The sequence below is a fragment of the Chamaea fasciata genome, unplaced genomic scaffold, assembly GCF_029207755.1.
Source record: "Chamaea fasciata isolate MVZ Bird 193981 ecotype frontalis unplaced genomic scaffold, bChaFas1.0.hap1 SCAF_1, whole genome shotgun sequence".
In the NCBI taxonomy this organism is placed as follows: Eukaryota; Metazoa; Chordata; class Aves; order Passeriformes; family Sylviidae; genus Chamaea; species Chamaea fasciata.
The window spans coordinates 14,207,781-14,439,700 of record NW_027094086.1 but is presented as its reverse complement, the minus strand read 5'-3'; the positions used below and the strand labels follow the sequence as shown (position 1 = coordinate 14,439,700).

General features: G+C 43.0%; 1 protein-coding gene across 1 annotated transcript; it reads right to left on the bottom strand.

The window, feature by feature from the left end:
- Positions 1-48,849: 48,849 nt before the first annotated feature.
- EXT1 (exostosin glycosyltransferase 1) lies at positions 48,850-231,681 on the bottom strand. Its single transcript, XM_066177069.1, is given in 12 exon segments — positions 48,850-49,327; positions 51,868-52,039; positions 53,034-53,194; positions 56,877-56,966; positions 60,980-61,075; positions 61,786-61,904; positions 63,249-63,381; positions 75,457-75,576; positions 79,200-79,307; positions 82,497-82,590; positions 230,415-231,046; positions 231,048-231,681. Coding segments are annotated over 12 exon segments (2,226 nt in total). The 5' UTR covers positions 231,363-231,681; the 3' UTR covers positions 48,850-49,141.
- Positions 231,682-231,920: the final 239 nt, after the last annotated feature.

Below are 231,920 nucleotides of genomic sequence, written 5' to 3'. Positions count from 1 at the left end.
GACTTTTTCCTCTGCAGTGACAGAAGAGAGCTGCACTGGTACCTGTGAATCACTGCCTGCTGACAAAGACCATCAACTCCATGGAGCTGCTGATCTTTTCTTTTCAAAACTGCGCTGTGAGCTACTTTTCTACAGTCTAAACCAGATTTCTTTTATATTGAGCCCAGCATTCATGTGAAAAAATATATAATATACACCAATATACAATATACATGGCTCTACTTGGGACTACAGCAACCATCAGATGAAGCCAAGCTGCGGGGAGCAGGTTCCAGAAACCAAGGGGGAATCAATGTCAAGTTGCCAACAGGGAAAGAGCCTTTTTTATTGCACAGCCTTCAGCATCAGTTAGACTTTTTTCCCTTTTTTAATCTGACTTATAGTGATTTCATGAAAAGGGTTCAGAAAATCTCTAGTAAATAAATGCCCTGGAAATACAAAAATAGAAATATGCTTACGTTCCTGTATTTCACTTCATACAAGCCAAACTTTGTGGCCACAAAAAAGGTAAATTGCACACATTAAGTGCATACAGGAGAAGGTGAAGTAAAGCTGGGGTCCACTGAGAAAAGCCCGGGAAAAAAAGAGAAAGGCCAAGAACCTCCTTGAAAGCTGTAAATATAATTAAAACATGGAAGGGAGAATGTCAAATGGATTAAGGTTAATAGTTCACGCACTGCCATGGTTTGCTTATGAAGAGCATTAACAGTTTTACCAGAAAGGACTGGTAAAGGAGACTAAGCAACCTGCCTCACTTCTGAAGCAACCTGCAGAGCACTCAATGCTGACCTCTAGGTCCTATCTTGACCAGTCAAAAAGGGCCACCTGAAGACTACAGTATAATAAGGTAGGGAGGAAAAAAGCCTCAGAAATATTGTTCTATGTCCTCAAATCTGACTGAACCTTTCCTGGTTTGCAGGCTGATCCAAAAGAAAATGTAGCTGAAAACTTGAACTGACTTGAAATATTATCTCAGAGCATCTCTTTCAGCTCTCTCTTGCATTATTTGGCAGTCTTCTGATAGCACTGTTCTCTCAGTGATTTGACACAGCTGGCTTTCCTCCAGGCAAATGCTGGTTGGGAGCTGGGGACAGGCCACAGAGGAAAACAAAGCCTTTGCTTTATATGTTGTGCATGGAAAGAAAATCTTTATGGTGTCCACATCATGTGGAGAGAGGTATACAGGGGGTGCAGGGGCTGTACACTGAGAAGCCAGATAAGAAATGGAAATCCCCAATTTGGCACAGAATGTGATATAAGATGGTAATACTCTGAGAAATGGTTCAGAAGTATAACAGTTCTGGTTTCTTCAGGGAATTAGTAACACAAAAGTCAGTCTGATTTTGCTCAGCAGAAGAGAAACAATACCTAGCTGACAAGATAGCTCCAAGTACAGGAGATGACTAGTTAGATTACACTGAACAAAGAAGGCTACTGTGACAGCAAAGCTTCCTTTCTTGTGTCTCACGATCTTAACAGATGTTTACTGAGAACACTTTTTTCCACTCATTCTTTTAAAAATCCTAGTTCAAAGGAGTTAGGAATTCATGACCACTGACATAACAAAAGAAGCAATAAACTTATTCATATCAAGGCTGATGTGTCAAAAGCTCCAAAGACCCAGGTAAGAAATACAGTGATATACTATGATATAAATAAGATACTGTGATGCATCTCAATAAATTATTTTTCTTATATAGTCAGAATGCCTCAAAATCCCCACACCTTCTGAAGAGGGGGCTTCTCTAATAAGCATTTCTCTTATGAAGAGAAGTATCTGTTTTACAGGTATAGTGTGTTCTTTATTAATTGGACTTTTTTACTATGGCAGTACCATTCCTATCCTAGCTTTACTTGCCATAATGTCATTTCTAGCATAAAAAGTAAGCAGATTTTTTTAGTTTTTTGTTTGTTTGGGTTTTTTGTTGGGTTGTTGTTTTTTTTCTTTTTGGTGGGGGGGGGTTGTTTTTCTGGGTTTTGGGGTTTTTGGTTTTTGGGGGGTTTTTTAGTTTTTGGTGTAGAAATCCAGCACCATCCCCATAAATACAGGCAGGCCCTTTCATCTTGGCTTTTCTGTTGTGAGAACAGAGACACCTTTACCTTCATGGACGTAAGACCAATATTTTCAAAGTGATCACTGCTAGACCTCCTCTCTCTCTGATCTGGGTTCATTTATCTTGTTTACTTCAATTTTCACATTTTGGCCTAATCTAGCTGTTTTACCATCACACACTAGCTTCACATTAAAGATAGCAATAAAACATATATTTCCTGACTTGTTACCCTCCAAAAATGTTCTCTATTTTTAAGGAAGAAATAGGATCAAGGAATTCTGATAAGGTCGAAGGTGAACCTGTTTGAAGATGCACTATTATATAATGAGCCAGAGCTGTCACTGTACCACTGCACACTTAAAAATCTGAACAGAAATAAATAAAAATGCATCCACAACAACCCTAGAGCCTAGTGAAGGCCACAGATTTCCTCATGTTTGATTAGAGAAATCCATTTATAAATTTACTCTTGCCCTGAGAGCTGCTTGTGGCAGTCAACAAGTGAAAAACCCTAAACCCCTATGTTTCTGGTTAAGTATTATAAAAAAAATAGCAACTGTGTTTCAAGAAGAAAAGCCATCTCTCTGGTACTGACTGTCATTTCAGCTTTTGAGATCCGCCTCCAAGCTCCTGGGCAAGCAGTACCTGTTTTGTCCATGCTGCAAGTGTAACAGCAGCCACAGCAAGTGGTGTTCTGCATCATGGGCTTGCTTCGACATCTGAAACATCTCAAGGGTAAGGCCAAGGAACCACCTGAGATGTAGTAGCCCCACAGTTGTAAGGCAATAAAAACACCATTAAAACAAGGTCCATGTTCACAAAAAAGATGCTGCTCTTCCGTATTTAATGGAAAAATGTGTTTGTTGGACAGCAGCCATTGGGTATAGTAAGTGCCATCTGCCCTGTTACCTAGTATCACATACCAGCTGCTCTGCACACAACTTGACCAGAAAAGGGTTGAAATCAGCCCCCACCTCCTCTCTGTATAAGACATAATGTCCATTAGCATAGTCTTATAGTAAGAAGTAAGGATGATTTGACACACCCCCCCCCCCTTTTTATGGATTTTAGTGTTAACACAGAGGAACTGATCTCCAGCAGTGTTCTTCCATCCATCCATCCATCCATCCATCCATCCATCCATCCATCCATCCAGACACCAAGGTACTTACCCGACACTGATTGCCATGATTACTTTTGCTGTGAACACTGAGGCATGCAGACAGAAATATGATACTACCGAGACTTTGGACTTGGGCCAGTCGGTTGTAAAGGCAGGGGAGTTAGAAAGTATTTTCCAAGCAAAGAGGCAGACATACATCTGGGTAAGTTAGTGCAAGCAGGAAAGGATGGGCAGATAGCCACAACTTCTGAGGCACATGTGTTATTTTAAAGCAGTTTTCCTTCAGTATATCTGTCACACCCAAATTTAGTATTGTCACATAAAACTCATTCCTTACACCGAACTGGCTTCTAGTGGTCTCTTTCTAATTTATATGGGTTTCTCTAGTGCAGTTGTGCTCTTTGGAAAAGAAACTATAATCATCTGGAGTAACAAGTCAAATTCACACAGGAATACTTCTTGCAGAAACTCCATATTAAGATGGTAATATGCCTTAGGCTCAGTATTCCTATGTCAGGGAGATTCTGAAATTCACTAGAGAGATTTATGCTCAAGAGGTAAATAAATATCTATCTGTGCAGGAGGTTCAACTGCCACATAAACTCAGGAGTTTATTGCCCTTTTGTGCTACTAGTCTTGTGCCATGCCCTTATCAGCAAGCAGCATTTATGCCCCTTTGCATCTGCTTTGCAATCTCAGGATACAAATTAGTGATTAAAGACAGAAGAAATCCAAACTGGCATTTTAATATCATGGCAAAAAATTAAATTTAAAATCATGGTAAGCAGGGCTACTAAGTTCCTCTGGGTAGTAGCTTCTTCCTGCACAGTCAAAGCTCTTGCATGTTGTTTGGACATTTTCCATGTCTGCTTTGGTCTAAATGCCTGAAAACTTACATGAGAAGGAGAAGTAGGGGAGAAAAGACTGAAGAAAAAGTTGGTAAGAGTATGAGCTGCCCTTTAGTATTGCATGTGACCGTAGCTAATGACTTTCCTCAGCCGGCCACCCCCTCTCAGTGTGCCACCAGATGTGTCCTAAGTGTCCAGAGTTGTTATGATTCACAGAGCTCACCTGAAGAAGCAAGCCCAGGCTCGGCTCCTGGGGATACTTGACTTAGAGAGGAAGACAACTCTCTAATCTGACAAACCGACTCTGGAGATTCCCATTTCCCTCCACTACCCATATCCCTATCCTTTCCCTCCAGCTCTCTTAAACGTAACCTGAGCCAGTAACTGTCAGCTTGCTTTTGCACTTACTTTTTGGGTTGTCCTTGTCTGAACTACATACGAATGTAGAAAAATGTCAGTTTTGATACTGTTGAACACCTCGTGGTGTGAGACGGAAACCCGCTGAACCAACCAGAGGCCAAACCATCCCGCTACATATGGCGCTCCTCTGCTTCAGGCAGGTGAGTGATTGCTTTGGGCATGGTTCTGTCAGCTGGAACAAGCCACACGCCCAGCAGCCAGCAGCTCGCTGGGCTCGGCCTTCGCCTCCCGCCCCAGCCTTCCCGTCCCCTCCGTGGGCATCTGGAGGGAGGCGTCTCTCCGAGCGCCCAGGGGAGAGGGTCGGCGCTGGCGGCCGCGGGGGCTGTGGGAGAGGCCGGCTGGCTCCAGGCTGTGCCGCTGCCCCGGGCAGGAGGAGCAGCCATCCCTGCTGGCCAGCGAGCCCGCGGGGCCCGGCCACCGCACGCCTGGAGTGCAGCTGGGGAGCACGGCCTACCAGGACGGCTGCTAGCCATGGTTAGCTTGTCTGGAGCGTGCTGCGTTCTCCTCTGCTTTGGAAGTCATGTTCAATCAAGCCATCTCGCATGAAGCTCGTGTGTGAGCCAGAACAGTGTACCTGCATATGCTCTTTGGAGCAGGCAGATCCCCCATATGGTGTTGAGAGTTACGGTGTGAGATAAATGGGAAGGAAAAGCTCCTCCTCTGATCTTTCCTAGCAAGCCCAGAAGATAAAGGGAAACTGGCAACAAAATTCATAACTTCCCTCTGGTAGTCCTGACAATAGAGAAAAGCATCTGTATTTAAACTCTAGAGGAGAGCAGAGAGAAGGAGGAGAGGAAGATGAGGAAGAGGAGGAGGAGGAGGAGGATAGCTGTCCTGGAACAGGCGCAAAGGGTCCCAGGCCACCCAGCAGCTCCATCTGGGACTGTACTGTGCCTGCTCCGAGCTTGTCCCCCCAGCATAGTTATGCCAATGTGACAAGTTTTCTACTTCTTGTTCTTGGGCAAACAGATTGAAGAAGAATGGTATTCAGTCACCAGTCAAACAAAGGGTTAATCCGTCACTGCCACACAGTGTCACCAGCTTTCTGATGCTGCCTGATTTTAAAGCAAGACTTACAGTATTTCTGACCCAGACCATCAATTATTACCATGCTTTTCTCAGTGGCCTTCCTCAACTAGTACTGCAGCACCCACAGATGATTTTGATATACTGCAACCACTATTTAACCACAGTGAACTCAGACCCACTCCCCTCTCTGCAGCCAGTTCCCTCCCTTTCTAACTGGTATCATGGCAGTCACAACTTTTCCCCTTTGTCTTACCAGTCCCTGTCCTTTTCCACCTAATAGACACGTGTGCCTGGCTGAAAGTTTCAATAACAGGATGCAGGAATCCTAACCTGTCCAAAATATCATCTCCAGCATACAATTTGTAAAGCCCTCGGTTGCTTTGCTCAGAAATTTTCATGGTCAATTAAAGTAAGGATTATCAAAACATATACTTTCAAAGTCCAGAAATTTGATTGGGTTGGCACTTCTTAAATAATAGAGTTTTTAGACAGATTTTAACTTCAGAAAATGTTGACTCTTTTCTTCACAGATCTATTCATAACAATAGGGAGCTTGGTTTTCTCTCTCATTGCTTCTTATTCAGAGAACTGGAGGATATTTCTGAAACCCCTGGAGGTGTTGCACATTCTGGGAGGGCTGGCTATCTTATCTGAGAACACCCACTGCGTGCATGTTTTCTACAGTTATTGTCAGAAGCGCCCAAGAACCCTACAACTCCCAGTTCGTCTGCATAAACTAGATAGGGATTGACAGAGGGTGCTTCTTCTGCTTTATCTCTGCAATCTGGTGCAGGACCTAAACCCAGAGAATAGCAGTGTTTTTCCAAGATTATTGATAGTAAGTGTAGTGAATGTTCTTTCTGACACACAGTCCAATACCTTAGAGTAATTAAAGCATTGGTTGGTTTGGGTGTTGGGGGAGTGTTGATCCCTAATGTTCAATATTCCTATTTTCAGTCAACAGAAACATTACCCGAAGATAGAAATGACCAACACTTTTCAAAGTAAGAGAAAAGCATAGATGTCATCATTAGATGAGATTAGAGAGATGTGGTATGTATTGCATTTATAACTGGCCTGCATTACAATGAACATGTGCAGTTTAATGCAGATAAAGATTATCTGTAGTGCCTGCTAAACACATTCCATTGGTTTTACATTTATGGAGCTCAAGGCAAACGTTTAAAATTTTGGCTAATGCACCATATGTCTAAAATATTTTAGTTCCATTTGACATTTTTAAAACATTTTTATTACAGTGGTAGGTTACTGAGTAAATTCATTTTTTTCTAGAGCTGGGTATCCCATACTCCCTTTTGCCACAGCATTCCTAGACCTGTCGGCCATGATGTCTTAATTTTTTGGCTCACTAATCTAATTTAATCTAATGTAATTGATTTGGCAGCTCCATTAACTTTTTCTTTTTTTTTTTTTCTTTTTTTTTTTTTCTTTTTTTTTTTTTCTTTTTTTTTTTTTTTTTTTTTTGTATGTAGGTGCTAAATGAGGCAGAATGTGTGCACGGCATGCGAGGCTCCCTTTTTCCACTTGTCCATTTTAAAGCATGAGTGCAATTTTCTGGACAGCAGCAAGAAAAATGGGACAACACAGCCCCTCTGTACAACCCACCTGGCGGCAAATGAAGCATCCTTCATGGTAGATTAGCAGTGAAGCCTGCTGGCAAGAGATGGCACGGTGCAGGTCAGGATCAACTTTGTGCAGACTGCTCAGGGTGACTAATATGCATGAAAACTGCACCTCAATAGGAAGACCTTACACAGAGAAATATAGAGACGGGACAGACAATACAGAGGCAAAAGTCTGTCCTGCTTCATCCAGGGGAGTTTATATTTGATAATGGCTGGGAACCCTCACTATTGCAGGACGTGCTTTGGGCTTCTCAAAATAACATTAGGCAAAAATATTCAAGCAGATATAATTACTTCAGTATTTTCATTTATGACTGCTTCTTCACACAAAACTAGCACTCTGCTCTCCCAAACGTTGTAGGTCTCTGGAAATTCTGACTGAGAGCAACAGTGCAACAAGTTTTTCAGCAAGACACAAAAGCCATTATAACAAGTATCAAAACAGCGAGTCAGCCTAAATGTTTAATGAAGTGAGATTCAAACATCGCTTAATAGATTTTCTTCAAAACTTCACAGGGACATCATTGTTGGTTCTGAAAGAAAATCTTCTTGTTTTCTGTCTGGATCAATTTTGTAAATTAAAATTGTAAGGAAGCACAAGTAAGTTTCATTGCTGAAATCTCATCATGAAGTATTGCAAGGAACATTGATTAGTGTGATACTAAAATCAGAGTTCTCTGACTGCAGCAATAGCAAAAATAAATTCTCTGCTGATGTAACTTAGTTTAGGTCCTGGGTGCTGTGCTAAAAGGATACTTCACTTGATGCCACAATCAGGTAGTTCCAAGAGGTAGATTAATTTAGGTTCAATGGATTTATGTCAAGAGAGAATTTAGCCTAATATTCCTCACTTTGGCTTCTGTCAAGGGAAGTATTCTAAGAGGAAATTTAAAGAGATTTTGACTGATTTTATTTATTGAATTCCAATAGAAGACCTCACTGGAGAAAGGAGAAGGTCAGCTTTTCCTCAGCACAATCAAATTTAGATGATTGTCAGAACAGCAGCAGATGCTTTTGAGAAACCAATGATAAATATCTTTTAGAACTTAGGGAGAAGTTCTTTTTCATGGATGGTGAGGCACTGCTCAATCATGATGGGGTGCAATTTTCAAAAGTACATCTTTGCCTCTTTGGGCTTCCCCCATGGCAGTAGAAAGAGGCGTAGGGAGAAGTTTGTGTATCTGCAGATTCAGGCCACAAGAGATGACCAAGACCATTAAGAACTATTTACATATATGTCTGACAGAGAAGGCAAATGGTGGGTTTAATTGTGTCTGTCTTGGATGGAAAGAGAGACTGGACAACTTTTTGGTCCAAATGCTCAGCAGACCTCCCTGTGCAGCAGACACTGCTTTGCTGTCATCTCTCACACAGATCCTGCCCTCTTGGCAAAGGACTGAAATTTTATACTTTTCTCTTAAGTAAGACACTGCTTTATACAAATGCCACCAAATGAATCCTGATAAAGTAATCAATCAGTTTAACAGAATGAAATCCCTGTGTACAAAAAGGTGACATGAAATTATTGCCTAACATGTTAAAGGAATATGCCACTGTAGCCCAATTACACCTTCACTATAAACAATGAAATACCTCTCAAGCAAGTCCTCAACAAAACAATAAACCTGCCATGAAAGAAAAATTTATTGTTCATCAAGGCTGTGTATTCAGGAAGTAATACTACTTTCAGGGTCATGCTGGTAGTAACTCGGCTTGAGATTAAAGAAAATTATAAGGAGTCTTCATTGTATTTTACACTTTTCCTTTGTGGAGCTAACAAATGTCTGTCTGAGGTCCTAAACTTTACCAGCAAAGGATTATTCAGTGAAAAACAAAAGTGCAAATTGATAAGAATAGCAATTTATATATGTATCACTTCTTTCTTTGTAAGACCTTCCTTCAAAAATAATCTTAAAAGTTATACCAGCTAAAACTAAAATAACTACACTGAATTTGGAGGGGGGGGGGAATTCTTCTGATTTACGTTGGTATACCTTGGAGTGGAGTCTGACCTCTTGTCAACATGAAGTATTCAGGCTCCATATTCCTGGATCCATCTATAATTCTGTTTGTAGTCTAACAAAGAAATTGTGAGGTGAACTACTTCTAATGATTTTCAGTATTAAGAATTCCCCTCTCAATCTTGCAAAAAAAAAAAGAGATTCTAAAATAGAAAGTGTCATATCGCAGGCTTTTGGTTAGCTGAGCAGCAAGTTAAAATCACAGGGAGAAAAGGTTGTGAAATAGGCTTAAATATTGATTGGATGCCTGCTCTCGTTCTGAGAAGTTTAAGCTGTATGTTCCCAGGAGCTTCAGTTGCTGAAACCTTTTTTAACAGCTTTGCTAGGCTATGCAGGCAACTTGCTGGCTCACTAACTACTTATCTAATCAAGCTGTAATTAGCATAGTTTTCTATAGAGAAAAATTAGAACTTGTCCAAAGCTGTATTAGAGAGGATGCACATTTAGTGAAAGGAAAAAATACAACAGATTTAAGAACTGTCCTTTATAAAAAGAATGATGGTTTTCGCATCCTGGGTTTTTGTGAAGATCAGTGGAACAATTGCTCCATATAAATATGATTCCTGAATCATTTAACAATCATTTAAAGCAGAGCTTCTGAACAATTAGAGGTATGATCAGAAACCACAGAGCTGCTGAGCAGGGAAAGTGAAGCTAGTTTTAATTCTGCTCCTCCACAATGGAGTGAAAGATTGTCATATAATTAAGCTTCCTCAAGCTTATGGAAATATTTATGAAATGAGAGCATCTTTTAAATAAATGACTGGTCTATTTATTATTCTAAAAATATTGCATTGACAAAATATTCACCCTGGCTTGATTGTTAAACTTGTTTGTGAGTCAGGCTCAGCAAACGTTCTGAAGAGCTGAACATTACAACCACAGGACATTTTCAGTCTGTGCCTACTACATGACCCCATTAGCTTGGGTAGAAGAGACAAAACATACTGGGATCACAGCACGTGGAACAGGGAAAATGTGCCTCCCCAGCATTGTTTTCCCTTTCCCTGACCACACAAAGGCTGTCAAATAAACACTGTGAATTACGAGTCCCCTTATTTCAGGGAGAATATTGCAGAGCTGCAGGGCTACAGGAAAACAAGGCAGGTCAATAAAAACAATAAAAGTCTTGGTAACATTCTCCTAGGAGAAGAAATTGCAATGATTGGAGTTATTTACCTGGAAGTTCCAGTTCAGGAATAGGAACGAGATAGCTTAGGATGGCTGATATGGTTTCTAGCCTGCAGATGTTGGCTCTGCCCTCTTGGAAGATCCAGTTGTGCAGCACTGCTGTCAGAGATGGTTGTAGAGCTACTGCTGAGCCCCTGATTCAGGGCAGCTGGAGAGAGAACACTAGGGATGGCTCCCTTCTAGGCTGTGAAGCCCTTAGAGAAGGCAAAAGGGTCATTTGTCCTTTCCTGTCTCAAGGCACAAGCTGGAGGCAAAAAAGGAATAGCAATGAAATTAAACACTGAACCCATTGAAATACAGGAGAAAATTCCATCCTGACAAGTGGACCTATCCTGTGAACCTTGGTGCTGTAGAGCATGGCTGATGGTGAGAATGTGAGAAGGTGAAAGAACTGGAAGTGAATATTGCTTTGCTAAAGGTGGTCTAAGTGAAAATTGCTACAGTTTTGACTCCTAGATTAGTATTCTTTCTTATGCTTACTCTGAAGTCTTGCCTCATTGTTTGAGCCAATCTGAAATGAGTAGCAGGAGGGGGATGCCTGAAGCAGTACCTCTCATCAATGGAGGTCTTCTGACACCTTCCTTTAAAAGGAGAAGGATGGGACACTTCCAGATGTACCATCAGAGCCGTGCAGTGTACTGCCTCCTGTGCTTATGCCAGCCCTGTCAGACTGCAGCCCCAGGATGGTCCCAGTACCCCTCTGCTAGGGGTCACAGCAAAAGGATAAGCAAAGGTCACAGGTTCCAGCAAGGGAATCTTCAAACTAGCACAAGAAAGGAAGTTTTCCCTTAGGGATCAGGGCCCAGGAGAGACAGTGCCACCTCCATCTTTGGAAGTATTTGAAACCAGCCTGGACGAGGCTCTGAGAAACCTGGAGTAAGACAGCCCTGCTCAGAGCAGGAGGCTAGAGCAGCTGTCATATGTATCTGATGGCCTCCTGTACTTCAGCACAGAGCCAGGTTAAACATTCATACCTCAATATCAGTTAGACTTGTCATACAAGGTGCTGGAAAGAAAGATGGGAAAATTACTCTGCATAGGAATGACCACGTGGACTAGCTCTGGGCTCTACAAGGCTTTATGTGTGGGAGAAGGGCCAGTGCTGGATGCCACCACCTCTTTACAGCCCATGGATGAATGGAAAGGAAAACATCATTCTGTGACTGCTCTGAGGATATCTATCATGATAGCTTGATCCTTGACTTGCTAATGGATCTACTTCAGAGAGAAAGGACTTAAATAAAGATTAACCTTTGTATTCTTAGGGAAATGAGAAGGAAATGTAGAATGACCTTTTACCAATTCACTGATACACTTTCCTCTCTATGTCTGGTAAAAGGCAATAATAATCATCCTACAGGAACTCAAGGAAAGTCATCAGCGCACATTGTTCCCATCTGATTTTTCAACATTTCTGTCTATCTCCTGCCACAGATCATCTGAAATTGTCTCAATTTGTTAGAAAAGAATATAATTAGAAATCATATGAAAACATTTCTTAAAGAGCACTAACTCTGCAAATGTCTGGAAGCAAGAATATTTTCCAGATCCCCAGGCCCCACTGAAATTAATCTGAAGCTCAATTATTTTTCGGAGATGCCCACAAACCTCCAACATTTTCACTTTATTTCAGTACTTTTTTTCCTATCCCTGCTGACCTCAGAAACTCATGCCCTCAAGACACAGAACAATCAACTTTTCTATTATTATTTGAAGACAGATATTTGTTCCGTATTTTTAAATAGCAATATGATAATAAGGCAGAGGTTTATTTGACTCACAGATACCAGCAGTTGCAGTTCCCCTTAGCAGAATAACCATAACTTCCCAGGCTGAAAGGTTTATATGACATCCTTGAACATCCCATGCATAGATTTATGGTCAAGTCCATCTGCAAGGCCACATTAGAAAAATTATTGTACAGTTCCAGAGATCAGTACACCAAAAAGTAATTTGTTCATATTAGAAAAAAAAAAATCCAAAGTGCATAAACTCTTCTAAAATATTAAAATTCATCCCATCTCAAGGAGCTTGTGTAACAGTATTTTGTATGAGCACTCACATGACCTTGCAATGGCTTCATGCACAGGTGCTGAATGAAGACTGGCTTGACTGATTAATTCCTCTCCATTGCTTTTTGCCTTTCATTCTCATCTCCAAGCATGCAGCAGTCACACTTGGATGCAGTATTCCTTCGTATCTTTTTGACTACATATCTGTTCTTCTCTTACAAACACCATATCCTCAGCAGCTGTAATCCTTTGCTCTTTCCTGTATTTTCATGATGTACTGCCACAATGTAAGACCCTGACTTTTGGGACTATTAAACTCCCCTTTATATTCTGTGGGCATGAAGTGTTGCGTGCAGATGAGACGAGGACACCTCCATGTTATGCAAGGGCAAATACTGAGTGCAGCACAGTAATTTTCTGTCTTGAGAGTTGTGATGTAGCCACTGCCTGGTTTTCTCCCTCCATTCCCTTAATTTTTGCTAGCAGCATCTGAAGGCACTAATTTTGCATATGCTCCAGTGAAAACAGCAAGATGTCTTTTTCTTCATCACCTTCAGTAAGGGAGGGATTTCTTCTACAAAACCTAACTGATCTTGAAAAAATTATTTTTAAAGATAGCAGAATAAATCTGATCAACAGAAAATTTCAGATTTCGCTCAGAAATTTACTTAGAAGTATTAGATTTCTGATTGAGTTCTGTACTCCAGAGCTGCTAAGCCAAAGTAGATTTCTTTACCACTCTTGATCTCAGCAAAACTTGCCATTTTACACCAGTTGAAGATGTCTCAAATTACAAAGCAAAATCATATAAAACTAATTTTCATTTATTCTGTGACCTTCCCTTGTGAAATTATAGTCATCCAGTGTAAATAATTTCCATGGAATACATCTTCTCCATTACAATCAATAATGGAAGCAGAGAGCAGATGAGAAGATACTGTAGCTGTGTTAGAAAATTTTCCGAACAGATTTGAATGACTGCTTCATTTCTCACAAATACTACATTTTTAAAGCCGTCTTACATGTTTTAATTGCAATGGGCAACACAGCTTGCTAGACCATCACTGCAAAGCAGTGCCTGAAGCTCTAAAACATTGAAACTAATGATCTAAAATTTCACAGAGGGAACCACAGGCAACACAGCAGGTTTGTGTTTCGGTTACAACAAAAAATTTTTATGTAAGCCAAAATGACACACATAATTTCACGAATAGAGCATAGACCAAGGGAAAAGAAGTGATGTAGCCCCTATGTATATATATGAAACATCTCATGCAGGACGTAAAAAGTGTGACTGGTGGGAATCTGTATTGCCCTGTCATGTCAGTCTAAGTGCATGCATCACATTGTATGGGCTGAAATAAATTTTAATTCTTTTCTCATGCCAAGAAATTCATCCTGATGCTGTCTTTTCGTTTTCAAACCAATTTTTAGCTTATAATATTTGGTAATTTTTTTTGTTTTAAAATGTCTTCACTAACTTTTTACAGGCCAGAAAGGTCGCCAAACAAACTCAGAAGAGTTGTCTGGTGATTTTGCTATTATTCTGGTGAGCAGTATCCCTATTTCAAATCCATGAACAACAAAACATTTTCTTTTTCTTTCCACATGGGCAAATTAGGATTTCTGCTTCACATTGGAAATCTCAATGAATCATTTCAAGCTCACTATTCACTCTTTCCTTTCTGCTTCAGAAATTAAAGCAATATTTACTAAGCTGGCAATCACAATGATTGGCCATAAATGAATTCAGGGTTATAAGATAAAGGAATACATGGTGAAATGACATTTTTGGTAGACACAATGTGGCAACAGGGCCTGGCTGGTCACCCCAAGGCTTTGGACAAAGGGCTGCTGGGGCGGCATTTATAGTGGTAAGATCAGGGTGAGTTTGGAGTTTTGATCTGTGGATGATGCTGTGTATGTGCAGGGGATGCCTGTGCCCAGTGTAGGCTGGGTGAGACAGAGTGACTCCTGCCGGGAAATCCACCAACATCCACTGGCATTGTTCAGTGCAAAAGCAGAGACCCCATCCCAGCCTAAGCCAGTCCCCTTGGTTAGAGGCAGGACTTGGGCTATTCACATATCCGGCATGAGCATGAGGTTGGAAGCACAGCTCCCTGCAGCTGGGGTGAGGAAGGGGCCATCTGTCCTGCCCTACTCCGTGCTGCTGGAGAGGCCCCCGGCCTGGGAGACTGCGTGTGGCCCATACACAGGCGCTCTGCTGGATCTAGCAGGATCACCAGCAGCACTGTCCCCAGCCCTCAGGGCAGACCAGCACCTACAAGGTTGTTTTGTCACCTCTTTTGGCCACCCAGATTGCACTGCAAGCAATGCACAGTGAGGCAGCCAGAGTCCCACTGGAGACAGGCATGAGAAGTGCCAGGCTTGGGCATCCTCTCACAGTTGCCCCTTGACTGCTGCAGAGCCACAGACAAAAATCTCCACTGTTTGAATGTCAGACAATGTCCTTCAGTTGTGGCTTTATTCTGTGGTCTTCATGGGTGGTAAAAGAGCTGGAGATGGAAATACTTGTCCCCTGCCAGGAATTATTAATGCCTTCCTTTATGAAATGAGAAAGGCATGTATGAGCAATCCCTAAACACAAATTAGATGGCTAGGTCAGAGGATGCTGGTCTGGTGAGGTGCCGTCTCCTATTTTGTTATGAGATTTCAAGGAGAGGCTCAAGCAGTTACTTGAACCCTCACTTTCTTTCCTAGTTAGGATGGACCATGTGGGTAAAGGCACCAATTGCAATTCTTAGAAAAAGCAATAAGCTCCTCCAAGCAGTGAAGCAGGAGCTACTGACACTTGACACACCTAGAAATCATGCTAAGTAATTGTCTACAGAGGTATGGAGCTGAAGTTAATGTCATCAGCCTGCTTTTAGAAAACTGTATGTCTGTAAATATTATATTTACATATTGTACTTATTGAAGCTTGCACCTATTTGCAAAAAGTTTAAAGAAGCAGAATAGACTAACAGCTGTGAATACTTATAATTTTGTGCATTGTTTTTAATCACTCTTCTTTCCTGGTAAAAACTAAAGTGAGGGGGCAAAAAAGGTCCTTCTTTGAAAGAGAACAAGACTGAAACTAGAGATCCGAGAGCAGGATGGGTTTCTGATTCAGGCAGGAGAAAGAACTGGCTACAGTTGTGTCTTTAATTCATGACCAGTTACTTCTTTTTAAGACTCTTTACCTAATTATCCTAATTTTTTTTAAGACCAACTGATTCGCGGGTATTCAGTAAAATACTCCATTACTGGAGTCCATAGAGGGATTTATCATGTTTTGAAATACTCAAATAAGGAAATGTTCTTTGCTGAAGCAAAGGAGCCACCTTCTAGACTGTAACCAGAACTTTTAAGAACAAAGTCTTGGCTGAAATAAGCATCACACAGAACTGAGATCCTAAATAACCCAAGTGCAAAAGCTAAAGAAGTAAAAAGCATACCAGAGATTTCTTTTAAAAAACACCAAACAACAAACAATCCCAAGGGCAAATCTGTCTCTGATTCTTTCCTAGTAAGAACATTATACCATATGCTTGTAAATCCCATATACAACTCAAAGAAACTAGACTGCACCCACCCTTTCAAAAATGCCCACCAGCCTTTCTGCACATCTACAATCAGGCAACAACACCAGGCCTTCGCTTCACCAGTTGCTCCATTCTGGCAAGGACATTTGGGTACTTTATTGCATATTACCTACGGTTTTGTTGTGCGATGAATCCCATGGATTCAGGGACACTGAGCGAGCCCCAAAGGAGACAGAGCATTAAATCTGCTATTCTGGTCTCTCAGCACCTGGGTATGTTATTCAGTCTTGTCTTTCTCATATGCTTGCAGAGTGGATAAAGCAATGCTTTCCTCCTCAGAGGGCTTTCCTGGCAGGAAGGCATTGGACAGAGAGTACCACAGCCATGACTGTTGCTAACTGAGATGTCATATGTATGTTAAATAGATCGCAGTGCTGCGCCATGACAAGGTTCTCACTGGGGCCCACATATCCTGAGTTGCTTCATTGCTCCTGTATTCCCCAAACAGGAGTGAGGAGCAGGATTAAAAATAAAATGGAATCTTGTGTATTTGCCTGTGTATGAGGTTTCCTTATATAGACATGGCATTGCCAGTAATCAGCATTGTAGACAACAGCAATATTAGAAAATATCTCAAAAAGAAAAAAAATGATACAAAAAATAAAGTTGAATGCTTTTGTGTTCCTGCTAGATGAACTTCAGAAAATTCAGATTTAACAGAAAGTAATCAAGATAATAATATAAATCATGAACGCCAGCAGGTACTGTACTAAGGAAGACAGAGAAATCATGTAACATGGTGTGATGGCTGTAAGAAAAAAAATCTACAGTAAACAAACAGGAAAAGCTAATGAAAGGGTGAAATGAAGACTACATAAGAACTCAAAGTAAATAATAAAACTTTTTTCAAATATATGAAGAAGATGAGGTCAATAAAGGAATTATTTTGTGGTCAATAAAGGAATTATTTGTCTCCCAGAGACACAAGACGAGATGCCAAAAATGGTAGACATTACAGAACAATTAAATGAACTTTCTTCGCTGTTCATGAGGGAAGAGGATGAATTGTTGTCAAAGAGGGAAATGAATGTTCCTGAATGAGAAAAATGAAACTCAAATGTGAAGTCAAGGTCAACGGATAAAAAAAAGATAAAGTGATTAGATTCTGAAAACATTTCTGGGACTCTGGGGCTCAACAGGTCCCACACCATCCATTGGAAAGAGCATAGCAATGAATAACTGAGTCATCTTGGATTTACCGAATGTAAATCATTTCTATCTGATCTAATCTATTGTTTTCTATGATCAAATAACTGTGTTTGTGTACAAGGGATAGTCAGTGGATAACACTTATGTCAGCCTTAGCAGGGATTTTGACAGTGTCTCCAGCAACATTTGTACCTGAGGATGTTGTGGTCTGGATGGGTGGACAACCAGCTGTGTGGGTTGGAGGGTTATGCCCAGAGGAGATGATTAATGGGTTGTGCTCCATCCAAGGCAGGCTGGGGCTGGCTGGCTTTACTGTGAGGACTCTGAGGACTCCTGGCAGACAGAGCACTGCCTGTGCATCAGGAGTGTGCCCTGGCAGAAAAGGTGGCCCATGGCATCCTGGGCTGTGCTGGTGGGAGCACAGCCAGGAGCTTGTAGGAAGGGACTCTCCTCCCACTCAGATCCTGCTGGGCCACATCTAGTCACTGTATTCTTTTGAGCTCCTCAGTACAAGCAATATATTGAAAAGATTGAGAAGGAAAAATGTTAAGGAGCTGGAGCACTAGATTTGTTCAGCCTGGAGAAGAGGTAGCTTCAAGTGGACATTATAGCAGCCTGCCAGCACCAACAAGGAGGCCATCAAAAAGATGACCAAGCTCTTCACAGTGATGCTGGGGAGATGAGAGACACTGGGCCTAAGTTTGGGCACGAAAGGTTTACCAGGGTATCAGGAAAAACTTTTTCTCCAAGAGGACAGTCAGATATTGGAGCAGGTTACTCAAACAACTTGTGCAGTCTCCCTTATGGGAAGTTTTCAAGACTAAACCAGATAAAGCTCTGAGCAACTTATTATGATCTTAGATCTAGCCTTTCTTTGTGTTGAGTTTGGACCAGAAACCTCCTGAGGTTCCTTTCAGCATCAATTATCCTGCAATCCTATAATCTGTAGGGGTCAACAGCAAGACAGCTGAGAAGGGAGCAATGGAAGGCACTTCTAGATCACGGAAAAACTTAGATATGATAAAGAATAAACTCAATGAGAGTCTCTGGCAAGTGAAATAGCAGCAATGCCAATTAAAGGCAAGATTAGGAACAAAGATTAACTGTCCTGGGGTGACGTTGTGAGGTTTGCATCCCCAATTGTCTGTTGGGTTTGTGTTGGATATTGCCCTGTGTGCCTTTGGTGTTGGGTCTGGGAGCAGGGAGAAGGGAGAGTCACGCGGTTTGTTTTGAGAAACTTTCCTCTGCCAGCTGGCCTTGAGAGTTGGATTCAGCAACACACGGCGAGGGATGGAGAGATCTTTTTTTTCTTCGTGCTTTTTTTTCAGTAGTTAGTTAGTTAGTTAGTGAGTAGCTAGCTGAGGGGGAGAAGCTTCGCTTTTTGTCTTCTCCTCCTGGTTTTTTTTTTCCTTTTTTTTTTTTCCTGTTTTTTTCTTCTTTTTTTCAGCTTCCCTTGGAACTGTTAAAATCTCCCTAAACTGAGAACCCAGGGGAGTGCCATGGGTGCTCACACCTGGAACCCACCAAGATCCATCCTGTGCAGCAACGTTTCCCAGTGCCAGAGGGACTGAGACAGAGCAATCACCTCCAGGAAGGACTTATCTAAATCAGTCATATCTCCAGAGCGGCACGAAGTTCTTGTCATCAGGTATTGTCCAATTTATTGTGCTGGGGAGTGCTTTGCCTGTTTAATGAACAGGGTTCTTTCCACTTCTCTCTGAGGAGGTTTTTTTCCCTGGACCAGTTGGAGGAGGGGAGGGAGGGCCCCCTTAGGAGGTTTCCTCCCAAATCTGCCTTAAACCTCTACATTAACCAGCAAGTGAGGAAAAAAGGAGCAAGGGCAGAGCCTACAACTAAAGCCAGAAATACTGCTTCTACCAATACTGTGCTTGGCTCACTATGCAAATTTGGAGAAGTCTCAGGGAAATTTCTCCCCAGTGGTTAAAGCCATGTTATTTCCTCCCTGTCTGCTGTAAAAATATGGATAACCAGCAATCCAGCCATGGGAGTGTTTACCATGCAGAGACAGCTGTCCTGGAGCCAAGGGCATTATGATGGTGATGGCTGTGTTGAAGATACACAGATATGTTCATAGCATGTTCTCTCCAGTAGAGACCTCTGGTCCAAGCCTGGACCTGAAAGCAATTTTTCTTTTGCTGCAGAAACTACCCAGAGAACCTCACCAGAAAAAGCGACCACCAGGGCAGGAAACACTCAGAAAACATCCACTATTTTTTACCAGGGGTTGTTTGTTGTTGTTGTTGTTGTTGTTGTTGTTGTTGTTGTTGTTGTTTGGTTGGGGTTTTTTGGGTTTTTTGGGGTTTTTTTTCCTGAGTTAAATGTTTTCCATGGAGAGACAACAAATACTGACTCTACCTGTGAAAATCCCTGAGAAACCCGAGTTACAGAAGGCTGGAAAAGTATCATAAAAGTATTATTGCTTTTCAGTCCCACGCCTAAGAGACTGGGATGGGTAAACCTCTTTCCTGTTATCTTTTGTAGTCTTTTTTCCTGAATTATTTTGATTTCTATCCATAAAATGGGGGAAAACTTTTATTCCAGTAATGCAGGGACTTTGTCAGACTAAATTCACAATAATATGAGGGTGTTTGATCTTCCGATAAATGCAGATGAAGAAAAACCATGTGTTCTTATGCTTGTAAATAATTGCAATTTAAAGTGCCATAAAAAGAAGTCAATAAACCCATTCCCAGGAGATCAGGAAATAGCATTGTCCAGAGATTATAACCCAACACTGGGGTCATTCTCAATAGACAGCTGTCTCATTTCCCTTTCAAAGAAACAGCCATATATCTCACTGCAGCTCATCACAAAAGTGTAATAAAAATACACATTCATTAACCTGCAGAAAGGAAAAGGGAAGGAATAAAACCAGCTGAAGAAAAAAAAATAGTTCAGCCTAGCTAAGACACGAGACTCTAAGGAGCTTCAAATGAACTAAACCAAACCAGGTACTTGGGCAGTAGGATACTAGGTGAAACTCAGCCTAGGAATGTGGTTTGTGGGAAACAGTTTAAAACTACTTGTAAACATTTATAGGCTCTGAATTAGTTATTACAGCCTAGGAAAAAGATACAGGCATTATTGTGGACAGCTCAATGAAGACATGTATTAAACATGCAGCAGTGATTAAAAAAAGAAAAGGAATGAAAAGGTAGGGGATATTGAGCATTGAGCAGACAGAGAATAATACAGAGAACACAGGAATCAATGAGACATCCTCAGCCTTACCAAGTCAATACACATTTATTTCTTATGCCACCTCTCCTGAAATCTACAACCTCAAGTGCCTTGCAAACCAATGCAATCTAATTGCAGAATTAAATAATAACAAGGGGAGATAAATTTCGTTCTCTGTTCACAAATCTAGTAAAGAGCAAAGGGCTGAAATGAAGTCTGGATGAGGGCTGCAGTCCTTCACAACTGAAAAATGATTTCTGCGTGGAGAAGACTAGAGAGAAAAGAGAGAAGAGCAAGAAAGCAAAGGAAAAATATAAGCCTGCTCTGGCTGCTGAAAGGGAAGCAGTGTGAGTAGATGCCTTGGTTCATTTGTGGGTAGACATCCACATACATAGCAAAAAATCTATATATATTGGTTTATTAATAGTTAGCTCCAGGGGAATCATAGTCACTGTTTCCGTAAGAGCAGGACCAGACCTCCAGTGCTGCAGCCAGGGTTCAGCTTTCTGTGCCCATTTTTCACATCTCTCCTTCTGTCTGGTTTTTATTCTTTGAACCATTTATTATGTAGGTTACAAACAACTTATTTGCATTTTCTGTATGTTTGTGGTGAATGGGAAAACCCCTGGGTGAAATACATGGAGAGCAATGTGGCAGGCTCAGAGCAGGAGAGCTGAACATCTGATCTGTCATGGCCATGTCCTGTTTGCAGTTTCACAGCAATAGTAATAGTGTGGAGGAAAAGAATGCAAGGATACTACTGGGATAATAATCAGTAAAACTAATGCAAAGCCTGACTTAGGGAAGCTTAAAGAAATTAATGTAAAAATAACTAAACCTCAGATAAATTAAGTCATAGGCAAAGTACTAATGCGGAATCCGGCTGGAGTGCTTCACATTCCCACTAGTAAAGGTGAAAAGCAATCACTATCCTCATTGCACAGATGAAGAAAAGAAGAAGAGAGGAGTTAAAGATCACCCACAAAGTCACAGAGCAGAACATGAGTACATGGAGAATCAAACTCAGCTTTGCAGTGGTCTACCAAGAGGTTACACTGCAGAAAAGTCACTGAAAAGTTCTACTATGGGAAACACCATAATTGTGCTTTGAAAATTTCCAGTTAGAGGTGAACTACAAAGAGTAAAAAGGTGAAAAAGAAAAACCCCTAAAATTGTCGTGAAAATTACATTGGGTCTCCTCATTTCAAAAAAGATGTAGTAGAAACAGAACTGATCAAGAAAGAATAGGTGGAATTGGCCCTGCTCTGCTTTTGGTCTGTAACCCCAAGAAGGATACAAAAGTCAATGCAAGAGGGGAAGCTGAAGGGGAACTGTCACTGTAATATACTGTGAGCTTAACTTCTGTCCAAGTCAATTCTCACTCACCTTTTGCCTATACATCCTACCTTAGAGGTCAAGTATTCACTGCCAATTTCTCAAAGCACACGGTAGGATCCAATATAAAATCTTAGCATTAGTATCACAGATATATATTTTATTCTCACAAAGTAAGTGTAAAGGTGCAGGAACACATTTTTTTTTTTGAAGTAAGCATTTTCAGTCTGAAAAGATTGAATAGAATTAGAGAAAAATTAATCATGGATAGACTTTTGAGAGGAAAAATAAATCAGATATTGAAGGTGGATCTATCTTGTACCTTTAATTAATTGAAAAAAAAAAAAAGATAAGGAAATCCTTTTACTGAATGAAAAAGTAGAACTGGATCCAAAAATAAGCACAAGTTTTATTTAGTAAATTCTGTCCTTTGAAAGAGTGAAATAAAGAAGGGGTAGGCACAAAGAAGTTGGGAAGAAGAGTGAGCATTGTTTCCTAAAGAAAGAAGTTCCAGTCTAAATTTGATTTTGTGTAAGACAGTGATGACATTCTCTCTTTCAATGAGGTGAATAAGGAAAGAAAAATAATCAAGAAGTGTTCCTCTTAGGCAAACACTCAGCACTGGGTATTTACATCTGCCTTCCTATCAAAAAGAAAAAGAATTAAGAGGGTAAAAACTGAAACAGGCTTTTTTTTTTCTCTCTGACTTAACAAAAAAAAAGGCAACTTTGAAATCTGATTTCAAAAATTAAAAATTACATAAAGTAATTTAAGGAGATCCTGTTTTAACAAAGAGGAAGTGTCAAATTAGTGACAGCCATGCTGGTCACTGTCTGGGACAAGAGTAGAGGAATGACACACATGACCCTTTTCCTACAGTCAAATTCCCATTTGTACAAAATAGTGGTAAAGAGTCAGATGGTAGAAACACAGATATTTCAGAAAATTGAACTGGAAACCATATCCTCCTAGCACAGCCCTCTGCTTCCATGTTTAAAGCCTGTTCCCTGATTCCACTGCTGTCATAGTTTCCGTCTCAGTGCTTCCTTCTCTTAGCACTTCTCAAAGTAATACAGGCAACTAGATTAATTTAACGTGGAAGCATCATCCAACTACAAAATCTGCGTTATTCCCAAAGTAGTAAGTTCCTTTCATTCACTGTTCTCATGGCACTTTGGGGGCAAGAGTGAATCTGGACTGTAATAAATATAAAATATTTCTAAGCCCTTTTTTCTTTATACTATCTACATTCAGCTATCCTGAACAGGCACCACTGCCAAGTGTTACAGGACCAAGAAGTATTTGAATAGTCATGGTCTGGAGCCACCTGCAAGTGAGTTTGAGTTGTGGAGAAACTAGAGGTCCTTTGTTTGTGTTTTTGATGTTGAATGGCTCTTGTTTGTCATAAGACATTAAAGTCAAGGAAGCTTCCTTCTGCAGATCTCCAACATCCTCCTCTGCTCTTTGAAGGCACTACCCTCACTGCTACTGGAACCACTTAAATACAAGGGTTTGGGGTTTTTTTCCTCTTTTCTTTTACATCACTGCCTATGATCTCCCGTAACAATAAATCGTTGGGACAAACTCGCTTTTTGACTCCTTAAAAGTCTTACTTTTTCATTTCATAGATGTCTAAAATATTGGGAGACTGAGGGAATATCTTTCTGCCTCAGTCAAATAAGTGAAAAACCTACTGCAATGACAATGAGAGGAGCTCTTCTCAAATCCACATTTTCCTCTCAAAACAAAGTGATCCTGCAAGAGGCTCCAGCCACCTGGGCAAAGCAGTGTGCTCTGAGCCCTCCATGCAGACTGGCCAGGTGGGATGTAGGGCAGTCAGCAGCACTAAAGGCACAAAGGACATTTGGGACTTGCTGCACTGTTTTAGCAGCCTCCACTGTAGCTGCTGACTCCCTGAGCCAGCAGAGCAAAGCCATTGCAGACCCACAGTTCAGTCTCTGGAGCCCTCCAGCCAGGTCCCTGTTCCACACTGGTTGCACATCAGCAGGACCCATGTCTCCTTTGGGCCCCATGCAATACACCTGAGACCCTCAAACAGCATTCGTATTTTAGCTTTTTTTTTTTGTCAGAGACAACCAGCAGGACCCATAACACAAACACCAAATCTCCACTTTACAGTGTGGAAAAGAAAGCTTGTGTTGCCTGCTCTGTGCCACAGCACAAGAGCACCTGGTATTTTTGGGCAAATTATCCAACTTAAACATAAATCACTAATTATTGTCATGGCTGACATCTTCCACATTCAGAGAAGTGAGTAAATCACAGAAAAAGCACTCAGGTCCCCTGCTGGTTTTTCAAAAGAAGTTTCGGGTAACTGAGCTCCTTTAGATGCTATGGACTGATAATATCCATCTTATCTAAATATTGAAAATATCATTTTATCAGGCCTTCCCTAAACAGCTGCTTCTGATTAGCTATAGCACACTTCTTGGTTAACAAAACACTAAGAAATCATTGAATTAATCATGCAATACAGTATTGTCCAATGATTTGTTTTTAGAAACTAGAAATACAAAATTTAAGCATAACCACAACTTTTAGACCCATATATCCTAGGTTTTCCTGGTGCTCTTTTTTAATAATGTCTGTGGGTAGTAGCCACTACAATGAATATCTCATTTCAATTTCTTTCCCCATCTCTGCCCTGCTGTTTTTCAGTGGAAAATGTTCTGGTTTGCATTCACTCCTCTCCAGCAGTTTTTCAGTTACAACATGCTGCATGAAACATCCAGACAAGAGGATATCAAAAGGGGTTGTTACTCCTCTGAAGCATCTAGAAGCTAAGCTGCTGCTCTGAGTATGCCTGTGCAGGCAGGACAGGCAAGTCAGGTCCCTTTTGCTCACATCTGGGCCTGTATTATTATATTCTGTTCCTCAGGGATTCCTGTAAAATATATGGGCAATAAATGACTGACTTATTAAGCAGATTCCAGACCAGATGGAGTTAATGCAAGTCTGCATGGCTGCACCCAGTCAAGGAGACATCCTTCCAGGAGAGGAATGCTCTTTTAGTATAGCAGCTTATGGTATTTACATGCTCATCTTCTCTAATACTTGTTCTTGGTATCTTCCTTCTTTTACACTCCACTCCCATTTTAGAAACTGGATAGCACTGTAAAGAATTGTTTGCTTAGGACCACTGTAAAAGTAGGAAATATTTCTGAAAATCAATTCCCCCAAATATACAAGATTTTGATACATAAATCTGGGCTTGGCAAAGCCTTGCTGCTTCTCAATTATGCAGTAAAACTGTACAAAATGCAAGGAGGTCGAAAGACTGCCCAAGGTCACAACGGGAATCAGGAGCTCAGGTTGAGTGAAGCGTACAAACATGTGAGCTCTGATTTTCGTCATCTGGCTATTGGACAACACTCTTTATTTCCAGTTACTATTGATTTACAGCCTTCTACCCTCAGAATACAGCTGGCATTTTGTTAATTCAGTATCCAATAGCTCATAATGATCCTGCTAAAGATAGACTGTTATGGGGCAGTCAAACTCCATGAAATGATTGTGTAAAAGTGTGACCAGGAAGTCATTTTTCTTACATAGTCTGATTTCTAATTCCTCAGACAGAAGGAACTTTTTGCTCAGCTAAGTTTCATGTACAGTCAGTAAACAATATTTCCAGTGGAAAAGTTTTCTGGCACAAATTGCTGATTGCTCTCAAACTGAGTGGCTTTTAGGAATGATTTTTTCTTTTAATTTTCAGTGGGATGCTATTGAAATTTCTCATTTTGATGAGATGAAAATTCTTTCCCTAAAAAGGAAAAGAAAAGAAAGAAACTTCTCAGGAGGCCTGAATATCAGGAAAATCTCCTTAAAAGATAGACTAATAAAAAAAGAAGGAATTTTATCACGTTACAATTTTCCAGATTCCTCAGATGACACAACATGTCAACCAGCATCACCCATATTATTTGCCATGACAGATCCTGCCTGACACAGTGAATCACAGTTGGTCAGGGCATGTGACTGGCAGCCATTAGTGGAGAGGATCTGATCTAAAGTCACGGGCTTTCCTTCACACCTGCCTACTGTAATCTGCAAAACCAGGACTGTATGTGCAGCCAACCACTCTTGGCTTGTTTGCAGATTCAGAGAGAGCAATAGCAAGGGACAGAGAGTCCTTTTCAGCACTCCTTTTTCTTTCCAATTCTCTGTGCAAAATGACTAGAGATTTCCATTAAAACATCAAAATATCTTTCTAGGTGTAGGTCCAGCTCTGCATAAGATAAAGAAATAAAAACTGTATAAACAATCTTAGCATTCAAAAGCCTTTCCAAGCCAATTGGTGTATAATGAATTCAGTGTAAATGTGTGCTGACCTTGGATACAAAATGATCTCTTTCTGCCAATAATTTGAGTAGTGGATATTGCTTTTGAGTCAGGAATACAGCACGTTGCAATATGAAGGTTTTAAAGAATGAAAAAGAAAGTAGAGACTGAAAATTAGCTCAGAGAGACCTGCACAAGCCAGGAAGAACACCAAGAGACATTGAGGTCTTCCTCATGTGAGGAGAGAACTGCACTGTTTTTAAGGAGTAAATGCCTTTCTGTTTAGTCATATATGTTAATTCATCCACATGATCTAGCTGCAAGCTCATAAAGTAAATTGTACATAGAGTGGAGAAGGCAGAAAATGGCTGTTCAAAGTACACCTGCTGCCCTGTCAGGCAAATACCCTTCCATCAATGTGGGCACACTTCTGTGCTTAGGGCAGGAGAGGGAGTGAATCCAGGTATCTCCTTCCACAGCCTTGGGAACCAGCAACTGGATCCAGAACCAGCCTGCATGGAAGCAGGATGTAAAGGAGAATGAAACTATTCTCTGACCTCTTCACTAAAGCCTTCACAGGCACTAGAATGTGATTGGGACTTCTACAATCCCCTTAGCTGCAAGGATCGTGCTGTACATGGACAGAGCAGAGCTGTTTCCCTCTGTCAGCAACAGCCTCTTCCCCGGTGGATCTTACTCTGGCCTTGGGCGAGGCACTGAATAGTCCTGATCCTCCCCCCTCTTTTCACTGCTTACATACTTTTTCCTCATCCTCATGTTACATCACCTCCTTGGGGTGTCTCCAGGATTTCCCATATGCCTTCAAACCCCCACAATGGATCCACAGGCCTACAAATAGGACATTTTTCAGGTACTTTCAGAACAGGAATAGAGTGAGGGCATCTTGCATGTGCTGAGCAGTGCTGACCTATGAGGGAAGGATTCTCTGAAATGATGGAAGGACTAAAGCACCCGAAAGTTGCAGCCCTGCACCTTCAAAGCATCATTACTAATTTTTACCATGTGCACTGCACATGCCTTTAGCCAGTTGGTTCCTAGGGAAGGACTGGTTATTCTTAGTGTAATACCAAGCCGGCGCAAGTACTTCCTGTCACTGGTTGATATTGTAGAGCGTAAACTGTGGTTGCTATTTCTCTGTCTTTTTTTAACATATGAACTATCTAGTGAGTTATTCATACTCCATGATCTTAATCCAGCTCAGTCCTAATAAACACCATCTTGCTTTTGTAGAACACCTTTGTCCCACAGGATCTGGAAATGCTTAACAAGATTGTACTGTTTTCCTGGATAGACTAATTTTTTATTCAATAACATCATAATGTGCCAGAATTTTTTAAAGTGAACCTTTAGATGTGTCAGCCCTTGCCCAAGAGAATTTCAGTAAATATGCCTACATCATTGATTCATGCAATTCTGGACTTCTTCCACTTTATTCTAAAAAGTCAATATTTTTGAGGGATTCAGGATAGGAATGTTAGTACAGTACATTGGTAAAGACTGCTCTTCTTCTGAGGGAATATGAATGCTAGCACCTTAAAAACACTGTAAATATTAAAAGAATATTGCTCATGACAGAGGAGTAGCTGAAGTAAAATGAGGCCCTGACTAAGCACTATACATTGTTTATGGGGCAGATACTTACAACTGTGAGAGAGGGTTTCCTGCCACATGGCACGACACAGGAGATGTCAAAGAACACATCGTGCTTAACAAACCATGCTTGACTTGCTGCCTTAAGGCATATTCCACACATACCCCAACTACTGAGTGACGAAAATATGGGAATGCATTGGACTGTGGAGCACCAGTCAGGAAAGGGGAAAGGGCTGGATGAGGTTTCAGAGGAGACATGGAAATGGAGTCCCACTTCCACCTGTGGCATGTTGCAGGGTGGATGTCACAGATGTTAACTGCACCGCCTGAACCTGATAGTGCTTTTTGCTTCCTGCAAGATCAGAAGGGAGCCATGTTCAGCTCCCTGGCCCCACTGCTGCCCAGAGTTGTCCCTGTCATTCCTGTTCTCCTCATTTGCACAGTGGACAAAAAAACCTGCTTACTATAGTGACACAAAGGGCTTTGAGATGCTGCAGTGTAAAGCTCTGGGTAAATGTAAATGACAGCCAGGTCACAAGAGTAAAGAGCATTTGACCCTTCTTCCTCTGTTTGCACAGGGGATGGAAGGGAAGGGGATGGGCTGGAGTAGAGATGAGTTGTTACTGTTGATATTATCACTGCTGATGATTATTCCAGATGAGCTGAGAATGATGGACTCAGAGATATCTGTGCCAAATACAGTAACAAGCCACTTTGCAATGTCTTTGTAGTCACCAGGCAATGGCCGATGACACTGCCTGCTGACACCCTGCCCCATGGACAATGTTGGCACAAAGGCATTTTGCCGATGCCCTGCCTCTGACCAGTGCCAGTGGTGGGATAGACAGACTGCCAGCGCCCTGTCCCCAGCTTAGTAGCAGCAGCATGGGCAGAACACTGTTAATGTAAGGTGTGCTTTTCTCCTCCCACCGCTCTGGTGGAGCCAAAGGACAGCACAGCTCTCACCTCTTAAAAAGGGGCTGCAGCATCAGCTGTTGCTGCCAGACAATGGGACACCAGGTGTTGCTGGCAGGGCACAGAACCCATGGCATCGCTGTGATCTTGTTAGCTGGTAGTGATAGGATAAGTCACTGTATGGGCACCTTGCTGCTCATCTTTCTTACTGCCTCAATATAGCTTTGGCTTTTAAAGCATTATCAGAGTCCATTACTGTTTGGACCCCACTGAGTTAGATGGAAACAGTTAGCAGTCTTTGAGCGGAGTGAGGGGTTTGGATGAAGACACAAAAACAACGGTGAGGAGGTTTATGTGGAAGCAGAAGATTTAGTACTGCCAAGCACACAATCAATATTGCAAAATAATCACAGCAACAAGTGTTCAGCTCCTGGCCAAGGGTCAAAACAGTTCAGCTTCCTGAGCTTCCTTCCATAGCTTAAGAACAAAGAAACAAAAGCTCTTTCTGTAGCACTCTGCAGCCTCGTTCTTCAAACTATCCCAAGAAAATGAGAGTCCTAGACAGGAGAAATCCCGTGACACATCTCATAACAGAAGACAGTTCTTGGAATGTCCCCAGTCTGAGCTTCCCAATCCAGCTGCATGTGATCTTCATCATCTGTCATTCCCATTTTGTCACCTGACAAAATGCTCTCTAAAGCAGCTGGATTCCCCTAAATTATTGCAGTGGGGTTTACAGGTTACTTTTGCTGATAAAAGAATAATCCTTAGAGAACAAAAGACATTAAATGCTCAGTGGGAGAGAGTTTGGGAAGTGCCTGTGAATGCCAAGATCCAAAAGAAACAAGTTTGAGGTAGGTCATGGGGGAGACCAGACACAGTCGTTCAAACTCACATATTTTCTTATGGAAAGCAACTTCGCTTGTGTCAACTAGGGACAGAATAAAAGGGAAAGGCAAAGGGAGATGGGAACTCACACAGACCTGCTACAGACCACTGAGTTCGTGAGCAAGACCTGTGGCCTCTCTGACCTCTTTCTTGCATATTCTTTCTCCCAGTCATACAAAAGAGATACACATGGTGCAGGACAGGTACTAGTAGGAGGATTACACCACAAGTCTTTGTTATTCTGTGCTGTGGAGCCACAACCTGTGCTACAAATGGGGGAGACTAATATTATTGATTCCAAGATTACTGGGGCTAACGGGAAGATTTGTTATCAGGATATTTTCCTCTATTTTCTTCATAACTTGCTGGCACAGAACAGCTGAGAGGGAAAATTACTGCTGGACAGACAAAGGGGTCTACAAGTTAGGAGTACAGAGGTAGGCAGACAAGGACCTAAAAAAATTGGTATCATGAAAGCAGATGGTCTAATTCATAAGACAGAATCAGTCCCTGTAAGAGCTACACAGATTTGGTCCAATGACGCTTTGGGCATGTCTTCATCAAGAGTTAAGAAGGGGCTGGTATCCCATCTGACACCTCAGGTCTTATAACTAAGGGCACATTTCAATGGATGATTTTGATCAGCAAAAGGAAGCAGCTGAAATATAGGGGGGGTGAACTGGACAGAAATTGCTATGTATAGAATCATAGAATTATTTAGTTTTGAAAAGATCTTTAAGGTTATCAAGTCCAACCATTAACCCAGCACTGCCCAGGCCAACACTAAACCATGTCCCTAACTGACCCATCTACACACCTTTTAAATACCTCCATGGATGGTGACTCCACCACTTCCTTGAGCAGTCAGTTCCTGTAGGTTGACAACCATTCTGGTGAAGATAATATCCACTCTAAACTTCCCCTGGCTCAACTTGAGGTTGTTTCTTGAGGTTATTTGTTCCTATCCTCCTAGAGAAAAACTAACATTTGCCTGATCTAACCACATGGGTCAAACGAACTGGGACAGCTACCAGAAACCAGAAGATCCTTCTGCACTGCACAAGGAGTTGACCCATAATCCATGGTTACAACCAATTCTTGTGTTGTAACCACCATGTTAAGCTCCGGGAGGTGATTTTTCAATTTTTCAATTTCAAGCTTGATTTTAGCATTTTGCCTAAGGGAGGATAACAAACATGACTGCTGAAATCTTTGTCTTCTGAGGGCTATTTTAAGTGAAAATGGATTATGCTAATTTATATTGGCTGTGCAGGAAGGCAATGACACAGTTATTAATGATCTACACAACCCAACACAGGGAAGTTCTGACAGAGACAAAAATATGGTGGATCTGGTCTTACAGATATGTTCCCAGTTTCCAGTTGTGTCCAGGCACAGGCAAATTCCTAACTTATGCAAATAAGCCCCATCCCAGGGGCTTTGTGGAGACCAAGGGGGGTGATTTTGCAGAGTCTTTATCAGCTACAGCACAGAACTTTTCTGCTATTGTGGGGGACACTCTCTGCTACTGGTCTGTATTTTTGAAACTAGAGAGTACAGGAATATTTCAGAGAGCCTGGAGGGAGATGGGGCACATGGAATGGTTCTCTGGTCACCTCTCTGAAGGCTTGGGCCACAGAAGTTCATCTCACAGGAGTCAGCATCAGGACGAGCACAAGTGTCGCCTACACCCACCAGCAAGGAAGGCTGCCAGGAGTAATGGGGCAAGACCAGCTTCTGCCAACCCCAGGCACCAGGGCTGAGGCAGGATCGGAGTGGGGCCACAGTTGCTGATCACCTGCACCACATTCAGTACCAACATGAAATCACTGTCACACAATCATTATAGAGATATAGAATAGTTTGGGTTGGAAAGGACCTTTAAAGATCATCTAGTTCCAGCCCTCCTGCCCTGGGCAGGGACACCTTCCTCTAGACCACGTTTCCCAGAGCCTGATCTGAATGTTTCCAGGGATGAGGAATCTGTTTACCTCAGTTCTTACACACCCTCTTTATCACTGTCTAGAGGTAAAGAGATTTTATATCTTAGATGAGGAGGTTATCCATCACAGGAAGTCAGGAGGTCAGTTTCACTATGGTAAGTGCTAAACAGGAATTCCCCTGCCCTGATGAATTTACTCACAAGGCAGCACCAAAGGAGAGTGGGTGGCTACTGACATCATGGAGAGCATAAAACAAGTATTCCCAACCATAAATATTTTCATTGTTCTTTGCACAACATTAAGAAAATGGTATAAACCTACTCTTTGTATAGATAATAGATGATCAATAATAAAAGCAACTTCTTATCACAAGTAGGCACTTTTATAGACCCAGCTAAAGTACAAGATCAACTAAAAGGGGACACCTCTCATAATAATTTCAGTATGTTTTTGTGTTTAAAAGCTGAGTGGTGCTGCTGACTTCTAGTCATGGTCTTCAGAGCCACACCACAAGCACTGGAGTCTAAGAATCTTCCTGCCATCCTGTGTGCAGCACCAGGCTCATGTAAACATCCATCCTGATGCTAACATCAACTTTCCAAGTGTGATTGTCATCCAACAGGTAAATAAGAGGTGGTTACAGGTGGTCAGAACTGGCTGCTGAGATTAAGAAGCCCCATGATGAATATGGAAAAGGAGCTTGGAAAACTGCTTCAAAGCAGAGGTTTCATGGTAAGGCATTTCAACCTCTCTTCAGGCCATGAGCAGCAGCTGAATTTGGGGGAGCAATGCATCCAGAGGAAGGACTTTGGCTCAACACTCTCTTTCCTTCTTCTTGGCTGGAGAAAGCACTTTTCCACTGACTGTCATCAATCCAGACAGTATTTACTCAGATTTCCACAGACAGTAATAAGTCAAGGGGCCCGGGCAAGGAAAGTAATCAAGTTTTCCATGCTAGCTGGATCTACCATTTCTGGAGCAGACTAGTGTGCCCAATCCATATCACAGACCTGGCCTTTGGAGAGATTTCAGAAAGAAAGAGGGACGTATTTTATCCATCAGTCTTTTGATTTCTGTGTTGGAACAGCCAGTGTTGCAGCAGTAGATTTTCAGGCTTTAAGGCCAGCTAGCTCACCATGGTTGTCTCATCTGCCCAGCTGCATAAGGGAGCCCATCAGTTCTCCCTGGCAATGCCCCCATCCAGCCCAATGCTGTGCAATTCGGCAAGAGCACGCCCCTTGGAAAGACAGTCAGGCTGATTTAGTGTCCAAGTGATGGAGATTCCCTCCCATCCCCAGGTAACCTGTTCCGCTAATGAATTATGAGAAGGAAGGGAGCCATTTAGTCAATGGTATTTGTGTACGATGATTTTACATGTTGCAATGGTGCCCACTGCAGTAAGTAAATTGCCCCCTGGCTTTCATAAACATCATCTGTACACAAACATTATCCAAAGCAACTCTATGTCAGGGAAATTCTCCAGTGTAAGATAATGTCATCTCCACAGCAATAAGAAAGGTAGAACAGTACTTGGCAGCTGGGAAAGAGAGCGAGGCGACAAACAGCAGCCAGCTGTAAAATGACGGTGTCAGGGCTACAGCTGCTTGCGTCTGCCTGATTTAAAGCACCAGCCCCACAAAGGCATGCTGAGGAAACTAATTCTGTAAGAGAGCAACTTCATACCCTGGAAAATTATGAGGAACCCAGAGGTCAAGCTGGTTCTGTGGGGTGCCTTTGTAATACAGCCACCAGCAGAAAAAATGTCAGAAATTAAGTTCCATCTAATCAGATAGAATTGGCAATAAAGCCAGGACTGCTCCATGTATTTATTTATTACATTAGGTCCAAGGGAACAAGAGCCCATTTTCCTTCTAAATTTGTATGTAATTGCAGACAGCTCTTCATTAGTGCTTTCTAACCTCCATCTTGGAGCTGATGGCATCATTCCTGTTTTATTGGCAGAGAAACTGATGCCATAAATTGAGAAGTGATCTGGCCAAATTCTTGCAACATCTCAGTAATAGACCAAAGAAGGGAATGTGGCCCTGCTGCATCATATCCCTCCCCCATGTCCTCTCAAACTGTGCCCAGAAGAAGAAAAGTCCTGACAGTCCAGTGCAAATCTACCACTTCAGTCAGACTTCAGCTACAGTCAGACTGAATGGTCCATTTTGACCATAGCCAACTCCCTGTCTACATCTCTGAAGGCTGCAACAACCTCTTCCATTGTGTGAACAAGGGCAATGAAATTTTTGCTCATGCAACATAGACTCATCCAACCCTGCTTTAGGAAGGTGTGCAGAGCTCAAATGTCTTTAAGTTGGGTGATCTCTTGGTTGAAAGATGGGACACAACTGCTTTAGGCCATTTAGTCCTTGCTTTTGTCATTGAATGTTGCTTTCTAAGACAGAAAGGTTCACCATTTTGTGGCTGAGCAGCAACCTTGTTATTAGAACTAATGCTTGTCTCACCCTGAGAGCAAACAGCCCAAAAGAAAATGTTAATCTGCCTTTAAAACATAAATGGGGTTGTTCTAGGTGGGCTTCTGTCTTCTTCATATATGTTTAAAAATTAACACTTCTTCATCCAGTACCCATCTGTTAACACAGAGCAAAACAGGAATTCAGTTTTTGCTGGTAGTATCAATTAAGCAAACAGCTTCTTTATGCACCAAGACAGGGAGGGAATCTGAAGTCGTCATCTTCCATCAGCATCTTCAGCTTCCAAAGAAAACACAAAGAAAATTGTTATCTGTTCTTCCAAGGGGGAAACTGAGGAGTTAATTTTGTAGAAATTATCAGGACTTGGGCCCAACCCTAGGGATAAAACAAAGAACAGTCATTGCTCCTATGCGCTTACAAATGGCTGGATCTTTCTGAACAGTTCAGTGTAGTTTTTGGGGGTTTTTTTTGGTTTGTTTTTTTTGGTTTTTGTTTTTTTTTTTTTTTTTTTTAGTCTATGATTAAGTGTCCCAGGGGAGGCAGCTGCCTGATGAGCACTTCAGGAAATTTGACCCTTATCTGCAGGTGCTTAAATGGGAGCTGAGCCCTGGGGAAAAAATCATGCCTCTGAATAGCCCGGTAAGTGGCAATGAGAACGGCAGGGAGCTATTCCCTTGTCAGGAGATCATGGCTGTGATCCAGGCTAGCCCAAGTCAGGGGCAGTGAGAGCAGGCTGACCTCCAGAACATTCCCAGCCCAGGAGGTGGCAGCCATGAGTGGAAGGAGAAGGAAGGGCAGGGACCCAGCTGCCACAGCACCCTCAGGGAGAACCCCTTCTCCTGTTGGCATGGAGATCCCTCTTGGCCTTGGCCAATGCCACCAACACACATGAAAAACACGTGAAAAGCAAAATCAGGTTCTAGCAAATCAAAGAACTGCACTAGGCCATCTGTACAACATGTTCTCTGCTCTGGTGATTTTTCTGGCTGTTTGAGCTCCTCAGGTATCACCAAGCATTGGCTTTGAATTCTAGATCCCCTGTCTGAGTCCACGAACATCTTGGCAGTGCTTCTGCAGGGTCAGAGCACCCAGCTGCCTGTGCTCCTGCCCACTAACAGGCTGCCTGGTGTAGATGTGGCCTGTGCCAGCTCCCTGACCCCAGACATCACCCACACACCACTTTAGAGATGGCACAGGTTCGGAACTGTCCCTACCAGCATCTGACCACATACATATTGGGTTTGAGGGTGGAAAGAGAGGGAAGGTTGAAAAAAAAGGTGAGTGGATGAAAGCCAAGCTGTGACATTCACCCTCAGGCCTGGAGAACAGACCTTGTGCTGTTCTAGTTCCATAGCTGGAATAATTTCCTGGCCTTTCCCCATTTTCAGTCCAGGGTACATGCAAGCTCTCTGTGCTCTCCTCTGTACCCTCCATTCCCTTTCTTTGGACCAAACACTGAAGTCATGGGTCTGGGGCCAGCATGCCTTAGTCCAGCAGCAGGGCTTGATGCCTTTATTAGCATGTTAAAGAATATTGATAGTAGAAATCACATGGAAATCACAGAATTATATGCCTTGTAGACAGCTCTTATCTGCTGTCTTTGCTGAACAACCAGTTTGTGATATGACCCAACCCAGACTCAGGAAGACTCTTTTTTCTCACTCTTCAAATCCTCAGCTTATCCCATACAACTTCTTTTCTCCAGGGATTTCTTGCAAAAGAAACCAAACAAATAACAAGTGGCCTTCTGCTCCAGCTCACTTGCTTCTCACACCCCTCTCACCTCCACCAGCAGGTTGGGGTTTGTCTCCCTCTAGTCCCTGAAGTTCTCCAGGACAGAACATCCACTGTTCTCTCATGGCTATATAAAGCCTTAAACAGTGCCAGGGGAGGTTTAGGTTGGGTATTAGAAAGAATTTCTTCACAGAAAGAATGATTGGGCATTGGGATGGCTTGCCAATGGAGATGGTAGAGTCACTATCCTTGGAGGTGCTTAAGAAAAGATTCGAGGTGGCACTTAGCTCCATGGTCTGGTTGACAAGGTCTTGTTAGGTCATAGGTTGGACCTGATGATCTCAAAGGTTGTTTCCAAACTACTTGATTCTGTGATTCTATGAAATATAATTTTGATGTTTTTGCTCTTTACAAAAAATTTGTCCCAGTTTGACTTCCCTTTCCTTTTCAGTTTGGAAACCTTTGCCACTTTCCCTGATTGCTCTCATATCTTTTTAATGATTCCTTAGGGCTTTTCTTCACCTTGTCTGCAATTTTCAGAGAGAAATGACATGGAATTCGGTTCCTATTTATTTTCTCTTCCTCTTCCAAAGTTTATTTCCAGCCTATTCTGCTCATAAACTGATTATTCCTGGACCTTGCTTCTCAGTTCAGATCTGCAGGGACCAAGCACAGTGTGTTCCTCCATATGTTCTACCACATCTTTCTGTTCACTTGCTCTCTAGCCAAATTAATTGTTAATTAGTCATAAAATGTGAATATCTTAAAAAAAAAAAAAAAAAAAAGGAAAAAAAAAAAAGGAAAAAAAGAGTGAAGAGGAAGAAGCAGACAAAGAAAGAGGCTCTGCAATGGAACAGTGAGTGTGGTAATGGGAAGCCAAAGCTTGGAAGTCTCCTTTCCCTTAGCTCTCACCTCACAACCTCCCTGGAAGGTGAAGTGCCTTTGTCCCTACCCTTTCCTCCTCCTCTGTCTGCACAGAAAGCCTCTCTGAAGCAGTTGGGAAGCAGATCTGGCTCCCCAAAGTACACAACAGCCCAGTGAGAGTGCCACTGACCCGTCAGGCCCCACTGCCAAGGCCGTGGTCTAGACTGGGCTCATCTCACAACCCTGAAGAGTCACCAAAGACTCAGCCAGCCCTTGGGTGTTCCTCACTCTTGAGCTGGTCCAATGCCAGCTTTATGGTTTTGTTGGTACCTTCAGCATTATTAGGTTGTTCCTTTCTTTCCCTTAAGTATTTTTAAATGTACTAGACACCCAGAGAGGAAAATCTCAGGCCTGCACTCCTGTCAGTAGCAAAGCTACAGTGTACTGGTGTCCCAGGGGGTCACCGCCAGATGCCCTCACTAAATATACAATTACAGCAGCCATAGATGAAAGATGTGCTACATGTCCCCTTGCAAGGGCAAGATCTACACCCCTGACAGAGGACACACAGTAGATATTAAACACGAAGGTCCCCATTTTCTGCTCTGTCCCAGCTGCCAAGAGCCACTCTGCTGCAGCAGAGGAAATATAAACCCAGCTAAACTGGGTTTACAGCTGCTTTGTCAGTAAATTGGCTCAAAGCAGCTGGAGCTTACCAGTAGAACTGGCCCTATCCCTGGGTCCACATCAGCCTCATTTTATGTGGACACTTCAGATGGCAAAGACAGGAGCTGTGGAACCTTAATAGAAAACCAATAAAATCAGTTAAAAACAACTATGTACTCTGTGTGTAAAATTGCACCACAGCGTATTTTATGGGGACCCCTTTGAAGTTGGCTGCTTTGGAGCACAGAGGGGAAAATTGAGGCTTCCGGGAGCAGCACTGCTGCAAAAATCTTATCCAGCAGCACCTTCCTCACTGCCCAACCCATGCTGGAGCATTGAAGTTAATTATGCTGTGGGTTGAAATGTGCTGCCTTACTTCTGAGTATTTGTTCACTAACTTTCTATCACAGAGTTAAAGGAATTCTTTTAGATTCGAGGAGATTCTGGAGTTACATGTGAAAAGTTCATTGTTCACACAAGGTTTGCAAAACCCTCTAATATGATGTGATTTAAATTTGAAGTAGCATAACCTTGTAACTAGATTAAAAGGGATAATTGCAAAGGAGTGCAAGACAGAGCACACTTAAACTAGTGTTTTGGAAATTTAAAGTGAAAAAGGAAAGAGTCAGCACTCTTTAGTAAAAACGGAGGTTGTGTAAGCACTTGAGAGGGGAAAAATAGAAAGAAAGAAAGAAAATGCTTTTTTCTACATGGAGAATTAATCTGAGCACTGACCTCCAATTTGCTCTGGCACTTAGTGGTACAGGGGGAAATGGGGACATAGTGCAAATGACATAAATGAATTCCTGCAGAAGAAACTCTTCTGATAGAGGCATCCATTCTTCAGACTCAATCCCAACCATGCTAACATATTTGCATCTTTCATCCCGCACAACTCCTGCTCTGCTAATAGAAAGCTTCCACAGAAAATGTAGCTTACAAGAGAAAAAAATCATTGTGGGCCGGTTTGAATTTCTCTTGTACCAGAGCTGCCATGCTCTGGCAGTGAAAGCAGCTTTTGGCTTTTCAGGCTCACCAAATCCACTCTGAGCCCATGCAGATTGCCAGCCTGGAGTATCTACAGGCTCTGATCTACTGCATTGCTCAAGGCAGGATGGATGGCAGCAGGCAAGGGCTATCAGCTAGGCTGAGTTACTCTGTTGGAGGAGAAAATAGATGCTATTGCCTGCTCAGCAGTAAAGGGAAAAGGGAAAGCAGCATCAAGGGAGAGAGATAGTTATTTTAAGTTTTACTAGGGACAGAATTAAATCGATGCAGTAAATGGCACTTAATACACTTTAGTGACCCAATGCATTTACTTCACCATACTGTGCCATGTGGCAGATCACATTTGATGCATAACACATGAAAAGCACTAGATGCCATTGCTGGAAAATTTCAGGATGCAAAACAAATTGTCTGGGCACGTCTGTATTTTTCCACCATTTCTGCATGCACACATACACGTACACACCCTTTCCTGCCGGCACACTAGTTTTCGACAGCACCTTCCAGAGCTCGGTTGGGCACTGATTCCACATTCCTACTGAGTTTGCATTGTCAGGATGAGCAGTCAGGGCTCATAAATGAATTCTGATAATTTCCTTTGTTTGGTTTGACTGACACAACACAACTGCTTTTTAAAACAAAATTTATTTATTTTTTTAATATTATTTTATTTTTAACCAAAAATCCAAGAAATCTTGGATTGGTGCAATCTTGGAAAATTAAATAAGTGGTGACGTGTGCCAGCTGCAAAATACAGCAGGACTTCACTCATTCACATGGCATCAGTCCAAACACACAGACTAGGCAAGCTGTCCTCAGAAAGTTCAAATCCAAGAGCTATGTGAAGGCTCAGATTTCTTCATTTACCTGACACCCGGGGGGGGATATACAATGTCAGAGCTGAGGAGATATAAAAAAGACAACACAGTTCTAGAAAGATGCTAGTTGTTGGCAAAGCTGGGCTCTTCTTGTCCTGACATTGATTCATCCTTTTTTCCCTTGCTACTACACAGACGTGTAACACGAGGACATGGATAACCTCCAGAACAGCTGGATTTGCAGACAGTGTATATCCATAACTGTGACGAGCTGGGACTCAACAGGCTGGGGTAGGCATGCCTTACAAGACTGGACCTCAAAAGTCTGCCCCTTTGTTATACAGGATTAATGACTTTCAACCATTTATGTAAGTGGTTGTGACTGTGATACTGTTATTGCTGCGTGTCACCATAAATCATTATGTTTTTACAAACCTTTTCTTCAGTTAGAGGTTAAACAGAATAAATGAGTGGAAACTACAACCACACATGCAACGAAAGGGGTTAGAAGCAGCCACACCCAGTGCTTCCCCCTATTCATACCAGTTCCAGGGCTTCTGCACGATGTAATAAAAATTTACTCTTAGACTGTTTCACTTGATGACCAGAAAGCATGAACTATGAACTCCTGAAGTTCACATTTTTCATTGCAAAATGAGGGTATTTATGAATACCCACTTGCTATTTAGGAACAGTGAGGTGCAGAGAGGTTAAATTGTTTTTTACCTCAGAAAATCATTAAAAGAGTTGGGAAGTGGAGCAAGAGTCCTACCCAAAGACCAAGAATCATATCAAGCAGTCCTTGATCTCATTACAAGAAAAACATCTTCCTCAAGACTTCAGTTACTACTGACATTACCCCTCTAAATGTATCAAACTTGAATTCTGTTACTAGGGCCATAAAATGGAATTCAAGGAGGCTAAGCCCCATACCCACTTATGATCATGTCCCACTTCTGGACCTGACTTGCACAACAGCACAATGAGCACAGCAAAGCCACTTTGAGGCGGAGTGTCAGGCCCAAGCCATGCTCACCCCAATGCCTCACAGCTAAGGAAGGTCACTAATCTCCTGTGAGACCCCAGCTTGGGGCTCAGGGAAGGCATGAGGAACACTGTAATAATTTTGGATTCACTCCAGTGTTGCTGAAAGCAGAATTTGGCTCTGCTCTAAGAGAGAGAGACAAAAATATACATTTGACTTATTTGCTTTTGGAGGGAACTAAACAGATTTCAAGACTTAAAGGGATTGCATTTATATCATCCATGGATTTTGAAAACAACATTATTGCTTGGTATCATAAACAATTCCCAATTTTTAGATCTTCCTGAGCTAGACTCAGTTTTAGTCCTAGTAGGAACAATTCTATTAAGGCTGTGAGGGAAATGGAATTGCAATAAACTGGTATACATTTTCCTTAAAAATTATAATGTGACAAACGTTTTATTTTAGCTTCTCTTGAGGATTTCCTGGATATTAAAATAATCTTAATGTAGTCACTGGCTGGCATTAACATAGTACTCTAACTGCCTGTTTCAGGGAAAGCAGAGGACTGCATTTTCCTAGCAGCCTTTCACAAGGTGCTGTTGTAAATGTGCTTTGTTATCTACCAGCATCAAGATATCACTGGATAAAAAGGTATTTTAACTTCATGCTTTGAAAGTCTAATTCTTCCCTTTCTTGGGCTGATAACAATCCATTGTCTTCAGCACAAACAAGAGGAATTTACACCAATCAAAGCAAGAGGAAAATCTGTCTCTTTTCCTGATATATTGACCTCCATTACTCTGTTTTAAATTCTTGGTTTTTGAATACAGTTTCAGGTACTCTTAACTTCTCCATTTTCATACTGCCTTCCCAGCTCCCCAATGCTCCATCAGTGGCAGCAATAGTGTGGATATGGCAGTCACGCACACCTTACCTACTGCATTGTAGAACTCCACGGAAGTTTAGGTGATGAGACTGTAAAATGGGGCAGATTTTTGGAAAAAGACCCAGCCTAGCATCCACATAGCAGACTATGGTAGAACTAAAAGCTGAACATTTTGAAACATCTGACTAGAACTACTGCAGGTATCTCTCCAAGTCAAGATGGTCTAAACGAACTAGATGATCTTTAACGTCTCTTCCAAACCAAACTGTTCTGTGATTCTATGACGATGTCTTAACAGCTCCTAAATTCTTCCTAAAAATGTAGGACCTCTTCAAGTCATCTACAGGGCTACCAAATGAAATCGGCTCTGGGTTTGCCACAGACCTCAGGATACTTAATACAAGGAGGAACTAACTGACCGTGGATCCATTTTAGAGACAAAGAAAAATCAAAATGTATCTCTCAATTGCCAGCAACTGATTTGTGGTTGTTTTGCGATTGTGAATGGGAGCTGATTCTGTGTAGAGGGGAAGGGACGAACTTGAGGAAAATATTTTACAGGCTCAAAATTCTTACTTCTGACACAACTTTGAGAAAGTGTTATATCTTTTGGGTTTTTGCAGTCATTATGTCAGCAGTTCGTGTTAACAGTACATTCTTCTTGTGAAATCTCAGAAATGGCTTTAACTTACATTTTCTGGAAAGAAATGTAGCTGTTCCTTAAACTGCTTCACCGCCACCAGCAAGACAATAGTTAATTACAGAAAGGAGACAGGTAGGAGCTCAAGCTGCACAGAGCAGCCACTGCAGCATGGAGCGCCCATCCAGCCTTAATGCGCAATAGAAATGCAGGTGATGTGCAAATTCAGCTTACCAGGACTAGCAGTACCCGGAGCTGGCAGCTCATAAAACCTGCACACAGCCCTGGAAGTCATGCAGGGAAATGAAGTGTGGAATAAACCATATCATGCAGTGACTAGAATATCACCTCACACTGCTCAAAATCTTGAGTAAAATCTGTTTCTCTCTGATAACATTGTGGATACCAGCTTTAGAAAGGGAAAGCAGACACTTGTTTCTTTTCTCTCTGCTAATCATTTAAAAACGAAAATAAAATAAGGTGTTGATCAGTGCCAACTCTCTTATCTACCTCCATTCAAGTGACTGCACAATGGGCTTCAGTGAGGTTATTCAAAAAAAGCCCTCAAGAGTGCATTCAAAGTCGAACTGATTATGTTCTAAGTATTTTTGGGGCAGATCCCTACTTCATGTAAGGAAGCAAGGTCCCAGGGACTTCACACACCTGGCTTTGGTGTATCCCAGCTAAGTATAGTTTTCATTCCCAGTGTGGCAGGTTAGCAGGCAAAACTGACACCAGCGTGGGATTCCCTCACTTAACACATCAACACAGAGATCTCCAGTGGAGGTTTTTCTTCCTTTTTGGACCACTTTTCTATACAGCAAGATGAAGTGGGCACAAGCCTCCAAGGATCCCACTCACCTGATTGGTTTTGATCTCCACTGCCTCTGCAGGCTACTGAGGGGTGCACTGCGACAGCAGGGGTTTGGTTCAGGTCACCATTGCACTTCTGAGGTGACTATCCCTGTTTTCTCCTTTACCTCATTTTGGTTCACATCACAGGGCCACACTGGTGCACACAAACTGGACCCTTTGCAAATGAAATAAAGCTGTAAGGGGCAGATGTGGACCTGACACACTCCACCCCCACATTTAAATCCCCACCTCCAAGGTAAATATAGCATGAAAGAGTTTCAGACTACAGCTCTACATCAGTCAGTCCATGCTAAATGCCAATGGAGACAACAGTCTTCTGATGGCTTCTGCAGATGTAGCTACTTGCATTTAATCAAATTAATTCCGCCACAAGCTGTTTTGTATAAATAACATAGCAAAAATACAGAATTCAAGTACTGAAAGAGTGTTGTCAGATCATTTTCAGGGAAAAATTTTGTGTTCATTTTCTGGCAGGGAGCCCATAGCCAGTATCAAACCCACACTGCTGGGATGCTGTTTTGAAGGAATCTATAGTGGCACTGAAAACCAGAAGAGCAAACTCACATTTTTCAACCTCTTCCCAAGATACATCAGTCTTCCATGACTGGCACATCAGATGGGTTGACAGTGTAAGGACCTCTGCATGCCCTGGCAGTCTGAACCCCAGAAGGGATGAGGCCAGGCTAAACATCTCTCTTAGGAACAAACCAGTGACTAAGATCTCAAATGTACAGGCCACAATCCTGGGCCCACTAGCATTATCAGGAGCTTCCCAGTGTGGGATTAATCTGACCAGATGTTGCCATCTCATGCTGCAGATCCTGCAATCAAATGTGCTTGTACCATCAGCAGAGAGAAACCAGCACACGTGAGGCACAACTTAACTCATGCTTAAGCCCATGTCAGAGACAGGTGAGGAGAATAATCCCGAGCAGTTCTTAGTTCTGTTCATCAGCAATGCAGGGAGACAGCAAGGCCATGCTCTGACAGAGAGAGGATGCTTTGTGCACATATGGAGTCAGATGGGCTGAATGCAAACCCCTGTGACTGTGACAGGCTTCTGGTACCCCCCTAACAATAAATATGGGTCATAAATCAATATATCCTCAGCCTGCAGGGATCAGTCTTCAAAGGCCTCCAAGATGATGGAGAGATTATTTTTGCACGTACACATTACAGTGACTCCTTCTAAAAGTCACCGTTCCTACCAATGACCGTGTCACACCGCAGGGATACTGTCCTGCTTTACACAAGTGACACAGACCAAAAGTTCTGCCCTCAGGTAAGACAGCAAACACCTGTCAGTACTGCTGGATTAGGACACTGTGAATACATGCTACACCATGTTTGTCAATGCAACAGAGACACAAGATATACCCAGAGCCAATGCTCAGTTCAGGTTGAGGAGAAAGCAGATAAAGAGCCTTTCATTTAATGACCCCAGACTTGAGACGTGGCAATTGTGCTCCCAAATTTGCATTATCAAGAACCAAAGCAAGATTTGTTATTCTTTGTTATTTCTTAAAAATAAGAACACGCTGCAACAGAAATGTACGTCCTTTATTAACAACTTTTCAAAATAAATCTGAAGAAAAAAAGTCTTTGGTGACACTATCTATAAAACCAACCTATCTTAGATGGTAAACCTATGATGGTATACAGGTTAATGAAGTAAACCAAATAATATGGCTTTTAAATTTCTCATTCTCTCTTTTTCTCTCACTCACACATTTGCTTTAGGTTTAATTGCACCATGTTGTCAATAGTCAAACAAAGAGGGAGAAACACTTTAAAAAAGATGTGGCAGCACTATGAAAACATTGGTAATGCATTAGAAAATTTTTCTCAAAAATGTACATTTTATACAAAATAAGATTGTATTTTTGTTTGCTTTTTTGCTTTACATTTGCCAACCTAAGAATTCCCATTTCAGGTTTCCATTCCCATAATCCAAACACTATACATATTTTCTCTCAAAATAAATATACAGAATTATGTACAAGGTCGCAAGGCCCATTGGATCATCACTAACCCACTGTGAAATAAGCACTAAAAACATTGTGAAAGAGTGGGAGGGAGCTTCTCAAAGCATCTGATGAGTTCTATACCCCCCACCCCCCTCCAGTTTAAACCTTGCCTAATTTAACTCCCTCTAATTTAATTCCAACTTAAAAAATGTGTGTGAAGATGGTTAAAATAGTGGTATAAAGGCCAGCTTGACTTAGTTTTAAACAAGGGTGAGATGTACAAAAGTTTGGAAGCTACAATTTTATTTCCAGCAGACACCAGGTAAGACCCTGTGTGGGGCAGGTCCCTTCTTGGAAGACCACAGGTCCATCCTGTGAAATGCCACTAATGCCCAGGGAAATGGCTCTGTCAGGCTGATGCCCTTGAAGGCCACATTTCCAGAACAGACATCAGAGCCCGCCCGGGAATAAAAAAAAAAAAAAAAAAAAAAAAAGAAAGAAAGAAAGAAAAAAAAGAGCAGACAACCAGACCACCCTCTGCTGTAAGAGGATGTGTAAGTGGAGGAATTAACAAATTATTGTCAACTGATAACAGATGTTATGGCAAACATTGAGTATTCTTTTAGTTTCAGTAGGGGAGTGCAAAAGAGGAGGACACAACATTTTACACTGGGCATGAACAGATTTTTTAAAAATCTGAGTCTACATCTAGCTCTTTCTTTCATTGCTTCAAATGATCACTTCCATTCGGCAAACAACATCTTTTGGTAAATGAGCTATTTTAAAAGGCTCTCATTGGTGAAAGATTAATGTCTTTGCCAAAATTGGCTCTAAAAGAAAAATTGCAACCTGAAATTGATCAAATCCTCGATGTTTTACAATGGAAAAGATCAAAGTGCTTAAAGGCCATGCATTAGCACACCAGTGTGTTCACTATGAAATTATGACAAAGCTTAAACATCCACATCTAGAAAAAGGTATGGTAATAATTACAGATACTCACAAAATAGAAAGAGGGCAAATAAAATCTTGTGCAGGCCCAAGGGACTGCAAGGAGTGCCAGGCACTTTCTATCTTGGATGTTTGCCCCTATTTTTGTGTCGCATTTTTCTCATGAAACCTTTCTCCAGCAATAGGTCTCATTCAAATTATAACTGGGAAGGGTTTATTTTTTTTCCTCCCCTTTAATAAATTCAATTAAAAATTCATCAGTTCACCCAAACTCTAATCCCTACTTCTATTCTGTTTTAATGGCATGGATCTATTCACATTCATCCACCCATCTCACCCCTGATTAAATTAAGGTCAGTAACCTTTACAAAAGGCCACATGCATAACACTCAGTCAAGTCATCAGGCATTCAAGTACCTGTAAAGTAAAGGCTAACATAGCCTGCTGTTAATGAAAAATAATAATAAAAAAACCTACAAAAGGAGCAACAAGGAATGAACCTTGTTTCAGCACCATCTGAATTGGGAGAGGATAAAAAAAGAATGAAGAACCATTAACTTGCACCTAGGACACAACAAAAGAGTGATTTCATTCACTAAGGAAACAACACAGCTCTGTCCAACACAGGTAGACGTGGGAGGCTTTGCCTGCTGTCCTTAGGAGCACTGGCCAGTGATGGCCACAGTGAGTCTCTGAGCTGGGTCTGTGTCCAGCTCTTTCCCTGGGTCCTGGGGCTGTGAGGTGGAGACCGACGGCCACTCTCCAGACTGGCCGTGAGGGACATTCCTTCCCAGCAGGACGACTGCACCCCGGTAACGAACAGCAAAGAGAAATGCTCCTACCTATCCACATCCCTTCTGGAGCTAAGCCTTCCATTGTTACTTCTTTAATTAGCAATCAGTAAACACAAGGGGCCTCGAATCACACTGAGAGTGAGCTTTAGCAGTCTCTTTCAGCCATCCCAAGAAGTGACTATAACAGAATGTCAAACAGCTTAAAAGCTTGGCCTGACTTGCCGCACTCCAAAAATAGTTCCTCCCTTTCTAACTGAAACTCCAACCCACGTGCCCCCAGATGGCATTTACTAAAACGCAAACAGAATTGCAATTTTGTTTTAGTACGGGTCCCTCTTGCTGGCTTCAGATCAGTGACTGCTTCCCAGAGGTGCAGATGCTCTTGTGGACATGGGTGCTCACTCACCTGCACATGGCACATGAGCAAAATGTGAGCCCTGCAAACCTCATCCAGTGCTTGGCACATTCTCCACAAAGCAAGTCTAAGTAGAAGGTCTATTCCAGTCCTTGAACGAGCTACCTGATCTCCAAGAGGAAAACTGTCATGGGAGCCATTGAGCCATTCACTCTGGAAAATGAAATTACTGGATTTCACCTTCCCATGCAGATCACCAAACACAGACCTGAGAGCACAGGCAAGTGAGGTTCACATTCTTACAAGATGTGAGCATCTTGAATTAGCAGCTCACCCTAACACAGACTGAAACATATCCTGCTTCCCTTCCCTCCCTGGCCTTGCCTACCTACTGCAGTCTCTTTACATTTCCCTCCACATGCTGATGTAACTCTCTAAAATGACTCTTCTTTCTATTAGAAAGATTCAATAAATCATTGGACAGTTTTCCATGAGTTTAGAGAGCTGAATGGGCTCACAGAAGCATTTGGTGGCCACCACCGCGGCAGAAGGTGTCAGGCAAGACTGCATGGGCAGGGACTGGGAGAGAACAGGAATTGAAGGAAAAGTGGCACCTCTTCCTTTCAGCAGCCTAAAGTCACTAGCTCCAGTCTCAGATGTTTTGGCAGATTCCTTAAAGATTGGTTCAGATTTACAAGGGCATGTAGTGATAGGACAAGGGGTAATGGTTTTAAACTGAAAGAAGGTGGATTTAGATCAGATTTTAGGAAGAAATTATTTACTGTGAGGGTGATGAGGCACTGGAACAGGTTGCCCAGAACACGCTAGAGGTGTCCAAGGCCAGGGTGGATGGGGCTCTGAGCAACCTGGTCTAGTGGAAGATGTGGCAGGGGGGTTGGAACTAGATGATTTTCAAGATTCCTTCAAACCCAAACCATTCTATGATTCTGAAACAAAATGTCAGGAACCTGATGGTCCTGTCCTAGTTTGATGTGCTCTGTTCAAATACTGCAATACATATGTTAAGCAAAGCACTCTCTGCAAGTCTTTACATGTCAGGTTGCATTCAACATTTAGTAACATGTACTTTTCACTTTTACAGCAACTTTCCATTTAGGGATAATAATCTTATCAGCAAGAGAAATTATTTAAGCTTCACAGCATTCTCTCTACAACCAGTAATTATTACTTTTACAAAGAGGAAAGTGAGGCATGCCCTGGTTATGTGAGTTGCTTAAAGCTGCACATTGAATTGGTGCCTGAGCCTGAATGAAACAGGTGGTCATTCTGGTCAAATTTCTCTTCATTCCTACTAGATGTGACTGGTAGTGACTGAAGAGTCACTACTCTTCATCCCTGCTACCAGACTGCCTGCTTACAAAGAAGTGAGGTATAGAAAGGCTTGCTGGTCTTCTGGGCATCGGCACTAAACACTCTTGCTGTGACTTAACAGAGCTCCTCATGGGGTGGGGATAATTACAGAGCACCCCAAAACGTCAGAGTTTGAAACATTTTTAAAGTGCTTATTTTCTTAGCAAACTGGAATGGCATCTTCCTGACCCAAATCACTGCTTCTGTTTTCCTTCTTCAATGTAAGGAAAGAAATAAATAAGAAAGGATTACAAAGAAATAAACAACCGGAATATTGCAATTTAAAATACTTATATTTGAAATGCTAAACCATTTTGGAGCATGAGCAGCACTCATCTTTCAGAAGCAGATTTTTCTGTGTGAGTTACCCTGCCCCAAGTATGCCTGGGAACACCACTGCTGCCAGGACCCAGTGTCTGACCATATGCTTTACTTCAGGTGTCAGACCTCCATGAGGGAATTTATCTATATTTATGCACTTCCAAAAAAAAAAAAAAAAAAAAAAAAAAAAAAAAGGGAAAGAACAGAAGCCTATGCTTTGATTTCAAATAAGGCAGTTACAGGCCAAATTCCTGCACTGCAAGCACCAACATGCTTTCTTGCTTTTCGTCAATACTCCTTTTACCCTCAGAATGAAGCTACTTCTGAATGTTTAGCTGCCAAGTGGCACCACTGCCTGCAGCAGGGACTTGAACAGGTTCTGGGTGTCCCGCAGGACCACCACGCTGGCTGTGCCAACTGCCCAGGGGTGCTCTGTGCCATCCATGGGCAGGGACACTCAGGATATGCCTCTGAGCACAACACACAGCCCTGCAGCCCTGCTGGGCTTGTGTGTCCCTGTGCTCCATGTCACGCTCCTCCACAGTAATGCTTCTCTCTCTCTTCAAGGCAAGGCTGATTGCCTTTAAAACAGAGGTCCCCAGCCAGAAGGATCAACCCTCCCATTTGGCTGTCCAAAGGAGTTTAGCCATAGGGGCTGCTACTGGCTTGGGAAAACAGGAAAAAAAAAAGTTGGTAGTAAATGAGAAATCTTAATACTCCAGTTCTGTCCTGTTTGTGCTCAGTTTGTTTCTGAACTTGCTGCATTTTCTCCCAGTGAGATTCCAGGGTTTAACTGTGTAGGGGAAAAGGAATGAAAATTGCATTGACAATCAAATGCATAAAAGAAAGAAATGGCAGCTCTGAAATATTCACAACCAACACAATTTTGATTAAAGAAAGAACTCTGTTTTTAATAGGTTTTTTTTTTTTTGATCATTAAAAAAGTTTAAACCTGCATAGCAATCATTTCAAAAATAATTATTTAATGTTCCATAATGAAACTGTACACGACCTAGTCTCAGGGACAGCAGCCTGCCGGCGGTTCGGCGCAGTCCGGAGCAGCGGGCCCCGGCACCGGGACGCGACTGGCGGGGTCGGGCGCTCGCTGGCGGCGGCACAGTCTGGCTCCCACACGGGGGAGGGCGGCTCGGCCCCCTCAGCAGCGTCCTCAGAGTCGTTCAATGTCTCGGTACTTCTTCCTCAGGATGGAGACCTGGTCTTTAAAGAGGACAGGGTCGAGCCTCATCTGTGAGTGGATCAGCGGCATATAGCCAAACCAGCTGGCAAAAGTGTTCATGCAGCTCTGCCGCTGGGCAAAGTGGTCGGGGTCGGCCCAGCGCGAGGCCCGGGATGTCTGTGAGGAGAGGAGAGCAGAGATCAGAGTTGGCCTTGGCACACTGGATGGCGGGAATGGCGGGAGCTGGGCCAGGCGGACACCGTGGAGCCAGCCCTGCCAGGGGTGCGTGGCTCTGTGGCAGCTGGATCCTGCTCGTGGCGCTCAGAGGGGAAAGAACACCCTGCCCACAGCAGATCCAGCGGTGGTGAGCTGGACACCCCGACTTCCCAAACAGAGCAGAGAACAGGACAGCGTGGAAACATAAGTTCAACCATGAGCCAGCCTGTGGAACACAACACCCACAGGCAGCCCTCCCAAATCTTGCCAGGACTCTATTTCACCCTATCCCTCACTCTTCTTTTCTTCAAACCCTCCAGCTATTTCAGAGATACAACAAGTTCTTAAAAACCACCAGGAAAAAAAAGAAGGCTGCTGCTTTCCAGGAGAGGTACATGCCCAGGCCAGTTGCTACCCATGGTCTTCAGCCATAGGGGGAAAACAATTATTCAGGGTCAAAACTGAACTTTTGCAGTTCAGATCTGCAGCAATTGATACACAAGTAATTTCAACCAGCTTGTATCCGAGTAGATGTCCTTAAGTGCTTGGCATTACTCATGTGTGGGTGCCCTGCAGTGTAAAGCAAGGTGTTTCCAAGAATCCAACTGGCCAAGAGAAGTGCATCAAACAGCACTGTCTCACAGACAAAAAAATGAACTGGAGTACCACACTACATCATACTAAACTCTGACCCAAGGAAAACACCATGGTCTTTGACTGCATACATGCAAAATATTCTGGCATGATTTCCCAAAGTTCAGGGCACCTGTAATCCCTGTGGAAGTCCATTGAAACTCAGCAGCTCTGGAAAAAACAAAAAAGGCCCTGGCAGCTTTAAAGCTGCTATTATTCTTTGTCTGTACCTAAAGAGCATTTATAAACATAATAAAACTATTAATTAAGATAAAGTATGAATGTTGAGAACCTAGGGGTTTTTTTGTGCCACTTCCCATGCATCTCTCTATAGCACTTATATTTCAACTATACTTTAAAAACAAATATAAATTAATAAAGTCAAAGGATGTAAATTAAAACATGAAGAAACAGATAAAGTCAGGGACTTGCCAAATGACTGTGGTACCAGACTTGATCTTGGTCCAAGGCCTGTCCGGTTTAGCTCAAGTGGTAGGTTATAATGTGCATTGACTACAGTCTCCTGATTATACAGAGCCACTAAAGAGCAAGTAAAAGCTTGTTGCTAGAGGATTATAGCAGATATTTTGGCCATTAACACTGGATTTCCATATGACTATTCATCTCTGTCACAACACTGAGGTTATGTTAATTTTTTATTTGTCTTTCAAGGAATTATGAACATGGTCCATTACATTTCCCAAAGCTGCAGGAACAACTTGTCTTTAGGAGAGAGTTATAGTTCATGGCTGACTCGAGTCACCCACACTGTAAGATGAAAAATGAATGCTCAAGCTTTGCCAAACAGCCAAAGCACAGCCCTGTGGAGAGGTGAAAATGAAACTGGAAGCAATAGGTACTTTCTGGATGGCACCTTCCTGTTCACAGAAGGTCTCCTGGGCACCCAAATGAGTCACAATCGCTGAATGTTACCAATGCTGCCAGTAGCTCAGATGCAAGCGCAGTGAGACAGAGATAACAGAGTTTACAAACTGGCAGGGTAACTCCCCAGTCAAAGATCCAAGTAATGCTACCGGGAGAAAATGTGAGGGGAAAATCGAGGGCCCTTCTTTCACCTGCCCCCTAGTAATCATGGCACTGTTTGCACTGAGATCACAGACACTGTGGCAGCACAGTGGGAGGCTGTTCACGACTTGCAGGTTTTGCAGAACTTGCTATTCCCCTCAGTGTTCTCTCATGCAGGGTAAGAGGACAAGTTCCCCCACACTACCATGTATCCCTGTTACCAGAGGTACTTCTGCAATGACAGAAGGCTTATCCAGTAGCTGGAAGAGGACCTAAAGCAAGCACTTCATGGCTGCTAGTGAGTGATGGCATGACTGTGGGATAAAATGTTCCCTGTGGGGAAAAAAAACACTTGCATATCACAAATTATCTCTGTTGTGACAGTTCAGTGTCAGTGCTTGAATCACACTATATAATTTAAAACAGCATAGGGACAGCCTGGTACATTATATTAATTAATAATAAAAAATATAAAATCTTTCTAGAATTTATTTATGCTTCTAGCATTCTATGACTAGGTCTTGGGTCTAGAATACTTAAATAGAAAATTAGAGTGTAAGTGAAATTCAGTCACCACAATCATCAGTTCCAGGAGTTTGGGATCACCCTGAATAACACTGCATCAGAAAACTATGAAGGGAAGCAGCATCCACAGTAAATGTTTGCCATTTTTCCTTTTTCTTCATTATAATAAACATATCTAAAGTCTATTTACAGTTCTGCTAAACTAAAAACTGCAAAAGTATTTGACAGAATTTTATCACTGTGTAAGCCTAACCTGGAAATGAACCTGTTATATTATCAATACATCCCAACTGCTAAAACATGCTGTGATTACATACCTGTCCCATCATGGTCTCCTTATACTGTTTTTTCTGTGTTACTTTGATTGGAGGCAATTTTGTCACGGCTGACACCAAAAAATTCATTAGAATGTCCTCACAATTGGCCAGTTGGTCCACCATATTCTTTAGGCTGGCAGGCAGGTAATGAGTGTACAGGTAGTGATAATATCTGAAAACCAACAGCAGTGTTATTAGTACAAGTCACTGGGCTTTCAGGTATCCAGGACATTCTATCTCAGTTGAGACCCAAGTTTTGTTCTCAACTCCCAATATAGCACTTCCTTTCTTTGGTCTCACCCTCCAGGAAGAAGGGAAAACAAATCAGTTTCTCATCAAGACAGTAAACAGTGCTAAAGTCTAAAGAAAGAGAACATACACCTTTTTTGTAACCAGGTTGAAAGAAACAATGTGGGCCTAAGTATCAAGATAATGAACAAGTAGGAAGAAGAGCCCTGCAGTGCTACAATGTGATAGACAACACTGAAGAATTCATCCTCCTTATTTTCTTTCCAAACTGTTCAGTTGGAAAGAACTCTTATTTAAACTGCCCTACTACTGTTTTATTGTTGAAATTATTCTCCTTTGGGTCTATATCATCCCCTGTGGGCTGTTTTCTTTGTGGGGGTGTGGATTAGAGACTCCAGAATTTTCTTTTTCTTTAAATGTAGAGAGGACTTTGGTCTGCTGAAGTTCTAACAACATAGGTTTTCTCCAACATGCTGCAATATGCTGAGCTGCCACATGCCCATTGTACTACATTTCTAGAGTAGCCAGAAGACTTTGCAGTCTGCAGCTGTCAGCCAACACGTACCCAGAGCTGGTCTGGAAGTAACCTCCTTTCTGCTATGCTACAGGCCATTCAGTCAACCAGCATAATGAATTCGGGAACTCTTTGAAGTGTGTAATTCCCGATGTTAAAAAGAGCAGTCCAACTGCCTCAAAACACAAGTGACTTCAAAGAGACCCAACAAGTGCAATAATGATTACCAGATCCCCAGAGCTAAACCAAGAACTTAAATTATTACCCCATAAAAAGTAGACCCACTTACTATCTTTCCATTTTTTCCCCTCCCCGGAAGATTGTTCTTCACACCCCACCCCCACCCCCTCTTTACTACTTTGTTTCATGCAGAAGAAGGATAGCAGATGTTCTGGATTCTTACTTGTGGTAAATAGCAGCTCCTGTCAATACCATGGAATAGTCATTAGTCCATTTGGAGGTATACCCCCACCTTTCCTTAGTGTTGTCCCAGAAGTGACTGCGTGCAGGATACCCTACAATCCTCTCTGGAAAGCTCTGCCAAACTGTAAAGGCAAAATCCACCTGTGGACAAAGGTACAGGCCAAATGAACACTGAAACTGTTTCAACAAATGTCAACAAAACAAAATACTACCTTGCCCCTAATTCACAATTCAAAATCTTGGAACTGTTGCAAAACAGTAATTCTGTGTATTCATCAGTAAATTAAACTGACTGCTTGACATTTTGCCCTATAATTATGCACATTTTAATGGTTCCTGTTAAACGGAGTCTAGAGCATCACAGCATTACATTAACATTTTCAAGCTTGCCCTTTACATATCAAACCTTTTCAGGTTACAGGAAGAATGGGTGTAGGTGCGTGTATTTATACCTCAATGCAACACGAAGAGGTAATAGCCATGTGGTAAACTGAAATTTCTGCACATCTTTGTGCATTGCACCTACCATTTTATCACTGTTAACACAGAGTTTGGAAAATCAGGAGTCACAAACTTTAAATGGTAAAGGTGGCTCAGTGAGAATAAAACAGACAGTCAGTGTGGAGTCCTTTCATATTTTCCAACTGTTTTGAGCCTTCTGAAGACCACGTCAGTCATACTTTCAAGACTGTCAATAAGACTAAAAAGGTTCAACATATAGCTTAATAAAGAGGAAGATTAAATTCCTATTTAGTTAAATGGCATAAGGAACCTAAACTTTAAGAAAAATGCTTTATATTGTATAAGCCACAAGAGTATGTCAAATGCTGCCAATGGCATTTTTTTTTATTTTATTGTCTTGCTGTAACTATTTTAATAACTCGAATCTCTGAGAACTGAGAAGTGACAGGACATTGCTACCCTATGATCCTACTGAACAAAATCTAGCGATATTAGTAAAGGGACGATTGGGGTAGTTTGCAAAAGGATGGTCAGCATTGTATTTCAGAAGAATTTGGTAAAAATACATTTGAAAAGATTTTATCAATGGTTGGCAGTCTTTCCCCTTCAACTTAGACTCTGGAGCACAAGCTTGACTGAAATTTTATGAGTTATACACAATTCTAATTGCCCTAGTCAAACCCCAAAAAAGTGGGCTTTGTTTCTGCACTGCACATTAGGTTCCCCTCAGTACCAGAGGGACCTAAAACTTTGCTCACAAATGTTTGAATAGCCTTCCAAGAATGCAGTCAACATTAAGGGTGTAGAGTTTAGATAAAGAATAACTGCTCTGAGAACAGTCCCATTTTGTGTTGATTACTGTCAGACTTCTCACATTTAGAAGTGTTTTTATGAAACAGAAGAGTCACACATGGGCTGAAATAAAAGTTAGGGCCTGGTTATTTTCTTTAAAGTTGTTTCAAGGAATCTGAGGCCAACCAGAAAGACAATATGCACAAACCAGTTACTGTTGTGATAGTTCTGATCTCATCCAAATCAATACCACATGAAAGAACTGAAGGGTTTTTTCCCCTATAAAGGCCTTTCCCATAAAACGTGACATCTGTTTTCTTTAGAGAAGTCTGAGAATCTCAAGCTTAAATAAATAATAAAATTGCTGTACCCAGTGCCCTCTCTTGTGCTTTCAACTATCTGCCCTTGCACTAGGGAGATGCACTAAAGCAACCACCCTAAGAGAAAACTCCCGTTACTAAAAAAGCTCCTCAGGTCTCATCCTAAGTAATTTCCAGCAGCACTGCCACTCTCAGCTCATCACCAGGAAAGTATAACCAAGTTTCTGGCAGTTTCTTAAACCTCCGGATCATGACCTACACTGATTTCTAATGACTTCCCATGCACACACCCCTCTGTGCATGTGGAACAGCTCCCCTCACAGAACAATTATGTGCCATTCTGTGGAGAATGGAAAACCTTTACTACACCGGGGTCAGACAGTCTGGAGGATGTGCCTGGTGACTGCTGCTCTCAATGGGAATCTGATTGTCCTTGACCACATTTCTAAATTGCCTTTTCTGGGCCTTGTAACTAGTTTCAAAGGAAATGTCACATCACATTTGCGTAAGCTGTACTGTGGGGGAAGTGAAACAATAGAGAGGTCCCCCAGCTCTTCAGAAGAGCCACCAAGCAGAGCTGCTGATGCTGGCACCCTAGCAGACACATGCTGGAGATGCAAGGTGGGTTCTAGCAAGAGCTAGCCAGCTGGTTCTGTCTGCAGCACAGGGACCAGAGGGCTCGTAGAGCAAACACCCACTGTGCAAACACACAGGATCAGCTGCAAGTTGCTCACAGGAGCCACAAAGAAAACAACAAAGTAACAAACCCACAAAGAAAAGCATAGGTTGTCTCACACGACAACAAGTATTTGTGCTTCAAAATGTTTAGGGTAAAACATGTCCAAGTTGAATGAGGAACACTATTTATTTCATACGTGTTCCAGAAGCCTGTATAACTCTGCAGTTTGGAGGATGACTGAATACCAGTTAAAACAAAACAAAGCCTCAAATCCTCATGGAATCCACAGGCTCCAGCCTATTTATTGCTGCAAATACCCCATCAGTTCAATGAAGTCCCATAGAGGTATTACCATGATCCCCAGGGCAGCCAAGATGGGACTCTTCATCCTAAGCAACAACTTGCTTAGGAAGTCCAGCCCAAGAAGAAATGCTTTTATTGCTTTGGGGTTTCTTTGGGCTGTGCAGGGCTTTGCACACAAGTGCGTTGGCAGCAGCCATATTCTTCCTCATCTAGCAGAAACTACCAAGGTGTAACATTGGTATCAAACAGGTTCAATGTCAACTATTTCTTTCATATTTGAAGTGAAAAAGGGCTACCAAGACTGTTTCTTGAGCAGTCTAACCACAGCACAACATCTGTACAGGGGAGAAGAGCAGTTGCAATCTCATCCATTTAGAACAAATTCAGTGGCATCTTAGGGTATATAGCAGTGACTGAAGACTAATGTTACGCATTTCTTCACTGACATATAAGTAGTGGCAACATCAGTGAAAGATCCCCATCACTGACAGCAATGCATTTTTATGCAGGTGAAGTGGGGAGAGCAGAATGACCATGAACATGGAGAAAAAAGGCAAAAACAAAAGAAAATCGAGTTTTTCAAGCTATTCCCTGGCCATCATTAATAATGTATTTCCCAAATATTGCACTCTATATAAACTGTCATCGGTTTCCCTTGTGGTTCTCAGGAAGAGCTTCTAGAAATCAATACTCATCCCAGTTGTAAAAATTGGTTTTCTACAGTATTTTTCTTTTCCTAGTGCTATCTTGCTCTTGGCACAGACACTCGAGCACCTAAAGCAGCAAAGATCTCCAATTTTATGGGCTGACACAATGGGTAAAGAGCACTCCTCAGTGAAATCCTGCACTAGGGTGGCAATGCTGTCTTTTGGAGTGATAGCAGTCCCCCTCTGCTGACAAGCCTTCCTTCTCCACCTACACCCTACTGATAATGTAGGGGGGAAGCTACCCCAATCAGAAAAGTGAGAGCAGAATATTAAAGCTTACTGCTCTTGGCTGCCTACACCCGCCTGCAGCTATGTTACTAAAATAATAAAGAACGGAAGAACCATATGCTAATGATGAGCCAATTAACCAGGGCGAAAAGCTCCTCTGATGGCAGGCAGTGGCAGGGTTGCTGAATCAAGTGCAACACATTAAATCTGAAGAGTGTAGCAGGAAATCTTTTAACATTTGCTCACTGGCAAAGCCAAGAAAAGAGCATATCTGCTGTGCTCAGGCTGAGCCCAGGAGCCAAGCAGACTCCTAAGACGACAGAGACCCTTACCTCAGTGGTTGAAAGCACGGTGTCCTCATCCAGGCTTAGCACTGCGTCTGTCACTATGTTGTCATAGGGTAGGAAGCGACTGCTCATAACCTGTGGGTATCCAAGGCAGGAAGGGGAGGAAATAAAAACCACTTGAAGGACTCATTTCCAAGGCAAATACTTAATTTTATTCCTCACTCTTATTTCCTCTTGTCTAAGGTATGTGGCATATTTCTGTCTGATGGAAAGGACCCTTCAGCTCAGAGTGAAGGAGTCATTTCTGTCACCCCAGCAGTCATACTACACCTTCTATCTGAGGAGTAATTTCTGAATAGACCTCCCTCTTTGCAGCAGGCTGCTTTCCTTTAGTGACAAACTGCATTGGTCTGTACTGATAATTAGATGAACCTACAGCTTATTTGTGGAGGACATTTCCTCTGGTGGCTAGGACTGTCCCTCTGCTCTCCTACAGGGTGTGAGGATCAAAGGTAATGAACGCTGAGAAGGACTTTGCAGCCTTCATAAGCTTACACAGCTGGGAAACCAAGCAGCCCAGGCTGTGTGTGAAGGATGTAATGCTACCAGGATGGTGCAACATTCTCCATCAGAAAAGCAGAATATGCTAAAGAACCCAAATTGAGCTTAATCTGTATGAAGAATTATATAGGTATTGTGGCATTTTAGAAAGTAACATTCTTAAATGGCCTTCCAGTACCTGAAGGGATCCTGAAAGAAAGACAAAGAGGGACATTTTATAAGAGCATGTAGTGACAGGACAAGGGGGAATGGATTCAAACTGACAGAGGCTAAGTTTAGATTAGGTATTAGGAAAAAATTCTTTACTGTAAGGGTGGTGAGGCACTGTAACAGGCTGCCCAGAGAAACTGTGGCTGTCCCATCCCCGGGAGTGTTCAAGGCCAGGCTGCACAGAGCTCTGAGCAATCCGGTCTAGTGGGAGGTCTCTTAGTCCGTGGCAGGGGGGTCAGCACTAGATAGTCTTTAAGGTCCCTTCCAACTCAAACCATTCTATATATAAAAAAAACCTACAAACAGTATAAGCTCTCTAGAGATTTAGCAAGACAGTCCTCAAAGTAATAGGAAATAGATGGGAAAGCTGGATCAAAAAGATAACAGCTGGCAGCCCACGGCTTGGACAGGAGCACTCTTTGCTGGGTAAAGAACTGGCTGGATGGCCGGGCCCAGAGAGTGGTCATGAATGGTGCTGCATCCAGGTGGTGGCCAGTCACCAGTGGTGTTCCTCAGGGATCTATGCTGGGGCCAGCTCTGTGCAATATTTTTACTGACAACATGGATGAGGGTATTGAGTCTTTCATTAGTAAATTTGCAGATGACACTAAGCTGGGAGCATGTGTTGATCTGTTGGAAGGTAAGAGGACTCTGCAGAGAGACCTGGAATGGTTGGAAGGATGGGCAGAGTCCAAAGATGAAGTTTAATAAGTCCAAGTGCCGAGTCCTGCACTTTGGCCACAATAACCCCCTGTAATGCTTTGGGCTGGGGAAGGTGTGGCTTCACAGAGCCCAGGCAGAAAGGGACCTGGGGGTTCTGGTCAATAACCGACTGAATATGAGCCAGCAGTGTGCCCAGGTGGCCAAGAAGGCCAACGGCATCCTGGCCTGGATCAGGAATAGTGTGGCCAGCAGGAGCAGGGAGGTCATTCTTCGGCACTGTACTGGGCACCGGTGAGGCCACACCTTGAGAGCTGCGTCCAGTTCTGGCCCCTCAGTTTAGGAAGGACGTTGAGACGCTTGAGCGCGTCCAGAGGAGGCAATGAGGCTGGTGAGGGGCTTGGAGCACAAGCTCTATGAGGAACAACTGAATGAGCTGGGGGTGTTTAGCCTGGAGAAAAGGAGACTCAGAGGTGACCTTATCACTCTCTATAACTCCCTGAAAGGTGGTTGTAGCCAGGTGGGGGTTGGTCTCTTTCTCCAGGCAGCAACTGACAGAACGAGAGGACACAGTCTCAAGGTGTGCCAAGGGAAATACAGATTGGATATTAGGAAAAGGTTATTTACAGAAAGAGTGATAAAGTACAGGAATGGTCTGCCAGGGGAGGTGGTGGAGTCACCAACCCCGGACGTGTTTCAAAAAAGACCGGATGTGGCACTCGGTACCATGATTTAGTTGAGGTATTAGGGTATGGGTTGGACTCGATGATCTTGAATGTCTCTTTCAACCTAGTGATTCTGTGAAAATCCATATGGTTTCTTTAGCAGACTAAATAGCACCTTTTTAGAACTGATTAAGAATAACAAGGACATAACACAGTTTGTTTCCCTCATTTGCTAGGAAAAATAGCCTGGTTAATTACTAGACTTCTGTACCAATTTACTATGCCAAGAAAACACTTCAAGGGTCAAGACCAGTAAGAGGAATCCATTGCATGGAAACAGGGACATGGAGAAGTTTTACACAACCCTCCTAATTGACATGGTCAGCTCTACATCCCCTGCAACCTGTTTGGGAACAAGTCTTTGGAATCTGCGCCTTGATTCAGAGGAAGATCTATCTCCACAAGCAGGATGTTCACAATGTCTGTCTGGGGAGTACCCCCTCATCACTATGATGGTCTCAGTCTGGGGAGGCAGGACTCTGATGAAGACGTGATCTGGCTGGAGCTGAGGGTTTTGCTTTGCTTACACTAAGATGAAGCAGAGCAAGCAGCCAGCAGGAGACCCATGTTCTCATCCCAAATTTTTTACAGACTGTGCAAAATTTTCAAATAGCACCACAGTCAGGACTTGCAATGTATTTTTTTATAGCTAAAGTACCATTTTGTAAAATGGGTGTTATAATATTTGATTTCAAGGGAAGAGTGAAGGTTTGGTGAAAGCAGACCACCGTGATCAGCTGCATGGAGTCCCGGTGCCTGCCAGCAGGCCTTGGAGATGAAAAGCAGCTCCTTTGTGCCACCTCTGAACTGTGCTGCTCTGGCTCTGCAAGCTTGGTCCAAAAAACCAGCTTTCCACACAAGAAGCCATTTGGCATATGTTGGGATATTAGAGGGAAGAGTCTGTCCACTATAAACACACCTTTGTGTACTCAGGAGACTCATTTGTAATCTGAACAGTGCCTGGGGCCACTTTCTACAAACACTATAGAACTGGTCAGAGATTTCTCCTCTATCTCACCTCTGCTAGTTTTACAAAAAGAAAGTAAAAACACCCAGAACATTCAAAAGGCTCAGAAATCTCTACAACCTTTCTTGGCCCTGCAGCAATTCTCCTGATACTGTTTACATGGCTAGCTAAGGCCAGAGCCTTTAGCTGCCAACCTTGCAGGGCTCTCTGTCCCTTGTTAAGGTGACAAGGAGAAAAGGCCAAAGACAAGATTACAAATTCAAAATAGGATTGTACAGGCAAAGCAACAGGAAGTTCCCTTTGCCAACGCAGAGCTCTGGAGCCAGCTGAGAGAGACTGCAGAGAGGTCCAGCTCAAATCTGTTTCAGATTCTAGAAGCAAGAAGTCTTGCTTCTCTCAGGCCTGCATTTGGAAGGGAATCATCCACTTCAGTGTGAATTAAAAAAACCTCTTTTCTCACCTGATGGCATCTATTTTGACCTTGTGAAAATACAAACAAGATGTGTGTTGCACAGCAAGAGATGACATGGTGACTTTGTTCCCACATAAGTGTCCCACCTCCCTTCCTTTTCTTTGATAGCAGCAGTACCTCTCAAGGCCACCAAAGAAGATACTTTCCAAAGGCAAGTCCTCATTTTTAACTCAGCTTTTGAGTCCACAGCTGACCCCCAAGTCTTGCATATGACTTCTCAGACTCAATGAGTGCAGCTGCATACTTTTGTGCACCTGCAGAGATGGAATCTCCAACGATGGGGTCAGCACTATCTACTGGCAGGGCCACATTTCAAAACTGGGCCCCACCTGTGAATCTCAAGGTTTTAATTGCCATGCTGATGATTTCTGAGTGCACAGGGCCCATGCACGAAACCCAAATCTGCAACTAAGCTGGTACAAAAGGCCTAGGAATAGAAGGGAGCTGTCATTTTGTTGGGAACTACAAAGCTTTCACCAAAGTCACTGGAAAAATAAATTCCCATCCCATCAGAGAATGCAGGCAACCTTTTACCATGCTCCTCTCCACCTACCTTGCTTTCTCCTTCAATGACTATGACAGGCACAGAAGTGGCAGGCCAGCGGTGTTTGGCTGGGAGGGGTTTATCACAATTCCATAAAACAATAATCTGTAAGAGAATATTGGACCATGATCAAAGACCTTTGGGGCAATGCTGTCCATATTCTAAGGTCTCATATTTCCAGACATGTTAAATTCAAGTTAGGAATTTCAAAAGCAAAAGCAATGAAATAAATCTGCATAAGAAAACCACTTCCTACATTGATTTCACCCAAGCTGACTACTTACAACATATATCCTCACAGGCAAATATAGGTTGGACAGGAGATTGGGAAGTCTATCTCAGCCACATGATAGATATGTGACTCATTTACTGTGGCTCTATCACAGTTCTACTGTGGCAGAACTGCTAGTGACACTCCCCTGCAAGAGGGTGCTCCTACTGAACTCCCCAGGGTTTTTCTTAGAGAAGCCAAAATCCTGGCACTGATGAGATTAAAAGTCACAGTGGGTGGAGGAAGATCATGTAATGGCTCTACAGGCAGTGCAGTTTGCAGTACACACAATCCTGATCTTTAAAGTGCACTCATTATTTTACCTGTCTCATGTAACAATAGGTTTAATTACTATCTCTATTCCACTCCCATTATACTCAGAATTTTTATTTCCCGTGCACGTAGGTCATAGACAGTAGAAATCTCAGAGGAAAGAAACATCAGAATTGAAACAGGGTTTAAACAGGGCTGCGTCACTAGGCTAAACATTCCTGGCAGAATGGTTTGTCTCTGCTGTGACTGGGAGCCAAACAGTGCTGCTTACCTGTGCACAGTACTGGGACTTGGCTACAGCAACCAGGAGTTTCAGGACAGGCTGAGATTGGGAAACCAGGGGAGTTACTGCGTGGATAACGGCAGTGAATGTGGAAAGAGGCTTCAGACCTGAAGTGAAGAGAGATGTGTTCAGTAAAGACAAAATGCCCCCAGTTACTACAGATTAAAGGACTTTGGGGATGGAAAAAACAATCTGCACTTAATGCAAGCCTTGCCAGGCCTTTTTAGGTCATCTCCCTTCCTCTCAGATACCAGATGCTTCAGAGGATATCACACTTCCCTTCAATTCCCACTCTGCGCCTTAAACTTCCACTCTGAAACACCGGACTCCAAGACAATTATTTCCTTTTCTTACTCACTGTTCCCACAGATGTCCTGTAATCTCTTTCTTTCATCCAGTTTGTCCCACAATACTGACATCTAGTTTGTTCAGCCAAATGTCTTGACACAGGCTCTGTTTTGCTGCTTGGCTCTGGATGCTTGATGTTTTTTACAGATTATCTCCACAAATTCCAGAAGCTTATTCAGTTACCTCAGTTCCATTACAGCCTCTGTCAGATTTTTGCTCTTTCTGGGTTGATTCCTATCCACATGCATCCTCAATTACATCCTGCGCTGATAATTCTGCTTGCATCCTTGCCTTCCATTTTTAAATTTTTGTCTTGCTATGATTTACTTTCTTGCCTGGAATAACACATTCTACTGGCGCCTACCCTTCATTACTGCTCTCAACCTCATCTAAATTCATCAGTGTGGGGTCATAGTCATGTTTCATCAGAATTACCACAGAAACCTTCTTCTCCCTTTTTTAACATAGTAACTGTCAATTTTTAGCAGGTGAGCAGTACAGATCCACACATGTGGGATGGCACAGGCTGAGCCAAAAGTAGCAGCAGTCTGGTAAGCAGGATCCCTTCAGCCTGGAGGCACATTTGCCTGCAGAACTCATTGTTCAAGCTCTGCATCAGGAAAAAGCCATGAACCTAAGCCCTATTCATTCCTTGCAGTGGGATCCATATGAAGACACACAGTACGCAGAGTAAATCCATACCAAGTGTGCACGCCAATAAAAAGTGTCCTGGGTAAATTACCACTTTTCCAATTTGCCAAGCACAAATAAACAAAGAAAGAAAAAAGCTATTCCTCTTATGTCCCCTCAGGTCATGAATGGGTCAGCAACTCAGGCATTAATTACCAGCAACTGAAAAGTATGAAGGAACATAGATTTTTTTTTAAAAAAATCTTTGCAAGCAAGAGGCACATGATGCATGTTGATGAGTCAGAGATGTTCCAGTCTACAGTGGGCAGCTAACACTGAGACAGGATAAATGAAAGGCATCATTAAGTAGAAATGAATGGTACGTCACTTGGCACATGCTACTCAAAGACAAAACTTAAAAAATTCCACTAGAAATTCCAGATGCTACTACATTATAGCAAGAATTCACTCACCAAGATTAGCATAGTAGTAAGGAAAATCTCCCAGATATGAGGAATACTGTGGCAGTACAAATAACCCTCCAGGATGTTTGTTCCATATTAAGCTGTTACGTGATATGTGCTTAAATATTCTGTCCTGAATAATCTGGAAAACAAGAGAAGTAATGATTTTTAAATAGACTGTCACAGTCACTGGTAGAAGCTTCAGGGATTCCAGCTGACTGGAATCATCACCCATTTTTCAAAAAGCTGAGGCACACAAATTAGTAGACACTCCTCCTTGATCTCTCTTTAAAGGACTCAGAACCTGCACACTCTGACACCACTTCAGCAGCTCAGGCTTCGTGCCATAGGTTTCAGAGCACCTCATTAGTCTCTCTGGACATGGGGACCATACAATTTATTGCATTTTATATTTCAAGTCGAATATTTTGTCTATTTGAGTATCTTAGCAGTTGTAAGCCTGATTAGTTCATTGTCAGCTTTACTATCCAGAACTCACAGAAGATAATTATTTAAAGATGGCATTAAAAAGCTAGGTAATATTAGGAGATAATGAGAATATTCAAACACAAAAAGACTTTCAGCAAATCAGGCTGCACTAATTATTAATTTTTTTCTTAATTATAAAGGGATATTAGCATTCAGATACATCACTGATTCCACATCAGTTCTGTGACAGTTCCTTGTTGGATGAAACAGAAAATCTTTTTTTCACTACTGTCTGACTCTGTAGGGGGCCAAAACCAGAGATACCTAGATTTTTAAGGTCAGAACAGATTGCTAGGTCATCTACTTTATCATCTAGAATACCACAAGCAATAAAAGAAGAAAAGATACCAGGCCATAAAATCACTATATATTGATGAAATTACAGTTGCTTCACATCGGATGCCTGATTGCAGGAACGAGAGTGGTTCTTACACTGATGGGAAATTCTTCAGACTTCCTGAAAAGTCATAACAAGATTCAGTGGGGGGAATTCACTGAATTTGTCCTCTAACAGGACAAATTTAGCCTCCAAAGAAGGTGCAACTTTCTAAGCACAATACACTCTTGAGCCACATGCTCTTATAGATTTGCCTTCCCTTGGAGCATTAAAAGTTGGCAGGTCTGGAAATGGAATGCTGCAAAAGGCCAGTGGGTGGTGAAGGATGAATTTTCCCCCCAAGCTGGCTAAGCAGTAATGTCTTGCCTTCTTCCGCAGCTCATCTTTTGTTATCTTCCAAGGAGGTTTTCACATAACTGGCAGTTTATGCAGTGCACAGGACTTGAATGCCAAGAACACGTTGGTTGTTCTAGCCCAATGTCTCTGGCCTTAACACAGATGTATCTGGGTGAAACTTGTATCTGAAGCTGGACTGAAGTGTAGGAAAACAAAAAAACAAGCAAAAAAGACCCACCACAAGAAGAACAAAAGCAGCTGCTGCAGTCTAAACAAGTTAAAATCTCTGTAAGCTGCTAAGTTCAGGGACATTTGGTCCATACATGAATAAGTATTGCCACAAGCAGTGTCTTTCCTGGAATTTTTGATTGCCATGACAAGAAAAGATTAAAACACCAGTTACATTGTGTTAGACAATCCACTGCTGGTGGCAATACACGTACTGCTAAACTGGGGCAGATGTTAAATGCATGCTTTTCTGAATTTTGCCTACAGCCAATTACCATAGCTAATATGCAGTAATTCACTCACGAGTAAGTTAATTTAACTTTTTTTTTTTGAATAACAAACTTAGGACTGTAATGCCATCATTGACAAGAGTGTATCTGAATATTTTAGTTGGAAAGTTAAGAGTATCAGTTATCAGATCTCCCACATAGCAGTGGGGACAGGAAAAAAACACAGAAAATGACTGCTGTTTACCCAACTGCAAGTTATGCCATGAAACAAGAGAGAACCTGAGAAGTACTTATTTTTGAGTGTTTACCACAAAGCATAAATACTACAGCTCCTCCCTCTTGCTTTCTCAGTACTGGGGCACAACGGGATAAGTGGTAGTCTGTAAATTTACATGGCCAGGAGGTTTACACAGGCAGTGGAGCTTTCTGGAGTGCTGGTAGCCAACAAGGCTGCAGGGGAAACATATGGCTCGTGTTCAACGCGCCTCGGCGCACCCACAGCCAGCGCAGCTCCAGCACGGGGCAGGGCCCCAGTGCCACTGCAGCACACACAAACCTCAGCAGCCTGCTTCTGCATCCTCCTGGGGAGATAGGCAGGTGGTTCCCCACAGTGAAAAAATGGATCACTATTTTATCACTCTCCTGGGCTGACATAAGAAACATAGGTGTCTGTCAGGATAGAGGGGGAAAAACTTGGCAGAAAGAGAACTAAAATGTGTAAAAAAAGATAACATGGAGGACACCAAGGAATTAAAATGCAGAGTGTGCAGTGTTGCACATATTGCAGAGACAGCATCTACCTGGTCTCTCCAATGATGAGGCATGACAGGAAGTTTAATAAGAGAAGAAAGGGCTTAGGATCTCTGGCAAGATCTCCTTTTTCTTTTTGGAATGCATTAATAGTCCAATATTTTTGTCTCCCTCATCCCCACACTTCAAAAAGTTCACATATTGTCTTAATCATTGCTGCTTTTCATCAGACCCTAGTCAAGCATCCAGCATTTCTTGTCCGTACTTTGTAGTGTCCCTCTCCCCTCCTCTTCCTGAGTGGAGGGCTGGGCATGCTGTGCAGGGATGTTTTGGGTTTGCTTCAAGAGAAGACAAAGCTGAAGAAGCGCAGATACACTGGAGTATGCATTCAATGGTGTCTGCAGCAGGCCACTGCTGCACTGCCAGTGCTCCCACTCACCAGCCTGCAGCAGACCCTCGTGAACATCACTGCCTAACCCACACCTTGCCCAAGGCACTGGGCAGTTCCTCTGTGCCTGCCACAGGGGGTTGCTGGCCAAATGATTCAAACATCTTATTTTGGACTAGGAGCTGTTTGGCTTAGGCCACTGTGCTGGTGTAGAGTTAATTTGCTTCACAGTGCCTGCTATGGGACTGTGTTTTGGATTTATGCTGAACACAAAGTTGACAATATGGAGATGTTTTTGTTACTGCTGAGCAGGGCCAAGGCCGCCTCTGCTTTTCATACAGCCACGGTGGGGAGGATATTGGGGGTGCCTGGGAGGTTGGGAAGAGACACAGCCAGGACAGGTGACCCAAACTGGCCTAAGGGAAATTCCAGACCATATGACATCATGCTCAGGATATAAAGGGGGGAGAAGAAGGAGGAAGAGGAAGACATTTGGAATGATGGTGTTTGTTTTCTCAAGTCACCATTACACATGCTCTCTCACACCCTGCTCTCCTGGAGATGACTGAACACCTGCCTGCCAGTGGGAAGCAGTGACTTAATTCCTTGTTTTGCTTCACTTTTGTATGCAGCTTTTGCTTTCCCTATTAAACTGTATTTATCTCAACCCATGAATTTTCTGGCTTTTACCCTTCCAGTTCTCTCCCTGACCCTGCTGGCGGGAGAGTGGATGAGCAGCTGCCTGGGGCTTGGCTGCTGGCTGGGGTTAAACCCACAACAGTCACCAAATGCTGTGAAATGACCAAGAAACTTAAAATGTGATTTAAGGTTTCCAGAGGTGTGCAGAATAAAGGGTTGTGATGTCCTTCCAGACATCTGATTTGTTGAAGACTTTTTCTGTGCTGATATTGTTAGACAGGGACATCCACTGGCACTGCAGTTAGCAGGCAAGTGATTATTCTGATGATATCTAGAACCATCAGAGCACTCTGATGTAACAGTCTTACAACAGAAGATGGATCACAACCACGAAAAAAAAAAAAAAAAAAAAAAAAAAAAAAAAAAAAAAAATTCCTGCCAGGAATTTACTTCCAGGCATTAGCTTTTAAGAAGAGGATATACTGCTTACAGGTTTCAGACAACAGAAGTCACTCTCAACTGTTTTAATCCCTTCCTAAGGAAAGTTAACTTGCGACTTTATTTAGGCAAGTTAAATGTGAAATCAGTGAAAAGAAAAGAATCCCTCTTAGCTGTCTCAAAAGATTGAGATTCCTGAATTAAAAAACAACAACAACAAAAAAATCTCAAACCAAAATAAGTCTCTCAAACAAATGAAAAAAACCCAGAACATAACTTCAACACCTGGCATACATTAATTGGTTTCATTAAACTTTATCTTCTGGGAAAACTTTTGTCTTCACTTTGCTTTTTCTGCTCTGAGCAGAAACTCCAGCTTGCTTCAGCTTTAGAAGTTTTGCTGTCCCTTGGGCTCCTGAAACCACATGGGTCAATGTGTCCCAAAGCAGCACTAAAGACATGTGTGAGCACTGGAGCTTGATGTGATGGACATCAAGGCTGTGGGAGCTGCAGGTTATGTGCCCTGGAGTCCAGCCCCAGTACAGGCAGGAGAGGGGCAGTGGGGAGAGCTGTGTGCCCTTGTCCTTTTAGCAATCCCTAACAATAACAGGGCACATGCAGGGAAGGCAGATGATGCGTGAGGCACCTGATGGTCCCTGAGAGCACTTCTCTAAGAGTTAATTAAACTCTGAGCAATGGCACATGGTCTTCCACCTTTGTGAGTCTGATCCTGGTGTGGGCTGTGAATTCACTACCTCATCAGTGCTTATGAGCAGTTTGAGGATGAAGAGCAGTTCCAACAGGCAGCACAGATGAAGACATGCTCTTCTGAGGGCGATGGGAGCATTGTGAGGATAACTGTGCCAGGGGCTCTGCAAATGTTCTCTGGCTGGTTTTCTTCACTGTCATTGAAAAACCTAAGGGACTGCCTTGCAGCAGCTGGAGGTTGATCAGCCATGGGCACTCATTTGCAGTTTTCAGGGGTAAGCAGGCACAGCAGCAAATGTGGAGCCTTAACAACTGTGCATTACAACTGCGCACAAAACCAGGTGCAATTGCAGAGGCATTAGCATAAGACAAATGCATATGCACCTACAAAGTTGTCTTGGTTTAGGAAGACAGGTATCTGCTAGGTAAAATTACAATCAGAGGCTCTTTGGCAAAGATTTGGGAAATAGGAATAGCAGTTCTTTACTAGTATGTAATACAAAGCAAACAAACACAAAAAAAACTCCCCCTCCACTAAACAACTACAGCATTAATGACAAACGACAACAGCACTAAGAACCTTGAGGGCTTTGTTTCACAAAACCCAGGGCAGTTTGGTTTCGGTGTTTCTGCAGGATCTTCAGAGTACCAAGCTGGAACAGTGGAAAAGTCTCGGGCTGGTAGCTGGGATGGCAGGGTGTCCCGGCAGGCAGGGGCAGGATGTCTCGGCAGCGCAGGGAGTGCTGGGTCACGCTGCAGCAAGAGGAGCAGCGCCGAAGAAGGTCGAAGGCGAGGCAGAATAGCGGCGGCCCAGCTTCTGCTCGGCGGGCTTTGCGGCGGCTGAGATCCTCGAGGAGCGGCCGACACGCGTCTCTCGAACGCCGGAAGCAGAAAAGCACGCAGCTGCCTCAAGCTGTGTCTTTTACCTGCGTTATCTCCTTCTTCTACTTTTTGTCCATCTCTTTGTTTCAGTCAAGCACTCTCAAGTATCCAACACCCGGTCCTCTTGGCAACTCGTGGGGAAAAAATTCCCCAGAGAAAGAAGGAACAAACTTAACCCCCAACATTATCCACCCCGAATTTTTTTCCTATACAAACATATTACATTGAGTTTTAACTATTAAAAATACATATATATATATGCAAATATGGATGCAGCCACATTGTCATGGATAGTTCACCTCAAAACAAGGTTCTCTTGAGGTATGCATCGGGTCTTTCCATTCTTTTGCATCACCCACCAGGTGCAACCTGGTCCTTGAGCGAAGACAACCCCACGGATGGGATTGTCTTTGCTGGAGGCAGGATTAATCTAAACAGTTTTTTCCAGCATACTTCTCATGTGTACCACTGGAACCTTATCTCCGTTTGTCTTTTGCAAGGGCTCAGATTGGGCAGGACTTGCTCGGTTGGTGGAACCTCGAGTGTTCACCAACCAGGTGGCCTTTGCTAAATTAGTATCCCAATTTTTAAAGGTTTCCCCACCCAGTGCCTTCAAGGTAGTTTTAAGCAGGCCATTGCACCGTTCAACTTTCCCGGCCGCTGGTGCATGATAAGGAATATGGTACACCCACTCAATGCCATGTTCTCTAGCCTAGGTGCTTATAAGACTATTCTTGAAATGAGTTTCATTGTCTGACTCGATTCTCTCAGGGGTGCCATGTCTCCACAGGACTTGTTTTTTCAGGCCCAGGATGGTGTTCCGGGCAGTAGCATGAGGCACAGGGTAGGTCTCTAACCATCCAGTGGTGGCTTCCACTATGGTTAGCACATAACGCTTGCCCTGGCGGGTTTGGGGAAGGGTGATGTAGTCAATCTGCCAGGCTTCCTCATATTTATATTTGGACCACCGCCCACTATACTATAAGGGCTTCACCTGCTTGGCTTGCTTGATTGCAGCACATGTCTCACAGTCATGGATAACTTGAGAAATACTGTCCATGGTTAAATCCACTCCTCGGTCTCGGGCTTACTTATAGGTGGCATCTCTGCCCTGATGACCCGAGGCATCATGGGCCCATCGGGCTAGGAACAACTCTCTTTTGTGTTGCCAATCTAAATCTATCTTTGACACTTCTATCTTGGCAGCTTGATCTACTTGCTTGTTGTTTTGGTGTTCCTCATTAGCCCGACTCTTGGGAACATGGGCATCTACATGGTGGACTTTCACAGGCAGCTTCTCTACACGAGTGGCAACGTCTTTCCATTCATCAGCAGCCCAGACTGGTTTTCCTCTACGCTGCCAGTTGGCCTTTTTCCACTTTTCTAGCCAGCCCCACAGAGCATTGGCTACTATCCACGAATCAGTGTAGAGGTAGAGCTTTGGCCACTTCTCTCTTTCAGCAATGTCAAGGGCTAATTGAACAGCTTTGAGTTCAGCAAGCTGACTTGATCTCCCTTCTCCTTCAGTGGCTTCTGCAACCTGTCGTGTGGGGCTCTATACGGCTGCTTTTTACTTACGGTTCATTCTCACGATGCGACAGGAACCGTCAGTGAAAAGGGCGTAGTGTGTTTCTTCTGCTGGCAGTTGGTTGTATGGAGGAGCTTCTTCAGCTCGTGTCACTTGTACCTGCTCCTCTTCGTCCGTGAAACCGAAGTTTTCTCTTTCCGGCCAGTTTGTAATTATCTCCAAAATCTCAGGGCGATTTGGGTTTCCAATACGGGCACGCTGTGTGATGAGGGCAGTCTATTTGCTCTATGTGGCATCGGTGGCATGGTGCGTGGAGGGAGCCTTTCCTTTAAACATTTACCCCAGCACTGGTAGTCGGGGTGCCAAGAGGAGTTGTGCTTTTGTGCCAATCACTTTTGAGGCGGCTTGAACTCCTTCATAGGCGGCCAAGATCTCCTTTTCTGTGGGAGTGTAGTTGGCTTTAGATCCTCTGTAACTTCGACTCCAGAATCCCAGTGGTCGGCCTCGGGTCTCCCCTGGCACCTTCTGCCAAAGGCTCTAGGACAAACCGTTGTTTCCGGCTGCAGAATAAAGCACATTCTTCACATCTGGTCTTGTCTTGACTGGGCCAAGGGCTACTGCATGAGCAATCTCTTGCTTGATCTGGGCAAAGGCTTGTTGCTGTTCAGGGCCCCAGTGGAAATTGTTTTTCTTGCGGGTAACCAGGTAGAGAGGGCTCACGATCTGACTGTACTCAGGAATGTGCATCCTCCAAAAACCTATGGCTCCTAGGAAAGCTTGTGTTTCCTTTTTGCTGGTCGGTGGAGACATTGCTGTGATCTTATCAATGACTTCAGTGGGGATCTGCTACCGTCCATCTTGCCACTTTACTCTCAGGAACTGGATCTCTCTGGCAGGTCCTTTGACTTTGCTCTTCTTGATGGCAAACCCGGCTTTCAGCAAAATCTGGATGATCCTCTCTCTTTTCTCGAACACTTCAGCTGCAGTCTTTCTCCACACAATGATGTCATCAATGTACTGTAGATGTTCCGGAGCCTCACTTTTCTCCAGTGCAGCTTGGATCAGCCCATGGCAGATGGTGGGGCTGTGTTTCCACCCCTGGGGCAGCCGGTTCTAGGTGTACTGCACGCCCCTCCAGGTGAAAGCAAACTGAGGCCTGCATTCTGCAGCCAGAGGAATGGAGAAAAATGCATTGGCAATGTCAATAGTGGCATACCACCTCGCTGCCTTGGACTCTAGCTCGTACTGAAGTTCCAGCATGTTCGGCACAGCAGCGCTCAGCGGTGGAGTCACTTCATTCAATGCACGATAGTCCACAGTCAGTCTCCATTCTCTATCAGACTTGCGCACAGGCCAGATGGGGCTGTTGAAGGGTGAGTGGGTTTTGCTGACCACCCCTTGGCTCTCCAGCTCACGGATCATCTTGTGGATGGGGATCACGGCGTCCCGATTTGTCCGATACTGCCGACGGTGCACTGTCGAGGTGGCAACAGGTACTTGTTGTTCTTCTACCTTCAGGAGTCCCACTGCAGATGGGTTCTCTGATAGTCCCGGCAAGGTGTTCAACTGCTTAATGTTCTCTGTCTCCACAGCAGCTATTCTAAAAGCCCATCTGAGTCCTTTAGGGTCTTTATAATATCTATTCCTGAGGAAGTCTATGCCCAGAATACATGGAGCCTCTGGGCTGGTCACAATCGGAAGTTTCTGCCACTCCTTCCCGGTCAGGCTCACCTCGGCTTCAACCAGAGTCAGTTCCTGTGATCCCCCCGTCACCCCGGCAATGGAAATCGGTTCTGCCCTCACATGTCCTGATGGCATTAGAGTACACTGCGACCCAGTATCTACTAAAGCTTCATATTTTTGTGGCTCTGATGTGCCAGGCCATCGAATCCACACAGTCCAAAAAACCCGATTTTCCCGTGCCTCTTCCTGGCTAGAGGCAGGGCCCCTCTAGCACTGGTTATTATTCTCTTCTTGGACATACATGGTAGAGGTTCTTTCGAGGGAATCTGACACAGCATTTCCACTTCCGTAATACCTGGCAGCTTGCTCATGGGAGGCTGAGGCTACCTTCATTCTAGTGGAACTCCCTCTGTTAGTGTTTCTCTCCTTGAGCTCACGTACCCGTGCTGCCAGGACAGAAGTAGGTTTCCCATGCCACGCTCCCATGTCCTCCCCATGGTCCCGCAGATAAAACCACAGGTTAGCTCGAGGGGTGTACCCTCTCTCTCTTGCTGGGGGATGTTGGGCTCTGATTCTGGGGCCTGTGACTCGCACCGGTGCTACATGGGAACTGTTCCTTCTCATCTCCTCTCTCACCTCCTTTATCTCCTCTTTGAGTTCTTTCACCACCGCAGAGACATGAGCCTGCATTGGGCCACTGATCATACTTTCATAATTTCTGAGCTTGTTGGCAACAGAACCCACTGTCTCTCGGTTATCCTCGGCATTAATTGTTGCGATGAATGTGGCGTATTGGGATGGTCCATGAGTTGCCAGATTTCACAACATGTGCCCTGTGCATTTAACCTTGTCGGGGTCATTATCATGCTGTCCGGTCCTCCCAAAAAGTACTTCCAATACTGCCACTTCTCTCAACTGTTGGATTCCTTCTTCAAGGGTCTTCCATCGCATTCTATTGTTGTGCTCTTGCATTCTGTCTCTGTGGACAAATCTCTCTCTCACACTCATTAGAAGTCGTTCCCAAAGGGAAAGGGGCCCTTGCTCTCTTACAAATACCTGATTTATACCTGAGTCCTGGGTCAAGGGTCTCAAATTCCTTGCTTCAGCACTATCCAGTTGCACACCTGTACCCATAAGGTCCCAGACTCGAAGTAGCCAGGCTGTATAAGCCTCACGTCCTCGTCGTGCAATATCTTTTTGCAGATTACGTAGACTTTCATATGTCAGGGACTCAGTGATGATCTCAACCTGTGGCTCTTCTGTGGGCTGTGAGGACCCTCCTTTCTTACCCTTAATATCAGGATCTGACGATTTCACTTTACACTTCCTTGTTTCCACAGGGGCGACTGCTGCTGGCTGTGGCTGCCCTTGTGGTTCAGCTGGAACCTGGACAGTTGTAACATCTGTGGGTTCCACTGCTGCACCATCAGTCTCTGCCTTCTCGGGGCAGGGGGAGGGTTTTTCATGAGCTGGGGAAATGTACTCTCTCAGCATCTGGCCCATCTCATGTATCTCTTTTACCAGAGCCTCAACCCAATCCGGGTGGGTCCTTTCTGAGGCAGGCTGTGGGGCAGAGTCAGGCTCTGGGGTATTATCCCTATTCTGTGGGGTAGGTATCAGGGTGGTTATCCAGGTCAATCTTCCCTTATCTCTGAATGCTAAACAGAATACGCATATTAGCAGCACTAGCCATTGTATGATATCATTAGCATTCAGAGAGGATTTAAACCCTTCAAAAACTGGTGGGGCAGACCCAAAGAGATGGGTAAAGGGTTGGGAAAAAGAAACTTCCCCCGGTGTCATTTCCTCACAGTAGGTACCATTGTTAAAGTAACTCTAAAAACACACAGTTAGTGTACGATAGCCCTGAATCCATGTGCCTGCCTTCCAGAGGAAATTAAAAATCCATGAGTTCTTCACCTTATTAAGCCATAAAATAAACTGGATGACAGTCACAGTAGCCTTAGTTATAGGGCCCATGTTTAGATAAGGGCCTGCAAATGGAAGGAATACAGCCACAACCACATGCCACCCAAACCAGGCTAAGTTAGACCACATGATGCAGCCTAATGAGGTTTTTATATCCAACGCACACAAAAGAAAGTACTAGGTTAGTTAAGAACTGCTATTTCTCCTCCCTTTTCTTTTCTCAGTGCCCTCAAGCCCCACACTTGGGCGCCAAAATCTGTCTTGGTTTAGGAAGACAGGTATCTGCTAGGTAAAATTACAATCAGAGGCTCTTTGGCAAAGATTTGGGAAATAGGAATAGCAGTTCTTTACTAGTATGTAATACAAAGCAAACAAACACAAAAAAAACTCCCCCTCCACTAAACAACTACAGCATTAATGACAAACGACAACAGCACTAAGAACCTTGAGGGCTTTGTTTCACAAAACCCAGGGCAGTTTGGTTTCGGTGTTCCTGCAGGATCTTCAGAGCACCAAGCTGGAACAGTGGAAAAGTCCCGGGCTGGTAGCTGGGATGGCAGGGTGTCCCGGCAGGCAGGGGCAGGATGTCCCGGCAGCGCAGGGAGTGCTGGGTCACGCTGCAGCAAGAGGAGCAGCGCCGAAGAAGGTCGAAGGCGAGGCAGAATAGCGGCGGCCCAGCTTCTGCTCGGCGGGCTTTGCGGCGGCTGAGATCCTCGAGGAGCGGCCGACACGCGTCTCTCGAACGCCGGAAGCAGAAAAGCACGCAGCTGCCTCAAGCTGTGTCTTTTACCTGCGTTATCTCCCTCTTCCACCTTTTGTCCATCTCTTTGTTTCAGTCAAGCACTCTCAAGTATCCAACACCCGGTCCCCTTGGCAACCCGTGGGGAAAAAATTCCCCAGAGAAAGAAGGAACAAACCTAACCCCCAACAAAAGTGAACCCCTTTCAGTGGTATAAATGTGTCAAAAATTTACATGAAAAATTGCAAAACAGTTAGAAAAGAAACCTGCTTTTGAAATTGCAGCCTGGGCCCTACTTCTGAAGAGCCTTTCATCTTTCCTCTGTCTCTGAATTCAGAAAGAATTCTCTCCACATTTGCGATCATCTGTCTCCCCTTTTAATACCAGTCTAATTATGATTATATATTAATAATTTATAAGAATGATCAGGCCTTTCCCTTCTCCTGTGTGTGAAGAAAAGACATAGAATTTACAGGCTCCCTCTTTTCCTTGAGCCAGATCAACAGCCTCATCACAAGGCATCAAAATGTTAAGGAATGGTCAAGGAGGAGCTCTACAGTAGCATTTTTTCCCAAAAGAATTCCAGAAGGGTTTCTTAAGAAATTCATTTTCTATGAATGACAAGGATAGTGATTCATAAGCCATAAAGCCTTGCAAAGTCAAGATCACACATGACAACTTTTCCATGTGTTGGGTAGCTCCCATTTTTCACCATGTCAGTTTTCTAATGTGGATTCCAATAATGAAGAAAGTATTTCCTTAGGGGAGAAAACTCATCAAGATGCTGAGCTTTTTTCCCAGTGACCAATTGCATGTCATGAAAACCAAGGTCTGACACCAACTGAGGACAGGAGTAGTTGGACAGGTACGGAAATCTTGCTGCTTGGCAAGGTCCCAGACAATTTTTACTCACCTCTAGTGTAGTCAATACAATCTTCTCAACTGAAGAAAAATAAGCCTCCCACAAGAACTGTGTCTGCTGTCTAAGTGCTAGGATTTTATCCTGATGGATAGACCTGATTGTAGAAGGAATCTGTAATACAAGATGTAATATAGTCAGAAGCTTTAGAAACAACACAATCTCATCAAATTAATATGCTGCTGACAAGCCCTCTCCTCCATTAGTAGGTTGTACAGCATCAGCACTCGTGTCCAACGGAGATGTGTGTCAACAATTAAAGCCCTGATGTAAAACAAATGAGACACAACCCTTTATAACCCCTGATACTGAATATATTATTTTTTTAAAATCTGATTTATTTTAGTTTTTGATTTGTTTTATGGTAACGAAGCTACCCCCTTGCAGCCTTGTGGTGTGGCATAGTAAGGAGCTCCTCCATGCAGCCCTCATGCTTTTTATCCCACAAAACTCTTCACGGACTAATATTTTAACAACCTAGTACCTGCAGGGGTTGGAAGTTCAACAATAATCCCCACATACCAACTATATTAATGAGATCTGGAATTGCATTTACCACAGCATGGCAACACTAAATGCCCTAAGGAAAACATAGCAACACCTTAAGTAAGACTCTACTTTTTGGGAGCCTGTGGATCAAATTGCGTTTTACTAATTACCTTAGGTGGAAAGAATAACATCTTCCACAACATCTGTTATTCAAAAGGGAAAACAGTGCTTATTTTTGCTCTCTTTCCATTAAATCTACACATTATTGTTGTAGAAGTTGCCTTACAAATAAACCCTAAGTTGTTCTGCTGCAGGACTTTTCCATTAAAAAATGTAACTGCACACCAGATCAGAGGGGAAAGACTTCACGTCTACATCTTTCACCATCCCCACCTCCTCCTTGAAACTAAGGGGTGTACATGCCATTTTTAAACTTAGGACATTGACCAAGGCCTCCAGTACAACTTGGACAATGCATAGTGACATTATCAAGGGAATTTAAATGAAATTTGCTTCAGTGGTGAGGGCTAGTCACACCAACTGAAAGGCATTTAGGATATGCTGCTGCTTTATGCTCATCTTTTTCTAGAAATAAACAGCTGTGTTGCTGCACCTACATTTTTGTGATTTCTAACTGGAATCATAGAATTGTTTAAGTTGGAAAAGACCTCTAAGCTCATCGAGTTCAACCACTAAATTAGGCCAACTTGTTCTCAGACACTGGTTTCTCATAAATCTTTTACCTGAGTCATTAGTTTCAAAAGCAAATACCTGGGCTGCGTATTTGGTCCTTGTGCATTCCAGCTTATTCTGAAGTTTGCCTGCATTCCACCACATTCAACTCTTTCCTGACCAAAACACACTCTGCTTATTCCTAAAATATTCTGAGGAGGTGATCATTATTTGTTTTCATGTATTCCCAAATCAAATTATTTCCCATGAAACCTCTTTCCTGAAGAAAATTTATGACTTCAGGAATTTACATGTAAAAAGATTTTGTAAGAACCAGCAAATTCTCTACTTGCAGAGTTTGCAACCAGGTCTGGACACTTTGCCCATGGCTCCACTGGGTGCAGTGTCAGACGGGCCACACTTTGCTCTCTCAGCCCTTCAACTCTTAGACCATCATCTTAGAGACACTGCTAATATAATACCAACTTTGGTCTTATGAGACAGTTAGCACTGCAGCAAGGTGGAGCAGAAGAAAATGGTAAGATTGTCCAAGATGCTACTTTATTTCCCTTCCCTATAGGCCCTTTAAGTAAAACATAGGTCTTTAAGTAAAATACTCCCTGCAAAAGTAGTATGAAAGACAGAACGTGAAAACACGTATTGGCACGTGTCTTTCTAAGAGATCACATCATTATTCATGATGTGTTCCAAAAAGCAGAAGGATAATAAATACTACCTGTACTTGCTGCACAAGTGTGTATTAATCACACCCAGAAACATCAGTAGCAAAGACAAGATTTAAGTCACTTCACAGTGGCGATACAGCATTTTTTCAATAAACGTTAAATTGCAATATGTGCAACCTTGTGTGGTGTGTGTGCATACGTGTGCAAGTAACCCATAAAATCAATACGTAATCCCCACTACACCTTTTGAAAGGGAATGCTGCTCTGACTATGAAGGTTACTGCACAAATTTATGATTTTATACACCATACCATGCTCATGAGTGCCAGCAAACACAGTGTCAAGGTTAAAAAGAGCCTTGATGGGTGCTCTGTTACAACAGCTGGAAAGAAAAATCAGAGCTCCCATTTTAAATGCATTTGCCTATTAATCTACTTGTCCAGATGGACAGGTGTGGAAAAAGATTTATTAATACTAATCTGGGATGATTACATTGGAATTATTAGAACTTTAATAAAAGGTCATTTCAGCAATGAGTAGGGGGGAGAGAAAAACCACCCTGCACAAATAAATGCAGAAAGGCTGGATTAAGCTCTCCCAGCGCTATGATGAGGAGAATATGCAAATAAAAACATCCGAGTTGCTCTCAAACAGGAAATGAAAAACTGTAACACAACAAAAACATTTCCCAGAGCAGACATTCAGGCCCTCTGCCAGCTCTTTAAAAACACTGCTAATAACAGTGCAGGAGCTGTTCAATATGGAAGCAGCTGGATGAAGTGAACGAACGGCACGTTACCGGAAAACATGAAGCTCGGCAAATTATTATTATTTAAAGAGAGACATAAATTTGCCCAGAAAAAATGTGCAGTCCACAGAAGCAAAAAATCAAATGGTCCTTTTATATTTGCAGCTTGTATGACATTAAGTAGAATAGGCAGCACATCGCAAGGCTTGCTAGGCCAGCTCTTCACAAATATTTACTTCTTTAGGCAAGTTAACAGCCATGTGATGACACTGCAAAGATACTTTGTTTTGGGGTGCCATCACACCTGTACCTTTGAGGGCTTCTCTCTCTATGGACCACACTAAATTCAAGGATTAAAAAAAACACATGTTCTTAGGGGCTACCTTGTGTTTATTCCAGATCTTGTGGATCTCAGGCTTATGCTGGTCAATCGCACTTTAGATTTTTCAAGAACTTCTCCTAACATAAACTTCTCTGAAGAATTTACAGAATATATTTGGATTGTAAAACCCACTAATGTAGCTGAAAAAAACCCAACACAACCATAGTGCATTTAAAACCAAACTAGATGCTGAAAGTAGCAGGGAATTTGTAACTTCTCAGCCCGCTTTTTTCCTACGACCTCAAGATTAACAGTAAGTGACATGAACACTGCTCCAGAAAGCAATGCTACATGGCCCATACGTCAGAAAAGGACAGATTCTGCTTCCCACCAAACTGTGAAATGGTAACTCCTGCCTGAGAAAATATCTGCTTTCCTGAGGATACCCCTGAGGACAAACTGTTTTTTAAGGAGGGGCAGGCAGAATCCACCCTCAAATGTTTTCTGTTTCATCACAGTACCTGGACAGGTCTACCTCAGACTGGCAATCAAGTGCTCCACACCAGAAGAGATTTCAAGCTCTTTGCAAAAATAAAAGTCTCCTGCACTTAAGAATGTGTCCTGGTGGCTGCAATGAACTTCAGGTCAAATAATGAATGATGTCATATTAAATGAGTTCACAGCCAGTCTGACACAGACAATCCCTTCATGATAAAAACATCTTTTACAGCCCTGACCTTTTGGATTCATCTTCCCTGTCCATTTAGATGGTGGCAGCAATAAGCAACTGATCTGCTGAAGGCCGCGGTCTCTTTCTTACCTGTAATAACAATCTCTCATCGCCTATGATGGCAGCTTGGTTCCAATCAATCACTTCCGAGAATGGCAACTCCCATCCGTTGCTGAGCATGACCGGGACGCAGGCAGCCTGTGGGCACAGAGGCATGGCCACTGTCAGCAGCCGCCCCACCACCAGGGCAGCTTCAAGCTTTCCACCAACAGCACCACCCCGTTCTCCAAACGAGCTCAGGAGAGGCAACATGGCAAAGAGAACACCAGAGGCCACAGGCCACAGGAGGGCAGCCCAAGTGTTTGTAGTTTTCCATCTTGGGCTTATTCATATGCCCTGAAAGGTGGAGTTTGCACAGACAGTGGCATTTGCAATCTGATGCTTACACTGCCAGACAAGGCCAGAACTGTTCAGTGCAGCAGATGGAACACTGGAGAATTTAATACAAAATGATGGCCTTCCTTCCTGCTTTGTGAACCACTTAGCAGAGAGCAACTTCCCTAATTTTTCTATGTTGCGGACAACCCTACAGAAAACACAGATCATATTTAACTCCTGACCAGCCTTCCCATAAGGGAGCAAATTCTCTATCCTGTTTGGTATCAACTCTCCAAACAGAGACAACTGCATGAATACAACTCCTCTGTCATCACCTGTCTACAAAAATAAGACTTGTTGTATGTCCTAAAACAAACAAAAAGCATTTACGTTTAGTATCTATTTCTTACCAGTATGATTGTCTAAACTAATCAAACTTCCTGAGTTTTACAAGTTCTTCTGCACAGACAGTTTGTGAATAATTAGCAAATAGGTCAGTATTTCCATAAACGAATGATTACCAATATGTTCTGATCAGCTCAACCATAACATAAGATCCAAACCAAAAACTTTCTGATGTGATGAAATAACTTAGTACCAGAGGATTTTTATCAAACCTGTGCTGTGGGGTTCATTTTCGTTTGGATCAAACTAAGCTTCAGTGCTCTGAGTTTGGTCTAGACTAGCGTTCAAGCCTCCCAAAAGATGGTGTAAAGGGGAATCTTTCAGACTGCTGCACCTTCCTTGGTAGGACGTATCATGCACCGCATCCTAGACTGGTCAAGTCTACATTACAGCAGTGATTATTATGTGTAAACAACTGTGATCTTCTGTGAGGAATTACATCAGTGCATGAAAAAAGCCAACCAGAAAACACTTAGTAACGTGTTTTCATATTTAGAACATTCCACTAATGTGGATTAGGACTTTCAACATTACCTGGATTCAAACAGAAAAATATAATTATTGGTGAATACTGCTCCTAGCCTGATAGTGAAATCCTCAGTTGCTTACATTTTATCATTGACCTGGAACCCACAAATTCATTTCAGTGAGGTACACTCCCTATTTCTCCTCCCGAGATGATGTATCTAACAGAAGCTGTATGACTTTGGGCCCAGGTGACAGAAGAGCTGAAGAGTGCTCTTCAGGAGGATCTGAAGTGACTTGTCATCTCACATAAGCCAGTCCCACTCCTTCCTCTGAAGAGACTGGAGCACTTTTCAGGCTATTAATCTTCTCTTTAGTAGGAGAAAGAGGCAAGTGACAGTCCAGAACTTGGATCTCAAATTTGATTGCAGGTGCAGGGTTCAGTGGTTACACCAGTGTGTCCAGTGCATGTAGGGTATGCAAAAAACCCATCAAAGGTGGGCAGACATGACACAGGATCTACTGGAGTCCTTTTGGAGAAGCAGCAGAAATTCAGAAGGGTTTCTGGCTACCCTGGGCTTTTAAAATGACATAATATACCTACACTTAGGTATACCTGAATCCTGCTCAGCACTGCTGTTAACAATACCCTCTAACAGCGGCTGGGCCGTTTTATTGTTGATGATGAAAAGAGATGGGATACCATTCATTAACAGCTTTACTGGCAATGTTGTGACACTTTCCAAATGGCAAAACAACTCCTGGAGGCAGGACCCTGTAAGGTGTGTGTAGAGGGCAGTTTTCCCAGACCAGAAAAAGAGAACCCTGGAAAAAGGCCTTGGGAAACCCCATTTTCAGTGCCATAAGCAAAAGGCTTATTCACATGCTCTCTATGCAAATTGAGAGTTCAGAAAGTACCAGAAAGTTCTTGGTTCTCTGTGTTATCACTGGTTGATTTTTGGTGCAAGAATATTAATATTCTTAATCGTTGTCCCCACTGGACCCTTCCCTTAGACCCTACCTTAACTCCCCACCCACACTGTGGTAAGTACCTCTGTCTGACCCTAGACCCTGCCTGTGGCATTTTGCCTTTTGCTCCTTGCTACTGCCTTGATCCAGTTCGTTCCAATACAGTGGGCGCCTTATTGTTTGTTATTTTTGGTATTATTAAAATTCCTTTTTGGAAAATGGGATCAAAGCTGTCTCTCTCTCCATTAAGTCGCCATCAGGCTGAGTCCCAAGGAAGCCTCATTGTCTGGGCTCAGACTCCAGGGAGTTTCAGGTGTGTTCATTTGCCACTTCACTGAAACCAAGCAGCTTCTTCTCTCTACTCCAGCCCCCATGGAAATCCAGATGCCAGACCTACAGGGGAGTTACAGCACCTCACAAATTGCTCTCTGTGCCTGACTGAAGACCCAGGACCCCAGGATCAGGCTGATGTTTGCCAAAAAAACCCCAAAAAACCACTATACAGGCAGAAGGTGGAGCAGGCAGGTGTCAGGCTTGACCAGTCTGCTGCCTTGGCCACAGGGACTCTGGAGCCCTTGTGTATTGCCTTCTGCCGCTGGCCCACAGTCAAAAGGGGACCACTAACCAAAACATTTTTTAATAGGTAAAGGATATTCAGGTGCTGTCCTAGACAGCACGCGAACTCCCTGAGACCCCCTTATATCCACCTTCATGTGAAGCTTCCATCTGGAGCTTTAGCACCTCCAGGCCACCTCCTGTATGTTCAGCAAGCACCATCTCAAAACTGGCAATGCATAAGCAGATCTGTTTTGGCTAAGAGAAAACAAAAAGCTATTTTTACTGCCCCAGGGCTTATGTGTGAAGGCCAGTGTCTCCCAGGGGAAGTCTCACAGCTTGACAAAATACTGCTCTAAACCAATCTCTCAGCCTCACCACATCCAGGGAAACCCTTTTCCTGGAGATAACGCAATCCAACCTTCAGATGAGTTCAGTGCCTCAGCCTCTCTTGGGAAGAAGCTGCCAATTGCTCCAGAAGTATGAATAGAGGCTTTTGCAAAGTGGATTACTGTCCACCAGGGAAATGAAATAAATTTCCCTCCTCCCCGCCTCCCTGCTATTGCACACTGAATGGCAGCCAGCACAGTCACGGCTTTACACTGCAGCTCTTACCTGCAAGGCTTCCAAAAACCTGAAAGAGCCAAGCCTGCGGCCACGGGGAACCAGACAGAAAGTGGCATTGTGCAGCATTTCACGGTAATCATACCTAACAAGAACAGGGGAGAAAAGAGAAAATTCAATTAGTGGTGAGTCCTAGAGTAACTGGGCATGAAAATGCAAACAGCTGTTGAGACACATCTGGATAAAATCATCCCCAACCAAGACTGTGCAGCATCAGGTTAACTAAGACCCTCCATGCATATGTGTCAGCCTCCTCTCTGGCTCCTTTTGTTCATCCTCAAGTGCAACCACCATGGGAGAGAGCTGGGGAGAGAGGTAATGAGACTGATAAGGAAGGAAGTAATTTTGCCTTTGCAGTAATGAGCCAGTTCTGTATAAACAGTGCATGACTTCCAGGAACAAACTCACATTAAATATTTTGATACCCAAAGCACTGTTGCAGTACTTCTGTGACCCTGATTTCTATTCAGATTTAGTCAAAGTCAAGCATAACTGTGTTCACAAGAGGTTTGTACAAAGCAAAAAAAAATTCAAACTATGCCAAAGAAATATTTCCTTATCAGGCAGGCACTAAAAAAGGGATGGGGGGGATACAATGACTCACTTGGTGGTTATTGTTAAGTGTGGAGAGAGGAATAAATGACCAGATTTTGGCAATTAATCACATAGCTGCAATGATCCATGCTCCTCTGAATGAAAGTGCTGATAGACACTTCTGGGTTTTTTGTCCCTATTACATCAATCACCAGAAAATCATTCACCAAAACCACACATCAAATCCCAACTGTTTCCCGCTTCTTATTAGCAAATTGTACTTCTGACAAGCACACGGAACTGTGAATGGCATTGACCTCATCTGAGACAAAAGGATCCAGACTGAACACCCTCCGTTCTCCAGAGTGTCCTGGACTCTGAACAGAGATGCTATTTTGACAGCAACTTGTAGCACTGAAATTTTTTAACACCAATAGTCTAATTTTGCCATGTCCTGCAGGCAGAGCAATTTTTTTAATATGTGTGTTTACGTGTATATATATACATACATGATTATATTTTATACACAAAGAAGTCAGGATCTATGTTTGTGTTCTCACACAGGCCAGACAGATGGGAGTAAGCCAATTTTCAATTATAAGCTCTGTCTTTAGGAAGAGACATCTTGCAAAGGCCCATTTTGCTTAAACAAGCGTGTATAGCTAATTTGCACAAGAAAAGGTCACTGTGAATGGATTAAGATTATCTCCACTGAGAGTAAAATAAAACCCCTCATTGCATTAATTAAAACTACAAAACAGACTTCAAAGTCCCTTTTTTCTTTTGAATCCTATCTCAACTTTGGTTAAAATACATATATACATATTCCATCTGAGTGGCAGCTATTTATTTTTCTCTGTGTGGGATGGAGATTGGCAGCCATGACCCAGCTCACCAGACAGCACTGACACAGCATACAGGGGAAAACATTAGGACTGGAATACCAAAAAAAACAATAATAAAAAAAGAGTTGCCATTTTTAAGCACTCCTTTTTTACATATTGAGGTCTGAGGCTCATTGCTTTTACTTTGTATTGTAGGACAGCAAATGTTAATAAATACCAAAAACAGAATACCTCATACACCAGTCAGAAGTTCCCCATCATTAGCTAGCTAAAAATGTCAAACCCTGTTAATAACCCAGAACACAACATTATCCACAAAACATTGATGGCAAAACCAGAACACAAAGAAAAGCAGAGAGCAAGGCCACTGCAAGTCAGTCGTCGTTATCCCAGTGACAGCCTATACTGGGCATCTTTCCTTTTATATCTAACTTGCTGGTTTTAGGATAGATTTACAAAGGGGAAAAAAAAAGGAAGAGGATTTTGTTCACCATTTTCCACCTCGAAACCAGTTAGCATCTTGCTCCCATTTTTGAGCCTTTTAAAACTTAACGTGATTTATTGCAGAGGTCTGTAATAGCACAGCTCATGGTCATTAAGCAATTTATCTACATCACAGGTACACAGAAAACCCCATCCTAACCTTGACGTATGGGCACAAAATATCTACTTGCTTCAGGGAGGATCCACAAATACAGAAGGAACAGATCCAGAGTAAAGTAATATCCATCGAGAGCTGCTGAAGTGAATGAACCACACCAGAGATTGTATTGAACAAATTTCCCTGCAATTTCAACCAAAATGCTTTGAGGTGACTCAATGGGATCTTTGAGCGCAGTGATAAGGGACCCATGTCCACTTTAAACCCCACAGAGACCACTCCAGGATCAAGCATCTATTTGAAATCCGCAAACATGAGGTGCTATTTTTACTCCTACGAGTTCATGGGTAGCATGCCAAACAATGGGAGCACTCTGCCTTAGCTGGAAGACAGAAGATGGACCAGTATGTTGAAATACAAATGTAGGAGCGCTTTTTGCACAACACATGTAACCAGCCCCAAATACACAAACATTTCTGTCAGGCTGCAAGCATAGTGTTGTAATTCAAAGCATCACTTACAGAGGAAATAATATACATGTACCAAACAGGATTTCAGAGTCAAGCATGCAGCAGAGACCATTTAATTTTTTTTTTTTTTTTTTTTTTTTTGACTGCCAGGCAGCATTTGGAGAAGACTTTGACCACAAAAATGTCACTTGGTAAATGAAACTCCAGGCCACAGGCCATGGTGGGGACAGAAGGCTCAGGGCAACTTTCACTTTCAGACTCCTTCTCATTCAGCCCAGACAGAACCATGTACACAGCAGCAGGTTTGATTTTTGCTGGCATTTTGTCAGGGACTGCAAAATGTTTGTGTACCTTTTTTTCCACATAGTAGAAAGCATACAGCATTACACCTGAAAACATCTCTGCACTTCCCTTAACTGAGACTTAAAATGCTTTCAGTGAAGTGAGCGAAACAATCTCTATGATTAAAGGTAAGTATCTGAGTTAAGTATTTGCTGGACTTGAAATTTCTCCTTCACTTGTCCAGGAGAGAAATCAGAGCTGGCAACAGACTTCCAGGAACACCCTCTAAGCTAGAGTACTGATGTTGTACATTAAGTAGCAATCTGGCATTTAATGCAAACATCAGTACTGCATCAACAACAGGCTTTATTTCCCCACTATCCCCACTGACTAATCCCAGCAAAACCTCAGGGAGGTAATCAAATATGAGAACCTCCACTCGCAACTGGAGGAGGCGTCTTAAGCTATAGAGAAAATAGTCAAGTTTAGAAGATTCTTCTTCTTATTCTTCTCCCCAGCAATGGGGCTTAGATCTGTTTCCAGAAGTACTTATTACCATTAGCTGGCAACTTCTGAAGATGGCAGGGACATTTGCTCTGGTCTTCCAGCTTGCATTGCTGCGGTTTCTGCAAACTCAGAGCTGCCAGTCTGTGGGGACAGCTTTCCTTTACCAGTCTGTTGAGACCCTCTTTTTTTACCCAGCTGTGGAGGTTTTCCAGGCTCCAGAAAACCAGAGCAAAGACCAGCGCTGCAGAGCACTGAGCAGGGGCTGGCTGAGCACTTCTTCCTTACTTGCGCTGCTTCGGTGTTGTACTACTTCTGGCACTTTCCTTCTGGCTGTTTATCTTCCCTAGCATTTACTGTAGAAAAGCTTTTAGAGGAGTCCTTTGCTTTGCTCAGAAGGTATTTATTTCCAGAAAGCTCCAGGTTTCCACATTAGAAGACTGGCAGGGAGTGGGGGCACATGCTTATTGCTCATACATTCCTGATTCCCTCAATTCTGCACGCTTGCACAGAGGTAACATTTTACTGCCAATTTTAGGGTCGGCTTGGCCTGGGTCTCAGCTGCAGCATTCAAACATGTTAAAATCCAAAATGCATATGCCTTAAAAATGACAGTTGGGTCTTCAAAACTAAAATAGCTACAGATTTAATCCAAAGCTGGCATCCCTCTGTAAGTATTAGAGGCATGTTTTATTAACTTTCAGGCTTCTTTTTGTAATGATTAAGTATACTTTGTTCACAGCTAGTACCTTTTTAGGGAGCATAGAAGAATAGCTCTATTTGCAATCAATTCTAATGTATTCACGACTTAATTGAATTATTCCTTCCCTGCCATCACCCATAGTTGAGGAAATATGTTTGGCCCCATCGATCACACAGGTGTAAACAGTGCAATGCCGTGTGGGCAATTATCCAAAGGGGAAACGCTGCCCTGCCAAATGCTCCTACCATTTTAACTCCTTGATCCAACACACAGCAGTCTCTTTTCCCTCATCCACCCTTTAAAATTTTTTTTCTTCTGATGTTCAGACCATGTCAATCAGCATATGGATTAGAAGGCTGTTTGGGATTCCTGGTTCTCCATTATCCCAAGGAGCCCCGGCAGGCTGCAGAAGCTCTGCAGTGACTAATCAGCCATGCCATACATTCCTTCCTACATCTTAAGCATTTCCCCATGTCACTACACTGCAGAGATTATAAACTAGCCTGGGAAATATTTTCACTACCTATTTTAGTATAAACTATTTTTTTTGAAAGCCACATCTTCATCACCACTGATTGAAGAGAGGTCTAAAATCTAAAAAGACTGTTTAGACCAGCAGATATGTCTAGATCCAGTGATTATCATAACACTATCAAGCTACATGTCACCTGTCATGTAGACAACACGTTTTTTTACAGGATACCATCACCATTCTCATTTCATAGATGGAAAACCTGAACCAAGAATGACTGGTGGCTTCTTCTGCAGCTATAGGGACCTTGGGAATGCTAACCACAGCATTCCTGACCTTACTTCTTCTCCTCTGGTGATGCAGCATACACTGAAATCCAGCTGCATGCTATGGCTATTAAAATTCAGATGGAAATACAGGAGCAGAACCCAAGCCAAATACAACAGGTTTAACTCAAATCAAATGCAATGGGTTTAACCCAGCAGTACATATTTTAACAGTGCCACACATAATCCATCTTTTGGAAGATGCTGGAGCTCATCTTTGGCAGGGACTATCAGCACATTCCACTGTAGATGTCAGATGTGACTAGAGCTGCTCTTTTACTTCCTGAGCCAAAAAATTTTGATGGCACTTAACCAACTATGTCCAGGGCTCCCTCTCTGAATCTGCAAGCCCATGAATGCACACTGCATTTTCCAGAAGTTTCTGTATCATATGAAGTACTACAAGAAAGACAGACAGTAAAATCTTTAACACAAGGGTAAATGGAGAAGTGCTTCCTGGTTTTCCAGTATATTCATTTTCAGCTATTAACCAACCGGCCATTTTTCCATGTGTGAATTCTTAATACAGATGGCTCTGAACTACTGGAGAGCCTGAGAAGAAACCCCACTCAGTCACACGGAGCGTCTTGTTGCTTGGTTTCCACTAAGGTATGTTGGCTTTTAAATAAACTGTCAAGTAAAACTTGGCATTGAAAACACCAAGTGAGTAACTGCCTTTGTAGAAGAGCTGACAGCTCGGCTGTGTGTCAGATAGATAGCTGCCCAAGACTGAGCTGGGAAGGCTCATGCATCCTGCTTGGAAGGGTGCCGTCACTGTGAACTGCTTGCTTCTGGATTTACGGCTGCGCAATGCTTTTGGGTGATCTGAATGCCGGTTAACTGGCTACTGGCAGTTCATCTCCTGCTCTGCAAGGGCTGGTTCTGGAATTAGAAAGTTTGGAGGTGCAAAAACATAATTGGAAAACTTTTTTTTTTCCTGTTTAAAAGGCTAATTGATTTCACAGGTGTTTAATTATCATTTGCTGTGAGATAATACCTTGTAGTGCCATAAAAAATGGATTTAATTTTCGAGTGCTTGCAAAACCATTGCCAAAGCCAAGTTAGAGCGAAAGCTAGATAATTATTCTATAAATCAAACACACTGCCTCCTTTCTTTGAAATTTTTAATACTTGGCTATAATGATATCTGACGACCTTGAAACTAACATAAAAAGGATTTTCTTGCCAAGTGCTGAAAGGCAGCCATTAGAGTATTTCTTTCAGTCTAGCTCATTATTGCAGCCGCTGCCATCATACTGGCCTGGCTGCTGGACTCCAAGGATGCTACTGTCTGACTACAGCAACAGCGTGAACAGCGACTTCGGAACACTGGTAATGGCCAAATATGGGTATGAGCACGAGCCTAATCTGAAAATTCTGCATAATTCTAGGGGGCCTTGCAACGGAAATGAAACCCTGAAAGCATGCAGCAACTAACAGCAATGCACAACTGTTTCCTCCATTCCATGCCAGCATCTTCCTCTAGTTCAGAAAGTTAGATTATCAAAGAAAAACAGGGAAGTAGACTTTTCACTTTAATGCACTGTTAAAGAAACTCTATTTTACACTTGAGATGGACAGCAACCATTAAAACTGAAAGCGTCTTTAGTGTCTAAAGTGTCTTTAAAGTCTTCAGTGACATCACTGTTTGATTCAGTTCACTTCAATATTATGCGGAAAACCATTTAGATACACAAGCCATTAAAGTCAATGTGCATTCCAACAAATAAAAATGCTCTAAAGATTTCTGTCTAAATATTTACACAAAATGTCCTGTAAATCTATATGATGCATGCAAAGCATGCACAACACTTGGATTGCAAAATGCTATCCAACTAGCTCCCAGTGTAGTGGCTAGACCACCCAGAACAAGTAGTCTTACACAGTAGCAAAAGTGGTCTCACCAATGTCATTTGATATTTAAAGATAACTGCTTATTTAGCAAGTGTACCAGAGTGGGTTTGTAAGGGGCATGTCAGAGGCAAACCTTGCAGAGGTGCCTCTCTAGGCAGTGTTAGCTCCACTTACCAGCAACCTGCTAATGGAACCATGTAGTGCTGTTTCTAAAACCAAACACTGGCTCCCAGGCTTTGAAGTCCTCTAAGAGTGCCTGTTTCACAGCTGCACCTCACTGCGCTGGCAGCAAGAAAACTCACATCACGCCTGAACAAGAAAAATCCACAAAGAAGCAAATGCAGTGCTTGCCTGTATCTGGTGAAGAATGTAAATGCAGCCCCACATATTGCAAACATCCTCCAGGTCGGTGGGAAAGCAGGGATACCGATGCTCGCATGCGCAGCTGCACACCCAGGAACATGCACACACAGAGCCACATGGTAAGATTTTACCTGGCCCCACCTCCCCTGCCATGCCCTTTGAAGTGACAAAAGCATGCATGAATGCTCTTTGAAAAGTGCCCAGCTGGCACTTACTGACCACCAAGGTGCTGGACCCTTACAAGGTAAATATAAGACCAAGCTACTAAGATGATCCAGTGGCTCAGACAGCTGCTTTCTAACAGGATTCTTCTAACAATAAATTACATCAGCACTTTGTATCCTTATGGAACCTGTACCTTGCCATTTTCTGGAGATTACAAACTCCTTTTAGACTATTTTAATATGAAGAACCCCAGCTTGCTGGCAGAAGAACAAAGCAGCACCTCCAGTTCACCACTGAAACCACCATGCAGCCTGAACTTGGGCTTCATCTACTCAGCCTTGTTCCTCAGTATTCTGCATAGAAAAACACAGGAGTGAGTTGCAAGTAGTATCTAACTCTTGATAGCCTGCTTTGGTGTTTCAACAGGGAACTAATAAATATACTGGGCTGCATCAAAAGAAGTGTGACCAGCTGGTTATGGAGATGGTTCTTCCCTTCCACTCTACTCTAGTGAGACATCCCACCCTGGAGCACCATGTCCAGCTCTGGGGTCTCCAACACAAGAAAAACGTTGACTTGTCAGAGCAAGTCCAGAGGAGGCCACAGAGACAATCAGAGGGTTGGTGCTCCTCTCCTATGAGGAAGGGCTGAGAGTTTGGGCTGTTGAGTCTGGAGAAGGCTCCACTGAGTCCTTATTGTGGCTATTCAATATCTAAAGAGGGCTTATACGAAAGATGGAAAGAAGACTTTTTACCACATCCTGAAGTGACAAGAGTAATGCTTTTAAATTAAAAGTAATTGAATTTACACTGGACATAAGGAAGAATTTTTACAGGGTGAGGGTGATGAGGCACAAGAACAGACTGCCCAGATATGCTGTGGACATCCACCCCTGGAAGTGTTCAGGGCCAGGTTGGACGAGGCTCTGAGCAACCTGGTCTAGTGGAAGGTGTCCCTGCCCATGGCAGAAAGGCAGGACTGATGATCTTAAAATACGCCTCCCAACACAAAAAATTCTGTAATTCCATCATACTTATTTTTAAAATTGGGGATATTCTATTCTGTCCTTCACAGAGTGACTTTGTTTGGACTTTAGCCCTTTCCTAGCAGTGAAGCAGTGTCAAACACTTGTCCTAAATAGCTCCATCTACTCCCATTAACCAAACTCACATGCTGTGATAATCCAGCAGTGAACATCTTTGGGGTAATTTCCCACTGGCAAGGACAATTTTCTTATTGATTTATTGTCTAACTTAAAAAAACCCAAACCTCCCCCCCCAACAAACAAAAAAAACCCAAAAAACCAAATCACTACTGGAATTTCAGTTATTAAAGCATCCGTTTGGATTTAAGATCCAAACAAAGAAAAATCTATACTGCATTTTCTGAACAAAGAAACAAATTTTAGTTCATCTGCTACCCACTCTAATTTTGAGATTACAGGACATACCTGAAAGCCTCAGCATGCAGAGATATAAAAGACTTATTGTGAGATCTTTCACCTGTCAACACACCTGTTGGCTCTGAAGCTGACGACTGCTACCTACCTGTCAAAAAAATAAAAGGCCTCCAAATCTTTCTTAATTATTTTTAAATAGCGCTTTATTAAAAACTTGAGGCTAAAAAATGCTGAAGAGGATCAGTTTCCCAGATTTCCACAGTTCAGTATCTGCTGTTACTGAATGTTTTAAATAACCTAGGAAAATAAAAGGTTGATTACAGGTCCCGGAGGGTAAAGATGGATAAAATCAGTGTTCTGCACCCATTTATGAAACAGTCTGATAACTGGACCCAACAGAGACCAGAGTAAGACCATTGTAAAGAATACCATCCTCTCCATTAAGCTGCCTGTAGGACTGGGGCTTCAGCAGGACAGTAGAGAAAGTACAACCCCCTGAAGATCAAATTAGAAGGGGTTATAGTTTCTTTCTTGCTTTGAATGTCTGGCTGAGCTCTTTACCAAACGATTTAGAATAGTCCTTATGAAGCCTATCATTTTCTATTCAGCTCCACAGATTTTCCCATTACGGCTATCGAGCTCCTAAGTGGCTTGTTGGCATCTTTAAAAGTTATAGTCCTCCAGACGCAACATCTAAAAATGGAAAGCAAAGATGATGTGCAATGCTGTCTCTAATTATGCAGGAGTTCATTTCTATGAATGACTGGATTTGTTTCCAAAAAAACAAAGAGGGACTTTACACAGGAACTGCTGGCAGAGCCCCATGTTGTCTAGGCATGCTGACCTAAAATGTGACCATGCTTGGAGGAGAAATTAGTTCAGCAAATCCAAGGAGCAACTTTGAATGAAACAGAGAAGTAGTTTTTTACTCATGCAGCTTAGTCACCAGGAGCAGTACACCACAATACATCCAGATACTTCATTCTTTTGGCTGATTATTAATTCTTCTACTTGCCTTCATCTAAGACCTCCAAGTATTTTCTTTCTCCTTTCTATAAATGAGACAAAGCTACTTCAAAAACAGGATTAGGACACCAAGTGGGGAGGGGGAACAACCCTAAATCTGTGTATTTTGGTTTTGTAGTTCTGAATTTAGGGTAAAATCCCAGCACTGTTAACAGTCAAGGGTGGTTTCCACTGGCTGACAGCAGGAGCTGATGTTCTGGATTTAATGAGGACTAACTTCTGCAATAAAGCAGAGCAGGAGTGTGAACTCTGGAAGGGCAGGAAACAGCAAATTTTTTTTCCTCACTGCAATCAACAGTCAGTATTAATTTTTATTTTCTAAGAGACAGAAAGGAGAATATAGGAGGAAAAATTCACTGATAAATGTTTTTTTGGTGATGCCTCCTATACCCATTCACAGTTTTCCTAAGATAAAGCTAAATCAAGGCCACACCATGTGTGGTTTGAGGACCAGGACTGTGCTTCACTGAGTGGCCAGGTAAAATGGAATCTGTCACTTTGCAGATCTGCTCTTTCTCTGTGCTTGCTCATTTCTGCTGACTACAGTAAAACCCAAGCTCTCTCTTGTTTTTCTCAGCCAAAAAGGTATCCTATAACTAGAGCACTGGTCCTCTTCATTTCTGCATTACCAAGTGCCCTTTGGAGCCACTCTCCTCTCCTCCTCAGCCAGAGTGAGCTGCATGCCATTAAGTATCAGTTTAGAACTGCAGATGGCTTTTATTACGCGTTTCCTACCTCCCACAGTGTTGTTGAAGCAGCTCCAGTGGTCTTCAGTTGCTGTTGAACCAGACCAGGGTGTCTATACTACATTCAGTAAGGCTGGAAAGAGTTTTATCCTCTTTCAAAGGTACAAGGGATAATTGTTTCAAACTCAAAGAAGCTAAATTTAGATTGGATATAAGGAAAAAATTTTTCACATTGAGGGTGCTGAGACACTGGAATAGATTGTCCAGGGAAGTTCAGGATGCCCTGTCACTGGACGTGTTCAAGGTCAGATTGGTTGGGGTTTTGAGCAATCTGATCTATTGAATGATGACTTGTCCAAAGCAGGGGACTGGACTAGATGATATTTTAAGATCCAACCCAAACCCTCCTATGGTTCTGTAAGTCCCCATTGTGATATACAGGACTTTCAGGCAAAATTGCTATCTAAAAACCCCCAGAAGCACATTTGCATCCATGCATACTTACATGCACACACTTCCACACTATTTACAAAGGACTTTCATCTGGAAACCACTGTTGCATGCACTTAGCTTTCTTCTCCTGCCTGACCCTGCCCTGACACATAAAAGGACTTCACATATGATTTCTGCAAGACTACTTTTTCAAAAAAGAAGGCCCATTTTGAGAACAAAGATAGAGGAATAACCAACCAGAGCAAACTGAAGGAGAGCTTTTCTTAAGCATGCAAAACAAGAAAATCAGTCTGAAAACGTTAAATGCCAAACACTAAACCAGACCATTTCATAGCTCTGAGCACCACTGTCACTTTGCTCCTAACGTCCCATGGACGTACCTGCTGACGGTGATTGCCTGACTGCTCACATCTGTACCTCCAGGGCCTCACCACAGTGCCAGGCATCTGAGCTATGCTGGGCCTGAGCCTACAAGCTGCAGATGGTGTTTTTCCGTCCCTACTGACGCCCACTCCTGCTCTTGGTGCTCAAGCACTGCTCACAGCCCTGTTTCCCCTTTTTAGCATTCCTGCCCCGCTGGGCAGTGTTTGCCTGAACATGCTACGTCTGTTTGCAAGCTAATAAATTATTTACACAAACTATTCAAGCATAGCAGCAAAGATATAAAACATTTATCAACAAAAGGAACAGTTTGTCATTTTAAAGTAATTATGTTTCTTTAAAGAAACCAACAAATTCAGTTGTCTCAGAATTACTTACTGGTTTGTGCCGACTTGAAAGGACTCCCTCTCTGGCAGAGAGGCATCTCCACTCCAAATAAAGCTTTAACCATGAGAAATTTTATACCTCAGCAAGGAAATCTAAAGCTGGTAGGTTTTGTAGCTAGAACCCGAATGAAAAGCACAGATCAGGTAAGTCGTATGCTGGCACCTTCTCCTGTGATCTGCTCAACACTGAAACACTTCACATGAGCTGTAGGAGAGCAGGGAACTCTTAAGTGTATTTGCAACACTGCTCTGGGGCCAGTATCTGAAGCACACCTACACCACACCAGGGAGCAGCTCTACCAGCCCCATCCCTGGAACACTGCCAGCCAGACACCTCCTCCAGCCCCACAGGGAAGAGTGCACGGCCAGAATGACACTGCCTGCCAAAAAAACCCCTTCGCTCTCTCCCTGCCCTGCCTTTAATATCTCCTCCAGCCGTGAAGGTGCAAGGACAAATGGAAAGGGAAAGGCATCAGCATGCAAGTGCTCAGAGGGACCTCTGAGCTGGTGTGCTTTGCAGATTGCCAAGGAAAACATGACTGTCCAGACAAAAGGGTTTACGAGAGGATGCCAGCAGTGATGAGATTAGTCAGAGGAACAACAGCTCTTCAGCCAAATGCTAACAGCCAACAGATGGATGAGAAAAGTGTAGACTGTAAGAGAGGCCATGCAATGATGCAGTGCAACATGCAACTGGACTGCTTTTTTCTACAGGTGTGTTAATGCTGGTATTAGTTTTAAAATATTTAATATTATTCTTGAAGTTCCAGTGATAAGCACAGAGCAGGTGAAAAGACATCTGTCAAAGAGGCTTCTCTAGCAGGGTAACCTTCCTACCTCTCAAAAACTGTAACTTCACCCCCTTGTCCTAGTGGGAGAACAGGCTGCACAGTTCCCAGCTGAGTCTAGGTTTTGTGTGTTGTGTCCCCAAGGGGTATAAACAAGACCTCGAGCTCTCCTTACAAACTTCCAAGCAGCTGTTCTCCCCCAGCTGCCCCTCTCAGACTCCAGATGGCCTGTGATACAGGCATTTTCCTACAGCAGTGCCTCAAATCATGTGTTAGATGTGTCAGCAATTTTTGCCAGCGTTGGAGGCTAAAAAGATGCAGACTTGGAGCAGGGTTCTGGAGCATCCTCATGTAGCACAGACATCTTTTATATACTGTTTAAGAGACTATAAAATGCAGTAAACCAAAATATAATGCTTGGCATCTGAAACAAGACTTTTTACCTTAGAAAGGAACAATTCTGTGTAGGATTAGAGGGTCATTTTGGACAAGCAGCTTAAGGCTGTTACAGAAGAGCAAATGAATACTTAGACACATCAACCACGTACAGACAGAGAAGAAATTGTCCCTTTGTACCTGGAATCAGTGAGGCAGACACCAGAAAATACGCTGCGCTAACATCTCCACATTTTAGAGAGATGGTGAATAATTGAAGACAGAGAAAAGGGACAGAGAAGTTATTTAAAGGACTGTAGTAAATACCCTTCTGAGAGAGACTGAAAGACCTCAGCTTGTTCAGCTTATCAGTGAGAAGAGGAAGAAGTGGCTTGATTACAGCACATAAGTGGCTCTACAGGGAGAAAAATAAAATGAAGCAAGAGTTCTTCAACCTGCCGAAAAAGGGCATAACAAGAATCAAGAGGTGGAAGTCAAAAGTGAAACAAATATCAATAAAAATCTACAGGAATGCCCAGCACTGAAGGTATTTTAAACACTGACCAAACTGCCAGGAGAGATGGTGGCTCCTCTATTAAGTGATCTCTTGAAATCGGAAGGAAGTGCCTAGCCAGAGGACACACTGTAACTCATCCCGCTTTACTGGATGCAGCACGGGGTAAAGCGGGTGACACAGAACGGGCTGTGCAGGAGATCAGACAGAGTAATCTCCTGGTCCATCTGGCCTTCCATTTTCTGTAAAAGCTACTAGTATCTGGTGCTTTTTCACAGTCCTGTGCACAAAACCTCTACCTCCGATATTCCATCATGTAAATTTCACCCAACTACATTAGTACTGAAATGCCTGGGGGTATCTTCTGATAAGCAGCCCAGGCACTACTTAGATCGCTTTACTGTAGGTGCAACAGATTCTCTAAGACTCAATAGCAACAGCTTACCCCTCATAACAAAAAACCTTCAGGATTTTTCTGCTTCAGACCAACACATTCATCTTACTCAAGAATTATTCATCTGATGGACAGAGAGTTGAAAACGTAACTATTTCTTTTTGAACGGAGATCAATATTGTATTTCTATAGATCTCAACTGGTTCTATTCCTATAAAACTCTCCACAAGACTTTTCCACAGGGATGATCATCCCAAATAAAGTATCAAGGTTGATTATCATTTCGGCAAACTTAAGAGAGGCAGGGAAGAAGGGGGGAACCTCCAAACCATTAAATTATTATGCTTAGATGGAAATTTTAAAATGATCTTGTTTTAATGGATTACTGAAGCCCTCCCGAGTTCATCTGCAGATGCTGAAAGCATGAATGGATAAAACTGGAAGCCTAGGGATTAGCAAAGTCATTAACACAATCACATTTTCCCTATGTGGAATATTTTCTTTTCTCCTCCCTCTGCCTTTCAAAGGTTTATGATCTCTGTCTAGTAATGCAGCCATTTCTTACACAAAACTTACCAAGGCCTTTGTAATTTAGCTGGGAACATCAGTGTTCATCATCTTTTGCACTGAGATGTCTTGTTTAAAACTAGTTTCTCGTCACAAATTAGTATTCTGCTGTGAGAGGTTTGCAGAAATAAAGAATGAGAAATATGTTTGAAGGCAGCTCCTTCCATCTTCTGCAACTCCACGTTAGTTTGTGTTCAGAGAGGAGAGAGGTCTGAGCACTGCAGTCCCATCTCTCAAATACATTTTTTTTTGGTTTATACCTTCCTCTGCTTTCAGCTTTCTTGCTCTGCTGAATAAGTACATCTCTGGCAGAAACCTGACCACGCATAGAGATGTGCAGTTTGTGTTTTGCCCACACCACGGCATCTCAGGCTGGCTGTGGTTTCACAGGTGTCTCCCAGCTCTCAGCCAGCACAGAAAGCAGCCTCTTAGCTCCTTCTCCTTCAGCCTGACAGGTCTGGCATGGTTCTGTGGTGACCTTTTCCATGGAGTTTTGAAGGATAACATAATTGCTGCCTCAGCAGATTCCCCCAGAAATTCATGAGAGAGCTTTCAGCTCCAGTTTTGTGAGGAATCTGGAAAAAATTAAGCCTTTAAAGTGACACACGACCTTACTGTCTGTCCCAGTGCTGCCACAAATGTCAAAAGCCTCAGAAAACACTGCTTGAATCAGATATTTGACAAAAGTCCCATAGAGAAGTTACAGCAGATGATATTAACCCATTACTCTGTGAATTCTATCATAGCTGGTATTTTTTGGGTCGCTCCTCAAACCCCAGACTCCTGACAAATGCACAAATTCATTTTGCCCATGGAACCAGCACACTGTGCATTCACATGAGTGCTGCAGGGAAATGTCCATGGGCATCTTCTGTAGTTGTTTATACTCACCACAGCTGCAGACCAGCAGTCTCTTAGCCTCAGGTCTTAATGCATCAAGACTCTTATAATTTTCAGGAAGATAACTACTCCACATGTGCTACACGTGGAGGGAAGGACAGCTCTGGCTGGGCTGGAAGATCCACTGTTCCACAGCACCCCAGGTATGGATGGTGGTGTAGTGCTGCTTTCCCAGTGATACAAACCAGATCCCACAAAAAGTGGGAACCTGTCTCACCCTATCTTGGTAGCCCTACTGCACAGGAGAAGAAAGAAGTGCCGAGGCCAGAAGGGAGCAGGCTCAGGAGACAGCCAGATGCTGCATAGGAGCAGGAGCTCCCTGCCTGCCAAATGAGAGCTGGGCTCTGGGGTTAATGAGGAGTGAAGGGCCAAGCGCCCAGCAGAGACATCCCCACAGGCTGCCTGGGACCCGGCAGTGGCTGGGTCTCCAAAGGATAGGACAGCAGCCTGCTGGCATGATTCAGCCACACGAGGTTCTTACCCACACACTGCAGCCATGCTGCCCTCAGGGGCCAGCCCAGATGCTCTCATAAATTAGTGCATCGAGGTCACCACAGCCAGGTTTTTGCACATCCCAGTCTACAACAACCCTTTTAAAAGCTGTGCTTTTTTCCTGAAGGCATGTGGCTCCTGACAGCAGTCCCAGGCCAAGGACGCACGGTGACTATGCCCAGCAGCCCCATAGACTCCTTTGGTGCCTCCTGCCCAGAGCCACGGTGCAGCTGTGGACGTCCCCTGCAACCTCAGCCCTGGGGCTTCACCCTCCGGAGTTGAAAAGATCTGGCTGTAGTTTTCACACATGGACAGCAACAAGGCTTTTACTTTGTTCTGTCTGCTGCCTAGAAAAACACAGCAAGGTCAAAGAAAGAACATGACTCGAAGGTTCTTCCAGCAGCATCAGGGTCTTGGTGCCTAACAGAGGTTACTCCAGCAGGAAAAGCGCTTCTGCCTCTGACGTCTGTATTGTGACCCCGAACAGCCGGCACCGGGCGAGTTTGTGCGTAGCCCGAGGACTGTTTGTAAAATGATCGATGACGCACGCAAATGGCCTCTTGTTTGTCACACTGTACCCTGCAAATATTGCTTTCAACGATGAGGCTTTTGCCAAATGGTTCTGAACACACCCAAAACGGAATCCTGGAGATAAAACTGCAAAAACAAAGTAATGGGATCACCGGCTGTCTTCCAAGAGAGCCTGATCAATGTCCTCTGGTTCGGGCTTAGACTGCAGCACTGTTTTGGCAGAGCTGAAAAGTGGATGCAAGTGGCACCAGCTACCCACCTCTGCTGCTCTTAGGACCAGCACAGGTTGCAGGGAGCTGTTGAACTGCTTTTAAGCTGAAAATCCTCTCCTACTCAGCTTCTGGACCAACTTGAGCCCTTAAAATTTGAATTTCCTCCATTTCCAAAGAAGATTTACTCAGAATTTGTTTTTGAAGGGGTCTAAGTCAAAAATGAATACACAAGCGTGTATTTTTTTAAGCAGAATCTCTACTTTTACCAATCAGTAAAAATAAATCAGTGGTTACCATATCATTGTACTAAGTCTACCCCCAAACTGAGTAAAATTGAATTTGTGCCTCTCTAAAAACCAGGTGCAAAAGGCTTGTAAGAGGAAGGTAGGGTAATTATTCTCCATCCGAGCCCTCTCCTGAGGTCAGGTGGATGATGTTGGCCAGATTCTGCTCTCAGTTACTCTGGTGTGAATCTCAGTGGAGTTGCTCTGGATTTACACCGATGTAGCTGAGAAAAAAACCTGCCCTGTCAGTTTTCCTTCTTCGGTGACTGTTCTTCTAAATCCTGGGCTCCATCTTAGACCTGCTTCTTCTTATGAGTTGCCTGACTTCACCATGATGCCAGCTGGCATCTCTCTGCTGATCTGCCAGTGTTTAGTTCAGAGGATTTCCAGACTGCTTCACGGATACTCCTAGAAAAAAAACCAGCTCAAGAGGTACCTTGCATATTTTGAGTGCAGTCATTCAGCAAACAGGTCCAAATGGCTCTGCCTCTGCCCCAGAAAAAATCAGCAGCACCAAGGAAATTGGAGTTTAATGTTCTGCATTTAAAGCCGATAGATTTTAATCTTTGGCACTTGCGAAAGGCTGTTTTTCACAAAACTGAGTGATAAAACCCTACAAGAAACACTCATCCCCAAACTATCTGTGTGGCTTTTGCACACATCTGTTTCTCTCCTGTCCTCAAGAGATGTCTAAAATCTAATTAACCAATTAATTTGCAAATATATTCTAATTTATTCAAGACAGATTTTCTTAGTGTTAAATTATCTGACAGTGAACCATACGCTGTACACAGGAACAGGACTTCATTAAAATACCAAAGGTTACACAAATGGAATAAAAATTATATTAGTACTACAGTCGGCACATACTTATATCCCCTAATGAGAAAATGTGTTTGTATTTCCCTATTTCTAATTTGTTTTTGCATGTTTGGTGCAAACCTGCAGTTAATACATCTGCTACATAACTACTACACCTAGTGTGGAAACATGAATATCCTGAGAGGTTTCCATGTCTGTTTAACTTGCAGCAGAATTTAAATACACAAATAATCTACCATCAGCACTGGTAAAACTCTTCTCCCAGCCCAAGCAATGCCACAGCTCTTTTGTTACTGTGAATTACATCCATGCCCCGATCAGCTGCACTTCTCCCACCTCCCTCTGAAGGAAGCACCTTGGCTGAGAAATCTCAAATTCTAATTGACAGCACTTGAGCAAAGTGAGTCTAGAGGAAAAGGCTGATGCCTTGCTCTTGATTATTGTGTTGAACTGCTTTTTCTTTTTTCTCCCCTTGCAAACTCAGGGCCTGTGTGGGTACAAGTTCCAACAGCTGGTTTCAATTCTGCCAGCTACTGGAGAGATCGTATCATACACCATTGCATGGCATCAGTCACAGCTCCACTCGACCTCCTTGAAAGCACAGGAGATGCACTGCTGTGCTCACTAACAGCCACCCAACAACAAACACCACGACAAAAAACTCTTCCCTATTTATTAGCTCTCCAAGAATTTTATTATACAGTGTTAGCACAAACAAAAATACTTTGTCAGTATACAATGGGCACAAAATTACTTCTTGAAAACATTAATACCAAACAGCTGGGTTTTTTGCTTGACAAGCAACTTGGTATTTTTATTATAGTTCATTACATTCCAGTTGTGACCCAGTCAAGTAAGACCAAGCTACAGTTCTTCTGGGTGTACCTAAGGGACTGCTCATCCACTGAAAGACCCTCTAACTATATCTGTAATTCATCAAAAAAATCCCAGGACTTCTCCCATCATACAACAGGTCAGTGGCTGAGCTAGAACAGCAGGCAGATCCCTTGGCACCACAAAGCCTGGACTGTCAAGATGCACCCAAGCCTGTTTTCATGCCACTGGGGCTATGTGCTCTCAGCAGGCTCTGTAAATCAAGCACTGCTCATGGCTGCAGGCACCAGAGCATCAGGAATCCATCAGTGGCAGCACTCAGCCCCTGGGAAATGGGCTGAGGGCAGCATGGGACTGGCAACTCCCATGGGGTTTGACAGCTGAGTGGGATGGTCTCAGCATGAACTGAGACTGCTGGCTGCATTCCTCTTAATTAAAGAAAAGGAGTAAGTGCAGACAGCTTTTCTGGGGGTGAGTGAATTAGGTTGGAAGACCAGCAAAGCTGGAGAAGAACGACACCCCTCTCTTGGGGCACAATATCAGCTTTAAAATTACACTTTTCACATTTTTCTTCACTTATTTTTAGCAGCAGTATTTAAGGCAAGTACATAAGGAGGCAGAAGTGCCCTATCTGCCCCTACTTCCTTATACTTAATTTTTAAAGTGTTTTCTTTGAGTGTGCAGTGACCTGGAGGAGAGGACAACCTGCAAAATAACTGACTCTGCAGGTGACCAGATGTATATCAAGATGTATAGCAACTGTCAGAAGGGCAAGAAAAACATGAAAGCAATGGGATGAAGGAAAAGGACCATTCGAACTCAGTGGTAGGTTATGAATGGCACTGCTCAGGAAGCCACCAATGCTTCCACAATAGAATCTGGTCTGGGTCCAAGTATGGCTAATGAGAAGGAGCAGAAACAGTTTCCCAAAATGAAGCAAGTGTTTGAGGATGAGAGCAGAGCCAGTTCAGTGTGGAATGCAGAACAACAAGAAGTACAAAGCAGAGATACTCAGCATTCCCATTTGTTTTTAGCTGTACAATAAGAACAAACAATAAAGAAAAAAGATGGATTTAAAGCACTAAAAAGGTTGTTGGGTTTTTTGTGCCTTTTTTTTTTGCCCCCCCCCCCCCCCCCTCCATAGTTTATAATTAAGACATGGAACTAATTGTCTTTAAATAAAATTCAGGCCAAGAACTTCAGGGGGATCAGTGAAAAAACATGACTATCATGGCTACATTATATTTCACATAGAATGAGTGAGGGATGCTTAAATTAAGTCTGTGGCATACCTTGGACTGGAGGTGTGGGGGAAGCCAAACTTTGCAGGAACTATTTTATAGTCACCCTTGGGGACAGTAAGGCCTTCCTCACTAGTACTGACTACAGCCAGAGGCTGGAGGAGGCTGCCTACAGATGTCAGCGGGCAAGGAGACAGCCCCAACAGGAGAAGCAAAAGAACCCTCTCCCACACCTGCAGGAGAAGGAAGGCTATGGGGAGGAACAGATGGAAAACAAGTTGCAGGAGACTGAGAAGCAGTGACAGTTTGAAACTAGTTCTAATTCCTATTTGTAGTCATTTCCTTCACAGCTGCAGGTGAAGCCTGCAGAAAGCAAACGCACAGAGTACAGGGTCAGGAGCACAAGGGGAGGCTTTGGGAGTGAGGATAGTGAACTATTTGAATTTCCTATTGTGGCCCATTATGTCAGGACGACTGTCTGCATGGCTTGACATAGCTGATTATTCCTTCAAAAAGCTTTCAAATTAATTTCTTTTTTGCTCATATCCAAATCAAAGAATTATGCAGTGCAGCTCTTTATTTGCAGTGGCCAGAGTTACCTACAACCACTGAGGTCTGAAAGCAAAGCTCTTGTGATTGTGCAAACAAATCACTGAAATCTCCTCATAAATGCTCTCAATTACTGCCAGCCTTTGCCCTGCAGCCCTGTCTGCTGGAGCTCCTGCTGACCAAAGATGACATGCTGACTGTCACACAGCACAGCCCCATGAGCAGTGGGGAGCACGGTGCTCCTGCTGGCTGCCTTGTGATTCAATGTGGTTGTTAATGTACATGGGTGCAATCTCATTCTCTTAAGCAAAATAGATCAAATTCATTACATGGATCATTTGATTTCATTAAATACCTGAGAATCCTTGCTACTCATGTTGCTCCCAAGCCTTTTCCAACCTCAGCCTGTGGTTGAAGACCTTTGAACCCTTGAATAACTGGAAACTGCCTCCTTTGCCCCACTTTAAAGCTTTCTTGTCCTATAAGCTATTCATATTTACATACTTGGCTATAATGTACCCCATCAAAACTGCAATCAGACATTTCTCTGCTTAGTTTTTAATCATCTACAGACTCATCCACTATTGACCAAACATGCAAAGATTGTGAAACTTTAAAAAGGTTGGTCAGCACCAAATCCTATTTTAGTGCCATCTTAAGCTATGTGATGGTGCATCCTCCCTCCCTCTCCTGTGACCTAAGAAATGCTTTCTAGGCTTTGGCCTTGATGAACAGTACCTGAGCTGGGCTCCTCGACCTTATCAGAAACACTGTCTGCTCCCAGGGGCAAGTGGTCTCTAACAAGCTCTTAGTTTCTAATAAACAGCCGTGGGAACTTATTTTTGCTGCCTGAGTAACAGTGCAAGTGGAACAACATTTTTGCTATCAAACTTTCAAAGAAAGTCAGTGACCCAAATTGTGGCCACTTTGGAAAATTACCACCACTAAAGCCAATTTCTCTTGTGACCCTGTAAACAGCAGCCCTTTGAGCTCTCCTGGACCACAGGGGCAGTGACCAGCACCACCCTCTGAGTGAGACTCCTCTCAGAGTTAGTGAACTCTCAAGATCGCTACACTTGGAGAACCACTGCTAAAAGCCGAAAATGAAGCCCGGGCTGATACCCCCACTCCTCAAGGCTCAATACTTTGCCTGTCAAGAAGATACAAAAGCATTTGATGTGAGTACTTCGCTGAACTCGGGGGGAATTTTTCACAGGTATATACTTTGTACATACTTCTTTGGCACTGTTTGAGTGTGAATGGAAATATGCTCTAGCAAATATACTATGAATGTTGCTATCTTAGATTCTTAGGTATGTTAAATTAATAAGTAACTTAGGCCTAACTGTGAGTTACTGTAGTGCTTTTAGCAATTTCAGTAGAATCTATTCTTAAATGTTTAAATTAGACTTTCAATTAAGTGTTGTGAAATTTCAGTGCTGCTAGAACCTTTAGGCTTAAACCATGGGTCAAGTCTTGGGCTAAATTCGGCAAGGGGGTCCACTCCAAACCTTGTGAATCAACACAGGGTTATCCTTGCCCTTTCCCATGGTTACCCTTTTTCCGTCCCCAGTCTCCATGAAGATAATTTTAGGTTGAAGATAATTTTAGGTTGATTTAGTTTTAGACATTGATTTTAGATTTTAGTACGATTTTTCTCTGTGTGCTTTAACCATCTAGTAAATAGCACAGTGAACCTTATCAATGAACTTTGTCACATTTTCACTTTTACACTAACCCTGCTTTTGCCAATACATTTGCCAGTGATTCTTTGAGAAACCAAAAATACTCGCTCGCAACAAGCTAATCAAGTGTAGTCAATATCATCTGCTTTAATGTCAACCACTGTAAAATATTACAGTGTCCCAATACAGAGAATTTCAGGAGCAGACCACAATTGCTTCTACATTTTTGCTACAAAGCAGATGACACTTTTTGGTTGCCCAAGCAGGGCCTAATAACTGACAATACATATTATATGCATACGGCTTTTGGCTCGCCTCTGAAATAGCAGTTCACACTCTCAGATCTTCCTAAGAAGCTTTAGCTTATTTAAGACTCGCTCAATATTTTCATTTTTAGCTGTTCAGAGAGGAAAATAAGGTGGGAAGAAGTCTGAAATTGTCGCAACACCAAAGGGCATTGACTATAAGCACACATCTGTGACTTAAAGCCAAGTGACAGTCTATAATTGAATTGTCTGGGGCTGCCTATGGTTCACTTACTGAATTCAGACATCCTGTATGGGGGTCAAAAGACATTTTTACTTATTCATAGGGAAGGCAGGAGGGGAGCCTTGGCACTCCAGGTACCTCTGGCACTGAGGAACTCTACACATGTGTCTTGACTTCTACATCAGCTTCACTGGAGCAGCAGCTAAACGTCATCATGTCAAACAGAGGCGAACATGCGCCCATCGCATGGGACTTCCCACTGGAGAAGAGAACACAATTCCTCGTAAAAAACTGCTCAAGTCTCTCTAGACAAGGTCTTGACGAAGCTGAGAGGGCAGAGATATTTTCCAAGCCCTTGCCTCCGTACCCTCCTTTTCTCCAGGGCCTATCGCAGAATCATAAAATCATCACAGTTGGAAGAGATGTTCAAGATCATCCAGTCCAACCATCAACCCAGCACTACCACTGAAACCCCTAAAACACTAAACCACATCATCCAGCACCAAATCCAGATACCTCTTAAACACCTCCAGGGATGGTGACTCCATGACTTCCTTGAGTAACCTATTGCAGTGCCTGACCACCACAAATTATTTTTTCCTAATATCTAACCTGAACCTCCTCTGTCTCAGCTTAAGGCCACTTCCTCTTGTCCTCTCACTGTAGGCATTGCAGAAGTCCTGTGTGGCTCTCAAGATGGCATTCTGGAAAGAAGCACAGCTTCTTCTTCGGCCGACCTTGGATATATCAACAGATTAAAACCAAACAGCTGTGAAAAAGCACCCAGGTGGACCCATGCCACCATCCCAGCACAGGGCTGCACAAGGCTGGGGCAGTCACACCAGCCCAGGGTCCCAGCAACACAGCGCTCACAGTGCTGTTTACAACAGCCTCCAGACCCAAGGGGTGAATGAAGCATGCGGTGGAAGGACTGCTAACACCTCCACTGCAGGCAGCTGATGCTCCAGCCCTGACCCCAGCCTCTCCATCAGGGCCATCATTTGGACATCTGTCTATGGAAAATAAAGATCTGAGGGTACAAAAGCACTTGACACCAAGGAGCTAGCACAGTGTGTTAATCTGCACTGCCACAATGTCTCAATCACCAGCCCCTGCCAGCTCATGTCTCTGCTTCTTGGGAGTCAAAGAAAAGAAGCACGATGGTTACCACACGTTTTACCCAGCAAGCATGCAGCCCGACACTTTGGATATTTCTACAACATTTACAGGCAGAACTGCAGACATACAGAAACCCTTCTGTATATGTCCTGGAATGACTTTTGCATGCTTTGCCATGTGGGATTTTAAGAATACCCTGCTGTCCATCTTGTTTGCCCTACAAGTGAGCTAACAGCACACAGGTATATTAGGAGGGATTAGCTCTCTTGTACCAATTTGTAGGTAGGGAGAATCGACATACACAGGCTCACACCCACAGTATTTTAACAGACAGTATTTTAACTACAGCACTTCTCTTGTATTTTTTCAGTTACGGACACTCCACTTTTGCCCAGTTTGGATCTTTTGACTCATTGTACTAAACCTGGGGCCATCCAGCTGAACCAGCAGGCATTTCCTGGTGTAATGAAGGGTGCAGAATTAATGGGGGGTTTGATGCTGGGACTTTTGGGATGGCATTTAATAGTTTGATTCTCCGCTCTCTCAGTAAAGACCTAAGGAGAGGAAGGAAAATACCAAGTTCTAAGTGGATAAACCTTGAGCGTTACAGAGTTGTCCACATTGCAGCAAAACTATGCCTGTTAGTGAGAAAAAATAATTAGAAGCCAAATCTGCATTAAAACATTTTTGCACGATTTTGCTCTTCAAGTGTAAAACTGTTCCCGTGGTCTATTTTTAGGTATCTTACATTCAAGAGATCAGAGAAAGTCTTGGTTCCATTTCTCAGTGGCAAGTTTTTGCAGTAAAGGGGACTGGATCCAGGATAATGATGACAGCAGAGGGAATGGGTGAAGATAGCTGTCCCTGGAAATAAAAAAGTTTGGCTAAAGCCAGTGCAGGGGTGATAAGGGACATGCGTAGCTCAGCTGATTCAGCAGCCAAAGTGCCCCTCGTACGCCACAGCTCCTTTGTGCCTTATTATTACTTTCATAATAATTTCACATACGTTGGATAGTTTACATACTTTGGATAGTTTATTATGTATCTAAAGTACTGCTCATCAGCTTCATTCACAGACAGTAAATGTGAATGTCTCAGCACTGATCCTTTTGACCTGGTTTTATTGAGTCAAGCATCATACGCTCAAACCAAAGCCCAGAGCAGGGTCAGGGATACCCCAGCACAGAGAGAGGATGCTCACATCCCTATGGCACTGCAAGGAGGGGAGAGCAGAGGATGAGGAGAAGGGAACAACAAAGCTGCAGAGAGTGGAGAGACTTTAGTGGAGAAAGGGATGATGACAGTAGCCACTCCTCTTGTGAAGCTAGTAGATTTTCTTGCATTAGACCCTTGGTAGCAAATACTTGATTTTATTTTGGTTTTAAATTGCTTTTGAACAGACTACAAGGTTATGTTCCAGGAGAGCCTCAGCACCCTGGATTCAGTTTTCAGGCTGATGCCAAAACTCTGAGGTTTTGTTTTCTCACAAGCATGTTTTGTGACTCCCCCTTTGTCCAGCCATTCGTATCACCTGAATGCATCTTTGGGAGGAAATTATGCTTGCACCAGAAACAGCTTCTGCGTCATCCGATATATGTTTACCCTTTCACATGGAGGGGAAGTCTCCTAATCCTAAATCTTCCAACCCACGCAAGAACACATCTTTAACCCTTCAGATTCACCTCCAGCATATTTCTACACACCAAGGGGCAAAAAATAGCCCCCTTGACCTCAGAGACATGCTCTTCAGTGCCCGGCCAACTGCACTTCGCTTGCAACTGGATGGTTCTTGGGAGACATGGCATTTCACACTGTTGGAGAGCCAAAAGAAGGCTGCTTGAACAACAACTTACTGCTTTTTTGCTTGGCACCAACTAAAAAGAAATGACAATAGGAAGGAAAATTCTAGAGATGGAAATCTCATCTGGGACTTCTCCCTTCCTCCTTGGCATGGTGGTGAGCAGCAGGCAGCAGAGCTGAACCATGCAGCATCTCTTCATCCAGGCCGGGGGATGGCAAGCTCCCATGATAACTACTGAGATGTGATGCCTCCCAACACTGTGCAAATCCAGGTATGAGGGACTCATTTCCACACAGCTGGTCAAAGGATGAGAGAACATAATTTCCTATTTGTCTGCTTGATTGACACAATGAGATTCAAAGGCCTGATCCTGAGAACCACTTGCAACACGCAGCAAAGGCAATGTTTCCAATTACATCTCCCTAAGAGGAGAACACAAGCAAGGCTGAAAGTTATACATGCATTTAATTCCCAACAAAATAAATATGCGAACACTGCCCAATGCAGTCCTGCATATCTGGCCTGGAGTGTTTATTCAGTTCTGGTATATGGCCACTGAGAGCACTAGAAAGGGGTTGCATCACTCTAGATCCCCAGAGAAAGGAAGTCATCATGAGCATTTGCAGCACAGTCCCAAGCTGCCTCTTGGCCTGTTGCTGTCACTCACTTCAACATCACATCTGCCTTGAACTCGTAATTTTGGTATTTTAGCACACAAAGAGGTGAGGGAGAAAGGGTGTGAACCAACACAGCGCTGAAAAATGAACCGAAGTAGCACTTTAATTCATGCTGACATGGTCCACTGCAAGTAACAAGGAAACTTTTTATTTATTTGGTCTTTGGCAGACAAGTAAATTGGACACCAAGGGCTCCTGTTTCAGGCAGGGACCCCAGAACTAGTCTGACAGTACCTGACAGCCACGAGCAGTGGTACGAGACAGTTCTGCATAAGCAGGAGTCTTGTGTCCTCCACCATGCCCATTTTGCATCACTAGGGAAGTAGGTGGGCCAGACAGTAGTGAAAATTGTCCCCTTGATCTGACATCACCTGGTTAGGACTTTGCATCTTGTCCAGTTTCAGACTGAGTGCTGCTAATTATTTAGGCTTCAGAGCTCCCAGATTAACACGGAAGATGCAGTCACTGCTGCACACCAGCAGCCCTCTCTGCAAGACCAGCCCAGTGCGATCTCAGGGAGCCGCCTCGCAAGTGCACAGCCAAGTGTCTGGCTCCAGGCTCCAGGCAATAACCAGCAGCAGGCACAGGGCATGTCACTGCATTCATGCAATGTTTATGGTTATTCTCGGAGTAAATAAGAGGCTCTGTCATGTCACCAATCATTTCAAGCAGCAGCTCCCAATGATTTGAGCCATTTTCCCGATAAAGATAAGGACATCATGCAACTCAAGAGCAGAAGTAATGAATGTCTGATGGACCAGAGCAAATCCTGGCCCAAGCTAGTTTTTAAATCAGCCAATTTTTGAAAGGTTATTTGGCAGGGTTGGCTGTGTGTTCAGAGACCTGGGCTTTATTCTACCGTGATGATGAACTCTGGTTTTGAACTTTCTGTGCTTTAAGCCACTGCCCATTACCATTCATAACACTATGGATTTTAAAACACTGCCAGAAAATAAACATGTATTTCAAGGTGGTGACTATAAAACAAAAAGCAAGAGAGGGGGAAGGTTGTGTAAATGGCAGCTGTGCTCATTGGCTAAGCCCTGTTAGGAGCTGGATGAATACCTGCTTGGTTTGGCACCTCCATGGCCAACAACCTGCACTGCACAGCAACATTCCCCAGTAAAAGAGCTGAACCACCAATGCTCATCCAAAATATCAGGGAGACAGAGCAGGATTTGGTTCCTGCAGTGCAGAGGGTGTAGACCAAACACAAGGGAGGTGTAATGACGTGTCCTGGGCCACAAGTCAGTCAAAAGGTTTTGACCATTTTGACACGATGGGCTGCAGCTCAGGAATGTTCTACTGGTTTCACGAGGACAAGTTTTGGCTCGCTGCTTAAACCACTTTCCTTCTCATCATTTCTGCCTTGGTGATACCTGAACCACTCAGCTTGGGAGGGCAAAAATGTGCAATGGGGAGCAAAGACTGCAAAGGAGTAATTTTTCTTCCAGAAATATGTTTTTCTCTTATTTTGTATTAAACTTGAAAACAGTATCTCAGTAGCCTTCTGTGTACTTGAATAGAGGTTAATAAATTACTCTGCTTGAAAAACGTCCATATGTTTCAGACAGTGAGCTTCTGCTGGGAAGTTTCTTTAAAATCTGTTTTCACACTGAGAGAATAAAACCAACTGTTTTTCAACTTCTCTCCCCTGCCCCCCATGGCAACACCTCTCAGACACTGAATAAAGACCCAAAACCAATCATGGGCCCAGGTTGACTTTGGGTGAATACCTTGAGGCAGCGGATGCATTTCTGTGCCCAGGAGAGGGACACCAGAGAGGTCCAAGCACCTTGTCCCACCCTTGCTGCCCACTCCTGGCAAGTCCACCCACTTTCTCCTGCTGTACTCTGGATGTGGTTACAATGATGAACGTCCCTGGGATGAAGTGAAGGAAATGTGCCTTACATTCACTAAAATGGGTTCCACAGTTGAAAGAAAAAATGCTTTAAACTGAGGATAACATCTTCATTAAAGCTGATTATGACAAAAACACAAATCCTTCCCTAATTAATTTCTTCTCAGCAGGCACTACCCACTCACTGAAATCAGTATTTTTAGTAAAACATTTAAAATTTTTTGATGCAAAATCAAATACTTGTTATTTTTGGTTTTAATATTTTTGGTGGTTGAAGAAGTGTGGATTACTGGTAGCATCTTGATTTAAAAATGAAGTTTAAAATCAAAGCAAGAGCTTAAAATCCAAATGGGGCCAATTCTTCTTTCATTTCCTGTTTTTTTTCCATTTGAATTTTATCTCTGCCTCAGACTCTTCACATATTTTCATTATTTCATAATCATATTTTCCCTCTAAAAATAAGTCTCTTGTTACTGGAAGAACATCCTCAAAATCACCAGAGAGATACTGCCGAACACTACTGGAAAAATAATTATCCTGACTATGTAAGGCACCGTCAAGAAGTGTCAAGGTGAAACTCCTCATGAAAAGAACTAAAGATTTAGGGAATTTGCCTACTAAATAAGATAGAAAACAGTATTTTTTGCTACTTTTTCTCTGAATCTTTCAGTTATCCTAGGTGTTGGTAGTACCACGCCTTTGCAAAATACTGTGAGGCTTCAACAACACTTTCAACAGAAGTTGTCATTTCTAAAACGAGGAGCCAGTTTTCTCAGTTGTCTCTCTTTAAGGACTGAGGAGCCTTTTAAGAGAATTATATACTGAATCTCATGCACAAAGCCTGTGACTTATGTACAAACCATCCCAGACCAAACAGGAGATACTGTTACTAATAAACTGTAAATAAAGGGGAAGTGGCTTTTTCGATTTCCCAATTAAGCAAGATAATACTTCCATCAATTATGTTTTTATGTGACATATTCCCAATATGGGTGTAATAAATGGTATTATGCCTCCTGTTAACAACTCAAAGAAAATCCATTTAATTGTCCCTGCCCTTGCACAGAACACCACCAGTCTTCTGTAAACCATTCCCTAACTCATACACAACTGGTATATTTCTGGAAGCCTAGCTCAGCTTTACATAACATTACTCACTAATTAGCAACTTCTGAACACCAATCTGATGCCACTTCTCTGCTCAGAGAATACTGGTCCCTCCAAAGCAAAGGCAGGATTATCCCAGCCTCATGGAAGTCTCAGGGAAGGCAGTGCCTTTGCAGTTCCTGTGCCAATGGACAGAGGTGCATGGGGCTCCTGTGAATGGGAGTCATAGGGTCTTGGCTGGTTTCCCCCTGGGAAAGTCCCAGTGCAGGGCAGAGGCAGGTGAGAGAGGGCTGGTGAAGATCACCCTTTGGTGGGCTGTGATGGTGGTTTGGTAAAACAGCAGAAAACCCGAAGTGCTGCTGCTGAAGGGCTACAGCAGGATCCAGGTAGCTCATGCACCATAACTGAATCAATGCAGGTGAATGGAATGGTAAGTAAAAAAACCCTGCCCCAACTCAACCACAAAGCTGACCTGCAGAGGAGAAAAACTTAAAGTGAAGCCTGCCAGCTCCTCTAGAGGGCAAACAAGGAGAAAGGTCTGTCCATTTGTGGCTACAACCTCCATCCAGGCCATCATCATCCTTCACTGTGTTTCAGGGCATTAAACAGAAACATTCTTCATGTATTTTTCCCAAAGCTGTTTGTCTCCTGGCCACCTGTTCTGATTAGTGTAAGCAACGTGCTTTATGTACTCAGTGCTTAGCAGGTATTTGCAGGAGGCTCCCCACATGTCACAAAACACTTTATCCCTAAATTTCATATCCCTATTTCATTTAGATTGCTGCTTTGCATCAAAGCACACCACGGCTGGCAGCAGCAACCTCATCCATCTCCCCCATGTGGGCTCTGAGCATGCTGGCTAAATATGCTCACAGGTCTGATGATTATACCTCTATTTCAGTGCAGTATGAAATGACTGAATATCCCAGTTAGGACCCCAAATCTTTGAAAAAAATCTCTTTAAATTTTTCAGAAGCCAGGTGTTTATGTATTCTGGCCAGCAACTTTTTGGATGCTTTGCTGAATGGCTGTACCTCAGGCCAGCAGCAGCAACGCATCCCAGTCCTCAGGTTGAGTCTCTCAAGGGAACAGATGGTCACCAGCGGTCAGCTTGTACACAGCCTTCACTGAAAGGTCATGGATACTGCTTAGGAGGATGCTCAGGCCTGCTTTCAGACCTCACGGTTGTCATCTCCACAGCTACAAACCCATGAAACATGAAGGGACGAAATTTTGGTAGTTTCTCCATTCTTCTCCAATGGTGATCTCTGTAGACCAAATGCAATGGGAGCTGGGACCATGCTGGAGGCTGTGTTGTTTGACTGCAGACACCTCTTCAACAACAACACCACAAGTGCCCGATACTTGAAGTCCAGTGAGTGACTGTTTTCCCCCACATGGAATACACCGTGCTGGGCTTATGGAAAACAAGCTAACATGTACCTGTTTTTCATTTTAATTTCAATTGGGTGGGAGGTGAGAAAACATCTCAAAAGCAGAGCCAAACAAAGGTCAGCACCAACTTCTATTCCTCAAAGCTTTGTAAAGTGGTAAAAAAGAGAAGAAAAATCTATTATTTCTAAGGCAGGTTGCTTCTCCTAATTAGTGAGTCAGCTCTGTTAACAAAGATTACAACAGGGCATGAAAGCAGTGCTGAAGATGGGAGTATTTATGCAGGTCAGTGGGGGTTTTCCTAAACATTTTGATTACAACTTTAACTGCACTAAAACACATGCAAAAACCCTATCATTAAATTTAAACAGCCTGATGATATGTGGTACCAGACTAAGAGAACTGCAAATAAATTGCTGTAATCTGCCATACTGTCACTTAGTCCTGCTCCTCAGCCACCATAATTGACTAATAGGATAATAAAGTGGCAGCTATGAATCTGAAGGCTCAACTCCATTGTTTGAACACCCTTAAGGAGAAAATATTCCATGTCAAGAAGATGAAGTAGCCTAATCACAATCATCTCCCCCAGTTCAACTTATTTAAACACTCATCTGGACTCCAGGATTACTCTGTATAAAATGTGATGCCATCCTGGTCTTCCAGGGTGACAAGTGTCCAGGCAATGCCCTTGTTCCAGAGTGCCACCAGCATGCCCTGCTGCCCTTTGCCAAGCAAGCCTGTGAAGCTGTAGCAAGAAGCACCCCCTCTGGCCAAAGAGCTAAGTGAGGGACCTCGAGTTTGTGCAGCCAGGCTTTGTCTCAACCAGGGAAAAAGCCCTTTTACTCCACAGGGACACTTTCACCTGATTCTGTGACCACAGCAGCAGCAGCTATCCCATTCTGCACAGGGGTTACTACTGGGGAGCCAAACCTTACACCCACTTAAGTAGATCTGCCACCTGAAAATGCTTCTGCTGAGCTAGGACATGCTATATTGATGCCTGAGACAGATTAGGAGCATCCACTCTTTGGTGCTGTTTACAGAAGACTATTTGAGGGGCTAAGAGCGGACAAATTCTTTTTCAAGCAGAGCAGAGGCCAATCTGGATTAAAGAAATTGCCTTTTTGTTATCACAGCACTCCAACCCATCCTGTAGTCATCCTACAACTGGAATCAAAACTCAGACAGAGACCTCCCACTATGTGAGAGTATAAATGCAGGAGAGCTGGACCATGGGAAACATCCTCACCAGTACTCAAAATCCTTAGAGACAAGTCATGGGGTAAGATAAGCGGATGTGATATGGCCACATGGGCACCAGAACAACCCCTCACACCACCCAAGTCTTACAAAGAGCTAAACTACTTCCTGGTGTAAATAGAAAGCCAGTGATGAGAAATGAATAAGCAAACTGACCTCCAGGATAGAGAAGTATCTGTATTTTTGCAGCCAAACATGCTCTTCAACGCAGCTTGGTGCAGGACGGAAGGCTGGAATTGCTGCCAGCCCTCCATCTCCCACAGCTTCCCTCCCTGCTGCTCCAGCCTGCATGCCAGACAAGCACTTTATTGCTTTTTTCCCTGCCCTTTGCCTTTCTCAGACATCAACAACTCATTTTGTCTCTTCCTTATGGGGAATAAAAAGGAGCAGCAGGGTAGCACTGCCGTGCTCTCTGCAGCAGGGCTCCCCACAGCCAGTCAGCCGCTGCCAACGCTACATTTCACCCTGAACCCACGTCACTCCAACCATCACCAGCCCGGCTAAGAAAACACAATGGAAAACTCTCCACTCATTTCACAGGATTTGTTTTTAAAATCTGAGACACTGGTGCCAGTCTTGGGAATCAGTCTCACAGCTCCCCATTACTACCCACTCCTTGCCCTCAGCAGCCATAGGGCTCCTGCTGCGACCGAGGGCATTATTTCTCCATGGAGAGCATCCGTCTTGCTCCAGATCCTTCAGAAAAAGCACATTTTGCAGCACTGCTGGAGGAGAGGAGAGCCTTGCTCCATCAGGGCACCTCCAGACTATCAAAGAAAGACAGTGTCTGCAAAGGGGTGGACCTTCAGAAAAAGGAAAAAAAACCTGGCAAGCCTCAAAGAAGCAACGTCGGTCCATGATCAACAGGGAGAGAGACAAACACAGTCAACAGAAAAAAACAGCCAGAAATAGGATTCCAGAATCAAAGATGAGATTGCTCTGGAAGCACCCAGGGCTAAAAATCAGGATTAGAAACTACTAAGGGTGTTTTTTTCTCAATTTAAGGACTTAGTTCCCCTTATTTAAGAATAAGGATTAACTCTTAATTTGAGCCAGAGCCTTTAACCCTACCTAACAACAGTGCTGGAAAGGACTGCTGTTTATCCGTGATTCAGTCTGTTTACAGCACGGCATGTTAAAGCAATTAAGGGTCCTTAAAGATAAAATACTTCTGCACAGAACACTATTAGGTCTATTTGAGCATGCAGTGTCAGCAAGCAAATCTTTGTATCTTTGACTCAGTGCTCTGAGAAAGTCTGAGCCTGGGTAATAACTTTTGTTTAATAATGCAAATTATAGAAAATAATGAGAACATTTGCATGCTTCCTTGACAAAGAGGGGCATTTCAAAGTCTCAGGGACCAGCCTAGGCAATAGGAAATGTTCTTGTTCTCATGTGTCAAACTGCTTTGCTTTTCCTCTTTCCTGCTGACCAAAGGGTTTTATGCTGGAAATGCTAATCACGCTCACATTTGCCATAGTTCACCCTCTTGTTCTTGTCTACAGAAACCTGCAATTCAACCAAATCACCATCAACCATGGTATTCACCAGAGTGCATCTATATGCCTACACATGCTTTACCCAGGAACTCCTCTGCACATCCACATGCATGAATCATAGCAGAATTCAAGGCAAGGGGCAAATACAGAAACCTCCAAAGTGTTAAGCTAAAGAAGATGAATCCTCTCGTTTTTCTCTCTGCTGCCAAGTTCTCAGCTTTACATTCCCATTCAATTATCAGATTAAAAAGCTTGGTTTCCACAAAGTTTGAAATTGAGCTTATTTGAGAGTCACAAGATTAGATGCCAAGGGTGCCTTCCACTGAGGCAACAGGCACTGCCTGAACAGGCTAAACAGTCATTACGAAAACTTGAAAACAAAGATGCAAAATATTTTTCAAGGCCTGGACAGGAATGTAAACAAATGCACTAATAATATGCAAGTAGAGATTTAGGGGCCCTAAACAGTCCAAGAACACTGCTCTGGACTAGCACAAGCCACCTGAGAAAGCCCTTTCAACTAATACATGGGTATGCTGGTCTTGGCTGAGGTAGAGGCAATTTTCTTCACAGTGGCTGGTACGAGGCTGTGTTTTGGATTTGTGCTGAACACAAAAGTTGGTAATACAGAGATGCTTTTGTTATTGCTGTGTAGGGCTTACAGAGCCAAGGCCTTTTCCGCTTTTTGTACTGCCATCCTGGTAGGGAAGTTGGGGGTGCCTGGGAGGTTGGGAGGAGAGACAGACAGGACAGGTGATCCAAACTAATTAAAGGCATATTCCAGACCTAACATGACATCATGCTTAGGATATAAAGCTGGGAGAAGAAGGGAGACATTTCGAATAATGGCATTTGTCTTGCCAAGTCACCATTATGCATGATGGGACACTGCTCTCCTGGAGATGGCTGAACACCTGCCAGCCCATGAGAAGCAGTGAATTAATTCCTTGTTTTCCTTTGTTAGCACGTGTGGTTTTTTCTTTCCCTAATAAACTGTCTTTATCTCAACCCACAAATTTTCTAGCTTTTACCCTTCCAATTCAGTCCCCAATCCCACTGGTGGGGGAGTGAGCAAGTGGCTGCCTGAGGCTTGGCTGTTGCCTGGGGTTAAACCGCAACAATGGGAAAATCAAGGTGGAAGATGCACCTTGATAAAATCCAGCATAAGGTTTCCTACTACCATAACCCACACACAACACCCACACACCACAAAGATGTCATCTAGTACTCATTGAAATTTGCCCCCGAAAAATTTCTAATAAGCTTGAACTGGTACTAATCCCTCTCCTGCTCTCCTGAGCAGCTCAAGCTATGCCCAAATGCAGATGTTTGCTATCTTTCCAGGCTTCCCAGGGTCTTCTCCCCCAGCCTCCAGGTGCTGCTCCAAAAGAGTGCAGACATCCACTGCATCCTGAACTAAATATGCCAGGCCTGGGCAGATGCCTTTGATACATTTTGTCTGCTTGTGGTGCCTGGATCCCGCTCCTGGGGTCCACATGGAAGCAAGGCTGTGCAGGAGCCCTCAAACCCAGCTGTGCTCTGGCTGTCCAAAGGTAACAACTCCGCTGTGACTGACACACAATGCCCTCATTAAAGCAGCATGGGCTCTGAGAAATCTTCCTTTTCAACTCTACCTGTGGAAACCAGAATGCTGATGGGATGCTGAATACCTGGAGGAGATATAAATCTGTAATTGTTTTCAAGCCCCAACACCCCACTAATGTCTCAGGATTTACTTATACTTCTTGTACACAAAAAGATCCCTGAAAGAATTACTATTTGTTTTTTAACAATCTTGCTGTATTACTCCCCATGACTCTTCTGACAAGGTAGGATGTGAAGGTTTTCAAAAATGCTGTTGAAAAACTTAAAATTTCATTTGTAAATGAAAAAGAAACAACAACGTGTAAAAATAAAGACTCCAGTTTTTCCATTTCACCTATGCTATTTATTTACAATAAAAAGCTCTGCATTACCTACTAACTCTGTTTGTATTACAGAGCAGAAAAAATTAATGAATAGCACTTTCTAGACCTAAAATAATGACAGTGATCAGCTCAGAAGACAGTGTAGGAAATGATTTCCAGGCAAAGTTCTGATTTGCTTTGTTACACAGGCGGAAAAACACAGAAAACCTAAAACTGTATAACATTTTTCCTAATCTACACTAAACTTTCTGCTGGATAATAGGGTCATTGAAATGATCCTAAAATATCTTTCGAATGAGAGGTCACTTGCCTGTACATAGAGCTATCTGGATGCATTTATGCTGATGTAATATACTCTCTCTCAGTACAGAGGAAAGGTTGCATTCAGGGAAAGCACTTACCAAGATTAAATTTAAATTTCTGAAATTGTCGAAAAGTGCTTTTTATGAAGAACTGCAGAAGCCACAGTCACATTTAGAAATACTGCAAAAAGCACTTTCTGAAACAGGCTTTACCACTGAACCTTACAGAGCTGGGAAATCCACAAAGCGACTAATTTACAGTTTTTAAAGAAATGTGGGGATGTCTATGTGATTAAAAACAATATCAAAATTAATTTGGAATAGGACTTAAATGAGAGGTTCACAGACTGAACTACACACTTAGATACATCTCAGCCTCAAGACCTTTACATACATGTATATATGCTTGTATCTTAGCAAGAACCAAGCATCTTTACAGTTATTATGCAGGTCTCAACACAGCAAAAATACATTTCATATATGTGAGGTTGCACTTTTACATTAGAAATGTGTGGATGTTATACACTGGGGACACACATGCAAGAAATTCCGGAGACTGAAGAAAGAAAGGTTCCAAAGTTATATGAACCACAGCTTTCTCTTAACACAAAAGACCAAAAAATAAAACAATTTCAGCAAGGCTGAGCAGCCATCTCTGCTGTTTCAAGAATTTGCACTTTGAACTAGAACCAAATCTTGCCAAGCCTGATAAACCAACAGCCCTAAAGGACTGAAGGCATTAAGAACTCTCCTCCTCTTTCCTTCAACACATACATCTGAGATGAGGGTTACATTTTCATTTTGGATACAGGGGAAATTTATACCGACAGCAGCATTCATCAATGAAAAAAAATGCACTCTCAAGCTTAGGAGTGAAGTTAGATTTTGCAGACGACATTAGCAATGTCATTTGCCAAATGGGTTGTTGTCACTCAAAATTTCTGACCACATGAAGAGAGTTACTGGATAAATTAATCCTTCCTGGTCTGTGCTCTGAAATATCAACAATTTGTCTGAGTTACATTCTGCACTGAACCTTTTCTGGTGTCCTATGAGAAATGAGTCTGGTATGTTTAGTCCAGTTGCCAGAGAGCTAATACTTCTGCACCATAAAAATTATAACCTCAGTTATTGTTTCCCTTGCTGTCAATTCTCAGCAGAGACCTCAAACACGGAATGTGCCTCAAACCAGAAATGACTAAATGGTGGAAACAGCTAATTTTCAATTGCAGGGAGAACTGCTGTTGCCATCAACAGACTCAAGATTTTGCTTCTTTCAAGAGGAGGAATCCCAAGCTCAAGTTGAAAGAAAGGCTGAAGGCGCTTACTGTACTGCCGCTGTTCTGGGACTTCATAGCTTCCTAGAAATGTCAATAATTATCTATTATTGAAAAGAAGCTAAAAGACGTGGCTTAAAAGCATTCTCATTTTGATTAATTTCTGCCACTTGTAGGCAGTTGCTCATTAAACATTTAGACTAGAAATAGGTAATTTTTTGGAGATTACTATTACATTTGCAGAGGCCTAGCAAACAAGGTGCTGCATCATTTTCAACTGTCACACTTTTTCACTAGAATTTTTTTCAAAAAGTGTAAAAAATTTGTGTACCAATTTGGTTCACTGAGATACCTTTATTCTTTTCCTGATTTCTTAACGCAATAGTTTCCTGTGTCATTTTAAGAAATACATCGTTTCAGTGCCAAAGCCAACAGTAACAAACAAAAAGACCAAGTCGGTGTATTTCTTTCTATGCATTATGTGTGTGTGTGAGTATATATATATATATTTTTTTTTTTCTGAAGAATACAGCAAAGCATTCTCATCAGATTGCTCCCCTTGGCTTTAAAAAAACATTATTCCCCAAATGTTCTTCCGTGGCCCAATTTTATTTACCTTGATGAATATTCTACAAAAGGTGGTATTTTTTTCCTTTTCCCTCAAGGCAGAAAAGAATCAAAGAAACTAAAGAACAAGAAGAGCTCCCCTCCTGACTCACAATAAAAGCTCACCATTCCCACAGGCTTTCCTACTTGCAAAGAGCATCCTGCTCTTTCCACCCTGCATGATTGTCTCTCTTCATCTTCAGTAAGGATTCAACACTGACCTCCAGTATTAATTGGTGGACAGCAACATATCAACAGAATGTAAAAATAAAGCAGGGTATTCCTAAGAGAGAAGATGAAAATTAAAATTCTCTGCATCCTGCACAAGACTGAAAATACTGTTGGTCATTGTAGGAAAAATTAACACTCCACCGACCCTCATAACTATAGTACTGATAACTATGGAGCAGAAGACACATGAAGATTGAGCCCAACTGATTTAACCGCTCTACTGTCTCCAACATGGCATGGAGCTGAGAAGTCAGACCCTAAACCTCTGCCATTAATTCCAAACAAAAATTCCTTTTCTGTTACAGAAATAATGGCTGATCCATACTCAGAGAAAATAAAGTCGGCAGGTTTAGTTAATCCTCCAAGGTCATGGAAAGTCAGCAGCTGGGCAAGAACCAGCTGGTGGAACCCAAGCCTCTCCCCACTCCCAGTCTGATGCTGTTTTATACTACAATGACACAGACTGTGAGATTCAGAAGGCTGAAAATTACTAGTTTTGGGATGTGTCTCCCTTTTATACTATTTTTACACAGACCAATCTGATTGGTGAAACAAAGGCAAACCTCTTCAATCAAATTGGTCAGACCAGAGGGACATCAAGAAGTCCCTCCTAGGAAAAAGAATGAATAATATAGATATAGTTACAAAAATACTTCTCCTGTTTACAAAAAATTCCCTAAGAAAAAAATTTCAAAAAACCAAAACACCTCATGCACGGAACCAAGGCTACACCAGTCAACAAGGAATTCACTTACTCTGGTGAGAAAACACAGGGCTAGAAAGTCTGTTCTCTCAAAGCCAGCAAGTCATAACATATTTGTCTTCCTTTCTCCCTGACCTGAGAAAAACAAAAATACGTATTTTGGATGCTTTCCTCCTTGCAAGCTCATTATCATGGCTGCAAAAGAGGAAAAGTAGGGAGAAGAAAATCCATCTCAAAAACAGTATTATAGATAAAGGCAATCTTTAACTATTTAAAGACTGGAAGCAGTTGATGCTGTTCTGTAAAACAGGGCAGAAACTCCTAAATACTGCTGCTGAAGGGTTGCAGTGGGATCCGGGCAGCTCAAAAGTTAAATACAGGTCATTATTTGAACAGTCAACCCCAGAATGACTTGAAAACCTACATACATGGATGTATGATGCTGTCTAAAAAAACTCTGGAAAAGCTCTTGGCAAAGGGTGATTCCCTTGTCTCTTATTTCTGCCCGTCTAAAAGAATGAGACAAAAAATAGCTGCCTCCCTGCAAACAAGTGCTGCTGGGATTGCTGGAAACAGCCAGCGACCAGAGGTTAATTTTTTATTAATTAGAGCACAAAGCATCCTGGCTTGTCCCTCATTAGGCATCTCCAGGCAGTTTGGCTTGGCTAAGCAGAGAGCCAAGGGAAGCAACAGGCACCCTGCGACAAGGCTGTCGTGGAGATAGTTGATCACTCCTGCTCCAGGAAGTTTCTTCAACCAGGACATGATAAATTTGATCAACAGTAGCTTCTCAGCCTGCATAAAAGCAATCCCAGTGCATTGTTCACTTTGTTGTCTGACAAGGCTCCTGAAATCTGAGCCTGCAGCAACAAATCCCATCCATTTCAGCCAGGCTGGTTTTATTTTTAATAGGTGGGGAGGGAGAAAGCACCAGGGAAGGCAGGCAGGGAAAACCACCAGGAAAACAAGCAAAGAGAAGAAAGAATGAGAGTGGGTGTTGCAGATTCATACATTTAAATATAACTGTATTATGTTTGATCCACCAGAGATCAGGGTCTCAGTTTGAAGATTAGAAAGAGCCAACACTGTGGACATGAACCTGGTGGGGCAGGTGTACTTTGAAATAAATAGCACCAGGAGTGACCAAACTTTACTATGTTTTTCTTTATTGCAAAACAGACTCCCAGCATGGAAAACTTAAACCCCTCTAGATCATCCCCACATCCTGGGAAGTCAGCTGAATGTGTCCAGATGTGACTGATAAAAGAATATACAGTGCCTGCATGTACATTGCTGTGTATCCTTTCCCTACGATATGCTGCAGATAAGGAATGCTGCTTCCCCCAGGATGAGTTGAGGGGAGGTGTGAGTATGTCTGTCCCCATGCGCATGTTCACATAACAGAGTTTCTTCTTTTTTCGTTTCTTCTTCTCATTTTTTGTTTCTTGCTCTCCTGGGAAGACAGCTCAGACAGTGTCTGGCCTTACCCACAGATAAAGCTCCTTGTTCTTGTCAAAAGCAGTGCTGGGAGAATGGGAGCACAGGCAGCACAGTATTTTAACTCTTCCTCATAGAAACGGATAAAGACTGGCAGCAGAGCATTAGCGCTGGCACAGGTTACATACAACTCACCAATATTATCTACATCTTTCCAAATCAGCTGGTATTTTATTTGTCAGCCAAAACATTCTTATTTGCAGTTCTTAACAGAAGACTATCAAATGATACTTGCAACATGGCAAGACATCATATCAAATTAAGGAGAGTTTAAAAATTGAAATTAATCACCAATTTTAAGTGGACTCTTCAGCAAGCCCAGTGTTAATATGTACTGCTGTTTTTGCCAGGTACAGGCGGTTTCAGTCCTCAGCCATCCTTTTCAATTACCGTGTTTTAGATTCAGCTGCTCTGCATCTGCCTGAAGATCAAAGCACGCTTTTCAAAAAAATTACAAAACCCCAAATTAAGTAAATAAATGCATAAGCCGAGGTTGGAACTATCTAAGAAATATACCCCAGAGTGAAGTTAATCATCAGTAAAATTAGAAATAAAGCTGATTTCTAGATTCAGATTTCTTTTAAATGAGAAATATTTTCAAAGTTGTGGGGAAGCTGAGCCATTGGGATGCAAAATCAAATATCTAACTCTTTAAATGACATTAAAGGGTAACTTTATCCATCAGAACCCGTAACTGTTCAAGTATTTTCAGAAAATTCACTGAAAACTCATCAGTATGCCTTTTATATGCTATACTGTAGCCCAATATGGAGGCAATAGCCATAGGTACTACATTTGCATTTTTATACAGACATTTACATGAATAAATGAAGTGTTTTGTATGTCTGGATTCCCATTTAGGCACAAATCCCTGTTTCCAAGAGCACATTTTCAGAAGCATGCTAAAAACAGAGCCCTTAAACAATGTCTTGCTGCAGCAGCCTTCCCCCAACGTGGCAGTGAGCTTGCAATTTTAAACTCATTTTTACTCTGTATCTCCAGAGCTCTGCAAGACCCTTTGAGGATTTTAAACCCCTACAAGCATGCCTGTTTACCATGGCAATGCTACAGCTGACTGCAAATTCATACCCTTGCAAATGATCCTCTTGGCACCACATTTTGGAATTTGCTCCATTATTTCCAAAGAAAGTAGGCTGAGACCTATGGAAGCATCTTAGGCATGCACACCCTGCATATTTTTAGCTCATTGAAAATTCAAGCAATTTAAAAAAAATTAAATGGGGGGGGAAATGGACTGTGGGAAAAAAAGTGATTAACCAAAATACTCAGACTCCCTGCAGGAAGGCTCACTTCAGTTGCAGCTTCTCCCAGATGTGGTGAGAATTGCCAGGGATTTCACACCCTCATCAGTCTCTAGGGAAGTCTGCTCCCACAGCGACAGACATGGGCTCTGGTCCTGGGTCTGCTCTAAATTTCCTGTGGGACTGGGAGAGTTACTTAAAGTTTGTAGTGCTTCGGTGTTTCGCTAATTAATCAGTGGATCAAATCACAGTTTAACATCAGTTTCAGTTTCTAAAAGGAATCTATTCCATTCAGAAGCCAGTTGTACAAACTCTACTCATGAGACAAAATAAAAAAAGAAATCCCCCATGCCATTATTAAAAAAACCCCAATCACCCACACCGTCCTATGCTGAAGCACTGCCTTTTGCTAAATCCTATGAAAGGCTATGAGCTATTTGTTTCCATCCCCAAAGAATTTCCCTTAAAAACTTTGCAGCTCAGTTGCAAAATCTTTATTTCAAACCTTTGGAAAGCTGCATTTTCTGAAGGACACCACAACCTTCATTCTGCTCAAGCCCTGCAGTCCTCCTGCAGCAGGAAGCATGGCCAGGGGAGCATGGGGCTGGAGCCCATAAAAGCCAAGCAGAGCTTGAAAAGAAACCCCAAACCCACAATTCCCTTGGTGCACGTGTTTTTCTCTTCAAGTTGAATCCCCTGCTTGCCATCTCTCAGGCTAAAGTTAGAAAAAACCTATAAAGTGTCTAAGTCATTCCTTCTATTTTAAAGGTTCAGACATTAAACTATTCCGTGAACAACTGCTATCAGGCATGAGAACAACAGATGAATCATTAGTTTTATCAAGTTCTGCATTTAAGGCAAAAGTCCCCTATTGGAAAAGAAGACTGCAGAAAGACTGGTTTTATAGGTACAGCAGCAGGAGGTAATACAGTACTCTGCCATGAAAAGACACCACAAAATACTTAGACCCATACCCTGAAGTCCCTCTCTCTAACAGCTCCTCATCTGAAGATGGTGCTTAAGGTGTGCCCACCGAAAGGTCCTGCTCTATCACTGGAGCTTCAAGGTCTGGGTTCCTCCCCCATAAAATAGCCCAAGGGTGAAGTTTCCAAAACTGTTCAATGTCTATGACCTCATTTGTTTTTTCCCCAAGGACACTGGTAGGGTGCTTGTTCTCCAGCCCAGCCTGCCTGCAGCTCATCATCAGTTGTTTTTTTTCCACTTGCTCCTGCTGTGTTCTGAGTTGAACGGAAGCAAACTGAAAAAACAGCTCAAATATTGCTTGCACGATACATCTATTACCAAATTCTCACACCTCCTCTGTCAGGTACAGCAGAGCACACCCTCAAGCTCAGGCTCAGATGGTGCAATGAAGGACACACTGCCAGTGGTCCTCAACACACTCCAACATTACGACAGCAGCCACAGATGGGAGCGTGTCTCAACAGCGATGAAGGGGGCATTTCAACTCTTGTTACTTCAATCACATTAAGCTTAATGGAAATTAAAAACATGCCTTTTGTCCACCAAACAAAGGCATCAGACAAGCTGAGGCTGATGCTTTAGCTCTTTTAGTTATTTTTATTTGTGTGTGCTTCAGCTCTTTTAGTTATTTTTATTTGTGTGTGTGTGTACAGTAAGTCTCAACTCCTCTCTTACACCTTCAGTGTCCACATACAGTACCTGAAACACCTCTCCTTTTCCTGTCATTATACTGGGCAGAAGAGCCTGCCCACACCTTACTGGGCTATGATGCAACTTGACTGCTGTTTGCAACATGTGATGTATTTCTGGAGGAATGCAGCACTTCCATTAATCTGTTTCACAGTTGAAAGCCTCAGGACTCAAAAGCTGTTTTCCTACTTGACTCTTCTGCAGAATGGAAATTTCTGTAACAAAGGTAGAATCATCAACTGCACCAGGAGCTACTATGATGCACACTCATGCTATGACTTTCAAGCCTAATTCCAGTGGTCCTTATGTAGGGTGCCAGGACAAAATCTGCATGGCAAGGAAAGAGAATTCAAAGTGCAGAGAGGAGCCTGTGATCCAGCCCACATCATACCAGGTCTACCCAAAAAGTCTGAGACTTATTTCTCCGTGAAGTATCTGGAAGAAACATCAGCACTGTAGGTCCACCCACCTGGGGCAGCAGGGTTGTGTGTTTCCTGTCCAGAGGATCCCACAGGGGGAGCTCAAACTGTACCCCAAAGACTAGACAGAGCATTCCACCTGGCCAAAGACTATAGTCAGTAAAAGGTCACACAGCACTACATTGCTAACACAAAAAATACAGATGCTATTGAATGCGCCAATAATGAGTTGAAAATGCAGTTGTGCTGGAACACAGTTAAGGCTGCAGAAATGTTCCAATGATTTGTAGGCCAAGTAACGCCAAGCCCTTTTAAACCTTTTATTAAAAAAACACCTTCTCCCACACAGTTAAACAGGAAATAGTGCCTTCAGACACTTGGCATTAGCCACCAGGAGGCAGACAAATCTAAACAAGTTCACGTAGGTGCAGAATTAAACCTGACAGCCATACTGCTCCTTGGCAAGCAAACAATATGACCAAAGAGAAGCAGTGAAACGTCCCCCATTTGTAAAGCCAAGCTTAACAGTAAGCAAAAATCCATCCCAAAAAAAGCTTTGAGAACTGACGGAAACCAATGACATGGCCTGTCACTGCAGGAGACAATGTGTGCTTTGCCTGGTGCCTTTGCTCCTGGGGCAGTTTGTGGTTGGTGGCCCTGGGATACTACGTGAACTTGCTGAGCAAAGCCACACTAGCAAAGGACACACTTGCTCCACTGTCCCATCCCAACCAGGAAAACAGAGGAACCTGTCCCATGCCCTCCAGGACCCCCTGGAGAAATGGGTTACCAGCTAAGGGCTGTCCTGGAAGCATGAACACCAAAAAATCCCTGAAAATGTCTATGTGTAATTAGGAAAATGCCGTGAACTATGGTGTGTAAATCACAGGCATCTCTACAGAATGTGAGAAGGCATTTTAAGATAGCTGAATTATCTTGACACAAAGGAGTTATTTATACATAAATTACAGTAACTTTGCCCATGCTAACAATACTGTCATCCCTCCTCGTGATTTACCATGGTCTTGTAATGCAAAAGCTTCATTTCCCTGGCACCGGAGTGGTAACAGGACTGGTGATTCCTGCACCATGAAGGCCTCCCTCGCCAAAGCTGGTGGTGAATGCCAAGTGCATTTGCAGGTCACGGCAGTCCTGCTGGCCACCCAAAGCTCAGGGAGGCCATCTGACACACCTGCATCAGTCCCTGATCCACTGGCTGCTCAGGCAGTCACAGCTGGAGGATGCCTGCCCTCATCTAGCAACCAGCTTGGAGGAAATGGCATCCATACATGAGTGACTAAAATGAGGAACACCTTGTTTAAAGCTGAAAGCTGAGCAGGGAAACTAAAACATACCTGAAGTGAATTGTTTCATTACAAACGCATGAAGAATTAGCCTTGTGTGGGCACTTGTTTTTACAAATAAGGCACTTTTTAATTTGCCCTCCAGATGAATTGTGACCCACAGACTCTCTCCTACCGAATTTGCTCTGCCACTGCCGTGCTGGCCATGGAGGGGACGGGACGGGACGGGACAGGGAAGGGGAAGAGGAAGGAATGTCTCCACTGCAGGGCACAGTTTGGCTATGATTTGAAAGGGCAGCCGCAGCTCCTTGCCCAAGAGGGGCTCTCCAGTCACACCCTTCCCTTCATCCCTGCAAAAACACTCTGGATTTCCTTCCCCAGCTCAGCTCCCGCTCAGACTTGAATCTGCACAAATGCAGGACCTTGGTCTTTCTGCACTTTTATATGCTTATGAGGCAGTAAAAAGATATTTATCTCATTTTCAAAGCAGCAGTCATCCTGTGTGAGCCTAAAATTTCCAACATGGCAGTGCACTGGCTCTTGGCGGAGGCTACAAACTAAGCCAAAATTATGGGAGTTGGTGTGAAGTCTGCATTTATGCTAAAATGGAGCTAGATCTAGTTTAATTAAAATACCTGATGGGGAAGTACTGGAACCAAGTAATAGCAATTAGTCAAAGCACTGAGTTTTCTCCAGCTGGATCCTGACACACAGCAAAACTGTGCAGACGGATCACCATAACCCAACTGCGCACTTGACTTAAACCTCCTACTTGCCCAGCTTGGGTCATTCCTTCCCTGATGCTCTGTTCCTGTAACACCCACCTAGCACAGAGTTACAGTGAATGAGATGAGCCCAGATCCATCCCACAGTGTGGACTAGCTACAACAGTAGAAGACCTTTTGGGAGAGGAGTCTGTGACATCCATGGCCACCATTCTCCTCAGCCAGCAGGCCCCTCCCAGGCAAAGACCACCAATCCAGCAACAAAACAAGGAAGATAAAACTAAAAGAAGAATTTTGTCTAACCTGTCAAAATAAAGCCCACAATGCCACCAGAACCATCCACATAAACTCTTCAGTTTCCAATCTTTCCCCATATTTAATTAAAGAAGTACTTTGCTGCTACATTGACAATTTTAAAAATCCCTTAAATCTCCATAAAAAAGGAAAATACTCCCTCACACTCAGCAGGGCTGTCCTGCTGAAGAAGATAATCCATTTAGGAATAACTGTTCTTGGAAAGAAAACAGAAATCTCCTTGAGAGACTTCCACCTCATTCTCAAAACTAAGTTTTACCAATAAGGCTGCTACTTCTCTTCATTGCAGGACCCAGGAGTCTTGATTTAACATGTAGAAAAAGGAGAAGGAAATGGCAAAGTGAAAAGACTCCCCCTCAGTTCAAAGAGAACTATTAATTTTGATTTTCTGTAAGTAAGTGCAAAAGAAAGCAGACAAATTATTTTATACTTTTTTTTTTTTTACGCCTTCGAACTGTGACCAGGTTGTCTAAATGCTAAAGCCTGCTACTAGCAACAAACGTAGACAAGAAAGAGGACGCACTTTCCCTGGGAGGGCTGGCTGCTTTTCTAGTGGTACTCAGAAAGCCACTCTTGACCAGAAGCTCACCAGGGTAGTTCTTGGCTGACAAGGCTGTTTCAAATTGAATTGCAATAATGCTAAATGAGGGGGAATCCCTTTGGTTGCATTGCTAACAGAAGCTAAAAGAAAATTATCTATTTACACCTTCATGCAACATCCTCTCAAATCATCTGAGCACAAAGGTAATCAGCATTTGCCAGTGATTGCTGCGTTGCATGGCTCATGGCAACCTCACATTGGCCTCATGGGTTATATCATATGCTTCAGAGAAAAAAACAATTATCACTGCAAGCCTAAACAAGTCAAATAAATAGAAGATGTGACCAAGCATCTGCACTGTTGTCCAGAAGGTTTATGAAAGCAGAGTAATTGCTACTGTCAGACCTTGGAGGCATGGAAAAAGAGGACAAAAATGTACAGAGGTAATTTGATACAAGATATTTTTTATGCAAAGCAGAATGATGGTGAGTGATGCAAGGTTCAAACCTCTAGCCAGTAAAGTAGCTGCACACTGCCTATCTTCCTATTCTGCTGATTTGTACCCTCTGTGAGCTATTGCAACAGGGACTTTTCAAAAGAGCTGACTCTCCAAAGCAAAAATGCCAGTGGGCTAGCTTTCACAAATACTGGGACATAACATTATCTTTCTGGTGCATGTAGGATGAGAATCCCCATCCCACCACATCACAGTGCTTGAAAGACAAGAATTAAGAGGGAAATAATGTGAAGAAGTGGATCAGGTGAGAGATAAGCACAGAACAGGTCTCATTTCCTGCTGGCAGGGCAGGCACAGGACAGTGCAGGGGCTACAGACCACTAGGCTCCTTTCCAGTTCTGTCCATCCAGCTCTTTGGAGTGGAGAAAAACCTGTCAGGTGCCTTCTCCACGAGTTAAGTTTCCAAAACACACATACACAAAACAAACAAACAAAAAACCCCCAAAACAAAAACAAAAACCAAAAACAAAACAAAAACCCCAACCAAACACCCCACCAACCCAAAAAACCCACTCAAACCAGAACCAACAGAAAAATAAAAAAAAAAAAAAAAAAACAAAAACCTGAATGCTGCCCAGCCTGGAAAGCAGAGACGGGTGCACAGACTGCAAGATGCATGAAGTCATCTTTTCACTGCTGTCAACAGCTTGTATGGCCCCAGCTGAGAGAGCTAAGGTGACGTGCCTCCAGAAATATGTAGGGCAATTGCGTTTCTAGAGAAAGCTCAAGTGAGGCCACATTGTACACCAGGGGAATAGGGAAAGTCCTTGAACCAGACAGCCCTGCAGTTCCAAGCTGCCTGGCTGGTTCTGCATTTTACCACTGAGGTGGCCAAGAGGATGCAGTTGGGAGTAGCCAGGCCAGTACTGCTGCACAACTGATGGGGAGGACATTTGGCCACCCTGACCATCAACAGCCAGGAAAACACCTGAAGCTACAGGTGTCATTCCACCCAAGACAGCCTCCATGGCTCTGGAAATAAAGCTATGTGCCAGGGATTGCACACTCCTGCTGAGCACTGAAACAGCTGCAATGCCAAAAAGGAGCTGTGAAAAGCAAAGCCATGAGCTCTCTCCTATCTCTTGTTTGGCCTCAGCACAGATCCCATTTCCAGCAAGGTAACAGAGCCGCCTTTAAGACTCTGCAGGTAAAACACTCTGGGTCAAAAACCTTTCCTATGCTTCTATGAGACGTGCTGTATAAAGCAGTGAAGAGAAGACGTGGGTCCTTCTCCAACTTGGTCTGTGCTTTGGTCTCCTCCCTCCCCTGCTCCCTGCAGTATTTCCTTGAGCTCAGCTGGAAGGGTTGTAAATAGAAGCAGGTCGGGATGTGCAAGCTATTCAATATTTGCACTGAAAGAGGTCAGGTGCCTAGGGAGCTAAAAAGGCCCATTTTCCTCCTGGAAAAGGAGCATTAGCACTTTCTTAACAAGACTGTACCCAGTTAAATTTAGCAACTTGGCACACACATTGGACAAGGTCACGCTGGCTTTTCAGAAGCCTATCTAACGTTGACATCGTCGCACCTCATTTCTTTTTCATATATTTGTGATAAACCAATTTGTCATTCATGCTTGAACATCTATCCTCTGAGTCATGTCTAGGCACAAGGATTTTTTAAGACTGGCGTCTGGGGGCATGAACAAAAAGGCCATTAATGGCAGTGGAGGCTATGGACAGCCAGAGGTTTAACTTAGCCAGTTTATGAAAGTAATTTGTTTTCAGGTTATTGGCGATGATGGTGGATATCAGACTCACATCACAAATAAGAAGGAAGAATATCAGAGACCTGAGAACCAGGCTAAAAACAAAGCTGCAAATGAATAACTGTGGAAAACATTGCTGAAAATATTGTATATCCTCTTTCCCAGAACAGATAAACCCATGAAAAAGAGGCCAGGTCTGGAGACTGGTTCTCCTACAGTCCCTTTTTCTCATTTCCCCATTGTTTCTTAATATTTCATATTCACCAAGTGCAATATTAGATTATGACTGGCATTTCTCTTATGTGGCTTATATTAGAGAGGGGCCCAAGCAAGAGCCAGCTGGAAGGAGAAAGGGAGAATATTTCTCAAAATTTTTCATTAAAAAAGTATCTTCTGTGAAATCCACATCTGGATTTTGCTGCTGAGACTCATCTCTATCTTACTTATTTCAATCTCTTTTATTATTTTTGCATATCTATTGATGAGTTTTCCTTATGTATTCTCAGGTTCCCAGATAATCTTGCAGCCAATAAAATCCTTCTTCATCTAAAACCAATTACTGACCCCCAGTCACCTCCATCCCCACTCTGGGTATAACGCTTACCCAGTCTTCAAGTCATCAGTTAAGCCTGATACTGCATTACACTCCACTTTGGTTTTCTAAGTCAAGCAATGCCTTTCCACATGCTGTTGGGTGCATAACCTGTTTCTTAGAAATTGTGTCATTTAACTAATGAGCAAGAAGAAATAAAACAGGTTTGCATACAAGTTAAATTTTTCCCTAATTTTAAAGTCCTTTATGCTGTTACACAATGTAACATTTTGGAATGGAAGGCACCATACAAACATTTAATCATACATATGAGACTACTATGTACACATATACACTTATATTTTATTTATATGGTCATATATAACTCAAATTAAATGAATGAGTTTCAGCACTATCGCTTAAACAATATCACCAGTCACTTCTGCATTTTTTTCCTCTGAATTTTCCATGAGACTGACAGTGATTGAAAACAACTGCACCACCAAGGTCTCCTTGTTAATGGATGTGTCAAAATCCCAGAGGTAAAAGTAGTGACTGCAGCTCCGCACATTACACTGCATTTCTCTTCCATTTCACAGCACAGAGCTGAAGTTATTTTTTAAGCCATATGGTTTGCTATACTTGCAACCTACAGTCAACAGTATAATTCCAAGTGCATGAGCAGACATTTACATACATGGAATACAAAACTCAATCTTCCAGTCCTCATTTACATATATATCTTTGCACACACATGTGAGATTTATGTATAACGAATGCACTTAAGAAGTCCCTTCTGATCCTTGAGATATTGGCACCTCCAGTGCTATGCTCCATGTTTGAGTGGAGGCAGGTCTCTCTCTATTCCCTGCTCTTTCCACATAGTTCTGGAAGGCATAAACTGGTCTACATAAGCATTATGTATTTATAACATATAGTACATTTATGCCCAGAGAAGTACTCCCCATGCATCCATTTTGAGCAGCCTGTGCACAGATTAATGCATATATCACTGGTGCAATCCTGTAAATCAGTCACCCCTAGATTGAATCTCCACTGCCACAAGCATCTTGCATGAAGACGTTATAACTCAGCAACAGTACAATAACCACCTCTCATGACCTAGTAAAAACTGTATGCCCCTATTTGTGACCCTACTGCCTTAGAAGTCGATGGTGCACTAAGTTGCTGTGCCCAGTTGAACACTTGTGCTTGGAGATGAGCAGCCAAGGAGTAACTGGTAGCTGACCAAAGCTGCATAAATCAGACCCAATCAGCACTGGTACTTCCCTGGGTGATCTTCCACTACATGAGGCACAAGAACCACAGACCCCTGCAGTCAACTCAGCCAGAGAACTTAGCTGGGGACTGCCTCAGTAACCACTGATGCAGCCGCTGCCTCCATCCGCACTCCAAGGCTTATCTGTGAACATGACAAAGAGGATACAAAGCCTTGAAGCCACTCTGGATATAAGCTGGAGAAAGCCAAGCCAGGCTCCTCAGCTGTTCCACATCACATACTGGCCAATGCACTTTTATTTGTTCTATAAGACAAATATAAAGATAGATAGTGAGAGCTGTTCAGACACTACCTTTTATTCAGGTTTTTAATTCACATAGACAAAGCATTGCTGCCTCTATGGACAGGTTCAGTTGGCCTGAGGCACAGTAATACAAGCAACAAGAAAAATTAAGAGGGGATCATTCCCAAGATTAAGTGCTACACAGACAGGACATGGGCAATGTATTTGAGTCTGGTTGGGTGGTTGTCTTCAGCAGGCCAGGCAGCAAGGTCACACAGCACTAATGTTTACACAGAATATATGCTGGGCTGTAAAACACATCATGGGGTCCAGCCAGCATCACATCAAGCAGAAGAATGGTGCTCAAAGGGTTTGCAATGCCAAAGGAAAGCTGTGAAGCACTTACTGATGGGTTCGATGTCACTGTCATTTCTCTATTGTACAGCTCTGTTATTCAGATGCTGCAACAAGGGCCTTTTTAACATTTCATGGCTTTTCTGAAAGGATTATTCCTATTCCGTCTTCTTTTTCCTGAACTACATCAACATGAATTTCAGCATTAATTCCCACTGATTACTTGCTCTGCAGATGGTTAGGCACATAAATATCTATGTGTGCCAATCATGCAGTTTCAAGGGAATCATTCAAATATATAAAAAAGAGCAGAAAGGTAAACGCAAACATGATAACAGAAAATAACAGAAGATGGATCCTCTTCAATATTCTTTTAAAAATAAATACAGGTTAAAAGATACAGTTGGTAGAAACATACTTGAGATTATTAATGAAGTATGATGCTGCATGATTTTTTATGCTTTATTTCTTACTATTACTTTAATTAAGGGAATAAGCTAGTTAAATAAATGAGCGGCACACAAAAGAAAACTAAAAAAACTTGACGTACTAGTGTTCATATTTGTCTCCAATATCATCCACAAGGCTACTGCCCTGTAAGTCGTCCTTAACACCTTGAGACTAATTTGCCTGTAAAGCAAGAGGAAGTTTATTTTCCCCATGAGAAAGAGTAATTTCATTCTGGAAGCAATGAGCTACACAAGCAAACCCAGAACTGGGCAATGGAGAGGCTGCCTGTGAATGCAGGGCGGGAGCACAGCTGCTGCAGAGGTTGATGAGATAGATGGGGGCACTGCTCCCCTCCCAACACCCGATGCCCAGCAAGACACACCCAGAGACCCTGTCAGCAGACAACTCACAACGCCTGACAGATGCTCGAGCACTTCAAACAATTGAAACTCCCCCGCACAGAGAGCCCAGCAACAGAATCTGGGCCAGAACACATATTTACTGCACTTTTAAAACATGCATGGATGCAAGGAGACACTGTGAAGAGAGATGGAGGAGATGTTCTCCTTCTTCCACCCATCATTCCCAAAATAACATGAAGAGATGAAGTACTACAAAAATGAGTGGGGAGGAAGAGGTGCTGCCAACAAGCCCTGCTGGCAAAGCCCAGGCAGCAGTGCAAGGGCAGCACGGGGCAGCTCTGTGCAGCCCGGGACACACTGGCCTGCAGCAGCTGGGGTGCGTGAGTGGGGTAAACCCCGTTTAGGGAAGCAAACTTTTCTGTGCCTGGCATGAGGTTCAGGAATTAGACCCCTTTGTTTTTGGAAAGAAGTAATTCTGACTGACTCCATGCCTGTTACAAATGAAAGGCTGGAAAAGGCTTAACATGTATATTAAATTTAAATACAGACATTTGTAAAAAATTAATCTCCAGTATTTAACTCCAGAGCCGTACAAATTGGTCCTTTCTGTTTACATAGGAGGCTTATGCAGACAATTCTCATAGTTCAGTGAAAATTGTATTTTTGCATTTAACTCCATTAAGCTTATTTTTCTGTGGCAGAGAGGAAGAGTCCAGGGAGCACAGTGCAGATTACACTCAAAACAGATATTCTACAAACATGTCTGGAATGCTTTAACAAACTCCTAAACTGACAGCAGCCAGAATGCAATAGCTTTCATAGAAAAAGGGCTTGGGAGGAAAAAAACAAAACAAAAAAGGTCATTGTAAGAACATTTCTGTGCCTCCCAGACGACAAGCTGCTGCAGAGCTGTTTGCTAAACTGGGGATGCCTCATAAGCAAATGAGAGCTGCACACCTTCTTGTCCCACTGTCCCAGTCCCCAGTGCCACAGCACCAGAGGCAGCTCTGTACCACCAGCACACTGTCCTCCCAGACCATCACCCTGTGCTGGCCCTGCTGGAGCCTGGCCCAGCCCTGCTGGCAGGAGCAAGCAGCTTCTCTGCCTGCTTTGGGTTTCAAAAAAGAAACCCAAAAAACAAGTGAAAAAAAAAAAAAAGGTAGATCTACACAAACAAGAAACAAATCCCAACTCTGCCTTCCTTGCTCTGTAACCAAAGGTGGATTTTCTATATGCTGGTGGAAATGGAAGTGCAGTTCTACACCCTGCATCTCCCCAAGAGCAGCACAGGGTGCCATTTATCACTGGTCCGGCACCACAATCAATCTAGCACTATTCCAGCTGCTTCTAAGTTTCTCTCTCTAGGTAACATCCCAGGTAAGGGAGGGAAGGAGTGACAGAGGGAAGGGGAGAGAGCAAGACACACTTCCACTAATCTCCATAGTAATCTTAACAGTATTGGGCAATCAGATTGGATCAAAATACAAATTGGATCTAAAGATCTCAACAAACTTCTAACAATATTTGAGATGGCAACATGAGGGTACTAATATGCCAAAGAACTATGTCCTTCTTAATTTTCTTGAAGTAAATACAAGTTGGAAACCTTACACCTAAAAATCCCAATCTTGCCTGTGAAATACTTGTTTCAAGTAGGTGTTCTGTAATGGCCTGCAAACAACCAGGCTTGCACAGAACTGATGTCATGTTGTCAGATGCACAAATCTCTACCATCAGTCAGGCTGATTAATATTTGAAAAAAAGCCCTATCTCTAAGTACACAGGAAAATATGTGCAAGTGAGATACAGCAATGTAAAGGAGATTAAGAATCCAGCACAACATGAGATTAAAGATATTGTTTCTGCCTGGGTCTGAGGTCAACATCACTTGCTCTTCCGGAGATGCAAAAGTGTCTCGCTCAACTCAAAGGACTCTAAGGGCCTTCCAAGGCTTTTTGGCTGACTTCAGTTGCAGGAGGTGACACAGGTCTTTTGGTCTGGGGGTGGGTTGTTTGGAGTAATTTTGACTTGGATACAGTGCAAGCCAAGTATCAGATGGAGATGAGATGCTCTTAGTGCCCTCCTGCTACAGAATGCAAGATCTGGAGGAGGATTCTGAGGAGCACAGGGCAGGCCTGCTCATCCCAGCACCTGTGCAGGGGGACTGCACTGGTCAGCGGTGCCCAAGGGATGGCAGGACATATCTGTCAAACCCAGCAATTCCACCATGTGGCTTCATGGTCTTAATATTGATGGAGCTCTCATCTATAAAGGCACATGTGGTGTCTGGCCAGGGCTGTCTGTACAACAGTGAGAGGCTTCCATCAGATTTGCAAGCCCCATTGGTGGCAATGGAGCAGGACAGCCCTGAATGGCCTGGAGCCATACAGTAGGCAACAGCTGGCAGCAGTTGCGGGTCACTGTCAAGCCCTGAGTTTGCCAGGGAAGTGCTTCTGTTGACTGACCTTTCTAATCCTGCTGCATCTCCCATGCAGCACAGCAGTTCGAGCCAAAGTGCTAAAGTTAGGCTTGGGAGTGCCATTCCTCGAAAGCCTTATCCCTGACACAGCTCATCATCTGAAAAAGAGATTTTCTCAGTCAACTGGATCTGCTCTGAGTGCCTCTCTCTGAAAGAAGGCCAGGAGCTGGGATTCAGTGGAGATGAGGCCAAATACCCTGCCCTCCCTGCCAAAAAACATCAGCTACTGGTATCAGGTGCCTTTGCTAGCCATTCACAGGACAAAAGCTGAAACCCATCAGCCCGGATGAGTGGATCTGGATGCTCAGCTACAGCAGTTTGATGACACAGGACTAGGCAGGGGCAACACGGCAGAGCCAGGCACACCCGTGGTGAGCAGCGTGGCTGAGGCTGGGGCACAGCTGCTGGGGGGCAGCAGTGGTGTGCCAGCACTGCCACTTCCCTTTCCCTCCCTGACTGTCCAGGCAAAGTGCTGGCATGCCTGTTTGTAACAGAAAAGGTCTTAAAACAACAAAAAAGCCCAGACAGCTCTGCTTTTCTGCCCCTTTGTTAATGACATGCTGGCCTCCAGTCCATACAAAAAGATCCAAAAAAGGATACAAAGGTCATGTTAGAGGAACACAGTTCCCCTGACTTCAAAGAGAAATGCAAAAACACTGGCAGATTATGGCTTAAGATTGCATGTAGGTTTCCTGGTGACACATACCACTCATCTCTATGGACCTGGCCTCCACACACGGGTCAGCCGCTCTGTTTGCAGCTCCCAATGCTCCATAAAAGTGCATTTTTTAAAAAAAATTCTACTTTATTTTTTTTCTTAAATTTCATTGCTTTCATTTACCAGAATGTAATGCTGGACATCTGACATACAAGAACGTTCCAGACCAAGACATGAGCAAACTCATGGAAGTGCTCAGGGTCAGGCTGGATACAGACTGGATAGGGCTCTGAGCAACCTGATTTAGTTGAAGATGTCTCTGCTCATTTGCAGGGCGGTTGGAACTAGATGACCTTTAAAGGTCCCTTCCAACTCAAACCATTCTGATTCTGTGATCTCAGCCAAAATATGCACTTGAGGCAGGGCATCCTGTGCTAAAAGGCTGAGCCACAGCAATCACTTCCTCCCTGAAAAAAAGCAGCAAAGACTAAACCTGAGTTGACATCAAACTGTCTGACAAGGACTCTGTTTATTTCAACATGTGAACAGACACACTTACATCCATGTCTACCACAGCTGCACTCTGTGTTACAGCCATGTTTGGTAAAAGAAGAGCAATCAAATCCAGGTCACTGTTTGCACTGATTAACAGCTGTATATAGCTAATCATACAGAAAAAGTAAATTCTCAATTATTTTCTGTGTAAATTATTTATCACACTCCATTTCAGAGCCTTTTCTTTCATGCAGCTCTGATGAGTAATGGATGCAAAGCAAAACTTTGGAAGTACTGGAGTATATGGCAAGCCCCCTAAATCCTATTGACTTCAGTAACATCTAAGTCCATTCTGTCATACTTAAATACACCCAAAATACCTTTTACATAGTCCTAGAACTATATTTAGAGGGAAAGCAAAGTCTCATGGTCTGAACACAGGTTGTCAGTCCTGAACTGGAACTGATCGCAACTCTGCAGAAGGGCATTAGCAATTCACTTCCCTGCCTGCAATTCTTGCCTGTGTGCAGAGGATAATAATAACAGGGTTTTATTGAGTATAAAGGGGTTCTGTTTGGATTAACATTTAAGAAGCACAGTGCAATATAAGTGTTACATTTGATTAGGAGCAAACTCTGACACAAAGAATATCTAAGAAAAAGTCTGTATAAAAATCACCATATGAAATCAGCTCTCTAACACAAGAACTGTTCTACCCAGCACTGCAAGACCATCCCATGTGGAAACCTTCAAGCTACGACTTGGCATTTCTACATAAGATTTTTCTCCTCCTCTCTATCTCTTTTTTTTTTTACCCTCCATGTGATTAACAGCTTTATTAATTTAACAGCTCCTTACTTAAGAGGATTCCAGCAGCTTACTAGTAGGATGCTGGATAGACAGCGCAGATTGTAGTGTATACAGAAAGGCAATCTAAGCTCATCCTGATATAACAACTTCACACAGTACTTAACATAATCGAAGACACACAATAGAAGTATTCCTCCTAAACTTATCAAACCATTAAAATATCAGCCTCAGTCCAGATCCATGATGTATTGTGTTCAACTGGAGGAGAGTCAATTCAAACAGCATATCCCTAAACCTCCCTGATTCAGGGAGTCTGACCCACACTTCCCTGTCTCCCTCCTTGGTTCTCAGTGCTGCCTGCTCATGTAAAGCCTGAGCAAGCAGATATCCTGGCACCAAAGCACAAACCAGAGGCTTCTCAGCCCCCTCCCCTGCGGGGGGCTCTCACCAACACTAGTAATAATTCCAAAAAAAAAAAATTAATAAAATCCACCCTGGGATGCAACGTGTTTTGGTGTGCTTGTCTCAAGTCAACTGCTCAACAAATCAACCCCTAAATAAACACAAGAAAGAAATGAAATAAAAAAACTTGGATAAAACACGTGGCAAAGTGGGAATGGGCTGGGTGTGCTAGCAGAGCAGCACATACCAAAAGTCCGACTGATTACTCAGCAAGCAGGAAGCCGGAGTCATGATGTGACTCACATTTCTGAAGTCACTCTGTGATGACTACAGTATCCACAGCCAGAGATGGCTCAGATTGCTTTTAAAGAGGTAATGCCAAAACTATGAACAGCTAGTTTACAAGTTCATGGGAATTGCATGACTTTTTTTACTTGAAAAACATTCAGCGTGTCAGAGAGCAACCTTCTTACCCACTCTGAAAAATAATCGTCTCTCCCAGAGACAGCTCCAAGGACACTGCAGCCAGCACAATGCAGGCGTTAGCTGTTCCAAGCCCTGTGAATGCTTTCCTTGGTGACTCCACTCACACGATACAGAGATTTATTTTTATTATCTTTGGAGCAAAATTTCATGAGAAATCTTTTTAGATATTAATGATACTTTTAATAACTGTCCTCTTCCCTCCAGTCTCATTTTTCTAAAAGGCTATACTACTTTCTAGCACAAGCAGTAAACCTGGCACCAGACAAGCCATGCAACAGCCCAGCTCCTGTCCCAGCCCCAGCCCCTGGGTCCCCTCCAGATCCTTCCCTATGCTCAGACAGGGCTTGCCCAGGAAGATTGCATGTGCTGGGTCAGGGCTGCTCTCACCTCCTGCCTGTAACAGCCCATTTTACCCATCCTTCCCTAACACATGATTGATTCACAGCTCTTCTCCAGCCAGATTTCAACAGTAAAGACACAGGGAGTACAATTACTGTGCTTGCAACAGCCTTGTCCCCACTTTTTAGCAAAAGGAGCAAAGCTCAGAGGTAGGCTTATCTGATGACTCAGCTTTCCAGACCTCATTCCCAAGAACTTGGCTTCCCACTCTGCTTTCCCTTGGGTCAGCAGCTCATGTGCAGTATTGCATCTGGCTGGATGTGTGGAGCTGCTCACACGGTCCAGGGAGGTTCCTCCTGGACCGCAAAGGATGTCAGTTATCACGCCAAGAAGAAAACTCCCAAACTCCCCATTCCCCAGAGAAGCTGTGGGGAGGAAAAAGCATGCATTCTTTCACATTGAAAAGGAAGAAAAGGGGCAGAGCAACATTTCAGTGCATACCAGAGAGACCAGCTCATGCCAGAAGTATCCCAAATGCAACTCTTTCACCCCCTTTTGGGGGGTTTGGTCTACCAGGCATTACCTTCCCCATCAGTTTTTCTCTGTCATTTAAGTCTGAGTCTCAGCACCATGGCACTCCCTTCCCTCCAGGCTGTGTATGTCCCCATTTCCTTGGCTCTCCAGATATCTTGGCTGGTGAAACATCTTGGACTTGTTCACTATTCCCCTACATAAACTTTTTATTTCCCCGTTCCAGAAGATTTCCATGGAAATGTTCTTGTAACCAGAGCTTCCACCCACAAAGCAACACGTTTTTATTCTGGTGACAGTGATCCTTCCTGTACTCACCAACCTCTGAATGTCCAGTCTCCTGCAGGAAGCCCTGAAACTGGCTCTTGCATACAGCAGTCATGCCTGATTCTCCTCCATATTTTTCTGTTTCCTTTTTGGGATAGCAGTGGCCACTAATGATCTTTTCTTTGTCTTTCCCACTCTTCTAGCATTACTCATACACAAGCTGAAGGACACCTACAATCTCTACCACATGAGCATAGTGAGAGTCCTTGCAAGAGTTTCCTCCTATCAATTTTAACCACAATGATTTCTTACTCATGAGGAAGTGTGGATTAATAAAGAACATATCAGAATGTCTCTCTGGGGTATAATTTTGCTTATTAATTAGTTTAGAATTAGAAAGAGCATCAATGAGGTTCAACTGAAACATCCCTCTGTTCTGTAACAGGAAATCCTCCCTGGGTGATGGCTGAAGCTATTGCTGAAGTCAGATAAGATGGTATCAGTATCTTCTGGTCCTCTTGGTAGGAACTGATATAAAGATGTGAGCCAAGGGAGCCTTTTCCCATGTGCAGCAGTTCAAAAATGCTACATACTCTGAAGGTGTTCAGTGAAGGTGCTCCTGGGCTAAACTGTTAATCTGCTTGCTAGCAGAAAGGACTCATTCTGCTAGCCCTTCATATCTCCAGGGAAAAACCTTCCTTTTTCACCCTCACCCTTATTTGAAAAGATACACAGACTGGAAGCAGCCAGATGGAAAACACAAGGGAAACACAAGGCATAAAATAGGATATAACATGAAACTAACAAATGAGAGAAAGAAAACACCTTTTTTTCACGGTGTGGTGTGATCTTGGCCAAATAATCATAGCAGGATTTGTGCAGGTTCATAACCTGCTTCAATAAACAACAGACTTTGCTCCAGAAGAGAAAATGTCCCTAATAATTAACTTTCAAGTTGCTCTGTGGGATTTTCTGACGATCTCGTGCTGCCATTTGGCATCTCTGCATGGGACTTTCTGAGCCTGACTCACATCTCATTATAGAGTTTCCTTGCGCCACTATAATGTAATCAACTCCAATAAACTTTCTCATGATTTACATCACCCCCAGCAAGAAAAGAGTTGAGGCCTCCATCAGTTCCTCATTCTTAAGCAAAACTTATTTTTTAATTTGGCTAAATTGCGTTCAGCTTCTCTGTTAGAAACATAGACATTTGGAAAGCTAATGGAAAGATTTTATTATTACAGGGAAAGAAACAGATTGATTACAGTCATTTATAGGATGTTCTCTTCAATATGAACACTACTAACACTGCACAAGAAAGACATGCACAAAACCATATGAAAATTATCTACATACATGCACAAACCCCCGCATTTCCACACTGACAGAACCATTGCAATTTCAAACACTTCAATGCTTTTTATGAGTCTTTAAATATCCCATTTCCCTTTATTTTTAACCCAGGGTCCACATAAATATGCTTTTCTCCTTTCCATATTTAACAGTCTTTAAAAAACCCACACAATTTAAAAGAAGACACATTAGAAGAAAGCATCGATCTTTCTGCAGCGTCAGTGAGAACAGCAGGAATGCTGCAACTGCCCTAGCAGGCAGAGATGTTCTGCCTAACTCAGGTCATCTCTGCACAGTGCCCATGACCTTTCCTTAAGTGCTACTGCCCATCCCAGATTTCCATGGGAAGGGGTGTGCCCCAAGCCGGGGCCCCATTGGGCTCTGCTGCCCCAGCAGCCTGACCTGCGCCTGAAGCTGGCCCTGCAGGGACTCCGTGCCTCCAGAGCACAGCTCTTCCTACCTGGTGATGATTAAAATACTTAGGGACTGTCAAGTATCCAGAAAAATGTGCATTCAATCTCCAGAAGACTGGGTGTTATTTTCTCCTATGAATTTGACCCGGCCTCTGAGAAGACACATACTGAGTAGGGCTGGCCCCCAACTCTGGCTTTATGTGAGAGGCAGGTGCCTGACATGAATTAAACTCGCTTGGTTTTACAGCAATCAGATTTGAACTTAGACCAACAGAGTAGGAACAAGCTCTCTGGTTTTCTCCCTGGCTCAGTTGTTTATGCATTTTCTGCCTCGTGTCTCCAAAAAGAGTAACCAGCTTCAAGTGCACTTGCACAGGCATTATGAATAGGAATAACGCCTTAAGCAGCTGCTAGTCATTCAATTCTTTGAGGATTATGAGTCTCACTCCAGTGATCTCTGCTTTAACCTACCCATAAAACCAGCTGTGCATTAGCCCTCCCCATTTATGGTAACTGACACTTCTCGGGTAGTGTTTAGATCTAAACCCAGGTTGTATAAACAGCACAAGGCAGGCTGCATTGTGATTTCTTTCATTCATATAAGCTCCAGCTTCTTTCTTTTCATAATTTAAAAAAAGGCTCTCCATTATTTCATCCTTATTTGCTTTTCAAATAAGAAGGCAAGGCACTTCTAGCACGGAAGGAGATCTGCACTGGGAAAGATTAAGAGGGATAATAAGCACAAAGGCCGCTCATGTACCCATGACCCATAGTGATGGGACAGAAGCAGGAGGAGGAAAACAGGAAATTTCAGATGCTAAACTTTGTGCCTTATAACTGATGCTGCTGGCCCTGCTTGCCTCCAGCTTGGCTTCTGTTCCTCTTCATTACATCTGCTGAAACAGCACTTGGGAGCTGCTGTCTGATGCAAGTATTGCAGCCTCTGGTTCAAACTGATGGTTAAAGCCTACAGGTGCCATTGTCCTCTGGCTGCAGAGCCTGAGCCACTACCAGGAACTTCCCAGAGATTCCTCTTTGGCTTGAGAAACAGAAACCAGTCGTTTCAGCTGAAAATGTTGGATTCTCTAGATATTTTGGTAATGACCTAACCAACAGTTTATCCTCTAGCCTACTTTGAAGCTTGACAATACACTCTAGAAGTCTCAGCTAAACAAACGTGTAAGAGCATGACATCCTTCCATACTGGGATGGTGAGCATTGCCATTTATTTGAGGGTCCTTGGTTTTGGACTTTGATACCATAAACTAATAGGACCTTTTTTTCTGCCCTATGAGTTGATTATTACGGGTGTTCCAGCCCAGAAGCGTCTACTTTTCAGAAAGGTTGGATGTGAAGTGCTTTTAAGTTCTCTATATTACAGTTTGTATTTACAGCAATCATTAAACAAACACCCAAAAAAACGGTAAAAAACCCCCAAACAAAACACAACCCTGGAACACACAAGAATTTCTATGAAAAGAACAAACACCTAAACCCCACAATCTAAAAAATTAAAAGGCATGTAGGGCTATAAGAGCATGAAACCACAAGCCTTACAAAGTGACTCCCAGGCCCTCACAGTTAACTGCAGGCAGGAATTCACATCCTGGTCTGCTTAGCCAGAGCAATCTAACACTAATTTTATACCGAAGAATGCAGCCTCATCTCATCTTATACTCCTCAGTAAAAAACAAAACAAAACAAAACCACCCCAAAACAAAACCATCAACAAACCAAAACAAAACAGAACATGCTTAAAATGCTTCTGCTCCTGTCTAGACTTATGCAGCCAAAGGGAGTAATTTTCCTTTTCATCCAAGCTATGAACCATCCTGGGCAATCAAGTGATGCTGATGGTGGAAGGGGATGCAGAGCCCACAGCAGACTCTACAGAGGCAAGAGCTCTATTAAAACAGGGAGTGGTGTTCTGCAGCTCCATGTTTGCTCTCAGAACACCCAGCAGGCCATCCTTTCCCACCAGTGTAACTCCTTCCTTGAGGTGAAACTACAGCTATGCTGCCTTGGTACAGAAAACGTCCAAACTGGCATGAAGAGAAGCAAGCTGGCCATCCTTCCTGGCAGGGTCTGCATACCTCACTTGATCAGGGCACATAATCTTCAAAGCTGTTGGCTTCTTCTCCAGGTTAACTGGCAGCCCTACCCACAGGGGCTGTGCAGGGAGTGGGGCAAGGGATGCAATGGCCATGTCCACCCCAACCCCATGAAGACTCCCACTTAAGGTAAAGCATCTGAGTGTTTTAACATGTAACCTGCTTAAGCATTTACACTGGAACGTGTTTCGTTATAATTGCAAACTGCTCTCAGTAAGATAAGGCTATTGGGATTAGACTGCCCTAGTGATCTTATCCATTTAACCAGCTATTAGCAATAGCTTTAGTAAATGCAGGGCCAGAAAGCAGCCAGGTCGGCCAGGGCAGAGCAGCCTCTCCATCAGACCTCACCGCTCAGCATGGCAGACTGAGCACTCAGAGCTCATTGGGACAGAGAGGGAAAGCACACATGTAAAGAAAAGCCCTTACTTTGAAATTATACCAGTAACTATTTCAATGGATATCAGAAGCTCTCAATCTTCTTTTAAGATCTAGGAAGCACTGGGGTAGGAGGAGGGTTGAAGAAGCTTGGCAGGCAGCATGTTACAACGCAACTATATTAAAGCCTCTCAGAGAGGTAACTGGGGATTTGTCATGATTTTAGAAAAATGCCTTGTAAACAGAAAAACTCAGAATAATTCAGAGATATTTGACTTAGCTACATTAGCTTCAGCCCACAGTGGAAATTTCTGTGTTAAAGATTTAGGTATCAGTGAAACCTAACACGCTCTCTTCAGCAACAAAAAAACAAAAAAGGGCAAAAAAAGCTCCTGTCACCTTGTACCAGATCTGGATCTCAGTTGCACAGATGCAAATGTAGAGGAAACAGTGCTGATTTCAAAGGGAACACCATTCCAAGCTTACACCGGACTCAGAGACTAGCACCTGCCCTTCTAGTCCCAGCCCAATACGCAAGCAAAACACAAGAAGTGAGGAAACTCCAGTGCCAAGGGCACCGAGTTATAAACCAGTGGTGTGGCTGTAGGCAGACGGGACACAGCAGCACTGCCAGCACAGAGCCAGGCACAATGCGGAAATGACTGAGCCTCTGCTTCCACCATCTTTTCTCCTGATGCCTGGACTCTGTCATACCTGAATTATCAGCTCTCATACATGATAAATTTTAAGCATGGCACACCATGGCACAGCATGGCAAACATCTGAGATCCAGTCAATCCTCCTCCCAGTCAGTGCACGTCCAACAGAAAACTACACCGCTGAATTAATTAAATAACCTGAAGGAAGTTTCTAAGAGACTGTAATGCGTATTAAATCAGAGCAGCAGAGGGCTTGAAAGGCTGATATTCCTGACTATCTGATGCTTAGGTTAATGTTCCTGAATTTTCCACTCATTAAAAATTGGATGTTGCCAACAAAAAAGCCTTACAGAGATACAATTCCAATACTATAAATGCCAGGCATTAAAGAGTACAATGGAAAGTTTTAAGAATATCAGGTGTTGAATCAAAGCTAATTTTTGTATCGAGCGTACCAAAAAGGATAATATCTGCTCCTTAGTAGCGTTAGTGGGGAGGGAAACAAAGACAGACTTTTAAAGAAAAGGGATGGAGGTCCCCACTGAGCAAAACAGAAGCTGTCTCCAAGTTCTAAGAAGCCAACCTCAGCATGGCTAAAATTGTGACTTGAATGTGAAATGAAAAAAAAGTAATTAATATAGTCTGTCTTAGCTGACAGCTGTAGACAGCCACCTTCCTGATGACTTCTGTGACAGCAACAGTCCACAAGCCAAGAGTAAGAAGAAGGAAAGAAGTATATAAAAGTAATAGTAATTATATAATACTCTCTGTGTTAGAAAACAGCTTTTTGTGATCAATAATTAATCCTGGAAGAGAAGGGAGGGTTGTTCTATCTGTGTGCTCAACAAAGGGGTCAGACAGACCTCTGACTCTGATCTCAGCTTGGCTAAGGTAAACGAAGGTCATTTCTGGAGATTTCGGTCAAGTCACACAGTGTACACAGCAGATGGATGGTAACACAGAGGTCTGCACAAGAATTCTGAACTGGGAGTTTCTGGCCTAAATATTTAGTACATCATATCACACTGTACTGATGATTCACAGAGTAGTACAGAGTTATTTTATGTTTTGGATAGCATGTCTCTCATTGGGTACCTGGAAGTTAATCGGTGTGGGGATGGAAATATTTACAATTGCCCTCATGAAGGACGTTGGGATCCTCACCAGTGAACTACAAACCACAGCTGGACTCCGAGTGCACACAATTCCCCAGACAAGACAGCAGTGGCATGACAGACTGAGCTGCACTCTCCCAAGGGCCCAGGCAATCAAACACAGAGGACATCTGCTATGTCGTAAGACCTCCAGCTTGTGAACAAGCTCAATCCTTTGCCCTCTTCCCCGTCTCCTCCTCACTTAGCAGTTACCAAGCATTTTCTATATGCTGCTTTCATCACTTCAGCTATCATAGGGAGTTCTTCCCATGTACTGCAGTTTACAACAGCAGCCAAAGTAACTTTGGACTATTTACATACTAATTTATAATTAAAAACAGAAAAAAAATCCCAACAGCATAGTTTTAAATTCCAGCAATCTTTTTCCCTGGTAAAGTTAACAGCTAATGCTATAAATCCTCATTTCCTTTTACACTGATAAACAACACCAGAGCCTTGCTCTATGGAACTGGAGTGCCTGGAAAACAATTGATTTTCTGTCCACATCCACCCAAAATAAGCATGGGGGCTGGCAGTGGGAGTGCAATGCCTCTCTTCTGCACCAGCAGTCCAGCAAAAAACTTCCCTGAGCCTGGAAGCCACCAGAACACAACAAAGAGCCAGAGGAACTATGCATCATGTCTGGCGGTCTGGGGATCACCAGGCAGGCTGACACTTTTACAGCTGGGTCAGTCCAGGAGGTGAAAGGGCAGGGGGAGAGGGGACATGTTCAAAGCAAGCCCCCAGCGAGCCTTAGACTACTTCATCCAGATGCAGTTGCCTCCAAGATGTAAACAGAAGGAACTGCTATCCTGTCTGGCTTGGCCGGTGATTTAGACACATTATTTGACTTCAAAGCATTTCAATAGCATTGTCTGGCAACAGGTAAATCTTGCCCACCATGGGAAAATCTGAAAACTGAAAAGGACAGGAGGATAGGGGGTTAATATCTGTTGGCACTGTTGGTAACACACGGGTTCCCGACTCAACCACTCTCTTCTTGTGTTTGCATCAGAATTTCTGCATAGACAGACGCTAATTAGCTTTAACTAATTAATGAAGAAAAAATCTAATTAGCAACCCTCCAAACTTTGGATGACCTCTCTTCCCAGTGCTTGTTGTTGCACCCCTGAGTACTGATAAATTGCTTCCTTGGTCCAAAACGAAAGGACAAAGGCTAACGAAAGGGTGAGCGGCAATATTAGCCATGGGTCAAAATGCAAGATTCATTTGGTAGCCTCCACCACCAGTATGAAAAAAAAGGTTGGAGATAACAGGAACTAAGGTATTCAACAACTGGCTCCTGCCCCATCCCCTCTGTTCTGAGGCAAGACAGTCTCACCTTTTGTAACACAGACCACCTCCAGCAAAGCCCATGAAGGACTCCACCATCCACCAACAGTTGTGTGTCACTGTGTATCCTCTTACATATTGCTGATTCCTGGGCTTCTCCCACTGCCTCAGAAGATGGCAGAAAAGAAAACAAGACACAGGTAAGTTAACAGGCCAAACTCAAGGTCTCCTGCCGTGGCAGGAGGAGGCACCAGGTGCATTCTGCTCTGGCAAGTGGGATCCTTCCTTGTGGAACTCAGCAAAGTGAGCACTCCCAAAACACATGCTCCACCTTGCCTGATGGCCATGTGAGATTTGTACTGTGAGAGGCAAGTTCAGTGGTTTGAGAGCAGCAGCGACAAGAAGCACAAATGTTCTTATTACAAATTTGGGATAAAAGTGAAGCATTTACTTAGTCATAAAAGCCTGAGCTATTCTTCCCTGAAACTTTCTCAGTAAAAGGTCTTTATTTCCAGTACAGGACATTTGAAGAGCTTATATTGGCCAGTAACATTGGCAGTGTGATATCAGACGGTGCAAACTGAAGCCTCACTGTCCATTTGGTGAATTTCAAAACGTTTTTACTGGAATAAGCTCATTCCACCTCGTTTTTTTCTCCTTCTCAGCAAAATGGTACTAGCAATCTACTTTAAATCCCCATTTCCTGGCTGAATTAAAAGTCAAAATTACTGAGAAATGCATATGTTTAAAAGACTTCAGCTTCACAACTCTCAGCTAAAATAAATTTGAAGACATGATTAACACTGAATGCATTGATCTATTTATCTAGTAAAATGATGCTTTAATATACCCAGGACAAACAGTAATTCATGTGCAAACATATTTGAATTGAAAAATGAAAGTAAACCATGAATTATTCCACTATCCATCATATTTACAAAAGCTGCTATGGCCTTTTCTAGCTGGCGAAATTGTAACATCATCCCTAGAAATACTAAGCAATATATCCAACAGATCCTTCCATTTTGTTGTGGCATATTTTTTACTTTCTCTTTTTTTAGAACTTGCTCTCTCAATTTAGCCTTTATTTCATTAAAATTGCATGTTAGATATCTGTTTTCCCTACTGTTCATAAAGATGCAGTTAAAATTACCACAACTGAGAAAGGAAAATATTTTGGGTTTTTTTTTTACCCTGTTTATTTTGTATATTCTAAGCCTCTCAATTTCTTCTGAGTATCTGTCAGTTTCTTTGTTGTCTGTGTGTGTTTTCTTTCACATAGCAACAGAAGAAAGAGCAGGGATAAAGGGGAAACAAACCTCTCCACATGGGAAAATATGAGCTACTCTCAAATCCGAAGAACTTAGGACACTCAGAAGAGCTAACTAAAAAGCTAAATAATACACTTTGGAAGTAAACACTGATGCACAAATACCAGAACCAGAAATGAGAACCTGAAGGTCATGGCAATTCACAACACAAACATGAATCAACAAGTTATGATGCTCCAAAAAACCCCAAAATCTTGAGTTTTAGGGAGAGAAATGGCATCCATAAGAAATGGGAGATAATTGCTCTGTTTATTCAGCCTTTGTGAGACCTCAGACACATTCCTGCGTCCAGGCTCAGACAATGCATTAACACAGATACGGCAGCAGACAAATTTAAAACAGCCCAGACCCTGAATAGGGGAGCAAAAGTCAGAAGAGATTTAACCAGTGACTAAAGGATAATAGAATTAGTTGTACAAAGTAAAAAATAAGAGAGGGTTACAAAATAAAAGCATAAAAAGTTTAGCTGAAAAAAATTAGGAATAAAAAAAAAAAAGTTGAAGATTACTATGACCAATGGTGAATGGGCAAAATACCTCCAGTTGCAAGAAAACGCATTTCAGTTGTGTATCAAGTGAAAAACATCAATGTCCAAGACTGGAACGATGATTAACTTCATGGAATTTAACAACAGCAGCTTAGACAAATGAGATCAGGGCAAGACTTTTTCTTGTCCCAGTGCCAGAAACTAGATAATTTCTTGCAAACGTGCATCATCGTTTAGGATTCTTAGGGAATCCTGCTCCACGCCTGAAGCTGAGAATGGAACAGCAATACAGGTAGCAATAACCTGGGACAGAACAAACAAATAAACAAGCAAACAAGAAATGAATCACTCCCATCCGGCACCTCCTTAGATCTTGGGGAGGGTAACAGTTTGACAAGAGACATTAATTGCATCTGCATTTCACTGACATTACCCTGTGCCAAGATCCTTGATGTTCATATTCACACTGCAAAAAATTTATTCCTATATTTAGCTAAACATTCAACCCTGACAAATAAATGTTTCATCAGCAATCTTGATTAGCAAGAATGGAAGAGCACAGATCTCTGCCGCAGTTATATTTCTGCTCCCACAAATATTCCCCAACCACACTGCAGGGAGGTTGTGTGACAGGCCCATGCTTGCTTCTTGGACCAGAAGCAACTGCAGAAAGTCAGAGATTCCCACCCTGTGGCTGGATGGCACTGCCAGGCAGCTGCCCTGTGCCCTGTGCCTGCACGGGCTCAGAGCTCCGCTTCAGTGCTGCCCAAAAACCGTTCTTGCCACACCTGACTCCTTCATGGGGCCCGGATAAAACACCCAATTCATTATGTCCACTCCTTTCCCGGAGGTGATTCAAATAAAAAGCTGTTCTGGCAGAAAAGCTGAGGAAATGAAACACGAGGGAGACGGGGAAAAAGGAGGAGAAAAATAGAAATCAAGAATAGAAAAAAGCACTCAACCAGGTGGATGGAATGAGTCCAGAATTACTTACAGCTCTGGAGCTGAAAGAAAAAAGAAGAAAATGAACACCTGGGCATATTGTGAAATTAAAAGTGTATTTAGTATGTGTGTCCCAAAAAGGGCAAGTCATAGATCTGAACCATGGGCTGAAAAAAGAAACTCTCTTTCCCACAAAGAAGGAATCTCAGCATTTAAGCTCTGGAAAGAATAAGTATTTATTCATAAAGATAGCTTTCTCTTTTCCTGCCAAAAGTAATGAAGATCATACTCAAAATCTACCACCTGCACTCGATTACCAGTTATTTAACCACAATAGAAATATTTTAAAAATGTAAATGAAGTACACTGATGGACAGAAATGCCAGTTCCCCACGAAATTCCTTCCGCAAAGCTGGGATTGCCACAGCCTATAATTAAAAAATTGTCAGTGTCTGAGGCACCAAGTACTTTCCCATAGAAAGATCTGAGATTTGTATGCTCTGTGGCAATTGTTAACACAGGCACTGGCACTGGGAAGGTACAACTTGGGAACAGCTAAATGGAGGCTGATTCACTGGTACTTCTGTAGTACTTCAAAAGTATTAAAGCACCTCTTGTTCTCACTCTGTTTCTCCTTTTTGCTGTTTTACGAAACAGAAGTGTTCAGAAGTACTGATCCTACATGGTTAACTCAAACAAGAAATTATCAAACTACATCTAAAATGAATCTGCTAAATTGAATCAAATCTCTTCCTCTGTCTAGTGGGAGACCTTCCGGTGCAACTCATGCTGACTTACTGTAACACTTTGCCCTTACCAAATGCCTTCCAGTTTTCAAAGGGGAAAAAAAATGCCCAAGCACAAGGAGTTCATTCTAGTGCTCCAGACAAGCAGGTAAAGAAGTAAGTCTAGCAATACCAAACATCAGGGCACTGCCTCCCAGCATCTCCAACCCAAAAGCTTTTGCACATGGCTGAGCTTCGGCTCCGCAGCAAGCACCCAACTGGTGGGTTCCACGGGTTCCCCTGTGGGCATGCAACAGCTCATGTACAGCCTGACACAGACCCACAGAGCCATCCCGAGGAGCGTGATGGATGCTCTTCTGAACAATCTTTCACTCAGAAAGGATTTTCTGCCAGTTTTTGGCAGTTATATTATAAAAGAAGTTTGAAATGATTTGGTTTAGACGGTTAGATATGGGTGGTTGCAGAGGTAAATGGGCCACTCCCTTATCTAAGCCAGGAACGTGAAAACATCCCTTAAAAATAGTATAATCTGTTATTAATAAATCTTCAAAGGCTGCTGACATGCCCAAACACACAGAAAATGAAATTTGCAAATGACAGTGTTCAAGGCTACTGCCTGCTTACCATCCAGTCATAAACCAATATGGAGAGCAACACAGGGTGGCTCTTACACAAAATACTGACACTGGAAACCCTAAAACCTGATTGATGTCCCACGCCCATTAGCTATCCTACTTCTTTTTTATTCTGTTTTAACAACACATTTTCCTATTTTTACAAACCTGCTTCCTGTAGCTATAAGGAAGAGCCATGCAAACAACAAGGGGAAGCTGATGACACAGGGGAAGGAGTGAAGCTGCCTAACAAAGTTGAAATAAAGCATCTGGAAACCAGCAATTTCTTTCCTCTAAATACACATAGTTACAATAAACTTCTGTAAAGGGAATGGAGAAAAAAAGCGCTAACATAAAATAACACAGGGGTTCTTTTTTTTTTCCCTGCTGTTGTTGGGTTGGCTGTGCTCCTCTAAAATTGCATCCCCTCCTTAATGAGGGACTCCAATCTCAGCCTCTAGAAAGGGTGCTTCTAAAGCTACAACATGCTCGATTCAAAACCAAAACAAACTTCTATTTCTAGCTTGCACATATCACATCACTGAGATAAGGGATTGCCAATATTATTAATTAACTAGTGCATTTAAGGTCTTTTAATCCCAAAGGCTACTTGCATGTAAGCTTGGCCATGGTCCTCAAGGGACAACTCACCAAGGTAGCCTATTCCAAGCAGATCCTCCTTGGCATATCCTTTAGGCTGACTAATATGAAACAAACTTCTACCACAGTCCAAGCCTATCAATAACCAGTGTGGGTCTTTCTGGGGAGAAACAGCCTAGGCTGCACATGCTTGGATGTCGGGACTGCTCTTTTGGAGAGGTTGTCCATAGCCAGGACAAACCACTGGTAAAGTGCAGGGTAAAGCAACTGAGGGAGTTGCTGTTGGACAGGAATTGGCCTGTCTGCTGGGCCTAGCACTGCAAAGCCTGCTGTCATCATAAAAATGATGGAAAATTAATCCCATTCACTATGGGTGGGCCAGGGCAGGAGCTGGGTTATGGGCAAGGGAATCTATAGGTACAACCTCACTGTTGGTAGACAACTTTAGGCACAATGATGCCATTTATCACATTTCCTTTTTTCTGCCAGCTCTTTCAGCAGGATTCAGGGGAAGATTATTTATAAAGTCCTCTCTGGTGCACCGTGATTTAATCAGGTATAGTTTGAATATTACAAGACGTATTAATTACCATTGCTGCACAAGAGCAACTGAAGAAGTAAAATATTTTTCATTTGCATGGACTCAGAGTATTTGTTTAAAATGTTCTCAGTATCATTAGGATCTAATCAAAACAGAGTGCATGATAGTTATGCAGGAAATACAAAAAAAAATTACCTGCTGCTTAAGTATCCAGTTTTCTAATAATATTGCAATAATGTCTTGACAGATAATTGGCTTCCCAGTTATAATGGAATTCCTTATGTATGTTGCTAAAATTACCTATTAGTATTTCCAAAAGACAAGGAAAAGTTGGGAAGGAAACGGTAATTGTCTCCAGTATGGAGAGATTTAATCAGGAAGATAAGTAGACGTATCACCTGACTTATTTTGAAAAATAAAAATTATTGAAATAAGTTTTATGGAAGCTTCAACCCTTCTGGAAAATTATACAAATGCCATTTTAAATTAAAATTTAGAATAAATTGATTCTTAACTGCTGGATTGTTTTTAATGACCTGTTTGAAGGTCCCTGCAGGTACAACATTTGACTTGAATTTTACAAATAACGGTAGCAAAAGTACAAAATATTTAAACAGTTTTACTTCAAACTGTTACTAATTGTGACCTCTTCTTTCCTGTCTATCACAAAGAATGGATAAAGGGCTACATTTTCACATACTTCATTACTGCCTTTTTTGAATTTTAGGTTGTCTGAATCGCAGGAAACTAGAAAGTGACTCAGTTTCCCAGATCCTGTGTGTACAACCTTGGAAAACCAAAATCTTTTAAAACTTCCTAAAGTGTTCTTCCATGAACCATAACACTGCTTTTGAATTTAAGCAAAGGATTTTATGAAGTATCAAATGTTCCTATACTGTGAACAACATACAAAGCTGAAAGTGTTCCTTCATGTAGCCTGCACTGCTGTGGCCATCCTCACAGCCCCCCCTCGCCCATTTCCAGTCTCTGCAGTTTCAGCTCTGCAGCCACTTCCGCAGCCTTTGATTTCAGCTGGTCAGTTCACATGCAGAAATGTATTATCAAAGTCACAAGATGGACAATAATTTATTTTCAAGAAGATCTTGGTCTTCTCAGCATCTTGTAATTCACAATTGCCTGGGAATATAGCTAAAAGATGTTGTCCCCAGATAAACTAAGTTACCACCTGAGACAGATATAAAATTTCCCCAGGGTTTTAAAAAAAGGTTTTTCAAACCTTCTTTTAATAAATCAATGTACCTTTTTTTTTTTCTTTAGGCAAAGCACTTCTTTAAATGATAGCCCTTTCAATACTATGGTATTAATAGTTTAATAACAAAGGTAAAGCCATGACTTTAACACCTATCATTAAATGTTGCCTGCTTTTCTCCAGAAATATTCAGGTATTCCTCTAGTCTTTCCCTGAATTTTGCATTTTACCTCACCTGGGTCATAACATTTCAAAGCACGATTAGCAAATGCCTTTCTGAGGAGGCATCCCTTAGTACGGTCTTCGCTTTTACAAACAGTTAGCTAAGTGTAAGCTAGTATAGAGGACCCCTCAATGTGACCACAAGAGGGGCTGGAGATGTGGGTGGGGAGAAGACAAGCCTACCGTGTTCTAAGTTCTAGGCAATTCTCTCTGTACTACGAAAAACATATGCATCAGCTAAAACTATCTACTAGCACAGTTTAAATGGCATCAACAGTAAGTATAATTTACTAGTTGTGAGGAGTTGTACCCTTTTGAGGAATTGAAACTAATAGACACATGCAGAGGTGGTGATTTTCAAGCAGTGGAATTTGTTTAAAGCTTTTTTAGTTAACATTCTTTGGTGGAAACAGGGTCTAACCACAAAATCTCACTTCCTATCTGAGCTCTGGTATGAGGCTCCAAAGCAAAGTTTTAGTCACTCTCCAGCTAACAACTATACCCAAAATTCCACTTCAGATCTAGTCTGGCTAGCTGCTCTCTGTCCCTCAAGTATTCAGAGGGTTTGAATCCAAATGTCTTGTTCATATCTACCCTCCTCACAAGGAGGGTAAGCCAAATAAGCCCCAATAGAATATGTCTTTGTGAGCGGCCTAAGAAAAAAACACTTGCAAATGAGGGCTGTACAAATGTATATAACTCAGCATTTATTTTTATGGAGAACTTCCTACTTGATGGTTTCTGTTTATTTTATTAACACTCGCATTTCAGGACACATATGAAGCATTATCTTTATTTTACAGATAGGAAACAAGAGATATTTTTTCAGATAAGGCATAGAAAGGTAAAGTGACTTGCCTGAGGTCACATTAAGGTTTCTGGCAGAGGCAGGATCTCTCCTAATCTTCTGAACTCTAGGCTTCTGTTTAAAATTATAAGACGCCATCAGGTTTATAGCATCTCACCCTGCCCTACTGCCAATCGTCTGCAGTGCTGAATTTGCTCCAAGCAAAACGCATTCATTGATGAACTCTATTACTTGTTCCTAAACATTACTTATGGACTGCTACTTCAAATGAAATTCTCTGCACTGCAGTCGTATTTTACCTACATGGTTATTCTAATTGAGTATTGAGCAAAGTGGCTAATTAGGAATCTTCAAGGGACTGTTTGTTTAATTTTGTTTTGGAATGTGTGCTTGCATAAATGCCATACAAGAAAAAGTCTGGAGGCCACAATCATCTGCAATGTAAAAATATTTCAGTTTCTGTGAAGTTTTCCCTCCCCCAAGGGTTCTAATTCATCTCTCCTAGTTGATAAATCAAGTCAAAAGCGCCCTCCCCCCCTTACTTTGGTGTCTAGCAGAAATATGACCCTTTTCTTGTCCAGGCATGCAGACAAGTGATGAATCAGACTTTCCTTGAGAAACTGCTGCAGCTCTTTTCCTAAGGCACATTACTGCTTGAATAACTCAGGTTTTCCTGAGCAGTGGGCCTGCTTGAGCAGCCTTTATTTACATGAAGAGAACACAAGAGGTATGGTCTGAGTCTGATCTGTTAAAGGTTATCAAGTGCCATCCAGATAAGCTCTCCAGAACACCAAGAGGTCTTACACAGTGCTTTGCTATGTCCCTGTGCCACTCCTGTCTGAGAGCTGAGACAGTGCCAGAGGTTTCAGTTGCTTGCAGCAATCCCAGCCTATTCTCTGACATTCACTGAGGAGCATTTAGGCATTCTGGGCACACCAAAAATATCTGATGAATGAATATCTGATGAATGCCAAACATGACTTACCACGACCTGCAACACACATGAATACCCCTACCTCCGTAAAGTGTTAGAAGTTTTAACTTGAATCATTAGCATAACTCCTTATGATCTAAATCACAAGTATTTCAAAATATTTCCAACTCATTAGAGCCCTAGAGCAAGTGGATTTCCCCACAAAACTGTTTCTTGCCCTTCAGAATTGAACAGGGCCAATTTCTTTTCTGCCCTATAGCAAAAAGCTGATCCAAAGAACAGAAGAGATGCAGACTATTTAGAAATGTGAAGGTAAATCTACTATAGCTTTAAATATGTAACTGTTCCTTTGATGGTCCAAGTTGTCTATGTATCAATGGATAAGCCCATGCTCTTCCTTAGTATAACATTCAACACTGTGGTTACTAAACCTTTTGCTCACACTGTTAGGTACAAACATGACTGAATCAAGAAAATACAAGTTTGGTCAATGTTCAGGCAATAATGAATTAATTTGGTCCCACAGTGCTCATGCAACATTTATGAACACTCCCATTCTACAGAAGAAATTACTTCTGTAGAAAGACAAGGTGTACAAGCTCATTTCCTACAGGTTGTCAACCAATCACATAAGAAATTTGAAGTCTGGTCATTTTATTTCTTGTACCCTGAGGCTTGCAACAACTAAGTGCAATGATTTGGGTTTCCCTACCCACTTCATTTTCTGCAATCTTTAACTCCAGGTACAAACATGGCTCTACTGAACTGACAAACTGGCAACTTTCACACTATAATTTAATCAAGCCAGGATCTCACTTTCTCTTATTTGATAAGGCACTGGTCATATAGAAAAAGAAACACTTGCTCCCAGCAAACCACTGTATGGCATGGCAAGGACTCAGTCCAGCTAGGGCAGGACCTGAAAATGACATGCAGCTCAAACTGTGTTTCTCTCACTAGCTCTAAAAGTAGAGAGAAGGCTGTGGGTTATCTTTTATCTTCCAGTTACTGTTGGGGCAAGGACGGGGGGTGTTTGTTCTTTTTTCATTTTCTTTGAAATAAGAGTAAGCTAAAAACTGACAAATATGCCAACTACTTGGAAGTGATGGGAAAAAAGAAAAAAAAAAGAAAAGCACAGAGAATCCATTCCTATCCATACTGTCTTGCAGCTTGGCAGGGTACTTTGAACTTTACTTGCAGCATATGGTTTGCTACAGTATATGTAGCAAACCATATATGATTTGCTACATATAGGGGAACAGTAGGCCAACAGTAAATAAAAGTCCTCCTAAAGCAATAACCTAGTGTAAGTTGGACCTTCCTATACACTGCTTCCAGTTGTTTCCAAATCTCTTCTTACTGGATCACTTAGCTTTGTATGTTTTCCTGAACTGCTTTGAAATACTTAAAAGAATAGGATTAAGGAGCAAAAGCTATGTACACTGAAAATAAAATACAGTGCGCCCCATGGCTTTACAGATGTTAACTGCTAATCAATTGTGTAGGGCACCAATATTTAAGAAATTTGGTGTTTCAAACATGGCAAGCCCTATAACATGAAACAGACTACCAGTCTTGAAACATTTTTCTACAGCCTGGCTCCCATTTTTTCCTTCTGAGCAGACACTAAACAGACTTTTTTCATTTCCCAAGAGCTGTGTAATAGAGTGCTGCAGAATGTACACATCCAAATGATTGTTTATTTGGATCACTATAATCCAGACCAATTTACACAAGAAGGGTCCCCATGTATGTGGGCTTGTTTCAGTTCATTCCTACTTCACACTTCCACCAGGACTCCCCAAGCTCCCTGAGTTAACACACGTTTGAGAGATGAATCAGTAACTGAAACCTAATATAAAGTTTGCAAGCAAAAAGCAGCACAGCTGTAATGCACAGACCCCCATTGTGCAAATGATTCCAGCTTCCTCTCTGAAATAGCTTCAAGCATTTTATTAATTCAGAGAAGGTCAGACATACATATCAACATCCACTGGTTTCAAGAGTTTGTGCTGCATGTTGTGAGATCACTGGGTACAGTAACTGGCTAGCCAGGTATTTCTGAGCAATGAATACCCTCCATGTGGCTGAGACCCAAATACAAAGCCTCAAAGTAAACAGAGCCTCTTCAGCACAATAACTGAAAGCTTTTGGGAAAGGCAGTGAGCTGACATTCAGGATGATAACTGGGAAAAATCAGCTGGGATGTGTATGTAAAGCAGTGCACTATCTTGCCTCAATAAGGCTTCTGTTATTCACCCCTGCTCTCAAACTGCTACTCCACATCCTCCACACAATTTCAAGGAAACGGCTGAACTTGCACACTCACAGTGCCACCCTAAACAGGGCACTGGCAGCATGGTCAAAGTTGCAGCTAACCATTTTACAAACCCTTCCACCATCACTGTCTTGCAAAAAAGTTGTGGATTTCAGCATCCACACTGCTATCAAGTGCTGCACCCCACACCCAACACGACAGGACTGCTCCTCACAGCTCAGGGAGTCAGTCACCCTGCACCCAGTGTAAGATGACTACAGATGACTGCAAAGATAAAGATTCCAGGTGCTTGTTAAAGAGGCCGAGTTAATTAAATAACACTGAACACTGATTGTGCTGAGCTTTGCCCTCCCTCCACTAGCTGAGCCAGGCTGACAGAGGAGGTCTAGGGGGATGTTAAACTTCCTACCTACTTAATATCAACTAACTTGAAAAATTAATCAAGGAAATTCACATTAATACAACTGACAGGCAAATGTAATTACACTGTGCATAACATTTAATTCAATATGGTTACTGAGCCTAAAAAGCACATTACTTTCTTTATGAGATTGCTTTGCTATTTATTAGGGAAAAGGTCTTTGTAAAATGACTCTTTATTCAGCTGCACAGAAGAAAGAGAGATCTGGGAGCTACTCCCATGGCATGGAAATTGCTTTATTCCCTTCAGCTAGATTTGCTAAAAATGAGATATAAATCAAGGCCAGAATCACACTACTGGTCTTCCACTTCCTTAGAGTAACTTCAGGGTGACCACTGTGGAAACCCAGCTTGACCTGCTGCCTTCCTATTCCTCCAACCCTTTACACAACTCCCACATACATTCCAAATTGCTGTTTATCTTATTGTTTTAAAAATACTTTTTCTTTTCCCCCTTTGCCCAATAAATGTCCTGTTCAACTCTAGGTTTAAAAACTATCAGATGGCAGAGTTTGGTTTTCTTGCTTCTTGGGAAAGGAATGAGCAACAGTGGTGACAGAAGAGTCACCTACTTGTAGACCTCAGCAGAACTCACTAATGCGTTTTAAATTAATTTGAAAGGCTGTCTTGGCACAAAAAGGTCAGACCTTCCTCTTTTAATTAAAACTTAAAACAAAAAAAAAGCAGGGTGAATTTATACCTTAATCTCCTTCTCTGGTCAAACCACGTAGCTTTACTCACAGCTAGCAAGTGGACTTTTCTTTAAAGCTCTGCCCTTCACTCATAAACAAAACCAGCCAGAGCTCTGTCTCATTATAGCCTGCACAGACACATGGTCCCGCTGTGAGGGCAGCCCCATGCAGAGAGCTGCACAACAGCAGAAGGAGCACTTGTCTGCTAGTTTCTTATTATAACAGAGCCCCTGTTCATACAGTGCTGGAGCTGCTTAGAAATTCCAGTTTTAAGCCCTGTTCCAATGGTTTGCAAACCTGGATGGGAAAATTTGTTACGGATTGAGTCACCACACGCCAAGCCCTGCTTGTCCGCTTGTGCAGCAATACATGGTCCCCGTCAATGGACACTTACGATGGACACTTATGGATCCAGGGCACTGGCTCCCAAAACCCATTGCTTCATCTTGTCACCTCTACTCTCATGCAAATGGACTTTGGTTGCCAGTTGCAACAGCAAACCACAGTGTTCTTATCTCTCTGCTACAAGAAACATGGCATGTGGAAACATTGGAAGTGCAGATTTCTCTCATGTGCCCTTTGGTGTCAGATTTGGGCAAAACACGGCAACTTTATAAAGTACTGTGAACAGAAACAGATCTATTGGTTAATAAAGACCTTCCTTCCGCTAGCCCATGCAGTGCTAGTCTTAGCTACACTTTTACAGCTGTCTTAATGAAGTTACAACTATCTCGATACAATCCAGAAAAAGAAGCCATTTTGAACCCTGAAATAACAATTACAAAATTAAGAGAGACCTGACAGATATGCCAAAACACACACCAGGACAAATACCCTTTCTTGAGCTGCAAATCAAATGCTACAGCAGGCCCCTCAGTCAGCTGCTGCTGAGTGTGACAGCCCTGAAGTTTGTGTGGCAGTGAAAACAGATAAATAATCGGAATGAAAGTGTGGATTGCCCACAGCTAAGATAAGGGAGGTGCTCAGAGTGGCTGCAGATTTGGCTGGTGGCCCCTGCACTGCCGTGGCTGGGATGTAAGCAGCGAGCTGCCGAGGATGTGGGCAGGCTATCGCTGTGGGCACTGGCAGCGCCCACAGCCTCTCAAATGGCAACGCTCAGTGTAGGGAACCATCTGCCTGCAGCTGCTCTGCACAGGAGCTGGTGACCACCTTAAAAGCAATCCTCCAGAGCGTCCAACCTACCGACTGACTGCTCTTCCCACCTGATGGCTGGGAGAGAAACATGGGCTTCCCTTCTCTCCCTTTCACGAGGCACACACACGCTCTCTCACACCGCCGTTCACACTCCTCCCGCGGCTCGGGCAGGGTCCACAGGCTGTGTCCAGGGTGCACGGCCAGCCTAGCAGCCAGCGGCTCGCCCCTGACGCAGCCAGGGTCTCCACCTAGGGAATGGCGGACTGCAGCGGCCCTCGGTGATCGATCTGTGTGATCAATTCTCAAGCAGCTGTATAAAACATGAGCCAGGCATGCGAGGCCCTGTGGGTTCAGGCTCTCCAGCTCCCGGGGCTGGGCTCAGCGCCCAGGCAAGGAGCCGCCTGGCCTGCCCTTGCCTTCCCCACGCCTGGGGGCCCTGGCTGCACATTCAACTCAGGCGCTCCATTGCAGCACCAGCCTTCTCTTCAAGTGGCCTTTGGCAGGCTGAGCGGCCCAGGGGACAATCAGAGCAGGAGGCGTCAGCCAGCCCCAAGCTGCAAAAGCTGCTCCTGGGTGCTTCGGGGCTCTGCGAGGGAAGGGCACCGTCAATGCAATGCCTGCCCCGTTGCTTGGGAACTTCCCAAACATGAAAAAGAGCCAGGCTGCTCTGTTGGCAGGCGCTGCACAACAGGATACACATACACTGGTATTGTGGAGCATGCAAATATAACCAGGAGGGTTTACATTTGGAAAGTATGAAGTGACCCAATTTGAAAAAAAAAAATTTAAAATCCCTAAAAATCTACTTCAAGTACAAGCCTTTCAGTTCCACACTCAGGGCCATTTTTCAGCTAGCTGTCACTTTTCACTTCAAAGGTTATTCCTTAAAGCTAAATAAAATATTTATGTTATTCAGTACAAGGCATGAAAAATTTCTGGTTTGCTCATTTCTGCACATGGATTTGAAACTTGCCTGTAACTTCCCTTCTGTTGTTTGCAGGCTTAGCTGCAAATATTAAGTGTTCATTATTACTAAAACTGAAAAAACAAGGTCAAACCCGGATATTATGTGCTAGGTCATTTCCTGCCTCAGTGACAGATCTTCCTCAAAATGCTTGCTATCAGATCAAGTCAATTAGATATTTTTTCTTTATGCATCAGGTTATCAAGAGCTTACTCACTAGTTATCATGAGGTGGATTCCTACCCCACAGGGAACCCTGCACATGTTGCAAACTGCCAGACCCCTATTCACACACACACATACACACATACAGAGTAAATGCAAATCCCAGTGCTCTACTTAAGAAACAGATTCTGTTTTATTTATTTTTATCAATATATCAAACATATCCAATTCTATTTCCTTCAACCTACTCAATTAACAGCTCACTGCATATACTGTGTAAATAAATCTCGTAATATTGCCATTCCACTTTTGTTTGTTTAAACGCCCAGCTTTAGCAGCTCACAAATCAAAAACGAAAAAGCAGGTTTACTCATCCCTGAGCAAATTTAACTCCTGCTAAATTCAGTGTTATTTTTCTTCTGATTTCATTTAGGCTAAGTGAAAGTCTAAGGCTTTCTTATTCCTAAGTTAAAACTATACCTATAGTTTTCACCAAACTGAAAGGAAAAAGCTCTATAAAAATACAATCATTATGCATCTACTCCCTGTGCATTTGCTAGCAAATGCTAACCTTTGTAAAGGCCAACTTTTCCTTTTAGTTTTGCATGAGTAAATTTAAGGCTGTTCTACTGACCTCACTTCAATTTTTCTATTTTAACATGGCTTAGGCAAGTTTGAGTCACATGGATGAGACCATAGTATCTTGCAAGACACAGGATTTAGTTTTTGCAAATATTGGCTTTAGAGTAGGTGCTGGTATCCAGCACATAAGAGGTAACTTTGAAGCATTATAAATGTTTTTTAAAAAAGGTTACTAAGGCATTTTATTATCTTCAGTATACAGAGCCAAAATACACCTTCAACCTGTATCAGATGTGAGGGAAATTCCTCCCCGTACTTGTGGACTATCATCCCTGCCACAGCAAGTATGGAACTAAAGAGATATTTAATGAACCAAAAACCCAATCTAAAGTACAAAGGAAAATGAAACCCTCATTTTGAGGGAGTGTAACCAAACATATTTCAAATGCAGCACACAACATCACAGGCCAACTTTAAGGACAAAGGCTGCATTCACACATGAGCTATGGCAGCAAGGTGCATGCGTGCTCTCAGACCCCAAGGACACAAACGAGTTTCACCCCAGGCAGACATCCATCCAAACACACCTGGAGGCATCATCCAGCATGTTAAAATGTACAACATCATCTTAAATATAACCCGCTTGGTGTGATATGTGTGTGGGGCCATCACTGCTTAACACCCCACAGGCAGAATAGCCCCACCTAAAATCTTTGAAAGAATGCCCAACTTAAAGTTGTCCTCATCTTGACAGCGTAAGAAACGCAAATTAAGCTTAAAGCAGTGAATAAACTGTTACCACTTGGGGGATTCAAGTATTAAGAAGAAGCTACTTAAAGCCAATTGGGAGATCAAATATTAAATAATAATGTATTAGAACTAATAAATTAAAGATGAAACATGCTTTACAATTCGAGTCAGAACTACCACTGGCTTTCATCTGAAAAATGCAACATAACTAAGAACAACTGAGGCAGCATTAATCTCTGAATTCAGTGCTGTGACAGGGAAAAATCAAACAGAAGGGCTCCAATCTCACATGAGGTTTTACCTTGCACTGTTTTGATTTGGCAAACTTATTTTGAAGTTAGCTTGTTTTCATAGCATTTACTAGAGAATCATGATAAAGGCCAAGGTCCTCCATTCAGCCCAAGCTTCCCAGTATCCACCAGTCCCTGCTGTCCTTGCTCTGCTGATGATTCAACCCCGTGTTCAACCTCTGCTGGCTGCACCTCCATATTAGAAGATAAGCACGCCTGCAATCTGTTCCACTTCATGCTAATTACAGACAAATCCTGTTTAGTCTACCCATGAAAGTAAATTGATTTGCATGGGATTATTTACAGGAGTAAACGGGATCTCGACTGGCCCTAAGGATTTGGGTCTTTCGGGTGAGATATCGATGAATTCCCCAGTTAGATGAATTTCTGAGTGTCTTTCCCACTGCATTAATACAGGTCATCAAATGTGATAGAGAGATATCCTCCCTCCACTAGTCTTCCACAATGCAACCTTTTCTTTCTTTCTTTTTTGGAAAATAGCAGGGTTAGTTTACTAATGCAAATCATGAGCTTTGCTTTCAATAGCCAAGGGAACTGGTAATAGTAGATAAGTGTAAATGTATTTATTTATTTAAAGGTATTCCCAAAGGGACTACCTTCTTTAATCCCGTTTTCATTTTTGAAGGAGACAGATAAAGCAATACTACAACTTGGGCCAAACCTTTCCTTGCCCCATTTACTACACTCCTTGGGGACCCATACATCTGTTTTAATGAGGCATAGCTTATACACCTCATACATTATCAGCACAGCATTTTCTCCCTAGGTTTTCCAAGCTTTCAGCTCCCTACAGAGTTGCTGTTGACAACTCACATGCACCTACTACTTTGTGGACCCTTTGTCTTACCACAAGACAATAGGTGCAAGGCAGGTAACTTCTTCCCACGTAGTTGCTAGGGTGGCTCCAGCACATGGTAGTCTTCCTTCAATGGCAACCAGGCCAGACATGACATGTGGAGAGACAGTTGGAGACCTCCAATCTCTGAATTTCAGCTTCTGGAAATCTCCCCATTACATAGCAGTGCTGGTGCTGGCAGAGAGGGACCATCTCTCCCATTATGCTGTGAAGCTCAAAAGTCTCAGGTACAGCACAGCTCCATGGCTCCTGCATCTCAAAACAGGTGCCATGGATTAAACTGTTCCCTCAAAGATTACAGTGTTTCTATACTGACTGTACTAGATTCATAGGTGTTAACACAGATGTTTTTCTCTTGAATATCTAAATTCAGGCAAGACTAGCCCAGCCTTGCTGTGACCCCTTCTCTCACTCAGACCAGGCTGAGAGTTTGGCACTTTCTCATTTTATTCACTATCAGGCACCACTCAGGTCAACTTACTCCATCACACAGAATGGGTGTGATTTTTTTAAAACCACTTCCAGGTTGACAATAATTTTAAATATCCTAAATTTTGCAGCAGTTTAAAAAAATTTCCTTTGCTCCAGCTCTCATAGCTGGGTGGCTCCATGAGTAGTTTTGGGTTTTTTCCAGAGGCTGATAACCTTCCCCTTTAAAGCTCAGCAAATGTCAGGTATTTACAGTGTCATTGCTTTTCTAAGGCCTCTCTGATACAGATACTCAACGATAACCAGAGCTCTTAAACAAACAGCTGCTTTTTTTTTTTCCTTTTCCAGTTTGCCTGCCCTAACAGCACTTAAAAGCTTTTCAAGCAGTAAATTCCAAGTCAGCTAGAGGACAAGAGACAGAAATGCCTTAACCCAGCTCTTCTGCTCTCCCTGTGATCCTTGCTTACTCTATCCATCAGTGACCTCATGTTAACATGGCAATTTTCCTGGTTTATTTCTTGTATCCACCTCAGCCACCCATCTGCTGCTTAGGACAGGCAGTGCCTCTTCAGTAAGCAATTGCAGGGACAGAGAAAGGCAAACCCCAAATCCCTGTGGAGACTTCAAAACTGCTAATGCACAACAGCAGCAGCAGCTGCAGGACAACACCAGACAATCCAGATATGTGCCCAGTGAGTGGGCTCCTGGGAATGAACGAGCATGATGAAGAATTGTATATAACCCTAAAATACAACCCACTAAGCACTTCAGCCTCTAGCAGTTCAGGGGTAAGAGACAGTCAAGGATATCCTCTCTGTCAGAATCAGTAGACAGTCTATTTACAAACTAGCAAGCCTTCCTGTGAGAAGCCATCCCTTTGCCAAAGTCTCAGAAACAGTGTATCATTGAATGGTTTGGGTAGGAAGAAACCATAAAGATCATCTGGCTCCAACTCCCGCCATGGGCTGGGACATCTTCCACTAGATCACGTTGCTCAGTGCCCCATCCAACCTGGCCTTGATGTGTTGAGTCATATGATGTTGTGAGTCATGCATTGTGCTCCTGACTCCACAGTGTCTCAACCCATGACAGATTGGGATTTGGCCCAGAAAACACACTCATTTTCATCCAAGATGCCCCCCTTCCAGAGGAGCTTGTCTTCACTGGTTCAGTCTGGCTAAGAAATGCCACAAGGCATTTGGCTTTGCTTAATGGTGGGTGTATCTAGAACCGGTATCACAGTCAGGAATGACAATAGAAGGCTGCAATCCCCCAACTTAGCTAATCAGAAGAATAAGACAAATTCAGCTAGATCAGGAGATCTCTCTCTACTAACTCAGTTTATTGTCTGTATTGACCAGCACAATCTGGCCAAATCCCCAGTGCAAACAAACAGCTTCTGCCAATATCGTCACAAAGCCAAAAAGTCTTAATTTGCTACAGGAAATGTTCCTTTTACTGTATCTTGTACATCTGGCAACAGCCAAAATGCATCTAACTTAGTCAACAGTCAGATGTGATGAAACACAGCCAGCATTTTTCCACTGGCGTAACACAGAGCTCAGCAGATGAGCTGAATCCAAAATCTGAACACCACTGAACATCAGATGTTTCTACATTCATTTTCAATTAAATGTTTTTGTGCAGAGCCCAGAGAGAGAGGTTGTCTAGAAATATGCTATGTGACAGAAGATACATAAAGCAAAAAAAAAATAGAAGCACCTACACTAAGTCCAAGCCTGTGCCAGTAGCATGGCAAAGAAAATCTCTTCATCTTGCAAATCAAGTTTTCCCCCATGCATGGAAATACTCCGAAAGCTGAATTATTCTTTGAAAATTCAAGAAGGGTTGGGGCCCAGTTTTTTTTGACAGCTGCCCAATAGAAATAATTAAGTTCAACAGTTTTCCCATCTAAAACATACTTATGCCTTCTGATCTACATTATATCAAATCCACAATATTTGTTTTGTATTTATGTACATTTTGTAAATACACTTTTCCTTCTAGCTCTGTTGTCTGAAGAAAGCATCATCTTCCTATGCTACGTACAAAATAATGGAGCAATCAGTTCTCTCACCCACCTTACCCCACTCCTCCCTCCATATACACACCCTTACTCTGATTTCAAGTTTTCCAGGATGGAAAACTGTCCACACAGTTGCATACAGTCATAGGGAGCAGATCAGGAAAATTTTCCTTTGCTGCTGGAAAACATGACTAACCACCATCTGAGATAGGTCCAAAACTGACTTGTTCTCCCAGCAGAACAGAGGCATTGATTGCTAATGTGGAAAGCCCAAACTCCCAGCAATCACACTTAATTTCTGACTCGTTCCTGTTGGCATCATCCATTTATCCCTCTCTTCTTTCAGAAGGATCTGATCCTTCCCTGGCCTCCAAATACAAAATCTTGTGAAAAAGTAATGTAGTAGCAATTGCATTATATTTTATAGTCACTTTGAGAAATTGTCTCCATTTTCCTTGCTGATCAAATGGAAAGAGGAGGTGATAATATCCAGGGCAGGGAAAATAAAATGGATCTGCAGTGAAAGCTGCCCTCCAAATAGGCTGAGCTTCACATGGAAGTTGAGGGTTTTTCTGTTCTCTCCCTTTTTCATACTAGCACTTGCTTTGGGAGTCTTTATTTTGCTCTGACACTTTTCACAGGGTTGGGATCAGCTCTGAGATTCACCAGTTTTCTTGTGGGAAGGATCTGTTTGGTTTAAGAGAAAGTGGGGGAGGAAGTGTTTCATTTTGCAAACACAACCTGCACACAAGGATATTTTTATTCCCTTTCCTATCAAAAAGTCTAGACTCAAAACCACTGTGCAAAAGTTTGATTTAAAATACCAAAATTAAACTGAAGGCTGCAGATAGGAGCACCTACAGTTTTCACTGGGCGTTTAATCCTACCCACTCCCCATTGCTTTGCTATCATCTAGAGGATAAGAAAGACACCCTGGATGTGGCATTTTTTCTCCTGCTACACTGCAGCTGGCATCCTAGGAGCCTTGTCTGCTTTCTCCAGTCATTTCTACCTGCTGTCAGGCAGCAGTTGAAAGTAGAAGCAGGTTGTGAGAATGAAGCCACCCGGGCATCCAACCCTAGGGCTGCCAGAGGGGCACAGGAATTCTCCATGGCCCATCCACTTGTGCTTCCAGGGGCAGCCCAACGGGGAAGGCCACCAGCTGGGACCACGGGAAGACTAAGAGAGGCTTGGCCCCAATTTTTGTCCTGCACTTGTCCAGCAGCAAACAGAATACAAAATAATCTTTCCAAATTGTATTTTTTCATGCCAAAAGGAATAGCCTGTCTAATGATGAAAACATCCTGACCTCCTCTTCCACCTCTCTTGGGGGAGAGCGCTATAAGGCTCTTGCACTTGGTGGTTGGAACAGCATAAGCCTGTCCAAAAATCTCTGGGGAAAGACAAAGCAGGCAAACCGGCACTGTGCTTCATTCCAGGGCTCAACAAAAGGAGGCTCCCAGTCAGCCTGCTCTAATGAGGTGGATTGCATGGGCATTTCACATCAAATCAGAGAGATTTCACTGTGTGTCTCCCACCCTCGCTCCAGGAGGACTCCCTGGCCCTCAAAGCCTCATGTTTGCCACAGGCTCCCTGGATGGACACCCCGGGGCTGGCTCACATGCAGGAGCACCCCCAAAGCAGCTGCTCAAAGGAGCTTCATCTGCCCAAGCTCTCTCAAACATAGGGCCACCTTCCTTCGGTCTCCATGTGTGCCTCACAGGAGAACAAGGCAGTTCACTGAAATCATACAACAAGCCAAAAAACTTTAAAGCCAGTGCTAAAGGTGAAGTACAAAAGGGATTAACTGCCAAACCTAAACAGCACTGGTGTGCTACTGAAGTCAGCAGCAGCAGCATCTAAAAGTATTCAGCACATTTGAAGAATCCATCAACAACCTAATGGATTATTTTTTTTCTGTGTGGAAATGTTACTCTAATGTAATTTCCCTAGTGCATTTAAAATGACAGGATGTGTATGTGTACTCTGATCCAGAGTAAAAATGTGGGGTTTTTACATCTCAAAGCCAGCTACAAATACCTATAACCCTATGAATGCAAAATCCTCTAGGAAACATAAGTAAAATCTATCTATATACTCTTTTTTTTTCATGCAACAGATCAGGACTGACAGAGGGCTCTAGAGCTGGAACAGGTTTTCAACTCAGGTAAAAATGGTGAGAATTGTTTAGCAAATACAGAATACAAAAATTTAACCTTTTGTCTGCCCTCTGCTTCTAGTGTGCCATGCATGATGCTCTGTCACAGTACAATAAAAACTTGAGTCATTTAAGTAATTTCCCCCCAGAGAAATAAAAAACCAAAGAAGTGGGGGGTGAGACAGATTCACATTCACATATGGAGGAATCTTAATTTATTTCCAGTCAAACATTCTCTTTGTGAAATGGCTACATTCTGCAAGAAAGCAGCAAGATAAACTTCATTTCCAGGTAAAATAAATATCTGGTTAGAAATAGTTTGAATGAATGAACCTGGTGTAGACCATATAAATGTAATCTTCAAAGCTATTTACAACTAGACAATAATAATGAGAAAAACTCTTCAACTGAAGAAATGGGTTACTTTCAAGCTGCATTTCTTTCTTCTGCATTTACTCCCTTCTCCTCTTCCCCAAATGCAGTAAATTCATGGAGCAAAACTATAGAAGCTGGGGAGTTTTGTTTCACTTTGTGTTTGGTTTTTGTTTTGGAGCAACCGTTTCATAACCATAACTATTCACAAACATTGTTTGCTTTTCAAACAGATGTTGCACTATAATTGTGTCCAAATGAGCTGATTTGGGGTTTTCTGTTTGATTAGAGAACAAAACAGATAAGTGCAAAACCACTCAGGCTACATAAAATTTGTAGGAGTTTCAATGAAATAACTTCCAAGACTGCCTGAAAGCAACAAGACCCACCACTTCCACTTCCAAGATAAATTCATCAACAGGAGCTTTTTACTTCCCTCCCTAGTACATGTCTCAAAAGTAGCCTCAGGCAGACCTTCTCTCTTAACCCATGAGCAGGTTGAGGTCTAACAAGCGCCTGGGGATGGAGGAGAGAAAAAAGGAGCAGGACACTAGGGACTGCACACACACAGGCAGGAGCTGCATGAGCCTTCCCTCCCCGAGAGCTCACACTCACCCAGCAGAGCAAAACCAGATCAAGGTGGCGGAATGTTACAAAAGGACCTGAAAGCAGTGCCTGAAATGAGGCTTATCATAGAAGAGGTAAGGGAAAAAACCCACCCACGCATGCCAGGGGAAAAGGGTCCCAGAAGGTCAAACATTGCACAGAGGAAAAAAATGTTGACTATTATGCAGTATGAGATAAATTAATCGAGACCAGAGGAACAGCAGCTGCTATGCAGATGGCACTTTCCCCATCCTGACTGCCAAACCGGACAACCCAGGACTCTCCATTTCCGTTAATCTTCCTGGGCAATGACAGGCTGTAGCAAGCAATTCAAACAGTCATGTCCAAGCATCCTGGGAGGCTGTGGAAAGCCAGTGAAAAACGATGGCTCTGGGGTTAACTAAGCCATGATTCTGATGAAAAGCAGATGTCATTTAATTATTGGGGGGCTTCTACTAATTATAACCCATGGACATACATTTTATAGTACACCAAAGATCAGAATTAACAAAAGCCCAAGGGTACTAGTACACACAGTTCCTCCCATGCCATTAAAATTGTACAAGTGGGAAGAGCAACAGAAAGAGCAATCATTTCTGTTGTTAGAGTAAGTCCTACATCTTGTTATAAAGAGCAGTGTAGCCTTAGTTCAGGCTCTATTTCTACTTGTCGGAGAGAATTACTTTATCAAAAGCTAAAATTCACAAATTAAATCTGCTAAACCCTGAAGTTTTTTTCCCTAGCCCTCACTCTTGTGAACAGAGTACCACTCCTGACTGAACTACAACACATATTTTGGGAGATGATTTTTTTAAACTCAGTTTCACATTTTCTGCGTGTAGGAGCCCCGAATTACGTAACAGGATCTCAGTCAAACACTTTTTCCCCTGTCTGCATAGTGACTGTAAAGGCATCTAAACCACAAGGCTCTTATAAGCTATGAGTTCCCATTCTGCTATGTTTGGAAGAAAATTCTTTCTATGAAGAGTGAGGAAGGAGGCAGTGGCAGGTAGCCAGATAAACTCCTTGCTTTGGTCCATATGCAAGTATTTCTCAGTACAAAGAAATCCTAATGACCTCAATTTCTGTGCTTAAGGTTCGCTTTTCAAAATATTTTAAACACACCACCGCCCCAAAAGCTCTTCAGATCTAATAAATGCAACAATCCCAGGAAATTCCTTTTGGTTTACCCTTTGCTTACAAAGAAAGCCTCACATATGAAATTCATTTCTCTTAAATTCTTCAAACAATATGCAAGCAGCGCAGGCTACGAACACAGTGCTAATTATGGGTAGCAGACCTTTTTCTATCTAAATGGTCAGGCTAAAATTTATGGTGTAGTTTACAGACTACAAAAATTCCTGGTTTAGTAGGTAATGTTTGTGGCCCTTCCTCATGAGGATCCTGTCGACAAGCAGGGAAATACAAGGGCATTAAAATGTATATCAAGACATAAAAAGCAATATTTTAAATAATGCGTGGCAAAGGCTAAGGTAATCTCACTTCTAAGTTAAAAATGGGCACAGGCCTAATTTTTTCAGTGTTTTTACTCACACAGTTATCTAATGAAAACTATATATGAGTATGAAAAGGGAGACAGTACAGAAGCAAGAGTTTGCACAGAAAGGTGACTTGCCATCCTTTGCCAGAAGAAAAATCAGCCCGACTCCTTTGGTATCAAGCATGGCAGAAACTTCCAGCTTCCCTGGTTAGTGGCAGCTGACACATCCAATAGTACTCAACACCTCTTTCAAGTCAGGGGAAAAAAGCTTGGAGAACACCTGTGCAAGTGCCTTGCCTCAAAGCTATCTTCTTGCAACTACACTCTCCTCCATGCCTCTCTACCTATAAATCAGCCCAAGATGCTGCTTTTCTGCTATACAATAAAGACCTCAAGTCTTGCATTTTGTACACTTCAGGACTGCTCCCCTGGCAGGCAGGAGATGCCAGCAGACAGCAAGTGCAAGGCTGGAGGGTCTGTCTCCCCCTCCCACAAGGGCACACCACACACTGGCATTCCTGCAAACTCGCACCCCAGCAGCAACAACCTGGAGACCATCCTGTTCATTTTAAACCCTCGAGGAAAGACAAAATAGGATGTGTTGGGTAGCAAAGAAAGCTTTTTGTGCCACAGCTTCCTCACTTTGCACGGTTAGGGTTTACTTAAAAGGAGTGGAGGGATGGTTTGAATTCTTACATCGCTTCTCCCCCTTCCTGAGGAAGCTTTGGCGTTTTAGCCAGATGCTGGGAGCAATTCCAGCTCCATCTGTTTGAGAGTTTTGAGTTGTGCAACATAAATTGTACTTTAATGTGTGGTAATAATGACCTGCAAAACCCCATCTTGTCTCATTCAAATATGTTAGCTGAAAGCCAGTTTTCGTGTACGTTAACACATTAAGTATTGCAGGGTGCATGTTAATGCTGTTTATGAAGATTAAGCCACACAAATTCCTATTAGCACTAATGGTGGTTTCATGACCTAATCCCCAAGAAACACAAAAAACTGTATTTTTGAGCAGCTACAATCTTACGCCCATGCTCCCTATCCAAGCTTGTGTGATCATTCCCAACTTCTAACATCCATGTGCATCCATTCTCATTAGGTCTCCCAAGCTCCACAGGTTCAGGACAGGTCAAGCCTTCAGACTGAGAAGGCTTTTACAGAAGTTACAAAGTCGTACAGGAGACAGTACCAGCACTTCATTAAAGTGAATTTTCCCTCATAAGGTACCAAATCAGTGTTAGGGTTTGTAAGAAAGTTTGAAAATCTTAAACTTTGCTAAGAGTGAGTCTTGGCTTTCTTACTAGACATCTGCATGGTCTGTTTTAACAAGCCAGAAACAAATGTTGGCTATACTCCGTTTCTGTAGCTCTGCTTTTCCACAGCCAACCTATCCTATTTCACCTACTTTTCCAATGGCAAAAACAAGACACAAAAGCTGATGAACCAAACGTTTTCAAATGTAAATCTCAATTCTCCTGTGAAAGAGTGGAAAGCACTGTATTTTCCTCCCACAGGATGCTCCCCCAATCTTTGTTGCTTCATTTTAACTCACATCCTAGCACATACAGAGAAGCACTGAAGTGTTGCTTTCTGGGTGATGTATTATTATCGTAATACATGTTATTTGTGTTCACAAGCACACAAGAGAAAAAACTATCTCCTATTTTCCAGGTGGCACATGTTATTCAACACTTTTGCAAACACACAAGCAAACATCTAGCTTTGGCTAAAATCAGCATTCATCCTGCAAAGATCTTTGCAGAGGTCAAGGTCTCATAAGAAGGAGCTGTGTGCACTTCCCAGGTTTTGTCAGAAACCAAGGGAGGCGGCAAAGCCAGGTCTAGGCAGGTTCATGCTGAAAGTGCCATTTGCAATGAGCCGGGATTCCCAAAGGAGCAGGCTTCCTCTTCATGCCCTCTCAACTCCTCTATCCCAAGACAGACACTAAAATCAGACAGCTCCTTCCTCGGTCCACTCCCAACTCTCCAAGCACCCCTAAACCTGATGGCTGAGCCCTCCACATCTGTTTGCTACACCGCCACACTCAAAGCAGCTCAGGGCTCTGGCTCGGTGGAGGCAGGACTCTTATCTAGAGACTAAGATACAACATGTTTTGTGCCATTTGTCTCATTTAAAAACTCAGGTCAAGGCAGTAAGCTACACATGAGAAAATGGAGTAAAACAATTATAAGCTTCATTTACCAAAATAATTCAGGTCTCAAGACTGAAGTAGTGTCTGTGTATCCAGTTACCACACAAGAAAAGTTGTCCCAAGGCACACAGAATGAAGTCACACATTTGGCCTTCAAAGTAAAGAAATTTTTCTCATGAACTGTCACTGATAAATAGATATATGAAAAAGTGGTCATGCAGTCTTTTTTAATGATACTACAAACCACACCAGGTTATATACATTGCACTGAAACTTGCCTTTTAGCTTAATCTAAATGGCAGTGAAGAAAACTAATAGATACATAGACTTCAAATGCACATTCTCCCAGAAAAGAACCAAAAAAATCAGTGCTATAAAATAAGAGGGCATAATAGTGGCAACACAATACTGTGCACACTGAAACTTAATCAAATTCATCAAGTAACTTGTCCTGCATTCAACAATCAGGCACAAACGTTTGTCAATGACCAGTGAGGTGATGGACACAAAATGTTTGTAATGGATGCAAGAGACTACCATGCCCTTGAATTCAGTTTGTATTCACTGCTCCTAGCAACTTACACTAACCACGAATGGAGAAAAAAAATCAAATGCAAAAAAGGGAGATTCTTGTCTATGTAACCTTCAGAGCTTGAAGTTTGATAGGAACTAAGCAACTAAGGAAATTGGATGAACCTTGATACAGAGCAGCTGAAAATATACACTGGAATAAGCCCTAAGCTACATTTGCAAAACTTGAGTTGGAAGAAGTGAAAGAGCAGAACCAACAATCAGGGCAGATTTGAATGCCTGCAATGAAATAAAGAACAACAGAGATAAGGCCAAAACATGATGAAATCACAATTTATTTTGTTTAGGGTGGGGAGCCCAGACTTTTCCCACTGGCTCTTTTCTAAAATAAATAGGAAAAACTAACTAACAGTCACAAACTACAGTGAGTTCAATAAGCAAAAGGATTTAGCCATGGGTTCCACATGATGAGTTTTAATAGCTGACACTGGCATGTCCCAAGCTTGCCTTTTGCCAATTTTTCAACAGCCCTAAACAGTCAAAGAGAATCATGTTTTGGGCTTAAGAGTTTTGGAGGAGGGGAGAATTCAGACCCTCTCTTCCTTCCCACAGAATGTAACAGAAACACTTAATCTAGTTTCCTCAGTAGGGCTCTCTGCCAAAATATTTAGTCACTTTTAGTCTGTTTGCTCTTGGTACAATTAGATGTTTCTCGTTTGTCATACCCTTATCTGATTCAGCTGGTTATTTGTTCAACATGAGTGGCTGGGAATGGGGCATACTGTTTGTGTGCATATTCACACACACCTCTGACCATCATTCCCTGGAACACACCCCCGCACTCCCACACACGAACACGGACAGCTTTAGTTAACTGCCATATGGAAAAACAAGCATGCCTAAGACATCCTGTGAAAGAAGACAAGATTGGTGAACTCCCAAGCTGTACATAAAGGCAAGTTTCGAGGCTTTTATTTGAGGAAGAGGTAAGATCATCTAGCATTCTGTTTTGGGGAATTTGTGTCAAATTGACATTCCAATTTCGGCAGCATACATAAAATTGCACAATTATTTAGCACTGTACAGGTTTTACATAACTCTTTAAGTTACTGACTCACTTCATTTTCCTTCCGACTCTAAGACAGATTAATCTGAAATGAATTAAGACAGGCAACCAGAAGTAATGTTACTGTAGCCGGTAAACATTCTTTAAACTGCTCTATCAGTAAGCTGCTTAAAAGCCTCACTATCATTGTACGCTGCATCTGCTCAATAATTACTACCTCTCAAATCAGGGATTATGACTATGTGCTGAGTATTGCAACACAACAGGCAAAGTAGTACAGGTAGCAAGGAATCCCAAAAGCAAAAACTGGTAAAGTATTTAATTGCTCACACATAAAATGCTGGGCCCTGGAAAATATGGCAATACAGCGCCCAATGCCGCATACAAGCAGATGCTCTTAGCCTTGAAATCAGAATTTCTATCTCATCTTAAAAATAAAAAAAAAATTAAAAAAAATCAAGCAACCATGTGTTTCATTACAAGAGGTAGAAATATTTCACAAAAAGAAGGGAAGACTGCATTAACGACAGGACAGAATATTGTAATTACAGTTAGTAAGGTAAGCAAAAAAAAAAAAAAAAAAATAAAGGCAGTGACCAGAGCAATGTGGAGAAGGCAGGAAAGATTCCTCTCGGCAAAAAAGGCTCTAAATTTCAAGACTAAACAAGAAGCACTTTGAGAAAAGACCTGTTAATTCCTATAGGATTGTGCTTCAGTCATGGTTTAGTCCTCTACACCTAAAGGATGTGTGTTTCACAAGTCCACAGCTCCAGACATGTCCAGAATAAAACATAACCTCTGCCCACAAGTACTTTAGAAAAGGTTTCCAACTGCATAGAAAATGCAGCAATTCTGCGCTTAGAGAGTTAGTGCTGGTAGAAAGGAAATCATCACCACTGAGAGTGAAGCACCTCCTGACAACAGATTCTGGCTCAGTGCAAAACTGAGTATTACACAGCTGCAGTAGCTGCACTATCTGCAAATAAAAATAACCCCAAAACAAAAATTACTCTGCTCAAAAGACAGGCACAGACCACAGCAAGGAATAAGAATAAAGAGAAATTTGTATAATAAGAATGTGTCTGCTGAGTGTTTAAAATTAATTTTGTTAAACTTGCCAAAGAAATATTTATCTCCAAAATCTTAATTCAGTAATGTCTCAGTCTACAGCAGAGAATCAAAGGAAGAATTAATTGGCAATGCAACAGTTTCCAGTTTTGATTTGGTTTGTCTCCTTGAACAGTACTTTGCACATACATGTTCTAATACCTGACATGGAAGGAATCTGGATTTTGTCCCCAATTCCCAACACGAATGCAAGAACACAAGAAAATAGCTGTCTTCCACCTGGGCACTTGCTTCTATTCTGCTTATCAGATTGTTTCCCTTTAAAAGTAAAATTTTTAAAAGATCAGTTTAGTTATTCACACAGAAATTTTAGTTACTGACGCTAACTTCTAGGCTACTAGGAACTTTTGAATCTCTTGTCAGAACTGATTTACAAAAAGGTATCCAAACACCCAAAGACACCCAAGTTTACAGGGAAACAGAGCTTTAATATTTATTCTTTAGTTTCAGGTTGTCTGGTAGCACATGGACCCTTTCCTCACCAGAAGTCTTTTGAAAACAAATAACACAGAGTCAAAATTTCAGGTAGAACCAGAAATACACTTAAACTGTAGTTCTGGAAGAAACTCAAAAGAAACAGAGTGAACACAATCCTACAAGCTGCTTGCTTTCAAAGCCATCATGTACAATTTAATATCAAGTAAAATTATGGCCGGCTGGCACAGTTTTCCTGAATGGGTGTGACTACAAATGGTCTATTTAACAAATCAAAAGCATGAACCATGCAAATATTTCAACAAAACAGGATCAATGCTTAATATAAACTTGCTTAGACAATGCTCAAGGTAAAAGAAAATTACAGTCTACAATGAGAATATTTAAGACGATGACTCTTCTATGAAATAAGCCTTGTCTTACTCTTGCCTCTCCTTTCACATCAATAATAATTTGGGCTAGAGGACAAAACAATGGAAGGACTCCCATGAAGGATACCATTTTGTCATTACCAATATAGAGAGTGTGTAATTAAATACAAGCCTGAAATTAGCTCAGCCACAAGCTTTTGATCAACCCTGTAACATACTTTTAATACCCTCACTGCTGTTGCATGGCTTAAAAAATTTCAAAAATGGCCACCACAGAATTGGAGGAATCAGGTCAAAGGGGAACTAAGGAAATTATCTGGCTATTATTTCCAGCCTGTTTTCTGACCCAGTCGCATGTCCCTGCATAGCCAAAGTGAAGGAGGCAAGTCTGGAAGGCCCAATTCTGCAGCACGTACAGACACTGTCCAACAGGTTCAAAAATCATTTGGGGGTCACACAACCATCCTGGGGCCAAAGCAGGTCAGTGACTATGCACCCAAACTCTCCCAGGGCCATGAACAAGGATCTACGCACCTAAATGCCTGATTATTAAAACCACAGGGGGGACCCACATGGACGTCTGTGGATGTCACACTCCCTAAAAGTGCAGAGGTATTGATGCTATGAACAGAAAAACCTGCTCAGGCTCCTCAGCTATGGACCCCTGCTCAGCACAAAACACCTGGGAAATATTTCTGTAGGCTGAGAATAAACATTCACCATCAGTTACAGTAAAAGAGTATCCACTCGCTCCCCCTATCCCAATAACTATCCACCTTCCCCATCTGTTCAAAACAAAAACAAATTACCTCTACATCCTGAGAACCTGCCTTTGCAGGGCACACATCCTCCAAACCCAGTAATCTGTTTTATATAAGTACCTCTGGTTTGTGTGGACAGTCCTCGTGACTTGCTATCACCAGTGAAGTGACCAATGCTGGTTTTCTACCCCAGAGAGCAGTGGCTGAGTGCTCTTCTGCATACCAGATCTGGTTTAGGGTGACATATCTCTTTGTGACGAATGGGCTGAGGACTTCAAATGACTTGGGGGGAGGGGAGAGCTTTCCCTTATCTGTGTTTCGTTAGGAAACACTGTGGTTCCAAAATCCAGTAAGAAAAGTTCACTGTTATCTGAGCAGACAGAAAACGTGAATCTTCTTTTCAGATATGCAACTGCAAAGCATTAGACAAAAGACAAGTAACTAATCCTTGTTTAAAATAGCTTGCTTTGTTTAAAATACAACATACTCCCTCTGGCATTAACTACCTCAAATCTCAGGGGCTTGAGGTTATTTCAGGATTTGGTAACTAATGGAATAATTGTATTACTACCAGTTTAAGTAACAATGTCTACATTGTGTAAATATCTTCTGTAACTGACTGGTGATAACTACATTACACATCCTCCAGAAGGCATTATATTCTGAATATTTACAAGTTTGCTTCAAAGGTTTCTGATTTTTATTTAGAGTGTTGAAAGTGTGTAGGCATATTCTAAGCAATACATTTTAAAACCCTGTCATAAATCATTTTTCTGTATAAGTAAACTTCCATCAAAAAGAAAGTGCTTAATTGCTTAGAACTTCCTGAATGTGAACTGTCTCTGGATACCACCTCTTGCACCTTTCTTGTAGCAGACAGTCATTAACTTGTGGCAGGATGGATACTCCCACTGCCCGAGTCATCCAACTCTGCTGTATCACCCTCAGCGACCCCGCTGATGGGTCCGAGATCCCCCAGGCAGCCCAAGCCCTCTGCAGCCGATGCAACAGCACAGAGCACCTTCATAATCCAGGGGATCAGCCCATCCCTGTGGCTCTCAGCCTGAAATTCATCATTTCAGCGCCTTGGTGACTACGAACTGAACTGCTGAATAACCATTAGCAGAGAGACCCAACATCTCTTTCACCATTATGAAGATTTCTCTCTAGTGTATGTTCTTCAGATCTTATGTCTATCTTATTTGGATCTTAAAGATCTACCGATCTTACATCCACCTTTATTAAAGGTACGGATATTAACAACTGTAAACGTATCAGTTACGTTGTTATCAGTTGTTAACATAACGTTAATGCAAAACAAGATCTAAGTGAGATTTCAAGAAGGCACAAGCTGACACTGCTACGTGAAACCAAATCCCACCACTTCCGTCCATGACAGTACTTCCAAAGGCTATTTCACACCTGGATGAACCATTCACATTCTAATGTAAGTGCTCTGACTTCACAAGGGGATGCTGATTTGCCTCTCCTTTCCTCCTTGCTCTGCCTGGAGAAGTCCTCATGCACACTGACACCACCGAGCAAGGGACCCAGCAAAGATCCTTTCATATGCAAGGACCCCCAGGCCAAATCCAGGTGACACCATCCGGTTTGCCAGGAGTTTGCAAGTGAGAGTCGAAAGACAAAGATGTTGAAAGCCACGTGGTATGACTGAATTCAAAACTTCTGAAGGTAAGAGGCAGGATCAACATACCCAGAGGGGGAAAGAAAAAAAATGCTTTAGTGGAAAAGAAATACAAAAAGATTCCTTCAAGATAGCTGAACAATAAAATGGAACAACAAGTATTCCTTTTTGAATCCAACAATTGTTCAAAATATGGACACCAAGTTGTATGCATCACAGCTTTCACACCAGCCCTCTGCACCTTCACACAGGTAAATAACTCAAGAGATAACAGAAGGTGAAGGAAGAGGAACTATAATTATCAATAAAACTCTGATACTACTTACAGATATTCTCAGAAGTAGTTACCTCGCCCTTTCAACCTCAGCTCCCCACAAAGAACAAAACACTCTCATCCAGAATAGCACAGCACTGCTCTTAGCTTTTTCACATCACATCTCGTACAATAACCCTTAACTAGAGAGGCTGGGGCTATAGCCGAGGGCACAGCTGCTCCAGTTACTGTAAAAATCGACTGATTCTCCTATGCCATGTTGATTAATATCATTTAGGAAGCTGGATTTGTAAGCATTAGAAAAATCAAATTGATTTCATCTATATTACGAAAAATCTAATTGCTTTCTTTCATAAGCACTAACTGGCTTTGCTTATCCAGATTTTCCAGCAATGAAGCCTGGTCTTTTAAAAGCTGGTCACTGACTCTTCTGTGAGCAGGATTCTTCTTGTACTGGCCAGAGACTTCACTTAGCTTTAATCTCACTTTGTATCACGTAATTGAGAAAAAAAATATTCTGCAACAGCCCTACTCTTTGTATTATCATCTTCATGAAATTTTCCATGAGAGCTCTCTCAGCTGCTGTGATAGTCAAAACTGGAAAAACCATGCTCCAGGGTAACTTCATCATTACAGACTTCCAGGGAAACTTCCAACTTCCTGTGTGGTCACAGTCCATAACACAGTGTTTGCCAGCATAAAGCACTTAAAAGTTTTAATATATGCTGCTATTCATGTAACACAAGATCAGACTCAGTAAGGAATGTGAGAAGAACAGGGGCAGCCAAGTGGACGAACCACTGTAGATTAAACACCATCCATGCTGCTTTGCTGGAGGGAGGATAATAAATAAAGGTAGAACTGCTGATCTCAGCTCAGGCATTGAGGAGCTGTAAGGTCCAAGCCACAGAAAGGTACTGGCAGAAAATAACATAACCTACACAGACAAATTGGGTAATGTCTGTTCAAGAGAGAAATCTGGTCTTGAGCAGGGAAGGATCACAGATGTGTCACCGCTGAGAAGGAAAACCCAGTCAGGTAAAAAGATTTAGGTCTCCTGTATAGCAGAACTAGGAAAATCCATGCTGGCTGACTGCCCTGAATGTGACCCGCTGGTATAAAGGCTCAAATCTACTCTCCAGACAGACAGCTCCTTACAAAGGAAACTGGAGATTAAGACTCCACTGGAAATGACCACTTTGGAGATTAATCTGTGCACACACACACACGTGTACACAAACACTAATGCACTGGAAATCCACTGTTGGAAACACATCTAAAGCAGGTGGAAATGCAGGATGGAGAGCATGCAGGCTGTGGGGTTTAATACAGCCATAAATATTACCAGTCTCAGCTATTCCAGCACAACACAACCACTGCTCATCAATATTGCTGTCAGCTCTGTGTTAGCAAGAAACCACATGACAGCCACGGTCACCCCTTCCCCCTGGCCAGGAGGGGCCGGCTGCAGATGGAGCTCAGCATGCCCGCACAGGCACAGCAGCCCTGGACACCTCCGTGCAGGGGCAGCAAGAGGAAACACAGACTGGAACCCGACACCATGGTGTCATCCAGGAATTTGCTTTATAGCAGCTCTGTGATCAATTGCTGGGGTAGCCTTTTCAGGAATTATCCAGGAATCCAAAGGCAACCAGAAAGCTCCCTCTGAAGTCTCATTGTAGCAAGTGATCTGCCCAAATGCCAAGGTGGGACTCCTGGGTTAGGCAGCCTGTCCCCAGCCCCTGGCCTTGGTGGGGACACACGGGCAGGGATGCGTGTACATGTCACTGGATTATCTACTGACTGCTACAGAGCCATCAGAACACTTTGTTAATGCAGCCAACCTTCTAAAAAAATCAAAAAATCTCTTCTATATTAACTTTTACATTTTTATTCCAAGTTCTTCTCAAACCTCTGATGCTGAACTGACCTAGAGAGGGGGGCTTGCTCCTTCCTTTCTTTGCTGAAATGACAGCTTTTAAAATGGCATCTGCAGAAAGATGCATCAAAATCAAGGTTCAGTTCAAAGCATTTTATAAAGCTTTCAGTTACTGTTCACTGCCACTTGCTCTAAAATACTCCCCACTCCCCTTTGCTTTTACATTACGTCTTCCTATAATGTCATATGGCTTGGATTGTCAGAAGGAGCAAACTCTAGCACAGAATCACCCGCACTTAAACCAACAATAAAAATGTCAAAGCCATCACCTAGTAACAATTGGGGAACTTCCACTATGAGCACTTATTTTCAAATTTCATTCTGAGTATCCATTTTGAAAGTTTTAAAAACATTTTAATGCCCCTTTTCCACAAAGCAAGAAACTTCACCACAAGATTCATGAGGAGTGCTGAGTCTAGATTTCAGAGACAAAATCAAGTGGGTTTTGGTGAAGAAGACAGAGAAGCAGGCTAAACATTGTGGAGAAGCAATAGAAAGCCCAGTAGAATATTTTCTTACATTCACTAAAGATTTTAATAGGTCTCACCATCACAACTTTCCTATGAACAGGCTGGAGTAATTACACACCAGCCTCTGCATGACCCAGGGGGTAAGCCTGGAACACTGCACCCCATTAGATATACTGGGCTGCGATATTTTGAAGAGACAGGAAAATGAGTTTTCTAGTCATTTATGTAAGCAATTCAGAAAGCACATCTACCAGTTTCTCTTCTCAGAGAGATTTTCTTTTTGTGGGGATTTTTCAAGGACAAAGGATTCAATTTCAAAACTTTACCAAGGAAAAAAAAAAAAAAGAAACCTCCATTACACTATTTTAGCAACAAGCAATGCTGCTCCAATTGCTATCATTGGTAACTTCTTGGGGTCCCTAGCACAAAGCAGTGCCCAGGTCAAACGTGTGACAACGGTACTGACTGCTTGCCCTCACTTCCACAGCACTCTTGATGGATGCTGTGTTGCTGGTGCAGCCCGGCATCCTCTTCTGGGCATCCAGAGCCCCTGCCCTCCAGAGACAAACTCCTGCTGCAACAAGGAGTCAATAATGAGATTCAAGAACAGTGGGCTTGTGTCTCCTTCAGGTAAATTAATGGGAGGAGTCAACTTCACAGAAACGTTTGAAATGGAAGGTAGGAGGGAAAACAACTGCTAAAATACACCCTCAGAGCCTTGCAGGGTGCAGTGTACATACTCTCCCCTCAAAGATGTTGCACATTAGACAGGGATCTCTGAGCACCTGCCCTCAGGAGTTCTGGGTGACAGTCCAATACAAGGTACCTGCACAGCAGCCAGCCAACTGAGCCTGACTCTGCACACCCAGTGTGGGGAAGGGATGTCATGGGCACCCTAGCCAGCCCCACAGACACAGCCGGTACACCTGATCCCTCTGCCTTTCAGGGAGTAATCCTTCACTCTCCAAGAGCAAGGGGGCCTAGCTGAAAGAACTGGCACACAGTCAGCAGAGCAGAGCCAGGAGCACTCTTGGCACCACCTGCATGAGCAGGGACCCAGCTCCGCCCAGAGGGGTGACACCACAGCTGCCCATCAAGCACAGGCACGGCCATTTGCCCACTGGCCAGAGCTGACCCTGGAACAGCCCGCCAAACCTGCAGCGCCCTCTCTGCCTTTTCCCAGAGTGCAGGAGACCCAAAGCAGGACCACAAGGCTCCTTTGCATTTTCCCTTGGTTCCCAGTTCCCTGCGCTGTAATTATTGCCAGCCATGTTAGACAGATAAGTGACAGGGGCAGTGAGAGCAGCAGGGAGGTGCTGGCCTTGCTGCCTGTAATGGTGGGGTCCTTCCCCAGTGCCACAGAGGTTGGCCATTAGGGGCCTCACCTGTCACCAAGCCAGAAATCACAGAATCACAGACTTAAACATTTATAAAAGACACCATAAACAACTCCATCTGTCTGGTGACAGGAAGGACGTACTTGACAGGTGGCTGGGGTGTCTGAACTAATGATGGGGACAGCAAGGTAACGAGGCGCACACCGACTTGAAAGGGAGACCAAGGGCACCTGGAAAGGTTATGTGTAGGGGAAAAAAACCCACAGTTTTATCAGTGCTTCTCTAGAAAACACAAGCGATAAAATACGAGATGGAAACATTCAGTGTCACATTCTCAGCAGCACTGTGTCTTACTACCGAAACCATCCTGTTCAATACAATTAACGTGTTGCTGTACTGAGGTATTCCTGCACCCAAGCCAAGAATAACACAGTTGTTTGCTGAAAAGCAGACAAAGAAAGCATGAATCTGAGAAAGAGTTAACCAAAGCTAACTGAGAGGTTTCCAAAAAGCTACTGGAGGGGGTAGGCAGAACTGAAAAACAAATGTGCAGAAAAAGTGGGAGCTAGACCTGACCTCCCCTTCTCTGTATTTCCAAGGAATACCATTGCAAAGTTTTGACAATTACGAAGCATGTTAGCTAATCATGAAAATCCATCAAGTATGTCATAAGTGACAAGGAAAGAGTACTTGACTGCTAAAATTGGATGTGCCACAAAAACTCCTGACAATCACTTACATAAATCAGAGGAACATATCCATCATTTGACACAGAAGGTGTTTCCAGAGAGTAATATTTTTAAGCCAAGAACAAGAAAGTTTGTATACCTCTTTTAGAATCACACCATATTTTGATCGTTACCACATCAAAGCATTTCGGGGGGGGGGGTGGAAGGGTTATGCTTTTGTGGTCTAAAACTCAAATATTTGTAACAGAGGCAGAGGACCTTCCCATCCACACCAAGGCAGCATGAGCAAGGCAAAGCCACATGCCACCAATGCCGACTGCCGCTTGCATGTGAGTAATGAGGAGTGACAGCAAACACACATGAGCACTTTACACAGTGACACTTCGGTCCAGGAAGTAGCACCAGATTACAAATGTTAATCCTAAATGCTTTACAACATTACTGGAACAAAAGAAACAAGGCAGAAGGTTTATTGCACTTTGTTTCAAGGACCTACACGTGGCATTACACCATATCAAAAGGTAAGAGCACTTAAGTGAGTGCAAATGCAATTCTTTTGTTTTCAAATCTTACCTTTTGATTTTGCGTGTGAACTAGAAATGTCCTAGTTTATTTTGTAGTTGTTTTTCAGGCTTGTTTCTTCCATCCCCCATCCCAGCTATTCCAAATACAATTTGGTAATGTCATTAATATAAAATTTCACTTCTTACTACAAATACAAACCCAAGTTAAGAACTTGCTATCTACTTGAAGTGCTGTTTGGTTTTTCATTAAAGGAAACCCAGCTCACCTCCTGTGAACCTCCTGCTCTTCAGAGCTGATCCCAGCCAACAGCCAGAAGGGCTGTGCTCTTTAGAGATTTGGTTGCATCCACACCACACTGGGATTCTCTGCATGCTTCCCATTAGAGCAACTAACTGACTTCCTTTTCCATAAACCCTAGTGCGGAGCAGGAAACAGCACATGGACTAACATAGCTTAGGAGTTTACCAGCTTCGGCAATTCATCTTTGCACCACCGGTTTCCCTTTGGCAAGGGGTAACACAGAAGATACAGTAAGCAGTTCTGCATATAAGGTAGCAGAAGGATGCAAAGAGCAGCAATAAAATACATATTTCTTGACACATTATTTCAAGAAGAAATAACCTGCCATCCACAGCTTATTTCCTTCCTTCTGCAATTTTCTTTTTTGCTTTAATTCTGAGTCTTGACAGTAGCTCTCAATATCCCACCATGAATTTTACATAACAGTATGCATTGTCAACATCCTATGGAGTTTGAAGATGTCAATGATAGCTTAAAATATAGCGCACTTGTTCTCTTCTCTACCATTCCTGAAATGCTGTCAAGAGATATATTGATAATTAAATCTCTATGTATATCAAAAGATACTCCTCAGCTCAGTAAAATGCATACACTCCAGCAGCACAATTAGTCTGAGATGACATTCTAGATTTTCTAGCTAACAAGGTCAAAAGAGAAAAGATGGGAAATCACACCTATTCAACTGCAGTCTTTACTGGCATGTCTGCGAACGCTTGCTGTACTTCTTTTTTGAATTTAAAACTTGTCTTACTAGCAAAAGGAGAAAAAGATTGATTTTATAGTCCATACACTAAAAAATAGTATGTTGAAAAACAGATGTTAGAACAACATTCCACATGCCCCAGCAACTGCACAGCACCTCTCCTCATCTTCACGCAAAAATTTCTGCACAGTTGCCAACGACTTAAAAATGGAATAAAATGACATTATCCCAATAGAAGTAAGGTATCTCCACATAAGATCATGGGCAAGTTGCCTTGGTTACCAGAGCCACAGAGAGGTGGATATTTGAAAAACAACCTATCTTCAATTATTTTACAACAATATTTGCGACCAAATGTGCTAAGCTAAATTACTGTCTGTGCACCTATGAGTATGTGGAAGCACAGTAAACTGCTAGAACTCTTCAACAACAACAGCACTGCTTATGGCTACACAAAGGAAACAAAGAAGTCACTGATATTTGTACTTTACTCTGTTTATGTGACATTATTCTACAGAAGTGAGTAACTCTGAAATCCCATTCTTCAGATGACCTGCAGGGTATGCAATATAATACAGCTCAGTAATTTTGCTCTTTACCTCTCCACAGAAAGGAATTACTTTTTTCTGCACATGCTGTGATTTATAGCGCTCTGTTTTGTTTGTGCTCATAGATTCCTATTAAGGCCATTAAATCATATAGCCACTGATGGACTTCAATTAGCACTGGAAACACACAAAAAAGCTTTGTTAAAAATAAAGTTAACTGACAAAAGACATTTTCGAATCCAAGTTATGTCATACAACAAAACAAATAACCTGATGAAACAAAATACAATGGGAAACTAGTTGCAACCTTAACTGTGGAGAAACACCCCATCAGTTCATAATGAGCACGGGACTGTCATTTATCCTGAAGCTCAGAAGAAGGCATTGTCCATCCTCTCCGACAGCTCTTTGTTACTATCCCCATGATTGTTTGCAAGCATATTCAATCCAATTAACAGTTTTTAGTAACAAGTATCTGGCCTTTGCTAGGAAATGTAACGAACTCTTCCGGAGAGAAATCAGAACCTCTCACCAAATTCCCTTTCATTGCACAAGGAGTCCAACTCCTTCCCACCCCCAATCCCAGAAGATGGATTTTGTCACGGTCACTTCACTCAGGGCTGAACCTTCAGAAAGCCTGAAGAGACTCAAATGGATGGCCTAGAAAAATGTGTGTCCCAGAAATTAATTTGAAAGGATATATACAGCACAGTTTAAGTATAAATTCAAATTCATCAAAGGCTAAGGGGTGACAAGAACTCTAAACTCTGGCATTTGGCACCACTGGAATCAGACAAACAAATGAGCCAAAAAGCAAAGAAGTCATTATGCATTTCTACTTAACAGTCTACCAGTAATCTACTGCCAATACTACAAAATTTGCTGGTTCATCAAAATCCATCTTCAAGGTAACAAGAGAAAATAAAGAATTAAGGTTAAATTAATGACCACAAAAGCAAACTAAGAGACATGAAACAATCTTTACTACTGTTTGCTTTCTAGAAGATGTAGAACAAGACAAATTGCTTCCCAGCACCTCCAAACTGATTATCTCATGGTTTAACACCTTTACTGTACAAATGTCTGCCTAGTGATTACAACAGACTAATCTTTTGCAACAAGACAGAAATAGATTTTTTTTCCTTTAAAAAGCCTCTAAAGTATCGATAGTCAAAATCATGAGATGGGGGAAAAAAAAACAACCAACCAAACAAAAAAGAATAGTCTCTTGTTGCCCATTTTATTTCCTAAACCAGCTGAAAATAATTTCTAAAATACTAGATTTTAAAAACCTTGCATCAGTTGTCTTGGTCTAAAACACGTAATACTTAATTAGCACAAGAAAAAAATCTTCATGTGTTTTTAAGAATACTAGATAGATTTAAATAGTACGACATGCACAAAAGGAACTTTCAAACATTTGCACTGACAACAAAGTACCAACCCTATAAACCCCAACCACTGGGCACAGCACTTTTTCTCTTTTGCATTCCTTTCCTCTGGAAGGAATGGCTATTTTAAGCAATGGATCCCAAATTAGACAATACTAGTCCTTAGAGATATAACATGAACATCTTTAATAGCATGATCATTAATAGCAGGTTACTTTTTGAACAGCCGGCAGTGGGAGGAAGGAACTTTGTGGACTGCCAAGGAATTAAATTTGTCTGTTGGCAAGAATGCATCACTATTTGCAGGGTAAAAAATGAATGAGAGAATGTAGCCAGATAATAGCCCCTGGTCCTCAACCTAGACCTACATAATGAGCCAAAGTTTTCTTTCTCCACCTAATCTGATAAAGTCATGGCCAGTTTAAACCTCAGGGGAAAACAGCAAGTTCCAGAATAATGCAGATAAATTTTTAACTGCAGGTAGAGTCAAACACTGGTGATCCAGCAATTTATAATTAGTGGTGAAGAGCTATGAAGAAGGAAAAACTATATATTTGTGCTAAAGTAGCCATGGGAACTTTTACAGAACAGGGTCTGCATTTTCCCATGTAAAAGGGAAAGCAAAACAATAAGCATTTTAATTGGAATCATCCTTATTAATTAAATATCCAGACTCTCTCTGACTGAAAGCAACAACCCACATCCTAATCACAAACAGTTGCAAATTTGTAAATATCTTAATTTCCAGTTTTCTACACCAGACTTCTGCCATTTATTAAAAGTAACACAGGTTTCTGCAGAGAGAACTGGCAGGCATCACGTTGCCTGGTAAAAATAAAACCAGGGATCAAGAAAGAACAATATTTTTGTTAAGAACGGCCAACTTTTTGCAGGGAGATGGCCATGCCTTCTTTTGTAAGCATGCACTTCAACAAATCTCTGTATAGTTCAAGTAAACCAGCCGACCTAATTAGCAGACCACAAACTACAGGAAACAAGGGAAAGCTTCCTTGGGAAGTATGTCTGCCTTTCCACTGGTACCTAGGACCACACTAGGTCTATTACTATGATAATGTTCTACACAGAACATATTTTGAATCAGTGTCTAGGAATACAACTCTTCTCTTGCTGGGTCCTTTAAAAACTTTTTAGAATCGGTAAGAAAACCAGTTCGGATGGCAGCTTTTTGGAGAGAAAAGGAACTGGACAAAATACTGTCAACTGGCAGGTAGGCTCCTGCACCTCCCTCCTATTTCCTTCCACCAATTCAGCACTTCCTCATTAGCAGATGGAAAGACGACAAAATATTTATTTGCTCAAAAACACCTCTCTAGCCAGCAGCCGACAGCTGCCCTCTATCTCAGGAAGCAAGCTCTATTCTGACAGGCACATCGAATGCATTTGTCAATATATATTTGGGCATGTTGATACCTGCTGCCTGTCTCATTCCCAAGTAGAACCTCTTCCCACACCACGTGATGTGAAATCTCCACATACACTCTCACATACACACACATCTTTGAACCATCTAAGCTCAAGACACAACTCCCCTCCAATAGTCCTACCCCGACATTTGACAACTGCAGGAGAGAGACCAGCCATTTCAAAGCAAGATGAATCTCAAACAAGTGAACAACACTGGAGGAAAAAGAAAGACACGCTTCCAAATAAGCCAACTTGATCAGACAAGTGCCCAGACTACTGTAATTTCAGGGGAGCACAAGATCCACATTTGAATTTTGCAATTTGGCGTAGCTCGCTCCAGCCTACATTCCCCATCTTTTTCCACAAGCTGTAGCTTTCAATTGAGGCAGATTACAGCTAACAAAGTCATACGATTTATCTGATCCAATAAAATGATCCAGACGAGAAAGATCCTTCCTCAAATGCCTTGTTATCTTGATTAGATAACTGAGTTTCTAAAGTTACTTCGTGCTGCTAGGAGGCAGACATACACATTGACTCACTGAATGACTATGGGCAAAGTTCAGCTATCTCCTTGCACCTGCACCCAGTTTAGCATGACTGTTCCTTGTTCCTTCACTACTTGCCACATCAGCTCCTTGAGATTCTGCAAAATCCCAAAGTGGGGCAAAACTCTGTCTCACATGATCTCTTAATAAAATTGATCTTTGAGAAGGTCTCGTTAGCCTTCTCTGGAGTCTTTTGTTTCAGCCCCCATATCCTTCATGCCAAATAAAAGAGGCTACACATACTAACTGAGCCAAGAATGGAAAAAAGTCCAGATGGTTTAGTAAGGAGTTTGACATGATTACAAGAAGTTTCCAAAAATTAGTAACTTTCATGGACTAAGCTGCGTCCTACATTAGCAGAATATGTTTTCCATTATCTCCTTTGGTCTTTTGAAACCTCCCAAAAGCTCAACATTTCAGATGGTAATTTGCTTTATGTCTGTTAATTCTTGCTACATTCTTCACAGAAAATGCTATTTTTCCTTCACAACAGACGTTTCAGAATTCTCCTTCTGTTCACTTCCTGAGAAGCTCCACACGTTCTAGATGTGCGTCTCTAAGAAAAGCTCTACTGTAAACACAGGAAGACATAACCAGCCTAGGCAAGAGGAAGGTACCGAAGACTGCCTCAAAATAAGACACAATTACAGCCACAGAGCTTTTACATTAAACACATCCAGAGCTTATACATTAAAATAATCTGATGAGAGACAAAGGTGTAAAGTTCTTGACCTTGATTCAGGATCCATAGCTGGAGTGAGACATTTAGGATGGGTCTCCTGACACGTAACTTCAGACAACTGAAAGCCAGGCACTGTAAGTGACCTCTACAGACTCTCTGAGTCAAGAAAAAGAGATGTGTTTCCTCAAGACCCAGTGTATTCCATCTGTCCATGTCCACAGTGGCATGGATGTAAACCATGAAGATACCAACCTGAGGAGCGCAACATGAGCCTCTGGAGCTGGTCTCTTTTCACTCTGTAGAAAAGGAGGTTGGTTGCCATTCCTAGATGAGGTACTAAGGTTTCAGAAGACTAATTCAAAGCACTACAAACTCCTCTTTAACAGTAGGTGCTTTATACATCTCAGAGATGTTATATACTTATTTACAGATCTCACTCAACAAATCTTGTAAGAGGCTACTGGAAGAAATTACTGATGGAAGTGCACTCAGCAGAGCACCCTACTGCTGTGACATGCCAGTGGCACACAATCACCACTCACCTAGGCCATCAGTCAGATGCTGCAGCTTTAAGCTTATTTTACATACCAGAACAGGCAGAGATGAGCATGTCCTATAACAGTCTGTACAGCTCACTGACCTGTTCAGCACATCTGAAAGCAGAGACTGTAGAAGCAAAACAGAAGCTGATCTAGTGATAGAAGTATAGCAGCAGGAAACAAATACTGAAAGCTGCTTTTTTACAGGCAGAGAGATACTTCCCAAAGGAAATAACTCACTTTCTTCTTCCCAGCACAAAATGATGTGGCAGTCATGAATGAGTAAAAAGGAGAGGAAACAACACAAAAGGAACTGAAAGCAGTCTAAAGCCCATTGTGTAAACAATGGACTTTTGACCTGAGAGCACAGTCTTGGAGAACTGCTGCCACTGAGCTAACTAAGCTGAAACAACCTACTGTACCCAGGCCACAAGGTAACACCTCACAATAAATGGCTGTGGAGTGAGTTTTTATGAAACAAGGTTAGCTTCACACACCCTGCATGCAAAATCCAACATGCAACATCCACTCCTCAACAGAACAGCACTACGACAGCCTGAATTTACTCAGAACACAATCACTCATTTTATTTATCAGTTCAGAGCGTGCAAATCTCAAGGCACTTTGCAAACAGACTACAACAACAATTTATGACCCACAATGATGGCTTAATATACATTCAAAAGCTGGATACCAGCATCCTCCCAAGTGGAAGTGGAATATATCAGGCCCTTATACAAACACTGAAGTGGTATTATTAATCCAGAAATCCTGGCATAACTACTACAGTCATTCAAAAAAAACAAACAACAACAACCCAGTCTTGACAAAAAAACAGATCAGAACTAAAGTTTAGAAGAAAAACAATATACAAATACAACCAAATGGGGAAATTCAGAAGGCTGTTCCAAAGTTAAGGTTATGTGGGCCTAGATAAAGCTGGGTCTATTCTGTGTTCCAAGATGTCATTACTATTCCAGCATTTTAATTTTTTGACCTACAAATAAGGACTAGGCTCAAGAATATCTTCCATCCAATAACATAAACACTTTCTGTTCTTGGGAAGACAGGTTTTGCAGACATCAACCTGCCAGACCATGTTAAGGTTTGTGAACATAGGTGCCAACAGGTAGGACCTGAAATTTAGCTCAGTGGTCTTATTTCTGAAGGTCAGTAGACAAAGAGCACAGAACTGCCAGAGCAGCACAAGGAGCTTGAGGGAAAGGGTCGCTGCTGGCCATGACAGTAGATCACTGCTGCCTCAATGCAGGACTTGGTGCTATTACCAGAATGGTTTTCAAATTGACTCTGCAAGAGATTGAAAGGAAGTAGGAGCCACTGTTTTGTTTTGGGTGGGAAAAGAAGCTGTGCACTGGAAAAAGGATAAACCAATATAAAGATGCTGATTTTACAATGCTGAAGTATGCCTGTTACTCTGAGCACCTTCATTACAAAGGGAAACAGTGCAGGGAGAGCTGTAGAAGAAACGACATACATAAAGACTCCCCACGTGTGCCAGAGCCTTTCTGAACACATCCTTACAATCACCGCGGCTGTTCAGACACACATGTGAAACTGCTATGGAGTGGTCAGGGTGAAAAGGGACATTTTTCTCACCCACTGCCAGGTGGTTTTGACAACTTTCATACTCAAATTTCCACATGGTAGAAGTCTTCAGGTTACAAGCTTCCCTTCCCATCATCAGGGAAAACAAGCTTTTGTTCACTAACATCCAAGTCACAGCTCAACCACAAAGTATGACTAGAGCAAAACCATGCCCTGAGCACACAGCCCACGCTGCACAATCTCAAATCAATGTCGCCCTTCAGAGCTGGCCCTGATGCAGAGCCACCAGATCCTCAGAGGGAGGACCAGTCTTTCATGCCACTCCATGCTTTGCCTTCTGAATGGTTTCCTGTCTGTATAACCCAGGCAGCAGACAATTCCACTGGGACACTCACAGGCAAAAATGCTGCATGACTATCAACTGTCTTATCAGAGAGATGGAGGAGTGAGAGGGTAGGAAGCATTGCAGAAAATTTAATAAGAAAATAAACACACAGGGGCAAAGTCAACTGCCTCTGGCAACATTGTTTTTGCCTTTCAGGTGTTAATTTAAAAAAAACATGTACTAGACATATGAAGATAAACAGAAGAGAGAGGAAAGGGCAAAATAAACATCTAAACAGAGGAGTTTTGGAAACAGAATTAACTCTAACATGCTGATTTTCTAATACAAATGTAAATTTCACTTGAAATTTGTTTTATTTTCTTTGCATTTTTCCAACACATATACATTACAAGCAAGTTGTTGCTGTTGGGCTTACTCAGCTATGAACACTACACTACTGCTATCAGTAAGATCAGTCATGCACTAAATTGCTACTGAAAACATACTCTCTATTCTGGCTTTATTTGTCCACATGGCTAAGCTGCTATTTTCTACTGTACATTTTTTATGTAGGGAGTAACTGCATTTTGAAGTCGCCTACAACTTAACCACTGACTTCTGAACAAGGCTCAACACGAAATATTTTTTTCCTACACTATGGTGATACCAAAAGCTGTGGCAAATATGAACACACAGGTTGTAGTCACGCTTTGTTTGCGACCATGCCGGTTAACCAAGGAATTAACAGGCTTTTAAATGGAGCTACATTATTTTTGTCAGTTTTCACTGACCCACAATATTCTCTTTCTTCCCTTCAGAACAGGCAGATTTCCACTACTTCTCTCACTTAGAAACTAATTAAACAATGTTTACACTTTAAAAAAATGTATGCACAATAAATAACTATCAAAAATTTAGCGCCACCACTTGAAAATTGAAACATACTTAAATAGAAGGCTCATGAAGCCTCTGCTTGACTTTCATTTATCAGCAGCTAAAATTCCAGGAGGTACCCGGGCACCCTTTAAAAGTGTCCAGCTTGTTAAGCAGAGATGCATGAAGGGAATATGAGGCAGTAGGGTCAAGGATAACCCTGTGGCAAGTGCTTCTGATGCTACAAATACTGCTGGACCCAATGACTACCTTAAAGATATCTAGAATGGAAAATTATTTTCCTAGCAATTGTTTGGAGGTTTGGGTTTGTAGCTTTTTCCCAACAGACTGACTATAGTTCACTGCTTCTTTTGGAGATTTAAAGTAGGCCTGGAAGGCTAGGGGGTAGGGAAGCAGAACTAGGCTTTGCAGGTAATTCTTATATTACAGAAAATACAGAGAATCTGTTTTTCCCCAGTGAGACACTGAAATGTGAGTCTGAAATTTTGATTTAACTGAAGGCTTTGAGGTGTTCCATTTGGGCTCATTCCTTGTGAAAATGCATTAGATGCTAAATTTAAATCTACTTTATAAAAATTTAACACACTCTCATTCAATTGTTTTCACCCTCTCACATTTTACAATTGTGGTAATAAGTTCAGCCCACCAGCATGTGCCTGCCCATTTCTAACATGCTCTCTACTACACCTCATGACACTGTCAGCAATATCATAGCAATTCTGCAGCTTGTAGAAAACTCTGCATACCAAAAAAAGAGGAAACAAAGATTGCAACATTATACTGAGAACGGAGAAAACAACCATGCACTGCTAACCACCACTTAAGGTTTGGTTCAGTGCTAGGTTTGTAACACCAAGCAACACAAGACTTCATTCTCTGTGGTCTTGAAGACTCACAGTCCAGAAAGTAAGATCTCTGTACCTCTTCTAATTCTCCAGCTCTTTGATAGCCTTATTCTAACACTGACGTAGCCCTTATAGGTTGGGTTTGGTAGCATGAAATACATTAATCCTCACCCTCAGACAGAGGAAGGAATACAAAGACAGGAGGTTTGGGATGGTTCACAGGGCTGTATAATCCTGAGCACACCAGTTAACCTTCCCATGCTTCATTCACCACCTGCAAAGCTGGGATAATGCTTAGACACTCCAAAAGCCTGTTACAAGGCTTAATTAACCAGCATTTGGTACTTGGCTCAAACATACTGAAGTGACCAATACAGTTACCGAACTTCTCTGAAGCTGGGGGTGGAAAAGGGAGGTATTTTACACTGTGTAGGGTCTCTGAGAGCACTGCTGTTGATGGGTAACAGCTTGTCTGACAAGGGAGGGTGAAAGTATTGCAGTCAGGACACAAAAGTGAGCAGGACCAGTTGTCACACTCAACCCTCAGGCCCCAAGTCCCTGCACAGTCGGGGACCTGCACCTGCATCACCCCTGGGGGCCACCCAAGGCCATCATCTCTACTCTGAACAGTTTCCAGAGGACAAACTGTACTGTTTTCTCTTTGCAAACAGAAATTATGAGGGCACAAACTGAGACATCTAAATTGACAAAAATTCTCCGGCACAGCCGGGATTTGAACCCGCTTCCAGTCAAGGGCCTTATCTGTTAGGCAAAGCTGTCCAAGAAGATAAGCTCTGTTTCCATGTCCATGAAAAAAATGATCTGGTATGTAGGGTTTTTTCCACAACGACCTAACTCTTTCTTGTTACTGTTTTCCTTGGAAACAAACATGTACTTTGCAGAGTTTTCCCTGAACTCTGGGGGTTTTTTGGGAATAATCTCTCCTAAAATTAAAGATTTTTTTTTCTTGATTGTACATAGATCTCTCTGCTAAATGCAGAATGAAAAGGAGTTTAATAACCATCATACTGAATAACCTTGATTTATGGATCCCAGCACCATTCTGCACAGATCTGATTGAGGAGCAGAGAAATCTTGGCCTTGTGGTTAGGCAAGGTGGCTGCTGAACAAGAAGCATGTCAGTGTGGTTTCCAGGCTTTCCAAGCTACATTCTTACTTTTTTCTCCTGCTGAGGAAATACTTCCTAAACTTCTCAAGTGAATGAACTGCATGCCATCTCTTGGACATCAATCAGTATTCTCATGTCTCTTTTGGTAAAGAGTGCATTTATGTATGTGATGATGCCCATATTCTGGGGAGAAAACTACGACGTATTGCATCAGAAGAAAAAACTTTTCAGAAAAGAAATTAACAAAAGCAACTGTTCTGTCAACTGGCTTACAGTTACAAAATTGTCTGTCTGGGCAATGTAAAGACTTGGTCATGCTGCATGAGACACCGTCCCTGAACAACAGAACCAAATGTAAAATCTCAGGCAGTTTCCCACATGGAAAACCATTTATGAACATGGCCACGCAGAGGATGAGTATACATTTTGTTTGACTCAGAACAGCATACTTATGCTTACTTACCAGGAAACCTTTTTTTTGGTAGCACAGAAGCTTCACCTCTGTTTGAACAACCCTGTGATCTTAATACTGCAAGGGTTCAGTGTTACCAGTGCTGCAAAAGTTCTCTGCTATCACCACTGCGAGAGTTCTGTGCTGTCACTGCTGCAAGGGTTCTCTGCTATCCCTTCCCTCATCACAACTGCTGCTGGCCCCTGCTACATCTCTGCTGTAAGGTCAAAAGGTATCAGAGGTGAGCATCAAGAAAGAAACAAGCTTAAAGTATTTTTAAGAACCAAATGTACTAAACAAGCAAGGCATCAGTCGACAATTACCGCATATGGCAAAAGAGGGCCGTAGCAAAACCAACCATCAACTTTGCAAGATTAGTACCCAGAGAAAATGAAAAGCCAGTTGCCTGTGAATATACAGTTCCCAAACTATAGCTTTAGGTTTACAGAGCAGGACAGGTGGCATTCAATCCCTACCAAGCTCATCTGCTAAGTCACAGCAGAAAATACTAATATTCTTGACTGTTCTACCTCTTCATATGTAATCACAACAAGAAACAGTATGTTCACAAGTGTATGAGAAATTAGAAATGGCCTATGGCAAAATTTTGTTCACACTGCAGTATCTATGTCAAGTACATCTTGGAGCATTGCTCATTTTCTGACAAAAGTCATAGATCACATCCTTCTCATGCATCATTCAAGTTTACTTCTTTTTGGAACCACTAAGAGTTACAAATCCATTCATAAAATTCGGTGAGAAACAGTCAATTATCTTCCTTTCTTTTTAAAATATATTAAAATTAGAATGCAAAAGTCTAATTTCACTGTGTCGAGAGTACTACTCAAAATCAAGTGCTAAATTATTACTCACTTTCAATTCATCACTGTTTTACAGAATTTACATACATCGAATCTCAATAAAAACAACTTCACAAGAGTTGTAAACAAGGATAGAAGTGAGAGTTGGACAAGACTATGTAATAAGAATGGCCATGCAAGCTAAGCTTCTACCCTTTTTCAGGCGGTAAACCTGTGTACTTTGCACCAAAACTGAAAAGCAGAAAGTAAATATGAGATATTTCTTCAGTTGCAATGAACTGCAGAAAGAAATGTTTTCCATTCTGTAAGCTTTAAGTTCTTTCAAAATTATTTTTACTCTTATGTCCCTAAATAGCTAGGAAGCCAAAATTTATTTTAGCATACACTTCTCTGCTCTTCTTGGAGGTGAAGCAAAGAAAGAAGGGATTGGCAAGATGCATTTAAACCCTAAAATAATCCTGTCAAATGACATTTTGCCAGGACATTCCCTTCAATGTAACACAAAGGAATTAATGCAAATAGACTATCCTTATAAAGAAAATCGAAACATTCCCATTTTCTTTTTGGGCCTAAAACCTTTTACCAGAACCACTGTAAAATAGTTTTATTCAGGAACATGAGCAATACACCAGACTCTTTTCTCATTTCAGAGATACTGAAGCCCTTATTGCTCTAATCCTCCCACAAGCATCACACCACTCTCAGCCCATTCAAACCCCAAACGGGGCCAGCAGATAGGCTGGCCTGCTTCCCCCTCCCACCCCACTGCCTCTGTTCACAGCCATCTCTTCTCTCACATCCTAGGTTTTCCCCAAAATTAAACTCTCGTGGCTGGTTTCAAAGCATCCTGCAGACCCTTTTGAAGTAGATGAGCAACTAAAGCCTTTGTCCCCACGCGGAGGCAAGAGCACACGTGTGCCTGGAGTGGTTGCGACACCCACAGCCCGGTCCGGCGCCAAGGCCCCGGAGAGCCGTCCTGCCCTGGCAGGAGAGTGCACACAGTGAGCTGCAGGCTCCCAGCCAGCTCTGCTGGGCAAACCCCAGCTCAGCACCAACTGCTCAAGCACCGCATCACCTCGCTGTCCCAGCTCAGGAGACCTTCCTGTCCCAGGGGGTTCCTCTCCTGTCACAGGGGAAAATGAAGGGCAATGGGTACAAGTTACTTCTGGGGAGATTTCAAGATCTCCCCAGAGATCACAAGACAAAAAAAAATTCACATTGAGAACAACCAGTCATCGGAATAATCTCCCCAGGGAAGTGGCGGATTCTCCAGCATTGGGTGTGTTTAGGACTTGGCTGGACAGGGTGCTGGGAATATTGTCTAGACCATGTATTTACCAAGAAAGGCTGGACCAGATGATCCTTGAGGTCCCTTCCAACTTCTACTCTATGATTCCTATAGCACACGAGCCCTTCAGAGGGTGCACAAGGCTAGCCTGGGGATGCCAGCTGAAGATGGATTGTTTTTTTTCTTGATTTAGCACAGGGGCCTGGCAAAAAAGGCAAAGGTTACTGAAAGGCAAGTGGCTGATCAAGTGAAACAAAGACACCTGATATCTCTGCTCCTTGTGATGTTCCCAGGGAGGAAACTGTCACTAAAACAGGGGTCACCATGAAACCAAAATGCTACTTCAATTCACCTATGAAGTATTTTGACAGAGACGTGAGATTTAAGTGGCACCTATGTCTCACACAACACAGAGGAAATTCAGCTTCCTACAGATTAAAACCTTTATTGGATGTTTCTCTGCATGGCCTGAAAGCATTGCTCTCCAAAATGAAGACTTTTACATGACAGAATTCAGCTATTGAACAATATACCATGGCTCACCCTTAAGGTTCTGTAATATTATATCCATTAAATGGTACATTTTTGAAGCAGCCTATGGAGTTATGAGAAGCTACAATTTTCTCCATGTCTGTCAGTGAGATGCTTTCCAATACCTGTGGCCCAATGCAGAAGTGCAGCACTGTGGACCACAACAACACTCTCGTATCATCCTTTTCATCAGGTTTCACAATCTAAAAGAACTTTGTGGAGAAAGAGAAACTAAGAAAAGAGCATCCTCATTCCTGCTTCCTCACACGTCCTTTATAAAATTTCCTTTTATTTTGCTGTCCCTTTTTTAAAAATTATTTACTTGCATATTTAGATGCCACAGTCCTGGTGATCAGCCTGACCAGCCCATCTTCAAACTATCCATCTGAGTGAGGAGAACAGGACACTTGTAAAACACCAAAGTCAGTTCCAAAGTCAGCTGTGTAAACAAAAAGCTACCTTTCATAGAAAATGAGCTTTTCACAAACACTTTCAGTATTGAAGTGTGGCAGCCACTTTATCTTTGCTAGGTCTGGTGCAGAACTGGTTTTACCTGAACCCATGTTGGATTCAACAGTGTAAGGCAAAATTCTTCACTAAAGATGGACGAGGGAAGTAGGACCAAAGGTTCTGTTCAGCAATCTGCATACAGGGGGCAAAGATGATTTAAAAGAAGAACTTTAAAAGAAGAACTTGTGGACAGATCTCCTCCTCCTATCTCCAATCACCATAGTATAGATATTAACCACACCATTCAAACCCTACTAAACAAAGGCAGAAGCTAGGTAAGCTGTAATTTCACAGGCCTTGTATTCCTCAGAGTGGACTGCAAGCATCACTTATAACGGTAAGCAGTACGCAACCAGAGTCATCAGGTCTCTTCAGAAATCAGCTCTGCAAATCAAACATGTTCACAGAACATGACTTAAAACAGATAGATGACCCCACTCTTAACTCTACAGACCATGTGCCACAAAAGCATCTAGTAGCAAGGGCACCATGACAGTTCCAAGGGAGGGGACAAATGGATGGTCGTACATGCCCATGGGTGCAGTTGCTGCAAGAATAGGACAAAGACAAAAAAACCTGGGGAAATTTTCAATGTCAAAAGAATGTAGAATGGTAACTCTGAACTTTGCCACAGTACAACATCCAAAAACAACAAGAGAGAAGGAAAAAAAAAAAGTTGTTAATTTCCAGACAAACTGAGTAGGCAGCTTTTCCACAGGTAGTGGAAAAAACATTTGTTCTTCCTTGGAAGCATGACCTCTGCAAAGACTTGTTTTAAGCACAAGTCCAAACCCATATTCATCTAAGCAACGTACAAGTCATATCCTCTTCAAGTAACTACAGTCTGAACTAGGCGTCTGATCTCTGCAGAGCTCATGGTGAAGCTTTAGGGCCTGAGTCATCTGACCTATTTTTAATGCCACATCAGGAGGGGAACAATTGCACCCTGGGGTGTGCATTTCTCTCTAGCAACTATCACACAAATCCAGACAACCCACCTTGCCCAAAACATCTCTAACGTTTCATGTCACTAGTTTATCTGGTCAGCAGATCTGATCATACTCAAGGCCATGCTTCCAGCCATGCTAAACCTTAACAGTCACCTGGGGTGGATACACCAGTCCCAGTGCTCAGAAGGGGCCGGCAGGATGGCAGAGCACAGACAGGCTGCCAAGAGCATGAACATGCCACACACAATGCATGACTGTCCAGCACTACTCCAAGGCCCACATGTAGCATGGATTATCAAGAACATTACACTTCTGTGCATCTCTACACTGCAAACACTGAGAAGGGCTTGGCTGAGGCAGAAGATAAACCCTGTCCCTGCTTTGCTGGATTAGACAGATTCACTCACACACCAGTTACAGCTCCAAGTTCAAGAGAGAGATTTCCCTTTCCTTTCTCTTGAATGTTTCTTGTTAGAGGAGACTGAGGGAGTAGGACACCTGGAGATCAGAACCTAATGGATTCCAGCACAGACTCTGAGTCTCAAAATCAAATCCTGCTGTCACTGAAGTGTTGCTAGGTATCCTTGTTATTCTTTCCAGTATCTGTCTTCTTGTTTTGGTGCTGTCAGAAGGATCATGTTTCCTTAGACAGTGAATGCCCTGGGTGCTACCATTACCATGCTCCCAGGAGCTCATGTGGCATTTCCAGTGCCCAGGACATAACAGGGATTATTGCAGCACACATCCCTGCTTGGGAACTTGCAGAGTGCAAGGACTAAACAGCAAAATATAAAAAAGCTATCGATAAATTGCTACAGCAATTAGATTATACAGTCATCAGGAAAGTGTTTGGTTACAGCCTGCATTCATTAAAAGTATAATCAAACAGTTGCTTAAGAAAGATTTTCGTTTTTTTTTTTAGCACATATGTTGCACTATCAGCAATAGCACAAAGATTACTGGTGGCTGCACCTCTGACTGCCAAGGACTTGTTAGCTCTAGCTATTGATCCATGAACTAAATATATTTTTCTGGGAATTTCTGGGCAGGAATGTCCATACTGACCCAAACTATTGCAGGCATAATAGGTCGCTCCTGGACTGTAACATTGCTCTCAGCGTTCATCAGGTTCATGCCTCTGAACACGTTATTACCCACCAGTCTCCCCCACTAAGTAGCAAACTGCTGGGATTTGATTCTCTCTTTGTTTGAGGGTACTTATTTGGAGGGGGTGATGGGCTACTAACATCAGGGTTTAACTCAAGTACACAAAAGCCAGGAAATTCACAGCCAGGGCTGAAAATGTGTGCTGACACAGCAGCATTATCTCCTGCCATTAAGCCTTTTCTGGATCTTTTGGCACAACTGCCTGGGTTAAAGCCTCCGTGTCAGCAGAGATTTTTCAGACTTTGCCACTAATTTGTTTGCTTTACTTAAGTTGCTAGCATCAGTCAGATATATTCTTCTTAATATTACATGAACACCTCATGAAGGCCAAGCACATACGCACACACATCCCCACACTCAACACCTTTCCATTTGTGGTTTCACCTTCCTTCTCCCCAGGGCTGTGAATACAGCATGAACCGACTTGCAAAATCCCAGCTGTCCTTCCAGAGTGGACACAAAAGGGGATTAAGCAACACTGAATAGTGCTGACAAACAGACCTGGGCAACCGTAGCAATTGGTATTTCAGAGTAGAGTCACATCCCAAGGATCCGGCTTTGGCTCCTCTCCCAAACCCGGGAAGGTGGGTGGGAGGAGGACCCTGGGGATTAGCCATGGCACAGCTCTCCTAAGGGGCAGAGATGCCAAAAATGGTGCTTGGGGAACTGCTCTTGGCTCTTTTAGTCACCCTCACTGAATTCATTTAGTCACTCTTTTAACAGGAGGGTGAGGATAGGAAGCTTTGGTGGCCTTTACTGGGAAGTGACTTCCCAGAAATGGGACATTCTCCATTCCAAGGGCAGAAGTGGGCCTGGGCTGGCTGCAGGTGGGCATAGCGATGGCCACTGCCTGTCCCTTCTCCCTGCTGTCCCAGCCCCTCCAGGGGTTTCTCAAATCTAAAAATACCACAGGAGAAAAAAAAACAGCCCAAAGCAATAAGAAGGTGAGGTTTTCCCCATTCCTGTTTGTGTGACTATGAGCTACACAATGGGGGATGGTTGAAAATGGATGAAACTGTAAAATTACCTCAGCAGGTGAGCCCACTCCTGCAGGAGAGCTGGCCTGGACACAAGCTGCTGGTAGCCATGGAAGAGTGTCAGGCTGCTCCCCTGCCACACTGGCTTCACTGGTCTCCCACCACACTAAGAACGTGCCCAGCACAGCCCCACCAAGTTCCAGGGCCCAGCACACACAAAACGTTCCACACGGGACACTGGACCAGCCCCACACCTGCACAGCCGTGATCAGGACCTGCTGCCTCAGGAATACTGAAGCAGGCAAAGCCTCAGTCATGGGAAAGGAAAGGGGAGCCAGGTAGAAGTGAGGAGCCAGAGGAGGCTGCCTGGGTTAAACAAGTGACAACACAGCAGCCCCCCGCTCCCTTTCACACAATTTCAATGTTCTGCCAAGCAATGGCAGCTCCAGCTGCCTGCAGGGCGGAGGTACAGAATACACATACATTTTCTCCATCTACTTTTAAAATTCAGAATAAGATTTAAGTCAAATTTAAGAAATTACTTAAATGAAGCAAATGACCAAGAGATCCTATCTCATGAAGAAAAAAAAACTAGGTAACTTGGCCTTCTAAACAGGCACCTAGAAATGGCAAACTAATTTAATTAGATGCTTTATCTTGTTTGTTACAAGGCACTTGTTATAGATTTACCACTAAATTAAAAAATTAGGAGGTTACTTACACCAGCCCAAAATTTACCAGCTTAATACAAAGGACTTGCCAGAATGACTCAATATCAAATAAAAGAGCAGGGTTGGATTTTACAGTTTTAAAGACATGTAGTTAATATAATCTATAAATAACTGAAATAGTGTTTCTGAATGAATGGGCCATTGTTCATTTTTATCACAGATACGAAGACAAGTGCTGTGGTGAAGGAGGGGAGACTCTCCAACAGAACATTAAAGATCTATTCTATAAAAAAAACAACCCAACAATACAGAAGGATACCTTCTGGCTGTAGTTTAAGGTATGCTTCAGTACAAAGGCAGGGTCCTTGACAATATGGAGGCCAAAGAGATGAACCTAACCAACATACACCAGAAAGAGAAAGCGGACATTAGTGACAGATAAATTTGGATTTTATTTGGATTCTAAAATCCTACAGAATTAATGTTACTATTAATATAATATAGCTGCTTAGGAGGATTTTTCTGATTAATACGAGCAATTTTGGACAATGACACTTAAGCAGATTCATTGTCACTTAAAGCCTAAACCTAAATCAGTCCTTAGCTTTAAACCAGATCAGTTCCCAGTTCTGGTTCACTGGGCAACCACAGAAACATTTGTCTTATCACAGAGGAGGCAAAGGTACCTTTAGAGGCAGATGTGCTTCTTTTGATTGAAGTGACATCATTTTGACGGTAAAGCAACAGTAAAAATTCATCAAGGGGTCACATTCCTCTCTGAAAATGCTGCTGCAATAGTAATAGCTGTTAGGACCAGGCCACATCTTGGGCCAGAGAGTATTAACCAAACAATCCTGCATCTTCACCCATTAATCCAACTGGAAAGCAGTGGGTCTGTGCAGAACGCACAGCACTGTCAACTGCTGAGAGCAGAGCTCCCTGGATTGACAGGGCTGGCAGGAAAGCAGGCGCCCACCCAATTAGTCTGCCCCGCAAGGCTGGCCAGCTGATGTTAGTTCTGTGGGGAAATCAACCACTGGCTCCAAGCATACAAGAGATTAAAACCCTCAGGTTCAGAACACTAAATCTTCCTTGCAATTAACTGAAATAAACAGAGGAACAACAGGGTGAATGAGGCTGTTTCAAAGTGGTAGCCTTAAAGTCGTGTAATAAACAGGAAAACAAACAAAAAATAAAATTCAAAGCCATGCAACATCACCCTCCCCCCATACATGTTTTATTCCATTGATGACGGAGGACTCAGTCAGTCAAAATCTGCAAATTGGTAGGCAGTACATTCTGTGCTGTCTGTCAGTATTACACATCCTAAAGGGCTGAATAAATAATTGAAGAATAAATAATTGTGCCAGGGCTTTGTCTCATGGGCCATTTTTATAGATTGCTGTCTAATGATAGCACCATCTGCGACGCTCCGCATTAATACGGGATAAAATTACATAGTGCTTTGTTTGTTCTGACACTGTGATGTTATGATGTCTCTTAATATTATCTTGAATAAAAGGCTAGAGCAATGATGGAAGTGTCCCAATTGCTTGTAAACTCTTATTTAGGGAAATCCAAGTTTAAGCAGAGACGTCTTTCCCTCAGGGACAGGACGGGGAAGAATGGGGAAGCCTGGACGTTTCCAATGCATGTCTTATCAAGCTGATTAAAAAGAGGAGCTTGTTAGTAATGTTTTTGTTATGCATGTCCAATTCATAAGGTTAGCAGTCCTTTGCTGAGAAGACAGAAGGCAGGCTTACCTCCAAAAAAAACTACACCCCACACCCAGTTCTTTTCTCAGTGCAGAGAGGAAGGCAAAGAGATCAAGCACAGGTTCTCACTCCCTAAATCCAAAAGAGGATTACTTACATCAGTTTAATCTGGCACAGAAGCATACTATAGGTGATGGGGAGTACCTGCAAGGAGACAAAAGCTTTTTGCATAAAAAAGAAAGCAAGCCCAATAAAGCCACCACTTGCTTTCCAGTAATGCTTTACACTTCTTAACAATACTCCACCCAAGAAAAAAAATGCTTATTTATTCTTAGAAAGTAAAATCTGAAGCCATGATTAAATATTCACCGATAGTACTCCTGCCTTCTGTGCAATTTGCCATGCCCGCTGGACACCAGGAGCATTTCCCTTCCTTCCTGAAAAGGTCTTGTGGACATCATCTCTCCCTCCCTCCTCAGGGGCACAGGGGGCCAGGCAGAGTGGCACCAAGCAGCCCCATCCCCTCACTCCTACCTGTCTGCAAGTGCTGCAATGAGCAGCTGTGGCTAGTAGAGTGGTAGGGGTGCAAGACAGAACAAATGCATTTGCTGCCTCAAAGCTATTACCTACCTGTGGAGCAACTGAGAAATTTTAAGTAGGTTTTGCAAAGCCCAATCTCACTGTCATCACAATCCAGCATCACTCCAGGGAGGCTGCAATGAGAAGTGCTTTGGCCTCTCAAGCTGCAGCCCTCCATTCCCATGTATTCCTCAGCACCTGCCTCCAGAACTGAACATTTCAATTTTCACATCCTGGAAAAGCAAACCCAGAAGAGATGTTTGGCACATGGGGCCCTGGCAGTTACGATACCCACAATGTCACAACTGTGGCCACAGGTTTCAGGAACTAATTTGCAAAGCAGGAGGTTTCAAACTCTCTATTGATCAGATTCAGCTTGGTATCAGAAGTACAAAGACTTGGAGACAGAGAAGACTTTGGAGAATGAAGCACTGTGGCTGCTCCAGTCAAAAAGATGAAGGTGAAGGAAAAGCCTCTTGCCCCCAAACCTTCCTTGTAACATCAAATATTTTTCTAACCCTCAGTCCAGCCTCACACTTAAAGCTGGCATACAAACTAATCCAGGATGTGTGGTTATAACTTGGCTGTAACAAGTTACATCTAAATTAACAATTAGAAAGAGACCTACTGATACAACCCCCAGCAGGAAGGTGTCTTCAGCCAGCACAAAGCTTCTCTGAGCAGACAACACAGGCAGCATTCTACTCCTGCTCTCACCAGCACGGACCATGGTTGAGATAACTCAGAGCCACTCAATAGTTACAGCAGCGTGCCCTTCAGTGTCTCTGAAACCTCAGAAACCCAAATGTGTGACACAGGCTGCTAAAGCACACCACCATAACACAGCAGGGGTGCAAACCTGCTTCTGCACAAAGGACTTGCTGGGACTTTCCAATAGATTTGGCCATTTACGCATTAAACCAGCACCAGCACATGCACATATGGATTATCAATTCAACAGTGACCACAGCTCACATAATACGAACTCAAGAGCTTCACCTCCAAATTTGTATTGAAGAAGATATGTAAATGGCTGTAGAAGGGCCCCATGTCCTGCCCCCAGCTCTGACACAGAGTGGCTGCACAGTTCAGAAAAATTCCATCACCATCCTGCAATTCCACTGGGCCAGCTGGGGACACAAACCCCTCTACCCTACAGGAACAGCAGGGCTGTTCCGCATTAGCGTTTAGGAACCGTTCAAATGTAGCTAAGCAAACACCTCACTGACTTAGCAAAACTTACACTAATGCCATAACACCCCCACCTTTGCCCCATGCAGCTGGGTATCCTGGGCATGCATTATTCTTCCTCCTGGAAAATATAAGACAGCATTCCCTGAGAACAAAACACAGCCTGTGGATGTCCACAAGAAGTGGGGAACAGAAGCAAACACATCCACAGAACAACGACAAGGGAAAAAGTCTTAATCAAGTAAATCACCACCAAAGAGGACTTGGGCTACAAATCAGAAGAATGTGGTTCCTTCATGTCCTAGTTTAGGGCAAAGAAATAAAATGGTCAGAGGGTGTCCCAGACACTGCAGATCCATGTGTGCCCTCAGGAGTGGCTCTGTGTTGTAGGCATTCCTCTGTTTCTGCTGCAGATAAAGAAGGCCCAGCGACCCATGAAGTGTGGGGAATTCATCCCCCAGCACCCAGGCGAGGCACGGGACAGCCATTGCGCTCAGGGAAGTTCAATTGCAAATCCTGTCAGAAAAGGCACCGCTCCCTCAGGGCTACAGAGGAGGAGGAGGAGAAGTTTAGGGTCTTGCTAAACTGTAGATAAAAACTGAAGGGGAAGGTACAAGTGTGGTGTGCAGGGCATGCGGCCGCCACCCGGTCTGTGAGGGCAAATATCCCCTTTTGTCAAAGCAGAGCAGTGAAAAAAAGAAGAAAACTAACAAAAAGCACAGCTCTTGACATTAAATATTCATGACAACAGCTATGGTGTGGCTAATGGAAAATGTCTATAAAACCTTTAAGAAGTTTGTTAATGCACGGAGACTGGCAGAGGTCACAGCACACTTGGTGCAAATCAGGAGCAATTGAACAAAAATAGTTTGTCCCTTTTCAAACTAGCACTAAAAAGGTGTCCATTTATTGCACCAAAACCACTGAAGGCACCAGGAAAGGTCATAAACACTCTTTAATAACAGTATTCTTGATAGCTGCAGCCCAGCTGCACAGCCATTAAAATCTCCCCTTACAATCCTGACACCAGATTTCAGCCTCTAGCTGAGAGGAGGTTCCCAGGCCCAAGGACAGCGCTCTGCAATTTCAGTGCCACCTTCCCCAGTCCCATGCTATGAGGTAAGGGCCAAACCCCACAAAGTCCAGCAACCTCCACCCTGCAGTGAGACTGACACGATTAGTGCACAAAATATCTCTACAGAAACACCACACAGGCCATTTATCTTTGCTATCGCCATTTAGTAACAAAGCCACGTAACAGGACTCAAAGTCCCTACACTTTTAGGAGTGCCAAACCTGATACTCCAAGGCCAGACAAGCACAAATACAGATTGCCAAAGCACCCAGTTCTCTTCCTCGTCCTTATTCTCAAAATAAATCAGTTACCCCAAACTGATAGTTGCAAACTCTGAATTTTGCAGTTTCCATCACTGTTTTGCTCTGAATAGCAACAAAGTTCAACTTCCCACCCCATTCCAGGCCATGCAGGGGAACACTGGGGCATCCTGGGCAGAACAGCAGCTGAAGCAGTGCCAGTCAAACTCCAGCTTCTCCCATCACACACCCACCTGTCCCTCAGCAGTGCAGACAGGGAGTGGGTATTTCCCACTGGTGAGAAATGGCTTCCCAACCTGGTGGTGTGGTACACTCCCTGTTGCCAACACAGGAGAACACCATTTAAAACCACCTGTGGCTATTTTAACAGAGAGGTCCTGCAAGATCTCATGAAGTGGAATAAAAAGTACCAGTTTTGAACACCGCATGCTGACTCCTGCCTCTCCTTTCCAGGAGAAGGGCAGATGCAGCCAACAACAGCAGGTTTCTGTTAGGAGCCCCATCTTTATCATCTACACATCCATGAGTCCCAGCACAACACCATTTCAGTTCTGATATCCACCTTCTAACATTAATTCCATGCAAATGATAATCACGGAGCCCTGCCACCAGTCCAGACAAAAACAATTAAAACCCTGTAACAGTTGTGCATCAAATACTAACTGCAAGTGCATCTTTGAGGCTGCCAGGTAAGCACTGCCTGCAGAAGGTCATCAGGCACATAACCACTTTCAGCCCAGAGACAGAACAGACACGCATATCCAGGTGTTTTAAATGTATATTGGAAGACTTGAAAGAATAAAAAATTGTCCAGATTTCTCTCAATCCCTGCTGGCCAATAATTTTAAGCTTGCATCAGCACTGGTCTTCAAACACTACTGCTAATGGTAAAAATGTATACACCAGTTGCTTTTTTTTTACTCTATATTTCAGAACACATAGTGCCCACATACAATCTTTACAGTGCAAGAGTAGATCACATTAAAAAACAACATATAAGTCATACTAATAAGGTTTTTTTGTCAAGGATTTGAAGGTACAAGAATCTGTCACTTCCATTGCTTGGTTCAATAATCTTTACCAGTTTATTTATCTCCTATGGTTTGTTCAGCTTTCCAACCACTAGTATAAAAAGGTTTTCTCACTTTTACTTTTTAACTAAAAACAAAGTGGGAAAAAAGCTGCGATTCACTCCCAGGACACAGAAAAATCCATTTGTGATGGAACACAGAAACCACCAACACATGCAAATGTTTCCTAGAAAGTCAACAACTGTTAGTAGGCCTTTTTAGGTTAATAACCATTGCATTCTTTCACTTAATTTTACATACAAAAGGTCACCATCCACTACATTTTCCTCCCAAACATTAACCCTCCATATTCCACAGGTCCAAACACCAGACTTTCACTGAGGCAGAGCTTTCTAAGACATCATCACCATCTTCTGTGAGTGCCAAAATCTCTGGTGGACCACAAGCACTGGTTAAACCACCCAGCACAAAAAGGGGCACAAGGGCTCTTGGGTCAGGTTGTGCTGCTCTTGCCACTGCTCTGGCAAGGTCTGAAATAAATTTATCAAAGAGTCAAGAATAAAGCCTGCAAAACAAACCGTGTTTCATGTGCTGAGTTGTTTCACGTGTCTGCGTTGTTACGGCACCTGTGCTCTGTAAGACCAACTCTTAAACCTCTGAGGGTTTGTCTGGTTTTCACAGCTCAGATATGTAGTGCATGTTATTTCAGAGAGTTTGCAGGAACCTAATAGTAAAGATGATTAAAAGCAAAGAAAGGGCAAGTTGGTGGGATGACAACCAACAAAACAGAGAAAGTCATAGTGTATGCAATTCTATTTAAGATGTGTGTGTATGTGCAGGCATGTAAATGAAAACCATCATCTATACATCAGTTCTGAACGTATAGAGATACCTAAATCACACACACCTCACAGCAGAGAAAGGTTTGGACACCACCAGACATAATATACTCCACCTACTCAAACTATTTCCTTTCCCACAAAGGATATAGCTCAGCGAATTTAACTTTGGTCCAAGTAATTTCAGTTTGGGTGAAAGCTTTTGTTTTTAGTAATATCTATTTGGCTTCCAGAAGCAATGCCAAACACAGGTAGAGCAAGCTATACAGGAGTAACACATTCATGTGTGCTCCCAGGCACCATTTGACCCCTCATTTCACTCCTGGTTTCTTCATTTTTACATTAATTCCAAGCAAAAATCTCAAACTACAAATGTATTCACACACATTTTCCACACACAAACATCATACTTTATTGTATTTAAATATGGGGGGAAAGACAGATTGAGTGAACTGTTCAAAGCCACAAGTACAGCACAGGAGAATTCATATTCAAGACCTTCCTGGATTCGAGTTCAGCATATTAGATCATCCCTTCCTGTAACAGCATTTTTCTCTATCTAGACTTTGCCACAACCACAACAAATCAAAGCCCTCCACAGACAAACAGCATCAGAGATGCCATTATCCACAACAGACTTACATCGGGGATGAATATGACTGCAGTACCCAGAAGAAAAAAAAGTGCTGAAAATAAGATATTAAGAGCCAAATTAATTGGTGACATAAGCAGGTACAATACATTGAGTGAAATGGAGTAGCTTGTGGCTGCCATGAATATAACTTGAACCGTTTAGCAGGTTCTTCCTCGAGTCTTTGTTTAAACAAATCTGAATTTATTAGTCTGCTGCTGAATAAATATGATAAATTCTCATTGAAATTATCCTCTGGTGAGCAGCAATAAATACTAGGCAATATTCTTTCAAGTGATCCATTATCTTAAATTGGCTGAGAGCAACTCCAGGTTTTCTGCATGCACACACAAAAGTTATCTTCAGTACAAGTGAGTGCAAAATAGCATACTGCTGTGAGTTTGGGGATGCACATGGAAACATTTCCAAGCTCAGTACCAAACCAAGCAACTCAAGACACCCCATCTCCATGGAGCTCATACAGTAACAATACAGAATATTTTCATACATAATTTACAAACTACTATGAAAAGCTAGAGGTCAAAACTTCCAGAGCATAATGTAACAGGAAAAACGTGCAAGGCATGTTGGATCAGCTTTTCTGATATTACAAAAAACTGGAGCAAAAACACAGGCAGCATTTGTAATTAGGAAGAAAAAAAGTCATCTTTTGTCAGACACAGCATACAAACAGCCTTCAGAGTCTATTTCATTAACCACTATTTAGAGACACACATAGGTCTCAAATACGAAGGCAGAGGGAGAAAAATCCTGTACAAAGAATCCAGTTTGTGCTCCTATAATCCAAACACACACCCAGGGCCATTTTAGCACTTCCCAGTGTTCTCCAAATGCAACGTTTAATAAACCTTTGTGTTGTGAGACACTTTCAAGCGTTGCATTTCAAGACAATGACATCCTTTGGATGTTTGCATCACCAGAAGCTGAGGCTCAGGTGGCTGCTTAACCACCCCCTGCATAGGGACAGACAGCAGGGAGTGCCTAATCTTCTACATCTTCCCCTCCCTGCCTGCTCCTCCATCCCCCTTCCCACGTAGCAGCAAAGTGTCTCAAATACCACTGCAACACCTGCTTCCCAATGCAACCATGCCTGATCCTCTGTACAAAATAAAAATCAAAACTAAAACACATAAGGATGTAATATAACATTTGCATAATGGGTGTGAGACAGAAAAGACAATTTAGCTACAGTGATTACACAGACACAAACTCTCTGCCAAAGGGATACAAAACAAACACGCTCTGTTTAAAAATACATCTTGCACATCATTTTTACCATGTTTTAAAGAAAATCATACTCTTTAAACCAGAGGCCTGGCTGCAACATTCAGGAAGGCAGGGGTGCAGATGGCATCTCCCTGGAGGCCGTCCCCCTTCTGCCTCCATACTGGTTTCACTCGAGTTTCAGGTGAGATGGCACCTGAACAGAGTTGGATGTCTCAATGTATAGCTGTCTCAGCACAAACCCTGCCAGATCTACCTCAGATGATCACACTTTGGTGTTTTGGTTTGCTTTCTAACAAAATCTGGAGCACTGGAGCAACTTCACATAAGGTTTGTGCTTTGAAATCACATGCTTGTGGCGCACCGTTCAGCACTGACAGCTCTCAGATTTGGTTTGCTTGTGAATCAAGATGCCAGACACAACTGCCCTCACACCAGAAGTTCTCTAGGTCAATATGAAGGTGTTTCAAGCCATGATGAGCATTTCTGTTGCAGGTGTATTTGTTTCAACTACATCACATTAAAAATTGAGAGACTAACCTTCTCACCTCCTCAGTACCCAAACACTGCAGCCCGACTTCCAACAAACAAGAGAGGAAACATAGCTGTGAGGGAAGAAAAGTTGCTGTAATAAAAGATGTAGGGCTGCTTTTCTAATTCTTAATTCTCCCCCTCCTTCCATCCTTGGGTTTTCACACACAATATTTATCTCCTTGAGAGCTCCTTAATGCTTCTCTTGATGCCCAGATGTCTCACCCATTACACATCAACCCTGGCACTGGGTCACCCCAGCAGGACAGAGGTCATCTCACACACCCTGGCACAACTCAGCTAGAGATGCCTTTTATCTACAGAAGCACGCATAAACCTTCACACCCTTGATCATGAGTATATCCTCTGCTACAGGAGTGTATTTTACTGTTTAAAGCCAAGCGTGCATCGCTTTTCTTCTAAGCCACTCCTGCTTTAGGGCCATCTTTATTATCGTGTCCTAACCACAAAAATTACAAGGTCCCTCAGCAGAGTAATTCCTAACAAAGATGCTGATAAACAGAAATAGGTCAAACAACAGCTCTGTCTATATTTAAGAAAATATTGCACTGTCTACAGCCTCCATCTCCTCACTTTCGCTTTCCTTTGGAAGCTCAAAGATGGCGCCTTTGTCTATGCATTTTTCTACCTTGAGCAACCTCACAAGTTTATTGCTATTTGCCTGTGAAAACACCAGTAACTGAGAGAATATATCCTCTGCCAAAGGCAGCTCTTGCCTTGATTCAGTCCTTTTGCACAGAAGCCTCCACCTGACAGAAGTACGTCTGTCCTTTCCCCCGCTTGTTTTCAACCTACCCAACAAGCAAATGAACAGAGACAGCACCTACATGAAGATGTTTCATCAGGAGTACACCACTCTGACAGCAAACTGACAGTTATCCAATAAAACCATCCAGAAAGCAGCTACATTTTAGCACCATATCTTCCAAGTCTCTTTTCTCCTCCCTTCTTCCTACTGGTGTGGGATACTCATGTTTCACCTGAGTGTCTTCCCCCAGCAGTTGTAAGGAAAAGCAGATACAAGATTACACCACTGCTACTAATGAATTCACTCAGTCATGTCACTAACAGTCCCACTTAACTGTACCGTAGTATTCCTTTGACAGCTTCTCCCATCATAATGCAGTAACAACTCACCACTGTCCCAAGTGAGCTACCAGGATTCAGTTAACCACATCACTTTACTCCTACACCAACCACCCGAAATGCTATCCCACTTGACTTACCGCCCTGTAATTAAAAATAGTCAAGATGAGAGTAGTCAATATCCATTTAAGCTTTCATGACCAATCCATGGACATAAGGTCAAATAAAGAAATCACTGCATGAGGATACTTACCAGCAGTACCTCATTACAAGCAAACTGGACATTAATCATGAAGTCCTAGATAATGATTTTAGCCTTTTGTAGCACAGAACTTAAGTCAAGATTATATAAACAGCTGGTCTTTAATAATAATAATAATAATAATAATAATAATAATAATAATAATGAAACCTCAAACCCAACCTCTGGCTATGAACATAATTGCCTTACCTTGCAACAGAAAGTTTTCACTTACTGTCCTAAGCATTCAAACAAAAGAAACCTGGACCCTTCCTCTCCACACTTTAAGTATTTTTCCAGGCCATTCCCAACTTTTCCCTTACAGCATTCCCTAAGAAACAGCTACACTCACTGTCCTACTATTGCTAGACACTCATGCTCAGCTATGGATAAAGACCAGAGGGATGGCATGAGTATGCAGCAGAGGACCTGGCAACAGGACTCCTGAGAAACCTGAGCTTCATTTTCTGTTCCGCATCAGCTTCCAGGGAAACCTCAGTGAGCTGCTCGGGGCTGCCACCTGCTAAAGCCCAGCACCTGGGGCAACAATGGCATACAGTGCCTCCCATCCCTTCCACCCTTCCTTTCAGCCTGCTCCTCTGGGCCAACTTAACTACACGTGGGAAGCTGTCATCACAGTCACTTGTATTTGGGCTGACACCCTGAATGCAATGAGAACCCAAAGGAATCATCTCCCAGTAAATGTAAATCACAGACACATAACCTTTTATCTGCCCAAAACACAGTCCCAGTCTTCTGGCATCAGTCCTCCAAACACCCTCATCCCTCTTAAGAGTTGGATAGGGAACATATCATGTTCCCCAGCACCAGGCCAGGGTGGCAAAGTGAGATTTGTGTATGCTGTTTAATGATGGGGAGGGGGGAATTGATTGTTTTGTTGTGTACACTGACCTACACCACCAACATGTTCCTTAATACCAACATGCACCATGTTGATCCCACAGCCCTAATTCAGTAAGTATCAAGTGTGAGGACACCATTCCCATTTCTGCCAAAGCAACCACAGCACATGGTGTGATGTTTGCACTGGCCCTGCTTCCTGCCTGGAGGATGCTTGCTCCATTTAGCTGAAGCAGAACTGCTCTAACAGATTACATCCATCCTGACACAAAGTCTGGGGCCACAACATTCCTTATGCAGCACATCTCAGTGACCTTGGCTTTGGAGACCAATTCCCAAACGGAGATCATACTGCTGTGGTAGTGATGCCTGCTCCACCTGCACCATCGATGGGTCATGGACACAGCGGATCCCACAGACATGCTTTTATTCAAAAAATCTCGTTTGAGTAAGCTTTTCCTTGCAGGGGTTGCAATGGTGGCTTCCCCTTAAGTCTTTTAAGTCTTCCATTCAGCTCTTTTTTTCTGATAAACACAACTGAACTCAAAAGCTGTCAGAACACACATATCTCTCAGGGCTACAGCTGCAGACATTTTGGACCACTCATCCTCCTGAGCCTGGAGCCAAGAACCACACAAGGAAGTCCACTCCTTGGTACAGGATTGCAGAAGCTCCGAAATCCGTCTTTCCTGATAGATCTACTATCAACTCCAGCAGAGCCAGGAGGTCCCCTACCTGCCAAAGCTCAAAGGAAAAACATGGAATAGTTTGAAGCTGATGTTTTAAGTGTAAGGGAGCAGAGATCCTCAGTGTGTGTCATACTTCCTACAAAGAGTCTTACAAGTGACTCAAGCTGCCCAAAGTGAGTTCAAGACAGCCCTTTCTTCTCTCCCTTTTTCATCCTGCTTCTTTTCACAGGACCACACTCATAATGACGGAAAAGTTTGAGTTAAAAGTGTCATCTACATAAAGGTTGCCTAGATGCTTTGAAGATGTATGCCACAGGATGTGTGCAAATAACAGGATTTCACTTTACGTTGCATTTAAAAGAAAATGTGCCAAAAGCGATCACTCTGCACACAATGGGTAAGAGGACAAATAATGAGTCCATGCCACACTGATAGCAGGACTGAAGCTAAAGGCTTCACTTCATTTGCACTGGTAAAGCGAATGCCAATTATTCCTGAGAAATAAGAAGTCTGAAACAGAAGCCATCCAAACTTTTAAATTCAATCCTGTTGCTGTGAATGCAAAGCAATACTGGTCTCAAACATTCTGGAGACATTAATGAATTAAGGACCAGTAAACTTTCCCGGGAGATATCTCCCTACTCTACACCTAAGTGGAGCAATGCCCCAGATAAAAAAATACAACAGTTGAATTCCAGACCTTGCATGAAAAAGGGGACGTTATATACTGTGTGGGGATAACAAACATCCCAGACCATTTGATTTGTAGCTGGACTCAGCAGCCTCTGACATACATGGCACATTTAGCTTTAAGATTAAATGAGACTTTGGTGCGAAAGTATGCATTTACACATCACCCTGCAATGTGGCATCCATCCCCCACTTCTCAGACTTCTGTTTGAATAGATCAAAGACTTCTGGCCATGAAAAGCTACATCACATAAGGCAGCCGGGAGCCTCCCAACACCTCCCCTGCTGCTGCTGACCGTGCTCTGGCTGAGGACTCAGAGCAGCCACAACTGAAGTGCTGTTAAACAACTGAAGTCAGCAATGAGCAAATTACATCAGCATCCCCAGATATGAGGAATAAAAAGCATATTTCAAGGAAAATGTATTTCAAGGAAATTACTTCAGTACAGAGCAGCAGCAGCTCAGCACACGGCCATGCCCAGAAAGCAAGACTTGCCGGTGGAGCATCTCCTTGCCCCAGCAGTGGGTCTCTACCCCTGGGGCTGCATCAAGGCAGCCTCTGAAGAACAAAAGATGCTGGGAATGAGGCACTTGAAGAAGATTCTTCTCTCCAAAGCGCTATCATTTGGCAATTTGTTATGTGCTCCCAACCCCATTGTTTCTGAGACTCGCAGAACAAAAGCTGCCACTCATCAAGATTCAAAATTACAAGGTTTGTCTTCCAGAGAGAAAGCAATACCTAAGTCATATTTGGTTTTGAGAAAGCTACAATTCACATAAAAGCTGAGCAAAGCTCTCTTCTATCACTTTAATTAATTGTGCATAAAAAAACAGCACTGAGGCAAACATATTCCAAAGCACGCTGAAGTCGAAGGTGTGTTGCAGCCACAAAGCTGTGACTAGAAAAAAGTGGATTCTTGCTTACTACTATTCTAAAGAAAAATAAAAACATAGTAAGTTTGGACTGTGAGTTCTCTAAAAGGATTTGGTTTTAGACACGTCATCTTTAGACAGTCATAAGCCACTTGCGTGTCTCATCTTACTATCTAATTGGTTTAAATGATCTGGTTTCCCTTTTTCCCAGGAAAACATACTGCAAGCATGTGGTGGCAGGCAGGGTTTTGCAGCAAGCCAAAGGCAAGCAAAGTGGCATAGTTGCCTACAAACAAACAGCAAGCAGCAAATCTAAGGTGAAATGAGTATAATTAGCTCTTCAAAACTGCTGAATCCTGTGCTGGGAGTCCTGACAACCGTTGGAGGTGGAACAAGCCAGCAACACTGAGAAATGAAGATACATAGCAGTTAAAAGTCTGTTCAGTAATGCAGTGAGGGCAAATCAAGGAAACCTACCCACATCCAAGGATGAGCGTGGACCCACAACACTCGTCCTTCGCACTGCTAAGGATGAGCAGTGTGCAGAAAGGGTTCAAATCCAACTTTAAGGCCTACAGCTCAGAAATACTGAATTGTACATGTAGCCCACAGATTTCTTCCCTCTTACTTTACCAAAGCTTTCAAATAAAACCCATTGTTTGTAAAGGAAAAACTTCTAAAAGGAACAGAAAGACTACTCTCCTCTCTAGAGATCCAGTAGTGCTATCCTGTGCATGCATCCACACCACCTTCTACCTTTATACACCAGGGTTTAAAACACTATAATAACTGTTTCTCTGTTAATCTGGAGAGGGGCTAAAACCACCTTACAACTAGACAAAAAAAAGGCAGGAACAAGCTCATTCCTAGGCTTATAAAACAAGCCTTCACCGATAATTATGTTTTATTACTTTTCATTTTATGAGGATTGTGTTATACAAAACAAACACCAGATGCCTATTTGTTGCATTCAGGGGAGAGGCGGAATCTCCGCAAGCATTGCTGTAAGCAGCCCTGCTTTTAATTAAATACAATAAATGCATAAAAATTCATACTGTTGGAAACCAGCAGGTAGGAGACAAATGGATGAACTGAAAGACCCCCTCCCCTCCAAGCTCCTGCACCAGCCTATTGCTCAGGGCAGGAGCTCTCTGACCAGGGCTCCTGACACATTTCCCTTTCATGCATTTCCACTAATGCCAAACTTCGCAGATAAGCAAAAGCTTTAAAAAAAAAAAAAAAAAAAAAAAAAAAAAAAAAAAAAAAAAAAAAAAAAAAAAGAGGTAAGGTAAGCAGGTGAGCAGGATTTAATTCTACTTTTGTTAAAGAGACACCCATGTACTCAGCCAGGAAAACCTGCAAATAGAAGTTCTTAAAGATGGAATAAAAATGGAGAAAGAGAAGAGAAAAGGTAAGGAGGTGTGAAGGGATTTCTGGCAACCTTAAAGCAATCAGCCAAAACCCGAAGTACTCTTTTACTGTTAACTTGCCAGACTCATACAAAACACTCCCAAATGGCCTGACAGAGGGTGCAGGATGGGCCTCCATACCTGAGATGAAGGACATGCATCTGAAACACATGGACACAACCAGAGGGAGGCACACAAAGCACAAGCAATAACAAGCAAAAATGGGATCCAGTTCCTTAAGGACAATAAAACAAAGCGAACTTTCCTGAAATTGTGTACGCGGGATCTCATTGCAGTGGCAAGTCAAGTTCCATTTTTTTTTAAGGAGAGATTCCTTTAAGACATGGTGCAGCAGTAAATGCAAGGTAAACAGCAGTGGGATGGTTTCCATGCTTTGCTGCTCATTTTCAGGTTTCCATCTGTTCTATTTATCAAAGCGAGGATGGGTCTCTTCTATTATCCTCCACCAGTGCACATCCTCAACCTACTTCCTAATCACATTTGTTTACAAATATTCATTAAATTCCATACTTTATTGGCCTAGCCAGTCAATTGTAAGACCACAGTACCACAAGCTACAATTACAGTAATCAGTGCATTGATTATTGTGAAACATGGTTACCCTGAGACCAAAGTTAAAGTAAGACCTATTGCTATAACCAGTAACTACACCAACAGGGCACCCAGGGATCACACCACCATCTCTAAAGTCTTAGATTACCAGTTTTAGACCTAAATAACACACACAATTTCACTGTGAATTATTTTACAATGACCTGTGTCATAAAGAATTTTCATTAAAAATGAAAGAGTAAAAAAACTTTGCTAGAAGAGGTTATTATTACAGGCCATCAGAAATAGCTACTAAAACAAAAGATGAAAACCTGTTTTCACTGCAATTCAGTAATGCCGTGATACAGAAAGTCAATAGACAAGTGCCCTGGTTATTTTGGCTCTCAGCAACAGTAACTGAAACAGGCATCAGCAGGCAGTGAGGAAGAGTCTTGTCAAAAGTGGCAGGAGCAGAGTGCAATGATTTTTGACACCTTCAGTGCAAAGAGTTAAGACAAGGACCAGATCCCTCCACACAAACACAGAGCAAGAGTCAACCCAGACCTTGGGGTGCTCAGCTGCCGAGCTCCACAGCAGAGATGAAGGAGGATCTGAGGAGAGGCAACAGCTGAGATAATAGCCAGCCCCATAGTTAGCTCCATGTCAAGGGACATGCATGGAGTGAGAGATGAGTGGGAGTTTGGGGCTTTGCCCGAGCTGAGGGGATGTGAAGCCATCACACTGGGTGCAGAGCTCAGGAAGAAGCACCCACATGTGGCTGAGCAAGGGGTGCTGCCTGCCCCAGCCAAGGGGACCCTTAACAACACATTCTCAGAGTCTCTGACCATGCAAGGCCCAGCTGGGGACAACCAGATGTTGCTCAGACCTTCCAACTCGCATCATGTCTACAGCGACCCCGAAACAACACTTAGAGGCAGAAAGGACAATAAGGTGATGGGCTACCCTCAACTGAAGATAAACAACCACCTCCTGCTATCAACAACATCTCCTGATCAGGTTTTGTCTCCTTACACACCACATCTGCAAAAGCCACATTACAAAGAACAAAGCTAAGATTTTATTACTGGTCTCTTTGGGAAGGCCATAGAAAAGTAATTGCATTTGTGTGCGCGTGAACTCGCAAATTAACCCCGGGAACTCTGTTTATGGCAGGGGGGTCATTTACAATGAGAGGTGAGAGCAGCAAGCACACGTACCCCTGACTTTGATGTGTCACCCACCTGCCTTCACACAGCTCCAGCCGCTTGTGCGCTTTGATTACCTGAGCCTTCCCCGCCACCGCTTCACTCAGCTCCTTTCATCTTGCCACAACAACAGCGCCGTGAGAAGAAAGGGGGAGAGGGAAGAGGGTGAGAAAGAGAAATAAAAAGGAAGAGAAAGATTTGGGGCTGGAAAAGTCAGCTTGGTAGAGGAATCTGGAAAGAACTGACATGCTGTCAGGCAGAGATGAAAGCACTAGAAATAAGGGATGCATTGCACACTTTTTAAAATGGTGGCATGATTCTAATAAGGAAAGCACATCATTGGCACCTGCTTGAAACGACTCCCATGAAACAGCCACCCAACAATCTAGGACAGCTAAATTCAGCGCCATTTTTATCTTTTTGTCAAATATGCATAAAAGCTTCCGAAGACAACAGTCCAACACAAAACTGCAATGGAAAGTATTTTAAAATCTTCCTTTAACTGATCCACAGGCCAGACTGACTATCAAGCCTGAAGGGATGCCAAGCAGCGAAAAGAAACCTAACACCAGCTTGAATTAAAGCTCACAGAATTGTAGTAAAAGAAGTAGGCAGGGAAAGGGGATGAAGAACAGTTATGAAAATGCATGACTGCCTGAAATATTTCCCTATCTTCAAAAAATGTTGCCTTGAAATTCCTACCTGCTTCATTCACCTTGCCGCTATCAGATTTTTTATTATCCTCAGTTTGGAGAATTTGTCTGGCACTTAGTATGCAGGAGCAGTGCACAGGAATAGATCCTGCTGCCATAGATAATGCGGTTCTAAGGGAAACCCATCAATTGTTAATGGCCATGCAAATTGTTGAAACTAGAGAGTTATTCACAGTTATCTCACTGTGATTTGGTAAGTGTCCATGCCTGATGTGATCACTCACTTGATATATTATTCCATTACAATTCAAGTAGCAGTCTAAGCTTTTGGGTTTAGAGAAAAAAACTGTAAGGGAGTGTGGAAGGGTGAAGGAATGTTATTTGTTTTAAATGATTTTAAACAGTCATACACACCTTCTCTGTAAAGTATGATAAATCCCTGCCTGCGACTACAGTCATGCCTTACTGAAACATTTAAATCCCTCAGATCGGAAACTAAAGGAGCTTAGCATGCAACTTTAGACCATGATCCTGCGAAGCACTTTCTTATGTTTCAACCATACACATGGTGCACACACCCTTTGTGGATCTTCCAGCTGCAGTTCACACCGTTTCACAATTTCTGATCAGGGTTTTCTACTGCTTATGCAAAAATTTGCTGGCATTTAATAAGCTATAGGCATCTCCTCAAATCCATAATGCATTCACTCTCTCTTGCAGCAGCAACCTACTGATCATTAATTTTCAGCTTTATTGCAGCTCCAACATTTCAGCGGTTTTTTTTTTTTTGCATCTTGTCTGAGATTTATTACTTTCAGCAAAGTACACTTTAGTTTTTTCTGTTTTGTTTGCTGATTTTTAAACCACCCTTAAGGGGGAAGTGTTACTCTTCTTTATAAAATAATTCTGAAATCACCATACTAAAAAATAAATCCTATAATTACATTTCCCATTAGGATTAGATAAAATACATTTAATTAAAAGAAAAATCTGCTAGCACCCAGCACAATGGTTGGTGACAAACTCGTAAGATTAAACATCCATGTGTTTATCTTCCTGAAGCAGCTGACTGAGTCTATGAGCAGACACACCAAAACAAGCCTTCAGAGATATAAACTCAGACATTATAACAAAAGTTTGTCCTTCCCTTCAGACAAAGATTCTGATTTTTAGAAGCAGCCTCTGAATTTACTCTGAACTACCACTAAAACTACAATTCTGATGGGCTTTCTGGTAGTAACACACTGAACTACCTGACTGCACCAGGAATTCCAGTATTGTGATAAAATGACTGCAATTATTCACCAGGCAAAAACCAGTATCAGAAGTCACGACCTTCTGGTCAGGTGATGTTCTCCATCAGCCTGAAGGCTGCAGGGGTCATAACACACACTGCAGCTCTAGAAAACTATTTATACCATACTCCTTTTTACAGCCTCAGAGAACTAATTATTAACGGGACAGGATCCCCCACGGACACACTCAGCAAACACCACGGTATGCCATTTTCCTTTAGGAATTTACTGCTACGCGCAGGCCATCAGCATCACGCTCTCAATTTTGTTTAGGAGCTGAAGAATGATTGATCTTATTGATTTGTGTCAACAGTCTGACATGGCTATATCGACCAGCTGTAATTTTGTAGGAGGAGCTGGGAAGGGAACTGGAGATTGCATTCTTTTGTGGCACATCAGCCTGCCCAAAGAGAAAAAATTATGTTAGAGATGCTGGTACAGCCATCGACAGGACAGCACCGGGACTCGAACCGACACAAGTGAGTGACGACAGATTTCCCACTACCGTGTTTACAGCAAATCCACTGCTAAACACCCAAATATATAATTACAATCTATTACAATTATGCAAAGAAGTAACATTTCAGAAAGGCCTTCTCATTTCCCATTCTTAGCATTGAATACTTTTGTTTTGCAGCCAATCAACTAAATTAGCCCTAATTCTCTTTCATTCATAAACACAAAGACGATATTAGAGGGGAAAAAGTGAATAAACGGGAAATTCACTTAGGAACCCAGGAATTATTTTGTATTTCTGGACTAGAAACCATCATGGAGAAATAAGTCAACTTATTGAAGCTTTAGTGAATTTGCTAACTGCACCGCAGGAGCCCTTGGAGGAGTGATCAGGAACAACAGCACTTCAGTGCCTGGAAAAGCAGTGGTCTTTGGTAGCAGCTGAGTGAAGCAAGGAGAGTTAAAAGGTTCATATACCAAACATGTCCTGACCTAGGACAAGTCAAACCCCAAAAAAGCTTTAGAGGCTATTTGCCCTCCCCAGATACACAGAGAAGAGCAGCTTTATACTGCTTCTAACAACTGTCACCTTTTATTGAAAAATCATTTTAGACCTATGCTCACTGATGCTTCCTGAGAAGAGGTTACAGAAAACATAAAAGAGTAGTATTTCAGTTTTACACAGGCTCTAAAGACTATAAAGCACTAAAGTAAACCCCCAAAATGCTTAGGAAAAGCTAAGACTTCTTTCCATTTTGAAAGCATATGGAAATGTAACCATGGTTGCCAGTGGCAATCCTGGCTGTCAGACTGCAGTCTTGAGATCACATCCAGGCAGGAGAAGGCAGGAGCTCCTGCGACAGCCCTGCCAGCGCCTCACTTCTCCCAGGGACTGCGGGAGGGTTGAGAAGTCTGTCCTACTGGAGTATGAAATGGGAGCCTGATTTAGCCAACACAAACATCCCACCTCTACCACCTTTCAGAAAATGCCCATTTAGCATCCTGGCCAATGAGACAGCACTAAACCACACGAAAAACTGAAACTAAATCTCAAGAGCTGGTGGGAGTGTAGAAACACCAGATGTTTAAAGAAAACGGTCTCTTCTTTCTCCTATTATCGAGGAGGCCAAACCCTCCTGACTGGCTTACAGTTATGTTTTCTTATTCTAAGAAATGATAACATTTTAGGAAGTTAGATTTCACTTGGAAAGTCATCAGCCTGGCAGCATTCGTATCAGTTTTTTCCCAGCACAGCAGTTCAGACACAACATTTTGTTGAGATAGGGCCTGTATTTCTTAAAACACTACTTCCCCCTTCTCACATGAAACAAACCTCTTCTCTTTTGCTCTCATTTGGAATTAATTTCTTAAAGCAGGTTCTCCTGCACCACAGCAGTATGCTGATCTCCCCTCTCTTGGCCTTCAAACACCCTCCCAGGCTATGTGGCACTCCTGCCACAACAGCAGGATATTTTCTTCCCATGTGTGGCTGTCAACTGTTACAAATTATAATTAGGTATATAAGTGGAAGAAAGGACTCTCACCATTCTCTGGCTGGGACCTTTAATTGCACCTGTGCACACCTGGTGTCACAGGCGCCTCCTGCCACAGCTCCCTCCCTCCCTGCCTTCTCCAGAGATGCGGGGATGAGTTGTATCAGCACTACATAGTATCAACGCTCCCTACAGCTGACTGAGGAGGCTCCTAAATTAAGGGCAAAACAGTGATGATCCATGTCCTCTTTCCTCTTGAAATTTGGATTGAAAAATTATCAACACAAAGCCCAACATAAAAGCACAGCATAGCTGGATGAACAGAGAAAGAGGAACAAATCTATTGCTCAGTGTAAACCATGAGAAAGTTTTAAAACCTGTATGTCCCAAATGCTTGGCAAAGTGGAAAGGTGCAGAACCTTAAATATAACCTATAGACACATTCCCACAGGCTAAACTAATTTCTATATGACATGAGACAAGAGTATAAATCTTGCATCACCATCTAAGTATAGCCAAGTCCCTGAGAGGTCAGTCACCTTAGCAGCTCGGAACAGGGCATTTAACTCCATACACAGGCCAGACAGTTGTCCATGTACCTACCAATTATTCTTCTCTGGTTAGCAAAACAGTTTGTTTACCCAAGACCACAAAACTGTGTGGATTTTCTGAAAGAAACCCTTCGGAGAGAAAAGGAAAACAATCATAGATAATACTCCAGAAATCATCAGATTACAGCACATTCTCTTGACTCACATCTGTTGAGTAAATAAGTGCTTCGTGCCAACCAGTTTCATTTACTTCCCTCTGCCGCAAGCGGCTGCAGGTTTTCCAGTGGGCTGGTCCAGGACTGTATGTGGGGCAAAAGGATTATCTCCAGCAGTCAGACCAGTAGTCTTTTCACTCGGGTTTGTCTTGAGCTGGAACTCCTCTTGTTCAATCCTATTCTCCCAGCAAGATGCAATGCTTCACAGATGCATGCATGCAAACAGGCCCACAGCTGAGAACACCCTCAATGCAGCGGGGAGCAGCAGACAGCTGCACACAACCCGCAAGAGAACCCCAAATTTAGCCACCTCTCTCCCTCAGGAGCAGTTTCAGTGAAACTTACTTTATGCCACTACAAAATATTCAGCAGAAGTCAGACTTTCCCCTATGAAACACCTGGCCAGGTACAGTAAGAAGGCAGGAGCACCAAGGGATGCTCTGCAGCACCTTCTTGCTGAGGCCACCTCGCTGGGGGCACAAGAGGACTTCCTCTTGCCAAAACAGGTAACTGGAACTGTTACTCTTAGCTCAGTTCTGATCTGGGTTCAGCAAGCCCTTGAAACTACTTGTCTCCAGATTATTTCTACTTAAAATGATGACTCAGATAGTTTTTTCTTTGATTTTTGTTCTATCATCAAGTGTCTCTTCAATGATGAGTATTTATCAATAAACTATCCTAGATCAATTTTCCTAGGCAGGAAAAATAAAAGCAGGGCCCCTCTAGCTGTGAAAGCTGTGTTCACGTACATTCTGCATGCAGAAAACACCTGCCGCAGACCAGATCACCCATCTACTGTACTGCTTTGTCACCACATAGCCTTGTATGAGATGCTTCATAGAAAGACACAGAAAGGCCTGGGGCAACCAATTATAATAATAACTCACCCCACAAGAAAACTTAATTACTTGAGGGTAGGAGGGCGCCTGATTTAAGGCCCGCAGGCAGGGTGGGCTCCTCTGCCAGCGCCTGACCCTACAGACCCGGCCACACAGGCGGCAACGCCCAGCACGGCTCGCGCGGGGAACACGCTTCATGCGCACGGATCCACCCGCTCCCACAGCTCTACCGAGAGGGAAGAGCCTGGTGCAAACAGCCAGGCTGAGGATTGCACAGCAGGCTGGGAGCTTAGGGATGGATGCTCCTGTCGCCCCTGCTCCCAGCTCCTGCCAGGGCATCAGCCTGGAGCCTCTGGAAGCCCCTACCCCTCAGGGCCCTACTTGCATTAAATCAGCATCAACAGGCACATTCTGCAATACATAAAAAGAGAGCAAGAGGAAGAACACAATAGAGCAAGTCCTATATTCTCAGACGTCCATTAAAGTTTTGTTATTTACCTGCTTACTGCATTTTGGATAAATGTATTGTAAACCAGGCAAATTTCCAGCTTCTCAAAAATCAATATTAAAAAGTAGTCTGGTGGGGACAGGTCTTTGTAGGAGCCAAGATACTCTGGGAAAATGCCCAAGCGCTCTCAGTAGTTTTTGAGTTTTATCCAAGCTCCCAAAACAGCCTTGTATGTGTCTTGCATACAAGATGCACTGACTGGTTCCCATCGTCTCATTTCAGACGTCCTAAACAGCCACTCTGAACCTGGGTGATTTCTCAGACCTGTCCTAAATAGCTGCAAATGAGCTGACTTGTGAAGGCTTTTAGATAATTCAAAAAATAATCCAGTGAGTGATTAAGTGTGGCATTTACATTTGTATTTTCGTACAATACGCAGAAGCTCAGTACACTAAAAATACAAGAATTTCACCTTTGTTTGAAACGTGCACATACATGCACTGGAGTGCTCACATTATGATCACACGTTGGACAGGCAAGCCTAAGCCTTCCTTCACATTCTCATGCCAGTCTGCTGAGTGGCAAAGTCATCCTTCGTGTGTACTTCTACCATTTCTTTTTTCAGTATGAGTATTTTATTCCTAGTGGGAAGGAAGCAAATCTAAAACTTGCTTTTCTTCCTATTCTGTGCCTGTTGCATGACTGCGACCTTTACTCACGATTTTCAAGGGTGGGAGGTTCAGCCGTGATTGGCACACGTTCCACCAGTAGAGTGCACACCAGGTAAACCTACTGGGTACCAGGCATCAAGGAGGATGTTCAGCTGGATATATTCTCCTGTAAAAGTATACATCCCACCCTGCCTAATGCTACTGTGTGCCCTGCAGAGAAGTTTCATTGGTATAAGCATGCAAGGTGCTGCTGCTCTCTCCCTCTTCTGCCAGCACCCAGCAGCCCTAGAAGATCTATGAGCAGCTACTTCCCCAAGCTCCTCCTCCACTACCACCTGCCTCCAACCTCCTCTGGCAGAACTAGTCCCTCCTCATGAGGTCCTGCTTGTTTTACCTCAGTTCAGTCATGACCACACAGGCTTTTTGAGCACTGACTAGTCAAAAAACCCAGCCTATAAAGAACACCTCATTATGCTCTTTGTCCTCCACCATAGCTCACTTTTCTCCAAAAATATGGTTTTTTCTCACTTTTCCTCCTCCGTTCTACTGCTTTCTTTCTTTTTCCCTTTTGCTTCATTCGCATTATTAACTTTAGATATCAGGCATGGATGAGGAAAAAGTCTCCTTGAATGAGCTTCTGGTGAGACCTTATGCTTTTTGACACTATCACTGCTACCCTCTCCATCTTTCAAGGGCAAGGTTCCTGCAGGTCAGGGGATATGCCACGGACATTATTTTACTTTCCTAGAAAGATTCTCATTTTGGTGCAAACCTCTTTTCTGCATCTGGCTTTACTGGAACTCCATTTCTTTTGGCATCCACAGTCATTTATATTACCTTCCAAAAAGTAATTATTTGGAACCAGTTAAGCCTGTATATGAATTCTGCCTTTGTTTAAAACACATTGTATACATATGTATATATTTAGACTGTCATTAAATATTTAAGAGGCTGTCTTCAAACTTCAGCAGCAGCAGCAGCTTTTATTCCCTTAACCCTTTGTGAAATAGAAAGCTTGAGGCTGAAATCTTATTGTGGAGGAATTCAGAAAGTCCAACTGCCCTAGTGCTGGGTGACAAAGGCCAACTCTGACAACCAAGGGCACTCTAAAGAAAACCAGAGGTTTTCTTTGTTTTCTTTTATATCCTGTTTGCTAGCAGTCTAATCATGATAATGTAATTCATTTTAGTCTGCCTCAGCTTTATCTGCTGAGATGCATAACTAGGATGCAAATTAATTAGCTGTGACATACAGAGGGATCTTTCAATACAATTCACAGAGACAAATACTCACATGCCCATCCCTCCTTTCCCCCAAACAAAGTAAGACACTCTACACATTTTTCCAGAGGTCAGGAAGTCACCTTTCTTGGCTTTTTCAATCTCCTAGAAAGGAAACACCACATCCAGCAGACAGGTGGACCTCATGTGAACCCAACACCAAATGTTACACCCTGGATGAAATCCCATCACAAGCAGCTTGTGATCTGTGCAGCCCCAAGCCCAACACATCATAACACCACTACCCTGCTAACACAAGGTTAGCACGTTTTAAAATCTGATCACCTAAATTACCTGGCTTGGCAAGGCCTCTAACCTAGATCAAATCATTCACTCTAGCAAGCGCTGGTATCTCAAGGCAGCTCTCCATGGCCAGGGCACCTACACTGCTGTCTTTCACATGAAGTGGTGTAAATATCACAACAGAGGATAGGAAAATCAGCACAGAAAAGCACAATATGTAACTCCCAGTTGGCTATGCCAATAGATGTATCTTGGAGAGTATGTTTCTCCTTCTTTTTGATTAAAACCTTGAGGATGCATTGTTAAATCCAAGCCCCAAACGCCTCATAAGAGCCACTCCATGTGCAATTTTCAAGGCCCAGATATATTTAGAGACACTTCTTTCCAGTCGCTATAGCCTCATTGATGATCAGATGCTGCTTTATTTGGGATGAAAAATGGGAGTTCCTTCTACAGCTTTCACACCTGAGATACACATCAGCACAGAAGCACTTCAAGTGGAGGGCTGTGTCATGTTGCCTTGGGGATGTGACCCTTGCAGATTCTATAAAGGGAGTGGAGGACCACGCATGGTCCCTACGGGCACAGAGAAGCCAGCAGACAGGCCCCGGCAGGACACGGTGCTGTGAGAGCAGCAGATGGCACACTCTGCTGTGCATCAGCACCAAGGCACAAGTGAGAAGGGGCAGCAGCACACGCTGCCAGGGCTGCCCTCGCTCCGGTAAGATGCTGGGTCAAAGAGCTGGAGCATCTGCAGTTGTTCACTAGAGCAAACCCCTTCACCTCAGCAGCCTGACGCTGTATCAATTCTTGGAGTAATCTTATTTTCTTGTCAGCATCAGTTTTTAGTTCCTGTCTTTTAACAGCAGCATTGCAACAAATGTTGAAGCCCCCCACAACGATACAGCTGCATTCTAATGGCAAGTATGCTTTTTGTATGGATAGCAGAGCATACTAGTTGGGTTCATGCTGTCATACCCCCTGAGGGTTGTTATGTACAAATCTCCCCACAATAAGTGGCAAAGACACTTTATGGGGAGCAGAACTCACAGGGAGAGGTATATCTTTTATTAGACCAAGTGGCACAGCTGTAAAAAAACTGGACTCCCGTGAAACCACAGGCAGGTATGTTTGCTTTTATGACAACCTGACAGCACACACACTGTAGTATACAGCAAATAACCAGGATTTTTCCCATCTGTAAATTAGCTCCAGTTGTTCAGATCTAAAAACAAAAAACCAATACACCCTGAAAGGCTGGAATTGTCAGGTCGCCCTTCTTTCCCAAAGCATATATTCCCTGAAGGAGATCACAAGTCAAAGGGGCTCCCGGGTGACAAATACCATGAGCTTAGCTTAGTATCTCTACTGATCACCCAGCACCGATGCTGTATCGCTTCCACGTGTGCATTATTTCACCACTCACCCATCAGCCTTCTGAAAACGAACGGGATTAAAAGTCCACTGAGTAACTGCACTGCTCTTTCCTCCCCCTCTGCAGCAGAATTTCAGTAACCAAAAGGTGAGCAGAGTTCATCTAGGCAGTCCACGCAGGCTTCCCGACTTTGCAATGCTGACCTTCCCGGTCTCTTCCCAACCCCCGGGGATAGTTTCGGTGGTGAAACAGCCAGTCGGAAATTTTCAGCAGTATTAATGCCAATGTAGTTTCTTCCCAAATGCTCTCCAGAAGTATTTTTCCACCCACGTTCCCCTGTGCACCACAAAACCCTCCAGCCGTTGACAGCTCTGGGTGCAGCTCCACTGCACATCACCCAGTGCTGTACGGCTGGTCTGTTTTAATTCAGTGTGTAATTCATGCTACCCAGGAAATATTCTCGTGTGAAAAACTTCATATCCAGGCACCTATTCTGCAGCAAACATAGCGGTGGTCGGCTTTTAAACGAACTAATCAGCTGCAAACGGCTTAGTCAGCATCGCAATCCTGGAGGTAATTCCCAAAAGCGATTTTCCCGGCAGCTATACATACAAACCTGAAAAGCAGACTGGAAGACACGGGCAGCAGTACAGCGAGACAAAATTTGGCTTCACAGTGACATTACCAACAAATAAAAATAAAAGTCGAGGAAAGGCAAGCAACCGGGCGTTCACAGAAAGCACACGCTTGAGCTCGCATCACTGGCGTATTCTTTCACACGTGAAAACCAGAAACCCAGACACAGGACACAAACACAGCCAACACTCCTTCCTTCTTTCTTTACTGATACTGTGCTAGTTTGAACTGAGATGAAAAATACGGCAAGGCGAGTTACTAGCTTGTCTGTGGAGATACACAGACACAGATCACTCACCGGGTAGTGCTTTTTGGAGAGCGCACCCCAGCCATCGCCCTCAGCAACCAACCCACTTGAGGAGCCTGGCTCACATGCGACCCGGAGAGACCTGAGGACTCCTACAAACTTTGTCTCAGGGCAGTGAAGACACAGGGCATCTGGCCCAAGAGGCGCTGGGGGGTCAAAAAGCAGCACCAAACGCCAGCGCATCCTGCAAAAGCACCTCTGCCGCTGGCAACACTTGGAAAGCCATCGGGCTGCGGAGGCAGGTCATCGGTCCCCGGGCAAGCAACGCCACGGCTGCAGGACACCGCATCGCCCTTCAACGCCTCCCCGCCAGCTCCCTCGGCCAAGGCAGCACGGAGCCAGCCGGCAGCCTCACCGGTGACGGGAGAGGCCACCAACTCGCCCAAAGGAGTGATGAATGCTTTCCTCTGGCCACTGCCAGCGCACTGGCACACATCTGCTCACATCTGCCCGGCGGCCCGGGCCGCCTGCAGCGGAGGCACGCCTGCATGCCCGGGGGATACAAGCACGGGGAAGGGGCACCGCTCACTTACTTTTCGTATTCGGCGTTGTCTCGATCGCAGCGCGAATCCTTGTGCTTTTGCCAGTCTTTGCCATGCTTGCAGGTGGTCAGGAGGACAACATCCTCTCCGTTATGGACGTGATATAAGGCATTCCTGGTGTCTGACCCTATCCCCGTCAGGTACCTTTTCCCCTTGAATACCAACATGTACTTCCTGAGAGGAGGGATGGTGTTAAACCTCAAAAATCCCTTCTCCCCTCCTGTCCTAGGGTGATCCTTAGAAAAGAGCGGGATAGAAACGTCAAAGTTGGGTCTGAAGTTTTCAGTACTGATGCTGGCTTTGGCCAGCATAGCCTGGCCAATGTCGAACCCCACATCCTCAGTGTAGTCGGGCCAGGTGCCGGAGTATAAATTAAAAATTAGGTGGTTTCTGCCGTTGTTCCACAGGTGGAGGCTCTGCACCTTGGAGCGGAGGTTGTGCACATACTGGGGCGAGAGCTGGTCTCGGTCCAACGTGTCCAGGCTGAGGACGAAGAGGCAGGCCTGCCCGGGGTCCGAGGTGTAGAACCGGGAGCCCTCGATAGCGGCCAGGACGTTTTGGTAGCTCTCAGCGATCTTCTCCCCCTTCTGCTGCGGGTACACGTAGACCTTGAAGCCGTTTTTTCCGGCACTGGGCGAAGTCGAAGCAGGACTCCATGCGGCAGCGGCGCCCGCGGTAGAGGCCGGCGCTGGCGTCCCGCCGCTGACGGGGGGAGACGCGCCCGCCGCTCTCGGGGCCCGGGCGCTCGGCGGGCGCGAAGGGCCGCAGGGCGTCGGGGAATCGGGGCCAGGGCCGCTCGGCGCCGCCGGGGCGCGGGCCATGCCGACTACCGGGCGGCGGGTGCCGGGCCGCCCGCAGCCGCACGCCTCCCAGGTAGAGCAGCAGGGCAAGACAGGTGCCGGCAGAGAGCAGCGTCAGGTAGCGTTTTTTGGCCTGCATGTGTCCGGCGGGGGTCCGGGGGGCTGCGGAGGAAGGCGGGGGCAGCCCGAGCTCGCCGGGCGCCGCTCTCAGCTCCGCTCCGCCATCTTCCCGCCGGCGAGCGCTTCAAACTCTCTTCGCCCACCTCCGCTCGGCGCCGTTCCCCAAGCCGCCGGCCGCGGCCGCGCATGTGGGCGACCGCCGCAACTTTCTCGCCGCCGGTGTCTCAGGGGCGGCGGGCGGCGGCCCGGCGGCGGCCCGGCGGGGCGCCCCGCATGCACTCAGGGCCGGCCCCCCGCGCGGGGCGGGCACCGGGCAGCGCCGCTCCCGCCTTCCCGCCGCTGCCGGCGCTCGGCTCCGCCACGCTCCCGCCCACCCCTCTCCGCCCCGCGCCGCCAGCCCAGCCCAGCCCGGCCCAGCCCCGCCGGCTCACAGCCCGCGGCCGCCGCGCCGCAGCCTGACGAAGCCCCGCATCGCCTGCCGCCCCACGCCTGGCCCCGGCGTCGCTCGCTCCTCGCCTCGCTCCCGCTGAATGGCCCCCAGGACGGAGCAGCGGCGCCGAGGACCCTCCTCCCTCTC